Source organism: Nycticebus coucang, chromosome 2 (assembly GCF_027406575.1).
Source record: "Nycticebus coucang isolate mNycCou1 chromosome 2, mNycCou1.pri, whole genome shotgun sequence".
In the NCBI taxonomy this organism is placed as follows: Eukaryota; Metazoa; Chordata; class Mammalia; order Primates; family Lorisidae; genus Nycticebus; species Nycticebus coucang.
In genome coordinates this window covers 138143021-138431378 of record NC_069781.1, presented here as the reverse complement: position 1 = coordinate 138431378, position 288358 = coordinate 138143021, and the positions used below count along the sequence as shown (strand labels likewise).

The window sequence follows — 288358 nt, the reverse complement described above, 5'->3', positions numbered from 1 at the left end:
TGTTTGTCATCCTGTACCAGAAGTCTGTTTGTTCTGATAAACTATCAATATGTACTTTCTTAAGAATGAACACAATACACTGTTAATCCAGATATAACACCACCTCATGAGCTATTAGACTCAGTGGCACCAACAATGAGCACATAAAGATGTTTTCCCACCATAAATACCAGGGAGCTAAGACAATAAGCCTAAGGACACGAAATACAAATTATCTACATAAGTTACAAAGTCACTGAAACACATCCACCCACCATGAAGTCCTGTTCAGAACATCTTACTTCACCAACTGTCACGCATAATAAAAATCAATAGAAAAACTAATACTTGTCAAGAAATTTACTCTAAATCAAAATTATAATTATCAATAACAATAAGATCAAATAGTAAATGTAGAATTAGTCAAGCATTAACATAAAGAAAATATCAAACTGTTCTGAAAAGATAATAAGAAACTAAGAAAAGAGTTGGAGGCAGTAACATTCCTGAGATAGGAAGAAGCAGGCAAAGTTGACTAATAACCGCTACCCTCCGGGAAGCGGAACCTTAAGACATAACAATGCATGATAAATCACACTTACAAACACAAAGATAACCCACGCACGTAAGCAAAAAGATTGCATTATGTAAGCTCTATAAAAATGTATAAATACCAACATGTGTACCCAGTAAATTTGCAGCTGCATACTTTAACCCGTGGTATGTCAAACTGTCATTCCTGCGCCGACCTCTCAACCTTCCTCGTTCCTTCTCCCTACTTTCCCTCGGACTGGAGCCCACCGACAGGGCGGTCCGTGGCAGTCCCATATTTTCTTCTTGATAGGTAGGGTGGAAGACAAAGGGGCATGGCTAAAGGCAGAGATAAGGAACCACATTACAGATAAGAAATATGTAGTGAGGAGCCCCTAGGGACCTTAAAGTGATCTGGGCTCATTATCATATACTTAATTTTGAAAATTTAGATCACCCTGTGGATGCTTCAGGAAGGGTGCAGGAAGGATCATATGTATTAAAAAGTGTGCTAGGTAAGCCCAAACTAGCTTGTGAGAAGTAACAGCTAATCCAGGACAAACTAGCTAGCATAAAGAAAATGGGGAGTGTTCAAACTATGGTGTTTCTTCCCACTTAGAAAGAGAGGCAAACCTCACACTTTAAGATGCATTCTCAAGGGTTTTACCTGCACTCTCCTTTAGTATTTTTATAGTTTCATGTCTGAAATTTAAGTTTTTAATCCAGTGAGAGTCTATCTTAGTTAATGGTGAAAGGTGTGGGTCCAGTTTCAGTCTTCTGCAGGTTGCCAGCCAGTTCACCCAGCACCATTTGTTAAATAGGGAATCTTTTCCCCACTGAATGCTCTTAATTGGATTGTCAAAGATTAAATAACAGTAAGTAGCTGGATTCATCTCTTGGTTCTCTATTCTATTCCAGACATCTACTTCTCTGTTTTTGTGCCAATACCATGCTGTTTTGATCACTATCAATTTGTAGTAAAGTCTGAGGTCTGGTAGCGTGATTCCTCCTGCTTTGTTTTTATTTCAGAGTAATGTCTTGGATATTCAAGGTTTTTTCTGATTCCATATAAAACGAAGTATTGTTTTTTCAAGATCTTCAAAGTATGACAGTGGAGCTTTAATAGGGATTGCATTGAAATTATATATTGCTATGGGTAGTATGGACATTTTAACAACATTGATTCTTCCCAGCCATGAGCATGGTATGTTTTTTCATTTGTTAACATTTTCAGCTATTTCTTTTCTCAGAGATTCATAGTTTTCTTTATGGAGATCTGTCACGTCCTTTGTTAGGTAAATTCACAAATACTTCATCTTCTTTGATGCTACTGTGAATGGGATGGAGTCCTTAACTGTTATTTCAACTTGACTATTGTTAGTATATATAAAGGCTACCAATTTATGAATGTTGATTTTGTAACCTGAGATGCTACTGTATTCCTTGATCTCTTCTAGGAGTTTTGTAGTAGAGTCCCTAGTGTTTTCCAGATACACAATCATATCATCTGCGAAGAGTGAAAGTTTGATCTCTTCTGACCCTATATGGATACCCTTAATCACCTTTTCTTCCCTAATTGTGGTTGGTCTGGGCAAGTATTTTATGAGGAGGACCCCCTGGGCAATTGAAGCAGCTTCAAAAATACACTACTGGGACTTGATAAAACTGAAAAGCTTCTGCACAGCCAAGAACACAGTAAGTAAAGCAAGTAAACAGCCCTCTGACAAAGTTTTAATAACCAGAATCCATAGAAAACACAAACGCATTAGCAAGAAAAGAACAAGGGATCCCATCACAGGCTGGGCAAGGGATTTGAAGAGAAACTTCATGGAAGAAGACATATGAAAAAATGCTCATCATCTTTAATCATTAGAGAAATGCAAATCAAAACTACTTTGAGATATCATCTAACTCCAGTGAGACTAGCCTATATCACAAAATCTCAAGACCACAGATGTTGGCATGGATGTGGAGAAAGAGGAACACTTTTGCACTGCTGGTGGGAATGCAAATTAATACATTCCTTTTGGAAAGATATATGGAGAACACTTAGAGATCTAAAAATAGATCTGCCATTCAATCCTGTAATTCCTCTGCTGGGCATATACCCAGACGACCAAAAATCACATCATAACAAAGATATTTGTACCAGAATGTTTATTGCAGCCCTATTCATAATTGCTAAGTCATGGAAAAAGCCCAAGTGCCCATTGATCCACGAATAGATCAATAAATTGTGGTATATGTACACCATGGAATATTATGCATCCCTAAAATAGATGGAGACTTTACCTCTTTCATGTTTACATGGATGGAGCTGGAACATATTCTTCTTAGTAAAGTATCTCGAGAATGGAAGAAAAAGTACCCAATATACTCAGCCCTACTATGAAACTAATTTAGGGCTTTCACATGAAGCTATAACCCAGTTACCACCTAAGAATAGGAGGAAGGGGGAAAGGGAGGGGAGGGAGGGGACAGGTGGGTAGAGGGACGGTGGTTGGTGGGATTACACCTGTGGTGCATCTTACAAGGGTATATGCAAAACTTAGTAAATGTGGAATGTAAATGTCTTCGCACAATAATTAAGAAAATGCCAGGAAGGCTATGTTAACCATTGTGATAAAAATGTGTCAAACGGTCTATGAAACTAGTGTATGATGTCCCATGATCATATCAATGTACACAGCTATGATTTAAAAATAAATAAATAAAAATAAAAAAGATGCATTCTCATTGCAGTTTACTTTGTTTTGCAATAAATATGTGCATATATGTGATTGTGATTGCTTATATTTGTGAGAACTCTGTCATTGGCTAGGCATAAGTGCTTATGCTTTGGCACTGAAAATATGAACCAGGGAACATCAATACCCAGATGGGCTTAACAACACTAGTAAATGATCCTCACTTCTTATCTTACAACATTCCGTTCTAAAATACTCCTAATGAGTATGATCAGGAGATATGACTTGCTTTGAATGTACATAATACTGCAAAATTGATAGGATATCATTCAGTTGATTATGTTACATAACAAAAAGAAAAAAAATAGATTATTTTACATAACATCATGATTTCTATCTTATTAGCAAACTCTCTCTTGATGGATTTGATTAATGCTTCTGCCTTTTGGGTTAAGCCCACATGATAAGGAATTCAGTGCAGTTCAGTAACAAAGAAGAAAGTGATGCCTTGTTTCAAGTACAATAGCCTTCCCTGCAGTTTATATTACTTATGAAGATTCGAAGGCACTTTTCAAAAAGGCACTTTATTACTTTTCAAGTAATGTGATTACTTTACAATAACAAAATAATTATTCTTCTCCCTTATCTCTTGTAACTATAATTAACTTTACTTACACACACATAGGCATGCATGCACATAATATGTATAGACACATATCATGAGAGTTGTGACATCACCAAGCCTACCTAAATGTGTATCTTTCCACAAGGTCAGACTTGCAATGAAGCATATTTTATCATGAAAGCCACAAGCTTTGTGACTATGTTGTGATTTTATTCCCTTGTACAGTTATAATAGGTCAATCTTATTTTCCTCTAACTATTCAAATGAAGTTTCCTATCTAGAGTCATTATATGTATCTTTTGATGCTCATATGTAATATAGTATAGGTATTATATCCTGAAAGATATATAAACTAGTCAACTATTACAATATTATTTTTTAACACAATAACCATCAATAAATAATGTCTATTGTAAGGCACTTACTTGTAGATTTTGTATTTTTTATATCTGTGTAATTATGATTTTATCATGCTAGTAGTGAGTCACCTCTTAATTCATGTAGGTTTAATATCTAATACAACAGCATATAGTATTTGACCACTAGAAAATGACTTTAGGTATATCAAGGAAAATAATATAGTTATGTGGATTTTCTTCCCACTTATAATCAATTCATATAATAGATTAGAAGCCAAGTGATATCACTGCAATCCTTGGCCTTGAGTAGTTCCTAATGCTACATTTAATTCACGAACATAAAAGCAGAGAATCGATTATGGCACCTAGACTCTATTAGATCACATGTGGCTTTCCAGTCTGGGCCTACTTGTTGGGGCCAGTTGCTCCAGTTATAATTCCTAAAATAAATTTGGTAAGTTGTTTCTGAAGACTTGAGGTGACTAAGATGAGTCCACAGATGATGAGAAAGGTGAATAAAGTGATGGAGGTGATGGAGATCTTGAAGAAATTAAGCCCACGCATCGCAGGTGCACTACAGTTGTCAGTCTGAAAACTGATAGTATCATTTGTAATTTTTCTGCAGTTATGGTGTTGTGTATTTGTGTTACTCAGATTTATTTGTCTGCAGTCTCTGGTGGCACTATAATTAATAAAAAGACACCTCATATCATGATGGTGTGTACAAGGCAAATGAGAAAGGTGATGCGATCAGTAGAGAAGCTATGATGGTATATTCCATGAATAAAGTTGAATTATTCCAGTGATGGCTAGAGGGATAATAAATATAGGCTGGTGGCAAGTATATCCTTCAATTTTCTTATGGAGAAGAAAACATTGTAGTACCAGACCTGGTGAAAGAATGTTAACAAATCTACATCTAGTGAGAATTTGGAAAAAGATTCAAGAGTTTGTGTAATATTAATACTCCCCTATTTCCTGTATTCTAGTAAATATTTCTGTGTCTGTTGGCCACAATGTCCTATTGGGAGATAATGTTGTCATGTAGCCTAGTGCTCAGTGACACTTATAAGGTAGAAAGCCTGTATCATTTTCTTCCTTTATGACCAATAAGAATGGTTAAGGTAGGAAGAGCTGCACCGGGACCCATGATCAGCACCCTCCCACCTCTGGAAGAGATGAGACAGGACCTACGATCGGCACCCTCCCCTCCGTAAGAGCTGTGCCCACCTGACCCTGGTAAGAGCTGTGCCAGGACTGCTACCCTGCCTGCCAGGCCTCCCCATGCCCTGATCAGGAACTCCAGGAGCTGCGCAACCCAGCATCCTCCCTCCTGTACCCTCCCTTCTTCCACACTCACCCGCTCATCTGACCAGGGACTCTGATAGGCATGTGCCCTCTGGAGCCCTCCCTGCCTCTGCACAGAGCCCTTCTCCTGGCCAGAGACTGCTGAAGATTTGGGCCCTCTGTGTCAAAGTCACTGGGTGCCAGGTACTCCCAGAACCATGTGCACCACCCCCGGCTCCGGTACTGGTTCTGGGGATGTCACCCTCCGAGTTGCTCCCACAACCAGAAATCCCTGTCTGGGGAATCCCCAGAAGAGCTACACATGGTCACTCCCTACAAAGATCCAGCAACAATAGAGTGATCCCCCCGGGGCCTAAACTTTAAAAGACACAACCCCAACTCTGAGGACAGTCAGAGGCAATAGTGAAAAACAATCAAGAGATGAAATAAACAGAAAAAACACTGGCAACATGAATAATCAGAGTAGATCAACTCCCCCAAGGAACAATGGGGCAGACACAGCAGAAGATCCCATGCACAAACAAATAGATGAAATGTCAGAAATCAAATTCAGAATCTGGATAGCAAATAAGATCGAATCAGAATTCCAAGCAGGAACCCAAAAGATGTCTCAAGAATTCAACAAATTCAAAGACCAAATGACCCAAGATTTTGAAACATTGAGACAAGAAGTTGCAGCCCTCAAAGATCTGAGAAACACAGTAGAATCCCTCAGTAACAGAATGGAACAAGCAGAAGAAAGGATTTCTGAAATTGAAGACAAAATTTTTGAATGCTCTCAAACTCTCAGAGAGAAAGAGAAATAGAGGGCAAAAGCAAATAACTCTCTCAGAGAGTTCTGGGATAATTCTAAGAAAATCAATATTTATCTTATAAAGATCCCAAAAACGATGAAGTTGCTTCACAAGACACAGAGTCTCTTCTACATGAGATTAAGAAAGAGAACTTTCAGGGCGGCCCCTGTGGCTCAAGGAGTAGGGCGCCGGACCCATATGCCGGAGGTGGCCGGTTCAAACCCAACCCCGGCCAAAAAAAAAAAAAAAAAAACACACACACAAAAAAAAAAAAAAAAAGAAAGAGAACTTTCCAGACATGCCAAGAGATTATGAATTTCAGATAGCTAACAGTTTCAGAACTCCAGCACAACTCAACCAGAATAAGACATCCCACAGACACATCATAATCAATTTCACTAAAGTTAATATGAAAAAGAAAATTCTGAAAGCAACCAGACGAAAGAAAACCATAACCTACAAGGGTAAGAATATTAGAATAACTGCAGATCTCTCTACTGAAACCTTTCAAACTAGAAGAGGATGGTCATCAACATTTAATCTGCAAAAACAAAATAACTTTCAACCCAGGATCCTATACCCAGCTAAACTGAGTTTCATTTATGATGGAGAAATTAAATATTTTAATGACATTCACATGTTGAAGAAATTTGCCAGAACTAAACCAGCTCTCCAGAATATTCTCAGACCTATCATCCATAAAGACCAGCATAATCATCCACTACAAAAGTAAACCCATCCAGAAACTTTTGATTAAATTCCAACTTCCACAGTTGCAAAAAGATTAAAAATGTCCACCGGACTCTTGAAAGGCTTATCAATATTCTCAATTAATGTGAATGGTTAAATTGTCCTCTAAAGAGGCACAGTTTGGCTGACTGGATACAAAAACTCAAGCCAGATATCGAGATACAAGAATCACATCTTACATTAAAGGAGAAATATAGACTCAAGGTGAAGAGATGGAAAGCAGAAAAAAGCAGGTGCTGCAATCCTATTAGCAGATGCAATAGGCTTTAAACCGACTAAAATAAGGAAGGATAAGGATGGACACTTCATATTTGTTAAAGGTAAACTCAATATGATGAGATTTCAATTATTAATACTTATGCACCCAACCAGAACGCATCTCAATTTGTAAGAGAAACTCTAACAGACATGAGCAACTTTATTTCCTCCAATTCCATAGTACTTGGAGATTTTAACACCCCTTTGGCAGTGCTGGATTGGTCCTCCAAAAAGAAGCTAAGCAAAGAAATTTTAGATTTAAACTTAACCATTCAAAATCTGGACTTAACAGACATTTACAGAACATTTCATCCTAACAAAACTGAATACACATTCTTCTCATCAGTCCACAGAACATACTCCAAAATCGACCACATCCTGGGCCACAAATTTAACCTCAGCAAATTAAAAAAAAAAAAAATAGAAATTATTCCTTGCATATTCTCAGACCATCATGGAATAAAAGATGAACTCAATAACAACAGGAATCTGCATACCCATATAAGAACATGGAAGCTAAATAACATTATACTGAAGGATAGATGGGTTATAGAAGAGATTAAGAAGGAAATCACCAAATTTTTGGAACAAAACAACAATGATGACACAAATTATCAGAACCTCTGGATACTGCAAAGGCAGTCCTAAGAGTGAAATTTATAGCACTGCAAGCCTTCCTCAAGGAAATGGAAAGAGAGGAAGTTATTAACATAATGGGGCATCTGAAGCAACTGGAGAAGGAAGAACATTCCAACCCCAAACCCAGCAGAAGAAAAGAAATAACAAAAATCAGAGCAAAATTAAATGAAATTGAAAACAAAAGAATTATATAATAGATCAATAAATCCAAAAGTTGTGTTTTTTTTTTAAAGATCAATAAAATAGATAAACCTTTGGCCAACCTAATCAGGAAAAAAAAGAGTAAAATCTCTAATTTCATCGATCAGAAATGGTAAAGATGAAATAATGACAGACCCCTCAGAAATTCAAAAAATCCTTAACAAATATTACAAGAAACTTTACTCTCAGAAATAAGAAAATCTGAAAGGAACTGGCCAATACTTGGAATATGCCACCTACCAAGACTTAGCCAGACGAAGTGGAAATTTTGAACAGGACTATATCAAGTTCTGAAATAACATCAAGTATACAAAATCTCCCTAAAAAGAAAAGCCCAGGACCAGATGGCTTTACATCAGAATTCTACCAAATCTTTAAAGAAGAACTAGTACCTATATTACTAAACCTCTTCCAAAATATAGAAAAAGAAGGAAGACTACCCAACCATTCCATGAAGCAAACATCACCTTGAAACCTAAACCAGGGAAAGACCCAACAAGAAAAGAAAATTATAGACCAATTTCAGTAATGAATATTGATGCAAAAATACTCAATAAGATCCTAACAAACAGAATCCAACAACACACCAAAAAAAGTACACACCATGACCAAGTGGGATTTATCCCAGGGTCTCAAGGCTGGTTCAATTTACATAAATCTATAAATGTAATTCAGCACATAAACAAACTAAAACATAAAGACCATATGATTCTCTCAATTTATGGTGAAAAAGTTTTTGTTAATATCCTGCATCCCTTCATGATCAGAACACATACGAAAATTGGTACAGAAGGCACATTTCTTAAACTAATAGAGGCCATCTACAGCAAACCCACAGCCAATATCGAATTGAATGGAGCTAAATTGAAATCATTTCCACTTAGATCAGGAACCAGGCAAGGTTGCCCATTGTCTCCATTGCTCTTTAACATTGCAATGGAAGTTTTAGCCATTGCAATTAGGGAAGAAAAGGCAATCAAAGGTATCCACATAGGGTCAGAAGAGATCAAACTTTCACTCTTCACAGATGACATGATCATATATCTGGAAAACACTAGGGATTCTACTACAAAACTGTTAGAAGTGATCAAGGAATACAGCAATGTCTCAGGCTACAAAATCAACACCCGTAAATCTGTAGCCTTTATATATACCAACAATAGCCAAGCTGAAAAAATAGTCAAGGACTCTGTTCTTTTACAGCAGTGCCAAAGAAGATGAACTATTTGGGAGTTTATCTAACAAAGAACATGAAAGATCTCTATAAAGATAATTATGAAACTTTAAGAAAAGAAAGAGCTGAAGATGTAAACAAATGGAAAAAAAACTATGCTCATGGCTGGGAAGAATCAACATCGTTAAAATGTCTATCGTACCCAAAGCAATATATAATTTTAATGCAATTCCTATTAAAGCTCCATTGTCATATTTTAAAGATCTTGAAAAAAATGATACTTCATTTTATATGGAATCAGAAAAAACCTCGAATAGCCAAAACATTGCTCAGCAATAAACACAAAGCAGGAGGAATCACTCTACCAGACCTGACACAGTAGTATAAATCGATAGTGATCAAAACAGCATGGTAGTGGCATAAAAACAGAGAAGTAGATGTCTGGAACAGAATAGAGAACCAACAGATGAATCCAGCTACTTACCATTATTTGATCTTTGATAAGCCAATTAAGAACATTCAGTGGGGAAAAGATTCCCTATTTAACAAAAGATGCTGGGTGAACTGGCTGGCAATGTGTAAAAACTTAAACTGGGCCTACACCTGTCACCATTAACTAAGATAGACTCTCACTGTATTAAATATTTAAACTTAAGACATGAAACTATAAAAATACTTGAAGAAAGTGCAGGGAAAACTCTTGAAGGAATTGACGTGGGTGAATATTTTATGAGGAGGACTCCCCAGGCAATTGAAGCAGTATTAAAAATACATTACTAAGACCTGATCAAACTAAAAAGCTTCTGCACAGCCATAAACATAGTAAGTAAAGCAAGCAGACAGCCCTCACAATGGGAGAAAATATTTGCAGGTTATACCTCCCATACATGTCTAATAACCAGAATCCACAGAGAACTCAAATGTATTAGCAAGAAAAGAACAAGTGATCCCATCTCAGGGTGGGCAAAGGACTTAAAGAGAAACTTCTCTAAAGAAGACAGATGCATGATCTACAGATACATGAAAAAAGCTCATCATCCTTAATCATCAGAGAAATGCAAATCAAAACTGCTTTGAGATATCACCTAACCCCTGTAAGAGTAGCATACATAACAAAATTTCAAAACCAGAGATGTTGGCCTGGATGCAGAGAAAAGGGCACACTTCTACAGTGCTGGTGGGAATGCACACTAATACATTCCTTTTGCAATTATGTTTAGAGAATACTTTGAGATCTAAAAATAGACCTGCCATTCGATCCTATAATTCCTTTTCTTTATATATACCCAGACGATGAAAAATCACAATATAAAAAAGAAATCTGTACCAGAATGTTTATTGCAGCCCAATTCAAAATTGCTAAGTCATGGAAGAAGCCCAAGTGCCCATCGACCCACGAATGGAGTAGCAAATTGTGGTACAGGTATATCATGGAATATTATGCAGCCTTAAAGAAAGGTGGAAATTTTACTTTTTTCATGCTTACATGGATTGAGCTGTGCCGAGTCCTCCGGCAGTGGCAGTTGAGGGAAGATCGGGGCAGCCTGACCTCATCCCAGGGGCTGAGTGGGATGGCGAGTGTTGGCGGCTCGAATAAAAGCACACGGAGCCGGGAGGCTGTCGAAGCAGGATCTCAACTTTATTGCATCAAGCAGCCGCTTGATAGAGTGTGGGGAAGGGGTGGGGAAAGGAAGCGGGGGATAAGGTACGTGAAATGGTGTGATGGGTGGTATAATAGGGTTGGGCCAATGGCATGGTACCACGTTGGCTGTATCTAGGTAGAGGCAGTTTCAGGCTGGGCCTTGCTGAGTCATTGCTACGCGGAAGTAGCTCGATGGATCTACTTCTAGTCAAGCTTGGGAAGTTGCACTGGGCCTCAGGCACATGGCAGGGCCCAACAATTCCCCCTTTTGTTTTTTGTATGGCAGAAAAACATAGTCCCTATCTTAGGTTGCCTGCTCTTGCAGTTTCAGTCTTACCCGTCATGGGGATAGAAACGTCAACGGTTTGGTCCCTGTCTTAGGTTGACTGAATGCAGAGTGATCTTACCCATCTTTGGGTACTATGAATGTAATCCACCGTGCAGCCTCTCCATATCCTGTCTTAGGTTGTCCCAGTTTTGGGATCTTACCTGTCATCAGTGCTATGGAGGGTGGTTAAGAATAATAGTTAGATTCGTGGTTAATGAGCTGGTGATATCGGACCTCGACCTGATTTAAGATTATTGCCTCTATCCTTTTTAACAGGGTCCAAAGGTGATAACTAACATAAGGATAAGTAAGGGTCAGGGGAAGAAGGTAGGGTAAAAAAAACATGTAGGCCCATTCTAAAATTTCTTTTCTTCTCTTTTCTAGATCTTCTTGTAGTGTTTTGATCTTGTTTTGCACGATCCAAGATCTGTTGGCATAAAAGCAGCACTTCTTCTGCAAAAATAAACAGATGCCACCCTAGATACTATGAGACTCCGGATAGCATTGGGGTCGTCCATTCCCTCGTCACTGGGAGGGCTGAACATCATTAGCATCATCAGCAGTGGAAGCAGTTGCTTCCTCATTGGGGGTTCTTTCTGGCGGGGGGAGTAGAAAGACACTTCTCAGGGGCGTTAGACCCCCTGGATAAATTAAGGTTATCCCCTTCTTGTTAGGGCAAGTATTTAAGGTCTCTTGCTAGAACCCAAATAGGTTTTTTTCTCGTTTTGAGGGAAAGCACATCCAAAACCTCTCCCTGCTGTAAGGAGTGGGTCTGGTCCTCTCCACCCTCCCGCAAGTGGATCTTGTCAACAGACCCAGATGGGACTATGGTCACTGATGAAGACCAATGCTTTTGAAAGGGAAATAAGTGTGGGTCTTCTTTGGAAAAAATTAAGATATTTAATGTAAATAGAGCCTTTTTCAATTGGTCATAAGGGGGTATAGACTCCCCCTTTTGTTTTTGTAACTGACCCTTAAGGGTTTGGATGAATCTTTCTATGATTGCTTGTCCTTGGGGGTTATAGGGTATACCAGTGGAGTGAGAAATTTTCCAAGTTTGGAGAAAAGTAGTAAAAGGTTTATTTGTGAAGCAGGGACTGTTATCGGTTTTGATTTGGTTGGGTAGACCTAATGTGGCAAAACATTGGAGCATATGGCTTATAGCATGTTTAGTTTTTTTTTTTTTCCTGCATGTGCTGATGCCCAGCAGGCATGGGAAAAAGTGTTGATAGACAGAAAAATATATTTTAATTTTCCAAAAGGAGCACAATGAGTGACATCTATTTGCCAGAGGTGGTTAGGCTGGAGGCCCCATGGGTTGGTCCCTGCGGGTTGAAGTGGGGGAACTTAAAGAAAAGGTTGACAAGATTGACAGGTGCAAACAATATTTTTTAAGTCTTTGGTGGGAACCTGGGGGTATGTTTTAGTCCTCTCCAGTTGGTATGAGTGAGTTGATCCATGATGGTTAGATGGTAAGTTGAGGGAATTGCCGGGATCCAGGGAAGGCCCCTCTGGGGTTTTCCAAAAGGGATCATTCTATCATTCATTTTTCTAAGGTCTTGTAAAAACCTCCAGGAACCATTGGGCTTCTTAATAATGAAAACGGGGGAATTCCAAGGACTAGTAGAAGGTTTTAGGTGTCCTTGATCTATTTGCTGTTTGATTAACACAAGCAGTTGGAGTTTATTCGTAGAGAGAGACCCACACAGGGTCTCCAGGTATCCACTGTATTTGGAATACTGGGGGATGAGCAGTGGCCCTTAGGGTTGGGGGTAAACCCCGGGAAAAAATTGTGTAATTGGTTCAGGGAGCGAATTATGTGTTAGATTGGGCTGGTTTTTACGTTGTTGTTGAGGCGGCTGCTTGATTCTTTCATGGTTTGAAAGGTTGTCATAAAGATCCTTGTGGTCAGTGGTAATACATGCTTCAGCTTCGCCTAAAATATCTTGACCCAGAAGGTTGGCAGTTAAGCCAGGGAATACAAGTGGGCCGATTGCTCCAATGTTTCCACTAGGGTCAACCCAGGGGAGCCAGTCGGCAGTTTCCCATGATGTAGATTGGCCACTCACCCCTACCAGGGACGGTCCAGGAATTAGCTGCCCAGGACATGGGCACTTCTTCATGTCTAATGACTGTGATCTGCTCCAGAATCGATGAGGAATTTAAAGGATTTGTCCCCTATCAAAACAGTCATTTTTGGTCTCAGGCCAGCAATGAGAGGGATGGTCCAGTGAGCTTGGACAGGTCAGCTCCCCTTATTTAACGGGGCTGGGGCTGGCCCCGTTGGGAGTTTAAAGGCTCACCTTTGATATTAAATTTAGACTTACAGTCGTGGGCCCAATGAAAACCCTTTTACAATGGGGGCATGGGGTCTGGGGTCTGTCTCCACCCGTAGAGGCAGAAGGGGCTTTAGGCTGGCTAGGGCATTCTCGCCGGAAGTGTCCTTCTCTGCCACACCCAAAGCATGTCCGCTTGCCGGATGTGGGGGCTAACTGCAAGGCGTTAATGAGCGTTTGAAGCTCCTCCTGGCGGTTAGCCTGTAATGCAGAGACCATTGCCCTCGTGTGGTGAGACGCAGTACCAACATCTCGGGTAGCAATAATCCATCTCTCTATGGACTGGTTTCTAAGCCCGGCACAAGCAAGCTTGCACTCGTTGGTCATGCCGTCCCAAACTAGGGAGCGAATGAAACGATCGCTCATTTCGCTGGCAGGGAACTTGTTTTTTAAACTTTTCTGGACCCTGTCAATGAATGCAGAGAGGTCCTCAGTGCCCTTCTGAATGATTCCTGATATGAGGGACTCCATGGGGCCCTCATCGAGTTTTTTCCATGTGGCTAACCCACAGGCCCTGACCTGGTCTTGATGGTGGGGGGATGGTAGCTTGTTGGAGACCGGTGGTAAATTGATCCACCGTGCCACAAAGCATGCCATAAGTGATAGGTATATGGGGTCAGGCGGCTTGGTAACATTCCCCATATACACGACATTCTTCCTGAAAGAAAGCTATCCATTTAAGGAAGGAAGGAACAGGGAACACAGCTTTGGCAATCTCCTTCCAGTAGTGGGCAACACAAGCCCAATGGGCTAGCCCTTCTAAGATAGTTTCTGCCCAAGGTGAATTAGGACCATCCTCAGCGACTGCCTTTTTCAGGTCTTTAAGATCTTGAGGCTCCCAGGGATACCAGGCCACAGGGCGATTGCCTCCAGGATTGACATTGATCCGAAAGAGGCCGGTCATTCTGTCCCCAACCTCACTTTCCCTGATATACGGAGGAGGTGCAGATGGGGCCCTAAAGGGGTTGGTCAGGGTGATCGGAGGGTACAGCTAAATAGAGAGAGGCTGATTTGGTGGGGGAGTGGGGCTTACAGGTTTGGGACTCTGATCTGAGTCCTGACTGGTATCGTGGGTTTTGTTCTATGCTCCTTGAGGGAGAGGAGCTTTGTCCGCCTCCTTGGGCGGATGGGGAGGGAAACAACTTTTCAGGGCGGACATTGTGGGGAGAGGTCCGATAGGGGGGATTTCTCCTTTTTCTATATGAGCTCTCTGAATCAACCTTTCAACACTATCCCAAGTGTCCCAGTCGAAGAGGTTGCTCCCCGGAAGCCAGGGCGCGATCCAGAGCAAGCACACCCAGGCCTGGGAGGCCTGACTATTCGAGAGGTCAAGCCCTCGACTCTTGAGCAAAACTCAAAGGGACTCTAAAGCACTGTCAAGTTTAGAATAAGACTTCCCCATAATTTATGGGAGTACACATGCCTGCAGACCGATTGGCCCATCAGCAATCTTCGTGTGAGGAGCCGAGTTCCTCACACGGGGCACCAGTCTGCCGGGTCCTCCGGCAGTCGCAGTTGAGGGAAGATCAGGGCCAGCCAGACCTGTCCCAGGGGCTGAGCAGGATGGCGAGTGTCGGCAGCTCGAAGAAAAGCACACGGAGCCAGGAGGCTGTCGAAGCAGGATCTCAACTTTATTGTGTCAAGCAGCCGCTTATACAGAGCATGGGGAAGGGGTGGGGAAAAGAAGCAGCGGATGAAGTACATGAAATGGTGTGATGGGTGGTATAACAGGGTTGGGCCAATGGCATGGTACCACGTTGGCCATATCTAGGTAGAGGCAGTTTCAGGCCGGGCCTTGCTGAGTCATTGCTACGGGAAGTAGCTCGATGGATCTACTTCTAGTCAAGCTTGGGAAGTTGCACTAGGCCTCAGGCACATGGCAGGGCCCAACAGAGCTGGAACATATTCTTCTTAGCAAAGTATCTCAAGAATGGAAGAAAAAGTATCCAATGAACTCAGCACTACTATGAAGCTAATTTGTAACTTTCACATGAAGGCTATAACCCAACTATAGTGCAAGAATATGGGGAAAGGGCCAAGGGAAGAGAAGGGTGGGAAGTCAGGTTGGAGGGAGGGTAATGGCTGGGGCCACACCTACAGTGCATCTTAGAATGGATACAGGCAAAGCCTACTAAATGCAGAATACAAATGTCTACATACAATAACTAAGAAAATGTCATGAAGGCTACATTGAACAGTTTGATGAGAATATTTCAGATTGTATATGAAATCAGCAAATTGTACCCCTTGATTGCACAAGTGTATACAGCTATGATTTAACCATAAATAAATAAATAATAAAAAATTATGGTTAAGGTAAAGGTGGGGTTGCTTTTATTTAGTCTTCCCCTTTTGCTTACATTAAAACATGCCATTTTGAGACCTTGCTCATGTGTTTATTTTGAGTAAGGTGTTTTATTCTCTTATTAGTAGTCAATATGTCTTCCTACATATCCTGTTGCTGTGGGATTACAGAATAAGTAGATATTTCATTCCATCCCCCATTGATTTACCAGTGTTTGCATAGTTTTTGGAGTACTGGGAGTGTCCTAACCACTTTCAATATTTTAAGGGGTTCCATAGTGAGCTGACCAGTATCTTTTAGGCTGAGAGTGTGGGTCACTATTTGCCATTACTGTCACAATCCAATACATTTAAATATCTCCACTTTTTTTACTGAATATTTGCTGGGGTAGGGATGCTTTCATGGGCCTATGAAACCTATCTGTAAGCAGAAGATAAAGGTGTTGGTTTTGCATGCATCTGTGGGCTTCATATGTCTGTATATGTCTAGGTGAGTTTTACATGGTCTATAATTAGCTGTAGCCTTATTAACTTGGTGAAAAGTCACCTTTTATTTTTGCCTATGGGGCATATGGGTATTGTGTACCTAATGTGTTTTTTGCTTATGTAATGGTAGGAGTGTTTGTGGTGTGTAAGCTGCTTCTGGTGTCTGTTTCATGTTAAAATAATTCATCACCCTGTGTATTATAGTTATTGCAAGTCCCTATGGTACTTCACATTTCTTGTCTGATTTTCTCTTGAGATGTAGTAGTGGTAATAAAAGTCTTCAAAATTTTCTTGAATATCTGTGCAGCTTTAATTTAGGTCTGATTTTTGAGTCAATGATTATGCTCCTTGTCAGGGCCTCTACTAGTAATTAAATTTTCTGCTCTATAAATTATCTTAATGGTGTTCTGATACATCTATCAAAAACATCTTAATTCTGTTTCATAACTCGTACAGTTTCTTCCAGTAAGATTTGGACAATATATCTTTACCATTAATTATACAATTATGTTACTTCCATTTGGGTGCTCTTTGGGCTATGCCACTCATGACTGGCAATGAGTCTGAATATACATCTTTTCTTTCCACTTTATGACACTGAGTGTCTGATGACAGAAGAGCTGCAGTCAGCTGTGCATGCTGCATGCAGAGCAATTTGCCTGGCTCCTCTGGATGGTTTGGTCCTGGGTCTGAGGGCTGCTGCTGTCCAACGGGTCTGGCCTGGGGTCATGGAGGCTGATCCATCTGTAACCAGTTTTTAGGCAAGCCATTAGACCAGACAGGACCCCACTCTCCTGTACTGGCATGGATTGTCCCTGTCCTCGGAGTACACTCCAGCAAGTCTATTTCAGTCTTGTGACTCTCCTCAATGAGGAGACCTGGTTGACCCTTAAAGCCAGTGTCTCAACCCTGGATGCACCATGTCCATGAGAGCAGCTCTTCATCAATTTGGATACCTGTCAATTCTTCAGGACTCAATGTTATCCATGGAAAAAGAGGCACATGGCATTTCATTATGCTGTTGTTGCTGTCAGTCAGAGGCTCAGGGTTTTTAAGGATTTCATAATGTAAGCCATACATATTTTTCAAATTAGCTGAATTTGTTGTTGAAGTTTGGGATTTTTTTCATTGTCCAAATTCTTACCAGTAGAAAGGATTATGATACTTTCAAAAAAAAATTACCAAAAAGCATTTTAGAAGAAAGGGTCTTTCTCTGTTTCCCAGGTACAGTGCATGGCACAATTGTAGCTCACTGTAATCTTGAATTCCTGGGCTCAAAGTGTCAAAAAATTCTACTATCTCAGCCTCCTAAGAAGCTAAGGCTATAGACACATGTTATTTTCGTGGGGTTTTTTTTCTTTCTTTCTTTTTTTTTTGCAGATATTGGGTCTCACTATGTTTCCCAGGTTGCTCTTGAACTCCTGGTCTCAAGTGACCTGCCCACCTTGGGCTCTGAAAGCTCTGAGAATATTGGAAGGAACCCTGACACCCAGTGTAGTATCTGGTTTTATTGTCTACAATGAATACATTTAATATTTCTCATTCATCAAAATTTCCAAAAGAAGGAGTGATTCTGGAAATAGTTGGTGCAAGGTTTGGGATGTTATAATGTTTCTAGTGGAATGTTTTATTTGATTGTTTTTTGTTGTCCCCATGATGAATCTTAGAATTTCCTACTTATCTCACACATTGCTTCAGGATGATGTTGGAGTACATTACATGCTGTCTCCAGTATCTACTAATGTTCCTGCTTCCTGCTTGTTTTGTGCCTTACGGGTTTTCACCTAACAGTGTGGTCAGAATTTTTCTCCCTTAGGATGACCATCCCTAGATTTGTGATTTCATCTGTTTTAATACATATAGTCCATCTAAGCAATCATAACTGTGTTGTTGATTAGGTGTTTTGTTGAGTATGTTTTTCCTGGTCATTGTTTATCATTATAATGTCATCTATGTATAATATCATTAGTGATGCATATTTTGATTTGTCTACATGTGATGACAAAATGAGGTGAGCTATTACTAAACTATTTCATATCCTTGTAGTAACCATTTAAACTCATATTTTTTCTACCCCAAAATATGTGTATTCCTGGAATTTTTTATTTACTGGTTTGGTGAAGAACATATCTAACATGTCTATGGTTATGAAGTATTTGCCATACAGTTTGTAATCTTATGAAATGACTTTTTTACATCTGGTAACACCCCTGGAATTTTTTGACATATGTGATTTAAATTTCTATGGTCAATAGTTAATCTCTAGTTCCCATTTGATTTTAGGATGTGTGTAATTGACTATTAGAGTTCTGTGAAATACCAAGTATAATAATGTATTCCTTGAGGAGTTTCAGAATCTTTAGAGTTATTTCTTTATGTCCCCCATTTAATGGGTATTGTTAGTGTTTGTAGCCTAGTGTAGTAGAGGCAATTTTATGGGCTTCATTTTATTTTATGAAAGGGTAATAATTAATTTATTTTAATTTCTTAGTATGCCACCAAAGCCTAAAATGTTTCCAGATCAGTTCCATTCCTATAGTCTTTTTTTCTAATTTGAGTGAACAGTGAAAAGTATAATGTACAGTTTTAGAGTTATAGGGTAGTGTAGAAACAGAGCTTGGGAATCCTCTGGTTAAACTGCCTTCAATGTTTGTGTCAGAGTATATGTGTAATTTCTAGAAGGCTTACTGTTATTCATGTGTCTAAAAGAAAAGTGTGTGTGTGTGTGTGTGTGTGTGTACATTTGTCACTTTGTACAGTTGTATATCTGGTCTTTTACCCCAAGTTGGGTATTACATCCTTCACTGGAGTTTTAGATTTTTGACCAAAAAATATTGGTAAAATTTCTTTTTCCATTGTTGCTATTTTTGACTTGAATGTTCCTACTATGTACTGTCTCAGAAGATCAGACCCTGATCAGTGTTAGCCCCTCTGGCTCCACCTGCTTGCTAGCCTGGCATAAACAAAGATCTTGTTATCTTTGAATCTTCTGAACAGGGGTAAGTTCCACTCTGTCACCAAAGTTTTCCTCAGAGACCCAGACTTTCAAGGTGAAGCTCTTTTTAGAAAGGTAGAAGTTTGTTTTGTGAAATAGCTCAATTTCTAATTTAAGTTTTAGTGGAGACTTTGACTTTAGGAATTTTTCTAATCTATCATTATAATGGATTGGTGGTGATAAGCTTGTGTTTGAAGGAATGAGTCAACTGTTGTCCCAGTTATGTGATTATAAATGCCAATTAATTTTGGTTTTGGAAATCTGTGTCTGACTGTGGAGGACAGGTGCCAGACATACCAATAGTTGTGAGTGGTATAAGATCAGACATAACAAGGTACACACAAAATTGTATATTTCTACAAAGTCTTTCTTTTATCGATGCCTATTCAATCCTAAAAGCCATGATATACCTGCAGTTCCCAAATAGATAATTCTAAGCATGACCTGCTCACTCTGTAGTCTCAGCCACGGGCACACAAGGAGAAGCTGATCAACACATCAGTCAATATTGCAAACCACATATACACATAGTGTTGGGCCCTGCCATGTGTCTGAGGCCTAGTGCAACTTCCCGAGCTTGACTAGAAGTAGATCCATCGAGCTACTTCCGCGTAGCAATGACTCAACAAGGCCCGGCCTGAAATTGCCTCTACCTAGATACAACCAACGTGGTACCATGCCATTGGCCCAACCCTGTTATACCACCCATCACACCATTTCACGAACCTCATCCCCTGCCTCCTTTCCCTGCCCCTTCCCTGCACCCTACATAAACAGCTCCTTGATGCAATAAAGTTGAGATCCTGCTTTGAAAGACTCCCGGCTCCATGTGTTCCTGTTCGAGCCGCCGACACTCGCCATCTCCCTCAGCCCCTGGGATGATATTGGGCTGGCCCTGATCTTCCCTCAACTGCAACTGCTGGAGGACCCAGCAGATTGGTGCTCCGTGTGAGGATCTAGGCTTCCCACATGAAGATCGCTGACGGGCCAATCAGTCTGCGGGTGAGTGTACCCCCATAAATTATGGGGAAGTCCAATTCCAAATTTGACCCTGCTTTGGAATCCCTTAAAATCTTACTCAAAAGCAGAGGACTAGACCTCTCAGATAGTGAGACCCTTCAAGCTAGGAATGTTTACTTAAGGTCACACCCTGGCTTCTGGAGAGCAACCTCTTTGACTGGGACACCTGGGATAGGGTTGAAAGATTAATTAGAAGAGCACATATAAAAAGGGGGGAGATTCCCCCCCTTCGGACACTCCCTCCTTTACCTGCCTTAAAGGGCTGTTTTTCCCCCATCCCCCCAAGAAAGTGGAGGGAGCATCGACCCTGAGAGAAGCAGAGAATAAAAGTCCCAAAGCAGAACTGAGCCCAGATCAGAGCCCTGAGTCAGCGGACCTCATTGGCCCGAGTCAACCCAAACTTCTCTATGCTTCCCTCAGCCCTTTAGGGAATCCTCCAACTAATCCTTTCCAGGCCCCCTCTGCACCTCCTCCATATGGTGGAGAAAGCGGTACTAAGGGCAGAGCTACCAACCTTTTTCTGGTTAACATTAATCCCGGAGGTAACTGCCCCATGGCCTGGTACCCCTGGGAGGCTCAAGATCTCAAAGATCTAAAACAGGCAGTTTCTGAGGATGGCCCTAACTCACCCTGGGCAGAAACCATACTTGAAGGGCTAGCACACCAAGTGTGCATAGCCCGAGACTGGAAAGAACTAGCCAAAACGGTACTCCCGGGCCCCACATTCCTTAAGTGGATGGCCTAATTCCAAGAGGAGTGCTGTGTTCAGGGAGAATGTAATCAGAGTGCCCAACCTCCCATCCCCATAACTTATGGCATGCTTTATGGTACAGCTGATCAATTTTCCACTGGTCTCCAGCAGGCAGCTATTCCTGCTCCTTACCAAGATCAGGTCAGAGCCAGTGGGCTAGCTGCATGGAAGAAATTAGATGAGGGCCCCACTGAATCCCCCATAGCAGGAATCAATCAGAAACACACAGAGGACCTCTCCACCTTTATAGACAGAGCCCAGAAAAGCCTAAAAAGAAAGTTCCCTGCTGGACAGTTACGGGACCGATTTGTCCATTCTTTAGTCTGGGATGGCCACTGACTGTAAGCTCGCCTGCGCCAGGTTAAGAAACCAGGCGATGGAGAGGTGGATCATAGCTACTCGAGATGTTGGTTCCACATCTCAGCAAGCAAGGGCGATGGTTTTGGCACTTCAGGCAGACTGCCAGGAAGAACTCCAACACTTATTAATGCCCTTCAATTAGCCCCTACTGCAGGCAAGCGGACATGTTTCAGGTGTGGTAAAGAGGGCCACTACAAGCGGGAATGTCCTAACCAAACCAAGCACCCCCCTGACCCGCCAGGGGGTAATGGCCCCTGTACCCCCTGCCCTCGCTGTAAAAAAGGCTTTCATTGGGCCTGCGATTGCAAATCCAAATTCAATCTCAAAGGTGAGCCTTTAAACTCCCTGCAGGGCTATCCCCAGCCCCGTTATAAAAGGGGAGCAGACCAGTACAAACTCATTGGACCATTCCCCTAATTGTGGGCATGAGACCAAAAATAACCCTTACAATTGGAGATAAATCCTCTAAATTCCTCATTGATACTGGGGCAGACCACACAGTTATCAGGAAAGAGGAAGTACCTCAAACTTGGCGGCTAATACCTGGACCACCCCTGTTAGGCATGGGTGGCTGATCTACCTCCTAGGAGACCGATGCTTGGCTCCCCTGGGTGGACCCTAGTGGAAACCATGGAGCAGTGCACCTGCTTGTGGTCCCACCTAACCGCCAATCTCCTGGGTCAAGACATTTTAGGTGAGGTGGAGGAATTTATCACCACCGACCATAACAACTCTCAAGATGATCACCCCCAAGATAAACTTGAAAAGCAATTTAAACAAAAACAGAGAAGGGAGTACTATTATCCAGATGACCCATACCTCAAACCAATCCATCAAGAACACTCCCAGATTCACCCCCAAATTCTAAAGGCCACTGCTCATCCCCCCATATTCCAAATTTGATGGACACCCGGGGACCCTGTATGGGTAGAGCAGTGGCCGCTCCCTTCAAATAAACTCCAACATCTACATTTGTTAGTCAACCAACAGTTAGACCAAGGGCGTTTAAGACCATCTACTAGCCCTTGGAACTCTCCAGTATTCATAATTAAGAAGCCCAATGGCTCTTGGAGACTCCTACAAGACCTCAGAAAAATAAATGACAGGATGATCCCTCTCGGAACCCCCCAGAGAGGTCTCCCCTGGATTCCCACAATTCCCACAGCTTACCACCTCACATAGACATTAAAGATTGATTTTTTTCTATTCCCCTCCATCCAAACGATATGGAAAGGTTTGCCTTTTCCATACCTTCAACCAATTTCCAAGGGCCAGATTTAAGATTTGAGTGGATGGTCCTACCCCAAGGAATGGCTAATAGCCCCCCATCTGTCAATATTATTTGAGACACATCTTCACTTCATTACTAACGTGACCTAACATACTATTCTACATTTATATGGATGATATAATCTTAGGAAGCCACAATTCAGATAACATCCAAGAACTCACCACTGAATGCCTCGCTATCCTCCGCCAGAATAATTTTCAAATAGCTCCTGAAAAGATACAAACCATCCCCCCATTTAAAATCTTGGGGTCCTTCCTCTCCATAGATACAGTTTCCCCTATTAAGCCCCAACTGGTCCTTCAAGAAACTTATAGTTTGCCCCAGCTGCAAAAATTACTTAGGGAAATTAATTGGATAAGACCTTGGATCCCTATCTCCACTGAGGAGATAATTCCCCTGTTTAATCTTCTAAAAGGCCTAGATTTAACCTCTCAAATAACATTACCACCTCATTGTCAACACATACTGACTAAAATTTAACAATCCATAAACCAAGCTTCTTTAAAAAGATTCACATACCCCTTATCCTCTACCTCTTTCCCGGAGAAACTTTATGTACTGACCTCTTAGCCCAAAAGGGGGAACCTATCCAGTGGATTAATCTCTGGGTGGGAGGAGTCCCTAGAGTCCATTCCATAAACAATCAGATTGCCGACTGCATAGTTAAAGGAAGGGACATAGCAGTCAGATTGTTTGGCATTGAACCCCATTCCATCATCACCCCATATAAACTCTCAGATTTTTCCTGGCTTCAGAGAAATAACGATAGAATTGCACTGGCCCTTGAAGGATTCTCAGGCCGAATTGATTGTCACTATGGTCCTTACAAATGGATGAACTCCTTTGCCAAACTAACTTGGAAACCACAACAACTTTTTCTCCTGCATCCTAATCCCACCTTCCTCACCGTCTTTACAGACGGAGGGTGCCTAGGAGCTTCCATTATTATTTATCCTCCTCTAGTGCAAGATCAAAAACCCACCCCCTTAAAATCCATCCTACATGAGCTTGAAGGATCAGCTCAATTCAAAGAACTTTTTACTGTTGTCATGGCCCTTAATTCCATACCTGAACCCTTTAAACTATTTTCAGATAGCCTTTATGTAGTCAACCTACTACCCAATTTAATAGAGGCTCATATTAAATTAGATTCCAATCCCATATCCCCATTAATGATCCAGGTTAGAACTCTACTCAAACAAAGAACCAATCCAACTTACTTACAACACCTTAGAGAACATCAAAACCTACCAGGATTTTTAGCTACAGGCAATAAATTAGCAGATCAGCTAGCCTCCATGCCACAATGCAATACAGTAACAGAAGCAACACAGTTTCACCAACTAACTCATATCAATTGGAGAGGGCTTAAACACAAGTATCCCAACATACCTGTTAAGGATCTGAAAAAAATCGTTCGTACTTGTCAGTCATGCCAGCCTTTCCTTCAAGTTCCCCCTCTGCAGACCTCGGGCACCAACCCCCGAGGCCTTCGATCCAATCATCTATGGCAAATAGATGTTACTTACTATGCCCCTTTTGGGAAACTTAAATACATTTTCGTGTCCATTGACACCTTCTCCCCTGCCTGTTGGGCGTCAGCACATGCTGGAGAAAAAACTAAACATGCCATTAGCCATATGCTCCAATGTTTCACTACCCTTGGTCTACCTGATCAAATTAAAACTGACAATGGCCCTTGATTACAAGCAAATCCTTTACAAATTTCCTACAAACATGGAAAATTTCACACTCCACTGGCATACCACATAACCCTCAAGGTCAGGCTATCATTGAAAGATTCAATCAAACCCTTAAGGGTCAATTACAAAAACAAAAGGGGGAGTCTATACCCCCTCATGATCAATTGAAAAAGGCTCTATTCACATTAAATATCTTACATTTTTCCAAAGAAGATCCACACTTATCTCCCTTTCAAAAGCATTGGTCCTCATCGGTGACCTATAGTTCTATCTGGGTCCGATGACGAGATCCGCTTACAGGAGGGTGGAGAGGACCAGACCCACTCCTTACAGCAGGGAGAGGTTTCGGATGTGTTTTCCCTCAAAACGAGAAAAAAACCATTTGGGTTCTGGCAAGAGACCTTAAATACTTGCCCTAACAAGAAGGGGATAACTTTAATTTATCCAGGATGTCTAATGCCCCTGAGTAGTGTCTTTCTACTCCCCCTGCCAGAAAGAACCCCCAATGAGGAAGCAACTGCATCCACTGCTGATCATGCTAATGATGTTCATCCCCCCCAGTGACAAGGGAATGGATGACGCCAACGCTATCTGGAGTCTCATAGCATCTAGGGAGGCATCTGTTTATTTTTGCAGAAGAAGTGCTGCTTTTATGCCAACAGATCTTGGATCATGCAAAACAAGATCAAAACACTCCAGGATTTAGAAAACAGAAGAAAAGAAATTTTAGAATGGGCCTACATTTTTTTTTTTTACCCTACCTTCTTCCCCTGACCCTTACTTATCCTTATGTTAGTTATCACCTTTGGACCCTATTAAAAAGGTTCGAGCAATAATCTTAAATCAGGTCAAGGTCTGATATCACCAGCTCATTAACCATGAATCTATTATTCTTAACCACCCTACATAGCACCGATGACGGGTAAGATCCCCAAACTGGGACAGCCTAAGACAGGATATGGAGAGGCTGCATGGTGGATTACATTCATAGTATCCAAAGACGGGTAAGATCACTCTGCGTTCAGTCAACCTAAGACAAGGACCAAACCATTGACGTTTGTATCCCCATGACGGGTAAGACTGAAACTGCAAGACCAGGCAACCTAAGACATGGACTATGTTTTTTCACCATACAAAAAACAAAAGGGGGAATTGTTGGGCCCTGCCATGTGTGAGGCTTAGTGCAACTTCCTGAGCTTGACTAGAAGTAGATCCATCGAGCTACTTCCGCGTAGCAATGACTCAGCAAGGCCCAGCCTGAAACTGCCTCTACCTAGATACAGCCAACGTGGTACCATGCCATTGGCCCAACCCTGTTTTACCGCCCATTACACCATTTCACATACCTCATCCCCCGCCTCCTTTTCCCGCCCCTTCCCTGTGCCCTATATAAGAAACTCCTTGACGCAATAAAGTTGAAATCCTGCTTTGACAGACTCCTGGCTCAGTGTGTTCCTGTTTGAGCTGCCAACACTCACCATCCCTCTCAGCCCCTGGGACGAGATGGCGCTGGCCCTGATCTTCCCTCAACTGTGACTGCCGGAGGACCCGGCACACATAGTAGCATGCTTTACATACATATCAATGCTATAGATTAACATTTACAGATCAAAGTAATATTTGTAATCAAGAGAAAAGGGGGGTATAAAAAGGAATTCAGAAACCAGTCCAAGGAGAATGACATGGACAAAAAGGGTGCCCTGTGCTAAGCCAGAAAGACCTCAAATTTTTACATTGATTTTAGCAGAGTCCTTGATTTAACAGAGCTTTCAGTGGCAGATGATGGGGTGTCATCATGAGTGACAGTAAGGCACTTTCTACTGAAATGGCAACATCAATATGGTGAAATCCTATTCTTTTTAAATTCCCTGAGTCTTCTGGTTAGGGCTGATAGTAAACGGTTATGCCCTTGTCTGACTGTGGTATTCTCTACTGATTTGCTGAAACTCTGGTTCCTGATGGCCTGATGTTTTTGAAATGTAAGATAGAGACCTTTTCTAAAATGGAGCAACTTTGTCAAGGGTATACAACCTATAAAATATAAATAATCAAATATATTGATGCTGTTGTTATTTTCAAGAAACTTCTCTGCTAAATTAAATTAACAAAAATAAAAATAAACGTTTTATTCACTAGAATAACCATGAAAAGGTAAAAAAGATGTATAAAAGATATACTAAAAATGGAAATAAAATGAAATTATATAATTGAAAAAATATTTTATAAAACAGTTACTAATGCACTGTTAAAATAAGATCAAAGGCCTTATCTACAATACAAAAATACAAATTTTATTGTGGATAACGTTTATGTGACAAAAGTACTATATTTATACATGGATGTTAAATTAATGTGCACCAAAATACTCCAAAACTAAGAGCAAATATTAGAAAAACTTATCTGAAGGCTGAGTGACTGCTGACTACCCTTGATCCTCATTCAAAAGAACTAGCAACCCTAGAGAGACTGCTAGAGCCACATGAACTGTGCCCTGCCCCTGCCCCCAGCAACCTCCCTGCCTCCTGGCCAAGCCCCCACCCATCCAGAGACTACTAGAGCCCCGGGTCCCATGCCTTGTCCCTGGCACCTTCCCTGCCTCTATGTTGCCTGGGGCCAGAGACTGCAAGAGTTGCATGTCCCACGCCCTACCCCCTGCACCCTCCCAGCCTCAGCACCAAGCCCCGCCTAGCCAGAGACTACTAGAGCCACGCATCCCATGCCCTGCCATGGCCCCCTCCCTGCCTCCATGCTGTGTGGCCAGAGACTGCTAGAGCTGCACACCTCGTGCCACCTTGCCTCTGTACTAAGCCTCAGTCCAGCCAGAATTATGAGATGAGTGCCATCTTTGCCAAAATCACCTGGTGCCTGACACTGCCAGAATCATGGGCAGTGTCCCTGCCCTGATGCTGGATCCATGTGTCCCACACTCCTAGAGCTGTTTCTATAGCTGAACTCCCTGGTTTAGCAGTGGCACAGGAGCTGCACAGGGTCATTTTGCACAAAAATCCAGCAAAAATTCAGTGATCCTGCCAGGGTCTAATCTTGGAGAGACACTTCCCCAACTCTGAGGACTGCCAGAGGTCCATAACTCACTCTATAGGAATACCCATGCTGCAGAGCAGCAGGGGCAAAGGCAAGGTGGCTGAGGGAGAAAAGCATTTGCTGACTTGTACCCTCAGGATTAGACTAAATCCAAGTGGAACACTCACCAGTGGCTGTTGAGCACTCAGGGCAGGCAGGCCTTAGCTCCCCAAGCTGGCTGGTAGCAGAGGGTAGTGGCTGGGCAGTGGGGTTATTGACCTTCCTTTGACTCTGACAGGAGCTAAGCCTGGCACATCTGCTTATTGGAGAGAGCAGGACAACAGCCCTGTGGAGTCACCAGTGACTGGTCATGAAAAAGGAGCAAAGTGAGAGTGAGAGTCATCCCCCTGGTCCAACTCTGCTACTTGGAGGGCCTTCTGACTCCATAAAGAACTGGAGTGAGACAAATATGAGCAACCAGTAGATCTCTGTCATCTAGTTGCTGGAGACCTTTTGAACTCTCCCAGTTGAGAGTTTGTACACACTGGGTCAATTGTTTTGGAACCCCTAACCTGGGCCAATCACCCAAGGACCCTCTTGGGTGATACCCTGGTTGTGTAGTAAAGGGAAGGGTTGATATTCCTCTTCCAGTTGTTCATGGGAGTGAGGTATCTTAGTTGCTTGTATTTCTTCACAGCTAAGACTTCACCAGAGTCATTGATCCACTAGGATTGGACAAGAACCAGCTGAATACAAGACAGAGCCACCTAAACCCACTACATCAAGCAGGTTTTCTCAGCCTCAGACTGTAATACTGTATGGGTCCTTTGCAAAGCTAAAGGGGAAAAAGATGCAGTCATCAGTTCCAGATACTTAACAAAGAGCTGGTTAACCACAACTCTAGGAAATCCCAATCCAATTTCACCTTACCTGCCCACCTAGTCATCATTGAAAAATAATCATGAGGCAGAATCAGTGGAAAAACTCTGGCATCATGAATAATCAGAGTAGATCAACTACCCCAAGGAAAGATAAAACAGATACAGCACAAGATCCCATTCATAAACAAAAGGCTGAGATGTCAGAAATCAAGTTTAGAATTTGAATAGCAAATAAGATCAACAGAATGGAGGAAAAGATGGAATTAGAATTCCAAGAAGTAATTCAAGAGATGTGTCAAGAATTCAATGAATTCAAAGACAAAATGAAAAGACATTTGGACACATTGAAGCAAGAATTTGTAGCGCTCAGAGATCTGAAAAATACAGTAGAATCTCTCACTGACAGAATGGAGAAGGAGAAGAAAGGATCTCTGACATTGAAGACAAAGCTTTTCAATGCTCCCAAATGCTCAAAGAGGAAAAAAAAAATGGAGAACAAAAACGGATCATTCTCTCAGAGAGCTCTGGAATAATTTAAAGAGATTTAATATTCGCCTTATAGGAATACCTGAAGATGATGAGTTTGCTGTGAAGGATACAGATGCTTTACTTAATGAAATAACCAAAGAAAATTTTCCAGACATGCCAAGAGATTCTGAAATTCAGATAGCAGACAGTTTCAGAACACATGAGCCAGTACGACTCAACCTAAATAAAAATTCTCATATACATGTTATAATTAACTTTGCCAAAGTTAATATAAAAGAGAAAATTCTGCAAGTTGTAAGACATAATAAAACCATAACCTACAAGGGGAAGAACATTAGAATGACTGCAGATCTCTCTGCTGAAACCTTTCAAGCTAGAAGAGGGTAGTCTTTGAATTTTATTTTCCTTAAACAAAATAACTTTCAACCCAGGGTCCTGTATCAGATAAATTGAGTTTTGTCTATGATGAAGAAATTAAATACTTCAATGACATTCACATGTTGAAGAAATTTGCCATAACTAAGCCAGCTCTTAAATATATTCTTAGACCTATCCTCCATAATGAACAGCACAACTCTCCACCTCTAAAGTAAACTCACTCAGAAAGTTTTGATCAAATTCCAACTTCCATAGTGGCAAAAGGATAAAAAATGTCCACTGGACTTTTGAAGAACTTGATACCCAAAACTCTATCTGGCTTATCATTACTCTCCATTAATGTGAATGGCTTAAATTTCCCTTTTCTAAAAAGATACAGGTTGGCTGAATGGATACAAAAACTCAGGCCAGACATCTGATGCATTCAAGAATCTCATCTTAAAGGATAAACATAGATTCAGGGTGAAAGGATGTCATCTATAATTCAGGCAAATGGAAATCAGAAAAAAGCAGGTGTTGCAATTTTATTTGCAAATACAATAGGCTTTAAACAAATAAAAGTAAGGAAAGATAATGATGGTAACTTCTTAATTGTTAAGGGTAACACTCAAGATGATGAGATTTCAATTATCAACATTTATGCACCCAACCAGAATGCGCCTCGATTTATAAGAGAAACTCTGACATGAGCAACTTGATTTTCCCCCAGCACCATAATTGTCAGAGACTTTAATACTACTTTGGCAGTGTTGGATAGATCCTCCAAAAAGAAGCTAAGCAAAGAAATTTTAGACTTCAAATGAGCCATTCAACATTTAGACTTAACAGACATCTACAGAACATTTTATCCTAACAAAACTGAATACACATTCTTCTCATCAGCCCATGGATCATCCTCCAAAACTGATCACATCTTAGGTCACAAGTCTAACCTCAGCAAATTTAAAAGAATAGAAATAATTCCTTGTATTTTCTTGGACCATCATGGAATAAAAGTCGAACTCAGTAACAACAGTAATCTGCATATGCCTACAAAAACATGAAAACTAAATAACCTCACTATGAACAATAGTTGGGTCATAGACGAGACTATGAAGGAAATTACCAAATTTTTGGAACAAAACAATAATGAAGACATGACCCATCAGAACATCTGGGATACTTGAAAGGCAGTCCTAAGAAAAATATTTATAACATTTAAAGCCTTCCTTAAGAGAATAGAAAGAGAGGAAGTCAATAACTTAATGGGACATCTTAAGCAACTGAAAAAGGAAGAACTTTCCAACAATAAACCCAGAAGAAGAAAAGAAATAACTAAAATTAGAGCAGAACTAAATGAAATTGAAAAAAAAAAAAAGAATCATATAACAGACCAATAAATCAAAGAGTTGGTTTTTTGAAAAGGTCAATGAAATAGATAAACCTTTGGGTAACCTAACTAGAAGTAGAAGAGTAAAATCAATGATTTCATCAACCAGAAATGATAAAGGCCAAATAACAACAGACTCCACAGAAATTCAAGAAATCCTTAATCAATACTACATAAACCTCTACTCTCAGAAGTATGAAAATCTGAAGGAAATACATCAATACTTGGAAACATGCCACCCGCCTAGACTTAGCCAGAAAGAAGTGTAAATGTTCAAAAAGCTTATAAGAAGTTCTGCAATAACATCAACTCTATTAAATCTCCCCCCAAAAGAAGCCCAGGACCAGATGGTTTCACATCCAATTCTACCAAAGCTTTAAAGAGGAACTAGTACCTATATTACTTAACCTTTTCCAAAAGATAGAAAAAGAAGAAATACTTTGCAACACTTTCTATAAAGCAAATATCACCCTGAGACCAAAACCAAGAAAAGACCCAACAAGAAAATTATAGACCATATCTCTAATGAATATTGATGCAAAAATATTCGATAAGATCCTAGCAAACTGAATCCAACAACACATCAAACAAATTATACAGCAAAATTGGAGTAGAAATAAATGAAATTGAAAACAAAGAACCATTCAGATCAACAAAACAGTTGGTTCTATGAAAAGATTAATAAAATAGATGAACGTTTGGCCAACCTCACCAGAAATAGAAAAGTAAAATCTCTAATAACATCAATCAGAAAATATAAAGGAGAAATAAAAACACATACCACAGAAATTTAAACAAACTTCAATGATTACAAATGTTCTCTGAAATAAAAAAATCTGGACGAAATAGACCAATACGTGGAAACACACCATGTTAATAGACTAAATCAGAAAGAATTATACATTTTGAATAGACCTATATGTTTTTTAATATTTTTTTTTTTGAAGCATAGCTGTGTACATTAATGTGATCATGGGACACCATACCATGGTTAAATAGACAGTTTGACATATTTTCATCACATTAGTTAACATAGCCTTCCTGGCATTTTCTTAGTTATTGTGCTAAGATATTTACATTCCACATTTACTAAGTTTCAAATATGCCCTTGCAAAATGCACCGCAGGTGGAATCCCACCAATGTCCCTCCCTCTACTCCCCCTTACCCCTCCCTCTCCTCCCTTTCCCCTCTCCCTCTATTCATAGGTTGTAACTGGGTTATAGCTTTCCTGTGAAAGCCATAAATTAGTTTCATAGTAGGGCTGAGTACATTGAATACTTTTTCTTCCATTCTTGAGATACTTTACTAAGAAGAATATGTTCCAGCTCCATCCATGTAAACATGAAAGAGGTAAAGTCTTCAACTTTCTTTAAGGCTATATAATATTCCATGGGGTACATATAACACAATTTATTAATCCATTTGTAGATTGATGGGCACTTGGGCTTTTTCCATGATTTATCAATTATGAATAGGGCTGCAATAAACATTCTGGTACAAATATCTTGGTTATGATGTGATTTTTGGTCTTCTGGGTATATGCCTAGTAGAGGAATTACAGGATTGAATGGCAGATCTATTTTTAGATCTATTTTTAGATTTTTAGATCTCGTGTTCTCCAAAAATCTTTCCAAAAGGAATGTATTAATTTGCATTCCCACCAACAGTGTAGAAGTGTTCCCTTTTCTCCACATCCACGCCAACATCTCTCGTCTTGGGATTTTGTGATATGAGCTAATGTTACTAGAGTTAGATGATACCTCAAAGTAGTTTTGATTTGCATTTCTCTGATGATTAAAGATGATGAGCATTTTCTTATAACTCTGTAGGCTGCGTGCTTGTCTTCTTCAGAGAAGTTTCTCATGAAGTCCCTTGCCCAGCCTGCGATGAGATCACTTGTTCTTGCTTATACGTTTGAGTTTTCTATGGATTCTTGTTATTAAACCTTTGTCCGAGATATAACCTGCAAATATCTTCTCCCATTCTGAGGGCTGTTTGCTTGCTTTACTTACTACATTCTTGGCTGTGCAGAATCTTTTTAGTTTGATCACGTCCCAGTAGTATATTTTTGAAGCTGCTTCAATTGCCCAGGGGGTAATCCTCATAAAATACTCACCCAGAGCAATTTCTTTAAGGGTTTTCCCTACACTCTCTTCTTGTATTTTTATACTTTCATGTCTTAAGTTTAAATCTTTAATCCATTGAGAGTCTATCTTAGTTAATGGTGAAAGGTGTGGGTCCATTTTCAGTCTTCTGCAGGTTGCCAGCCTGTTCACCCAGCACCATTGGTTAAATAGGGAATCTTTTCCCCACTGAATATTTTTAATTGACTTCTCAAAGATTAAATAACGGTAAGTAGATGGATTTATTACTTGGTTTTCTATTCTGTTCCACACATCTACTTCTCTGTTTTGGGGCCAGTACCATGCTGTTTTGATCACTAGCAATTTGTAGTATGTCAGAGGTCTAGTAGCGTGATTCATCCTGCTTTTTTTTCATTTCTGAGTAATTTCCTGGCTTTGAGTTTTCTTTTTGATTCCATATAAAACTAACTACTGTTTTTTCAAGATAGTTAAAGTATGACAGTGGAACATTAATAGGGATTCTGTTAAAATTATATATTGCTTTGGGTAGTATGGACATTTTAACAATGTTGATTCTTCCCAGTCATTAGCATGGTATGTTTTTTCATTTATTAACATTTTCAGCTATTTCTTTTCTTAGAGTTTCATAGTTCTCTTTATAGAGATTTTTCACATCCTTTGTTAGATAAACTCCCAAATATTTCATCTTCTTTGGCACTACTGTGAATGGGATAGGGTCCTTAACTGTTTTTTTCAAATTGGCTATTGTTGGTATATATAAAGGCTGCCGATTTATGAATGTTGATTTTGTAACCTGAGAAGCTGCTGTACTCCTTGATCACTGCTAAGGGTTTTGTAGTAGAATCTATGGTATTTTTCAGATATACAATCATATTATCCACAAATAGCAAAAGTTTGATCTATTCAGACAATTTGTGGATACCCTTGATCACCTCTTTTTCCCTAATTGTGGTGGCTAAAACTTCCATTACAATGTTAAAGAGCAGTGGGGACAATAGGCAGCCTTGTCTGGTTCCTGATCTGAGTGGAAATGATTTCAATTTAACTCCTTTCAATATGACATTGGCTGTGGGTTTACTGTAGATGGTCTCTATCAGTTTAAGAAATGACCCTTCGGGTGGCACCTTTGGCTCAGTCAGTAAGGCGCCGGCCCCATATACCGAGGGTGGCGGGTTCAAACCCGGCCCTGGCCAAACTGCAACCAAAAAATAGCCGGGCGTTGTGGCGGGCACCTGTAGTCCCAGCTACTCGGGAGGCTGAGGCAAGAGAATCGCTTAAGCCCCGGAGTTGGAGGTTGCTGTGAGCTGTGTGATGCCATGGCACTCTACCGAGGGCCATAAAGTGAGACTCTGTCTCTACAAAAAAAAAAAAAAAAAGAAGAAGAAATGACCCTTCTATACCAATTTTCTTAAGTATTCTGATCATGAAGGGATGTTGTATATTATCAATAGCTTTTTCTGCATCAATTTAGAGAATCATATAGTCTTTGTTTTTTAATTTGTTTATGTGCTGAATTATATGTATAGATTTACGAATATTAAACCATCCTTGAGACCCTGGGATAAAACTGACTTGGTCATGATGTATAATTTGTTTGATGTGTTGCTGGATCCTGTTTGTTAGGATCTTGTTGAATATTTTTGCATCTATATTCATTAGTGATATTGGTCTACAATTTTCTTTTCTTGTTGGGTCTTTTCCTGGTTTGGGGATCAGGGTGATGTTTGCTTCATAGAACGTGTTGGGCAGTCTTCCTTCTTTTTCTACCTTTTGGAACAGGTTGAGTAATAAAGGTACTAATTCCTCTTTAAAGGTTTGGTAGAATTCTGATGAGAAACCTTCTGGTCCCGGGCTTTTATTTTTAGGGAGGTTGTGTTTGCTTGATGCTATTTCAGAACTTGATATGGGCCTGTTCAACATTTTCACTTGATTCTTGCTAAGGCTTGGAGGTTACATGCTTCCAAGTATTGGTCAATTTCCTTCAGATTTTCATATTTCTGAGAATGAAGTTTCTTGTAATATTCATTAAGGATTTTTTGAATTTCTGAGGAGTCTGTTTTTATTTTGTCTTTGCCATTTCTGATTGATGAGAGTAGAGATTTTACTCTTTTTTTTCCTGATTAGGTTGGCCAAAGGTTTATCTATTTTATTGACCTTTTCAAAAAAACCAACTTTTTGACTTATTGATATGTTGTATAATTCTTTTGTTTTCAATTTCATTTAATTCTGCTCTAATTTTGGTTATTTCTTTTCTTCTAGTTATTTTGGGGTTGTAATGTTCTTCCTTTTCCAGTTCCTATAGATGTCCCTTTATGTTGTTAACTTCCTCTCTTTTCGTTATCTTGAGGAAGGCTTGCAGTGCTATAAATTTCCCTCCTAGTACTGCCTTTGCAGTATCCCAGAGGTTCTGATAATTCGTGTATTCATTGTCATTTTGTTCCAAAAATATTTGGCATTTTCCTTCTTAATCTCATCTATGACCCAGCTATTATTCAGCATAATGTAATTTAACTTCCATGTTTTTGTATGAGTATGCAGATTCCTGTTGTTACTCATCTCAAGTTTTATTCCATGGTGATCCGAGAAGATGCAAAGAATAATTTCTATTCCTTTAAATTTACTGAGGTTTGACTTGTGACCTAAGATGTGATTGATTTTGGAGTATTTTCCATGGGCTGATGAGAAGTCTGTGTATTCAGTTTTGTTGGGATGAAATGTTCTGTAGATGTCTGTTAAATCCAAATGTTGGATGGTTAGGTTCAAATCTAAAATTTCTTTGCTCAGCTTCTTGTTGGAGGATTGATCTAACACTGCCAAAGGAGTGTTGAAATCTCCAACTGTTATGGAGCTGGAGGAAATCAAGTTTCTCATGTCTGTTAGAGTTTCTCTTATGAATGGAGGTGCATTCTGATTGGGTGCATAGATATTAATAATTGAAATCTCATCATATTGAATATTACCCTTATCCAATATGAAGTGACTATTCTTGTCCTTCCTTACTTTTGTTGGTTTAAACCCTATTGTTTCTGCAAAAAATATTGCACACCTGCTTTTTTCTGATTACCATTTGCCTGAAATATGGATGTCCATCCTGTCACCCTGAGTCTATATTTGTCTTTTAAGGTAAGATGTGAGTCTTCTATGCAACAAATATCTGGCCTGAGATTTTGCATCCAGTCAGCTAACCTTTGCATCTTTAGAGGACAGTTCAAGCCATTCACATTAATGGAGAATTTTGATATGTATGGTAGAATATTGAGTATCAAGTTTTTCAAAAGTCCATTGGACATTTTTAATCCATGCACCAGTGTGGAAGTTGGAGTTTGATCAAAAGTTTCTCAGTAAGTTTACTTTTGTGGTAGAGGATTGGGTTGGTCATTACAGAAAATAGGTCTGAGATTATCCTGAAGACCTGGTTTGGTTATGGCAAATTTCTTCAACATATGAATGTCATTAAAGTATTTAATTTCTCCATCATAAATGAAACTCAGTTTAGCTGGATACAGGATCTGGGATTGAAAGTTGTTTTGCTTTAGGAGATTAAAAGTCGATGACCTTCCTCTTCTGGCTTGAAAAGTTTCAGCAGAGAGACTGCAGTCATTCTAATATTCTTCCCTTTCTAGGTAATGGCTTTATTATGTCTGGCTGCTTTGAGAATTCTCTCCTTCACTTTAACTTTATTGAAGTTAATTATATGACTGGGGGATGTCTTATTTAGATTGAGTCGTTCTGGGGTTCTGAAACTGTCTGCTATCTGATTTTCAGAATCTCTAGGCATGTCTGGAAAATTCTCTTTCATAATTTCGTGAAGAAGGGCCTCTGTGCCTAGCGAGGCCACTTCATTGGATTCAGGGATTCCAATGAGGTGGACTTTAGCCTACTTCAAATTATCCCTGAGTTCTCTGAGAGAATGTTCTGTTTTTGCTCTCCATATCTCTTCCTCTTTGTGAGTTTGGGAGCATTCAAAGGCTTTGTCTTAAATGTCAGAAATACTTTCTTCTGCTTGCTCCACTCTTTTACTGAGGGATTCTACTGTATTTTTCATATCTTTGAGCGCTGCAAATTCTTGCTTCAGTGTGTCTAAGTCTTTGGTGGTTTTGTCTTTAAATTCGTTAAATTCTTGAAACAACTTTTGAATTTCTCCTCGAATTTTTAATTCTGACTTTTGAATTGCTGCTCTAATTTCTAATTGCAAATTTTCCTCCACTTTATTTATCTTATTTGCAATCCAAATTCTGAATTCGATTTCTGAATCTCAGCCAGTTGTTTATGAATGGGATCTTCAGTTACATATGCCATATATTTCCTTTGGGGGATTGCTATATTCTGGTTATTCATGTAACCAGAGTTTTTCTGCTGATTCCTCCCCATGATTGTTTTACACCTTTGATTTTTCCCTGAAGCTTTGTCAAAGACCTCTACAGTGCTATGGACTGAGAAACTGGGGCCGTGTTTGGTTTGGTGGGGCTAAGTGGTTCTGTCTTGTTTTCAGCTGGTTTCTGTTTGACCCTAGTGAAACAGTTACTCTCGGTTGAAGTCTCAGCTGTGGGGAAATACCAGCATTTAAGTCACCCTGCCCACAACAGGCAACTAATGGAAAAGGAAAATCAAACCTTACTATAACTACACACCCAGGGCACCACCTGAATAATCCTCAGGTGATTGGCTCAGTTCAAAAGGTCCAAATCAATTGTCTCAGTAATCACCTGCCTCAGGTGGGAGAGTTTAAGAGGTCTCTGGGAACTGGATCACAGGGGTCTGGTGACTACTCTGATATGGCTTGCTCCAGTGCTGAGTGAAGTCAGGAGGAGCCACCCTGCAAATAGATCAGTCTGGGAAGGTTGATGACTCCTTCCCCACCTTGTACCTCTGTCAGTCACTGATATCCCTGCAGTCACTGAAAGCCCTGTAGTTGGCTGACCCTGTTGCCTGTAGTGAACAGATTCTCCAGGGGTTTGCACCTGCCTGAATCACAAGGAAATCTATTTCTGTTCAGCCAGGCCGCTCTGCTCTACCTCTACCTAGCAGGAGGACGTGAGGCCTGACAACCTCAGGTGCTTGATGAAGGCTGGGGGGTGTTCACTCAGTTCCAGCCCTGCCCCTGTTTGATGTTACTGACAGAATAGAACAGAACAACTTTGCAGGATTTTGTTTGTATTCCCTCTAAATTCCCCTGTCAGTTCTATCCTGCTGCTTTTCTTTGTCTATAGGCTGATAATCACCTGAGGGCCAGGTGCATCTTAGGCTCAGTAAAGCGGTCCTCTGTGTCAACCCCACCCTGGGAACTTCCAGGGTCTGCCAGTGCGTTTCTAGTCCCTGCGCTCCATCCAGGTTGGTACTGCCTCAGGTGAATCCTTTACTCACGGGGAATGTGTTTCCATCCCAGATCTGTTCGTGGTGGTTTCCAACCTCCTCTGGTTGCCCAGGGAGACAGGGCGTATGGCTTCAGAATATCCGGAATTGAGCTGTATTGTTGCTAAAAGATGGCTGCTGCTCTGTGCCTCAGGGAACTGCGGCTCTGGTGTGGTTCCCTCTCAACTGACCGTCCTCTCCTTGCTCCTGTGCCCCAGAGTCAGCACTGACCAGCTGCAGTTCAGGCACTGTCCACAGCCCTCAAGAAATCACCCAAGGGTCTGAACTCCTGGGGGATAGGCCTCCAGACCCCAGAGTGAGAGTGGAAGTGAGTGCTGGTAGCTCAGAGTTGCAGGTAGAGAATATATACAATTTTATACAGTTTTATGCCTGGCCGTATTGTTGCCAAAAGACGGCTGCCGCACTGTGCCTTAGGGAACTGCCGGTCAGGTGTGGTTCCCTCTCAGCCGACTGTCCTCTCCTCACTCCTGTGTCCCAGAGTCAGCACTTACCAGCTGCAATCTAGGCACTGTCCACACCACTCAAGAAATCACCCAAGAATCTTGACTCCTGGGGAACAGGCATCCAGGCCTTATAGCAAGAATGGAGGAGAGTGCTGGGAGCTCAGAGTTCTGTGTTAAAAATATATACAGTTTTATGACTGGCCGTATTGTTTCCTAAAGATGGCTATTGCTCTGTGCCTTTGAGAACTGCCACTCAGGTTTGGTTCCCTCTCAGCCGACCATCCTCTTCTTGCTCCTGTGCCTCAGAGTCAGCATTGACCAGCTGAAACCTAGGCACAGTCCACACCCCTTGAGAAATAACCCAAGAGCCTGGACTCCTGGGGGACAGGCCTCCAGACCTCAGAGTGAGAGTGGACGGGAGTACTGGAAGTTCAGAGTTGCAGGTAGAGAATATATACAGTTTTATACAGTATATATGCCTGGCAGGAGAATGCTGTGGCACCCTAGTAGAGGAGCTAGGTCCAGTTTTGAGAGGGTCTCTCCCATGGAGTGTAGTGGGAGGACCTTTGAACTCTGCCTGTTTGTTTGTGGGGCACTCTGAGCCATTCTCATGGGGGAGGGGACTCCCGTCTGCTTGGTGATGCATTTTGTACCTTTTGTTTGTATCCTTGTGGTCGCAGCTTGCCTCAGCGGAATTGATGTTCATTCTTCAACCTTCTCTCTTGGTGCAGCTCAAATCCACCAGGTTACTTACTATATTTCTGTCCTTTAACTCTCCTTCTGGATGGTAGCATCTGTGGAAAGCTGGCTTCAGTCAGCCATCTTGTCTCCACCCTCGAATAGACCTATATTAAGCACTGACACAGCATCAACTATATAAAATCTCCCAAGAAAGAAAAGTCTGGGACTATGTGGCTTTACATCAGAATTCTAGCAAACCTTCAGTGTAGTACTAGTACCTATATTCCAGAACATTTTCTAAAACATAAAAAAGAAGAAATCCTCTCGCAAACATTCTATGAAGCAAATGTCACCATGACCCCCAAACCAGGAAAGAATCCAAAAGGAAAGAAAACTATAGACCAATATCATTAATGAATGTCAATGCAAAAATATTCAATAAGATCCTATGAAACAGAATTCAGTGATACATCAAAATAATTATACACCATGATGAGGTTGGTTTTATCCCAAGGTTACAAGGCTGGTTCAACATAGACAAATCTATAAAATTATATATGCCACATAAATACAGTTGTAAAAGACCATATGATTCTCTCAATTGATGCAGAAAAATCTTTTGATAATATCCAGTATTCTTTTATGATTAGAATACTTAAGAAAATGGGCTTAGATAGGACATTTCTTAAACTGATAGAGGCCATCTACAGCAAACCCACAGCCAATATCATATTGAAAGAAGTAAAATTGGGCTTGGCATCTGCAGCACAATGATTACAGAGCCAGCCACATGCACCAAGGGTGGTGGGTTCAACCCCAGCCCAGGCCATCTAAACAGCAATGACAACTGCAACAAAAAATAGCCAGGTGTTGTGGTGGGCACCTGTAGTCCCAACTACTTTGGAGGTTGAGGCAAGAGAACTGCTTAAGCCCAAGAATTTGACATTGCTGTTTGCTGTGAGCAAAAATTTGCCTTACAGGAATTCCTGAAGGTGAAGAGGATATTCCTAAAGGCACAGTTGCTCTACTCCAAGATGCAATTGAGGAGAACTTCCCAAGCATGGCAAGAGATACAGCAATTCAGATAGCACACAGTTTCAGAACCCCAGCACAACTCAATCCAAGTAAACTATCTCCCAGACACATTGTAATTAACTTTGCCAAAGTTAACATGAAGGACAAAATTCTGCAAGCAGCCAGACATAAGAAAATCATAACCTACAATGGAAAGAATGTTAGAAAGACTATAGATTTCTCAGCTGAAAATTTTCAAGCCAGAAGAGTAAGGCCATTGACCTTTAATCTCCTAAAAGAAAACAACTGCAGAACAGGATCCTGTATCCAGCTAAACTGAGTTTTATTTGTGATGGAGAAATCAAATAATTGAATGACATACACAAGTTGAAGAAATTTGCCATAACTAAAACATCTCTCCAGGATATTCTTACACCTATCCTCCACAACCACCAACACAATGCTCTACTGCTAAAGTACACTCACTCAGAAATTTTTGATCAAAACCCAATTTCCACAGTGGCCAAAGGATTAAAAATGTCCACTGAACTTTTGAAACGTTTGACACTAAAAAAATTACCAGGCTTATCAGTTGTCTCAATTAATGTGAATGATTGGAATTGTCCTCTAAAGAGGGATAGGTTGGCAGACTGGAAACATAAACTCAGACCAGATATCTACTGCATACATGAATCTCATGTTACCTTAAAGGATAAAAATAGACTCAGGGTAAAGGGATGGACATGTATAATTTAGGCAAAGGGAAATCAGACAATATAGCAGGGGTTCAAATTTTATTTGCAGATACGATAGCCTTTATACTAACAAAGGTACAGAAATATAAGGATCATCACTTCATATTTGTCAAGGGAAACACTTAACATGAAGATAATTCAATTATTAACATTTATGCACCCAACCAGAATGCTCCTCATTGTATAAAGGAGACCCTAAAAGACTTAAAAACGTGATATCTTCCTGTAACATAATAGTCAGAGATTTTACCTCTCCTTTGACAGTGTTGGATAGATTCTCTAATAATAAACTAAGCAAAGAAATTTTAGACTTAAACTTGACTCTGCAACAAATGGAATTAACAAACATCTACCAAACATTTTATTCTGCCAAAACTGAATACACATTCTTTTCATCATCCCATGGAACATCCTCCAAAATTGACCACATCCTAGATCACAAGTCTCTTCACAGCAAATTTAAAAGAATAGAAATTATTCCTCATATTTTCCTGGACTATCACGAAATAAAAGTTTAACTCAAAAACAACAGGAATCTTTGTACTCATACAAAGACATGGAAACTAAATAATCTTATGCTCAATGATAGCTGGGTCATAGATCAGAATAAGAAAGAAATTACCAAATATTTGGAACAAAACAATAATGAAGATACGAATTATCAAAATCAGTGGGATACTAGAAAGCCAGACCTAAGAGAGAAATTTATAGTGTTGGAAACCTTCCTCAAGAGAGTGGAAAGAGAGGGCAGAGCATGATGGCGGACAGGACAGACGTGTAGCCCACCTCTCCCAAGTCATCAGGTGAGAGGAAAGGCAGTCTGGACCTTAACTGTGTGTGGATTATTGGAGTGGACATACAGCTGGAGATGCCCAGTGAACTGGCGGATTACTATATATGAGGGGTACTTTAAAATCACAGACTCTCTTTTAGAGATTCTTCCCTCCTCGGCCGTGCTGGCCAACAGGCCCCTCCGCTATGGAGGTCAGCAGCTTGTAAATGCTGACAAAACCCAATTGACAAATAATTATTCCTGAACTGAGGGAGGCATCCAAAAGGAGAGCCACTCAAAACCATGGGGAGCTGGGCAAACTGTTGGACAATTGAAGGGAAGCGATCCTGCCCGGGAAACAGACATTTTGAACTACCCAAAAGGGCGGGCACCTTACCCCCAGGTGTTGGAGGGGGCTGGCAGTTCAGGCTGCGCGGCGAACTGACAGGCGCCGATCCAAAAGGGTAACTCTGAACCATAAAACTCAGAATAAGTCCCCAGAATGCTCCAACCACGGGAACCGGCTTGAAGCTTCGGACCTGGCTTTAGCTACTAAAGCCGCGAAGCTACTGAAGCTGCAGACCCGGCTTTACCTGCTAAAGCTCCGAACTTGGCTTCAGCCCCGGGAGCCAGCTACAGCAGATAAAACCGCAAGCCTGCAATCCACCACGAGAACTCAGCACCAATCCCCCTACAGTCGATTGCAGTCACCAGGTTGCAGGAGAATCTGGGAAAAGAGTGGAAAGACTTAAGAAGAGTAGACACCTGCACTGAGAGGGAAGGTTGGTCACAAGTGCTGTCTGGAAAAGAACAGCCGAGGTTACACAATTCTTAGGTGACAAACTTTTACAGAAATTCCAAAATGGCGATTGACCATGAAAGGTGGTTACCATGGTAACAGTATAAACTGTAAATCAGGTATAAGTCCCGGAATCACTCACAGCACCACCTGGTGTCCAGAAAGTATATTGCAGTATGCAGTATGAATATATTCCTACGAAAGTTGTTCCCTACAGCAGATATATATATATATATATATGTATATTTCTACACGCAAGAATATTTTTGTAGTTGGTGCCTTTTTTGTTTGTTTTGTTTTCTTTTGTTTTTTTGGTTTTTATGTTTTTTTTTTCTTGTTTTGTTTTTGTCTGTTTTTTCCTCACCATTTTCTTAGAGGAGATTTTGATAATTTTTTATTATTACCTTTTATATAGATGTATCTTTTATTTCTATATCTTCTAATTTTAATTTCTTCTTTCTTATCATTTAACATCCCTACTAACACCGCTATTTTCTCTTTTTTTCCTTTCTTTCAATTATTTTATGATTATCACTATTTTTATTGCAGTTGTTCTTATATTGCTGTTGTCGTGGCTGTTGCCTGTATGTCTATGTGTTTCCATCTGTCTCTGTATCTAGGGGTCCATGTGCCTGGTAACCTTTGTATGTGTTTATTTGTTCATTTGGTCTCAATGAGCTTGGTGTTATGACCTGCAACTCTAAGCTCCGAGCACTCCCTTCCACTCACTATAATGATCTGGAGACCTGCCCACCCAGGATTCCAGATTCTTGAGTGAACTCTCGAGAGGTGTAGACAGGAACTGGACTGCAGATGGCCAGTGCTGATTATGGAGCAAAGGAGCGGGAAGACGATGGTGGGCTAAGAGGGAATCACACTGGAGTGGTGGTGCCCCAAAGTGCAGAGCAACAGCTGTCCTAAGCAATTACAAGGCCCAACCCCAAATATCCCATCGCCTGTCCTCATGTCTTCCTGGGAAACCAGATGAGGCCAAGCATCTTCTCAGATGGCAACCACCATGGAACAGACCTGGGACGGAAACACAGGCACCGTGAGTAAAGGGTTTGCCTGAGGCGGCACTGACCTGGGTGGAACACAGGGACTAGAAAACACACATGCAGATCCGGGAAACTCCTAGGGTGGGGCTGATCCAGAAGACACCTTTACTGAGCCTAAGATGCACCTGGCCCTCTGGGGATCACCAGACTATAGACAAAGGAGGCCAAGAGGTAACAGCTGACAACTAATTGTGCTGCAATTACAAACCAGCAGGAATAAAGACAGGGCCTGAGGCACAGGTCTGGGAACTCAAATCAGCCTCTCCGCTGCAGAAGAATCTAGCAGGGTCAGAAAAAAACTCCCACAGGGTTGTTCCATTTACCCAGTAACATAAACTAAGGGTGGGGCTGGAACTGAGTGAACACCTCCAGCCTCCATCAAGTGCCTGAGGTTGACAGAACACACCACCCCCTGCTGGATAAGACAGAGTGTAGTGGCTTGGACAAGCAGACACAGACTACCCTGTGACTTAGGCAGGTGCAAACCCCTGGAGTATCTGCTTACTGCACACAACTGACTGGGTCACAGCCCTGTGGGGATAGCAGTGACTGGGTGTAACAGAGATGCAAGGTGGGGAAGGAGGTATCAATCTTCCCAGACTGATCTATTTACTGGGTGGCTCTTCCTGACTCCATACAGCACTGGAGCAAACCATATTAGAGCAGTCACAAGACCCCTGTGATCCAGTTCCCAGGGACCTCTTGAACTCTCCCACCCGAGGCAGCTGCTGACTAAGACAATTGATTTGGCCCTTTTGAACTGAGCCACCCACCTAGGGACTATCCAGGTGGTGCCCTGGGTGTGTGGTTGTAGGAAGGTTTGATTTTCTTTTTCCATTTGTTGCCTGTGGTGGGTGGGGTGACTTAATTGCTGGTATTTCTCCACAGCTGAGACTTCAACCCAGAGTAACTGTTTCAATAGGGTCAAATAGAAACCAGGTGAAAACAAGACAGAACCACTTAGCCCCTCTACACAAAACAGGGCCCCAGTTTCTCAGGCCACAGCACTGTACGGGTCCTCAACAAAACACCAGGGGAGAAATCAAAGGGAGTAAAACAATCATGGGGCGGAATCAGTGGAAAAACTCTGGTAACATGAATAACCAGAATAGATCAACCACCCCAAGGAAAGATACGGCAGATGTAATTGAAGATCCCATTCACAAACAACTGGCTGAGATGTCAGAAATCGAATTCAGAATTTGGATGGCAAACAAGGTAAAGAAAATGGAACTAGGAATTCTTGGAGAAATTCAAAAGCTGTCTCAAGAATTTAATGAATTTAAAAACAAAACCACCAAAGACTTAGACACACTGAAGCAAGAATTTGCAGCCCTCAAAGATATGAAAAATACAGTAGAACCCCTTAGCAACAAAATGGAACAAGCAGAAGAAAGGATCTCTGACATCGAAGATAAAGCCTCTAAACGCTCCCAAACTCTCAAAGAGGAAGATAAATGGAAAGAAAAATGGATCATTCTCACAGAGAGCTCTGGGATAACTTGAAGAAGGCAAATTTCCGACTCATAGGAATTCCTGAAACAGATGAAGTGTCCTCAATGGGCGCAGAGGCCCTTCTGCATGAAATTATGACAGAGAATTTTCCAGACATGTGTAGAGAACCTGAAATTCAGAAGCAGATAGCTTCAGAACCCCAGCATGACTCAACCCCAATAAGACATCCACCAGGCATATCATAATTAACTTCACTAAAGTTAATATGAAAGAGAATATTCTCAAAGCTGCCAGGCAAAAGAAAACTATTACCTTCAAGGGAAGAACATTAGAATGACTGCAATCTCTCTGCTGAAACTTTTCAAGCCAGAAGAGGGTGGTCATCAAAGTTTAATCTCCTAAAGCAAAATAACTTTCAACCCAGGATCTTGAACCCAGCTAAACTGAGTTTCATTTATGATGGAGAAATTAAATACTTTAATGACATTCATATGCTAAAGCAATTTGCCATAACCAAACCAGCTCTTCAGGATAATCTCAGACCTATCCTCCATAATAACCAACCCAATCCTCTACTACAAAAGTAAACTCACTCAGAAACTTCTGATCAAACTCCAACTTACACAATGGCAAAAGGATTAAAAATGCCCACTGGACTTTTGAAAAACTCAATACCCAAAATTTCACCAAAACTATCAATACTCTCCATTAATGTGAATGGCTTAAACTGCCCTCTAAAGAGACATAGGTTAGCTGACTGGATACAAAAACTCAGGCCAGAGATTTGCTGCATACAAGAGTCACATCTTAACTTAAAAGACAAATACAGACTCAGACTCAGGGTGAAAGGATGGTCATCCATATTTCAGGCGAATGGTAACCAGAAAAAAGCAGCTGTTGCAATTTTATATGTGGATACAATAGGCTTTAAACCAATAAAAGTAAGGAAGGACAAAAATGATCACTTCATATTTGTTAAAGGTAGGACTAAATATGATGAGATTTCAATTATTAATATCTATGAACCCAACAAGAATGCACCTCAATTTATAAAAGAAACTCTAACAGACATGAGCAACTTGATTTCTTCTAACACTATAATAGTCAGAGATTTTAACACTCCTTTGGCAGTGGTGGACAGATCCTCCAACAAAAAGCTGAGTAAAGAAATTCTAGAGTTCAATCTAACCATCCAGCATTTAGATTTAGCAGACATCTACAGAACATTTCATCCCAACAAAACTGAATACACATACTTCTCATCACCCCACGGATCTTTCTCCAAAATCGATCACAACTTAGGTCACAAGTCCAACATCAGTAAATTTAAAGGACCATCATGGAATAAAACTTGAGATGAGTAACAACAGGAATCTGCATACTCATACAAAACATGGAAGTTAAATAACCTTATGCTGAATGATAACTGGGTCAGAGATGAGATCAAGAAAAAAATTGCCAAATTTTTGGAACAAAACGACAATGAAGACACGAACTATCAGAACTTCTGGGACACCGCAAAGGCAGTTCTAAGAGGGAAATTCATAGCACTGCAAGCCTTCCTCAGTAGAACGGAAAGAGAGGAAGTAAGCAACTTAATGGGACATCTCAAGAGACTGGAAATGGAAGAACACTCCAACCCTAAATCCAGTAGAAGAAAAGAAATAAACAAAATCAGAACAGAAATAAATGAAATTGAAAACAAAAGAATAATACAACAGATCAATAAATCAAAAAGATGGTTTTTTGAAAATGTCAACAAAATAGATAAACATTTGGCCAACCTAATCAGGAAAAAAAGAGTGATATCTCTAATCTAATCAATCAGAAATAACAAAGACGAAATAACAACAGACTACTCAGAAATCAAAAAAATCCATAATGAATATTACAAGGAACTTTATTCTCAGAAATACGAAAATGTGAAGGAAATTGACCATTACTTGGTAGCTCGTTACCTTCCAAGACTTAACCAAAATCAAGTGGAGGTCGGGGGAGACAAGATGGCGGACTGAAGCCAGCTTTCAACAAAGGCTCCCGTCCAGAAGGAGAGTTAAGGGACAGGAATTTAGTAAGTATCCTGGTGGACTTGAGCCTCACCAAGAGAGAAGGCTGAAGAACGCACATCAACACCGCTGAGGCAAGGTGTGATCACAAGGACGCAAACAAAAGGTACAAAATCCACTACCAAGCGCACGGGAGTCCCCCTCCCCCATGAGACCGGCTCTGTAGCCCCACAATTGAACAAGCGGGCAGAAATTAAAGTCCCTCCCACTACACTCCACGGGAGAGACCTTCTAAAAACTGGACCTACCTCCCCTACTGGGGTGCCGTGGCGTTCTCCTGCCAGACATAGGGCTGAATAAAACTTTGGGAATCCTTTGCCGGCAACCCTGAATCTCCGGCGCTCCCCTCCCGCCCACTGAGGTCTGGAGGCCTGTCCCCCAGGACTTCGGATCCTTGGGTGATTTCTCAAGGGGAGTGGACAGTCCCCGAGTTGCGACTGGTCAGCATTGACTCTGAGGCGCGCCGAGTGAGGAGAGGGCACCGGGCTGAGGGGGAGTCACGCCTCGCGGCACTTCCCTGCGGTGCAGTGCACCAACCCTCCCCGGGCATAGGGGACCCAAGACTGAATCAACTCTGGCCTCCCCGCTGAGAGCTGAGAGCCCCTACTCTCACTCGGGGTCTGAGGGCCTATCCCCCAGGAGTTCGGCTCCTTGGGTGATTTCTCGAGGGGAGTGCACAGTGCCTGAGCTGCGTCAGGTCAGCGCTGACTCTGGGACACGTGAGCGAGGAGAGGGCACTCCGCTGAGGGGAAATCAAGCCTTGGCGGCACTTCCCTGCAGTGCAGTGCAGGAGCCCTCCCCGGGCACAAGACTGAATAAGACTCTGGCCTCCCCGCTGAGAGCTGAGAGCCCCTACTCTCACTCGGGGTCTGAGGGCCTATCCCTCCGGAGTTCGGCTCCTTGGGTGATTTCTCGAGGGGAGTGCACAGTGCCTGAGCTGCGTCAGGTCAGCGCTGACTCTGGGATACGTGAGCGAGGAGAGGGCACTCTGCTGAGGGGAAATCAAGCCTTGGCGGCACTTCCCTGCGGTGCAGTGCAGGAGCCCTCCCCTGACGGTAGTATTGCGTGAAACTGAATGAAACTCTAGCTTCCCCCCGCCCCACTCCCAATCGGGGTCTGGGGGCCCATCCCCCAAGAGTTCTGATTCTTGGGGGATCTCTTAAGGGGTGTGGACCAAGCACAAACTGCGGCCGCTCAGTGCTGACTCTGGGGCGCGGGACAGAGGAGAAAAGGGTCGCCTGAGTGCCCACACCAGAGCAGCAGTTCCATGGAGGTAGATCAACAGCTGTTTTTTCTTTAATGGCAGAACGCTCACTTCTGGATATTCTTAGGCCACACCCCCGTCTCCCTGGGCAACCAGAGGAGGCCACCGGTGACACGGCTCACAAACCCGGAAGCCTCCAGGGCGGGGCCGACCTAGAGAGGTGTTCAGACGCAATTCTCCAGCAGCAAAGACGTTTGAACTCAAAACAGCCCGTCTCCTGTAGGCGACGACAGGAACAGAGACAGAACCTCACAAAGTTGTCTGTTCTGTTCTGTTCTGTTAGCAGCATCCATCAGGGACGGGGCTAAGCCTGAGTGAACACCTCCTTCCCATCACCTGCATCAAACACTCAAAGATGTCAGGCCCCATCTCCTCCTGCTAGATAGTGGCAGTCTGCGGGGGCCTGGCAGACTTCCTCGCGATTCAGGCAGGTGCAAACCCCTGGAGTGTCTGTTCACTGCAGGCAACTGGGTTAGCCATCTGCAGAGATACCAGTGACTGGGTCCGACGGAGGGGCAAAGTGGGGAAGGAGACGTCAACCTTCCCAGACTGCTCTGTTTGCGGGGTGGCTCCTCCTGACTCCACGCTGCACTGGGGTGAGCTGTCTCAGAGGAGTCACCAGGCCCCTGTGATCCAGTTCCCAGAGACCTCTTGAACCCTTCCACCTGAGACAAGTGCCGATTTAGACAGTTGATTCGGACCTTTTGAACTGGGCTAATAGACTGAGGACTTTTCAGGTGGTGCCCTGGGTGTGCGATTGTAGGAAGGTTTGATTCTCCTTTTCCAACTGGGGCCAGAGGTGGGCAGGCGGGGTGACTTAATTGCTGATTTTTCCACACAGCTGAGACTTCAAGCCAGAGTAGAAGTTGCAATAGGATCGAACAGAAACCAGCTGAAAACAAGACAGAACCACTTTGCTCCACCACACCAGACAGGGCCCCAGTTTCTCAGGCCACAACACTATACGGGCCCTCGATAAAACCCCAGGGGAAAAACCAAAGGGAGTAAACCATGGGGCGGAATCAGCGGAAAAACTCTGGTAACATGAATAACCAGAATAGATCAACCCCCCCGAGAAAAGATACGGCAGATGTGATTGAAGATCCCATTCATAAACAACTGGCTGAGATGTCAGAAGTCGAATTCAGAATTTGGTTTGCAGACAAGATTAATAAAATGGAATTAGGAATTCGAGGAGAAATTCAAAAACTGTCTCAAGAATTTAACGAATTTAAAGATAAAACCACCAAAGACTTAGACACACTGAAACAAGAACTTACAGCCCTCAAAGATATGAAAAATACAGTAGAATCCCTCAGTAACAGAATGGAGCAAGCAGAAGAAAGGATTTCTGACATTGAAGATAAAGTCTTCGAACGCTCCCAATCTCTCAAAGAGGAAGAGAAATGGAGAGCAAAAACGGATCACTCACTCAGAGAGCTCTCAGATAATTCGAAAAAAAATAACATAAGGGTTATAGGAATTTCGGAGACTGATGACGTGGCAGCCAAGGGCACAGAGGCCCTTCTATATGAAATTATGAAAGAAAATTTTCCAGACATGCCTAGAGAATCTGAAATTCAGGTAGCAGACAGCTTCAGAACCCCAGCACGATTCAACCCCAAAAAGCCATCTCCCAGACATATCATAATTAGCTTCACTAAAGTTAACATGAAAGAGAAGATTCTCAAAGCAGCCCGACGAAAGAAAACTATAACGTACAGAGGTAAGAATATTAGAATAACTGCAGATCTCTCTGCTGAAACTTTTCAAGCAAGAAGAGGCTGGTCATCAACTTTTAATCTCCTAAAGCAAAAAAACTTTCAACCCAGGATCTTGTATCCAGCTAAACTGAGTTTCATCTATGATGGAGAAATTAAATACTTCAATGACATTCATATGTTGAAAAAATTTGCCATAAGTAAACCAGCTCTTCAGGATGTTCTCAGACCTATCCTCCACAATGACCAACCCAATCCTATACCACAAAAGTAAACTCACTCAGAATCTTCGGATCAAACTCCAACTTCCACACTGGCGAAAGGATTAAAAATGTCCACTGGACCTTTGAAAAACTCGATACCCAAAATTCCACCAGACTTATCCTTACTCTCCATCAATGTGAATGGCTTAAACTGTCCTCTAAAGAGGCATAGGTTAGCTGACTGGATACAAAAACTTAAGCCAGATATTTGTTGCATACAAGAGTCACATCTCAACTTAAAAGACAAATACAGACTCAGGGTGAAAGGATGGTCATCCATATTTCAGGCAAATGGTAATCAGAAAAAAGCAGGTGTTGCAATTTTATTTGCAGATACAGTAGGCTTTAAACCATCAAAAGTAAGGAAGGACAAGAATGGTCACTTCATATTTGTTAAGGGTAATACTCAATATGACGTGATCTCAATTATTAATATCTGTGCACCCAACCAGAATGCACCTCAATTTATAAGAGAAACTCTAACAGACATGAGTAACTTGATTTCCTCCAGCTCCATAATCGTTGGAGATTTCAACACTCCCTTGGCAGCGTTGGATCGATCCTCCAGAAAGAAGCTGAGCAAAGAAATCTTAGATTTAAACCTAACCATCTAATATTTAGATTTAGCAGACATCTACAGAACATTTCATCCCAACAAAACTGAATACACATACTTCTCATCAGCCCACGGAACTTACTCCAAAATTGATCACATTTTAGGTCACAAGTCTAACCTCAGTAAATTTAAAGGAATAGAAATTATTCCATGCATCTTCTCGGACCATCATGGAATAAAACTTGAATTGAGTAACAACAGGAATCTGCATACCCATACAAAAACATGGAAGTTAAATAACCTTATGCTGAATGATAGCTGGGTCAGAGATGAGATTAAGAAAGAAATCACCAATTTTTTGGAACAAAATGACAATGAAGACACAAGCTATCAGAACCTCTGGGACACTGCAAAGGCAGTTCTAAGAGGGAAATTTATAGCACTGCAAGCCTTCCTCAAGAGAACGGAAAGAGAGGAAGTTAACAACTTAATGGGACATCTCACGGAACTGGAAAAGGAAGAACATTCCAACCCCAAACCCAGTAGAAGAAAAGAAATAACCAAAATTAGTGCAGAATTAAATGAAATTGAAAACAAAAGAATAATACAACAGATCAATAAATCAAAAAGCTGGTTTTTTGAAAAGGTCAATAAAATAGATAAACCTCTGGCCAACCTAATCTTGAAAAAAAGAGTAAAATCTCTAATATCATCAATCAGAAACAACAAAGACAAAATAACCACAGACTCATCAGAAATCCAAAAAATCCTTAATGAATATTACAAGAAACTTTATTCTCAGAAATATGAAAATCTGAAGGAAATAGACCGATACTTGGAAGCACTCCACCTTCCAAGACTTAACCAGAATCAAGTGGAAATGTTGAACAGACCCATATCAAGTTCAGAAATAGCATCAACTATACAAAACCTCCCTAAAAAGAAAAGCCCGGGACCAGATGGTTTCACGTCAGAATTCTACCAAACCTTTAAAGAGGAATTAGTACCTATATTACTCAACCTGTTCCAAAATGTAGAAAAAGAAGGAAGACTACCCAACACGTTCTATGAAGCAAATATCACCCTGATCCCCAAACCAGGAAAAGACCCAACAAGAAAAGAAAATTATATACCAATATCACTAATGAATATAGATGCAAAAATATTCAACAAGATCCTAACAAACAGAATCCAGCAACACATCAAACAAATTATACATCATGACCAAGTTGGTTTTATCCCAGGGTCTCAAGGCTGGTTCAATATACGTAAATCTATAAATGTAATTCAGCACATAAACAAATTAAAAAACAAAGACCATATGATTCTCTCAATTGATGCAGAAAAAGCTTTTGATAATATCCAGCATCCCTTCATGATCAGAACACTCAAGAAAATTGGTCTAGAAGGGACTTTTCTTAAACTGATAGAGGCTATCTACAGCAAACCCACAGCCAATATCATACTGAATGGAGTTAAATTGGAATCATTTCCACTCAGATCAGGAACCAGACAAGGCTGCCCATTGTCTCCATTGCTTTTCAACATTGTAATGGAAGTTTTAGCCACCGCAATTAGGGAAGAAAAGGCGATCAAGGGTATCCATATAGGGTCAGAAGAGATCAAACTCTCGCTCTTCGCAGATGATATGATTGTGTATCTGGAAAACACTAGGGACTCTACTACAAAACTCCTAGAAGTGATCAAGGAATACAGCAGCGTCTCAGGTTACAAAATCAACATTCATAAATCGGTAGCCTTTATATACACCAACAACAGTCAAATTGAAAAAGCAGTTAAGGACTCTATCCCATTCACAGTAGTGCCAAAGAAGATGAAATATTTGGGAATTTACCTAACAAAAGACGTGAAAGATCTCTATAAAGAGAACTATGAAACTCTAAGAAAAGAAATAGCCGAAAATGTTAACAAATGGAAAAACATACCATGCTCATGGTTGGAAGAATCAACATTATCAAAATGTCCATACTACCCAAAGCAATATATAATTTCAACGCACTCCCTATTAAAGCTCCACTGTCATATTTTAAAGATCTCGAAAAAACATTACTTCGTTTTATATGGAATCAGAAAAAACCTCGAATAGCCAAGACATTACTCAGAAATAAAAACAAAACAGGAGGAATCACACTATCAGACCTCAGACTTTACTACAAATCGATAGTGATCAAAACAGCATGGTATTGGCACAAAAACAGAGAAGTAGATATCTGGAATAGAATAGAGAACCAAGAGATGAATCCAGCTACTTACCGCTATTTGATTTTTGACAAGCCAATTAAAAACATTCAGTGGGGAAAAGATTCCCTATTTAACAAATGGTGCTGGGTGAACTGGCTGGCAACCTGCAGAAGACTGAAATTGGACCCACACCTTTCACCATTAACTAAGATAGACTCTCATTGGATTAAAGATTTAAACTTAAGACATGAAACTATAAAAATACTAGAGGAGAATGCAGGGAAAACCCTTGAGGAAATTGGTCTGGGTGAGTATTTCATGAGGAGAACCCCCCGGGCAATTGAAGCAGCTTCAAAAATACACTACTGGGACTTGATCAAACTAAAAAGCTTCTGCACAGCTAAGAACACAGTAAGCAGAGCAAGCAGACAGCCCTCAGAATGAGAGAAGATATTTGCAGGGTATAACTCTGACAAAGGTTTAATAACCAGAATCCACAGAGAACTCAAACGCATCAGCAAGAAAAAAACAAGGGATCCCATCGCAGGCTGGGCAAGGGATTTGAAGAGAAACTTCTCTGAAGAAGACAGGCGCACGGCCTTCAGACATATGAAAAAATGCTCATCATCTTTAATCATCAGAGAAATGCAAATCAAAACTACTTTGAGATATCATCTAACTCCAATGAGACTAGCCTATATCACAAAATCTCAAGACCAGAGATGTTGGCATGGATGCGGAGAAAAGGGAACACTTCTGCACTGCTGGTGGGAATGCAAATTAATACATTCCTTTTGGAGGGATATATGGAGAACACTCAGAGATCTAAAAATAGATCTGCCATTCAATCCTGTAATTCCTCTGCTGGGCATATACCCAGAAGACCAAAAATCACAACATAACAAAGATATTTGTACCAGAATGTTTATTGCAGCCCAATTCATAATTGCTAAGTCATGGAAAAAGCCGAAGTGCCCATCGATCCACGAATGGATTAATAAATTGTGGTATATGTATACCATGGAATACTATGCAGCCTTAAAGAAAGATGGAGACTTTACCTCTTTCATGTTTACATGGATGGAGCTGGAACATATTCTTCTTAGTAAAGTATCCCAAGAATGGAAGAAAAAATACCCAATGTACACAGCCCTACTATGAAACTAATTTGGGACTCTCACATGAAAGCTATAACCCAGCTACAACTTAACAATAGGGGGAAGTGGGAAAGGGGGGGGTGGGTAGAGGGAGGGGAATCGGTGGGATCACACCTGTGGTGCATATTACAGGGGTATTTGCAAAACTTGGTAAATGTAGAATATAAATGTTTTGGCACAGTAACTGAGATAACGCCGGAAAGGCTATGTTAACCACTGGGATAAAAATGTGTCAAATGGTTTATGAAGTGAGTGTATGATACCCCATAATCATATCATTGTATACACTTATGATTTAATAAAAAAATTAAAAAAAAAAAAAAGAAAAAAAAAATCAAGTGGAAATGTTGAACAGGCCCATATCAAGTTGGGAAATAATATCAACCATACAAAATCTCCCCAAAAAGAAAAGCCCAGGACTAGATGGTTTTACGTCAGAATTCTACCAAACATTTAAAGAGAAATTAGTACCTATATTATTCAACCTGTTCCAAAAGGTAGAAAAAGTAGGAAGACTACCCAACACGTTCTATGAAGCAAACATCACCCTGATCCCCAAACCAGGAATAGACCCAACAAGAAAAGAATATTATAGACCAATATCACTAATGAATATAGATGCAAAAATATTCAACAAGATTCTAACAAACAGAATCCAGCAACATATCAAACAAATCATACATCATGACCAAGTTGGTTTTATCCCAGGGTCTCAAGGCTGGTTTAATATACGTAAATATATAAATGTCATTCAGCACATAAACAAATTGAAAAACAAAGACCATATGATTCTCTCAATCGATGAAGAAAAAGCTTTTGATAACATCCAACATCCCTTCATGATCAGAACACTCAAGAAAATTGGTCTAGAAGGGACATTTCTTACACTGATAGAGGCCATCTACAGCAAACCCACAGCCAATATCATATTGAATGGAGTTAAATTGGAATCATTTCCACTTAGATAAGGAACCAGAAAAGGCTGCCCATTGTCTCCATTGCTCTTTAACATTGTAATGGAAGTTTTAGCCACCGCAATTTGGGAAGAAATGGTGATCACGGGTATCCACATAGGGTCAGAAGTGATAAAACTTTCGCTCTTCACAGATGATATGATTGTATATCTGGAAAATGCTAGGGACTCTACTACAAAACACTTAGATGTGATCAAGGAAAACAGCTGCGTCTCAGGTTACAAAATCAGCACTCATAAATCGGTAGCCTTTATATATACCAACAATAGTCAAGTTGAAAAAAATTAAGCACTGTATCCCATTCACAGTAGTGCCATAGAAGATGAAATATTTGGGAGTTTATCTAACAAAGGACATAAAAGATCTATGTAAAGAGAACTATGAAAATCTAAGAAAAGATATAGCTGATAAAGTTAACAAATGGAAAAATATACCATGCTCATGGCTGGGAAGAATCAACATTGTTAAAATGTCCATTCTACCCAAAGCAATATATAATTTCAACGCAATCCCCATTAAAGCTCCACTGTCATACTTTAAAAATCTTGAAAAAACAATACTTCGTTTTATATGGAATCAGAAAAAACCTCGAATAGCCAAGACATTGCTCAAAAATAAAAACAACTCTGGAGGAATCACGCTACTAGACCTCAGAATATACTACAAATCGATAGTGATCAAAACAGCATAGTACTGGCACAAAAACAGAGAAGTAGATTTCTGGAACAGAATAGAGAACCAAGAGATGAATCCAGCTAATTACCGTTATTTATTCTTTGACAAGCCAATTAAAAACATCCACTGGGGAAAAGATTCCCTATTTAACAAATGGTGCTGTGTGAACTGGCTGGCAACCTGTAGAAGACTGAAACTGGACACATACCTCTCACCATTAACGAAGATAGATTCTCAATGGAGTAAGGATTTAAACTTAAGACATGAAACTATAAAAATTCTAGAAGGGATTGCAGGGAAAACCCTTGAAGAAATTGGGTTGGGCGAGCTTTTTATGAGAAGGACCCCCCGGGCTATTGAAGCTCCTTCAAAAATACACTATTGGGACTTGATCAAACTAAAAAGCTTCTGCACAGCCAAGAACACAGTAAGTAAAGCAAGCAAACAGCCCTCAGAATGGGAAAAGTTATTTCCAGGTTATGTATCCAACGAAGGTTTAATAACCAGAATCCACAGAGAACTCAAGCGCATTAGCAAGAAAAGAAAAAGGGATCCCATCGTAGGCTGGGCAAGGGACTTGAAGAGAAACTTTTCTGAACAAGACTGGTTCACGGCCCTCAGACATATGAAAAAATGCTCATCATCTTTAATCATCAGAGAAATGCAAATCAAAACTACTCTGAGATATCATCTAACTCCAGTGAGACTAGCCTACATCATAAAATCCCAAGACAAGAGTTGTTGGCGCGGATGTGGAGAAAAGGGAACACTTTTGCACTGCTGGTGGGAATGCTAATTAATACATTCCTTTTGGAAGGAGATATGAAGAACACTTAGAGATCTAAAAATAGATCTGACATTCAATCCTATAATCCCTCTACTGTGCATATGCCCAGAAGACCAAAAATAACATCATAACAAAGATATCTGTATCAGAATATTTATTGCAGCCTTATTCATATTTGCTAAGTCATGGAAAAAGCCCAAGTGCCTATCGATTCACGAATGGATTAATAAATTGTGGTATATGTACACCATGGAATATTATGCAGCCTTAAAAAAGATGGAGACTTTACCTCTTTCATGTTTACATGGATGGAGCTGGAACATATTCTTTTAAGTAAAGTGACTCAAGAATGGAAGAAAAAGTACCCAATGTACTCACCCTTATTATGAAACTAATGTAGGACCATCACATGAAAGCTATAACCCAGTTACAATCTAAGAATAGGGAGAAGGGGGATAGGGAGGGGAGGGAGGGAGGAGGGATGGGGAGGGAGGGGGATTAATGGGATTACACCTGCGGTGCATCTTACAAGGGAATATGTGAATCCTAGCAAATGTGGAATGTAAAGGTCTTAGCAAAATAACTAAGAAAATGCCACAAAAGCTATGCTAACTAGTGTGATGAAAATGTGTCAAACGGTTTATGTACCAAGTGTATGGTGTCCTATGATCATACTAATGCACACAGCTATAATTTAATAAAAAAAAGAAAAATAAATAATAAAAAAAGAGTGCGGAAAGAGAAGAAGTTGACAATTTAATGGGGCATCACAAACAACTGGAAAAACAAAATTCCAATTTTTTTTTCATTATTATTTTTTTTTATTATTGTTGGGGATTCATTGAGGGTACAATAAGCCAGGTTACAATGATTGCAATTGTTAGGTAAAGTCCCTCTTGCAATCATGTTTTGCCCCCATAAGTTGTGACACACAACAAGGCCCCACTCCCCTCCCTCCATCCCTCTTTCTGCTCCCCCCCATAACCTTAATTGTCATTAATTGTCCTCATATCAAAATTGAGTACATAGGATTCATGCTTCTCCATTCTTGTGATGCTTTACTAAGAATAATGTCTTCCACTTCCATCCAGGTTAATACGAAGGATGTAAAGTCTCCATTTTTTTTTTAATGGCTGAATAGTATTCCATGGTATACATATTCCACAGCTTGTTAATCCATTCCTGGGTTGGTGATCATTGAGGCTGTTTCCACATTTTGGCGATTGTAAATTGAGCTGCAATAAACAGTCTAGTACAAGTGTCCTTATGATAAAAGGATTTCTTTCCTTCTGGGTAGATGCCCAGTAATGGGATTGCAGGATCAAATGGGAGGTCTGGCTTGAGTGCTTTGATGTTTCTCCATACTTCCTTCCAGAAAGGTTGTACTAGTGTGCAGTCCCACCAGCAGTGTAAAAGTGTTCCCTTCCCTCCACATCCACGCCAGCATCTGCAGTTTTGAAATTTTGTGATGTGGGCCATTCTCGCTGGGGTTAGATGAACTCTCAGGGTTGTTTTGATTTGCATTTCTCTAATATATAGAGATGATGAACACTTTTTCATGTGTTTGTTAGCCATTCATCTGTCATCTTTAGAGAAAGTTCTATTCATGTCTCTTGCCCATTGATATATGGGATTGTTGACATTTTTCATGTGGATTAATTTGAGTTCTCTATAGATCCTAGTTATCAGGCTTTTGTCTGATTGAAAATATGCAAATATCCTTTCCCATTGTGTAGGTTGTCTCTTTGCTTTGGTTATTGTCTCCTTAGCTGTACAGAAGCTTTTCAGTTTAATGAAGTCCCATTTGTTTATTTTTGTTGTTGTTGCCATTGCCATGGCCGTCTTCTTCATGAAGTTTCCCCAGCCAATATCTTCCAGTGTTTTTCCTATGCTTTCTTTGAGGATTTTTGTTTAATGCCTTAAATTTAAGTCCTTTATCCATCTTCAATCAATTTTTGTGAGTGGGGAAAGGTGTGGGTCCAGTTTCAGTCTTTTATATGTAGACATCCACTTCTCCCAACACCATTTATTGAACAGGGAGTCTTTCCCCCAAGGTATGTTCTTGTTTGGTTTATCAAAGATTAGGTGGTTGTCGGATGTTAGTTTCATTTCTTGGTTTTCAATTCGATTCCAAGTGTCTATGTCTCTGTTTTTGTGCCAGTACCATGCTGTCTTGACCACTATGGCTTTGTAGTGCACACTAAAATCTGGTATGCTGATGCCACCAGCTTTATTTTTATTACTAAGTACTGCCTTAGCTATCCGGGGTTTTTTCCAGTTCCATACAAAACGCAGAATCATTTTTTCCAAATCTTGAAAGTACGATTTTGATACTTTCATAGGAATGGCATTGAATAGGTCGATTGCTTTGGGATGTATAGACATTTTAACAATGTTGATTCTTCCCGTCCATGAGCATGGTATGTTCTTCCATTTGTTAATATCCTCTGCTATTTCCTTTCTGAGGATTTCATAGTTTTCTTTATAGAAAGAAAGGTATATTTCTTCTATATGTACCTTTGTTAGGTATATTCCTAGGTATTTCATTTTCTTTGGAACTATGGTGAAGGGAGTTGTGTCCTTAATTAGATTCTCATCTTGACTGTTATTGGTGTATACAAAGGCTACTGACTTGTGGACATTGATTTTATATCCTGAAACATTACTGTAATTTTTGATGACTTCTAGGAGTCTTGTGGTTGAGTCTTTGGGGTTCTCTAAGTATAAGATCATGTCGCCAGCAAAGAGGGGGACTTTGACCTCCTCTGCTCCCATTTGGATTCCCTTGATTTCCTTGTCTTGCCTAATTGTATTGGCTAGAACTTCCAGCACTACGTTGAATAGTAAAGGTGACAGAGGACAATCTTGTCTGGTTCCAGTTCTAAGAGGAAAAGCTTTCAGTTTTACTCCATTAAGTAAATATTGGCTGTGGGTTTGTCATAGATAGCTTCAATCTAGAAATGTGCCACCTATGCCTATATTCTTCAGTGTTCTCATTAGAAAAGGATGCTGGATTTTATAAAATGCTTTTTCAGCATCTATTGAAAGGTCATGTGATCTTTATTTTTGCCTCTGTTAATATGGTGGATAACGTTTATGGACTTGCGTATGTTAAAGCAGCATTGCATCCCTGGGATGAAGTCTACTTGATCATGATGAATAACTTTTTTGATGATAAGCTGTAATCTATTGGCTACAATTTTGTTGAGAATTTTTGTATCTATATTCATGAGTGAAATTGGTCTGAAATTCTCCTTTATGTTTGGGTCTTTTCCAGTTTTTGGTATCAGGTTGATGTTTGCTTCATAGAATGTGTTGGGGAAGATTTCTTCTTCCTCAATTTTTTGGAATAATTTCTGCTGTACAGGAGTAAGTTCTTCCTGAAGGTTTGATAGAATTCTGGAGTGAATCCATCTGGACCAGGGCATTTTTTTTGTTGGAAGATTTTTTATTGTTTTTTTTTTTTTTTTTTTTTTTATCTCAGTGCTAAAAATTTTTCTGTTCAGGAGATCTATTTCTTCCTGGCTGAGTCTTGGGAGAGGGTGTGATTCCAAATATTGATCCATTTCCTTCACATTGTCAAATTTCTGGGCATAGAGTTTCTGGTAGTATTCAGAGATGATCTCTTGTATCTCTGTAGGGTCAGTTGTTATTTCCCCTTTATCATTTCTGATTGAGATTACTAAAGATTGTACTTTTCTATTCCTCATTACTCTGGGCAATGGTTTATCTACTTTATTTATTTTTTCAAAAAACCAACTCCTTGTTTCATTATTTTTCTGAATGATTCTTTTGTTTTCAATTTCATTGATCTCTGATTTGATTTTGGATATTTCTTTTCTTCTACTGAGTTTAGGCTTAGATTGTTCTTCTTTTTCCAATTCCATAAGATCTCTTGTGAGATTGTTGATGTGCTCTCTTTCTGTTTTTCGAATGTAGGCATCTAAAGCGATGAATTTTCCTCTCAAAACTGCTTTTGCAGTATCCCACAGGTTTTGGTAGCTTGTGTCTTCACTGTTGTTAGGCTCAAGGAAGTTAATGATTTCCTGTTTTATTTCTTCCTGCACCCATCTGTTATTCAACAGAAGATTGTTTAATTTCCATGCCTTTGGGTGGGGTGGAGCATTTTTGTTAGAGTTGAGTTCTACCTTTAGTGCCTTATGGTCTGAGAAGATACAAGGTAAAATTTCAATTCTTTTGATTCTGTTGATATTTGTTTTGTGTCCCAGGATATGACCAATTTTGGAGAATGTTCCATGGGGTGATGAGAAGAATGTATATTCTTTATCTTTGGGGTGGAGTGTTCTATATGCGTCTATCAAGCACAGTTGGTCTAGGGTCTCATTTAATTCTCTTATATCTTTGTTTAACTTCTGTTTAGAGGATCTGTCCAGCTCTGTAAGAGGAGTGTTAAAGTCCTCTGTTATTATAGTATTATCAGATATCATATTGCTGAAACTGAGTAAGGTCTGCTTCAAGAATCTGGGAGCATTTAAATTGGGTGCATAGATATTTAGAATTGAAATGTCTTCCTGTTGTATTTTTCCCTTGACCAATATAAAGTGACCATCTTTCTCTTTTTTGACTTTAGATGCTTTAAATCCACATGTGTCTGAAAATAAGGTTGCAACTCCTTTTGCCTTCTGAATTCCATTTGCCTGAAAAATTGTCTTCCAACCCTTGACTCAAAGCTTTAATTTGTCTTTTGAAGCCAGGTGTGTTTCTTGCAGACAGCAAATGGATGGCTTGTGTTTTTTAATCCAGTCAGCCAATCTATGTCTCTTCAGTGGGGAATTCAAGCCATTAACATTTATTGAGATAATTGATAAGTGTGGTAGTATTCTATTCGTCTTATTTTGTGACTCCATTGCTTAGTTTTATCTTTTGCATCAATGTGGAGTTTAGGTTCTGTCCTTTAATTTCTGAGTTCTTATTTTGCTGCTGATCCATTGTGGTGGTCAGTGTGCAGAACAGGTTGAAGTATTTCCTGTAGAGCTGGTCTTGTTGTGGCGAATTTCCTCAATGTTGTTATAACCGTAAATGATTTGATTTCTCCATCAACTTTTAAGCTTTGCTCAGCAGGGTACAGAATTCTGGGCTGGATATTGTTCTGTTTAAGTAGATTAAAGGTAGATGACCATTGTCTTCTTGCTTGGAAAATTTCATTAGAGAAGTCTGCGGTCACTCTGATATATTTGTCGCTGTAAGTCAACTGGTGCTTACTCCTGGCAGCTTGCAGAATGTTTTCTTTTGTCTTGACTTTGGATAGGTTCATCACAATGTGTCTTGGAGAAGCTCAGTTAGAGTTGAGGTGACCTGGGTTTCGACATCCCTCTGAAAGCAGTGTGTCAGAATCTTTGGTGATATTTGGGAAATTTTCTTTTATAATATTCTCTAGGATGGCTTCCATTCCTCTGGGGCATTCTTCTTCCCCTTCTGGAATTCCTATAACTCGTATGTTGGAACGCTTTATAAAGTCCCATAATTCTGACAGTGAATGCTCTGTTTTCTCTCTCTTCTTTTCTGCCTCTTTTACTATCTGTGTTATCTCAAGAACTTTGTCTTCTACCTCTGAAAATTATTTCTTCTGCATGGTCTAACCTGTTGCTGATACTTTCCATTGCATCTTTAAGTTCCCTAATTGACTCTTTCAGTTCCTTCAGCTCTGCTATATCCTTTTTATATTCTTCATATCATTCATCTCTTATTTGATTCTGTTTTGGGATTTTCTTTTGGTCATTTTCCACTTCATTAGCAATTTCGTTCATTGTTTCCATCATTTCCTTCATTGTTTTCAACATGTGTATTCTAAATTCCCTTTCTGTCATTCCTAATATTTCTTTACAGGTGGAATCCTCTGCAGTAGCTACCTCATGGTTCCCTGGTGGGGTTGTTCTGGACTGGTTCTTCGTGTTGCCTGGAGTTTTCTCCTGATTCTTCCTCATGAGTGATTTCTTTTATCTATTTCCTTGCCCTAATTTTCCTTTCACTTCTTCTTGCTCTTAAATTCTTGTGCCTTTGTAATAAGGGTACCAGGACCAGAAGGGTGAGAAGGTTGAAGAGCAAAAAAGCGATAAAAGAAAGGAGGACCAAGTGATCAGGAAAAAAAGAAAAATAGAGAAAGGAGAGGGGGTGGTTATATGGAATATTTACAAAAAGAAGAGAGGCACAGAAAGAGGGAGACAGAGCAATATAGGTGTACAGTAGGGTACTTTGACACAACCTTAAAAAAACCCCACCTGCTGGGGGTGCCCAGTTGTGTGGTTCCCTTGAGGTCAGCAGCTCTTTGCTAACCTGATCAGACACAGTACCCTACCTCCACCAAGTAGAGAGGAAAAACAAAAATGCTATAAATCAAATGAAAACAAGCAAACAGAAAACTTTGCGGGGATAAAATTGGGTGAAAAACCAAATAATAGTGGTAGAAACACTAACAAAAATGAAGTTCTAGTTATTAAAAAAGGCAGCAATGGGAAGTTATAATTAAACTAGAAAAATTGAGAAAGAATAAGGATCTGTATGGATAAGGTTGAAATTAAAAAACAAAAGAACATCAACAATGTCAAAATAAACAAACAAAAAAAAAACAACCAAACCAAAAAAAAAAAAAAAAAAAACAACCAAAAACAAAGCAGTATGTATATGTCATTGAATATTGTCTGGGCAACACGTGGTCTTCTGGGGTATGAGATGTTAATCACAGTTCTGATACGACTGGAGGCTGCTGATTTCTCAAACCACAGCAGGTAGACACCCTAAATCTGTCTTCAACGCACTTAAAAGTCACTTTGAACTTGTTCACTTGCTGAGCAGAAGCTTTCCCAGGAAAGTGCCTGTCGCTGGAATCACTGCTGAAGTGGCTATCCACTTACCCAGTGTGCCAAAACTGGTCTCACTCTGCCCCTGTGGGTTAGGGCTGCAAGGCGGCTCAGACCCCACCCTTCGGCTACTTGGTCGTTGGGTTACCAGCTCCCACCCAATTCTAGCTCTGCGATGCTGAGGACAGAGCTTGCCGGGGCAGATTGCTCACAATGGCTCCCTGTGACCCACAAGCAAACGCTATTAGCTCCGTCTGGCTCAGCGGCTCAGACTGGGGCCCTAGGCAACGGCCAAAGTTCTCCACACTCCCTCTCAGGCTCTCCCCAAGGCAGTTCAACTCAATGCCAAGTCCAAAGACACCAAAACAGTTCACAGGTAAGGCCTTTCTGGTTTGCAGTGTCACTGCTGCTGAACTTACAGTTGCGGGCGGGTTTAGACGGATTGAACACATGCGACCACTTGCCGTTTTTCCACTGTTTTAGTCCTCCTCTTGGGGTCCAGAAGTCTCTCGATGACTCCCTGTATCCTCTCAGGGGTGATGATAGGTAGATCCCACCAGCCAGAGATGCCTGGAATCCTATCTCTCCAGACTCACGGTGCCCATATTGAAGGAAACTGTTACTCGGCCGCCATCTTGCTCCGCCTCCTGCAACACTCCTATATTAAACCAAACAGAAGAAAATAAATAACCAAAATTAAATTAACCAGAATTAAATGAAATTGAAAACAAAAGAATCAATCAAAAGATCAATTATTCAAAAAGTTGTGTTTTTGAAAATATTAATAAAATTGATAAACCTTTGGTTAAACTAACTAGAAAAATAAAAGTAAAATCCCTAATACATTATTCTTAGTAAAGCATCACAAGAATGGAGAAGAATCAATCCTATGTACTCAATTTTGATATGAGGACAATTAATGACAATTAAGGTTATGGGGTGGAGGAAAAGCAGAAAGAGTGACAGAGGGAGGTGGGTGGGGCCGTGATGTGTGTCACACTTTATGGGGGCAAGACATGATTGCAAGAGGGACTTTATCTAACAATTGCAATCGGTGTAACCTGGCTTATTGTATCCTCAATGAATCCCCACACATAAAAAAAAAAAGAAAAAAAAAAGGAGAAAAAATTCCTAATATCATCAATCAGAAATGACAAAGGTGAAATAACAACAGTCATCTCAGAAATTCAAGAAATCCTTAATGAATACGTCAAAAAACTCTATTCTATGAAATATGAAAATCTGAAGGAAAGAGGCCAATACTTAGAAACATGCCACTTTCTAGATTCAGCCAAAAGAATTCTAAATTTGGAATAGACTTATATCAAGTACTGAAATAGCATCAACTATATAAAATCTCCCAAAAAAGAATAGTGTGTGACCAGATGGCTTCACATCAGAATTATTTAAATAAGAACTAGTACTTATAACATGTAACCTTTTCCAAAAGATAGGAAAATTAGGAATACTTCCTAACACATTCAATGAAGCAAATATTACCCTGATCCCCAAACCAGGAAAAGACCCAACAAGAAAATTATAGACCAATATCTTTAATGAATATAGATGCAAAAATATTCAATAAGGTCCTAGCAAACAGAATTCTGCAACTCATCAAACAAATTATACACCATGACCAAGTGGGTTTTATCCCAGGGTCTCAAGGTTGGTTCAGTATCGTACATCTATAAATATAACAGATCACATGTACAAAATAAAAAACAAAGAACATATGATTCTCTCAATTGATGCAGAAAAAACTTTTGATAATATCCAGCATCATTTCATGATTAGAACATTTGAAAAAATATTTATAAAACGGACATTTCTTAAATTGATTGAGGTCATATGAAGTAAACCCTCAGCCAGTGTCATATTGAATGGAATAAAATTGAAAGCATTTCCACTCGGATCAGGAAAAAGGGAAGGTTGCCCATTGTCTCCACAGCTTTTTAACATTTTATTTATTTATTTATTTTTATTTTTATTTTTATTTTTTATTAAATCATAACTGTATACATTGATATGATAATGGAGAATCATATATTCGCTTCATCGACCATTTGACACATTTTCATCACAATGGTTAACATAGCCTTCCTGGCATTATCTCATTTACTGTGCCAAAACATTTACATTCTACATTTACCAAGTTTCGCAAATACCCCTGTAAGATTCACTACAGGTATGATTCTACCGATCCCCCTCCCTCTACCCACCACTCCCTTCTTTCCCCTCCCTTTCCCACTTCCCCCTATTGTTAGGTTGTAACCGGGTTATAGCTTTCATGTGAGAGCCCCAAATTAGTTTCATAGCAGGGCTGAGTACATTGGGTACTTTTTCTTCCATTCTTGAGATACTTTACTAAGAAGAATATGTTCCAGCTCCATCCATGTAAACATGAAAGAGGTAAAGTCTCCATCTTTCTTTAAGGCTGCATAATATTCCATGGTGCACATATACCACAATTTATTAATCCATTCGTGGATCGATGGGCACTTGGGCTTTTTCCATGACTTAGCAATTATGAATTGTGCTTCAATAAACATTCTGGTACAAATATCTTTGTTATGTTGTGATTTTTGGTCTTCTGGGTATATGCCCAGCAAAGGGATTACAGGATTGAATGGCAGATCTATTTTTAGATCTCTGAGTGTTCTCCATATATCTTTCCAAAAGGAATGTATTAATTTGCATTCCCACCAGCAGTGCAAAAGTGTTCCCTTTTCTCCACATCCACGCCAACATCTCTGGTCTTGAGATTTTGTGATATAGGTTAGTCTCACTGGAGTTAGATGATATCTCAAAGTAGTTTTGATTTGCATTTCTCTGATGATTAAAGATGATGAGCATTTTTTCATATGTCTGAAGGCCGAGCGCCTGTCTTCTTCAGAGAAGTTTCTCTTCAAATCCCTTGCCCAGCTTGGGATGGGATCCCTTGTTTTTTTCTTGCTAATGCGTTTGAGTACTCTGTGGATTCTGGTTATTAAACCTTTGTCAGAGATATACGCTGTAAATATCTTCTCCTATTCTGAGCGCTGTTTGCTTGCTTTACTTACTGTGTTCTTGGTGGTGCAGAAGCTTTTTAGTTTGATCAAGTCCCAATAGTGTATTTTTGAAGCTGCTTCAATTGCCCGGGGGGTTCTCCTCATGAAATACTCACCCAGACCAATTTCTTCAAGGGTTTTCCCTGCATTCTCCTCTAGTATTTTTATAGTTTCATGTCTTAAGTTTAAATCTTTAATCCAATGAGAGTCTATCTTAGTTAATGGTGAAAGGTGTGGGTCCAATTTCAGTCTTCTGCAGGTTGCCAGCCAGTTCACCCAGCACCATTTGTTAAATAGGGAATCTTTTCCCCACTGAATGTTTTTAACTGGCTTCTCAAAGATCAAGTAGCTGGATTCATCTCTTGGTTCTCTATTCTGTTCCAGATATCTACTTCTCTGTTTTTGTGCCAGTACCATGCTGTTTTCATCACTATCAATTTGTAGTAAAGTCTGAGGTCTGGTAGTGTGATTCCTCCTGTTTTGTTTTTATTTCTGAGTAATGTCTTGGCTATTTGAAGTTTTTTCTGATTCCATATAAAACGAAGTATTGTTTTTTCAAGATCTTTAAAATATGACAGTGGAGCTTTAATAGGGAGTGCGTTGAAATTATATATTGCTTTGGGTAGTATGGACATTTTGATAATGTTGATTCTTCCCAGCCATGAGCATGGTATGTTTTTCCATTCGTTAACATGTTCAGTTATTTCTTTTCTTAGAGTTTCAGAGTTCTCTTTATAGAGATCTTTCACGTCTTTTGTTAGGTAAATTCCCAAATATTTCATCTTCTTTGGCACTACTGTGAATGGGATAGAGTCCTTGACTGCTTTTTCAACTTGACTGTTGTTGGTTTATATAAATGCTGCCGATTTATGGATGTTGATTTTGTAACCTGAGACGCTGCTGTATTCCTTGATCACTTCTAGGAGTTTTGTAGTAGAGTCCCTAGTGTTTTTTATATACACAATCATATCATCTGCGAAGAGGAAAGTTTGATCTCTTCTGACCCTATATGGATACCCTTGATCGCGTTTTCTTCCCTAATTGCACTGACTAAAACTTCCATTACAATGTTGAAAAGCAATGGAGACAATGGGCAGCCTTGTCTGGTTCCTTATCTGAGTGGAAATGATTCCAATTTAACTCCATTCAATATGATATTGGCTGTGGGTTTGCTGTAGATGGCCTCTATCAGTTTAAGAAAAGTCCCTTGTAGACCAATTTTCTTGAGTGTTCTTATCATGAAGGGATGCAGGATATTATCAAAAGCTTTTTCTGCAACAATTGAGAGAATCATGGTCTTTTTTTAACATTTTTTATGTGCTGAATTACATTTATAGATTTACGTATATTGAACCAGCCTTGAGACCCTGGGATAAAACCAACTGGGTCATGATGTATGATTTGTTTGATGTGTTGCTTGATTCTGTTTGTTAGGATCTTGTTGAATATTTTTGCATCTATATTCATTAATGATATTGGTCTATAATTTTCTTTTCTTGTTGGGTCTTTTCCTGGTTTGGGGATCAGGGTGATATTTGCTTCATAGAACGTGTTAGGTAGTCTTCCGTCTTTTTCTACCTTTTGGAACTGGTTGAGTAATATAGGTACTAATTCCTCTTTAAAGGTTTTGTAAAATTCTGACGTAAAACCATCTGGTCCTGGGCTTTTCTTTTTAGGGAGGTTTTGTACAGTTGATGCTATTTCTGAACTTGATATGGGTCTGTTCAACATTTCCACTTGATTCTGGCTAAGTCTTGGAATGTGGCGTGCTTCCAAATATCGGTCAGTTTCCTTCATATTTTCATATTTCTGGGAAGAAAGTTTCTTGTAATATTCATTAAGGATTTTTTGGATTTCTGAGGAGTCTGTACTTATTACATCTTTGTTGTTTCTGATTGATGATATTAGAGATTTTACTCTTTTTTTTTCTGGTTAGGTTGGCCAGAGGTGTATCTATTTTGTTGACCTTTTCAAAAAATCATCTTTTTGATTTATTGATCTGTTGTATTATTCTTTTGTTTTCAATTTCATTTAATTCTGCTCTAATTTTGGTTATTTCTTTTCATCTACTGGGTTTGGGGTTGGAATGTTCTTCCTTTTCCAGTTGCTTGAGATGTCCCGTTAACTTGTTATTTTCCTCTCTTTCTGTTCTCTTGAGGAAGGCTTGCAGTGGTATAAATTTCCCTCTTAGAACTGCCTTTGCCGTGTCCCAGAGGTTCTGATAGTTTGTGTCTTCATTGTCGTTTTGTTCCAAAAAATTGGCGATTTGTTTCTTAATCTCATCTCTGACCCAGCTATCATTCAGCATAAGGTTGTTTTACTTCCATGTTTTTGTATGAGTATGCAGATTCCTGTTGTTTCTCAATTCAAGTTTTATTCCATGATGGTCCGAGAAAATGCAAGGAATAATTTCTATTCCTTTAAATTTACTGATGTTAGACTTGTGACCTAAAATGTGGTGAATTTTGGAAGAAGTTCCGTGTGCTGATGAGAAGTATGTGTATTCAGTTTTGTTGGGATGAAATGTTCTGTAGATGTCTGCTAAATCTAAATATTGGATGGTTAGGTTTAAATCTAAGATTTCTTTGCTCAGCTTCTTGCCGGAGGATTGATTCAATACTGTCAAAAGAGTGTTGAAATCTCTGATGATTATGGAGCTGGAGGAAATCAAGTTACTCATGTCTGTTAGAGTTTCTCTTATAAATTGAGGTGCATTCTGGTTGGGTGCATAGATATTAATAATTGAGATCTCATCATATTGAGTGTTACCCTTAACAAATATGAAGTGACCATTCTTGTCCTTCCTTGCTTTTGTTGGTATAAGCCTACTGTAACTGCAAATAAAATTCGAACACCTGCTTTGTCTGATTACCATTTGCCTGAAATATGGATGACCATCCTTTCACCCTGAGTCTGTATTTGTCTTTTAAGTTAAGATGTGACTCTTGTATGCAACAAATGTCTGGCTTGAGTTTTTGTATCCAGTCAGCTAACCTATGCCTCTTTAGAGGACAGTTTAAGCCATTCACATTGATGGAGAGTATTGATAAGTCTGGTGGAATTTTGAGTATCTAGTTTTTCAAAGGTTCAGTGGACATTTTTAATCCTTTTGCCAGTGTGGAAGTTGGAGTTTGATCTGAAGTTTCTGAGTGAGTTTACTTTTGTGGTATAGGATTGGGTTGGTCATTTTGGAGGATAGGTCTGAGAATATCCTGAAGAGCTGGTTTACTTATGGCAAATTTTTTCAACATATGAATATCATTGAAGTATTTAATTTCTCCATCATAGATGAAACTCAGTTTAGCTGGATACAAGATCCTGGGTTGAAAGTTATTTTGCTTTAGGAGATTAAAAGTTGATGACCACTCTCTTCTGGCTTGAAAAGTTTCAGCAGAGAGATCTGCAGTTATTCTATTATTCTTTCCTTTGTACGTAATAGTTTTCTTTCGCCGGGCTGATTTGAGAATCTTCTCTTTCATGTTAACTTTAGTGAAGCTAATTATGATATGTCTGGGGGATGACTTACTGAGGTTGAATCGTGCTGGGGTTCTGAAGCTGTCTGCTATCTGAATTTCAGATTCTCTAGGCATGTCTGGAAAATTTTCTTTCATAATTTCATGCAGAAGGGCCTCTGTGCCCTTCGAGGCCACTTCATCATTCTCAGAAATCCCAATTATTTGTATATTGCTTTTCTTTGAAATATCTGAGAGTTCTCAGAGTGAGTAGTCCATTTTTGCTCTCCATTTCTCTTCCTCTTTGAGAGGTTGGGAGCATTCGATAAAGGATTCTGACTTTATCTTCAATGTCAGAAATCCTTTCTTCTGCTTGCTCCATTCTGTTGCTGAGGGATTCTACTGTATTTTTCATATCTTTGAGGGGTATAAATTCTTGCTTCAGTGTGTCTAAGTCTTGGTGGTTTTGTCTTTAAATTCATTAAATTCTTGAGACAACTTTTGAATTTCTCCTCGAATTCCTAATTCCATTTTATTAATCTTGTCTGCAATCCAAATTCTGAATTCGATTTCTGACATCTCAGCCAGTTGTTTATGAATGGGATCTTCAATCACATCTTCCGTATCTTTTCTTCGGGGGGTTGATCTATTCTGGTTATTTATGCTACCAGAGTTTTTCCACTGATTCCGCCCCATGGTTATTTTACTCCCTTTGATTTTTCCCCTGGCACTTTATTGAGGGCCCATACAGTGTTGTGTCCTGAGAAACTGGGGCCCTGTCTTGTGTGGTGGGGCTAAGTGGTTCGGCTAAGTGGTTCTGTCTTGTTTTCAGCTGGTTTCTGTTCGATCCTATTGTAATGTTTACTCTGGCTTGAAGTCTCAGCTATGTGGAAAAACCAGCAATTAAGTCACCCCACCCTCCCACCTCTGGCACCAGTTGGAAAAGGAAAACCAAACCTTCCTACAACTGCATACACAAGGCACCGCCTGTAAAGTCCTCAGTCTATTAGTTCAGTTCAAAAGGTCCAAATCAATTGTGTCAATCGGCACCTGTCTTGGGTGGCAGAGTTCAAGAGGTCTCTGGGAACTGGATCACAGCTCTCTGGTCACTCCTCTGATATGGCTTACTCCAGTGCTGCTTGGAGTCAGGAGGAGCCACCTAGCAAATAGATCAGTCTGGGAAGGTTGTCTCCTTCCCCACTTTGCCCCTCCATTGGACCCAGTCACTGGTATCTCTTCAGATGGCTAACCCAGTTGCCTGTAGTGAACAGATACTCCAGGGGTTTGCATCTGCCTGAATTGCAAAGAAGTGTGCCAGGCCCCTGCAGTGTGCCGCTATCTAGCAGGAGGAGATGGGGCCTGACGTCTTTGAGTGCTTGATGGAGGTGGTGGGAGGGAGGTGTTCACTCAGGCTTCGCCCCGTCCCTGATTGATGCTGCTAACAGAATAGAACAGAGCAGACAACTTTGTGGGATTCTGTCTCTGTTTCTGCTAAAATCACCTACAGAAGATGGGCTGTTCTGAGTTCAAATGTCTTTGTTGCTGGAGATTTGTGTCTGATTACCTCTCTGTGTCGGCCCAGCCCTGGAAGCTTCCCAGGTGTGTGAGCAGCGTCAGGCAAATCCTTTGCTCACTGGTGGCCTCCTCTGGTTGCCCAGGGAGACAGTGTGTGTGGCTTCAGAATATCCAGAAGTGAGCCATTTTGCTGTTAAAAAAAAAAAAAACAGCTGTTGATTTGCCTCCAGGAACTGCCGCTCTGGTGTGGGCACCCCGCTGACCCTTTTCTTCTCTGTCTCACGCCCCAGAGTCAGCACTGAGCAGCCGCAGTTTATGTTCTGTCTACACACCTTGAGAGATCTCCCAAGAATCCGGACTCCTGGGGGGCAGGCCCCCAGACCCCCAAGTGAGAGTGAGGGGAAGCTAGAGTTTCATTCAGTTTTATGCCTGGCCGTATTGTTGCCCGGGGAGGGCTGCTGCACCACACCGCAGGGAAGTGCTGCCAAGGCGTGACTCTCCCTCAGCCGAGTGCCCTCTGCTCCAGTGCCCTCTCCTCACTCGCATGTCTCAGAGTCAGCGCTGGCCAGTCACAGCTCAGGCACTGTGCACTCCCCTCGAGAAATCACCCAAGCATCCAAACTCCTGAGGGACAGGCCCCCAGATGCCGAGTGATTGTGGGGGGGAGTGCTGTGAGCTCAGTGGGGAAGCTAGAGCTTCATTCAGTTTTATGCCTGGCTGTATTGATGAATGGGGAGGGCTGCTGCACCTCACTGCAGGGAAGTGCCGCCAAGGCATGACTCTCCCTCAGCCGAGTGCCCTCTCCTCGAGTGCCCTCTCCTCACTTGCATGTCTCAGAGTCAGCGCTGGCCAGTCGCGGCTCGGGCACTGTGCACTCCCCTCGAGAAATCACCCTAGGATCCGAACTCCTGAGGCACAGGCCCCCAGACCCCGAGTGAGAGTGGAGGGTAGTGCTGAGAGCTCAGCGGGGAAGCTAGAGCTTCATTCAGTTTTATGCCTGGCCGTATTGATGCACGGGGAGGACTGCTGCACCACACCACAGGGAAGTGCCGCCGAGGCGTGACTCCCCCTCAGCCCGGTGCCCTCTCCACACTCGCATGCCTCAGAGTTAGCGCTGACCAGTTGCAGCTCGGGGACTGTCCACTCCCCTTGAGAAATCACCCAAGAATCCGAACTCCTGGGGGACAGGCCTCCTGACTTCAGTGAGCGGGAGGGGAGTGTTGGGGCTTCAGGGTTGTCGGCAAAGGATTTTTAAAGTTTTATACAGTTTTATGCCTGGCAGGAGAATGCCATAGTACCCTAGTAGGGGAGGTAGGTCCAGTTTTTAGAAGGTCTCTCCCGTGAAGTGTAGTGGGAGGGCCTTTAATTTCTGCCTGTTTGTTTAATTGTGATGCTCTTGAGCTGGTCTCATGGGGGAGGGGGACTCCCGTCCGCTTGGTGGTGGATTTTGTGCCCTTTTTTTGCATCCTTGTGATCACAGCTTGCCTCAGCGGTGTTGATGTGCATTCTTCAACCTTCTCTCTTGGTGTGGCTCAAATCCACCAGGATACTTACTAAATTCCTGTCCCTTAACTCTCCTTCTGGATGGGAGCCTCTGTTGAAAGCTGGCTTCAGTCCACCATCTTGTCTCTCCCCTCGCTTTTTAACATTTTAATGGAAATCTTAGTCATTTCAATCAGGACAGAGAAAGTGATCAAGTTTATCCAACTAGGGTCAAAGGAGATCAAAATTTCACTCTTTGCAGATGATATGATTTTATAACTGGGAAACCACAGGGACTTAACAAAAGAACTTATAAGTGATCAAGGAATACAGCAAAATCTCAGGATACAAAATCAATACTCAAATATCAGTAGCTTTTATATATACCAACAACAGTAAAACTGAAAAAACACTGAAGGACTCCATTCCTTTTAAAGGAATGCCAAAGAAGATGAAATATTTGGGAATTTACCTAACAAATGGCATGAAAGATCTCTAGAAAGACAACTATAAAACTCTGACAAAAGAAACAACTTTTCTATTTCAACAAATGAAAAACTATACCATGCTCATGGCTGGGAAGAATCAACATTGTTAAAATGTCCATACTACCCAAGCCATACACAAATTTAATGCAATCGCTATTAAAGCACCACTGTCATACTTCAATGGCCTGGAAAAAATAGTACTTCTTTTTATATGGAATCATAAAAAAACTCAAATAGCAAAGGCATTAGTCAAAAATAAAAACAAATCAGGAGGAATCATACTACTGAACTTCAGACAAATGGTCCTGGATGAACTGGCTGGCAACTTGTAGAAGACTAAAACTGTACCCTCACCTTTCACCATTAACAAAAATTAGTTCTCACTGTATAAAAGATTTACACTCATGACATGAAACTATAAAGATGATTGGATAGAATGCATGGAAAACACTTGAAGAAATTGGCCTGTGAGAAATTTTTATGAAGAGGACTCCTCAGACAATTGAAGCAACACCAAAAATATATTACTGGGATCTGATAAAACTAAAAACCTTCTGCTAAACCAAGAACACAGTAAGTAAAGCAAACAGACAGCCCTCAGAATGGGAGAAGATATTTGCAGGTTATGTTTGTGACAAAGGTTTGATAACCAGAATCCATAGAGAACTCAAACTAGTGAATAAGAAAAGAAAATGTGATCCCATTTCATTATGGTCAAGAGACTTGTACAGAAGCTTCTCTGAAGAAGACAAGCTCATATCCTACAAATACACACAAAAAAATTCTTATCATCATTAACTATCAGAGAAATGCAAGTCAAAACCACTTTGAGATATCATCTAACTTCAGTAAGATTAGCCCACATCATAAAATCCTCAAACTACAGATGTTGGCATGGATGTGGAGAAAACAGAACACTTATACACTGCTGGCAGGAATGCAAGATAATATGTTCCTTTTGGAAAGAAGTTTGGAGAACACTTAGGGAACTAACTGTAAACTTGCTGTTCAATCCACAATTACTCTACTAGTTACATATACAAAAGACCAGAAATCACTTTACAACAGGAAATTTGTACCAGTATGTTTATTACAGCCCAATTCATAATTGCCAAGTCATGGAAGCAGCCCAAGTGCCTGTCGATCCATGAATGGATTGTGGTATATGTATATCATGTAATACTATGAATACTTTAAAAAGATGGAGAATTTACATCTTTTATGTTTACCTGGATAGAGCTGGAACATATTCTTCTTAGTAAAGTATCCAAAGAATGGAAGAAAAAGTATCCAATGTACTCAGTACTATTATAAAACCAATTTATAATCACTCACACTTCCATATGTAAGATAAAATACAACTATAGCTCAGGATAAAGGAAAGAAGAGGAAGGGGAAGGGAGGGGAGGGGAAGAGTAAATGGTGGAACCACACCTATATTGCCTATTGAAAGGGTACATATCAAATCTATTAAGTGTAGAGTATAAATGTCTTAACACAATAATTAAGTAAGTGAGGTGAAGGCTATGTTAACCAGTTTTATGTAAGCATTCCAAAATGTATATAAAACCAGCACGTTGTACCCTATAAATGTATCAATGTATACAGCTATGATTAAAAAAAAAAAAAAAGACACAGGTTCTATTCTTTTTAGCTATCTTTGATGCCATATGACCTTGTGAGACTTAGGGGTATAATGAAAAGACATAGGTATGGTTTCATCACTTTTCAGTAACTTTTCAGACATTTTTTGGTAACATACAACCTAAAAGTCATGTTATATTCCATGAAATGTCTATCATGTGTAAAATGTAATACTTTGGTTGTTTAGATTGTTTGGGAAACTGAGTCTGTGTCAGTCAAAGAATAAGATTCTTGCTTTTTAAATCTTCTAATTATCAGGTCAGCCAAGCAATTAATTAACTTCATAGTAAACTGTGATCATGTTTTGTGAAAAATGCCTTTTTGAGAGTAGCACAAATTAGACAGAAAGGAAAATGGCATAATATAACAAAGGATCTTCTGTGGTAAATTTTATTGTCATACTGAATGACTGAATATTTATGCAAATGAAAGACAAGGCAAATTAGAAGGTTAGAATGTTTGTAAATTGTGCCACTGAAATAAGGCTCATAAAAGAAAGTTTGTGAAGAAATTTGCATGTGATCCGATTGACTATGTGTTGTCTTTATAATATTTTGGCTTGTGATCCTGTTCAAACAAATGTTTTAAGCCTTTCATTTTCCACTAGCCTTCCAAAATCAAAACTCTAAATTTGGTCTTTTTGAAATATGAAGACCACTGAATGTCTGAGAAAGACACATTAGGCTTATTTGGTATGTTAAAACTGTATAGGAAACATTGTCAAATATGAAATGGTGGTTAATTTTCTGTGGATTATGTTTACATATATGTGTTACAATATTACAAAATATTGGTCTGTCTTAGATCATGTTACAGTAATAATTTTAATTCATATCAGAAAGTGATTTTGGGTGGCACCTGTGGCTCAAGGAGTAGGGCACCGGCCCCATATGCCAGAGGTGGCAGGTTCAAACACAGCCCCAGCCAGAAACTGCCAAAAAAAAAAAAAAAGCCATCAAGAACAGAAAGTAATTTGTAACTGGCTAAGTCCAAAGTTTTCCTTTAAGGAAAGTAGTACAAAAGTCTACAAAGTTCTCTTGAATTCAAATTTCTTTTCTTTTCTTTCTTTTTTTTTTTTTTTTTTTTTGCTTATACAAAAATTTTTTATTGGCAAGGGAGGTATGCTGCAGAGCAGCACCAAGGAGGAGAGAAAAAGAGGGGGGGTGAGAAAAAAGAGAGAGAGAGGAAAGAGAGAAGGGGAGAGAAGAAGGAGAGAGAAAGGGGGGAGAGAGAGGAGGGGAGAGAGAGCGAATTCAAATTTCTGATGAGATTAAATTTCTGATTTGGAGAAAAAATGCCATTTAACTAAAAGGAAACATCTAAAATTTTAATTGGAAAGCTAACATGTCCATGAATATTGCTATTCTTACTTTAAACTTAAGAGAAATCAGTTACATGGAACTGAGCTGATTTGTTATGTCTTTTTGTTTGAAACATTGCTGATTATTTCTGTGTTCTGTTTTCCAGAAGTCAAGAAAACCATTTTCTGTGCCTTGAGCTATTTGTACTTTTCAGCAATGCATGTGCTTATGAGCCAAATTTGAAACATTTATTTTTCTCTCTCTTTGATTTCTCCAGAATTTGAAAAACATTTGTAAGTATTCTTAATTTATAGCAATACAGTTAATTGCATAAGTTCAATAAGAGTCTGTTTTGTTCTATAGGATACAAAGAAAGATACTGCTTATTTTACCAAGGCTTTAACTGGAATAGCATTTTTAGAGGTGTCTAGACTGCATTCAGGAATTAAAGTTGACTTTATAAGGCCAATAACAAAGCCCACTGGAAATACTGGGTGGATACCTCATGAATATCATTTCCTGATCTGTGGTTAGGAAAGAAGGCCACTTTTATACTGGTCTGGAAATCACAATTTGCTTTTGGACCTCAAAAGAAGAGGAATTACTCAAAGCATACAGTATCTACTGGCACAGGTGAAATCATGAGAGGCTTTCAATCTGAAATTGAAAGGAATCTCTGACCTGAGATTCCTTATAAAAGGTTCCAGCAAAGCCAATTTTAAAAGGAAGAAAAGTGTAGTTGGCTAATAATTATCCTTACTGGACTTTATGTGAATAATTATACCCAGTATACTGAAATTACAGTTTATTTTTGGCAATTAAATTAGTTCTGCTATAATTTGTTTTTAGTAAAGTGAGAAATTAGAGTGAGAAAAATGGGTCAAAAAGAAAAAAATAGTGTGGCTCACCTGTATTAGATTACAGCCTTTTCTGCAATGCCAGTTCATAAAATGAGATATATAAGTTTACCTAAATGATCTACTAAATGGGACTAAGAGACTGGCCAAAGAATATAAAATTATATAGAGTAGTTATATTTTCCTCTGAAGTCCTAGGCCTAACAATTTCACCTGTTGGCTATATTGAAAATTTTTATGCAGTAAATTTTCTGGGTCTATATAGATACCTCAGGAGAACTTGAAATCTGAATAAAAATTTCCCAGTAAATTGGTGTGGTTGAAACACAGCCCCACAAGTGACTCCACACCCAACTGATGTTCAAGAATATTCACTTGAATTGCCCAGAACACTTGATCAGTTCTGTAGGGACTAAAACTATTATCTTAAGAACTGTTCAAAGACTGTAAAATGTTCTGTGTGAACCTTAGCCTGGAAATCCAGAACTTGTAGATATTTGTAGGTTACTGCTAAATGGTTTCATTCTTTTATCCTGGACCCGACCTTGACTTTGTCCCTGTCAGTGTAGGGAATCAAGAAAGCCACAAATGTATGCAAGGTGGCTGAGGTAATGTTGAAGCCATATGAAAGCCCTGGGGATTTCTATGAAGACTAAGCTTACTATGTAAAAATCCGAGGTCAGTGGGGCAGCACCTGTGGCTCAAAGGAGTAGGGTTAGGTAAAATGCATGAAGAGAACCATATAAGCAGGAATAGGTAAACTCTGTCAGTAAGCAAACATTAATTGGGTAAATGCATTGCCAATGGTCTTGTTCATATACCAGAGGTGGTGGGTTCAAACCCAGCCCTGTCCAAAAACTGCAAAAAAAAAAAAAAAAAAAAAAAATCTAAGGTCAGTGAGAGGTTGTATGCCTGAGGATAGGATTGTAAAAAGGAAGAAAATTATGAAGCTATGGGGAAGATGCTTCTACATCCCCCTCTTGGCCACCCTTGCAAAGAAAGTCAGCCAGCATTGTGTGACTTGCAACCAACACAATGCTAAACAGGAACCATACTTGCTGCCTGAAATTCAATCCTGGAGGGACTCCCCTTTTGAAAATGTGCAAATGGACAATACTGAGTTTTCTAGATGTAAAAAAAAAAAAATGGTACTTACCAGTTCTAGTCTGATGTACTCAGGATAGGTGGAAACCTTCCCCACCAGGATAACAAGGGCTTGCGTTGCCCAGAGAAATCATCCCACAGTGTAGATTTCCACTTCAGATCAGAACAGACAATGGACTGGCCTTCATAACAGAGATAGCGAAAAACACAGTTAAAGCCTTGACTATCACCTGGAAACTACATGTGGCATATAGGCCTTCATGCTCGAACAGGGTAAAGTGCATGAAGAGAATCATAAAAGTAGGAATAGGTAAACTCTGTCAGGAAGCAAACATTAATTGGGTAAAGGCCTTGCCAATGGTCTTGTTCAATTTTAAATTCACCCTTTCTAAGAGGTCAGGGTACTCCCTTATGAGATAATGTATAACAGGCCTCCATCAATCCTCCACAATTTACTAGGGACTCCTGAAAGAACTGAGGGAGACTGAATTGAAGAGGCAGTTAGAAGCCCTAGGTAGAGTAGCAAAGAAAGTCTCCACTTGGATAATTAACCATGTCCTATTTAGTCTTTTGTGTCTCTATGTCCTTTCTCTCCAGGGTACCAACTCTAGGTCAAGTATTGGATCCTGATCCCCCTCAAATCAAGGTAGTAGGGGCCCTTCTCTGTAATTCTGACCATACCCACAGCAGTGGAGATGGAAAATTTCCTCTTCTGGATCCATCACAGCAGACTGAAGAGAGCTTCACTGCCTTCACAGGAAGCAAAAACAAATCTGGCCACCCCCTGCCTCTTCAGGTGGTCAACATGCCCTGCTCCAGCCACATACCTACCATCCAGCTGGCTGGTCAACACACAGCTGAAGCCTGAGGAAATTCCTTGTAGGACTTGTCCTAATTGGACTTTAGACTTTGGAAAAGGGGTAGGAATGTGATCTGTGCCCCCACACCACTAAGACAGGACAAAGGTGATTCTTTTATAGCTTTTATGAATATGAAGGCACCTTTAAAGGAACTTGCACTCATAATTAGACACAATACTCAATATGTGACACAGGGAAAGGTGAAAACCCATATGTATATTACAACTCTACAGAACTCCCTTCCATGGCAAAATTAAAGCCTGGATAGAGGAGTCACTGTCACTGAAATATGAATTCTGATCCAAACAAGGGAAATAAGAAAGCCCAGGCAGGTGACTCTAAAATTTGATGTCTGCAGCGCCATGCAAAGGTGCTGCAGTTGAAGAAACTGGAGAAAAAGCTACAGGATAGATCAGAAATAACTCTGTGTCTTAGAATTTGTAGAAAAGTGGTGTAAGGTCAAATGTGAAAGGTGAAAATGTCTGATGTAAGGCACCTGAGACAGTGGAAACTGCAGCAAAAGAAATATCATGATCAAAAAAATAGTGGAGATATTACTCCATGGGTCACTGTAACCCCTGGAGCTAGTCTTGAAAATGAATAATCAAGTACTCCATGGGTCAGTGTAACCCCTGGAACTAGTCTTGAAAACTAATAATCAAGTCTTGCAAATTAGTAAAGATAGGCACAAATATGACTGTGTCTGGACCCATGGAGACATAGTAAAGGAAAACCCAGATATTGGCTAATGTCCCATTGAAGACTTTGAAAGAGTAAAGCCCTCAAAATCTGTGGAGGGACTGGTTTTCAACCCTTAGAGTATTTAAACCTTACTGGAAGTAGTATTAGCCATCACTAGAGTTTGCTTAATTATTCCATGTATTCTCCCACTAGTAGTCAGGGCTATATGCTGGATAATTGGGACAGAAGTAAAAAAAAAAGACTACATCAAATATGTTCTCTATGAAACACTACCAACTCCTCCAGGAGCAAGCTGATAGTGAGACCCCAAATTAAAATGTATATGATGTCTCAAAGCAGGGAATGAGAGATAGGATACCCAGAAAAAGTAAGGTCTAAGCAAACAGATGTCTTCTTAAGGAGGGCCTAAAGACATAACTGGAAGCTACTCCCCATGGTGACTTAGCTCTTAGGAATTTACAGAAACTTCCTGGGACTTGGAAACTAATGCTTGCTTCTGCTTCTATAAAAGCCACTTCTCCAGTCTGATTCAAGTTGACCAATGAGAAAGGTATTGGTGGGCTGGAATTTTTTACTAGTGATAAAAAGGGGAAGACTGAGCCAGTCCAGGATCAAAGCCATTTTGAATTCTTGTTTGCTGACACTCCACTAGCTGGAATAAATCCTTTCTTCTTTTAAACATGGTGTTTGGGTGTTGTTTCTCTCCATTGGGACTTGTCTTCCTGCAACATGACCTTTCTAATAAGTAAGTCAGTATTTAAGTTTTTTCTGGGGTCCCCATGGCCATAGGAAGTCCATTAAGTTGAGGAAGTAAGATTAGGATTTTATTTTACTTCACAGAAATATGAACAGTAAAGGCCACAATGATAAGAAATGAGGTGTTATAAGCTAGAGTAAAAGTCACCTTTGTCATAAACTGGTCAAGAATTTGTCTACACAGAGCTCATCCTCAAGGGCTTTCTGAAAAACACTGAAATTCAGAATGAACAATTTATTAAGATATCTGAATGAAGAAATTACTAAGCAGTGAGGTTCTCAGGTTGTTATGTATTTTCTTCTAACCACCCAAAGTAAACTTCAAGAGATAAATGACAACAGTCCCTGTTGAGTGGTGCCTGTGGCTCAAAGGAGTAGGGTGCTGTCCCCATATGCCAGAGGTGGAGGGTTCAAACCCAGACCCCGCCAAAAACTGCAAAAAAAAAAAAAAGAAAAAGAAAACCAAACAAACAATAAAAACAAGGATAAAAATGTGGAAAACCTGTAGACTGGTCAAATGAAAGCCTATTTTCAGGACAGGTTTTCAGGACAGGTATCCAACATTATGGCAGAGTCACAGATTTCCATAGATTAGCATGGCTAAAATAGAGCTAGGTGCTAATGGGCAACGCAATGGAGAAAAGTCTCAAGGACATTTCAGGAACCTGCCAGGGCAACTTCCCATCACAGGCCCTAGGGATTAGGAGTACAGGCCTAGGAATCCCCTGCCCTGTGACGTATCAGGATGCTGCTCCTGCATTCTGTCTCTTTAGGCTTAAGTGGCCCCCAGGGAAGACTTGTGCAGAGTAGCTCTAGAAGGGACCAATCTAAAATCTGGCAGGTGTCCTATCCTGCTAATAATGAAAGCAAGAGGTATAAAGACTTGAAAGTCAACACAAATTCCAAAATCTTTATACAAAAGCCTGTGGAGCTCAGAGAGAGACTGGTCACAGGGGTGGAGCCACTCCAGAGAGCCTTCAGGAGATAAATTCTTTTTTTTTTTTTTTTTTTTGGCTGGGGCTAGGTTTGAACCCGCCACCTCCGGCATATGGGACCGGCGCCCTACTCCTTGAGCCACAGGGGCCGCCCAGGAGATAAATTCTTAAACATAAATATGGGATTGGAGCTTCTGCAGAGGATCCCCACTGTGGTGATGCTTAATGCTGCTCTGGAACTGAAGTTGCAGAGTCCACATTAGGGGAATGCCTTGTGGAGTTGAGGAAGTGAAATGGCCTCCAGGACTCCAGAACTACAGAGTCATTTCTAGCATGCAAAGCCCACCTGGGAATGAGAGAGGCTACCTGGGAAGGGTGAGGTCTAGGACAACAGAGGTCTTCTCAAGGAGACCCAAAGGATACACCTGCAGGGTCCTCTCCATGGTGACTCAGCTCTTAGGTATTTGTAGACTTAACTTCCTGGTACCTGGAAATTTCCACTTCTGTGTAATCCTGTAGTTCTGTGGGGGCTGGAATAGCTTCTCTGGCTTGATTCAAACTGACCAGTGAGAAAGGTACCCATGGAATGGAACTTATTGACTAGAGATAAAAAGAAAAAGACCAAGCCATCAAATGGTCTATGAAGCTAGTGTATGATGCTCCATGATCTTATCAATGTACACAGCTATGATTTAATAAAAAAAATAAAAAGAAATAAATAAAAAGAAAAAAACCAAGCCAGTAAGGGAACACAGCCACTTTGAATTTCTCTATGCCATTTTTTCTGCTGGCTGAAATATAGCCCTTTTTCTTATAAACACAGTGTTTTGGTGCTCTTTCTCTCCATTGAACCTCATCTTCCTGCAACAGGAAACCTTCAAGTACTTGACTATGACCAGTGCAAGCATCCAGGTGGAATGTACCAGCAGAGCCACAAAGGTAATCTTCTCAGAGGCTATGCAAGTCTAGCCTTTACCCTAGTGTGTTCAGGAGGTAGCACAGTAATCAAAAGAAATTATTGCTAAGCTTCAGATATGACATCTGACCTGCTGTGTTTTAGACTCCCTTAGAGTCTGTTTATCTCTTTGTGAATAGGAAAGTGTACCTTACACTTATCCCACCATTTTATCTTGCAAGGAGATAACCTGTTTTGATTTCAAAGGCTGACAAATGAGACTCAGGACTTTGTTATTTTGAGTTGATGGTAGAGTAAGTTAAGACTTTGGGGATATGAAACTGGAATGGATGCATTTGTATATAACAGGGCATGACAGCTGGGGATCCAAGAGTGGAATGCCATGAGTTGAACATTTGTCTCCTCCAAATTCCTGTTGAAATTTTATGCCCAAGGTGGCAGTCTTGTGATGTGCAGCTTTTAAGAGGTGATTGGATCATTAGGGCAAGATCCAGTCATACATTAATTATGTCCTAATAATCCAATAATAGATTAATCTATTCATAGGTTAATAAATTAAAAAGTCTATGGATTAATGGGTTACCATGAGAGTCTGGTGGCTTTAAAAAAGGAAAAGAGAATTGAGCTATTTTCTTGTATTAGGAGTTGAGGACTGGGATCCAGTCCTCATGTTCCCAGGTTCCTGGTTTCCAATACCAAAGAATAGTCACTGGTATCGAGTTCACAGAATGAATGAGCAGAGCAAGCTGGAGTGAATAGACAAAATGCAAAAGTTTTATTGAGAACTAAAGCTTTTTCCTATATTCCATGAAGGAACAAGTCAGTACTCATGAATAGCACAGAAAGCGAGTTTAATAAGACTTTTCCTTCTATGTTGACTCTCTAATTTTATGTTATGTGAGGTGGTGTTGGTGTTGGTGTTAGTGGAATATTCATGGTTTTCTTCAAAAAGGGTGGAGAATTCCTTGAGGTGGGAACCTTCCCATTTCTATCCTTGTATAGGAATTTCTGGGAGTTGTTTTATACAGTATTTATACACTGTCATGACAGAGGAGGATGTGATTTTTACTATGTTAATGAGGTAGTTCCTTTAGGGACACTGTTACCTCAACCATGCTCCAAAGACCCCTACTGAAGTAACAATATCTAAACTTTGTGGTTTCTCTGCCTCTTTGTAATTGTCCTGCTGGGTTTTAGACTCCCTTAGAGCCTGTTTATCTAAACTTTGTGGTTTCTCTGCCTCTTTGTAATTGGTCAGTCCTTGGAAATCTTCTATTGTAGATCAAATATCTGCTCAGATCTTGTGGACCCCCTAAACTTGTCATCTGTTCTTTCTTGAGAGCCTCTTACCTAGAGTCCTAATCAGGCTGTTTACAAAACAACCAAGTAAGTAAGAACACATCTATCTGTCAATGTAAAAAAGTCCTTGGGACATTGATTATCCCCTATCTCAAGGAAATTCACCTGAAAGTTTCTACACCTGTGTAGTCTCGATTAGTCTCACTCTCATGACAAAACATCATGACTCTGCATCAGCCTGATTCAAGTCATTCCAAACTAGCATTCACCATCCACTCCACACATGTCTAAATAACTGCCTAAGCTAATACTAGGATGCTCACCTCATTGCCATGTGATACCCTGTGCTTCCTCCTGAGTCTTCAGAGTCTTCACCTGCAAGAGGCTCCCGTAAATGTGGCTTCTCAACCTTAGACTTCTCGGTCTCTAAAACCTTAATAAAAACATTTTATTCCTCTTAAATTACCCAGATCAGGTATTCCTATGTAATCAACAGCAAACAAACTAAGATAGCATTTCTTTAGTATTATCATGCTCTGTGATTACAGTGAAAAGAAAATTACAACCACCAATCCAGGTGAGAATATAAATGGTCTAGTTCCTTCAGGAATTAAGGTGTCAATCACTCTGCCAGATAAAACTCCAGTACCAGCTGAGGTGCTTGCTGGAGACCAAAGTGACTACAGTATAGGTCACTTAGGGATACCAGCTACAATCTGTGACTAGTCACAGAAACCAAGACTGTAACTGCCATCAGTATTTTCTTAAGAAACATGTAAGAAAATACGTATATATCAGGTATATTTTTGTTCCTTCACCATGTAACATGAGGGCAGCACTTGTGGCTCAAATGAGTAGGGCGCTGGCCCCATATGCCAGAGGTAGTGGGTTCAAACCCAGCCCCAGCCAAAAACTGCATCATGTAACATGAAATCTATAGACTTTACATATCTAACAATACTTAAGTTTTATTAATTTTACATAATAAAATTGAAGTTATTGGATTTCAGGAGAAGGGTAATGTTGCCCATGGACTTTAGCTTAAGGAAAATGATTAGTTGTAGACAACAACAGTGTCATGTGAAGCTGAAGAATTCTCTTGTTATTGTCTTTACTTAGAGATCATGCAATTGACTTGATCTGATTAAGATTTACCTAAAAAAACAGGAAAGTGTTACTTCTAGTGTGTCTGTGAGGGTGTTTACAGAGCATACTGGTGTGTGAACCAGTGAACTAAGTAAATCAATGGGGGTCAAACATCATCCAGTCTTCTATGAGCTCAAATAGGACAAATGTGATAGGAGAGAATTTCATGTTTCCTTCCAGGATCTGGGACACTGTCTTCTTCCTGCCCTTGGACATCAGAACTCTAGTTTCTCTGTTCCTGGGAGTTCATGACTTTCAGCAGTGGCCCACCAGACTCTCAAGACCTCATCCGTAGACTCATAATACAGCAAGTGCATTGGTGGTTCTGAGTTTTCAGACTTGAACTGAGCCCCACTACCAGCACCAGGGAATATGGTCTGGAAAAAACTGCTGTGGGGCTTCCAAATAGACCTAATAGCTCCTGTCTCATCTGTCTGTCTGTGCATCTATATGTACTATCTTTGTCTTGTGTCTTTGGAGGACACTGACTAATGTACTGGCCCATCACTCCATCTTTACTTATTTTCTCCCCACCCAGTCCTGCTGCTTGTGAGTTTGTGTCCTTGAGAACTCTCCCCTTTCCCCTTGGCCTCTTCTCTCAGAGATCTCTGAAGTACCACTTCTCTTATTTTGTTCAGTTGCCTCCCCAAGTCTCATTTGACAAACACACCTGATTCTCACCCTTACTTATCTGACTCAGTGCTTGTCCATAGAATGGATGTAATGATAGGAATAAACTGAACACAGGTCAAACAGGAGCCACAGAAGGCTACAGCTAGTATAAATAATTTTACTATGAGAGGGATGCTTGCTCAGAGGTCAAACAGCCATTGGATCACCTATCAGAATAAAAATGGATCATATTAAGGCACACTGTAAACATCCAGGACCAAACTTTGAGTCCTGCCAGGCAGGCAAGGCTACAGCTTGTAGCTGTCATCAAGAAGGAGATCTCTTTAGCTGTATAGAAGCTTTTCAGTTTAATTAAATCCCATTTGTTTATTGTTGTTGCAATTGACACGGAAGTCTTCTTCATAAAGTCTTTCCCTAGGCTGATATCTGCGAGTATTTTTCCCATGCTTTGGAGACAACAACCAAAGCAAATAGATAACCTACATAATGGGAAATGATATTTGCATATTTTGAATGAGATAAAACCTTGATAACTAGGATCTACAGAGAACTCAAATTAATCAACATAAAAAGAGCCAACAATCCTTTATATCATTGGGCAAGAGAGATGAATAGAACTTTCTCTAAAGAATACAGATGAATGGCTAACAAAAATATGAAAAAATGCTCATCTTTCCTAATTATTAGAGAAATGCAAATTAAAACCACCCTGAGATATCATCTAACCCCAGTGAAAATGACACACATCACAAAATCTCAAAACTTCAGATGCTTATGTGGATGTGGAGAGAAGGCAACACTTTTACACTGCTGGTGGGACTGCAAAATAATACAACCTTTTTGGAAAGAAGTATGAAGAACTCTCAAAGAACTCAACTCCCATTTGATCCTGCAATCCCATTACTGGACATCTACTCAGAAGGAAAAAAAAATCTGTTGACCATAAGGACAGTTGCACTAGACCACTTATTGCTATTCAATTTACAATAAACAAAATGTGGAAACGGCCTAAATACCTGCCAACCCAGAAATGGAATAGTATCATGGAATACTATTCAGCCATTAAAAAAGATGAAGACTTTACGTCTTTTGTATTAACCTAGATGGAAATAGAACACACTATTCTTAGTAAAGAATCACAAGAATGGAGAAGCAAGAATCCTATGTATTCAATTCTGATATGAGGACAATTAATGACCTAGTACATGGTGGGGAGTGGGGGGATGGGGAGAGAGAGAGAGGAAAGGAGGGAGGGATGTGAGGTGTCCTAGTGGTGACACACCTTTTGGGGTTGTGCACAATTATAAGAGGGATTATTATCTATTAAATGCAATCAATGTAACCTGGTTCTTTGTACCTCAATGAATCCCCCCCAAAAAATAAAGATCTCAAAGCAAATGAAAAATCATAAAAGAAAACATATGTAGTGAAGTAGTTTTATAAATTATAAAACTGGTCCAATGCTTTAAAAAATCCATTGGAAAGGAAGATAGAAATGGCCCAGTGTAACTTACAAGTGTGCAGTGGAGTGGTAGGTAGCACTCTAAACACAGAAAAAAATTGTACTTTGAGAATTTCAGGCCCAAACATAGGAAAATGACAAAAATGTAATTTAAAGTGTGAATGCTATTTATTTATTCATTTTTAGAGATAGAGTCTCATTATAGTGCCCAGGTGAGATGCAGTGACTATTGACAGGCACGTTAATACTGCACTATGGGCTCAAACTCATGGAGTCAAAAAGTTTTTCAGCCTTAATGTCCTGAGTAGCTAGGAGTACAGGAATGTGCTCCTGTGCCCAGCTATACAAATCTTAAATACAGAACATTTGTATGTCTATATATTTTTTCCTTCTCATTTGTGTTTTCTTACTTTTTTTTTTTTTGCAGTTCTTGGCCAGGGCTGGGTTTGAACTTGCTAACTCTGGCACATGGGGCCGGCGCCCTACTCCTTTGAGCCACAGGCACTGCCCTCATTTGTGTTTTCTAATCATGTAAATGATGGTCATACAAATCATGTTATGATTAGTTACTGTTGATACAGATATAGAGTAGCTTTCACAAACATTTTTCTCTGCTCACATGTTACTCTGGACAATTCTCCTTTAGGGTACTTGAAAAATAGGTTAGGCTTTGATTGTCTCTGATGAATATATTAATGAAAAAATAAACACTTAATTTATAATTTCAGATTTTAAGTGTATTTTCACCCAGATTGTCCAAAGCCAGGAAAGCTAAGTTAAAAGTATATCCTGATTTCAAATAACTGAACCATGTCTTCACTTTATTTTATTTTATGTTTTTTTGCAGTTCTTGGCTGTGGCTGGGTTTGAACCTGCCACCTCTGGCATATGGGGCTGGGCCCTACTCTTTGAGCCACAGGCACTGCCCTCTTCACTTTATTTTTATTTTACTATTTATTTATTTATTTTTTTGTGGTTTTCGGCCGGGGCTGGGTTTGAACCCACCACCTCCAGCATATGGGACCGGCGCCCTTAAAATAGGTTTACTTTTACAAACAGTTGCAAAGGTATTATATGGAGTTTCACATACCCTTCCCCTTCCTGTCATGTTAACATCTTGCATAATCACAGTATATTTACAAAAGCTTAAAAACTTACAATGGTACAGTTGAAGTACAGATTTTCTTCTTTTTAACAGGGTTTTCACTAATATTTATTTTTTGCTTAAGATAGGATCCAGGTTACTATTTAACCTTCAGTGTAAAGTGTGTTATTATTTATTTATGCATCACAAATTACTACACAATTGAGTGACTCAAAACCACATACTCCTTACTCACAATTTCCCTGGGAAAATAATCCAGATGTAGATGAAGGCCAAGGCTGAGGTCTCGCCAGAGGGCTCAGCTGGGGAAGGATCCAGTTCTAAACTCATGTGATTATTGTTATAAGTCTACTGATGCCCAGGTCAAGATGACTTCTTGTAAATTATTTCAAACCTTTAAAAAATTAATATAAATATTTTACTAACTTATTCCAAGAAATAAACACAACAGAGGGTAAGAGGTCACTTTCCAATATATTCTATGAGCCAAGTTAACTCTGATTCCACAAATAGAAATACACAATTTAAGAAAAAGAATTATAGATCAATATGCTTCATAAAACATGGGCAATAATCCTTAAGAAAGTACTATCAAAACCAATCAGCAACATAAAATAGGATTATACATTATTACCAAGAGTAATTATCTCAACAATCTAAGTATGGTAAAACACACACACATTAAAAAACCCAATTAGTATAATATTACATTATATATTAAGGAAATAAAGGATGAAAGCCTCATGACTAATTCTAAAAATGCATAATAAATATATCCTGGATCCAAAATCCCACTCATAAGGCAGGTCATTCCTGAAAAACTCACCTAACACTACATCAAGGAATTCTCAGTAATTTTCCTAAAGATTAGAAAAAAACTGTAGTCTATTCTGTCTATTCTGTTAAACATTGTACTAGAGAATGTACTTTATAACATTAGTACAGAAAAATAAATAAAAGACTTTCAGATTGAAAAGGAGAAGCCAAACAATCTCTAATGACATGATCTATTATATAGAAAATCTTAATGAATCAATTAAAACAATATTTTATACCAATAATATTTAGTGACATTGTAGTATAGAAAGTCAATAAAAATAATTTTCTTATATAATAGCAATTAATAAAAAATAAAGATCAGCTTAAATTCATTAAATATAGCATAAAAATTAAAATATATTTAGAAATAAATTTAACATAAAAGAACTAATGAAATCCTAAATAAATCATAAAATGCTGGATATTTATTGCTCAGTGTGGAAAAGGAATTCTCATAACCCTGACAAGAGTGCAGCCATTTTAGAAAATGAGCAATGCTCACCCCAGATCCCAGGAGTGCTTTAAGGTCAAAATTCCTGGAAATACCCTACTCATATCCTGGCTAATACTAGGGATATACCCATAAACCTGACCCACACTAGAGATGAGCCCCAGGCAGTGCACCATTCCAGTCACTCTACCATTTCAGTGTCCCCATTCTAGCTATACTGATAAGGCTAATACAAGCCTTTTGCAACAGTGTGGGAGCTGAGCTGACATCTGTTCAGTCTCCCTTCTCTTTTTCCCCTGTATTAAAGTCTTTTCTTGTCCCTGGACTGGCCTCCTCTCCCTTCTTGTGGACCATTACCCTGGATTTATGCCAGAACCTCTCATCTTTATAGTGCATTGGCTGGGAAAAGAGGCAGTGAGACCAGTCTACGGACCACCCCAGACCCTTCCCACAGCCCTCCTGATGTCCACCATTGCATGCTAAACCCTTAGGACTAGGTAAGTTGGAGGAAACAATTCTGCCACCAGGATCTCCCACTGCACCACTGTCTTTTCCATAAATCCTAGTATTAAGTCAAGATTTACCCCAGGATCTGGGATTAGTGTCCTATTCTCCCCAACACCTTCCCTCAGAGATGCCTGAGAGACAGGTTTGGGATTCTCTGGACTTTGTTTATCAAGCTCTACTGGTGATACAGAAACACCTGCCTATCCCACTAGCAGGCCTTCATATAATTCCTCATCCTCACCTCACAAATTATGGGCAGTTATTGCAACACTTCCTTGCCCCAACATACACTAGACAATGGAAACCAACAGGCTGAGAAGGGTATTTTCAAATAAACATTGTCAGTCTCTTCAAAATTTCATAACTTGCAACAGCAAATTGTCTGGGGCCCCCTATCTTCAACCTATCTTCTCTCCCTACTTTAAAATTTTTTCTTCCTTTGAGGATTTATCCTTCATTCTGCCAGACATGTACCACCTTTCACATTCTCCTTCTCAATGAACAGCCTCCACTTCAACCTTCCACTTCTGACTTGGTGTTCAACACTGCTGACCATTCTTTCCCTTAACTTCTAAACCTGACAGCCTTCCTCCTCTCTTTCTGCCCAAATCCTTTTCTCTGTACACACCAGCTCTTGAGGACAGCCTTCAGAAGCTATTTTACCTATATATGAAGTAGCAGGAGCTGAGGGCATTATCAGAGTCCTTGCGCCTGGTTACCTAGAACTATCCCCAATTAAAACACGCTTTAGGTCCTTTTCAAATGATCGTACCCAATTTACAAAGAATTCCAACATTTAACCCAGTTCTATGACCTCTTATGGCAGGACATTTAAGTAGTGATTTCCTCTACCACCATCTCTGAGGGGAAAATCTATATTTGGTCAGTAGCCATACCTTTCACAGATACTTTGACTGAAACTGTCATAAAATATATCAACCTTGAGCCTGAATCTGAGGCTGGAAAGCTGTACTCTATCTCTTAGTCAGCCTCAGATATATTGAATAGCTTCAAAAAAGAGGAAAGACCCCAGAATACCCAAAAGGAATTAGTTAAACTGGCTTTCAAAATCTATAATAATAGCCAACACTAGGAAGGCTAGATAACAGATACTGGCCTCTTCCTTTCAGGGACAGAAGGGCTCTACTAGGCAACCTAAACATCTGCCTCATTCTGTGCAACCTATAGGTCCTTGCCATAAGTGTGGCTAAAAGGAACGAACAATAGGTCACCATTCTGAGTGACCAAGCTACACTCAGAATTTGCTTGTTCCTGTAGTGTCCAAGGACAGTGGCAGAACAAGATTCCCTTGGCACAGATCCTGGAGCCACGCCTTCCAAGACAGTGACTGAGCTGGGATTCCAGATGCCTAAATTCCTGGGACTAGCTGTGAAAGAATGAAGGGGCCCAAACTCTCAGGCCCACACTATTACCATCTCACTCATCTCACTGGGTTTGTCTTCTGGTTACCTGTAAGAGAATCTCCTTCCTCCTGGACACTGGAGAATATTCTCAGCATTGTCTAATTTTTCAGGGTCACTACTATCCTCTTCCATTTCAGTGGTCAGGTTAATGGAATACCCTCTACCCCATTGACAACTCCACCTCTAACCTTTCAGTTATAACACTAGACATTCTCCCTTTCTTTCCTAATAATTCCTAAATGCTCCACTCCCTTGCTTGGTTGAGACCTACTATCTAATCTCAAAGGCACTTTTACCTTATACTCATAACCCAAAACCGATAATACTTCTCAGTTCTCCACAATTCTCTTTTACTCTGCTCTAAGGCTTCTCCCTTATCTACACAAATGTCCCTCACAGACGCTATGTGATAAGTCAATTCTGGAGTTTGAGACATCTCTACACCTTCAATTATGCTATACCATCAGCCCATTATAGTTACCTTTTCTGATCCTTTGGTCTCCCCAACTCATCTCAATATCCTCTTAAACCCCATCCTTTAAAGGCACTTCAGAAAATCATAAATCATTTTCTAATAAAGCATATTATCTCACCCATGAAAACTCCTATCCTACCAGTCCCCAAACCTGACAGCTCCTTCCAACTAGTCTGAGATCTGTGATCAGTCAACAAGGCCACTGTCCATGTAACTATACTTGTCCCGATCCCCTGTTCTTTACTATTCCTCCTTGCACCACACACTTTCAAGTTCTAGACTTAAAAGATGCCTTTTTCACTATCCCTTTCTACCCCAGGTCCCAAGACTAATTTGCCTTTATCCGGACTGACCCAGAAACCAAATTAACTCAACAACTGACCTGGAAAGTCCTTCCCCAGGATTTCAGAGACAGCCCACATCTTTTCAGCCAAGCCCTAGCCTCAAAAAATATGAGCCATTATCATCATTTATTATCAATATGTGGAAGACTTAATCACTTACAGTCCTACCCTCACTGTGTTTATTTCCAATAACATCTTTCTCTTAAACCACTGTGGGCATCTGGGCTATAGGGTTTCATCCAGAAAAATTCAATTAGTAAAGACCTAGATCACCTACCCTGGCATCTACCTTACCTCTTCTACCAAGAACTTCACTCTGGAATAGAAAAAACTTATTACCACCTTACCTCTCTCCACCTCTAAAACAGGTGTTTTGTCCTTTGTCACCTTGGCTAATTTCTTTCATCTAAGGATTCCCAACTTTGGTGTTTTAGCTAAGCCACTATATCAAGCAGCCACTGGGGACCATAATGAACCTCTACTTCCTGAGCCCTCCCTCTCTCCACTGTTTATGAAACTCAAGCAGTCCCTACTTCAATTTCATCCATTTTCCGTTCCAATCCCTCCAAAAATTTTCCCTATGTTGATGGCTGTCAGGGATTTTCCCTTAGCATATTCACAAAACAAAGGACCTAATCACCTTCTTACATGGTTTCTTGAATCTGAACCTTAGCAGCAGCTTCAATTTCATTTCAAGAAAGCTGCAAAGTCACTTTTTCTCAGCCACCCCGCATTTACACCTCTCATTCCCTTAAGAACTTAACTCCTTAGTTATAACTGCCTTCTTCCTCACCCTAGCACCCTCTTTAGCCCCTTTAAACTTCCCTGATGTTACACTTCAGTATTTACTGAACACAACAAATCTTTTCTAAACCAATCCTCATCACCTTTATCTCAATGACACTGAGTTTTTGCCTGTTTCTCCTATATACACTGCCATTGCAGCTCCTGGTTACTTTTAAAACACATCCATCTACATGTCACCTACCACAAGAGGAAAGGAGCCTCATTCTCTAACCAAGCAGACACTCTACCCAAAAGTTATCCCACTAATATAGCCAACAGAACAATCAAATTATTCCAAGCCTTTTCAAAAACATCCATTTACTCCATGACACCTCAACTCCCATTTCTAAACCAGAAATCCCTCTCAAGTGGGCCCCACTCCATGACTTTCTCTAAAATTAAGGATGCTCTCTCTCCTCTGGGTTGCCCTGAAAGTCCTTGTTTTCACTCTACTTTCCCAAAAAACCTGAACACCCCCAAACTCAAGCCCAATATCCAGCCTAAATACCTCATTTGCTTCTGTAACATGTCTGGGCCTTAATATAAACTAATCACTCTCACCAGCCTAAAAATGACACCTTTAACTTACACATCCTTCAAGACCTTAACAATTTTTATCACCACAATAAAAAATGGTCAGAGGCTCTGTACCTTCAAGACTTCTTCACTCTTTGAACATTTTTGTCTCTCTGTGTCTCCTACTCATTGTCTGATTAGTAAAAGTTAGCTACTGTCCCCCTATTTATTTCTTAAAATTACTATTTTAGAGCTTGTAATAAAAAATTAAATTCAGATATTATAAGATGATAAAATTCTGATTTATATAATATTTCAAAATCTTGCTGAATGGTAAACTTAAGTTCTTAATTTGAGCCTCTAAATTTTGAAATCTAGGTAAATAACTAATAAAATGTAAATACATGTTCTCCATGCCTCAGTAATTATCTATAAGGCACAGTCTACCCACATGGCCCCTTTTCCCCTGCTCCGGCTTTGACCCCTGGCTATTCTGTAAAATGTTGAATCATCCATTCAGCCTCTTTTCTGTATTTGCACCTGGTAAATGAATTAAGGATACAGATAAGTTCTGTCCTTTGGAGTCATTTTTGATATCAGGTAACTGTGTGAGACTTAGAAGGACCGGAAAAGAATTCAGGGATAGTGCTTATGTTGCAGTTTCAAAACACTTTCCAATAACTTAACACCTTAAAGTCATATTAAGTTAAAAAGATAATCATAAAATTCTGAATAATTTGTTTAAAAAACCCTGCAATATTTTCTTGAAATATTAAATTATATGACCTATTTTCCTTTCATTTAAAAATCACACTGAAGGAGTTATTTTTTTTTATCTTTTCTGCAAGAGTCCCCAAAACAATTTTTAAAATGTCAAGGTTTAAACCCATATAATCTCCTATATTACCTTTAAAACATTTTGAAAAAAACTTCCAAAATCAAAATTCTACACTCAATCTTTTTTTTTTTGAGAAAATAACCCCTTTTATTTTCTTCTGTTTAAAATCAAACAGAAAACAAACATCAATTTTGTTATACACTAACATCTTCAAAGTACATCATTTGTACAAGAGAAAGACTAAGTACAAAAATGTGTTTACAGAGATCCAAACATATATGAGTGAGACCAACTCTCAGACAGCTTTCCGATGGTACTCAGGAGGAGCCACTTCGTAATCGCTGGCACTAAACAAGGTTGCAGAATTCTTTGCCAGATACTTTAGGAAATCATGAAGATAGTTCAGTAATAAAGCAAGGCTTTTCTCATCCAAAGGTGTATAGGCCAACATTGCTCTAATTCGTACAAATAATCTCAGTAGATGTGGTTCTCCATATACTTGGGACATGGGTGCATCAGGGTGATCTGCAAGAATTTCAGCATACTGCAGTCTCTCAAATTTGTACAGGAGCTAACATTACATTGAAGTATTCTTTTATCCCTGCCACAACTTCATTAACAGCATACTCCTTATTATCTGTGTTTCCAGAGATTTCTTGTAATCTGTATAATCTTCCAGAATGGAATCCACATTCTTCTTAGCAGGAAGATAAAAGAGCTATTTTTGCCTGGTAATTAAGTCTCAGTCATCAACAAGCCAAAGTTTTAGCTCTTCAGGAATCTTTAACTTCAACTCTGGTCATGAATGTTTCTTCATTTTCAACAGTAGTATCTACCCAGGCCGTTTTCTTCCCAGGAGGTTGAGGTGTCTCATTGGTACTGCCACCATCTCCATTTCCAGGTGTTTTCTGCTTATTCTCCTTTGTTTTCACTTCAACATTTTTCTCTTGCAGACCAGATGTCTTCTTTCCTGGAGTAGCCCCTCTCATCTTCTTCTCTGCATACTGCTCCTGATTGGCGTTTTGAAGTTCTCGCTGTTTCTGCAGATTGGTATCCACATATTTGAGTACTCTGCTCTCTGGAACCCATTCATCCCAACTAGAGGTCAGGAGGGGGTGGTGTACTGAGGGAGCTCCTTCAGGAACAGGAAAAAGGGCTACAATATCCTCATGTGTCTTCAAAGTTTTTTCAGAGTGCCTGAGCCTCACGGCACTTTTTTTATTCCAACCACTGTAATGTATAAAGTATTTCACTTGTTTGTCCTTTATGGCAACCTTTACACACTTTGCATCATAAATAAGAAACCCATGAAAGCACAGTACTCACTCACCCTCCTGGAATTTAGGCTTCGGGTCCTGCTTCAGCGCCATTTATAAGTGATTCGCCGCCGCCTCCTTCTCTCACTACCCCTGACTACTGCCCCCTACTCTCTACCCCACCCAACTCTGCGTCACACGCCTAAACTCAATCTTTTTGATCACAAACTAGCTATTGAAATATTAAGACCACAGAAATTCTGAAAGAGACACATTAGGCTTATTTGAAATGTTAAAATTGTACAAATTCTTGCCCACCCACCAACTGGACGGGCATCTACACTCTTGCCTATCTGCCTCTTAGTAGTATAAACATCACCTCTCCTGAGCAACCTCTACATGTTGCAATGCAAAAACACATTACATCCCCCACTCCTCACTGCCCTGGGTGTAGCTACAAGGATTGGAATAAGTCTCAGAGACCTGGGGTCTTCTCTACAGTTTTTTCATGTATTATTCCAAGACCTACCAAAAAAGCCTAGAAAAAAGTACCAGACCAAATAAATTCCTTAGCAGCCATAACTCTGCAAAATAGATGTGGCTTAGACCTTCTCACCACAGAAAAGGAAGGCTTATTTTTGCTCCTGAATGGAGAATGTGGCTTCTATGTCAACCAATCTGGATTTCTCACAGATGTGACCAAGAAATTAGATAAATGGGCTGCCAACCTATGAAGACAAAAAGAAAAAAGCTGGCAACTGAGGTTTTGCTGCCCAATGGAGAGAAAGAGCACCCAAATGCTATGTTTATAAGAGGAAGGGCTTTATTTTAGCCAGCATAATGAATGGCATAGACAAATTAAAAATGGCTATATTGCCCAACTGGCTTGATTTTATTTTTTAATATCTAGTCAAAAAGTTCCAACCCATGGGTACTTTTCTCATTTTTCAAAAAGTTCCAATTGTCTCAGCATCCATAGCACAATGGTTAAGGGGCCAGCCACATACACCGAGGGTGGCAGGTTCAAATCTGGCCCATGACAGCTAAACAACTGCAACAACAACAAATAGTCAGGTGCTGTGGTGGTCACCTGTAGTTCCAACTACTTGGGAGGCTGAGCCAAGAGAATTGCTTAAGCCCAAGAGTTTGAGGTTGATGTGAGCTGTGATATCATGGCACTCTACCAAGGATGACACAGTGAGACCCTGTCTCAAAAAAAAGAAAAAAAAAGAAAGAAAGAAAGAAAGAAAGAGAGGGAGAGAGAGAAAAATTTCCAACTCATGGGTACCCTTCTCAGTGGTCAGTTTGAATTAAGTGGGAGAAGCTGTTTCTGCCCCCACAAAACTATAGTATTTCACAAAAGTGGAAATTTCCTTGTTCCAGGAGGTAAAGCCTACAAATTCCTAAAAGCTGAATCACCATGGAGAGGACCCTGTACGTATAACTTTGGAGTCTCCTTGAAAAGACTTCTGTTCTGCTATAACTCACCCTTCCCAGGTATCCTCTCTCAGTTTGACTCACAAAGCTTAGTCTTATCTCTAATTACCCCTCCACTTATTTAATTACTTTCTGTCTCCATAGGTCCACTCCTTATACTAACTATGATCCAGTTCAAAACATTTGAACTTAACCAAACAACATGTCACCCAAGTTCTTCTTCTGAAACAGGCTCACTCAAGAAAACACAAAAATCTTCCAAACCCCAATTAAGCCCCCCAAACAAACAAACAAAAACTACTAAAAGAGTTGGCATTTTCATCCAGCAGGAAGCAATTTGGAAAGATTTATGTGCCTCCATTTCGTTTCATCTTCTTTTTTTTTATTAAGTCAAATACACATAGATCATGAATACATCTATAGAGACAAAACATTTCTTTTTTCTTTTTTTTTTTTTTTGTAGAGACAGAGTTTCACTTTATGGCCCTAGGTAGGGTGCCATGGCATCACATAGCTCACAGCAACCTCCAACTCTTGGTCTTAAGTGATTCTCTTGCCTCAGCCTCCCAAGTAGCTGGGACTACAGGTGCCCGCCACAACACCCAGCTATTTTTTTGTTGCAGTTCGGCCGGGGCTGGGTTTGAACCCGCCACCCTCGGTATATGGGGCCGGCACCTTACTGACTGAGCCACAGGTGCCACCCGACAAAACATTTCTTAAAATAAAAAGTGGGGAGTTGTGGGAAAGCAACTCTTATAACCCTGACAAGAGTGGAGCCAATTTAGAAAACAAGGAATTCCCTTCCCAGATTCCTGGAGTACTTCAAGGCTAAAGTTCCTGGAAACACCTACCCATATCCTGGCCAGTACTAAATAAAGATACACTCATAATCCTGACCCACAGTAGAGGGGAGCACCAGGAGGTACACCATTCTGGTCACTTTCCCATTTCAGCTTCCCCATTCCAGCTATACTGATAAGCCTAATAAAAGCCTTTTGCAACAATGTGGGAGAAGACTGACACCTGCTTAGTCTCCATTCTGTTTTATAACTCTATTAATATTTTCCTGGTCTCTTGATGGGCTTCCTCTCTTTTTTTTTTTTTTTTTTTTTTTTTGTGGATCCTAACCCCAGTTCTATGCCAGGACCTCACATTCAGTGGCTTAATATTATGAATGTGCTAATCCTTTCCAAATATATCTATGGATTCTATACAATCCCCATGAAAATCCCTACTTACATTTATTTTTTTTTCATTTTTAAAAATTGTGTGAAAGCTAATTCTAAAATTCATAGGGAAATGTAAGTTGTCCAGAATAATCTTAAAAAGAACAAAGTTGAAGTATTTCACTTACGCTTTCTGATCTGAAAACTTAATACCAATTGATAGTAATAACAACATCAGTATATTAGTAAAAGGGTACACATATGGTCAGTTGAGCAGAGTTGAGTATCCAAAAGTATCCTTACAGTTTATGCCAATTTTACAACATTGTCAACATATTTGACAATGGAAATGTCAATGGAAAAATATTGCTATGAACAAATGTTATCAGAAAAATGGTTCACTATCTGAAAGTTGAGTTCTCCCTCACATCAGACACATAATTCATTCAAAACAAATCATAGACCAAATTGTAACAGCCATAACCACAAATCCTGTAGAATAATAAATAGGAATAAATCTTAATGGCCTTCAGTGAATCAATGGATTCTGAGATATGACACCAAAATAGAAGTGACAGAAAAAAAATGTAGATACATTGAACTTCATCAGAATTAAAAACTATTGTGATTCAAAGTACATCATGCACATAACCCAAAGAGTGGGAAAAATGTTTGTAAATCATATACATTATAACAGTACATTGTCAAGAGCATAATAAACACTCTTGCAACTCAAAAATAAAAAGGAGATATTCTAATCAAGTGGGCAAATTGTGTAAATATAGACATTTATCCAAGGAAGCTACACAAGTGTTCAGTATGCTGAACATTATTAGTCCTCAGTGAAATGCAAATGCAACCATCAACAGAAACACTTAATAAATTTTAAAGGCATACTTTAAGAAGTCAGTTTTCCTTTACTAGGAGTATATCCAAAAGATCAAAAATCACTTTATAACAAAGATATTTGCACCAGATCGTTCATTGCAGCTCAATTCATAGTAGCCAAGTCGTGGAAGAAGCCCAAGTGTCCATCAACCCATGAATGGATTAATAAATTGTGGAATATGTATATCATGGAATATCATGCAGCCTTAAAAAAGATAGAGACTTTACCTCTTTTATGTTTATATGGATGGAGCTGGAATATATCCTACTTAGTAAAGTATATCAACAATGGAGGAAAAAGTATTCAATGTACTCAGTACTATTATGAAATCAATTTACAATCACTCACACTTTCATATGAAGAATACATCACAACTATGGACCAAGATGAAGGAGGGTGGATGGGAGAGGAGGAAGAAGGTCAGATGAAGGGAGGGTGAATGGTGGGATCATACCTATGGTGCATACTGCAAGAGTACATGTTGGATCAATTGTATAAAGTATAAATGTCTTAACACAATAATTTAGTAAATGAGGAATATATTAACCAGTATGATGTAAGTATGCCAAATTGTATATAAAATAAGCACAATGTACCCCATAAATGCATTAATGTATACATGATCTCTTTATGATTTAATAAAAAAAATTACACACTGTGTAATTTCATTTATATGACTATATTAAAAGGTTGTAATTACAGGGGTGATGCCTGTGGCTCAGTGAGGAGTGCACTGGCTCTATACACTGAGGGTGGTGGGTTCAAACTGAGAACTGGCCAAACTGCAACAACAACAACAACAAAAAAAAATTGTAATTATAAAGACAACATGTTGTTATTAGATACTTGAGAGATAATTTAGTAGGTAAAATATGGAAATATTTTATATTGAATTATTCTCTGATACTGTAATTGTGTGTTAATAACACTCTTCAAGGTCTTATGGAACTTTACATCAAAAACTAGCTAAACTTCACATATATTAATTAAAAACTTTATTCAGTAGATTTGGGGATGACATAGAGCAATGCATATAAAATATTATTAGATAACAAATGTATTAAAATATCTCACTGAATGGAATGCATTGAATTGGGTACTTTCCCAATATTCCATTAGAATGGAATATTACATAAAATTAGTGGGATTGGGTGGAATGATTCATGATTATTACATTGGATTTGGGTGCCATTAAAGACATTAGTAGGAATTCATTTTATCTTTATATACATATATATGGACAAATGTAGAAATATACACATACATACATATACATATGTGACTTAGTGTTCTCACATTTATTCCTTTGACTTATCATATGATAAGACCTAGGATCAATAGACTCCTGGTATAGATAAGCACACCCATTGTCCATAGCTTTGCAATTGCTAAGAATTTTTTCAAGAGATGGTTAATATTAGGTCTAGAAAGAGAATCAACATATTGAAATTGGAACACCATGTTGTACCACAGATGACGCTACCAGACCTCAGACTATACTACAAATCGATAGTGATCAAACAGCATGGTATTGCCACAAAAACAGAGAAGTAGATGTCTGGAACAGAAAAAAGAACCAAGAGATGAATCCAGGTACTTACTGTTTTTTAATCTTTGACAAGCCAATTAAAAACATTCAGTGGGGAAAAGATTCCCTATTTAACAAATGGTGCTGGGTGAACTGGCTGGCAACCTGCAGAAGACTGAAACAAACTGGACCCACACCTTTCACCATTAACTAAGATAGACTCTCACTGGATTAAAGATTTAAACTTAAGACATGAAACTATAAAAATACTAGAGGAGAGTGCAGGGAAAACCCTTGAACAAATTGGTCTGGGCGAGTATTTTATGAGGAGGACCCCCTGGGCAATTGAAACAGCTTCAAAAATACACTACTGGGACTTGATCAAACTAAAAAGCTTCTGCACATCCAAGAACACAGTAAGTAAAGCAAGTAAACAGCCCTCATAATGGGAGAAGATATTTACAGGTTATGTCTCCGACAAAGGTTTAATAACCAGAATCCACAGAGAACTCAAATGCATTAGCAAGAATAGAACAAGGGATCCCATAGCAGGCTGGACAAGGGATTTGAAGAGAAACTTCTCTGAAGAAGACAGGCGCACGGCCTTCAGACATATGAAAAAATGCTCATCATCTTTAATCATCAGAGAAATGCAAATCAAAACTACTTTGAGATATCATCTAACTCCAGTAAGACTAGCCTATATCACAAAATCCCAAGACCAGAGATGTTGGCACAGATGTGGAGAAAAGGGAACACTTTTGTACTGCTGGTGGGAATGCAAATTTTTGGAAAGATATATGGAGAACACTTAGAGATCTAAAAATAGATCTGACATTCAATCCTGTAATCCCTCTACTTGGCATATACCCAGAAGACCAAAAATCACATCATAACAAAGATATTTGTACCGGAATGTTTATTGTAGCCCAATTCATAATTGCTAAGTCATGGAAAAAGCCAAAGGGCCCATCAATCCATGAATGGATTAATAAATTGTGGTATATGTACACCATGGAATATTATGCAGCCTTAAAGAAAGATGGAGACTTTACCTCTTTCATGTTTACGTGGATGGAGCTGGAACATACTCTTCTTAGTAAAGTATCTCAAGAATGGAAGAAAAAGTACCCAATGTACTCAGCTCTACTATGAAACTAATTTAGGGTTTTCACATGAAAGCTATAACCCAGTTGCAACCTAAGAATAGGGGGAAGGGAGAAAGGGAGGGGAGGGAGGCGGCAGGTGGGTAGAGGGAAGGGGATTGGTGGGACTACACCAGCGGTGTATCTTACAAGGGTATATGTGAAACTTGGTAAATGTGGAATGTTAAGTGTCTTGGCACAGTATCTGAGAGAATGTCAGGAAGGCTATGTTAACCAGTGTGATGAAATTGTGTCAAACGGTCTGTGAAGCTAGTGAATGATGCCCCATGATCATATCAATGTACACAGCTATGATTTAATAAAAAAAAAAAAGACAATGCTAAACAATAATGCAACAAACCAAACACGTATACAAAGAAAATGAGAGTGTCTGGGTATTTCAAAATGGTACAGGAGCTAATGAAAAGACCTTCCAAAGGCCAGTAGTGCTATAATGTAACCAATAAAATAAGCCAGTATAAGTATAGTGTAAAATAAACATCTATTATTATACATAAAATAGCATATGGTATAAAATATAATAAATATATAATAATTGGAGGAGAGTACATAAATTTCCCATTGTAAATAAATACAAACATTTGTAGAAGATCTATTCATAAAGAGATAGAAGATAATTTCCCACTTAAGTATGTGCTGCATATAGTGACCATTTTTCAAAAAAGGACTATGTAAACATAGTTTACAGTGGAGAAAATTGACCTAAACTACCTTGTACACATGATTAAATTAGCATTAATAGTGATAAAGCATGTCAGTACATATCTTCATGTGATGGCATGAGAATAGCATTACCCTCTGTAGTCTGTCCCTAAAATTCACAACCTCAGTTTCACCTTGAGAAAAACATCAGAGAAATCCCAAATGAGGAATGTCAATGTCATCCAAAACAAGGAAACCCTGAAAAACTGGGACAAGAAGAAGATCCTAAGGTCACCTAAGAACTAAATGTGCCATTCTGGATGAGAGTCTAGGACAAAATAGATATTAAGTGAAAAAGGGATGACTGATTAATATATGAATGATAACATATAATAATGGATCACTATTGTGACTAATGTCCCATACTAATAATGTAAAAGATTAAAAATTAGAAAAACACTCAATCGTTTATGTAAATCTCTATATACTGACCTTGCAACTGTTCCATAAATCTAAAATTATTCTAAAGTATAAAAGTTCCTTTTCTTCATTAAAAATTTATAGCTATGCTTAATATATAGAACATTATTAATGTTGTTAATACCTAATGTGTGCATCTCCCCATTTCTTTCTTCTTTTATGTTCAGAAGAAGGAAAATTAAATTTATCCACTTTTCTGGCAAAGGAGTAAAAATGGCAGACTATTGATTTAAAAATACTGATCTTTTTTTCCTGAACCTAAGCAAAAATACAGAGGCTTTAAAAGGGATTGCATATTGTCATTTAGCTATAACGATTCTTATCTAGTCTCTGTCCCATCTCTGCTGAAGGCAAAGCTGTGACCTCTGCCCAAAAGAGGCCTCGACACCTCCACCAGGCCAGTTCCAGATTCCAGGCCCATCTTCTGATTCTGCATGGAAAAGAAAAAAACATATTTCTCTGTTACTCCTGACCACCCTCAGAGGAAGGGAAGCATATCTCAGTTTCTAAATAGACTTTTAAAGAGACAGAAAACATTTTTACCATTTTTTTCAGGCCATTTCCTCAGTTAAATATTCCCCACTTTGCAATTTTACCCTTTCATCTCTATGGGAGGAGGTCCACATAGTCTCTAGCCACTTCCCACTGAATTCCATGTGACTTAGATGAAGGGTGTATACTTATGTACACATGTCATAGTAACTCTAGTGGCAGCATATGTATAGCAACATAATTAGGTGGAAACACCATAAGCACAACTATAACAGTGAGGATTGATAACGTGGGATACACTGTTGTCTTCTGCACAGTGTCAGACACTTGGCTGCGCTAGAAAGAAATATGGGGTCACTGAGAGCATAGCTCGTAGTTGTACCTTGTATGTGATCCCCGAGTCTGGCTTCTGTAAATTTAGAAATCATGTACATCACTGAAAAAGGCTTAGAATGACAAATCCATCAGTAAGACAGAACAGAACAGTTGCAAGGTCAGCATTTAGAGTTTTACATAAACAATTCAGTATTTTTCTAACTTTTAATCTTTCACATTAATATTAGTATGGGACATACATCACAAATGTGATAGCCTGGGGAAATTCTAAGGAGTTGTCTCTCCATTCTATAGACAGAACAAATAATCAAAGAAAGGTTAGCAAATACGTATATCAACATTTCATGTTTCTCTCTTTCTTAACCAGTTATTTTAGATTTTCTAAAGCCTGGCTCCTCTACTGGGACTTGAGTCCTCCTCTTTTATGGGACATCTCTTTACTGTGATATGATGGACCCAAGGTTTTTATTTCTGACCAGTTTTTACAAAGTATGAGTCACTGAAGGCACTTCATAGGGTCATTTCCACTTACCTGCTTTCAACCAGGGCAGGGACCTGTAAGTAGGAAAGTCATGCATAATGGTTATTACCTAACCCACTCATTTGACATATTGCTTTACTTTGTTTTTGATGCATGGTTTATTACACTTCCCACCAATAGAATCAGGTTACTGACTTACCCAGAAAGGGTCCCTTTCCTAGAAAGCGTCCCTTTCCTAGAAAGCATGTCCATCCCAGGAAATAATGAATGGACCAATCCTGACCTCCCTAAACTTGTCCCATCTACCTGCCCAGGTAAAGCTATGGACAGACAAATCCTTGAGACCCTAACTCTTTAAATCCCGGTCTGCCAAAGCCCGTAAGTGGATTTTTCCCAGTCAGGAATCTCACCACACCTGCACTCCAGGTGGAGTACAAGGCACTTTGTTTGCACGAATTGTATCTCCACCATCCTTTTGTCTCACACCTCAGAATGATTTTCATATTTGGGTCTGGAACCTTTCACTTACCTCAGGGTGTCAGGAAGGTTTTGACTCATAAACCATATTTTCAGAGACTTACCCTAAGTCTGTGTCTGAGAGCCACCCTTATCAGAAGGAGGACAGTTGTAATTTGGATGGATGCAATTTCCATTCTAGATATAGGGCTTTGCTTATTTGCTGGGTGATGTTTAATTCAGGGGAAATTCCATTATATCTTGTGATGAAATTACAGAAAAAGATGAAAAGAGTCATGAACATTTGGATAGCTTGCAGGATCATATCTACATTCTTGGAGGAAAGGCTCACCAAGATTTTCCAGTTGAGAAAGTTTGTGAGTGAACACAGGACATCATGCAGTAGACAGAGGGAAGGAAAAATCCCCCAAAGGGAAATTTCATGGACTAGTAGCTAAGCACAGAGATATCTTGAGTTGTCAAGCTGTCTCTGCAACTGCCTTCCTGCAGCATCTCCACCAACATGTCATTTTCCATCTGCCTGAACACTTCTCATGGACTGTTGACGTTCAACATTCAATTGGCCTCTGAAAAGTTTTCCAGTTCTATGTTGATTTACTTGCACTCAAACTCAATGAATGCCTTACCCCATGACAGCAGCTCCTGGAAAAATCCAATTTTGGAACTTCAGATGTTCTCCCCACCGAGGTGCTCTTCTTGATTAAAGTAGAACAAACGTCTATCCAGCCTTTTTCCTCTCAGTAACTTAAGATCAACTTGTTTGGTTAAAGTTCCATGTAGCAGTGCCATAGCTGTGATCACTGCATATCCAGCCTCTCATTTTCCATAAAGCTACTCCATCAGTGAAAAAGATGCCAATCTTGCTCTGGTATCACCTGATCTGACAGATCCATCTTGCTAGAATACTCTCTCTGAAATTTTGAACAATCATTTAGCTCGCAAAAAGATTGAGAATAAACACAGTCTTTAACAACAATTCATAAGTAGCTATGGAAGCAAGAATGTTATCCTCTCACAATACTGTCAGTAACTTTGGTAAGCATGCCATTGGCCTTGGGTGTTTCCAAGCATCTATACCGAGACTCCAAGTCTCATTCCTTGTTTTTCATATTATTTACAAGTCAAGCAAACCCAAAGCAAGGACAGTCATAAGTGTCCCTGTGATGGCCATGGATTGCCATCAGTCTGAAGTCTGGGATCCAGACACCATTTCTAGGAACCTCAGATAAGTACAGATGCAAAGCTGCAAGTCCCCTGATATGCTCCCATCAAACAAGGCAGGAGGGCATTTTTAGAACTCTTAACATGAGGAGAAGAAGTAAGATGGATAACTAGAAGTAGCTTTTGATGGAGGCTTCTGTTTAGAGGGAAAGATACTGAACAGAATGAACTCAGTGTAGTCAAAGGTGGGGAGCTGAGCTAAGAAAGAATATAGACAAATTCACATCATTTATGCTGAGGCAAGCTGCAATTCCAAGTAAACAAACAAATTTCCAGTACAAAACCCATAGCTAAGGGAATAAGAGACCCTTCCCCCCCACCAAGCATGAGTCTCACTGTGGGCTGTCTGCAATTGAGCAGGAAAGAAAAGATCTCTTATTTTACCTCATTGGAGAGAGCTAATTAACACCAGGCCTCCTTCTGCAGGTAAGTCCCACTTGTGAGCCTAGGCATCCTTCCCATCATAAAATTAAACAAATATTTCCCCACAATTCTAAACTCCTAGTCCATCCATCCCTCCTCACCTAGTGGTCTGAATGCCTGCCCCTTGCAGAGCCCAGAGTGTTTAGCAGTTCCATGAGAATCCTGAGCACTGTGTGGGTGACTGGACAGCAGCATGAAACAGTGACTCCAGCAAAATCTTGGGAGCTCAGGCAGAGAGGGACACATGGAAGAGAGAGATGTGCCCCAACAGTGTGCAGTGGGTAGAAGCACTGATGTGCCTGTTCTGACTTTGGCAGGTGCACCTTCCTGATTCCATTGCTCACCAGAGGGACCCAGGCTCTGGCCCCCAGGATTGCTGGTGTCAGGGAGTGGCAGGGGTGGAAGTGCTAATGCCCCTGCTCTGACTTTGGCAGGTACACCTTCCTGAGTCTATTGCTTGTCAGAGGAAACCAGGCCCCAGCCCCTTGGGTTTTCAAGACGGAACTGCCTGTACTTCTATCAGGGAACTGGAGACCCTTTAAACTCTCCCTGTTGAGCAGTGATTGTACTGTCTGGGAAATTTGGATTAGACCTATTGACCTGAGCTGTATATCAGGGACTCTCTGAGGTTGAGCGGCACTTCTTTTGTAGCAGAAGAGTCTGATTCTCCTCTTCTGGCTATTGCTGGTGGGAGGCAAGTCACCACAGTTGCTTGTAACTCTCCCCAGCTAAGATTTCAACCTAATACTGTGATTCATTAGGATTGGTAGAGGTTGTCTGACTTCAAGACATAGACATTTGTGCTACCTCATCAAGAAGTTCCTCAGAGTCTCTGGTTGCAGCTCTAAAGGGGACATTGGTAAAGTTGTAGGGGAAGAGCACCAATCACCAGTCCCAGATAATTGGCAAAAGGCTGGTTAATTTTACTTCTTGGGGCCCCCAATCTAATCTCACCCTACCAGTTTTACTTGCCAAATTGTGGAAAATATTCATGGGATAGAACCAGTGGAAGAACTCTGACAACATGAATAATCAGAGTAGATCAACTCCCCAAAAGAATGACAAAGGAGATACAACAAAAGATACCATACATAGGCAAATGGTTGAATTGTCAAAAATAGAATTCAGACTATGGATGGCAAATAAAGGAGAAATAGGATGGAGGTAAAGATGGAAATAGAAATCCAAAGAGTAATTCAAAAGTTGTCTCAGGAAAGTAATAAATTCAAAGAAAAGATATCATGGATATGGACATAATATGAAAGAGATAGCAGAGCTTAAGGAAGTGAAAAATTATTTGAGGAACTTCAAAATACAGTAGAATTCAGGCAGCGCCTGTGGCTCAGTGAGTAGGGCAGCAGCCCCATATACCGAGGGTGGTGGGTTCAAACCCGGCCCTGGCTAAACTGCAACAAAACATAGCTGGGTGTTGTGGTGGGCACCTGTAGTCCCAGCTAATCAGGAGGCTGAGGCAAAAGAATTGCCTAAACTCAAGAGCTGGAGGTTGCTGTGACCTGTGATGCCACAGCACTCTACCAAGGGTGCAAAGTGAGATTCTGTCTCTAAAAGGAAAATAAAATAAATAAATGAATAAATAAATAGTAGAATCCCTCAGTAATAAATTTGAGCAGGCAGAAGAAAGGATCTCTGAAACTGAAGACAAGGTTTTGAATGATACTAAGCATTCAAAGAGGCAAAACAATAAAAAACAGAACATTCTGAAAGAGATGTGGGATCATTGCAGAAGATCAAACACCGAACTTATAGGAATTCCTGAAGGAGAAGAAGAAGTCCTTAGGGCACAGATGTTCTACTCCAAGATATGGAGGAGAATTTCCCTAGCATTGAAAAAAATACAGAAATTCAGGTAGTAGATAGTTTCAGAACCCTAGAAAGACTCAATCCAAATAAAGCTTCTCCTAGACACATGGTAATTAACTTTGATAAAGTTAATATGAAGAAGAAAATTCTGCAAGCAGTCAGACATAAGAAAAACGTTATCTACAAAGGGAGCAAGAATGACCGCAAATCTTTCAGCTGAAACTTTTTAAGTCAGAAGAGGATGGTCATTGACCTTCAATCTCCTAAAATGAAACAATTTTCAACCCAGGATCTTGTATCCACCAAAACTGAGTTTCGTTTGTAATGAAGAAATCAAATACTTTACAGACATACATACGTTAAGGAAATTTGCCATAACTAAACCAGCTCTTCAGGAAATACTCAGACCCATTTTCCATAATGACCATCCCAAAGAGCTACCACCAAATTGAAATTCCCAGAGGAATTCTGGACACTGTCAGTGGCCTCCCTGTGGACATGAAACCCAGAGAATTCTACCACTTCTTCCAGCAATTCGAGGGGTGTGAGGAGAACCAAATGAATCTCACCAAGGGACCAAAAGAAATGGAATGATTGGTTTTGTGATCTTTGACAGCCAGGCAGGAGCAGAAATGGTAAAGGTTTTCATTTTAAACCTCAGAACCTGCAGGTTATGAGGCTAGAGTTTCCCTAAATCAACCCCAGGATGGCCAAGTGTAAGCTAATGGCAATTCCAAATCCCAGCAATTTGCAGCTTGCCCTAGGAGCACACTTCATCACATGGGACCCCTGGGACCTTATGAGGGCTCCTCTAATCCCTGCATCCCCAGAGGCCTGCCCCTCTACCTTCTGTACACCACAGAGCTGACCTGAGCCACCTCCCATCATGCATTTGCCCATCCAACCACTGCTTCTGCTGCCACTCTTCATGCTCAGATGCACTGACACTCTACCTCTGACACCACCCAGCACTGATGGAAGTATTGGCAATTCTGTTAGTTCTCCAGTCTTGTAACCAGAGATTTGGTTCTGAAACCTGTATGGCACCAAAATAGGCACCCTGAGATTCCACTTCCCCTGGGTGGCCTGGGCAGGGTTGCTGCTGCCCTCCAGAGATTGACTGCCCTCAGAAGCCTGAAGCAGTGGACTGTTTCCTATTTCAGTTATCTCCTCTTCCTCAGCCCTAGGCACTCTCCCCTAGGCCTCTAGGGTACATTTGAGGACCTTTCTGTTGCGACACCCATATCCAGCTCTGACACCATACTGGGATCCAGCAAAGCCTGACCTCCTACCAAACTTCCTTCTGTAGCTCCACCTCCAGGAAATGAGGTGTTTAATTTTGCGTGTTTCTGGCATGAATGAAGACCCTTACACTTGTGTATATGTGAATGTACAGTTTGTCGACTCACTGTGTCACCAGAGCAAAAGGTCCTGACCACCAGTGGTTCATCATACCTAGCCCTTCTCCAACCCACCCCTGTATCCACCCACTTCAGAAAGGCCTGAGCCCTGTCACCATCCTGCCCAGATATTGGCCTGCCATCCCCACCATCCACTCACAATTCCAGGGTCCACAACCATCCAAGAAATATGTTAGCTTTATCATTCAAATTCAGGGTCCTCTTTCTGAGATGGGCCAATAGTCCTAAGAAAACTTTTCTCTGCTCTCTTTCCTTACTTCTCCATTGCATACTGCCTGGTGTTACTTGTTCTTTCCAAACTTCAAAATCAACCAAAACTGTGAAAGTTATTTTTGAACCCTCTGTAACAAAACATTTAAGCATCATAAAGGATTTTTCATGTGTGTACCATTAATTATTAAAGAGACCATGTTTGCCCTGTCAGATAAGTTTAAAGTTTAGTTTGAAGCATGAAGAAGAAAAGGGTCTCCATTATTCAGCAATAAGACTTTGTGTCAGGCATTAGTTTAAGCAAAAAAAAATAATAATAATAATAAAGGAGGAATTGAGCAATTTCATTTTGTTTTGTCCTTGACCTTTAGCTGCAGCTGTAACTATCTTGCGATTCCAGACATGGGAGACCAGGTGGTCATTATAATTGCTGATCCTGTGAGATTGTGGACCTGGATAGTGTATAAAATGCAAAATTTTTAAAAAGCCAAAATGAAAAACAAAATACAGAAAGCAGACACTCCACTGCCTTATACAGACTCTTGACCAAAATCAATTTCACCAAGAAAGATACAAGACATTCTTTCATGTGGGGTGAAATTCTTCTATCTGGGTTAAAACGCAACACTGAAGTCACAGGGCACCTAGACAGGGCCCTGGGAAAGCCAGGTGGTGCAGAAAGGAGATCTTTCTTCTCAGAGTGTGACCCTTTAAGTCTTTCATTTCATCATTTGCATACAGCCATAACAATGTCTCCTGTCTCCCAAAATATGTGTCACTCTAAGATGAGATTAAACAAACTTTAAGAGGAGAATGAAGTGGAATGGTCTCAAGTTAGCTGAAGTCCAATTAGGAGGAGCACAAGGGGAGCCACCAGGACATTACCTTGACCAGCCTCATTCCCAAGTTCAGTTCATCTTTTGCAGGTCTAGTTCCTGGTACTCTATGCTGGGTCTGTCAGAAGTAGGAGCCTAAAGGCAGGATCAGAGGCCCCAGGAGCTGAGCTGCTGCCCACAAGCTTTTGAAGAGAAGCCAGCAAAGGCCAAGTGATCAGAGTGGTACTGCACACCTGCCAGGACAATGAAAACCCAGGGAGAGGGGACTGTGCCCTAGGTGCTGGAACTACACTTGCACACTGCTACTGTCAGTGTAGTGCCAGGAAGAGGGATTCTACCAAAAGTGTCCTAGGACATGGATTATCCTTGAGGGTATTTAAAATACAAACTTTGACCTCCCCTTACACACAAGATCAATTCCAGATGGCACTTAGAACAAAAAATACAGAGTGGCAGAGAAAAGATGGCAGACTGAAGCCAGCTTTCCACAGAGGCTCCCGTTCAGAAGGAGAGTTAAGGGACGAAAATTTAGCAAGTAATCTGATGGATTTGAGCTGCACCAAAAGAGAAGGTTGAAGAACAAACATCAACCCCGCTGAGGTGAGCTGCGATCACAAGGATGCAAACAAAAGGTACAAAATCCATCTCCAAGTGGACGGGAGCCCACCCCCCATGAGACCGGCTCAAGAGCCCCACAATCAAACAAACAGGCAGAAATCAAAGGCCCTCCCACTACACTCCACGGGAGAGACCTTCTAAAAACTGGACCTACCTCCCCTACTAGGGTGCCATGGCACTCTCCAGCCAGGCATAAAACTATAAAACTGTAAATATCCTTTGCCTGCAACTCTGAGCTCCCAGCACTCCCCTCCACTCACACTGAGGTCTGGAGGCCTGTCAACCAGGAGTTCAGATTCTTGGGTGATTTCTCGAGGGGTGTGGACAGTGCCCGAGCTGTGGCTGGTCAGCCTTGACTCTGGGGCATGGGAACGAGGAGAGGACAGTTGGCTAAGGGGGAGCCATGCCAGGGTGGCGCTTCCCTGAGGCATGGTGCAGCAGCCCTCCTCAGGCAGCAATATGGCCAGACATAAAACTGTGTGAAACTGTGTATCTTCCCCACTTGCAATGCTGATCTCCCAGCACTCCCCTCCACTCTCACTCTGGGGTCTTGGGGCCTGTCCCCTAGGAGTCCGGATTCTTGGGTGATCTCTCACGTGGTGTGGACAGTGCCTGAGCTGCACTGACTCTGGTGCGCAGGAGCGAGGAGAGGATGGTCGGCTGGGAGGGAACCACTCCAGAACGGCGGTTCCCTGGGATGCAAAGCGGCAGCTGTCTTCTGACAGTGGTGAGGCCAGGCATAAAACTGTGTGGAACTGTGTGTGCTCACTACCTGCAGCTCTGGGCTCCTAGCACTCCCCTCTTCCCTCACTCCAGGATCTGGAGGCTTGTCCCACAAGAGTCCGGATTTCTGGGTGATCTCTAGGGGTGTGTACAGTGCCTAAACTGTGGCTGGTCAGTGCTGACTCTGGGGCGTGGGAGCAAGGAGATAAGGGTCAGCTGGGAGGGAGCCACACCAGAGTGGCGGTTCCCGGAGGTGGATCAATAGCTGTTTTTTTTTTTTTTTTAACAGCAAAATGGCTCACTCCTGGATATTCTGAAGCCACACCCCCTGTCTCCCTGGACAGCCAGAAGACGACACCCATGAGTAACAAATTTGACTGAGGCGACTCACAAACCCGAGAAGTTTCCAGGGTGGGGCCAACTCAGAGAGGTAACTGAATACAAACCTCCAGCAGCAAAGACAGGACATTGTAACTCAGAACAGCTTCTCTTCTGCAGGCGAATTTAGCAGGAACAGAGACGGAGTTGTTCTGTTCTGTTCTGTTCTGTCAGTTACATCAATCAGGGGCTGGGCTGGCCTGAGTGAACACCCCCCGACCTTCGCCACGTGCCCAAGGATGTCAGACCTCACCTCCTCCTGCTAGATAGTGGCAGAGTGCAGAGGCCTGGCAGATTTCCTTGCAATTCAGGCAGGTGCAAACCCCTGGAGTATCTGTTCACTGCAGGCAAATGGGTCAGCCATCTGCAGGGACATCAGTGACTGGGTCTGACAGAGAGGCAAGGTGGGGAAGGAGGCATCAACCTTGCCAGACTGATCTATTTGCTGGGTGGCTCCTTGTGACTCCATGTATCACTGGAGCAAGCCATATTATAGTAGTCACCAGACACCTGTGATCCAGTTCCCAGAGAACTCTTGAACTCTCCCACCCAAGACAAGTGCCGACTGAGACAATTGATTTGGACCTTTTGAACTGAACCAATAGACTGAGGAAATTTCAGTTGGTGCCCTGGGTATGCGGTTGTCGGAAGGTTTGATTATCCTTTTCCAATTGTTGCCAGTGGTGGGTGGGGTGAATTAATTGCTGTTATTTCTCCACAGCTGAGACTTCAACCCAGAGCAAATGTTTCACTAGGGTCGAACAGAAACCAGCTGAAAATAAGACAGAACCACTTAGCACCACCACACAAGACAGGGCCCCAGTTCCTCAGGCCACAACAATGTATGGGCCTTCAACAAAGCCTCAGGGGAAAAAATCAAAGGAAGTAAAACAACTATGGGGCAGAATCAGTGGAAAAACTCTGGTAACATGAATAAGCGGAATAGATCAACCCCCCCAAGGAAAGATATGGCAGATGCAATTGAAGATCCCATTCATAAACAACTGGCTGAGAAGTCAAAAATTGAATTCAGAATTTGGATCGTAGACAAGATTAATAAAGTGGAGTTAGGAATTTGAGGAGAAATTCAAAAGTTGTCTGAAGAATTTAACAAAGACAAAACCACAAAAGACTTAGACACACTGAAGCAAGAATTTGCAGTGCTCAAATATATGAAAAATACGGTAGAATACCTCAGCAATAGAATAGAGAAAGCAGAAGAAAGGATTTATGACATTGAAGATAAAGCCTCTGAATGCTCCCAAATTTTCAGAGAGGAAGAGAAATGGAGAGCAAAAACGGATCATTCTCTCAGAGAACTCTGGGATAATTCAAAGAAGGCTAATAATCGAAATATTGGAATTCCTGAAACTGACGAAGTGGCCTCGCTGGGCACAAAGGCCTTTCTGCATGAAATTATGAAAGATAATTTTCCAGACATGCCTAATGATTCTGAAATTCAGACAGCAGACAGCTTCAGAACCACACCACGACTCAACCCCAATAAGACATCCCCCAGGCATATTATAATTAACTTCACTAAAGTTAATATGAAGGAGAAAATTCTCAAAGCTGCCAGGAGAAAGAAAACCATTACGTACAAAGGGAAGAATATTAAAATGACTGCAGATCTCTCTGCTGAAACTTTTCAAGCCAGAAGAGGGTGGTCATCGACTTTTAATCTCCTAAAGCAAAATAACTTTCAACCCCGGATCTTGTATCCAGCTAAACTGAGTTTCATCTATGATGGAGAAATTAAAAACTTTAATGACATTCACAGGTTGAAGAAATTTGCCACAACCAAACAAACTCTTCAGGATATTCTCAGTCCTATCCTCCATAATGACAAACTCAATCCCATACCACAAAAGTAAACTCACTCCAAAACGTCAGATCAAACTCCAACTTCCACGCTGGCCTTGAAAGGATTAAAAATGTCCACTGGACTTTTGAAAAACTCGATACCCCAAATTTCACCAGACTTATCAATATTCTCCATTAATTTGAATGGCTTAAACTGTCCTCTAAAGAGGCATAGGTTAGCTGACTGGATACAAAAACTCAGGCCAGATTTTTGTACATACAAGAGTCATATCTTAACTTAAAAGACAAAATCAGACTCAGGGTGAAAGGATGGTCATCCATATTTTAGGCAAATGGTAATCGGAAAAAAGCAGGTGTTGCAATTTTATTTGCAGATACAGTAGGCTTTAAACCAACAGCAGTAAAGAAGGACAAGAATGGTCACTTCATATTTGTTAAGGGTAAGACTCAATATGATGAGATTTCAATTATTAATATATATGCACCCAATTAGAATGCACCTCAATTTATAAGAGAAATTCTAAAAGACATGAGCAACTTGATTTCCAGAGCTCTGTAATAGTTGGAGATTTCTTTTTTTTTTTGTTTTGTTTGTTTGTTTTTGGTTTTTGGCTGGGGCTAGGCTTGAAACCACCACCTCCAGCATATGGGACCAGCGCCCTACTCCTTGAGCCACAGGAGCCGCCCATAGTTGGAGATTTCAACACTCCTTGGCAGTGTTGGATCAATCCTCCAACAAGAAGCTGAGCAAAGAAATTTTAGATTTAAACCTAACCATCCAACATTTGGATTTAGTAGACATCTACAGAACATTTTATCCCAACAAAACTGAATACACATACTTCTCAACAGTTCATGGAACTTACTCCAAAATCAATCACATCTTAGGTCACAAGTCTAACCTCAGTAAATTTAAAGAAATAGAAATTATTCCATGCATCTTCTTGGACTATCATGGAATAAAACTTGAGATGAGTAATAACAGGAATCTACATACTCATACAAAAACATGGAAGTTAAATAACTTTATGCTGAATGATAGCTGGGTCAGAGATGAGATTAAGAAAGAAATTGCCACTTTTTTGGAACAAAACAACAATGAAGACACAAACTAGCAGAACCTATGAGACACAGCAAAGGCAGTTCTAAGAGGGAAATTTATAGCACTGCAAGCCTTCCTCAAAAGAACAGAATGAGAGAAAGTTAACAACTTTATGGGACATCTCAAGCAACTGGAAATGGAAGAACATTCCAACCCCAAACCCAGTAGAAGAAAAGAAATAACCAAAATTAGAGCAGAATTAAATGAAATTGAAAACAAAAGAATAATACAACAGATCAATAAATCAAAAAGATGGTTTTTTGAAAAGGTCAATAAAATAGATAAACCTCTGGCCAACCTAATCAGGAAAGAAAGAGTAAAATCTCTAATCTCATCAATCAGAAACAACAAAGACGAAATAACAACAGACTCCTCAGAAATCCAAAAAATCCTTAATGAATATTACAAGAAACTTTATTCTCAGAAATATGAAAATCTGAAGGAAATTGACCAATACTTGGAAGCACGTCACCTTCCAAGACTTAACCAGAATCAAATGGAAATGCTGAACAGGCCCATATCAAGTTCTGAAATAGCATCAACCATACAAAACCTCCCTGAAAAGTAAAGCCTGGGACCAGATGGATTCACATCAAAATTCTACCAAACCTTTAAAGAAGAATTAGTACCTATGTTACTCAACCTGTTCCAAATGGTAGAAAAAGAAGGAAGACTACCCAACACGTTCTATGAAGCAAACATCACCCTGATCCCCAAACCAGGAAAAGACCCAACAAGAAAAAAAAAATTATAGACCTATATCAATAATGAATATAGATGCAAAAATATTGAACAAGATCCTTACAAACAGAATCCAGAAACACATCAAACAAATTATACATCATGACTGAGTTGGTTTTATCCCAGGGTCTCAAGGCTGGTTCAAGGTACATAAATCTATAAATGTAATTAAGCACATAAAGAAATTAAAAACAAAGACCATATGATTCTCTCAATCGATGCAGAAAATGCTTTTGATAATATCTAGCATCCCTGCATTTTCAGAACACTTAAGAAAATTGGTATAGAAGGGACATTTCTTAAACTGATAGAGGCCATCTACAGCAAACCCACAGACATGGAGTAAAATTGGAATCATTTCCACTCAGATCAGGAACCAGACAAGGCTGCCCATTGTCTCCATTGCTTTTTAACATTGTAATGGAAGTTTCAGCCACCGCAATAAGGGAAGAAGTGGCGATCAAGGGTATCCGTATGGGGTCAGAAGAGATCAAACTTTCACTCTTTGCCAATGATATGATTGTATATTTGGAAATCACTAGGGACGCTACTACAAAACTCTTAGAAGTGATCAAGGAATACAGCAGTGTCTCAGGTGAACATTCAGGTGAACATTCACAAATCAGTAGCCTTTATCTATACCAACAATAGTCAAGCTGAAATAAAAATTTAAGGACTCTATCCCATTCACAGTAGTGCCAAAGAAGATGAAATATTTGTGATTTTATCTAACAAAGGACATGAAAGATCTCTATAAAGAGAACTATGAAAATCTGAAAAAAGAAATAGCTGAAAATGTTAACAAATGGAAAAACATACCATGCTCATGGCTGGGAAGAATCAATATTGTTAAAATGTCCATACTACCCAAAGCAATATATAATTTCAATGCAATCCCTATTAAAGTTCCACTGTCATACTTTAAAGATCTTGAAAAAACAATACTTCATTTTATATGGAATCAGAAAAAAATTAGAATAGCCAAGATATTACTCAGAAATGAAAACAAAGCAGGAGGAATTATGCTACCTGACCTCAGACTGTCCTCCAAATCGATAGGAATCAAAACAGCATGGTATTGGCACAAAAACAGAGAATTAGATGTCTGGAACAGAATAGAGAGAGAAAAGATGAATCCAGCTACTTACCATTATTTGATCTTTGACAAGCCAATTAAAAACATTGAGTGGGGAAAAGATTCCCTATTTAACAAATGGTGCTGGGTGAACTGGCTGGCAACCTGCAGAAGACTGAAACTGGACCCACACCTCTCACCATTTACTAAGATAGACTTTCACTGGATCAAAGATTTAAACTTAAGACATGAAACTATAAAAATACTAGAGCAGATTGCAGGGCATACCCTTGAAGAAATTGGTCCGGGCAAGTATTTTATGAGGAGGACCTCCCGGGCAATGGAAACAGCTTCAAAAATACACTACAGGGACTTGATCAAACTAAAAAGCTACTGCACAGCCTAGAACACAGTAAGTAAAGCAAGCAAACAGCCTCCGAATGGGAGAAGATATTTGCAGGTTATATCTCCGACAAAGGTTTAATAACCAGAATCCACAGAGAACTCAAACACATTAGCAAGAAAAGAAGAAGGGATCCCTTTGCAGGCTGGGCAAGGTATTTGAAGAGAAACTTCTCTGAAGAAGACAGGTGCACAGCCTTCAGACAGACGAAAAATGCTCCATCTTTAATCATTAGAGAAATGCAAATCAAAACTACTTTGTAATATCATCTAACTCCAGTGAGACTAGCCTATATCACAAAATCCCAAGACCAGAGATGTTGGCGTGGATTTGGAGAAAAGGGAACACTTCTACACTGTGTGGTAATGCAAATTAATACATTCCTTTTGGAAAGGGATGTGGAGAACACTTAGAGATCTAAAAATAGATCTGCCATTCAATCCTCTAATCCCTCTACTGGGCATTACCCAGAAGGCCAAAAATCACATCATAACAAAGATATTTGTACCAGAATGTTTATTTCAGCCCAATCCATAACTGCTAAGTCATGGAAAAAGCCAAAGTGCCCATCGATCCACGAATGGATTAATAAATTATAGTATATGTACACCATGGAATATTATGCAGCCTTAAAGAAAGATGGAGACTTTACCTCTTTCATGTTTACCTGAATGGAGCTGGAACACATTCTTCTTAGCAAAGTATCTCAAGAATGGAAGAAAAAGTACCCAATGTACTCAGCCCTACTATGAAACTAATTTAGGGCTTTTACATGAAAGCTATAACCCAGTTACAGCCTAAGAATAGGGGGAAGGCTGAAAGGGAGGGGAGGGAGGGGGGAGGTGGGTAGAGGGAGAGTGATTGGTGGGATTACACCTGTGGTGCTTCTTACAAGGTTATATGTGAAACTTGGTAAATGTGGAATGTAATTGTCTTGCCACAGTAACTGAGAGAATGCCAGGAAGGCTATGTTAACCAGTGTGATGAAAGTGTGTCAAACCCTCTCTGAAGCTCCTGTATGATGCCCCATGATCATATCAATGTACACAGCTATGATTTAATAAAAAAATACAAATATTTAATATAGTGTGTAGAACATAATTTAGAAAAATACCTTTAATACCATGTTTACACTAACCACTATGTTGTTTTCTAATAAATAGTGAGATGTATAATTTGTGTCAGTTTTAACACATATTATTATTTTATATATCTTATTAAAATATAATCATTATCATATATAAAAACCAAATATTTCTTATACCTTAACGTTTCCATTATAATTTTTGGAAATTATTTTTCCATAACATTTATGTGAATATTTGTCTTATGTCATTCCTATGATTATATAATATGAAATACAGAAGCAAAATACATTTAAGAAAGTAATCCTTGTGGGATACTGCAAAAGCGGTTTTGAGAGGAAAATTCATCGCTTTAGATGCCTAAATTCGAAAAACAGAAAGAGAGCACATCAACAGTCTCACAAGAGATCTTATGGAATTGGAAAAAGAAGAACAATCTAAGCCTAAACTCAGTAGAAGAAAAGAAATATCCAAAATCAAATCAGAGATCAATGAAATTGAAAACAAAAGAATCATTCAGAAAATTAATGAAACAAGGAGTTGGTTTTTTGAAAAAATAAATAAAATAGATAAACCATTGGCCAGACTTACTAGAAATAGGAAAGTAAAATCTCTAGTAACCTCAATCAGAAACGATAAAGGGGAAATAACAACTGATCCCACAGAGATACAAGAGATCATCTCTGAATACTACCAGAAACTCTATGCCCAGAAATTTGACAATGTGAAAGAAATGGATCAATATTTGGAATCACACCCTCTCCCTAGACTTAGCCAGGAAGAAATAGACCTCCTGAACAGACCAATTTCAAGCACTGAGATCAAAGAAACAATAAAAAAGCTTCCAACTAAAAAATGCCCTGGTCCAGATGGCTTCACTCCAGAATTCTATCAAACCTTCAAGGAAGAGCTTATTCCTGTACTGCAGAAATTATTCCAAAAAATTGAGGAAGAAGGAATCTTCCCCAACACATTCTATGAAGCAAACATCACCCTGATACCAAAACCAGGAAAAGACCCAAACAAAAAGGAGAATTTCAGACCAATCTCACTCATGAATATAGATGGAAAAATTCTCAACAAAATCCTAGCCAATAGATTACAGCTTATCATCAAAAAAGTCCTTCATCATGATCAAGTAGGCTTCATCCCAGGGATGCAAGGCTGGTTTAACATACGCAAGTCCATAAACGTTATCCACCATATTAACAGAGGCAAAAATAAAGATCACATGATCCTCTCAATAGATGCAGAAAAAGCATTTGATAAAATCCAGCATCCTTTTCTAATTAGAACACTGAAGAGTATAGGCATAGGTGGCACATTTCTAAAACTGATTGAAGCTATCTATGACAAACCCACAGCCAATATTTTACTGAATGGAGTAAAACTCAAAGCTTTTCCTCTTAGAACTGGAACCAGACAAGGTTGTCCTCTGTCACCTTTACTATTCAACATAGTGCTGGAAGTTCTAGCCAATACAATTAGGCAAGACAAGGAAATAAAGGGAATCCAAATGGGAGCAGAGGAGGTCAAACTCTCCCTCTTTGCTGACGACATGATCTTATACTTAGAGAACCCCAAAGACTCAACCACAAGACTCCTAGAAGTCATCAAAAAATACAGTAATGTTTCAGGATATAAAATCAATGTCCACAAGTCAGTAGCCTTTGTATACACCAATAACAGTCAAGATGAGAAGCTAATTAAGGACACAACTCCCTTCACCATAGTTTCAAAGAAAATGAAATACCTAGGAATATACCTAACGAAGGAGGTGAAGGATCTCTATAAAGAAAACTATGAACTCCTCAGAAAGGAAATAGCAGAGGATATTAACAAATGGAAGAACATACCATGCTCATGGATGGGAAAAATCAACATTGTTAAAATGTCTATACTTCCCAAAGCAATCTACCTATTCAATGCCATTCCTATCAAAGTACCTACATCGTACTTTCAAGATTTGGAAAAAATGATTCTGCGTTTTGTATGGAACCAGAAAAAGCCCCGTATAGCTAAGGCAGTTCTTAGTAACAAAAATAAAGCTGGGGGCATCAGCATACCAGATTTTAGTCTGTACTACAAAGCCATAGTGGTCAAGACAGCATGGTACTGGCACAAAAACAGAGACATAGACACTTGGAATCGAATTGAACACCAAGAAATGAAACTAACATCTTACAACCACCTAATCTTCGATAAACCAAACAAGAACTTACCTTGGGGGAAAGACTCCCTATTCAATAAATGGTGTTGGGAGAACTGGATGTCTACATGTAAAAGACTGAAACTGGACCCACACCTTTCCCCACTCACAAAAATTGATTCAAGATGGATAAAGGACTTAAATTTAAGGCATGAAACAATAAAAATCCTCAAAGAAAGCATAGGCAAAACACTGGAAGATATTGGCCTAGGGGATGACTTCATGAAGAGGACTGCCATGGCAATTGCAACAACAACAAAAATAAACAAATGGGACTTCATTAAACTGAAAAGCTTCTGTACAGCTAAGGAGACAATAACCAAAGCAAAGAGACAACCCACACAATGGGAAAGGATATTTGCATATTTTCAATCAGACAAAAGCTTGATAACCAGGATCTATAGAGAACTCAAATTAATCCACATGAAAAAAGCCAACAATCCCTTATATCAATGGGCAAGAGACATGAATAGAACTTTCTCTAAAGACGACAGACGAATGGCTAACAAACACATGAAAAAATGTTCATCATCTCTATATATTAGAGAAATGCAAATCAAAACATCCCTGAGATATCATCTAACCCCAGTGAGAATGGCCCATATCACAAAATCTCAAAACTGCAGATGCTGGCGTGGATGTGGAGAGAAGGGAACACTTTTACATTGCTGGTGGGACTGCAAACTAGTACAACCTTTCTGGAAGGAAGTATGGAGAAACCTCAAAGCACTCAACCTAGACCTCCCATTCGATCCTGCAATCCCATTACTGGGCATCTACCCAGAAGGAAAGAAATCCTTTTATCATAAGGACACTTGTACTAGACTGTTTATTGCAGCTCAATTTACAATTGCCAAAATGTGGAAACAGCCTAAATGCCCACCAACCCAGGAATGGATTAACAAGCTGTGGTATATGTATACCATGGAATACTATTCAGCCATTAAAAAAAATGGAGACCTTACATCCTTCGTATTAACCTGGATGGAAGCGGAAGACATTATTCTTAGTAAAGCATCACAAGAATGGAGAAGCATGAATCCTATATACTCAATCTTGATATGAGGACAATTAATGACAATTAAAGTCATGGGGGAGAAGCAGAAAGAGGGATGGAGGGAGGGGGGTGGGGCCTTAGTATGTGTCACACTTTATGGGGGCAAGACATGATTGCAAGAGGGACTTTACCTAACAATTGTAATCAGTGTAACTGGCTTATTGTACCCTCAATGAATCCCCAACAATAAAAAAAATAATAATAATAAATAAATAAATAAATAAATAAATAAAAAAGAAAGTAATCCTGAAATTTTTTCCACAGATCAAATTCTTTTAAATCACTTTTCAATCCATCTTGTCCATGATTTATCATCACCTGTGCTAACCAGAAGCATTAGCAGTGGAGAATTATTTTGAGATTATTTTTCTATGCCTGTGAGATTTTCTTTCTCATATCAACCTTCTCAGACCTCCTCTGCAACCTTTGAAGCTGATGTTATTATTCCAAGATTAAAGGTTTTTAGACCAAATTAATGTCATTATGACATCCTCTAGCCAGAAGTTTTAACACTACCAAATTTAAGGTGGGTTTGTCTTTGAAATGTGTGTAATTGTGCACTGTTCATTTCTCAGTGTTAAGTCATGGTAGCTCATCTGCTGTGTTTTGCTCTACTACTGAGGAAATGAAATTCAAAATATTTTCACATAAATTGATTGCATCCATGTACATTTTTCCTAGATATTAAAGATGTTAGAGTTATTAGTGTTGTACTAGAATTCTTATTTTATATGTGACAAAGTAGTTTTATAAATATGATAAAATAAATATATTGAGAAAAAAATACAAACTATGAAGTATTTTTAAATGACAATAGTGATAGCTTTCTAAAGACTGAGAAAAATCTGAAAATTAAAATTTCTGTCTTTATCCCATTAGCAATGGCAGCAACATGAAAAATAAATAAATTGGATATGGTCAAGATAAAAACCTCCTGTATAGCTAAGGGTACGATAATTAAAGCAAACAGACAACCATCAGATTGGAAGATGATATTTGTGTATTATGTATCTGCAAATATCTAATAACCAGAATCTACAGAGAATTCAATCTAATCAAGAAGAAAAGAGCAAACAACCCCAGTTATCTCTGGGGAAAATAAATGAAAGAACCTTCTCCCAAGAAGACAGAAGAATAGTCCATATATATATGATAAAATGCTCAATTTCACCAATCATCAGAGAAATGCAAATCAAGACCACCTTGAGATAACACATAACCCCAGTAAGAACAGCCTACTCACAAAGTCCCAAAGTTTCAGATTCTGGTGCAAGTGTGGAGAAAGAGAACACTTATATACTGATGGTGAGATTGCAAACTAATACAGCCTTTTGGGGAATAAACATGGAAAATCCTCAAAGAGCTAAAAACAGACCTTCCTTTTGATCATGAAATTCCATCTACCTTGAAGAAAAATAAATAAATTTACCATAAGGATATTTGCACTCAAATGTTTGCAGCAGCTCAATTCAGTCACAAAGACGCACCAACCCTAGTGCCCATAAACCCATGAATGGATAAAGAAACTGTGATATATGTGTACCACAGAATACCATTCAGACATAAATACAGAAGGAGATTTGATATCTTTTGTATTTACCTGGAAGCATTTGGAGAACATCTTCTTAAGCAAAGTATTACAAGAATAGAAGAGCAAGTATCCAGTATTCTCAATACCACTATGAAGCTAGTAGATGACCAACTACATGCCCACATGAGAAAAAAACATTTAAATTTAGTAAGGGTGGTAAGTGCTCACATATCCAGTACAACATAGGGTATATGGCACAGTGCCTGAGTAAAGGGTTCAACTGCAACTTGGACTTTACATAATAAACACAAACAATGTAACCTAATTATATGTACCCTTATATTAATATGAAATATTAAAAAAAAACCTGTTCTTAGTTTATAAATATGAGAGCAATTGTTCCTATAAGTTGCATTCCAAATTAAATCTGTCAACTGTGGCACTTGTCTTTCTCTATTTTTCTTCATTCTCATGCATCCTTTAATCCCATACGTGTTGATCTTACAAAGCCCCTTATGACAGTCACTGCAGAAGTAGATGCATTATGGTCTCTCTTGGGGTTTTCTGACCCCTTACTACTCTTGTTAACTTCACTTTTAGGTTCTTACATACAGAAATGTGTTTTGATGTCCCTTAATAAATTTATTGAGTAGAAAAAAAAACTCATTTAAGATTTAAGATGTTGACTGAAAATTTTCTAGGGACACTGATTTTAGAAAGGTTGAATTAAGTGAGCATGAAGTCATATTATAATCCATTCAACCACTGAACTCTAACTTCTGTTGAGGCTAGTGTGTTATGTGTGGGGTCAGATTGTTTGGCACTTGCCTAATGATATGGTCAAATTTAAGAATTTGGCCATTTGCACTGCCATCTTTCTGAGAATTTTCTTGGATAGGCAAGCCGTTACCAAATCTGGTGATTTAATACATTTTGGCAAATTGTATCCTCCCACCTGTCAAAGGGATTTCCTGAAAACTGACTGATTAACATCTTGTTGTCTATGCCTGTGACTTCATGCTAGCAAATTTGTGTCTATCACCTGTCTTTTTAAAATCAGCCCTTGGAGCTTATTGACTTTAACTTGTCACAATAATACAGGGCACTACCTGTGCATATATCCCTGCAGGTCATTAATGTCCTGCCACTCTGCTCTTTTAATTTTCTGTCCATTATTTGATGAAGCATGATACCTACAGTTTAAATTGTAAGTTAGAATAGATGCATTGACTTGAACAGAAAAAAAGGGGTTTTGATAAGAAATTTACTGACCACAGTATCTCCATTTCAAAAGAAAGGAATAGGCTAACCCTCCAACTGTTAAGGTGTGGAATTTATTTATTTATTTATTATGACTATTAATATTTTGAAGTTATGCAGCCTAATGGAGGAAGATGATTGAGGTTAACATGTATATGGAAATTAAGAAAAAACATGTTTTATGACATACAGACACATGAAAAAATACTCATCATCCTTAATCATCAGAGAAATGCAAATAAAAACCACTTTGAGATATCATCAAACTCCAGGAATATTAGCCAACATCACAAAATCCCAAAACCAGAGATGTTGGCATGGATGTAGAGAAAAGGGAACACATATGCACTGCTGGGGGGAATGCAAACTAATACATTTCTTTTGGAAAAATGTTTGGAGATCACTTAGGGATCTAAAAATAGACCTGCCATTTGATCCTTTAATTCCTCTACTAGGTATATATCCAAAAATAACTTTATAACAAAAACATTTGCACCAGAATGTTTATTGAAGCCCAATTAATAATTGCTAAGCCAGGGAACATACCCAAGTTCCCATCAACCCATGAATGGATTAATAAATTGTGCTATATGGATAGGGGCAGAGGCAAGATGGCTGACTGAAGCCAGCTTTCCACAGAGGCTCCCATCCAGAAGGAGAGTTGAAGGATAGAAGTTTAGCAAGTAAGCTTATGGTTTGGAGCTGAGCCAAGAGAGAAGGTTGAAGAACGTGCATCAACCCTGCTGAGGTGACCTGAAACCCCACGGATACAAACAAAAGGTACAAAATCCATCTCCAAGCAAATGGGAATCCTCTCCCCCATGAGAATGGCTCACAATATATCTTTTACAAACAAGTGAGCAGAGTTTAAACATCTTCCCATTTTATCCAAAAGGAGAGAACCTCTAAAAACCAGACTTCCTTCTCCTACTAGGGTGCCATGGCAATCTCCTGCCAGGCATAAAACTGTATAAAACTATATATATTCTCTACATGCAATTCTGAACTCCTAGAACTCCCCTCCACTCTCCCCCTGATGTCTGGAAGCCTGTCCTCCATGGAGTCCAGATTCTTGGGCATTTTTTCAAGAGCTGTGGACAGGGCATGGGCTGCTGCATGTCTGTGCTGACAACCTCAGTTCACTCAGTTCTATCCCCACCCCTATAAGTTGCATTGGGCTAAGGAGAAAATGGTGGACTGAAGGAACTAGGAAAGGGAGAGACGGTCATCCACCCCACCCCCAACACAGAGCAAAAGTGGCAGCAGAGGGAACAATAGGGCTCACACCCCTGAGGATATTTTGGAAGGATACTCCCTGTCTCTCTAGGCAACCAGAGAAAGACAGACATCTTCTCCTGTGGCAGACGCTGGCAGAATAGATCTGGGACAGTAATACAGACCCCATGACCAAAGGGTATACCTGAGGCCATACCAGCCTAGGTGCCGTGTGGTGGGATGGAAAATTAAAGATGCCTGTGCAGAGACGGCATACTCTCAGGGAAGTGCTGCACCAGGACTGATTTATTGAGCCTAAGAAACACCCAGCCCTCATGGGATCATAGCTGAGATAAAGGCAGGCCAAAAACCGAAAGCTGAGTGTAAGTTCTAACTGTGTTCTCCACAAAACAGACTACAGGGAAAACAGAAACACCAGCTCTAGGTAGTGGCACAGACTGGGACTGAGTTGCAGTTTCTGTGAACTCTAACAGTGCCTGATCTGCAGGGGAATATAGCCAGGACAAAATCACAAATTCTCCACAAATATTAGTGTCAGCAACATCAGTCAGGGGTGGGGCTGGAACTGAAGAACCGCCCCAGCTTCAATTAACCACCTTAGGTTGTCAGGCCTCGTCTTTCCCTGCCAGATGGTGGAAGAGTGTCAAGGCCTGGCTGAGGACACATAACATCTCTCTGTGACTCAGGCAGTCTCAAACCCCTGGAGCATCTGCTCATTGGAGGGAACTGGGTCATAGCCCTGCAGGGTTACCAGTGTCTGGGAGTAACAGAGGTGCAAGGCAGGGAAAGAGTGATCAACCTTTCCAGAAAAATTAATTTGCTGAGGAGGGGGTCATTCTGACTCCATGGAGCACCAGAATGAGTCATTCTTGAGCTGCCAGCACACCCCTGCTATCTAGTTGCTAGAGATCTTTTGAACTCCCTCATCTGAGACTGGGTGCTGACTGGGACAACTGATTTGGATCTCTCAGACAGGACCAATCACCCAAGGACTATCCAAAGTGGTACCCTGGGTGTGTGGTTGTGGGAAGGTTTAATTTTCCTTTTCCAGTTCTTGCCCGTGGGGGGCAGGGTGACTTAATTGCTGGTATTTCTCCACAGCTGAGATTTCAACCTAGAGTAACTAATTCAGTAGGGTAGGACAGAGACCAGCTGAAAACAAGACAAACCCACTTAGCCCCACCACACCAACTAAGTAACCAGTGTCTAGACTGTAGCACTTAACAGTTCTTTGCAAAGCTCTAGGGTAAAAGGTATAGACACCAGTCACAGCTCTTGAGTAAAGGGCTGGTTAATCACTACTCCAGGAGCCCCCCAACCCAACTTCACCTTATCTGCTCATCTCACCAAATGGGGTAAAATAATCATGGGGTGGAATCAGTGGAAAAACTCTTGTAACATGAACAACCAGAGTATATCAACTCCCCCAAGGAATGATATGGCAGAAACAACGGAAGATCCTATTCATAGACAAACAGTTGAGATGTCAGAAAATGAATTCAGAGTTTGGGATGCAAATAAGATTAATAGAATGGAGGTAAAGTTGGAATTAGAAATTCAAGAAGTAATTCAAAAGTTGTCTCAAGAATTCAATGAATTTAAAGACAAAATCACCAAAGATTTTGATACATTGAGAATTGCAGCTCTCAAAGATCTGAGAAATACAGTAGAATCCCTCAGAAACAGAATGGAGCAGGCAAAAGAATAAATTTGTGACATTGAAGACAAAGATTTGAATGCTCCTAAACACTCAAAGAGGAAGAGAAGTGGAGAGCAAAAACAGATCATTCTCTCAGAGAGTTTTGGGATAATTCAAAGAAAACTAATATTTGCCTTATAGGAATTCCTGAAGGCAATAAAGTTGCTTCACAAAGCACAGAGGCCGTTATTCATGAGATTATGAAGAAGAACTTTCCAGACATTCCAAGAGATTCTGAAATGCAGATAGAAGACAGTTTCAGAACCCCAGCATGACTCAACTTGAATAAGACAACCCCGAGACACATCATAATTAACTTCACCAAAGTTAAAATGAAGGAGAAAATTCTGAAAGCAGGCAGATGTAAGAAAACCATAACCTACAAGAGAAAGAATATTAGAATGAATGCAGATCTCTCTGCAGAAACCTTTGAAGCTAGAAGAAGGAGATCATCGACTTTTAATCTCATAAAACAAAATAATTTTCAACCAAGAATCCTGTATCCAGTCAAACTGAGTTTCATTTATGATGGAGAAATTAAATACTTTAATGACATTTACATGTTGAAGAAATTTTCCATAACTAAACCAACTCTCCAGGATATTCTCAGACCTATCCTCCATAATGACAAGTGCATTCCTCCACCACCAAAGTGAACTCACTCAGAAACTTTAGATCAAATTACCAACATCCACAATGGTGAAAGAATTAAAAATGTCCACCGGACTTTCGAAAAACTTGATACCCAAAATTCTACTAGGCTTATCAATATTCTCCATTAATGTGAAAGGCTCAAACTGTCCTCTAAAGAGGCACAGGTTGGCTGACTGTATACAAAATCTCAGCCCAGATATCTGCTGCATACAAGAATCTAATCTTACATTAAAGGATAAATATAGACTCAGGGTGAAGGGATGGTCATCTATATTTCAGGCAAATGGAAAACAGAAAAAAGCAGGTGTTGCAATTTTATTTACAGGTACAATGGGCTTCAAATCAAAAAAATGTATGGAAAGATAAGGATGGTCACTTCATATTTGTTAAGGGTAATACTCAATATGATGAGATTTCGATTATTAATATTTGTGCACCCAACCAGAATGTACCTCAATTTATAAGATAGACTTTAATAGACATGAGCAATGTGATTTACTCCAGCTCCATAATAGTTGGAGATCTTAACACCCCTTTAACAGTGTTGGATAGATCCTCCAATAAGAAGCTAAGCAAAGAAATTTTAGATTTAAACTTACCCATTCAACATTTGGATTTAACAGACAACTATTGATCATGTCATCATAACAAAACTGAATACACATTCTTCTCATCAGCCCATGGATAATCTTCCAAAACTGATCACATCTTAGGTCACAAGTCTAACCTCAGCAAATTTAAAATAATAGAAATTATTTCTTGCATCTTCTTGGACCATCATCTAATAAAAGTTGAACTCAGTAATCACAGGAATCTGCAAGCTTTTCTCAAGAGAATGAAAAGAAAGGAAGTTAACAACATAATGAGACATCCCAAACAACTTGAAAAGAAAGGATGTTCCAATCCCAAACCCAGGAGAATAAAAGAAATAAACAAAATTAGAGAAGAATTAAATGAAATTGAAAACAAAAGAATTATACAACAACAGATCAATAAATCCAAAAGTTTGTTTTTTGAAAAGTTCAATAAAATAGATAAGCCTTTGGCTAACCTAACCAGAAAAAGAAAAAGACTAAAATCTCTAATTTTTTCAATCAGAAATGGTAATGATAAAATAACAACAGACTCCTCAGAAATAAAAAAAATTCCTTAATGAATATTACAAGAAAAGTTTATTCTCAGATACATGAAAATCTGAAGGAAATTGACCAATACTTGGAAGCATGCCACCTTCCAAGTCTTGGCCAGAATAAAGTGGAAATGTTGAACAGTCCTATATCAAGTTCTGAAATAGCATAAACTATACAAAATATGCCTAAAAAGAAAAACCTGGGATGAGAAGGTTTCACATCAGAATTCTACCAAACCTTTAAAGAGGAACTAGTACCTATATTACTCAACCTTTTCCAAAATTTAGATAAAGAAGGAATACTACATTCCTTTACATTCCAACACATTCTATGAAGCAAACATAACCTTGAATCTCCAAACCAGGAAAAGGCTCAACAGGAAAATAAAATTATAGATCAATAACACTAATGAATATTGATGTAAAAATATTCAACAAGATCCTAACAAACAGAAACCAGAAACACATCAAACAAATTATACACCATGACCAAGTGGGTTTTATCCCAGAGACTCAAGGCTGGTTCAATATACATAAATCTATAAATATAATTCATCACGTAAACAAATTAAAAAACAAAGACCAGGGCGGCGCCTGTGGCTCAGTGAGTAGGGCGCCAGCCCCATATGCCGAGGGTGGCGGGTTCAAACCCAGCCCCGGCCAAACTGCAACCAAAAAATAGCCGGGCGTTGTGGTGGGCGCCTGTAGTCCCAGCGGCTCGGGAGGCTGAGGCAAGAGAATCGTGTAAGCCCAAGAGTTAAGAGGTTGCTGTGAGCCGTGTGTCGCCACGGCACTCTACCCGAGGGCGGTACAGTGAGACTCTGTCTCTACAAAAAAAAATAATAATAATAATAATAATAAAATAAAAAATAAAAAAATAATAAAAAAACAAAGACCATATGATTCTCTCAATTGATGCACAAAAAGCCTTTGATAATATCCGGCATCCTTTTATGATCAGAACATTTAAGAAAATTGGTATAGAAGAGACATTACTTAAACTGATAGAGGCCATCTACAGCAAACCCACAGCCAATACTGTATTGAATGGAGTTAAATTGAAATAATTTGCACTCTGGTCTGGAACCAGGCAAGGTTGCCCATTGCCTCCGCTGCTTTTTAATATTGTAATGGAAGTCATAGCCATTGCAATTAGGCAAGAAAAGATGATCAAGGGTATCCATATAGGGTCAGAAGAAAATAAACTTTCCTCTTCACAGATGATATGATTACATATCTGGAAAACTTCAGGGATTCCACTACAAAACTCTTAGAAGTAATCAAGGAATACAGCAGCAGCTCAGGTTACAAAATCAACACTCATAAATCTGTAGCCTTTATATATACAAACAATATTCATGCAGAAAAAACAGTCAGTGACTCTATTCTGTTCAATGTAGTGCCAAAGATGATGAAATATTTGGTAGTTTACCTAACAAATGACATGAAAGAGCTCTATAAAGAGAAGTATGAAACTCTAAGAAAAGTAATAGCTGAAGATGTTAACAAATGGAAAAACAAACATACCATGCTCATGACTGGAAAGAATCAATGTTGTTAAAATGTCCATACTACCCAAAGCAATATACAATTTTAATGCAATCCCTATTAAAGCTCCACTGTCATACTTTAAAGATGTCAAAAACATAATTCTTTGTTTTATATGGAATCAGAAAAAATACTCAAATATCCAAGACCTTACTCAGAAATAAAAAAAAACAGGAGAAATTATGCTACCAGACCTCAGAATATACTACAAATTCATAGTGATCAAAACAGCATGATACTGGCACAAAAACAGAGAGGTAGATGTATGGAACAGTATAGAGAACCAAGAGACAAATCCAGCTACTTACAGTTATTTAATCTTTGACAAGCCAATTAAAAACATTCAGTGGGGAAAGGATTCCCTATTTAACAAATGATGCTGGTGAACTGGCTGGTGACTGGACCCACATCTTTCACCATTAACAAAGATAGACTCTCACTAGATTAAAAATTTAAACTTAAGATATGGAACTATAAAAATACTAGAAGAAAGTGCAGGGAAAACTCTTGAAGAAATCAGCCTGGGAGAATATTTTATGAGGAGGAACCCCCACTGGGCAATTGAAACAACATCAAAAATACACTACTGGGACTTGATCAAACTAAAAATCTTTTTTTTTTTTTTTTTTTTTTGTAGAGACAGAGTCTCACTGTACCGCCCTCGGGTAGAGTGCCGTGGCGTCACACGGCTCACAGCAACCTCTAACTCTTGGGCTTACGCGATTTTCTTGCCTCAGCCTCCCAAGCAGCTGGGAATACAGGCGCCCGCCACAACGCCCGGCTATTTTTTGTTGCAGTTTGGCTGGGGCTGGGTTTGAACCCGCCACCCTCGGCATATGGGGCAGGCGCCCTACTCACTGAGCCACAGGCGCCGCCCTAAAAATTTTGTGCTCTGCCAGGAACACAGTAAGTAAAGCAAGCAGACAGCCCTCAGAATGGGAGAAGATATTTGCAGGTTATGTCTCTGCCAAAGGTTTAATAACCAGAATCCACAGAGACCTCAAACATATTAGCAAGAAAAGAAAAAGTGATCCCATCTCAGGTTGGGTAAGGGACTCAAAGAGAAACTTCTCTGAAGAAGACAGGCTCACGACCCACAGACACATGAAAAAATGCTCACCATCCTTAATCATGAGAAAAATGTAAATCAAAACTACTTTGAGATACCATCTAACTCAAGTAAAATTAGCCCACATCACAATATCTCAAAACCAGAAATGTTGGTATGGATATGGAAAAAAGGTACCACTTTTACATTGCTGGTGGAAATACAAACTAATATGTTTCTTTTGAAATGATGTTTGGAGAACACTTAGAGATCTAAAAATAGACCTGCAGTTGGATCCTACAATTCCTCTGCTAGGTATATATTCAGAAGACCAAAAATCACATTACAACAAAGATATATGTACCAGAATGTTTATTGCCATTCAATTTATAATTGCTAAGTCATGGAAGAAGATCAAGTGACCATTGACCAAGAATGGATCAACAAATTGCAGTATATGTACACCATGGAATATTATGCAGTCTTAAAGAAAGATGGAGACTTTACCTCTTACATGTTTACATGGATGGAGCTGGAGCGTATACTTCTTAGCAAAGTATCTCAAGAATGGAAGAAAAAATATCCAATGTACTCAGTCTTACTATGAAACCAATTTATAGCTTTTTTATGAAAGCTATAACCAAATTAAAGCCCAAGATGAAGAGGAAAGGGGAGCAGAAGGGGAGCTGAGCAGGGAGGATTGGTGGAGGGAGAGTAATTGGTGGGACCACACCTATGGTGCATCTTGCAAGGCTACATGTGAAATTTACTAGGTGTAAAATACAAATGTATTAGCACAATAACTAAGAAAATGCCATGAAGGTTAGGTCAACCAGTTTGATAAAAACATTTCAAATTGTTTATAATACCAAAATATTGTACCTCCCTCAAAAAAAATGTGTATACCATGAAATATTATGCAACCATAAAAAAGTTGGAGACTTTACCTCTTTCATGTTTACACAGATGAAGCTGAAACATATTCTTCTTAGCAAAGTATCCCAAGAATGGAAGAAAAAGTATCCAATGTGCTCAACCCTACTATGAAACCAATTCATAGCTTTCATATGAAAGCTATAACCCAACTATAGCCCAAGAAGAAGGGGAAAAAGGAGAGGGAGGAGAGGGGTGAAGAATGCGTAGGGGGAACGTAATGGGTGGGACCATACCTATGGTGCATTTTACAAGGGTACATGTTAAATTTACTAAGTGTAGAGTATAAATGTCTTAACATAATAACAAAGAAAATGCAGTAAAGGCTATGTTAACCAGTTTGATGAAAATATTTTAAATTGTATATAAAACCAGCACATTGTACCACATGATTTCATTAATGTACACAGCTATGATTTAATTAAAAAGAAAAAAACATGTTTTATTTATTTATTTATTTATTTAATCATAACTGTGTACATTAGTATGATCATGGGGCACCATACACTTCGTTCATAGACTGTTTGACACATTTTCATCACACTAGTTAACATAGCCTTCCTGGCATTTTCTTAGTTATTTTGCTAAGACCTTTACATTCCACATTTACTAAGATTCACATATACCCTTGTAAGATGGACCACAGGTGTAATCCCATTAATCCCCCTCCCTCCACCTACTTCCCCCCTCTCTCCCCTCCCTTTCCCCCTTCTCCCTATTCTTAGGTTGTAATTGGGTTATAGCTTTTATGTGAAGGTCCTAGATTAGTTTCATAATAAGGTTGAGTACATAAGGTTTTCTTCCATTCTTGAGACACTTTACTAAGAAGAATATGTTCCAGCTCCATCCATGTAAACACAAAAGAGGTAAGGTCTCCCTCTTTCTTTAAGGCTGCATAGTATTCCATGGTGTACATATACCACAGTTTATTAATCCATTCGTGGATCGATGGGCATTTGGGCTTATTCCATGACTTAGCAATTATGAATAGGGCTGCAATAAATATTCTGGTACAAATATCTTTATTACGATTTTTTTTTTGGTCTTCTGGGTATATGCCCAGTAGAGGAATTACAGGATTGAATGGCAGGTCTATTTTTAGATCTCTAAGTGTTCTCTATATCTCTTTCCAAAAGGAATGTATTAATTTGCAATTCCACCAGCAATGCAAAAGTGTTCCCTTTTCTCCACAGCCACGCTAACATCTCTGGTCTTGGGATTTTGTGGTATAGGCTAGTCTCACTGGAGTTAGATGATATCTCAAAGTAGTTTTGATTTGCATTTATCTGATGATTAAAGATGAGGAGCATTTTTTCATATGTCTGAAGGCTGTGCACCTGGCTTTAGGGCATTTGTTTTTCTATTTTTAAATTTGTATTTATTTTTTAATTAAAATTATAACTATACATTTATGGGGTACAATGTGATGATTTGATATTCGATGTGGAATACTTAAATCAAATTGATTAATATAAGCATTACCTCACTTATCTATTACTTTTTTTTGGTAAGACATACATAATTTCCTCTTAGTTACTTTGAAATATACCCTTGCATTGTGTACATTAGGCAAGATCCCACAAAATATCCTTCTTCCTCCTACCAATTGCTCTCTCCCCACCACTCTTCTCTCCCTCTTCTCCTTCCACCTTTCTAGACTATATTTGTGTTTTATCATTCATATGAGGGTTTATACATTCGTTTCATAATGATATTGAGTACATTGGATACTTTTTTCCCCCATCCTGGAAATACTTTATGAAGACAAATGTGTTCCAACTCCACCCACATAAACATAAAAGATGTAAAATCTCCATATTTTCATGGCTGAATAGTATTTCATGGTATATATTTACCACAATTTGTTAATCCACTCATGGGTTAATGGACATTTGGGTTGCTTCCATGACTTGGCAATTATGCACTGGGCTGCAATAAACACTCTGGTGTAAATGTCTTTGTGGAAAAATGATTTTTGTTATTCTGAGTAGATACCTAGTAATTATATTGCAGGGTCAAATGGTAGGTCAAGTTTTAGTTCCTTTAGAATTCTCCATACTTCTTTCAATTCAATACAATAAAAGTTGTATTGAACTAGCAGTGTAGAAATGTTCCCTTCTCTATACATCCACAAAAGCATCTGCAGTTTGGGGACTTACTGATTCAGGCTAATCTCACTGGAATTAGGTGATATCTAAAAGTAGTTTTGATTTGTATTTCTTTGATTATTAAAGATGGTGAGCACTTTTTTATGTGTTTTTTAGCCATTCAACTGTCATCTTCAGTTTGTGCTCAACTCTCTTGGTCACAAAGAAATGTTGTTGTTTGTTCTTTTCTTATTGATTAATGTGAGTTTTATGTAGATTCTAGTTACCAGACCTTTGTCAGAATCATAACCTTCAAAAATCATCTCCTATTCCAAAGATCTGTCTATTTGCTTTAGTTATAGTGCCTTTAACTGTGCAGAAGCTTTTTAGCTTGATCACATCCCAGTAATTTATGTTTGGAGTTGCTATAATTGCCAGGGGTGTCTTCCTAATAAAATATTTCCCAGGCCAATACCTTAAGCATTTTCCCTGCACTCTCTTTTAGTGTTCTTATAGTTGCATGTCTTAAAATTTACATCTTTTATCCAGCAATAATCAAATTTTGTTAGTGGTGAGAGATGTGGGTCCAGTTGTAGTCATTTATAGGTCCCTACTTAAGAAAACAGGCTTAGATGGGACATTTCTGAAACTGACAGAGGCCATTTACAGCAAACCCACAACCAGGATCATATTCAATGGAGTAAAATTGAAAACATTTTCACTCAGATCTGGAATTAGACAAGGATGCCCATTGTCACCACTGGGATTCAAAATAGTACTAGAAGTCCTAGCCATCACAATGAGGCAAGAGTAGGAGATCAAGTGTACTCAAATAGGGAAAGAGGACGTCAAACATTTGCATTTCACACATTACATGATCTTATACATAGAAAACCCTAGGAACTCAATTAAAAAGCTCTTTAAAATGATCAAGGAATATAGCAGTGTCTCGGGATACAAAATCAATACCTACAAATCAATAGCTTTTATGTATGCCAACAATAGTTAAGCTGAAAACATAATGAAAGACATTATTCCTTTTACAGTAGTCCCAAAGAAGATGAAATACCTGGGAATATATCTAACAAAGGATGTTAAAGCTCTCTATAAAGAGATCTATGAAACCCTGAGAAAAGAAATACCAGAAAATGTTAACAAATGGAAAAATATGGCATGTTCATAGTTGGGAAGAATAAACATTGCTAAAATATTCATACTACCCAAGTGATCTACAGATTTATTTTTTTTAATTAAGTCATATACACATAGATCCTGAATACATTTATGCATATGCAAAGTGTTGTTTTCTGTTTTTGTTTTTTGTTTGTTTTGTTTTGTTTTGCAGTTTTTGGCCAGGGCTGGCCTTGAACCCACCACCTCTGGCATATGGGGCCGGTGCCCTACTCCTTTGAGCCACAGGCACCGCCCAATGTGTTAATTTTTTTTAATACAATCTGACATGGTTACATCAAACCAATCAACATAGTTTTTGCCTCATTTACTTTCTTATTGTGTTAAGACATTGATATTCTACACAATTGACAGATTTGACTTGTACCCTTGCAATATGTTCCATAGGTTTGGTCCCACCTTTTACCCTACCTCTATCAAACCTCCCCCATCCTTTCCCTTCCCACTCCATTTCTCTCCATCCTGTGCTATAGTTGTGTTCTATCTTTCATAAAAAAGTGTAAATAAATATAAGTTGGTTTCATAGAAGTACTGAGTAGATTGGATACATTTTCCTCCATTCTTGAGATACTTTACTCAGGAGAATATGTCCCAGGTCCCTCCATGTAAACATAAAAGAGGCAAAAGATCAATCTTTTTTAAGGCTGCATAGTATTTCATGGTATACATATACCACAATTTATTAATCCATTCATGGGTCGATGGGCACTTGGGCTTCTTTCCTGACTTTGCTATTACAAATTGAGCTTCAATGAATAATCTGGTGCAAATATCTTTTTTTTTTTTTCTTGGTTTTTGGCTGGGGCTAGGTTTGAACCTGCCACTTCCAGCATATGGGACCGGCGCCCTATTCCTTGAGCCACAGGCACCACCCCTACAAATATATTTTTTAACAGTGATTTTGGTCTTTTAGATATACTCCTAGTAGAGGAATTGCAGGATCCAATGGCAGGTCAATTTTTAGATCCCTGAGTGTTTTCCAAACTTCTTTCCAAAAGGAACGTATTAGCTTGCATTCCCACCAGCAGTGCAAAAGTGTTCCCTTTTCTCCACATCCATGCCAACATCTGTAGTTTTGCGATTTTGTTTTGTGGGCTACTGTTACTGGAGACAGATGGTATCTCAAAGTGGTTTTGATTTGCATTTTTCTGAAGATTGAAGATGACAAGCATTTTTTCATGTTCTGTAGACCATGCACCTGTCTTCTTCAGAGAAGTTTCTGTTCATGTCTCTTGCCAATATGAAATGGGATCACTTGTTCTTTTCTTATTAATAAGTTTGAGTTCTCTGTGGATTCTGGTTATCAGACCTTTGTTGGGAATGTAACCTGCAAATATCCTCTTCCATTCTGAGGGAAGTCTACTTGCTTTACTTACTGGGTTACTGGCAGAGCAGAAGGTTTTTACTTTGATCAGATCCCAATAATATATTTTTGGTATTGCTTCAATTGCCCGGGGGGGTCCTCCTCATAAAGTTTTTTCCAAGGCCAATTTCTTCAAGTGTTTCCCCTGCACTCTTTCCAAGAATATTTATGGTTTCATGTCATAGGTTTAAGTCTTTTATCCAGTGAGTCAATTTTTGTTAGAGGTAAAAGGTGTGGGTCCAGTTTCAGTCTTCTACAAGTTGCCAGCCAATTCACCCAGCACCATTTGTTAAATAGGGAGTTTTTCCCCCAATTTAAGTTTTTGATAAGCTTATCGAAGATCAAATGACGGTAAGTGTCTGGATTCATCTCTTGGTTCTCAATTCTATTCCATACATCTACCTCTCTATTTTTATGCCAATACCATGCTGTTTTGATCACTACAGATTTATAGCATAGTCTGAAGTCTGGTAGTGTGGTTCCACCTGATTTGTTTTTATTTCTGAGTAATGTCTTGTATATTCAAAGTTGTTTTTTTGTTTTTGTTTTTGTTTTTTTTGTTTCTGTATAAAATGATGTACTAGTTTTTCCAGATCTTTAAAGTATGACAGAGGTGCTTTAATGGAGATTGCATTAAATTTGTAGATTGCTTTGGGTAGTATGGATATTTTAACAATAAAGTTCTGAAATAGCACCAACTATACAAAATCTTCCCAAAAAGAAAATCCTGGGACCAGATGGCTTCACATCAGAATTTTACCAAACCTTTAAAGAGGAACTAGTACCCATATTACTTAACCTTTTCCAAAACATAGAAAAAGAAGGAATACTTCCCAACAACTATATGAAGCAAACATCACCATGATCCCCCAAAAGGGAAAAGATTCAACAAGAAAATAAAATTATAGACCAATATCTCTAATGAATATTGACACAAAAATATTTAATAAGATCCTGGCAAACAGAATCCAGCAATACATCAAACAAATTATATACCACAACCAAGTGGGTTTTATCTCAGACTCTCAAGACTGGTTCAATGTACATAAATCTATAAATATAATACATCACATAAACAAATTAAACAACAAAGACAATATGATTCTCTCAATTGATTCAGAAAAACTTTTGATAATATCCAGCATCCTTTTATGATCAGAACACTTAAGAAAATAGGTATAAAAGGGACATTTCTTAAACAGATAGAGGCCATCCGCAGCAAACATACAGCCTATATTAAAAGGGTGGCACTTGATTGGCAGAGATCTCACAGACCACCAAGTCTTGTACAAAAGGTCTTTGTTGGCGAGGGAGGATGTTGCAGAGCAGCAGCAAGGAGGAGAGAAAAGAAGAGGGGGGAGAAAAGAGAGAGGAAAGAAAGAGTGGGGAGAGGGGAAGAGAGACAGAGAGGAAAGACTGAGAGAAGAGAGAAAGAACAAGACCAAGAGTGGGAGAGAACATGCCCCTTTATATAAGTTTGTATAGGGGAAGTCTTAGAATGATGATGGGATGGTAGAATAGCCAATAAGGAGTTACTGCTCTGGCTGGAATAGCTGTTAGGGGCAGGCCAAAAGTTTGAAATTTTCAGCAGGTAGCTGTAACTTTAAGAGACAGTTAATCTTCGTCTGTAGAAAGTAAGAAGGGGCTTTTCTGGTGGAGGGGCTTTTGCTGGGGCAATTACCTAACATTCCACCCTTCTTGATATGTTAAAAATAGGGGGTTGGCCTGGGGATAGGGGATGTGATTATCTCTTCCATAATTTCTTCCTGTTGAGAGGGGCTTGTAGTTTCAATTGACCAATTAGAGGATGATTATGATCTTTTTTGTTGGGGGGATGTAAGTTTGTACTTTTAGACTGCCCTTTTAGCGATGGCTGTTTAGAAGTGGTGTTCAGGAAAGTCTTGTGGTTTGGAGTAGAGTGTAGCTTATTTACAAGGAACAGTTCCTTTTTGTTGTAGATTGGGAGCTTTATCTGGGGTGTAGTTTTGGAGCATCAATTCAGTAGCTACCTGTTAAGACAACTTTGAGAGTTCAGTTTGAATAAAAGGAGTTATTGAGTAGGAAATGCCAGCTATTCCTGTGCTTATGTTAGCTGTGATATTCATCATTGTTAGTAAGGGAAGTATAGCAACTTGGGTGGTTCACTTTGCATGGATTGTTGGATAGAGAGAAAGAGGAGGCACTGGAACAGATTTATCTCCGGTAATAATTTTTAAATCAGGTAGTAACATAACCATGGAATAGAGACTTTGAATGTGGACGGGGGAATTAAGTATAATTTTTCCCACAGAGAAACTGAAAGGAAGGTTGGCACTTTCTGTGTATCTTCTTTTTTTGGTTTGGAAGGGAAAGTGACTAGAGCACTTCGATGGGTTCAGACATGAGAGGGGAGTAGTGCTGGTAAAGTTGAAGTAAAGAGGGTATGATTGGATGACTTCATTGAGGGCACAAAAAGGTTTAGTTTTGTGTGTGCAAGTTGTTAAATTAAGAGATGCAGGGTTTGAAAGGTTGAAAGACAAAATGTCAGGAATTATGACTGGGGCAACCTGAAGTTTAATGTGTGAAGAGATCTTTTAACTTTCCCTGAAGATTGAGAATGGAAAGGAATATGAAAGTGCCTTGGGATACCTAAGACTTTGGTTGAGGTTTGAGAAATGGTGGAGGTAAATTCAGGTATATCATTGGTCTGTAAAGAACAGGGGGTTTCAAAGTGGGGAATAATGTTTTTGAGTACAATAGAGGTAATAGTGGTAGCCTTCTTGTTTGTAGTAGGAAAGGCTTTAATTCAATTTGATAAGGCATTTACTAATACTAAGAGGTATTTATAGCATTTGATCTTAGGTACGTGTGTGAAATTAAGTTGCTAGTTTGTTTCAGAAAGAAGTTTCCTAGCCTGGTGAGTTGGAAAGTGTGGGAGGCAGACTTTGTTTGTGGGTTGGAGTGCTGGTAGATCTTACAGGATGATGTAGTTGATTTAGAAATTCTGAATTTATTTTTGAGAGAGGAAATAAAGTTTTGAGAAATTGTAGTAAAGTCTGAGAGTTAGGGTGAAATAACTTGTGAAGATAGATAAGGAGGTCACAAGTGGAAGATTGATTTGTTTTCTTTTACTGTAGTAGTAATAGGAACAGAAACAAGCAGAAGGTGAGAGGAGGTGTCAGAAGATGAGTGTTGGAGAGCAGCCATATGTGCTGTTCGGTGGACTCAGTTGTTATTTTTTGATATAGGTGAGTGTTTAGATTAATGTGAATGGCAATGGACAATGCTTATAGTCTTAGGTAATTTAGCAGCTTTTATTAGTTTCACAATAAAGTGAGAGTTAAGAATAGTGTTACCTTTGGTGTTATATAAACTTCACTCTTATCATATAGTTGTATGGAATAATAATATATGGAATGTGTACTTAGAGTTAGTATAGACAGTGAGAGATCTATCTCATGCTAGGGTGAGTGCTCTGGTTAGTGCTTTTAGTTTTGTTTTTTGGTTAGTGGTGGAAGGGGGAAGAGAGTGTGCCTTGATAATTTATTGGAGGACACAATTGCATAGCCTGTTCTACAAGTTTTCTTATACATAAAGGAGCTGTCATATAAAAACTAGAGGAGATTAGAATTAGGAAGAGGTCCTTTTTGTCTGGTGGAGAGACAAGAGAGAAGAGTGTCTAGTGTTCGAAGGTAATCGTGAGTGGGTGATGAGTCAGAGGGAGAAGGTAAGAGGGATGTAGGATTTAGTGTGGGATATGTGTTAAAGATAATGATGGGTTAGATAAGAGAGGTTTGAAAGTTAAGAATGTGGTATGCTGGCAGGGTTTGAAGATTTTTGTATGTTAAAAGATTAGATAGAGAACAAGGGGATAAGACAGTAGTGGGGGAATCAAAAATGAGTGTTTTTTTATTTTTTTTTGTATTAGAGCAGACGTCCTCAAACTTTTTAAACAGGGGGACAATTCACTGTCCCTCAGACCATTGGATGGCCAGACTATAGTTTAAAAAACAAAACAAAACAAAACTATGAACAAATTCCTATGCACACTGCACATATCTTATTTTTAAGTTAAAAAAAAAAAAGAGAGAGAGAACAAATACGATCACTCCGCCTCATGTGGCCCACAGGCTGCAGTTTGAGGACCCCTGTATTACAGTACAGGGTCTGCCAATGTCTTGAGATAAGGGGCCTAATCTCGAATAGTGTGATCTGTTTTGAGAGATAAGTAACTGGAGTAAAGGTGGGGCCTAGTTGATGTTTAAGTACGCTGAGAGAAAATACACGGTTTTCTGTAATATATAGGATGAAGTGGCAAGAAAGATTAGGAAGGTGGAGGGCTGGAGCTTCTGATAAAGCATGCTGTAGATATTTAAAAGAAGTGGAAATTGAGGCTAGGAGAGGCTTATGAGGATTACTTCAAGTAGCATTATGTAAAGGAGCAGTTAGGAGAGAAAAGTTGGGAATTCATGCTCTGAGGTATTCAGTTAACTTTAGAAAGGAGAGGGGTTCTTGTTCTGTGGTGGGTAGAGGAAAGTTGTAAAGAAGGCATTTTTTTTTTTTTTTGGCCTATGGTAATAGCTTTGAAGCCTGGGGACAAAAGGACATAAGGTAAATGACTTTCTGTTGGAATAATTGAAACTTTGAGGGAGATATCTGATATTCCCTATTTGCAAGGAAATGAAGGAGGGAATAGGTGTTTTGTTTACAGTCATGTAAGGTGGGATTATAAAGCAGGAGGTAATAGACATACTGAACTAAGATTGAAGGAGAAGGATCATAGGAGTGGATGTTTCCATGATAATGTCTGGCCAAATAAATGGGGGCTGTCATGAAATTCCTGGGGGAGTACAGTCTAAGTAAGTTGGGAGGAAGTCTGAGAAATAGGATCAGTCCATGTGAAGGCAAATAGGTTCTGACAATCAGGGTGTAACGGAATGGATAAGAAGGCATCTTTGAGGTCTAGTATGGAGAAATAAGTGGTTTAAGGTGGGATCGTTGATAGGAGGGCGTATGGATTGGGGACTACTGTGTGTATAGGAATGATCACAGAGTTGATGAGTCTTAGATTTTGTACTAAGTGATAGTGCCATTGAGTTTTTTGATTGCTAGTATGGGAGTACTGTATGGTGAGTGGATAGGTTGCAAACCCTCCCCCCTTTTTTTAGGAGATTCTGTATAATAAGTTGAAATTGTAGGAGACTAGATTGGGGAAATAGATATTGACATTGGGAAGGAAAGACAGAGGGAGTTTTTAGTTTAATAAGAATTGGAGAGCAGGAGGCAATTGAGGGGGTTTTAGTATCTCAAATTTTAGGATTTACTTGCTCTGGTAGAATGGGTCAGGGCAATGGGTCTTTGATGGCTTGGGAAAGGATGAGGCAGAGTGAGGCAGAAGGAGATGGGTCAGCATGAATCAATTTAAGATGAAAAGTTAGGTTGGTATCTAATTTGGAAAGTATGTCAAGTCCCAGAAAGGGAACTGGATAGGAAGGAAATACCAAAAAGGAATGTATAAATGAGAAATTTCCAATCAAGCAGTGTAAAAAATGAGTTTCACATGGACTGTCGGAAAAACCCTCTACCCTGACAATAGAGGTGGATGACAGGGAGGTAGGACCGCTGAACTCTTTAAGAACTGAGAAGCTAGATTCTGTGTCTAATAGAAAAGCGATCATGCTACCTGCCACCTCAGTGTTACCCTTGGCTCTGTAGAGGTGATCTTCATTGGGTGAGAGAAGCCAGGGTCCTGTTAGTCTTCAGAAGAGGCAAGCCTAAACAAGTCTGCTGTATGTGCCACAGGTTGGCTGGCCCCATGTCCTCTTTGGGCCAAAGGGCAGTCAGCCTTCCAATGGCCCTTTCTTTTGCAGAGAGGAAATGGCCATTGGAATTTGGCCATTTTTAATCCAATGGCTATAGGATTAAAACAAAGTTGTATCCAGTGGTCTTCTCCACCACATTTGTAGCATGGTCCAGGAGGTTGAATCATGAAGCGGCATTAGGCCCCTGATGACTTAGGCAGGTTAGAAATGATGGCCTCAGTGACACTGTTTGTAATGATTTGAGCTAGCAATTGATAATTTGGGGTTTGATATTTTTTAATTCTCTTCGGAAAATGTCATCTCATCCCATGTAAATTTTAAAGGCTGTGTCTAAGATTATGGTCGGGGGTGTCAGGGGAGAGTGTTCCAAATGTGTTAGCTTAAATTTGATGTCGGAGTAACTTTGGTTAAAGAAATAAGTTATGAGAATGTTTTTCCCATCTTTTGTTTTAGGATCTAAGTTAGTATATTTAATAAAAGCCTTGGTAAGGCGTTGGAGGAAAGTTGAAGGATTTTAGACTTATCTTGTATGACTTCCAATAATTTGTCATAATTGATAGTCTTTTTGGCAGAAGCTTTAAGTCTGCAAAGAATACAGGTAATAAAAATGTTTCTACTTTTTTTCAGGATTATTATTATTATAATTCCAATTTGGCTGGGAGTTAGGGAATGTAGTGTTACCTATAGGATGCTCATTGTTTGACATGTGAAATTGATTTGCTTCCTCTTTCGCCCTCTCCCACACTCATTTGCACTCATTGGAGGTCAGGGTATTAGTTTAAATAAAAACATCTTGTTAGTTAAGTTGATAGGACATAGTAATACATTGTTACACGATGGCACTGTAGGACCATCATATAGAGGAGCTGGAGACGGAAAGGGGTAAAGAGGTCTGGAAGTGTTTCTTGGAGCAGCCAGCAGTGGAATGAGAGACATGGAAGAACTCTGAGGGCTAATAGGAGGGGAGGAGTTAGGAGAGGAGCTCAGATTGGTTAACAGGGAAGTAGGAGAGACAGAGAGTGGAGGCAACTGTGTGGTTGAGGGAGGAGTCAAATATGGCGGGCTGGAACAAGAATTACTCCAGTTTGGAAACCGGTGGCTAATTGTCCATGCCACAGAGGTTTATCTGCCATGTCAAATAGGTTTTTTTTTTTCCTTTTTTTTTTATTGATTCATAACTGTATACATTGATATGATCATGGGGCATCATACCCTCGCTTCATAGACCATTTGACATTTTTATAACAATGGTTAACATAGCCTTTCCAGTGTTATCTCAGTTACTGTGCCAAAACATTTACATACTACATTTACCAAGTTTTGCAAATACCCCTGTAATATACACCACAGGTATGATCCCACTGATCCCCCTCCCTCTACCCACCACCGTCCCTTTCCCAATTCCCCTATTCTTAGGTTGTAACTGGGTTATAGCTTTCATGTGAGAGACCCAAATTAGTTTCATAGTAGGGCTGAGTACATTGGGTACTTTTCCTTCTATTCTTGAGATACTTTACTAAGAAGAATATGTTCCAGCGCCATCCATGTAAACATGAAAGAGGTAAAGTCTCCATCTTTCTTTAAGGTTGCATAGTATTCCATGGTGTACATATACCACAATTTATTAATCCATTCGTGGATCAATGGGCACTTGGGCTTTTTCCATGACTTAGCAATTATGAATTCGGCTGCAATAAACATTCTGGTACAAATATCTTTGTTATGTTGTGATTTTTGGTCTTCTGGGTATATGCCCAGCAGAGGAATTACAGGATTGAATGGCAGATCTATTTTTAGATCTCTGAGTGTTCTCCATATATCTTTCCAAAAGGAATGTATTAATTTGCATTCCCACCAGCAGTGCAGAAGTGTTCCCTTTTCTCCACATCCACGCCAACATCTCTGGTCTTGAGATTTTGTGATATAGGCTAGTCTCCCTGGAGTTAGATGATATCTCAAAATAGTTTTGATTTGCATTTCTCTGATGATTAAAGATGATGAGCATTATTTCATATGTCTGAAGGCCGTGCGCCTGTCTTCTTCAGAGAAGTTTCTCTTCAAATTCCTTGCCCAGCCTGCGATGGGATCCCTTGTTTTTTTCTTGCCGATGTGTTTGAGTTCTCTGTGGATTCTGGTTATTAAACCTTTGTCAGAGTTATACCCTGCAAATATCTTCTCCCATTCTGAGGGCTGTTTGTTTGCTTTACTTAAAGTGTTCCTAGCTGTGCAGAAGCTTTTTAGTTTGATCAAGTCCCAGTAGTGTATTTTTGAAGCTGCTTCAATTGCCTGGGGGGTTCTCCTCATGAAATACTCACCCAGACCAATTTCTTCAAGGGTTTTAACTGCATTCTCCTCTAGTATTTTTATAGTTTCATGTCTTAAGTTAAAATCTTTAATCCAATGAGAGTCTATCTTAGTTAATGGTGAAAGGTGTGGGTCCAATTTCACTCTTCTGCAGGTTGCCAGCCAGTTCACCCAGCACCATTTGTTAAATAGGGAATCTTTTCCCCACTGAATGTTTTTAACTGGCTTCTGAAAGATCAAATAGCGGTAAGTAGCTGGATTCATCTCTTGGTTCTCTATTCTGTTCCAGATATCTACTTCTCTGTTTTTGTGCCAGTACCATACTGTTTTGATCACTATCGATTTGTAGTATAGTCTGAGGTCTGGTAGTGTGATTCCTCCTGTTTTGTTTTTATTTCTGAGTAATGTCTTGGTTATTCGAGGTTTTTTCTGATTCCATATAAAAAGAAGTATTGTTTTTTCAAGATCTTTAAAATATGACAGTGGAGCTTTAATAGGGAGTGCGTTGAAATTATATATTGCTTTGGGTAGTATGGACATTTCGATAATGTTGATTCTTCCCAGCCATGAGCATGGTATGTTTTTCCATTTGTTAACATTTTTAGTTATTTCTTTTCTTAGAGTTTCATACTTCTCTTTATAGAGATCTTTCACGTCTTTTGTTAGGTAAATTCCCAAATATTTCATCTGCTTTGGCACTATTGTGAATGGGATAGAGTCCTTAACTGCTTTTTCAACTTGACTGTTGTTGGTGTATATAAATGCTACCTATTTACGGATGTTGATTTTGTAACCTGAGACGCTGCTGTATTCCTTGATCACTTCTAAGAGTTTTGTAGTAGAGTCCCTAGTGTTTTCCAGATACACAATCATATCATCTGCGAAGACCGAAAGTTTGACCGCTTCTGACCCTATATGGATACACTTGATCGCCTTTTCTTCCCTAATTGCGGTGGCTAAAACTTCCATTACAATGTTGAAAAGCAATGGAGACAATGGGCAGCCTTGTCTGGTTCCTGATCTGAGTGGAAATGATTCCAATTTAACCCCATTCAATATGATATTGGCTGTGGGTTTGTTGCAGATGGCCTCTATCAGTTTAAGAAAAGTCCCTTCTAGACCACTTTTCTTGAGTGTTCTGATCATGAAGGGATGCTGGATATTATCAAAAGCTTTTTCTGCATCAATTGAGAGAATCATATGGTCTTTGTTTTTTAATTTGTTTATGTGCTGAATTACATTTATAGATTTACGTGTATTGAACCAGCCTTGAGACCCTGGGATAAAACCAACTTGGTCATGATGTATAATTTGTTTGATGTGTTGCTGGATTCTGTTTGTTAGAATCTTGTTGAATATTTTTGCATCTATATTCATTAGTGATATTGGTCTGTAATTTTCTTTTCTTGTTGGGTCGTTTCCTGGTTTGGTGATCAGGGTGATGTTTGCTTCATAGAACGTGTTAGGTAGTCTTCCTTCTTTTTCTACATTTTGGAACAGGTTGAGTAATATAGGTACTAATTCCTCTTTAAAGGTTTGGTAGAATTCTGACGTGAAACCATCTGGTCCTGCGCTTTTCTTTTAAGGGAGGTTTTGTATAGTTGATGTTATTTCTGAACTTGATATGGGTCTGTTCAACATTTTTACTTGATTTGGTTAAGTCTTGGAAAGTGGCATGCTTCCAAGTATCAGTCAATTTCCTTCAGATATTCATATTTCTGAGAATAAAGTTTCCTGTCACATTCATTAAGGATTTTTTGGATTTCTGATGAATCTGTTGTTATTTCGTCTTTGTTGTTTCTGATTGATGATATTAGATATTTTACTCTTTTTTTCTGATTAGGTTAGCCAGAGGTTTATCTATTTTATTGACGTTTTCAAAAAACCAGCTTTTTGATTTATTGAACAGTTGTATTATTCTTTTGTTTTCAATTTCATTTAATTCTGCACTAATTTTGGTTATTTCTTTTCTTCTACTTGGTTTGGGGTTGGAATGTTCTTCCTTTTCCAGATGCTTGAGATGTCCCATTAAGTTGTTAACTTCCTCTCTTTCCGTTCTCTTGAGGAAGGCTTGCAGTGCTATAAATTTCCCTCTTAGAACTGCCTTTGCGGTGTCCCAGAGGTTCTGATAGTTTGTGTCTTCATTGTCGTTTTGTTCCAAAAAATTGGTGATTTTTTCTTAATCTCATCTCTGACCCAGCTATCATTCAGCATAAGGTTATTTAACCTCCATGTTTTTGTATGAGTATGCAGATTCCTGTTGTTACTCTATTCAAGTTTTATTCCATGATGGTCCGAGAAGATGCAAGGAATAATTTCTATTCCTTTAAATTTACTGAGGTTAGACTTGTGACCTAAGATGTGATCAATTTTGGAGTAAGTTCCGTGGGCTGATGAGAAGTATGTGTATTCAGTTTTGTTGGGATGAAATGTTCTGTAGATGTCTGCTAAATCTAAATATTGGATGGTTAGGTTTAAATCTAAGATTTCTTTGCTCAGCTTCTTGCTGGAGGATCAATCCAAGGCTGCCAAAGGAGTGTTGAAATCTCCGACGATTATGGAGCTGGAGGAAATCAAGTTGCTCATGTCTGTTAGAGTTTCTCTTATAAATTGAGATGCATTCTGGTTGGGTGCATAGTTATTAATAATTGAGATCTCATCAAATTGAGTATTACCCTTAACAAATATGAAGTGACCATTCTTGTCCTTCCTTATGTTTGATGGTTTAAAGCCTACTGTATCTGCAAATAAAATTGCAACACCTGCTTTTTTCTGATTACCATTTGACTGAAATATGGATGACCATCCTTTCACCCTGAGTCTATATTTGTCTTTTAAGTTGAGATGAGACTCTTGTATGCAACAAATGTCTGGCTTGAGTTTTTGTATCCAGTCAGCTAACCTATGCCTCTTTAGAGGACAGTTTAAGCCATTCACATTGATGGAGAGCATTGATAAGTCTGGTGGAATTTTGGGTATCGAGTTTTTCAAAAGTCCAGTGGACATTTTTAATCCTTTCACCAGTGTGGAAGTTGGAGTTTGATCCGAAGTTTCTGAGTGAGTTTACTTTGTGGTATAGGATTGGGTTCGTCATTGTGGAGGATAGGTCTGAGAATGTCCTGAATGGCTGGTTTACTTATGGCAAATTTTTTCAACATATGAATGTCTTTGAAGTATTTAATTTCTCCATCATAGATGAAACTCAGTTTAGCTGGATACAAGATCCTGGGTTGAAAGTTATTTTCATTAGGAGATTAAAAGTTGATGACCACCCCCTTCTGGCTTCAAAAGTTTGAGGAGAGAGATCTGCAGTTATTCTAATATTCTTTCCTTTGTATGTAACAGTTTTCTTTGGCCGGGCCGCTTTGAGAATCTTCTCTTTCATGTTAACTTTAGTGAAGCTAATTATGATATGTCTGGGGGATGACTTATTGGGGTTGAATCGTGCTGGGGTTCTGAAGCTGTCTGCTATCTGAATTTCAGATTCTCTAGGCATGTCTGTAAAATTTTCTTTCATAATTTCATGCAGAAGGGACTCTGTGCCCTTCGAGGCCACTTCATCATTCTCAGAAATCCCAATAATTCGTATATTGCTTTTTTTCAATTTATCTGAGAGCTCTCTGAGTGAGTGATCCGTTTTTTCTCTCCATTTCTCTTCCTCTTTGACAGATTGGGGGCGTTCGAAGACTATCTTCAATGTCAGAAATCCTTTCTTCTGCTTGTTCCATTCTGTTGCTGAGGGATTCTACTGTATTTTTCAAATCTTTGAGGGCTGTAAATTCTTGCTTCAGTGTGTCTAAGCCTTTTTTGGTTTTGTCTTTAAATTCGTTAAATTCTTGAGACAACTTTTGAATTTCTCCTCGAATTCCTAATTCCATTTTATTAATCTTGTCTGCAATCCAAATTCTGAATTAGATTTCTGACATCTCAGCCAGTTGTTTATGAATGGGATCTTCAATCACATCTGCCATATCTTTTCTTCGGGGGGTTGATCTATTCTGGTTATTCATGTTACCAGAGTTTTTCCACTGATTCCGCCCCATGGTTATTTTACTCCCTTTGATTTTTCCCCTGGGGCTTTATCAAGGGCCAGTACAGTGTTGTGGCCTGAGGAACTGGGCCCTGTCTTGTGTGGTGGGGCTAAGTGGTTCTTTCTTGTTTTTAGATGGTTTCTGTTCGATCCTATTGCAACGTCTACTCTGGCTTTAAGTCTCGGCTGTGTTGAAAAATCAGCAATTAAGTCACCTCACCCACCAACCTCTGACATCAGTTGGAAAAGGAGAATCAAACCTTCCTACAACCGCATACCCAGGTCACCGCCTGAAAAGTCCTCCATCTATTAGCCCAGTTCAAAAGGTCCAAATCAACTGTCTCAATCAGCACCTGTCTCAGGTGGGAGAGTTCAAGAGGTCTCTGGGAACTGGATCACAGGGGCCTGGTGACTCCTCTGACACGGCTCTCCCCAGTGCAGCGTGGAGTCAGGAGGAGCCACCCAGCAAACAGAGCAGTCTGGGAAGTTTGACATCTCCTTCCCCACTTTGACCCTCCGTCAGACCCAGTCACTGGTATCTCTGCAGATAGCTAACCCAGTTGCCCACAGTGAACAGACACTGCAGGGGTTTGTACCTGCCTGAATTGCAAGGAAGTCTGCCAGGCCCAAGGCAGTCTGCTGCTATCTAGCAGGAGGAGATGGGGCCTGACATCTTTGAGTGCTTGATGCAGGTTATGGAAAGGAGGTGTTCACTCAGGCTTAGCCCCGTCCCTGATTGATGCTGCTAACAGAACAGAACAGAGCAGACAACTTTGCAGGGTTCTGTCTCTGTTCCTGCCGAAATTGCCTACAGGAGGCGGGCTGTTCTGAGTTCAAACGTCTTTTCTGCTGGAGGTTTGTGTCCTCTTTGCTGCTGGAGGTTTGCGTCCGATCAACTCTCTGGGTCGGTCCTGCCCTGGAAGCTTCCCGGGTTTGTGAGCAGTGTCAGGAAATCCAACGCTCACCGGTGGCCTCCTCTTGTTGCCCAGGGAGACAGGGGGTGTGGCTTCAGAATATCCAGAAGTGAACCGTTCTGACATTGAAGAAAAAACAGCTGTTGATTTCCCTTCAGGGAACTGCCGCTCTGGTGTTGGCACTCAGCTGACCCTTTTCTCCTCTGTCTCGCGCTCCAGAGTCAACACTGAGCGGCCGCAGTTTATGCTGGGTCCACACCCCTCGAGAGATTCCCCCAAGAATCTGAACTCTTGGGGGACAGGCCCCCAGACCCCGAGTGGGAGTGGGGGGGAAGCTAGAGTTTCATTCAGTTTTATGCCCGGCTGCATTGTTCCCCCCCCCCAGGGAGGGCTGCTGGACCGCACCGCAGGGAAGTGCCACCAAGGCTTGATTCCCCCTCAGCTGAGTGCCCTGTCCTCGCTCACGTGTCTCAGAGTCAGTGCTGACCTGACGCAGCTCGGGCACTGTGCACTCCCCTCGAGAAATCACCCAAGGATCCTAACTCCTGGGGGATAGGCCTCCAGACCCCGAGTGAGAGTGGGGGGCAGTGCTAGGTGCTCAGTGGGGAAGCTAGAGTTTTATTCAGTTTTGTGCCCAGCCATATTGTTGCCCGGGGAGGGCTGCTGCACCCCACTGCAGGGAAGTTCCGCCAAAGCTTGTCTCCCCCTCAGCAGAGTGCCCTCTCCTCGCTCACGTGTCTCAGAGTTGTCGCTGACCTGACACAGCTTGGGCACTGTGCACTCCCCTTGAGAAATCACCCAAGGATCCGAACTCCTGGGGGACAAGCCTCCAGACCCTGAATGAGAGTGGTGGGGAGTGCTGGGTGCTCAGGGGTCAAGCTAGAGTTTTGTTCAGTTATATGCCGGGCCATATTGTTGCCCAGCGAAGGCTGCTGCACCGCACCACAGGGAAGTGCTGCCAAGGTTTGACTCCCCCTCAGCAGAGTGCCCTCTCCTCGCTCACGTTTCTCAGAGTCAGCGCTGACCTGACGCAGCTCGGGCACTGTGCACTCCCCTCGAGAAATCACCCAAGGATCCGAACTCCTGGGGGACAGGCCTCCAGACCCCAAGTGAGAGTGGGGGGCAGTGCTGGGCGCTCAGTGGGGAAGCTAGAGTTTTATTCAGTTTTATGCCAGGCAGTTTTATGCACGGCACCCCAGTAGAGGAGGTAGGTCCAGTTTTTAGAAGGTCTTTCCCGTGGAGTGTAGTGGGAGGGCCTTTAATTTCTGTCCATTTGTTTAATTGTGGGGCTCTTCAACCGGTCTCATGGGGGAGGGGGACTCCCGTCCGCTTGGTGGTGGATTTTGTACCTTTTGTTTGCGTCCTTGTGATCACAGCTTGCCTCAGCGGTGTTGATGTGTGTTCTACAACCTTCTCTCTTGGTGTGGCTCAAGTCCACCGGGATACTTACTAAATTCCTGTCCCTTAACTCTCCTTCTGGATGGGAGCCTCTGTTGAAAGCTGGCTTCAGTCCGCCATCTTGTCTCATCAAATAGGTTTGATTTAGAGAGATAGAGAGTAGAAGAGCTCTTTGTTACCAAGAATTTTAGAATTATTTGAACATAAATTAAGCTTGGTTCTAAGATATGAAAAGTCCTGAACATAGGGGACCTTGATCAATTTTCCAAGGTGCTTACAATAGTTATATAAGTCTGAAATTAAAGAAAAATTAAATAAATGGTTAAACCTGGGTAGAGAGTTTCTTAATTCTATCAGGTGGTGTAATAAGTGCCCTAAGGAACATTTAGGTGGGATAGAATGGCCTGCATCCATGATGATTCATCATAGGAATAAAGAGTGAGCAGAATCACAAGAGGACCAGGACAAAGGGTGAACGTCTCTGCTGCTTTGCTGCTGGCCGTGAAGATGAGAACACAGTCTAGGATAGTCATCACTGTACCTAAATCAGTGTAAGGCCCTTGAAGCTGAGAAGAGCTTGCATCCTGGTGCCAGGAATTTTTGTGTGAAGGCATGGAAGCTCTGGGCTAAGCCACACAAGGTCAATGGTAATAGGGAACTCAAGCCTTGAGAAACGGGTGAATCACCAGGGGTGTAAGCAACCTAGTCTATGATTGGGGAAAACTTGCTCCCATAGGGGTAATCAACAAATCTGGATGAGGCCGGTGTTGAGTTCTGGTTAGAGCACCCTGGCAGACTGACACAAGCTGATGCAGTGGTGAGCTCCAGGAGTGAGAGAAGAGGATAGGGAGCCCCCAGGAGTTAAAACCCCATGTAAGGGGTGGAAGCTACCCTTTGGAGCATTCCCTAATTACAACCCACTTCTGACGCCAGACAAAAGTGTGGCACTCGACCAGCAGAGATCTCACAGACCACCAAGGCTTGTACAAAAGGTTTTTATTGGTGAGGGAGGGATGCTGTAGAACAGCACCAAGGAGAGAAAAGAAGAGAGAGAGAGAGAGAGAGAGAGGAAGGGTGGGTGTGGGGCAGAGAAAGAGAGGAGAGATCAAGAGACAGAGAGACCAAGAGTGGGAGTGTGTGCCTCTTTATATAAGTTCAGTTAGGGGAAGTCTTAGAATGGTGACGGGATGGTAAAATAGCCAATAAAGGGTTACTTCTCTGGCCAGAAGAGCTGTTAGGGGCAGGCCATAAGTTTGAAATTTTTAGCAGGTAGCTGTAACTTTAAGAATGAGACAGCTAATCTTGGTCTGTAGAAAGTAGGAAGGGGTTTTTCTTGTGGAGGGGCTTTCTCTGGGGCAATTACCTAACAAATATTATATTGAATGGAGTAAAATTGAAAACCTGTCCATGAGAACAGGAACCAGGCAAGGTTGCCCACTATCTCCACTGCTTTTTAACATTGTAATGGAACTCTTAGCCATTGCTATTAGGTGAGAGAAGGCAATCAAGGGTAACCATATAGAGTCAGAGGAGATGAAACTTTCACTTTTCACAGATGATATGATTGTATACCTAGAAAACCCCAGGGAATCAACCATAAAACACTTAGAAATGATCAAGGACCACAGCAGTGTCTCAGGCTACATAATCAGTACTCACAAATTAGTAGCATTCATATATACCAACAATAGTCAAGCTGAAAAAACAATCATGGACTCTATTCCCTTTACAGTAGTGCCAAAGAAAATGAAATGTCTGGGAATGTACCTAACAAAGGATATGAAATATCTCTATAAAGAGAACTATGAAACTCTGAGAAAAGAAATAGCCAAAGACGTCAACAAATGTAGAAATATACCAGGCTCATGGCTGGGAATGATCTACAGATTTAATGCAATCCCTATCAAAGTACCAATGTCATACTTTCAATAACTTAAAAAAACAGCACTTCATGGAATCAGAAAAAAAAAAATAGACAACACTATACTTAGAAATAAAAACAAATCTGGAGGGATCATGCTACCAGACTTTTGGTTATACTACAAATTTATAGTGATTAAAACAGCATTGTACTGGCACAAGAACAGAGATGCAGATATATGGAACAGAATAGAGAACATAGACATGAACCCAGCCAAATATCATTATTTGATCTTTGATAAGCCTAACAAAAACATGTTTGTTTGTTTTTTAAGTCCCTTTTTTTTCCTTGAGTATGATTCTTGAGCATCAGTCAGTGTTTGGTGGTTGCTTCTGCAAGTCTTTTGCTTCATTTATTTGTACTTCTAAGTGAGAAGATCCTCCTTTATCTGGGTGATTCAAAATCAAGATTCTTTTATGAGCTGTTCTAATCTTGGCTTATATCTAAAATAAGAAAAACTTCTTACCTACTCATTTTCTGTTCAAATCCTCCTTTATAATAGGATGGAGGTTAGGAGTTTAAATCTTCTTTGTATTTTAGAGGTTTTAGAGGTTTCCAGATTTGAAATGCACAGCGACCTATAAATGAAAGAGCTGGGTCATCCAGTCCCACAGCTATCAAACTTCTTGCAGTTCTGGAGTCTGAGAAGTCCAATATCAAGATGCCAACAGGTTCAGTGTCAGAGGAGATCCCTAGTCTTTGCTTCCAACATGGTGCATTGTTGCTGCATCCTCTGGAGGGAATGAATACTGTCTCTCACATTGTAGAAGAGAGGAAAGGGCAGTCCAAGGTGTCTAGGACTGACATGTCTCAAGGAATGAAATAGGAGCTAGAAGTTATAATGCTTTTTTCATAATAAATGCTTAATAACACCACCTACACGTTATCCAGAGCTACAAATGAGAAATGTGGTCAAAGTCAGATGTATTTGTCACTTCAAGTCTCTGGTTTCCAGAACTCGCTTTGCCAATTAAACAATCAGCGTGATATGGAGAAAATCCCCAATTATGGATCAGAAAGGTAATCGCATGGACTTTGTGGATACCACTGAGCACATGCTCATGGCCTTTAACCTTTGTGGACCTGGTTCCTTTGGCTGCCACACAGCAGAGTGTTGTGGTCTGTGTGGGGATGAGGGAACAGTTCTAACAATACTGTAGAAGTGTTGTACCTTGAGTTAATTTGTACTAATATCAAAACTAGACAAAGACACTCAAGAAAGGAAATTTAATACCAGTATGACTTATAAATATAAAGGAAAGCCAGGCTTGGAAGCTCACCTCTGTAATTCTAGCACTCTGGGAGACCAAGCAAATTGCTTGATCTCTGGCTTTCAAGACTAGCCTGAGCAAGAGTAAGACCTCCATCTCTGCTAAAAATAAAATAATTAGCCAGGCATAGTGGGGGGCACCTGTAATCCCAGCTACTCAGAGGCTGAAACAGGAGAATGCCATGAGCCCAAGAGATAGAGGTTACTGTGAGCTATGATGCCATTGCATTCTATCCAGGGTGACAGAGTGAGACTCTTGTCTTAAGAAAATAATAAATATATAAATAATAAATAGGCAAATATCCTCAAAGATACATTACAAAAAAATTACAAACATGTAAAAATTATAGTATAAGATGCCCAATGTTATTTTTCTCAGTAATTAAAATTTGGTTCAACATATACAAATACTTAATACCATACTGTATATTAATAATATAAATATAGGTCACTGAATATAATTGGATGAGAAAAAATTGACCTTACTTTAATCATTTTATGTTCAAATGATTCTACATGGGTGCTAAATCAATTCAATATGGACTTTTTTTCATCAAATATGTCTGAGACAAGTGGATGTCAACATGTGAGTTGGTCCATTCATATACATTAACCCCATATACATTAGTGACTCAAGTTATAACTGAATAAAAGAGCTAAATAGACTCAACTCATTAAAGACAATATCTACTACATATTTTTGGCTTTAAACTATGAAACTAGAAGTATAAGGGAAAGAATAAAATATATGTATATGTGTATATGGATTATATGTACATACATATACTCACATACATACATATACTCACATACATACACAGAAAGAACTTCATCAGAATTAAAATTACTTGTTATTAAAGTACACCATGAAAGTAAACAGACACCTAACAAATGGGAGAAAATCTTTGCAAGTGAAAGAACACATAAGCATCTATTATGCAGAATATATAAAAGTAGTTATGACTTAAATATAAAAAAAGCAAATTGAATAGCTATATCATCAAAGAAGCTATAGTCACATCCAGTAAGTGTGTGAAAAGATGCTCAATGGCTTTTGTCTTCTTGAAAATGCCAAAATAAAACACAATGAGATATACATAGTACTACATGTATTGATAAATGAAGGTTTGGCACCTGTGGCTCAAGTGGCTAAGGCACCAGCCACATACACCTGAGCTGGCGGGTTCGAATCCAGCCCAGTCCGCCAAACAACAATGATGGCTGCAACCCCAAAATAGCCAGGGGTTGTGGTGAGTGCCTGTAGTCCCAGCAACTTGGGAGGTGGAGGCAGGAGAATTGCTTGAGCCCATGAGTTGAAGGTTGCTTTGAGCTGTGATGCCAGAGCACTCTACCTAGAGTGACAGCTTGAGGCTCTGTCTCAAAAAAAAAAAAAAAAGTTTACAAAAAATAAAGTTGGAAAAATGAAAATACTGTGTAATTCTGCTTAAGTGAGACTCTGAAAAAGCCAAAGTTTTGAGAAAGTAAAGTTTAGTGGTATTATTAGGCACTTGGAAGAGAAGAAGTTTGAACAGGTCAAGCACAGGAGAATTCTTTCATGCAGTTGAATTGTTCTGTATGATACATAGCAGGGCATGGTGGCTCACGTCTGGAATTCTAGCACTTTGGGAGGCCAAGGTGGGTGGATTGCCTGAGCTTGCAGGTTCCAGACCAGCCTGAGCAACAGCGAGACCTCATCTCTAAAAAATTAGCCAGGCATTGTCACAGATGCCTGTAGTCCCAGTTACTTGGGAGGATAAGGAAAGAGAATTACTTGAGCCCAAGAGTTTGAGATTGATGTGAGCTATGTTGATGCCACCACACTCTACAGAGTGTTAAAGTGAGACTCTGTCCCCAAAACAAATAAATAAATAAATAAATAATGTGGATACATGATAACATTTTGAAAATCTACAGAACTTTATTAAAAAAAACAAAATAACTAAGAAAATGCTACAAAAGCTATGTTAACTAATGTGATGAAAATGTGTCAAACGATCTATGAACCAAGTGTATGGTGCCCCACGATCATACTAATGTACACAGCTATTGTTTAATAAAAATAAATAAAAATAAAAAAAAACAGTTAATGCAAAGGTATTACTTTGTTTAGTAAGCAGGGAGTTTCTGTATAGGAAGTCCAAAAGAAAAAAATAAATAAGCCCCTACAAATGTATGAAATAACCTCCTTAAAGGGAAGTGGGATCAGGGGATCGCCTAAAAACTTGGGAAGTAAGGGGAGATTCTGGGTCTAAAAGCCAAAGGTTTTATAAGCACTATATTTTAATTGGTAAAGTTTTTTTACATGGAAGCAAAAATTATGAATTCTAAACCCACTATACAAGTCGAGCATACCTAATTGAAAAATTGAAATCCTAAAAGATGCAAAATTTGAACCTTTCTGAGAGAAGGTATGACATTTAGAAAGCGTTCAACATTTTAACAAGGCAGCTAGCACAATGCCTCCTCATTCCTAGAGGACCTGCTTCCTGGTCCCTCAATTGCCACTGAAGTTTCTTCTCACTTTGGTATATAGTAAACTCTTAATCAAAACACAGCATCATACATGGAAGCTGAAAACCTGTCACTGCTTGCTGTTATAGATCCAGATACAGTCCTATATTACTTAGTGACAAGGACCTGAGAAGTGCACTTACCCCAACCTAGATGGCACATCTCACTACACACTTAGGCTCCATCAATGCGCTGACTATATAGGCAATTGTAACACATTATTATTTCTGTATTCAAACATATGTAAACGTACAAAAGGTACAGAAAACGTATGGTATGTCACATAAAAGATAACATAAGGTGTAACTGTATAGGGCATGTACCTATACTGGACACTTCTCTGGGTGAGCCAGTGATTGGTGAGTGGATATGGAGGCCTAGGGCATCACTGTGCATGAGCTTAGACTGCAAATACTGTACACTTAGGCTACACCCAATACATATAAATATTTTTCTGAAATAGTACTTCATGGTATACGTACACCACAATTTCTTTTTTTTCCCTTTTTTTGTTAAGTCATATATACATAGTTCATGAATACATTTATGCCTTTGTGGGATTCGATGTGTTAATGATTTGTACAAATTAGAGTGCTTACATCATTCATTGATCAAGTGGCGCTTGGGCTGCTTCCATGACTTGGCAATTAGGAATTGGGCTATAGTAAACACTCTGGTCTTTGTTGTAAAATGATTTTTGATCATCTGGGTATATACCTAGTAGAGGAATTGCAGGATTGAATAGCAAGTCTACTTTTACTTCATTGAGTATTCTCTAAACTTCCTTCCAAAAAGGATGGATTAGCTTGCATTCCCACCAGCAGTATAGGAGTATTCCCTTTTCTCCACATCCACACCAACATCTATAGTTTTGGGACCTACATACCATCTTAGAGGCTTAGATCTAATTGTGGAAGAGGGATTAAGGCTTTATACTTTCTTCCAAGAGATATTTTGTTTCTATACCAACAAGTCTAGTCTAGTCTGAAAGGGTGTCACCCAGCACTGGGAATGTGCCATTCACCTATGATCTCACAATGAAAGATCTTGGTTCAATAGCTTGTGGGGAAAATGGATTATACCCCTCTTGAGCCTCCCACCATAATGCTCCTGTTATTAACTGTTATCCCCTTTATTATCCAATTTCTGTCCTCATTTATTCAAGACAGGGTAGAAATGGTGCCAGCTGAAGTTGAAAACCAATTCCTACTACTCCCCAAACCAACTCCCAATGTACCCAAAAGCCACATAACCCAACAACATCAAACTCATCCCATTGAGGAAAACTACTGTCCTGTCCAGCCAGAAGCAGTTTCAGAAGACAGACCATCATCACTTTTAACAAGAGTCAAAAATTCTGGGGGTGCTAACTCAGTCCCACACAAACTCTTTTCTCCTCCTCCTCCTTCTCTCCTCCTAAAAGAAAGGCACAAAGAACCTGGCTAGCCATACCCCCAGAAAGTTGTGCCAAAAGACCCTAACCTGACAAGCAACCTGTGGAATGTCCCTGCCACTCCATGCAAAAGTGGTGTCTAACTGTCCTACCCAGCACAGATGTCATCTTTGTACTGTCCAGGCAAGTCACCTCCCCTTTCAATAAACCTGTCCTGAACATCTCCTCTGTGGCCTCACCTCTGGGCAGCCCTGCTTTCACCTTTCAACACCATGAATACATAAGATGGTAACATGAAGACTGTCCATGGCTATGATCCCATACCTACTACACTGCCCTCTCTCTCCCAGGTATACTCATGATCTCCTGGAGTGCCCTATGCTCAGTTGACATAGGAAGACTAAGGCCTTGTTTAATAATGGCTCTGTGGGATAAGCAAGAACTACCCAAATGTGGGCATATATAGATGACCCTCCGTAAGATTTCCCTGAAGGACAGCTGTGAAGGGAAATATTCTTACAGAGATGTTTAGGCAGTGTGCCTTGCTTGTGTACTACATTTGGCAGGAGAAATGGCCAGGCTTGTAAATACATTCTGTTTCATGTGCTATAGGCAATGGTTTATCCAAATCACTAAGGACTTGAAAGGAACTTAATTGAAAAAATGGAGATTAAAAAATCTGAGAATTGAGCTGCAATGAACAATCTGATGCAAGTATCTTAATAGGCAAGTCATGGAAGAAGCCCAAGTGCCCATTGACCCATGCTTGGATTAATAAACTGTTGTACACGTATACCATGGAATATTATACAGCCTTAAAAAATGGAGACTTTACCTCTTTTATGATTGCATGGATGGAGCTGAAACAGATCCTACTTGGTAAAGTATCTCAAGAATGGAAGAAAAAATATCCAATGTACTCAGTAATATTATGAAACCAATTTATAATCACTCACACTTTCATATGAAGAATAGATCACAACTGTAGCTGAAGACGAAGGAGGGAGGAGGAGGGCTGGCAGGTGAGGGGGTAGGTCAGATCGAGAGAGGGTGAATGGTGGGATTATATCTATGGTACATAATGTAAGGGTACATGTTGGATCTATTAGTATAGAGTATAAATACCTTAACACAATAAATAAGTGAACAAGATGAGGTATATATTAACCAGAGTGATGTAAACATTCCTAACTCTATATGAAATCAGCACAATGTATCCCATAAATGCATTAATGTATACATGATTTATGGGTTTATAATTTAATGAAAAAAGGTTAAAAATCCAACCCAAAACCCAGTCGAAGAAAAGAAATAACCAAAATTAGAGCAGAATTAAATGAAATTGAAAACTAAAGGATTTTACAATAGATCAATAAATCAAAAAGTTGTTTTTTTTAAAAGGTCAATAAAATAGAGAAAACTTTGGCTAACCTAACCAGGAAAAAAAGACTAAAATTTATAATTTCATCTATCAGAAATGAAAAACAAGAAATAACAACAGATTCCACAGAAATTAAAAAAAATCCTTAATGAATATTATAAGAAACTTTATTCTCAAAAATATGAAAATCTGAAGGAAATTGACCAATACTTGGAAGCATGTCACCTTCCAAGACTTAGTCACAATCAAGTGGAAATGTTGAACAGGCCTATATCAAGTTCTGAAATGGCATCAACAATACGAGATCTCCCTAAAAAGAAAAGCCCGGGACCAGATGGCTTCAAATCAGAATTCTACCAAACCTTCAAAGAGGAATTAGTACCTATATTACTCAACTTGTTCCAAAATAGAAAAAGAAGGAATACTACCCAACACGTTCTATGAAGCAAAAATCACCCTGATCCCTAAACCAGGAAAAGGCCCAACAAGAAAATTAAATTACAGATCAATATCATTAATGAATATAGATGCAAAAATATTCAACAAGATCCTAACAAACAGAATCCAGCAAAACATCAAACAAATTTTACATCATGTCCAAGTCGGTTTTATTCCAGAGTTTCAAGGCTGGTTCAATATACATAAATCTATGAATATAATTCAGTACATAAACAAAGACCGTATGATTCTCTCAATTGATGCAGAAAAAGCTTTTGATAATATCCAGCATCCTTTCATGATCAGAACACTTAAGAAAACTGGTATAGAAGGGACATTTCTTAAACTGATAGAGGCCATCTACAGCAAACCCACAGCCAATATCCTATTGAATGGAGTTAAAATGAAGTCATTTCCACTCAGATTAGGAACCAGGCAAGGTTGCCCATTGCCTCCACTGCTTTTTAACATTGTAATGGAAGTTTTAGCAATTGCATTTAGGGAAGAAAAGGCAATCAAGTGTATCCACATAGGGTCAGAAGAGATCAAACTTTCCCTCTTCGCAGATTATGAGATTGTATATCTGGAAAACACCAGGAATACAACCACAAAACTCTTAGAAGTGATTAAGAAATACAGCAGCATCTCAGGTTACAAAATCAACATCCATAAATTGGTAGCCTTTATATATACCAACAATAGTGAAGCTGAAAAAATAGTTAAGGACTCTATTCCACTTACAGTACTGACAAAGAAGATGAAATATTTGGGAGTTTATCTAACAAAGGACGTGAAAGATCTCTATAAAGAGAACTATGAAACTCTAAGAAATGAAATAGCTGAAAATGTTAACAAATGGGAAATCATACTATGCTCATGGCTTAGAAGAATTTTATGCTCATGGCTGAGAAGAACATTATTAAAATGTCCATACTACCCAAATCAATATACAATTTTAATGCAATCCCTATTAAAGATCCACTGTCATACTTTAGAGATCTTGAAAAAACAATACTTCATTTATATGAAATCAGAAAAAAATTCAAAGAGCTAAGACATTACTCATAAATAAAAACAAAACAGGAGGAACCACGCTACCAGACCTCAGACTATACTGTAAATCGATAGTGATCAAAACAGCATGGTACTGGCACAAAAACAGAGAGGTAGATGTATGGAAAAGAATAGAGAACTAAGAGATGAACACAGCTACTTACCATTATTTAATCTTTGACAAACAAATTAAAAACATTCAGCTGGGAAATTTTACCTATTTAACAAATGGTGCTGGGTGAACTGGGTGGCGAATGTAGAAGACTGAAACTGGACCCACACATTTCACCTTTAATGAAGATACGCTCTCACTGGATTAAATATTTAAACTTAAGACATGAAACTATAAAAATACTAGAAGAAAGTGCAGGGAAAACTCTTGGAGAAATCGGCCTGGGTAAATATTTTATGAGGACTCCTTAGGCAATTGAAACAGCATCAAAAATACACTACTGGGACCTGATCAAACTAAAAAGATTCTGCAAGCTGCCAGGAGTAAGTGCCAGTTGACCTACAGGGGCAAATCCATCAGAGTGACCACAGACTTCTCTAATGAAACTTTCCTAGCAAGAAGACAATGGTCATCTACCTTTAATCTACTTAAACGGAACAATTTCCAGTGTAGAATTCTGTACCCTGCTAAGCTAAGCTTCAAAATTGACGGAGAAATCAAATCATTTACGGATATACAAACATTGAGGAAATTCGCCACAACAAGACCAGCTCTACAGGAAATACTTCAACCTGTTCTGAACACTGACCACCACAATGGATCAGCAGCAAAGTAAGAACTCAGAAATTAAAGGACAGAACCTAACCTCCACACTGATGCAAAAGATAAAACTAAGCAATGGACTCTCACAAAATAAGACAAATAGAATACTACCACACTTATCAATTATCTCAATAAATGTTAATGGCTTGAATTCCCCACTGAAGAGACATAGATTGGTTGACTGGATTAAAAACACAAGCCATCCATTTGCTGTCTGCAAGAAACACACCTGGCTTCAAAAGACAAATTAAAGCTCCGAGTCAAGGGTTGGAAGACAATTTTTCAGGCAAATGGAATTCAGAAGAAAAGAGGAGTTGCAATCTTATTTTCAGATACATGTGGATTTAAAGCAACTAAAGTCAAAAAAGACAAAGATGGTCACTTTATATTGGTCAAGGGAAAACTACAACAAGAAGACATTTCAATTCTAAATATCTATGCACCCAATTTAAATGCTCCCGGATTCTTCAAACAGACCTTACTCAGTCTGAGCAATATGATATCTGATAATACCATAATAACAGGGGACCTTAACACTCCTCTTACAGAGCTGGACAGATCCTCTAAACAGAAATTAAACAAGAATATAAGAGATTTAAATGAGACCCTAGAACAACTGTGCTTGATAGACGCATATAGAACACTCCATCCCAAAGATAAAGAATATACATTCTTCTCATCACCCCATGGAACATTCTCCAAAATTGACCATATCCTGGGACACAAAACAAATATCAACAGAATCAAAAGAATTGAAATTTTAAATTGTATCTTCTCAGACCATAAGGCACTAAAGGTGGAACTCAACTCTAACAAAAATACTCGACCCCACCCAAAGGCATGGAAATTAAACAATCTTCTGTTGAATAACAGATGGGTGCAGGAAGAAAAAAAACAGGAAATCATTAACTTCCTTGAGCATAACAACAATGAAGACAGAAGATACCAAAACCTGTGGAATACTGCAGAAGCAGTTTTGAGAGGAAAATTCATCACTTTAGATGCCTACATTCCAAAAATAGAAAGAGAGCACATCAACAATCTCACAAGAGATCTTATGGAATTGGAAAAAGAAGAACAATCTAATCCTAAACTCAGTAGAAGAAAAGAAATCTCCAAAATCAAATCAGACATCAATGAAATTGAAAACAAAGGAATCATTCAGAAAATAATGAAACAAGGAGGTGGCCTTTTGAAAAAATAAATAAAATAGATAAACCATTGGCCAGACTAATGAGGAATAGAAAAGTAAAATCTCTAGTAACCTCAATCAGAAATGATAAAGGGGAAATAACAACTGATCCCACAGAGATACAAGAGATTATCTCTGAATACTACCAGAAACTCTATGCCCAGAAATTTGACAATGTGAAGGAAATGGATCAATATTTGGAATCAGACCCTCTCCCTAGACTCAGCCAGGAAGAAATAGAGCTCTTGAACAGACCAATTTCAAGCACTGAGATCAAAGAAATAAAAAAAAATCTTCCAACCAAAAAATGCCCTGGTCCAGATGGCTTCACTCCAGAATTCTATCAAACCTTCAAGGAAGAGCTTATTCCTGTACTGCAGAAATTATTCAAAAAAATTGAGGAAGAAGGAATCTTCCCCAACACATTCTATGAAGCAAACATCACCCTGATACCAAAACCAGGAAAAGACCAAAACAAAAAGGAGAATTTCAGACCAATCTGACTCATGAATATAGACGCAAAAATTCTCAACAAAATCCTAGCCAATAGATTACAGCTTATCATCAAAAAAGTCATTCATCATGATCAAGTAGGCTTCATCCTAGGGATGCAAGGCTGGTTTAAAATACACAAGTCTATAAACGTTATCCACCATATTAACAGAGGCAAAAATAAAGATCACATGATCCTCTCAATAGATGCAGAAAAAGCATTTGATAAAATCCAGCATCCTTTTCTAATTAGAACACTGAAGAGTATAGGCATAGGTGGCACATTTCTAAAACTGATTGAACCTATCATGACAAACCCACTGCCAATATTTTACTGAATGGAGTAAAACTGAAAGCTTTTCCTCTTAGAACTGGAACCAGACAAGGTTGTCCTCTGTCACCTTTACTATTCAACATAGGGCTGGAAGTTCTAGACAATACAATTAGGCAAGACAAGGAAATAAAGGGAATCCAAATGGGAGCACAGGAGGTCAAACTCTCCCTCTTTGCTTACAACATGATCTTATACTTAGAGAACCACAAAGATTCAACTACAAGACTCCTAGAAGTCATCAAAAAATACAGTAATGTTTCAGGATATAAAATCAATGTCCACAAGTCAGCAGCCTTTGTGTACACCAATAACAGTCAAGATGAGAAGCTAATTAAGGACACAACTCCCTTCACCATAGTTTCAAAGAAAATGAAATACCTAGGGGTATACCTAACAAAGGAGGTGAAGGACCTCTATAAAGAAAACTATGAAATCCTCAGAAAGGAAATAGCAGAGGATATTAACAAATGGAAGAACATACCATGCTCATGGATGGGAAGAATCAACATTGTTAAAATGTCTATACTTCCCAAAGCAATCTACCTATTCAATGCCATTCCTATCAAAATACCAACATCGTACTTTCAAGATTTGGAAAAAATGATTCTGCGTTTTGTATGGAACCGGAAAAAACCCCATATAGCTAAGGCAGTTTTCTGTAACAAAAATAAAGCTGGGGGCATCAGCATACCAGATTTTAGTCTGTACTACAAAGCCATAGTGCTCAAGACAGCATGGTACTGGCACAAAAACAGAGACATAGACACTTGGAATCGAATAGAAAACCAAGAAATGTAACTAACATTTTACAACCACCTAATCTTTGATAAACCATACAAGAACATACCTTGGGGGAAAGACTCCCTATTCAATAAATGGTGTTGTGAGAACTGGATGTCTACATGTAAAAGACTGAAACTGGACCCACACCTTTCCCCACTCACAAAAATTGATTCAAGACGGATAAAGGACTTAAATTTAAGGCATCAAACAATAAAAATCCTCCAAGAAAGCATAGGAAAAACAGTGGAAGTTATTGGCCTGGGGAAAGACTTCATGAAGAAGACTGCCATGGCAATTGCAACAACAACAAAAATAAACTAATGGGACTTCATTAAACTGACAAGCTTCTGTACAGCTAAGGAGACAATAACCAAAGCAAAGAGACAACCTACACAATGGGAAAGGATATTTGCATATTTTCTATCAGACAAAAGGTTGATAACTAGGATCTATATAGAACTCAAATTAATCCACATGAAAAAAGCCAACAATCCCATATATCAATGGGCAAGAGACATGAATAGAACTTTCTCTAAAGACGACAGACGAATGGCTAACAAACACATGAAAAAATGTTCATCATGTCTGTATATTAGAGAAATGCAAATCAAAACAACCCTGAGATATCATCTAACCCCAGTGAGAATGGCCCACATCACAAAATCTCAAAACTGCAGATGCTGGCATGGATGTGGAGAGAAGGGAACACTTTTACACTGCTGGTGGGACTGAAAACTAGTACAACCTTTTTGGAAGGAAGTATGGAGAAACCTAAAAGCACTCAAGCTAGACCTCCCATTTGATCCTGCAATCCCATTACTGGGCATCTACCCAGAAGGAAAGAAATCCTTTTTTCATAAGGACACTTGTACTAGACTGTTTATTGCAGCTCAATTAACAATCACCAAAATGTGGAAACATCCTAAATGTCCACCAACCCAGGAATGGATTAACAAGCTGTGGTATATCTATACCATGGAATACTATTCAGCCATTAAAAAAATGGAGACTTTACATCCTTTGTATTAACCTGGATGGATGTGGAAGACATTATTCTTAGTAAAGCATCACAAGAATGGAGAAGCATGAATCCTATGTATTCAATTTTGATATGAGGACAATTAATGACAATTATGGTTATGGGGGGGAAACAGAAAGAGGGAAGGAGAGAGGGGGTGGGGACTTGGTGTGTGTCACACTTTATGGGGGCAAGACATGTTTGCAAGAGGGACTTTACCTAACAATTGCAATCAGTGTAACCTGGCTTATTGTACCCTCAATGAATCCCCAACAATAAAAAAAAAAAGAAGAAAAAAAAGGAAAAAAAAAAAAGCTTCTGCACAGCACAGTAAGTAAACCAAGCAGACAGCGCTCAGAATGGGAAAAAGGTATTTGAAGGTTATGGCTCCAACAAAGGTTTAATACCCAGAATCCACAGAGAACTGAAATGTATTAGTAAGAAAAGAACAAGTGATCTTATCTCAGGCTGGGCAAGGGGCTTGAAGAGAAAATTCTCTGAAGAAGACAGGCGCATGGCCTACAGACATATGAAAAAATGCTCATCATTCTGAATCATCAGAGAAATGCAAATCAAAACTACTTTTAGATATCACCTAACTCCAGTAAGATTAGCCCATATCATAAAATCCCAAGAACAGAGATGTTGGCGTGGATGTGGAGAAACTTCTACACGGCTGGTGGGAATGCAAATTAATACATTCCTTTTGGAAAGATGTATGGAGAACACTTAGAGATCTAAAAATAGACCTGCCATTCAATCCTATAATTCATCTACTAGGTATATACTCAGAAGACCAAAAATCACATTATAACAAAGAAATTTGTACCAAAATGTTTATTGCAGCCCAATTCATAATTTCTAAGTCACGGAAAGAGCCAAAGTTCCCATTGATCCACGAATGGATTAATAAATGGATTAATGGTATATACACACCATGGAATATTATGCAGCCTTAAATAAAGATGGAGACTTACCTCTTTCATGTTTACATGAATGGAGCTTGAACATATTCTTCTTAGTAAAGTATCTCAAGAATTGAAGAAAAAGTATCCAATATACTCAGCCCACTATGAAACTAATTTAAGGCTTTCATATGAAAGCTATAATCCTGTTATAACCTACAAATATGGGAAAGGGAGAGAGGAAGGGGAGGATCGGTGGAGGGAGGGTGATGGGATCACATCTATGGCATATCTTTCAAGGGTACATGTGAAACGTACTAATGGAGAATATAAATGTCTTAATACAATAACTAAGAAAATGCCAAGAAGGCTATGTGAACCAGTTTGATTAAAATATGTCAAATGGTATATAAAACCAGTTATGGTGGAAAAAAATGGTTAAAAAATAAAATTGTATTCAGAGTAGATATTCATTACATTTCTACTAATTAAATTAAATTGGTGAAACATTAATTAACGAACATGAGTTTAAGCTTATCTACTTCTAACTTATTGCAGAGTAATTGGAGATATTTAGGTCTGTTACTAAATATTTTCTATGTCACATTGAAGGACTGTACTAGGGGCAGCTATATGTTTCTAGAAATTATAAATATTTTCACAAAGTTTTCATATATGACAGACAGTTCAAAATTGCTTATATCCTAAGTTATCACTATAAGGTAAGGTTACTAAGGATTTAAAAATTCTAATTAACATATTATTAAACTTAAACTGGAAACAATGAGGGAAACAACTCTGTATGAAAAAAATATATATGCTTGTTAAGGAAAGTTATGTTATGATTATCTGTTTTTTTATTGTTTTGTTGTTAAGTGAAAAAGAAAGTAAATTTTGTGCCAAATAAATAAATAATCTGAGAAATGTAGCCACATATTTTTTAATTGATATCATTTTTCTTAAGCTAGAAATTTTCAAAGGTTCCTAGTAGTATGGCTTCATTCAATATGAATTTTCAAATTGACAAATGTATTTATTAGTTGGTTGCCCACCTGTGTTATTTATTATATGCAGAACTGAGGCTGGAGAAGTGAACAAAAAATCCAATCACATCTCTAATACCTATAAATAACTGGTTGCCACTGGCTCTGTTAAAATCATAACTAAGAGAATGTAACTATAGTAAAAACTATTTACTTCCATTAAAATTCAAAATCCCTTCTAGGTCATAAACAGTATTTTAAAAATTGTTCTCTGGATATTGACTACCAGATTAGAAAAGTAAACAATGAACTTCTGATAATGGAATAAATATACGGAGTACATTCTATTGGTGTTAATACAGAAATTTCAAATAAAACTTGACAAGGTAAATATTGTATCACATATCAAAATGACATAAATTGGCATCTATGAAACTCCAGACTAAAATTTGTATGTAGATTATGCTTTACTAGGTTTTTGAAATTCCTTAAGCAACCTGTCTTGCAAGGGCAGTTGGAACTATTACAGCCAATCAAAAAAAGTATTAAAGAAATCTGGGAAAGAGGTATGTGAATTTACTTCTGTGAATGGGCAAAAGATGTGAAGATTTTTTTGTGTCATGTGAATGCTCCTCAAATTTTTACCTTAGCAGAGAAGGACTCTGATAATCAAGAATACAGGATAAGACATTATGTAATACTAGTTACCCTGTAGTATTAGCCCCTCCCCCCCAAATTATTGCCCCATGGGCTCATGAACAAAGTAGCCTTGTTACAGGATTGGCAACATAGACTTCTAGTAACCAAGGCCAACCTGACTACTGCCACAAATGAGTGCTCAATCCTCCAGCATGAGAGAACCATTGCGACCCCATCATGGTAACCTATACTAGGCTGGCATGGTAACATACAGGCTAGTGGCAGGTCGATGACACTGAGAAGCTTTCATCATGAAACGTAAGGCAGTTTGTCCATATAGTAATAGATACTTGCATTGAATATAAAACTGTCTTCCATGCAAGCAATGTTTCCTCTAGAACTACCATCTTTGGACTTAACAAAGATTAAGGTTGACTTATCCACTATGAGGTGCTTCTGATGAAGGTGCTCACTTCACAACTAAGGAAGTATGGCATTGGGCTCGTGCACATGGAATTTGCTACTCTTACCTTGTGCCCCACCATCCTGAAGCAGCCAGCTTCATAAAATGATTACATGGTCTCTTGACATCACAATAACAATGTTTACAACATGACAGCACTCTACAGGTCTAGGGCAAGGTTTGCTTGTTTCTGCTCTTATTAGCATCTATTATATTGCACTGTTTTTCCCATAGCCTGAATTCACATGTCCAGAAATCAAGGGCTGGAAATATGACTGGACCCACTCATCATTACTCCTAGTGACCCACTAGAATAACCTGTCCTTCTTATTTTCACAACTTAAGGCTGGTCAGCCTACATGTCGCAATTCCAGAGAATGAAATTTTTTCATTAGGAGATACAGCAATAATTCCACCCAGCTACATTGGGTCCTTATGAGTCATCAGGCATAGAGGAATATAGAATTGCGTGGGAGGCAGATGGGCTGATCTCTCCACAGAGTGCCTCAGCTCAATCCTGGGGGAAAGCACACAGCCTTACCATCCCTGGGGGATCATCAAGACCACCAAAAATTAAAGGAACCCAGAGGTTCTCCAGAAAGGGCAAAGTCATTAAGACCATCCTTGTGTGAAGAATCAGAAGGCAGGTAGGATTAAGCCCTTTAAACTCCTGATTCACAATTAGATTAGGAAACCTGACATGATTGCCCTCCCAAGATGAAATTTGCTTTCCCCTCACTTTTCTAAATGCCTTATTGACCATTGTTGACAATTCATTATGCTATGTTCTCAATTACCCCAAAATTTCCTCTTTCACCAATCTACCTGGGGGACTTGGCTTCTTATAATCCTATTTTGAATTTTGACACCATTGCATCTTTTCATGAATGGTTTGTCTTAGAGGTCATTAAAAGGTTTCTGAGAAGTCACAAAGCTGCTGTCTCAGTCTGCCACATGGCCTTGTGAATCAATGTAGGCCTCTCTCCAGGCTTCCCAGACTTTATCCAGTAAGTTAGTGTAGAGTTTTGTTATTTCTTCCAGCATCATCTCCCCATCCACTCCAAACACAGGTTGGAGTCCACAGGGAGCCCTGACAACTGGCCCCGAACATGGGGCAAAGAAGTCAGTTATAAGAATACTTTATGACCTTGGGTAAGCCCAGAATGATAAAGGATATACTGGTCACTCTCATCTCATAATAGAGAAAAAGCACCATTTATAAATATAGTAGTCTGATGGAGAAATTAAGTTATATTTCCTATGCCTTTGAGATCTCTCTTTTGCTGGCATTTTCACTTTCTCCATTTTGGCTTAAAGAATCCCACTATTTTACCTTTCTTTGCCTCATTTTATAGTATCCATTGTGGGACAATTTTTAATGCAGTTACCTTTCACTTACTTCTATTTCTCTGGAGAGTCCCTCATGTGAAATATAAATGGTCTGGGTATGTATTAAAAAGATTCTGCAGGCCCCTGAGCTAAGCTGCCTATACTTAAAGAGAGCAATGATTACCAATGAACTAGCCTTGGAAGTATGTGGGGAGATTGAATTTAGGGACAGACCTGAGGGATGTCTTTCTGTTACTGGTTTACTTTCAATTTCATTTTCTCTTTTCTCTAACTAATTCAGGTAAAACTAAGACTTTCTCTTTCTTAAAAACAATGTAATAATAAACTATAGCTTAAAGACCTGTTACAAGCCACTCTTTACAAAATATCTCTTGTGTAGGGGCAAGATGGCAGACTGGAGCCAACTTCCAACAGAAGCTCCCATCCAAGGGAAAGATAATGTCCAGAAAGTACCCAATTAAAGCTGAAGACTGGGAGCTGAGCCAAGATACAAGATGGATAACTGCAGGTCACCTCTGCTGAGGCAAGCTGCAACTCCAAGAAAGCAAACTGCAGGTACAAAATTCATCCCAAAGGAAAAATGTCCATCCCCTACCCCAAAAACGTTGTGTGTGAATGTGTGTGTGTTTTCTTTTTTTCATTTGCTCCTGTAGGTTTTCTACAGGTGAGTGGTGAACTGAGGACCACTTGTCTCACTTCATGGGTAAGAGCTGTAGAAAGTGGGGTCTACTTATCCAGAGGGACCCTGTTGTGACCCTGAGCACTCTCTTGCCAGGCAGAAAAACTGATTTTTCTTTTTTTCAGTTTTTGGTCAGGACAAGGATGGTTCATATATACAAATCAATAAATGTGATTTAAAAAAAAGAAAGAAATAAAAAGAAAAAAGAAAAATTGAACTAATGTTTTCCATGCCATTCTGAACTTCCACTCCACACTTCCCCCCTTGCCTGACAAACCAGAAGCCTAACACCTGCAGGGACAGTGGGAGGAGGCTCATGAGCAGTGTCCCCCACCCCGTGCCACCAGCCCTGCCAGGCCAAGCGCCCCATCACTGCCTGGCTAGAGCCTTGCCTCTCACCCTGCTGGAGCCATGCGTCCCACACCCCACCCCTCCTACTCAGCCCTGCAGGAGCCTCTGCACCACACCCTGCTGCCCAGAGTCACAAGCCAAGCACACTCCTTACCAAAGTCACCTTGTGCCAGGCACTGCTAGAACCATGTGCAGCATCCCCTGCCCTGCTGCTGGATCTGTGTGCCCTTTTCTCCCAGAGCTGCTCCTACAGGCATAACTCCCTGGCTGTGGCATTCACCTGGGAGCTGCACAAGGTCACTTCCCACAAAGATCAAGCAACCATAGAGCAATCCCGCTGGGGTCTAATCTTGGAGAGACAACTCCACAACTTTGATGACTGCCAGAGAAAACCAGAAGTCCCTCTATAGGGATACTGGTGCTGCAGAGCTGTAGTGTCAAAGGCACGGTGGCTGAGGGAGAAAAACATTTGCTGACTTGTTACCCTCAGGATTAGACTGAGTCCAAGTGGAACACTCACCAGTGGCTATTGAGCACCCAAGGCAGGCAGGCCTCAGCTCCCCCAGCCATCTTGTGGCAGAGGGTAGTGACTGGGCTGTGGGGGCATTGAACTTCCTTTGACTCTGACAGGTGCAAAACCCCAGCACATCTGATTATTGGAGGGAGCAGGACCTCAGCCCTGTGGGGTCACAAGTGACTGGGTGTGAAAGAGGAGCAAAGTGGAGAAAGAGACACAGCCCCCTTGTCCAACTCTGCTACTAGACAGGCCTTTCTGACTCCATAGAGCACTGGTACGAGCCAAATTTGAGCAGCTAGTAGACCTCTGCCATCTAGTTTCTGGACACCTTTAGAACTCTCCCATTTGAGAGTTTGTACTGAATGGGTCAATTAGTTTGGAACTCCTAACCTGGTCCAATCACCCAAGGACCCCCTCGAGTGGTACCCTGGTTGTGTGGTAATGGGAAGGGTTTATTTTCCTCTTCCAGTTGTTGTTTATGGGGGCTAGGGTGTCTTAGTTGTTTGTATTTATCCACAGCTAAGACTTCACCAGAGTCACTGAACCACTAGGATTGGGCAAGAACCAGCTGAATAAAGATAGAGCCACCTAAGCCCCCCACAGTAAGCAGGTTTCCTCAGCCTCAGACTGAGGAAATAATACTGTAATACTGTACAGGTCCTTAGCAAAGCTATAGGGGAAAAAGCTGCAGTCATCAGTCCCAGATCCTTGACAAAGAGTTAACCACAACTCCAGGAACTCCCAATCCAATTTCACCTTACCTGCCCATCTAGCCAACGGTAAAAAACAATCATGAGGCAGAATCAGTGTAAAAAATCTTGCCACATGAATAAACAGCTTAAATCAACTCACCCAAGGAACGATATGGCAGACACAGCACAAGATCCCATTCATAAACAAATGGCTGAGATGTCATAAATAAAGTTCAGAATTTGGATAGCAAATAAAATCAACAGAATGGATATAAATACGAAATTAGAATTTCAAGGAGTAATTCAAAATATGTCTCAAGAATTCAACAAATTCAAAGACAAAATCACCAAAGATTTTGACATGTTCAGGCAAGAAATTGCAGCCCTCAAAGATCTGAGAAATATAGTAGAATCCCTCAGTAACATAATGGAGCAGGCAGAAGAAAGGATCACTGAAACTGAAGACAAAGTTTTTGAATACTCCCAAATGCTCAAAGAGGAAAAAAGTGGAGAACAAATATGGATCATTCTCTCAGAGAGCTCTGGGATAATTCGAACAGATCTAATATTTGCCTTAAAGGACTACCTGAAGGTGATGAGGTTGATGAGAAGGATGCAGAGGCTTTACTTCATGAAAAAATCAAAGGAAATTTTCCATACATGCCAAGAGATTCTGAAATTCAGAGAGCAGACAGTTTCAGAACTCTGCACAACTCAACCCAAATAAAAATTCTCACAGACACATGATAATTAGCTTTGCCGAAGTTAATATGAAGGATAAAATTCTTAAAGCAGCCAGATATAAGAAAACCACAATCTATAAGGGGAAGAAAATTAGAATGACTCCAGATCTCTCTGCTGAAACCATTCAAGCTAGAAGAGACCATCACAGACCTTTAATCTCCTTAAACAAAATAACTTTCAACCCAGGATTCTATATCCAGCTAAATTGAGTTTCATCTATGATGGAGAAATTAAATACTTTAATGACATTCACATGTTGAAGAAATTTGCCATAACTAAACCAGCTCTACAGGATATTCTCAGACCTATCCTCCATAATGAACAGCACAATCCCCCACCACCAAAGTAAACTCACTCAGAAACTTTTGATCAAATTCAACTTCCAGAGTGGTGAAAGGATTAAAAATGTCCACTGGACTTTCAAAAAATTTGATACTCAAAATACTATCTTGCTTATCAATACTCTCAATAAATTTGAAGGCCTTAAGTTACCCTTTAAAGAGGCACAAGTTGGCTGCCTGGATATAAAAACTCAGGCTAGATATCTGATGCATTCAAGAATCTCAACTTACCTCAAAAGATAAACATAGACTGAGGGTGAAGGGATGGTCATGTATAATTCAGGCAAATGGAAATCTGAAAAAAGTAGGTATTGCAATTTTATTCACAGATACAATAGGCTTTAAAACAACAGAAGTAAGGAAAGATAAGAATGGGCACTTCATATTTGTTAAGGGCAACACTCAACATGATGATATTTCAATTATTAATATTTATGCAACCCACCAAAATGTGCCTCAATTTATAAGAAAGAGTCTAACAGACATGAGAATGTGATTTCCTCTAGCACCATAATAATCCCGAGATGTTAACCCCTTTGGCAGTATTGGATATATCCTCCAAAAATAAGCTAAGAAAAGAAATTTTACACTTAAACTTAACCATCCAACAATTGCATTAAGCAGACATCTACAGAACATTTTATTCCAAAAAAACTGAATATACATTCTTCACATTAGCCCATGGATAATCCTCCAGCACTGATCACAGTTTGGTCACAAGTCAGACCTCAGCAAATTTAAAGGAATAAAAATTATTCCTCTATTTTCTCAGACCATCATGGAATAAAAGTTGAACTCAGTAAAAACAGATGTCTGCATACTCACAAAACAATGGAAACTAAATAACCGCATGCTGAATGACAGCTGGGTCATAGATGAGATTAAGAAGGAAATTACCAAATTTTTTGAGTAATATGATAATGAAGACACGAACTACCATAACCTGGGATACCTCAAAGGCAGTCCTAAGAGGGAAATTTATAGCAATGCAAGCTTTCCTCAAAAGAACGGAAAGAGAGGAAGTCAACAACTTAATGGGACATCTAAAGCAACTGGAAAAAAAAAAGAACATTCTAACCCTAGAGCTGGCAGAAGAAAAGAAATAACTAAAATTAGAGCAGAACTAAATGAAATTGAAAACAAAAAAATCATACAACAGATCAATCAAACAAAAAGTTCTTAGTTATTGTGTTAAGACCAGAAAGGCTATATTAACTAGTTTGATGAAAATATTTCAAATTGCATATAGAACCAGTGCATGGTGCCCCATGATCGCATTAATGTACACAGCTATGATTTAATTTAAAAAAAAGTTTGAAAAAAATGTTTGTTTTTTGAAAAGGTCAATAAAATAGAGAAACTTTTGGCTAATCTTACCAGAAAAGAGTAAAATACCGAATTTCATCAATTAGAAATGATAAAGGCGAAATGACAACAGACTTCTCAGAAATTCAACACATTCTTAATGAATACTACATAAAACTCTACTCTCAGAAGTATGAAAATCTGAAAGAAATTGATCAATACTTGGAAACATGCCACCCTTTGAAACTTATCCAGAAAGAAGTGGAAATGTTGAACAAGCCTGTAACAAGTTCTGAAAAAGCACCAACTATAAGAAATCTCTCCAAAAAGGAAAGACCAGGATCAGATGGCTTCCCATCAGAATTCTACCAAACATTTTTTTTTAATTTTTTTTGTTTTCTTTTTTTAATTTTTATTAAATCATAGCTGTGTACATTAGTATGATCATGGGGCACCATACACTTGGTTCATAGACAGTTTGACACATTTTCATCACAGTAGTTTACATAGCTTTCGTAGCATTTTCTTAGTTATTTTGCTAAGACCTTTACATTCCACATTTACTAGGATTCACATATACCCTTGTAAAATGCACCACAGGTGTAATCCCATTAATCTCCCTCCCTCCACCTCCCTCCCCTCCCTTTCCCCCTTCTCCCTATTCTTAGGCTGTAACTGGGTTATAGCTTTCATGTGAAGGTCCTACATTAGTTTCATAATAAGGGTGAGTACATTGGGTACTTTTTCTTCCATTCTTGAGACACTTTACTAAGAAGAATATGTTCCAGCTCCATCCATGTAAACATGAAAGAGGTAAAGTCTCCATCTTTTTTAAAGCTGCATAATATTCCATGGTCTACCAAACCTTTAAAGAGGAACTAGTACCTATGTTACTTAACCTTTTCCAAAACATAAAAAGAAGGAATACTTCCCAGTACATTCTATGAAGCAAATATCACCATGATTCCCAAACCAGGAAAAGACCCAACAAGAAAAGAAAATTATAGACCAATATCTCTAATGAATATTGATGCAAAAATATCCAATAAGATCCCAGCAAACAGAATCCAACAACACATCAAACAAATTAGACATCACAACCAGGTGGGTTTCATGCCAGAGTCCCAAGGATGGTTCAATATACATAAATCCATAAATATAATACATCATACAAACAAATTAAAAAACAAGGACAATATGATTCTCTCAATTGATGCAGAAAAAGCTTTTAACAATCCAGCATCCTTTCTTAATCAGAACATTTAAGAAAATAGGTATAGAAGGAACATTTCTTAAACAGATAGAGGCCATGTACAGCAAACTCATAGCCAATATCATATTGAATGGAGTAAAATTAAAATTATTTCCATTTAGATCAGGAACCACACAAGGATGCCCACTGTCTCCGCTGCTTTCTAACATTGTAATGGAAGTCTTAGCCACCACAATCAGGCAAGAGAAGGAAATCAAGTGGATCCAAATAGGACCAGAGGAGATCAAACTGTCACTCTTTGAAGATGATATGATTATATATCTGGAAACCCCCAAGGAATCAATTACAAAACTCATAGAAGTGATGAAGAAATACAGCAATATCTCAGGATACAAAATTAACACTCCAAATCTGTAGCCTTTATATATACCAACAATAGTCAAGAGGAAAAAAAACAGTCAAGGACTCTATTCCCTTTACAATAGTGCCAAAGAAGATGAAATATCTTGGAGTGTATCTAACTAAGGACGTAAAAGATCTCTATAAAGACAACTATGAAACGCTGAGAAAAGAAATAACTGAAAATATTAACAAATTGAAAACTATACCATGCTCATGGCTTGGAAGAATCAACATTGTTAAAATGTCTATACTACCTAAAGCAATCAACATATTTACTGTGATCCCTATTAAAGCCCCTCTGTCATACTTTAAAGACCTGAAAACATTAACACTACATTTTATATGGAAACAGAAAAAAACTCAAATAGCCAAGACATTACTCAGAAATAAAAAAAAAATCAGGAGGAATCACACTTCCAGACTTCAGTCTTCACTATAAATCGATAGTGATCAAAACAGCATGGTACTGGCACAAAAATAGACAGGTAGATGTATAGAACAGAATTGAAGACCAAGAGGTGAACCCAGACACTTATCATCATTTGATTTTTGTTAAGTCTATCAAAAATATAATTTGAGGGAAAGATTCTCTATTCAACAAATGATGCTGGCTGAATTGGCTGGTGACCGGTAAAAGACTGAAACTAAACCCACACTTTTCCTCTCTAACAAAAATTGACTCTCAATGGTTAAAGGACTTAAACTTAAAACACAAAACTATAAAAATTCTTAGAGAGAGTACAGGGAAAACAGTTTAAAAAATTGGCCTGGGAGAATACTTTACAGGGAAGATAACCCCGGCAATTGAAGCAACGTGAAAAATACATTACTGGGATCGTATCAAATTAAAAAAGCTTCTGCACTGCCTGTCAAGAACACACTAAGTAAAGCAAATAGACAGCCCTTAGAATGGAGAGGATTTTTGCAAGTTATATTTACAACAAAGATCTAATAACTAGAATCCACAGAGAACTCAAACTTATTACTAAGAAAAAAACAAGTGATCCCTTTTCATCGTGGGCAAGAGACATGAACAGAAGCTTCTCTGAAGAAGACAGGTGCATGGTCTACAGACACATGAAAAAGTGCTCATCATCTTTAATAAACAGAGAAATGCAAACCAAAACTACTCTGTGATGTCATCTAACTCCAGTAAGAGTAGCTCACATCACAAAATTCCAAAACTACAGATGTTGGTGTGGATGTGTAGAAAAGGGAACCCTTTTGCAATGCTAGTATGCAAATGGGAATGCAAGCTAGTACGTTCCTTTTGGAAGGAAGTTTGGAGAACACTCAGGGATCTAAATGTAGACCTGCCATTTGATCCTGCAATTCCTCTTCTAGGTGCATATCCAAAGGACCAAAAATCATTTGTCAATAAATATATTTGCACCAGATTGTTCATTGAAGCTCAATTCATAATTGCCAAGTCAAGGAAGAAGCCAAGTGCCCATCAACCTATGAATGGATTAATAAATTATGGTATATGTATACCATGGAATACTATGCAGCAATTAAAAAATGGAGACTATAGCTCTTTTTATATTTACATGGATGGAGCTGGAAAATATTCTTCTTAGTAAAGTATCTGAGGATTGGAAAAATATATATCCAATGTAGTCAGTACTACTGTGAAGCCAATTTATAATCACTCACACTTGCATATGAAAAATGAAACACAACTATAGCCTAGGATGAAGGATGGAAGGGGAGGAAGAGGAAAAGGGTGGGGGTGGGTTGATAGAGGGAGGGTTTGTAGGGGAACCACATCTATGGAGCATATTGCAAGTACAAGTTAGATCTATCAGGTGTAGAACACAAATGTCTTAATGCTGTAATTGGGTAAATGAGGTGAAGGCTATGTTAATTAGTAGGATGTAAGCACTCCAATTTGTACCAATAATCAACACATTGAATCCCATAATGACATAAATGTATTTGTGATCTTATGTACAAATGACTCAATAAAAAAAAAAGAAAATAGGTATAGGTGGCACATTTCTTCAGCCGTTTGAAGCCATCTATGACAAACCCACCATTAATATCACACTGAATGGACTAAAACTGAAAGGTTTTTCACCTAGAACTGGAACCAGACAAGGAAGTCCACTATCACCACTGTTATTCAACATAGTTCTTTAAGTTCTAATCAATACAATCAGGCAAGAGAAGGATACAAAGATCATCCAAATGGGGCCAGAGGTGGTCAAACTCTCTTTTTTTGCCAAGATATGATTGTATACTTAGAAAACCCACCCCATAGACTCAACAACAAAACTCCTAGAAATGATTGAGAAATACAAGCAATGTCTCAGGGTATAAAATCAATATTCACAAATCAGTACCCTTCGTGTATGCCAATAACAGACAAGTTGAGAAGCAAAGCAAATTCCCTTCACAGTAGATTCAAATAAAATTAAATACTTATAACAAAAGAAGTGAAATATACCTAATAAAAGAAGTGAAAGATCTTTTTAAAGAGAATTATGAAACCCTAAGGAAAGAAATTGCAGAAGACACTAACAAGTGGAAGAATATGCCATGCTCTTTGCTGGGACAGATCAATATTATCAAAATGTCTATTGTACCAAAAGCAATCTACAGATTCAACGCAATTCCAATTAAAATACCAACATCATATTTTGAAAAACTGGAAAAATAGTACTTCTTTTTTTTTTTTTTGAGACAGAGTTTCACTATGTCTGCACACTTGGTAGAGTGCCATGGCGTCACAGCTCACAACAACCTCAAACTCTTAGGCTTAAGCAATTTTTTTGCCTCAGCCTCTGGACCAGATGGGACTACAGGTACCCACCACAATGATTGACTATTTAGTACTTCATTTTGTATGGAACCAGAAAAAGACAAACAAACAAACAAACAAACAAAAAAAAAAACACATGGCTAATGATAGTCTTAGTAATAAAAACCAGACCTCAGGTTATAATACAAGTCCACAGTAATCAAAACAACATAGTATTGGCACAGAAATAGAGACTTAGACATATAGAACAGAATAGAGAACCAAGAGATTAAACATTGTCTATTTCCTATCTAAACTTTGATAAACCATAAAAATGCATACAGTGGGAAAAAAGATCCCTATTCAACAAATGGAGCTGAGAGAACAAGATAACCATATGTAAAAGACTGAAACTTGACCCAAACCTTTCACCCTTTACAAAAATTGAGTCAAGATGGATAAAAGACTTCAATCTAAGACACAAAAATATAAAAATCTTAGAAGAAAATGTAGGCAAAATTCTTAACAGTGTTGGCCTGGGGATATATTTTATGACAAAGACTTCAGCAGCCATTGCAACAACAACAAAATTCAACAAATGGCACTTAATTAACCTGAAAAGCTTTTGCACAGCTAAGGATACCACAACGAAAGCAAAAAGACAACCTTCAGGATGGGAAAAGATATTTGCAGGGTATCAATCTGACAAATGGTTGATAACTGGGAATTAAAGAAAACTAAAATTAATCAACAACCAAAAAAGAGTAAACAACCTCAACTATGTCTTGGAAAGAGATATGAACAGAAGCTTCTCTGAGGAAGACAGATGAATGGATAACACATGAAAAAATGCTCATCATCGATGATCATCAGAGAAATGCAAATCAAAACCACCCTGTTTATATCAACTAACTCCAGTGAGGATAGCCCACATCACAAAATCTCACAGCTGGTGGGAGAGACAAGATGGCGGACTGAAGCCATTTCCACAGAGGTTCCCGTCCAGAAGGAGAGTTAAGGGACAGAAATTTAGTAAGTATCCTGGAGGATTTGAGCTGCACCAAGGGAGAAGTTTGAAGAACGCACACCAACACCGCTGAGGCAAGCTGTGATCACAAGGATGCACACAAAAGCAAAACAGCTCACTTCTGGATATTCTCAAGCCACACACACTGTCTCCCTGGGCAACCAGAGGAGGTCACCAGTGAGCAAAGGATGTGCCTGATGCTGCTTACAAACCCGGGAAGCTTCCAGAGCAGGGCCAACTCACAGAGGTAATCGGACACAAACCTCCAACAGCAAAGTCGTTTGAACTCAGAACAGCCCATCTTCCGCAGGCGATTTTAGCAGAAACAGAGACAGAATCCTACAAAGTTGTCTGTTCTGTTCTGTTAGCAACATCAAACAGGGATGGGGCTAAGCCTGAGTGAACACGTCCCCCCCATCACCTGCATCAAGCCTTCAAAGATGTCAGGCCCCACCTCCTCCTGCTATATAGCAGCACACTGCAGGGTCCTGGCAGATTTCCTTGCAATTCAGGCAGGTGCAAACACCTGGAGTATCTGTTCACTACAGGCAACTGGGTTAGCCATTTGCAGAGATACCAGTGAATGGGTCCGACAGAGGGGCAAAGTGGGGAAGGAGACATCAACCTTCCCAGACTGATCTATTTGCTAGGTGACTCCTCCTGACTCCACGCAGCACTGGAGTAAGCCATATCAGAGGACCAGACCCCTGTGATCCAGTTCCCAGAGACCTCTTGAACTCTCCCACCGGAGACAGGGGCCAATTGAGACAATCGATTTGGACCTTTTGAACTGAACTAATAGACTGAGGACTTTTCAGGTGGTGCCCTGTATATGTGGTTGTAGGAAGGTTTGATTTTCCTTTCCCAATTGGTGAGAGAGGTGGGTGGGCAGAGTGACTTAATTGCTGGTTTTTCCATACAGCTGAGACTTATAGTCAGAGTAAATGTTACAATAGGATCAAACAGAAACCAGCTGAAAACAAGACAGAACAACTTAGCCCCACCACACAAGACAGGGCCCCAGTTCCTCAGGCCACAACACCGTATGGGCCCATGATAAAGCCCCAGGGGACAAATCAAAGGGAGTAAATAACCATGGGGTGGAATCAGCGGAAAAACTCTGGTAACATGAATAACCAGAATACATCAACCCCCCCAAGAAAACATATGGCAGATGTGACTGAAGATCCCATTCATAAACAACTGGCTGAGATGTCAGAAATCAAAATCAGAATTTGGATTGCAGACAAGATTAATAAAACAGAATTAGGAATTCGAGGAGAAATTCAAAAGTTGTCTCAAGAATTCAACGAATTTAAAGACAAAAACACCAAAGACTTAGACACACTGAAGCAAGAATTTACAGCCCTCAAAGATATAAAAAATACAGTAGAATGCCTCAGCAACAGAATGGAGCAAGCAGAAGAAAGGATTTCTGACATTGAAGATAAAGTCTTTGAACGCTCCCAACCTCTCAAAGAGGAAGAGAAATGGAGAGCAAAAACGATTCACTCACTCAGAGAACACTTGGATAATTCAAAGAAAAGCAATATACGAATAATTGGGATTCCGAACGATGAAGTGGCCTCGAAGGGCAGAGGCCTTTCTGCATGAAATTATGAAAGAAAATTTTCCAGACATGCCTAGAGAATCTGAAATTCAGATAGCAGACAGCTTCAGAACCCCAGCATGATTCAACACCGATAAGTCATCCCCCAGGCATATCATAATTAGCTTCACTAAATAAGAAAGAGAAGATTCTCAAAGCAGCCCGGCAAAAGAAAACCATGACGTGCAAAGGAAAGAATATTAGAATAACTGAAGATCCCTCTGCTGAAACTTTTCAAGACAGAAGAGGGTGGTTATCAACTTTTAATCTCCTAATGCAAAATAACTTTCAACCCAGGATCTTGTATCCAGCTAAACTGAGTTTCATTTATGATGAAGAAATTAAATACTTCAATGACATTCATATGTTGAAAAAAAATGTCATAAGTAAACCAGCTTTTCAGGATATTCTCAGACCTATCCTCCAAAATGAACAACCAATCCTATACTACAAAAGTAAACTCACTCAGAAACTTCGGATCAAACTCCAACTTCCACACTGGCAAAAGGATTAAAAATGTCCACTGGACCTTTGAAAAACTTGATACCCAAAATTCCACCAGACTTATCAATATTCTCCATTAATGTGAATGGCTTAAACTGTCCTCTTAAGAGGCATAAGTTAGATGACTGGATACAAAAACTCAAGCCAGATATTTCTTGCATACAAGAGTCACATCTTAACTTAAAAGACAGATACAAACTCAGGGTGAAAGGATGGTCATCCATATTTCAGGCAAAAGGTAATCAGAAAAAAGAAGGTGTTGCAATTTTATTTGCAGATATAGTAGGCTTCAAACCATCAAAAGTAAGGAAGGACAAAAATGGTCACTTCATATTTGTTAAGGGTAATACTCAATATGATGAGAACTCAATTATTAATAACTATGCACCCAACCAGAATGCACCTCAATTCATAAGAGAAACTCTAACAGACATGAGTAACTTGATTTCCTCCAGCTCCATAATTGTCGGAGATTTCAACACTACTTTGGCAGCGTTGGACCGATCCTCCAGCAAGAAGCTGAGCAAAGAAATCTTAGATTTAAACCTAACCATCCAATATTTAGATTTAGCAGACATCTACAGAACATTTCATCCCAACAAACTGAAAACTGAATACACATACTTCTCATCAGCCCATGGAACTTACTCCAAAATTGACCACATTTTAGGTCACAAGTCTAACCTCAGTAAATTTAAAGGAATAGAAATTATTCCATGCATCTTCTCGGAACATCATGGAATAAAACTTGAATTGAGTAACAACAGGAATCTGCATACCCATACAAAAACATGGAAGTTAAATAACCTTATGCTGAATGATAGCTGGGTCAGAGATGAGATTAAGAAAGAAATCGCCAATTTTTTGGAACAAAGCAACAATGAAGACACAAACTATCAGAACCTCTGGGACACCGCAAAGGCAGTTCTAAAAGGGAAATTTATAGCACTGCAAGCCTTCCTCAAGAGAACGGAAAGAGAGGAAGTTAACAACTTAATGGGACATCTCAAGCAACTGGAAAAGGAAGAACATTTCAACCACAAACCCAATGAAGAAAAGAAATAACCAAACGTAGAGCAGAATTAAATGAAATTGAAAACAGAAGATTAATACAACAGATCAATAAATCAAAAAGCTGGTCTTTTGAAAAGGTCAATTAAATAGATAAACCTCTGGGCAACCTAATCAGAAAAAAAGAGTAAAATCTCTAATATCAACAATCAGAAACAACAAAGACGAAATAAGAACAGACTCATCAGAAATCCAAAAAATCCTTAATGAATATTACAAGAAACTTTTCTCTTACAAATACGAAAATCTGAAGGAAATCGACCGTTCCTTGGAAGCACGTCACCTTCCAAGACTTAATCAAAAACAAGTGGAAATGTTCAACAGGCCAATATCAGGTTCAGAAATATCATCAACCATACAAAATCTGCCCAAAAAGAAAAGCCTGGGACCAGATGGTTTCACGTCAGAATTCTACCAAACCTTTAAAGAGGAATTAGTACCTATACTACTCAACCTGTTCCAAAAGGTAGAAAAAGAAGGAAGACTACCCAACACGTTCTATGAAGCAAACATCACCCCAATCCCCAAACCAGGAAAAGACCCAACAGGAAAAGAAAATTATAGACCAATATCACTAATGAATATAGATGCAAAAATATTCAACAAGATTCTAACAAACAGAATCCAGCAACATATCAAACAAATCATACATCATGACCAAGTCGGTTTTATCCCAGGGTCTCAATGCTGGTTCAATACACGTAAATCTATAAATGTAATTCAGCACATAAACAAATTAAAAAACAAAGACCAGGGCGGCTCCTGTGGCTCAGTCTGTAAGGCACTGGCCCCATATACCGAGGGTGGTGGGTTCAAACCCAGCCCCAGCCAAACTGCAACCAAAAAATAGCCGGGCATTGTGGAGGGTGCCTGTAGTCCCAGCTACTCGGGAGGCTGAGGCAAGAGAATTGCTTAAGCCCAGGAGTTGGAGGTTGCTGTGAGCTGTGTGAGGCCAGAGCACTCTACTGAGGGCCATAAAGTGAGACTGTCTCTACAAAAAAAAAAAAAAAAAAAAAAAGAAAACAAAGACCATATGATTCTCTCAATCGATGCAGAAAAAGCATTTGATAACATCCAACATCCATTCATGATTAGAACACTTAAGAAAATTGATATAGAAGGGACATTTCTTAAACTGATAGAGGCCATCTACAGCAAACCCACAGCCAATATCATATTGAATGGAGTTAAACTGGAATCATTTCCACTTAGATTTGGAACCAGACAAGGCTGCCCATTGTCTCCATTGCTCTTTCACATTGTAATGTAAGTTTTATCCACCGCAATTAGGGAAGAAAAGGTGATCAAGGGTATCCACATAGGGTCAGAAGAGATCAAACTTTCGCTCTTCGCAGATGATATGATTGTATATCTGGAAAATACTAGGGACTCTACTACAAAACTCCTAGAAGTGATTAAGGAATACAGCAGTGTCTCAGGTTACAAAATCAACATTCATAAATCGGTAGCCTTTATATATACCAACAATAGTCAAGTTGAAAAAACATTTAAGAACTCTATTCCATTCACAGTAGTGCCAAAGAAGATAATATATTTCTGAATTTACCTAACAAAAGACGTGAAAGATCTCTATAAAGAGAACTGTGAAACTCTACTAAAAGAAATAGCTGAAAATGTTAACAAATGGAAAAACATACCATGCCCATGGCTTCGAAGAATCAACATTATTAAAATGTCCATACTACCCAAAGCATTATATAATTTCAATGCACTCTCTAATAAACCTCTGCTGTCATACTTTAAAGATCTTGAAAAAACAATACTTCGTTTTATATGGAATCAGAAAAAACCTCGAATAGCCAAGACATTACTCAGAAATAAAAACAAAACAGGAGGAATCACACTACCAGACCTCAGACTTTACTACAAATCGATAGTGATCAAAACAGCATGGTATTGGCACAAAAACAGAGAAGTAGATATCTGGAACAGAATAGAGAACCAAGAGATGAATCCAGCTACTTACCATTATTTGATTATCACAAGCCAATTAAAAACATTCAGTGGGGAAAAGATTCCCTATTTAACAAATGCTTCTGTGTGAACTGGCTGGCAACATGCAGAAGACTGGGATTGGACCCACACCTTTCACCATTAACTAAGATAGACTCTCATTGGATAAAAGATTTAAACTTAAGACGTAAAAGTATAAAAATACTAGAGGAGAGTGCAGGGAAAACCCTTGAACAAATTGGTCTGGGTGAGTATTTTATGAGGAGGACCCCCTGGGTAATTGAAGCAGCTTCAAAAATACACTACTGGGACTTGATCAAACTAAAAAGCTTCTGCACATCCAAGAACACAGTAAGTAAAGCAAGCAAACAGCCCTCAGAATGGGAGAAGATATTTGCAGGGTATAACTCTGACAAAGGTTTAATAACCAGAATCCACAGAGAATTCAAATGCAAGAACAAGTGATCCTATTGCAGGCTGGGCAAGGGATTTGAAGAGAAACTTCTCTGAAGAAGACAGGCGCACGGCCTTCAGATATATAAAAAAATGCTCGTCATCTTTAATCATCAGAGAAATGCAAATCAAAACTACTCTGAGATATCATCTAACTCCAGTGAGACTAGCCTATATCACAAAATCTCAAGACCAGAGATGTTGGCGTGGATGTGGAGAAAAGGGAACATTGCTGCACTGCTGGTGGGAATGTAAATTAATACATTCCTTTTGGAAAGATATATGGAGAACACTCAGAGATCTAAATATAGATCTGCCATTCAATACTGTAATTCCTCTGCTGGGCATATACCCAGAAGACCAAAAATCACAACATAACAAATATATTTGTACCAGAATGTTTATTGCAGCCCAATTCATAACTACTAAGTCATGGAAAAAGCCCAAGTGCCCATCGATCCACGAATGGATTAATCAATTGTGGTATATGTATACCATGGAATATTATGCAGCCTTAAAGAAAGATGGAGACTTTACCTCTTTCATGTTTACATGGATGGAGCTGGAACATATTCTTCTTAGTGAAGTATCTCAAGAATGGAAGAAAAAGTACCCAATGTACTCAGCCCTATTATGAAACTAATTTGGGGCTCTCACATGAAAGCTATAACCCAGTTACAACCTAACAATAGGGGGAATTGGGAAAGGGAGGGGAGGGAGGGCTGTGGTGGGTAGAGGGAGGGGAATCGGTGGGATTATACCTGTGGTGCATCTTATAGGGGTATTTGCGAATCTTTGTAAATGTAGAATGTAAATGTCTTGGCACAGTAACTGAGATAATGCCAGGAAGGCTATGTTAACCATTGTGGTGAAAATGTGTGAAATGGTCTATGAATCTAGTATATGATGCCCTATGATCAAATCAATGTACACATCCATGATTTAATAAAAAAAAATTCTCATAGCTGGCTCAGCACCCGTAGGTCAGAATCATCTACATACACAAACGCTGGCAGGTTTGAACCCATTCCAGGCCTGCCAAACAACAATGACAACTGCAACCAAAACAAACAAATAGCCATGCATTGTGGTACGTGCCTGTAGTCCCAGCTAATAAGGAGGCCCATGCAAGAAAATTGCTTCAGCCCAACAGTTTGAGGTGTTGTAAGCTATGATGGTAGAGACCGAGGGCAATGAAGTGAGACTCTGTGTCAAAAAAAAAAAAAGAAGAAGAAAGAAAGAAAGCTCAAAGCTGTAGATGCTGGTATGGATGTGGACAGAAGGGAACACTTTTATACTGCTGATTGTACTACAAAATAATGCAACCTTTTTAGAAAGAAATATGGAGACTCCACAAAGAACTCAAATTAGATCTCCAATTTGACCCTGTAATCACATTCCTAGGCATCTTCGGGTGGGGGGGAAAGAAAGAAAGAAAACAATTATTTTATCATAAGAACATTTCCACTAGACTGTTTATCGCACCTTAATTTACAATCACTAAAATATGGAAACAACCTAAATCCCAACCAACCCAGGAATGGATTAACAAGCTGTGCTATATGTATAACATGGAATACTGTTCAGCCATCAAAAGAGATGGAGACTTTACACCTTTTGTAATAACCTAGATTGAGGTGGAACATATTCTGCTTAGTAAAGCATCACAAGAATGGAGAAGCAATGGGAGGGAGACAAGATGGCGGACTGAAGCCAGCTTTCAACAGAGGCTCCCATCCAGAAGGAGAGTTAAGGGACAGGAATTTAGTAAGTATCCTGGTGGACTTGAGCCTCACCAAGAGAGAAGGTTGAAGAACGCACGTCAACACTGCTGAGGCAAGCTGTGATCACAAGGAAGCAAACAAAAGGTACAAAATCCACCACCAAGCGGACGGGAGTCCCCCTCCCCCATGAGACCGGCTCAAGAGCCCCACAATTGAACAAGCGGGCAGAAATTAAAGGCCCTCCCACTACACTCCAGGGAGAGACCTTCTAAAAACTGGACCTACCTCCCCTACTGGGGTGCCGTGGCGTTCTCCTGCCGGGCATAAAGCTGAATAAAACTTTGGGAATCCTTTGCCGGCAACCCTGAATCCCCGGCGCTCCCCTCCCACCCACTGAGGTCTGGAGGCCTGTCCCCCAAGAGTTCGGATCCTTGGGTGATTTTTCAAGGGAAGTGGACAGTCCCCGAGTTGCGACTGGTCAGCATTGACTCTGAGGCGCGCCGAGTGAGGAGAGGGCACCGGGCTGAGGGGTAGTCATGCCTCGCGGCACTGCCCTGCAGTGCAGTCAGCAACCCTCCCCGGGCAACATTACGGGGCACAAGACTGAATAAGACTCTAGCTTCCCCGCTGAGAGCTGAGAGCCCCTACTTTCACTCGGGGTCTGAGGGCCTATCCCCCAGGAGTTCGGATCCTTGGGTGATTTCTCGAGGGGAGTGCACAGTGCCTGAGCTGCCTCAGGTCAGCGCTGACTCTGGGACACGTGAGCGAGGAGAGGGCACTCTGCTGAGGGGAAATCAAGCCTTGGCGGCACTTCCCTGCTGTGCAGTGCAGGAGACGTCCCCGGGCCGTAGTGTTGCGTAAAACTGAATGAAACTCTACCTTCCCCCCCCACTCCCAATCGGGGACTGGGGGACCATCCCCCAAGAGTTCTGATTATTGGGGGATCTCTTGAGGGGTGTGGACCCAGCACAAACTGCGGCCACTCAGTGCTGACTCTGGGGCGCGGGACAGAGGAGAAAAGGGTCGCCTGAGTGCCCACACCAGAGCAGCAGTTCCCTGGAGGTAGATCAACAGCCGTTTTTTCTTTAACAGCAGAACGCTCACTTCTGGATATTCTGAGGCCGCACCCCTGTCTCCCTGGGCAAACAGAGGAGGCCACCGGTGAGCGGGGGATTTCCTGACACGGCTCACAAACCCGGGAAGCTTCCAGGGTGGGGCCAACCCAGAGAGGTGTTCGGACGCAAATCTCCAGCAGCAAAGACGTTTGAACTCAAAACAGCCCGTCTTCTGTAGGCGATTTTGACAGGAACAGAGAAAGAACCCCACAAAGTTTTCTGTTCTGTTCTGTTCTGTTAGCAGCATCCACCAGGGACGGGGCTAAGCCTGAGTGAACACCTCCTTCCCATCACCTGCATCAAACACTCAAAGATGTCAGGCCCCATCTCCTCCTGCTAGATAGCAGCAGTCTGCGGGGGCCTGGCAAACTTCCTTGCGATTCAGGCAGGTGCAAACCCCTGGAGTGTCTGTTCACTGAAGGCAACTGGGTTAGCCATCTGCAGAGATACCAGTGACTGGGTCTGATGGAGGGGCAAAGCGGGGAAGGAGACGTCAACCTTCCTAGACTGCTCTGTTTGCTGGGTGGCTCCTCCTGACTCCACGCTGCACTGGGGCGAGCCGTGTCAGAGGAGTCACCAGGCCCCTGTGATCCAGTTCCCAGAGACCTCTTGAACTCTTCCACCCGAGACAAGTGCCGATTGAGACAGTTGATTTGGACCTTCTGAACTGGGCTAATAGACTGAGGACTTTTCAGGCGGTGCCCTGGGTGTGCGGTTGTAGGAAGGTTTGATTCTCCTTTTACAACTGGGGCCAGAGGTGGGCAGGTGGGGTGACTTAATTGCTGATTTTTCCACACAGCTGAGACTTCAAGCCAGAGTAGAAGTTGCAATAGGATCGAAGAGAAACCAGCTGAAAACAAGACAGAACCACTTTGCTCCACCACACCAGACAGGGCCCCAGTTTCTCAGGCCACAACACTGTACGGGCCCTCGATAAAACCCCAGGGGAAAAACCAAAGGGAGTAAAATAACCATGGGGCGGAATCAGTGGAAAAACTCTGGTAACATGAATAACCAGAATAGATCAACCCCCCCCAAGAAAAGATACAGCAGATGTGATTGAAGATCCCATTCATAAACAACTGGCTGCGATGTCAGAAATCGAATTCAGAATTTGGATTGCAGACAAGATTAATAAAATGGAATTAGGAATTCGAGGAGAAATTCAAAAATTGTCTCAAGAATATAAAGAATTTAAAGACAAAACCACCAAAGACTTAGACACACTGTAGCAAGAACTTACAGCCCTCAAAGATATGAAAAATACAGTAGAATCCCTCAGTAACAAAATGGAGCAAGCAGAAGAAAGGATTTCTGACATTGAAGATAAAGTCTTCGAACGCTCCCAATCTCTCAAAGAGGAAGAGAAATGGAGAGCAAAAACGGATCACTCACTCAGAGAACTCTCAGATAATTAAAAAAAAAGCAACATAAGAATTATAGGAATTTCTGAGAACGATGAAGTCGCCTCCGAGGGCACAGAGGCCCTTCGGAATGAAAATTTTGAAAGAAAATTTTCCAGACATGCCTAGAGAATCTGAAATTCAGATAGCAGACAGCATCAGAACCTGACCACTATTCAACCCCAATAAGTCACCCCCCAGACATCATAATTAGCTTCACTAAAGTTAACATGAAAGAGAAGATTCTCAAAGCAGCCCGGCGAAAGGAAACTATAATGTATAAAGGTAAGAATATTAGAATAACTGCAGATCTCTCTGCTGAAACTTTTCAAGCCAGAAGAGGCTGGTCATCAACTTTTAATCTCCTAAAGCAAAAAAACTTTCAACCCAGGATCTTGTATCCAGCTAAACTGAGTTTCATCTAAGATGGAGAAATTAAATACTTCAATGACATTCATATGTTGAAAAAATTTGCAATAAGTAAACCAGCTCTTCAGGATGTTCTCAGACCTGTCCTCCACAACCACCAACCCAATCCTATAAAACAAAAGTAAACTCACTCAGAAACTTTGGATCAAACTCCAACTTCCACACTGGCGAAAGGATTAAAAATGTCCACTGGACCTTTGAAAAACTCGATACCCAAAATTCCACCAGACTTATCAATACTCTCCATCAATGTGAATGGCTTAAACTGTCCTCTAAAGAGGCATAGGTTAGCTGACTGGATACAAAAACTCAAGCCAGATATTTGTTGCATACAGAGTCACATCTCAACTTAAAAGACAAATACAGACTCAGGGTGAAAGGATGATCATCCATATTTCAGGCAAATGGTAATCAGAAAAAAGCAGGTGTTGCAATTTTATTTGCAGATACAGTAGGCTTTAAACCGTCAAAAGTAAGGAAGGACAAGAATGGTCACTTCATATTTGTTAAGGGTAATACTCAATATGATGAGATCTCAATTATTAATATCTATGCACCCAACCAGAATGCACCTCAATTTATAAGAGAAACTCTAACAGACATGAGTAACTTGATTTCCTCCAGCTCCATAATTATCGGAGATTTCAACACTCCCTTGGCAGTGTTGGATCGATCCTCCAGAAAGAAGCTGAGCAAAGAAATCTTAGATTTAAATCTAACCATCCAATATTTAGATTTAGCAGACATTTAAGGAACATTTCATCCCAACAAAACTGAATACACATACTTCTCATCAGCCCACGGAACTTACTCCAAAATTGACCACATTTTAGGTCACAAGTCTAACCTCAGTAAATTTAAAGGAATAGAAATTTTTCCATGCATCTTCTCGGACTATCATGGAATAAAACTTGAATTGAGTAACAACAGGAATCTGCATACCCATACAAAAACATGGTAGTTAAATAACCTTATGCTGAATGATAGCTGGGTCAGAGATGAGATTAAGAAAGAAATCGCCAATTTTTTGGAACAAAACGACAATGAAGACACAAACTATCAGAACCTCTGGGACACCGCAAAGGCAGTTCTAAGAGGGAAATTTATAGCACTGCAAGCTTTCCTCCAGAGAACGGAAAGAGAGGAAGTTAACAACTTAATGGGACATCTCACGCAACTGGAAAAGGAAGAACATTCCAACCCCAAACCCAGTAGAAGAAACGAAATAACCAAAACTAGAGCAGAATTAAATGAAATTGAAAACAAAAGAATAATACAACATATCAATAAATCAAAAAGCTGGTTTTTTGAAAAGGTCAATAAAATAGATAAACCTCTGGCCAACCTAATCAGGAAAAAAAGAGTAAAATCTCTAATATCATCAATCAGAAACAACAAAGACGAAATAACAACAGACTCATCAGAAATCCAAAAAATCCTTAATGAATATTACAAGAAATTTTATTTTCAGAAATATGAAAATCTGAAGGAAATAGACCGATACTTGGAAGCACGCCACCTTCCAAGACTTAAGCAGAATCAAGTGGAAATGTTGAACACACCCATATCAAGTTCAGAAATAGCATCAACTATACAAAACCTCCCTAAAAAGAAAAGCCCGGGACCAGATGGTTTCACGTCAGAATTCTACCAAACATTTAAAGAGGAATTAGTACCTATATTACTCAACCTGTTCCAAAATGTAGAAAAAGAAGGAAGACTACCCAACACGTTCTATGAAGCAAACATCACCCTGATCCCCAAACCAGGAAAAGACCCAACAAGAAAAGAAAATTATAGACCAATATCACTAATGAATATAGATGCAAAAATATTCAACAGGATCCTAACAAACAGAATCCAGCAACACATCAAACAAATTATACATCATGACCAAGTTGGTTTTATCCCAGGGTCTCAAGGCTGGTTCAATATATGTAAATCTATAAATGTAATTCAGCACATAAACAAATTAAAAAAACAAAGACCATAAAATTCTCTCAATTGATGCAGAAAAAGCTTTTGATAATATCCAGCATCCCTTCATGATTAGAACACTCAAGAAAATTGGTCTAGAAGGGACTTTTCTTAAACTGATAGAGGCTATCTACAGCAAACCCACAGCCAATATCATATTGAATGGAGTTAAATTGGAATCATTTCCACTCAGATCAGGAACCAGACAAGGCTGCCCATTGTCTCCATTGCTTTTCAACATTGTAATGGAAGTTTTAGCCACCGCAATTAGGGAAGACAAGGCGATCAAGGGTATCCATATAGGGTCAGAAGAGATCAAACTCTCGCTCTTCGCAGATGATATGATTGTGTATCTGGGAAACACTAGGGACTCTACTACAAAACTCCTGGAAGTGATCAAGGAATACAGCAGCGTCTCAGGTTACAAAATCAACATTCATAAATTGGTAGCTTTTATATACACCAACAACAGTCAAATTGAAAAAGCAGTTAAGGACTCTATCCTATTCACAGTAGTGCCAAAGAAGATGAAATATTTGGGAATTTACCTAACAAAAGTCGTGAAAGATCTCTATAAAGAGAACTATGAGACTCTAAGAAAAGAAATAGCTGAAAATGTTAACAAATGGAAAAACATACCAGGCTCATGGCTGGGAAGAATCAACATTATCAAAATGTCCATACTACCCAAAGCAATATATAATTTCAACGCACTCCCTATTAAAGCTCCACTGTCATATTTTAAAGATCTTGAAAAAACATTACTTCGTTTTATATGGAATCAGAAAAAACCTCAAATAGCCAAGACATTACTCAGAAATAAAAACAAAACAGGAGGAATCACACTGCCAGACCTCAGACTTTACTACAAATCGATAGTGATCAAAACAGCATGGTATTGGCACAAAAACAGAGAAGTAGATATCTGGAACAGAATAGAGAACCAAGAGATGAATCCAGCTACTTACCGCTATTTGATTTTTGACAAGCCAATTAAAAACATTCAGTGGGGAAAAGATTCCCTATTTAACAAATGGTGCTTGCTGAACTGGCTGGCAACTTGCAGAAGACTGAAATTGGACCCACACCTTTCACCATTAACTAAGATAGACTCTCATTGGATTAAAGATTTAAACTTAAGACAAGAAACTATAAAAATACTAGAGGAGAATGCAGGGAAATCCCTTGAAGAAATTGGCCTGGGTGAGTATTTCATGAGGAGAACCCCCCGGGCAATTGAAGCAGCTTCAAAAATATACTACTGGGACTTGATCAAACTAAAAAGCTTCTGCACAGCTAAGAACACAGTAAGCAAAGCAAGCAGACAGCCCTCAGAATGGGAGAAGATATTTGCAGGGTATATCTCTGACAAAGGTTTAATAACCAGAATCCACAGAGAACTCAAACGCATCAGCAAGAAAAAAACAAGGGATCCCATCGCAGGCTGGGCAAGGGATTTGAAGAGAAACTTCTCTGAAGAAGACAGGCGCATGGCCTTCAGACATATCAAAAAATGCTCATCATCTTTAATCATCAGAGAAATGCAAATCAAAACTACTTTGAAATATCATCTAACTCCAATGAGACTAGCCTATATCACAAAATCTCAAGACCAGAGATGTTGGCGTGGATGAGGAGAAAAGGGAACACTTCTGCACTGCTGGTGGGAATGCAAATTAATACATTCCTTTTGGAAAGATATATGGAGAACACTCAGAGATCTAAAAATAGATCTGCCATTCAATCCTGTAATCCCTCTGCTGGGCATATACCCAGAAGACCAAAAATCACAACATAACAAAGATATTTGTACCAGAATGTTTATTGCAGCCCAATTCATAATAGCTAAGTCATGGAAAAAGCCCAAGTGCCCATTGATCCACGAATGGATTAATAAATTGTGGTATATGTATACCATGGAATACTATGCAGCCTTAAAAAAGATGGAGACTTTACCTCTTTCATGTTTACATGGATGGAGCTGGAACATATTCTACTTAGTAAAGTATCTCAAGAATGGAAGAAAAAGTACCCAATGTACACAGCCCTACTATGAAACTAATTTGAAACTCTCACATGAAAGCTATAACCCAGCTACAACTTAACAATAGGGGGAAGTGGGAAAGGGAGGGTGGTGTGTAGAGGGAGGGGGATCGGTGGGATCACACCTGTGGTGCATATTACAGGGGTATTTGCGAAAGTTGGTAAATGTAGAATGTAAATGTTTTGGCACAGTAATTGAGATTACGCCGGAAAGGCTATGTTAACCACTGTGATAAAAATGTGTCAAATGGTTTATGAAGCGAGTGTATGATACCCCATGATCATATCAATGTATACAGTTATGATTTAATAAAAAAAAAGAAAAAGACAAAACAATACATTAAACCTAAAATAAAAGCCTAAAGCATAAGGATCAGTGCACACAAGTCCATGCAGTTCACAATCGTCGGGGGAAGAACGTTTTGTCTCCCATGATTATCTGTGAAACTTATTAATAAATATATGTTTGAGGATATTAAAAAAAATAATAATAAATAAATAAATATAAAAAAATAATAAAAAAGGAAAAATGTTTTTTTGTAACCAACTAATTCTAAAGTTTAACCCTAAAAAATAAAAAATATAAAAAAATTTCTACTGTCTTTAAAAATTAAGTACTTTTGGACTAAAAGCAGAACTTTCATTGGAAAGATAACATGTCTATAAGTATTGCTAACCTAACTTTAAACAGAACAGAAAGAAATCTGTTACATGGAACTAGGCTAGTTTGTAATTACTTTTTGTTTGAAATATTGCTGATTCTTTGTGTTTTGTTTTCTAGAAATCAAGAAAACCATTTTCTATCTTTTAAGCTATTTATAGCTTTTCAAGTATGTACTTACAACCAAAATCTAAAATATGTATTTTTTCTCTCTCCTTAATTTCTCTAAAATTTAAAAGCTATTTATAAGTCCTGACAATACATTTATTTGCATAAGTTCAATAAGAATCTATTTTGTTCTATAGAATAATAAAAACACTAATTAATTTACCAAGGCTTTGTCTGGAATAGCATTTCCAAAGGTGTCCAGGCTACATTAAGGAATTAAGGTTGACTTTATAAAGCCAATAAAATCCCCTTTGGAAAATAAAAAAGAAACTGGCTAGGTACTGGTCAGTAACATTTCCTGATCTGTGGTAAGTAATTAAGGTTGCTTGTTGATTGGTCCGGGAATTGAAATATGCTTGGGGACCTCAAGACAAGAGAAATTTACCCAATGCATACAGGTATCTAATGGCATATATGAAACCTGGACTTGTGAAAGTCTTTCAAGAAAGTCCAACCTGAGATTCCTTATAAAGGGTTCCAGCAAAGCCAATTTTAAAGGAAAGAACCTAGGTAACTAATAATTAATCATTCTTACTCTACTCTATGCTAATAATCAAACCCAGTACACTGAAAGTACAGTTTATTTTGGCAACTAAGTTAGTTTTGCTATATTTTGTTTTTAGTAAGGAGAAAAATTGGAGAAAGAAAAAGATAATGGTTCAAAAATAAAAAAGATTAAAAAAAAAATCTGTGACCCACCTGTTTTAAATCCCAGCCTTGTCTGTAATGTCAACTCATAAAATGAGACACAACTGTTTTACTAAACTAATCTATTAAATAAAGCTAAGAGACTGGTCAAAAAGTATAGAAGTATATACAGTAGTCATATTTAACTGTAACACTGCATTCTACTGTGCCTGATTTGTATACTCTGCTGAGTCTGCTGTTGGCAGAAGCCAAGTGACCCACTTGCCTGGACTTAAAAGATGATATCTAGAGACAGTCAACATGCCCTACTCTGGCAACATAGCTGGTTGGTCAACGCAAGGCTAAAGCCTGAGGAAATTTCTCGAGAAACTTGTCTTAATTAGACTTTTGGACTTTGGGAAAAAGGGAAAAGTAAAAAATTATATGTATATTAGCCCACCACCACAGTACTATTATGGCCTGAGTAGAGACCCCAAGAAGAGTCACAGTACCTAAGACCTCAGTGCTAAAATATCAGCACCTGCAGAAACAATCTGATATTGAGATCCCACATTAAGACAAGATATAATCAACCCCTTAGACATTAGATCACTGAAAAGTCTGTTAAAAAGTATGTAAAAATGTATAAGTGTAGTATGACTGAAAAAACTCTGAGAGTGAAGTTAAACCTCGCTTCACAGGATCTAGAAAAGTGTTGGTTTGCGTCCTATAGCTAAGTAGCAGCTCAAGTGAGAAATCGAAGCTGCCCTAGTTTAAAAAATGAGTTAAAATTTTATACATGTGAGTGCTTAAAGAATGACTGATACGAATAACAATAGGTAAGGCTTTGCCCCCCTCCCCATTTGCAGGGTGAAACAAATATGTAAATATACCCTTCTTCGCTACTCCAACTTTATCCCCTGACTATTCTAAATGTTTAAAACTGCTTTGTTCATGATCTTGCTGACTCAAAAGTTTTGTGCCTGAAAATAAAAGTCTAATGTTTAAAGCTTACCTGAGCCTACAAAAAATGAGGGTTCCCTGTCCAGCCCTGAATAAAAAAAATAATGGTAGTACATAACCATTATCATCCCCTTCCCAGTGACACAGATTAATAAAGGATATGATTCCCAAAAGACAAGTGGGGAATGTAATAAACGACCCAGCAAAAAGACCCCTAAAGGCCTCTAACTGTCTCAGCCTGAGTCCCCACATGTCTCAAACCACTCCTCCACCAGCAAAATCTGGGAATAGGTTTCAGAATAAAATAAGGAAGTTCCATGAATTCCCAAGGAACTTCCTAGCCACAGGTAAAACAATGGTGAAAGCTTACTCAAGCAGAGTTTCCCAAGCTACTGAGTCTCCCAAGAGCTGTCCCAGTGCCAACAGCCACAATGTAACCTCCTGAGCCAACTCACTGTAACCCCTCCCAGAGCTACCCCCTGAGCCAACTACCTGACTGTAACCCCTCCCTGAGCTAACTGTCATGTTCTGCTTCTGTGCTTGCCAGCTTGCCACACAGCACAAAAAATGGTATAAAAATAAGCCTGCTCCTCATTTCAGGCCCATTTGGCCTTTGGGGTGGCAACCCACCTGTGCAGGTGTAATAAATCACCATCTGATTTGTACCTGAAGTGGGGTCCCAGTCTTTCTTCCAGGTGGCAGTGCCTAAAACAATATTTGACTTTTTTTTTTTTTTTTTTAGACAGAGCTCTCACTTTGTCACTCTGGGCAGACTGTCATGGCATCACAGCTCACAGCAACCTCCAACTCTTGGGCTTAAGCAATTCTTTTGCCACTGCCTCAATCTCCTGAGTAGCTGGGACCACAGGGGCCCACCTCAAGACTCGCCTTTTGTTGTTATTGTTGTTGTTGTTGCAGTTGTCATTGCTGTTTTAGCTGGCCAGGACCAGGTTTAGACCAGTCACCCTCAGTATATGGGGCTGGCATCCTGCCCATTGAGCCACAGGCACTGCCCTATTTGACAATTTTTTTTTTTTTTTTTGAGACAGAGCCTCAAGCTGTCACCCTGGGTAAAGTGCCATGGCATCATAGCTCACAGCAACCTCCCAACTCCTGGGCTTAAGTGATTCTCTTGCCTCAGCCTCCCAAGTAGCTGGGACTATAGTCGCCTGCCATGATGCCCAGTTATTTTTTGGTTGTAGTCATCATTGTTGTTTGGCAGGCCCTGGGCTGGATTTGAACCTGCCAGCTCAGGTGTATGTGGCTGGCGCTTTAGCCACTTGAGACACAAGCACCAAGCCATTGACAATATTTTTATATAGTTTTAATATACCAAATAAACCCAAATCTGTCTTTTTTACATTTTCAGTGTTCTTAGAATTTTAAATTATGAAATTTAGAGTTTTGACTTTTGGAAGATTTGTTAAATATCAAAGGCTTAAAATTATCTGTTTAAATAATATTATAGGACTATAATAGTTCAATGCCTATAGCTCAATGTTTATAGAGTGCTCATTCCATGAACCTGGGCTGGCGGGTTTGAACCTGGCCCAGGCCAACTAAACAACAAACAAATAAATAGGATTATAGGTCAAAACACTGTATAGGTAATATATAGTTAACTAAATCACATGTAAGTTTTTTCACAATTTTTTTTTTTAATGAGTTCTATTCAACTTGTATAGGCAATCTATAAACATGTTGAACCTTCTGTTTTGTCCCTTCAGGGACAACATTTATTACACTAGGTTTTTTTTTTGCACAATGCGTTTTTGTTTAATTATTTATTTATTTATTTTTGTAGAGACAGAGTCTCACTTTATTACCCTCAGTAAAGTTTCATGGCGTCACACATCTCACGGCAACTTCCAACCCCTGGGCTTAGGTGATTCTCTTCCCTCAGCCTCTTGAATAGCTGGAACTAAAGGCACCCACCACAATGCCCAGCTATTTTTATCTTGCAGTTTGGCTTGGGCTGGGTTTGAACCCACTACCCTCAGTATATGGGGCCAGCATCCTACCCACTGAGCCATAGGCACCACCCTTATTTTTTAATTTAATAAAAACACTTTTCAAAAAACAAGATTACAGTTTATTGTAAAGTTAATCATTTCTTGATCATTAGAAGATTTTTAAAAGGCAAAAATCTTGTTTTTGACAGAGGAATGACTCCGTTTTTTAAATAATCTAAAGATAGATATTACATCTTATAAGTAACTCAGACATTTTATAAAACATGACTTTAAGTTTTTACATTATTGATAAGTGTTCTGAAATCACTACATAAGACACCATCCCTGATGTCTTTCTTGGTCTTTTTAAGTCTTATACAGTCACATGGTATTAAAGAGGTCTGTAAAGAATAGGATTTATCTATGTTTTTAAATTATTTACCAGGTGTAGAGTTTAAGACAGAAGTAGGAGTGTTTAGTTTTTCTCAGAATAGCCAGAGGGCAAAGTTGGAGAACGGAAGGGATCATATGGGCTAGATCACGCCTTGTAGCTACTTTGCTAGGTAAGGAGAATATGTCCCTAGGCCTCACCACAACCACCTATTTATCTAACCTCAGAATTTAGAGGCTCAAAATCAAAAACATAAGTTTACAGTTAAATTTAATAAAATTTTAAAATATTATAGAAGTGGCAGTTCTTTAATCTTTAAACATTTGAATTTTAATAACACATGTATGGTTAATTTTATTTATCAAAGAATGCCACAGTTATCTGAACAAAAAACATTTGCGTGTTTTTCTGTTTTCTTGATAAAATCCTTGATTTAAGTGCTTATTTTTCTTAAGTCAATTAGAGGTCTTTTGTATATTTTGATAGTGAAATATTACAGGAACATGACCTATACAGACAGACAGACAGAAGAATTTATATTTGCTGGCTGTTAAATATATATATCTATATAGATATATAGATATAGATATAGATATATAGTCTAAATATATATATTTAGAACATTAATCTTTTAATTACCTATTTACCTTAGAAATTTATATAAGTTTTAGTTATTTTCAATTAAATATTTTATACCGTGTAAATTAGATATAAGTATAGTTTTAATTACTGCTTTTAAACTCATAAATTTTACCAAGATAAAAGGACAAACATAAGTATTTTAACTAGACATATTATTTTAAACAATGTAACTTGATTACTTTGTAATCATTATAATTCGAGGATCTAGTTAAAGGCCATTTTTTTCTAGAGTTAAGAAGACACATTGGCCTGGCCATGTTACAGAAAAATGTCATTGCTGGCAGTGCCCATGGCTCAATGTGTAGGGCTCTGGCCACATACACCAAGACAGATATATTTGAACCCTTCCTGGGCCAGCTAAACAACAATGATAACTGCAAGAAGAAAATAGCCAGGTGTTGAGGTGGATGCCTGTAGTCCCAGGTACTTGGAAGGCTGAGGTAGGAGAATCACTTAAGCCCAAGAGTTAGAGGTTTCTGTGAGCTATGATGCCATGACACCCTACTGAGGGCAACAAAGTGAGACTATGTTTCAAAAGAAAAAAAATTAAAATTAAATAAATAAATAAAAAATAAATAAAAATAAAATGTCTTTTTTTTTTTTTTTAGATATAATTGGATACCTATATTGAGACCATTCAGATAGAACATGCCCAAATGAACTGTCTTTTAGGATTGAGGGTTGAGCTCCCATAACACACACCAGATACAGAAACACTACGTTTCTCAAGAAGAAAATCAGAAGTGATGAGAACTTAAGCTCTCCGCATGCAACCAGAATAAAGCAGGTGGACTTAGGTGAGTGATGAAAATGGCAAGTGTGTGAACGCAGGGTCCCAAGACTCCTATGGGAAATTTCCAGGCAGTGCTGCTAAGAGGGTTGGAGCATTGAACCCCCTAGCCCATCTGTCCAGGGGAATATTAGGTTCCCTAGCAACACTTACACAACACTCACTGGAGCAGTCCAGGGGTTCCTTCATGGTTATCAGACAAAGAGGGTCCAGCTGCCTGTTACTGTTAGCCAATATATAGAGATGGGGATAGGTCTATGGAACTTTATTTGTCAAAAGGCCGGAATTCTGGAGAACAGTGAGAGTAGTCTCTTTAAGACTCGTTTGTTCTTTAATTTACTGCATTACCATTTTATACATTTAAGTTCAAAGTGAAGATCATGTTAACTCTTATTTGAAACAAAAAAAGTAGAAGACTGAGTCAGTTGAGGAGCATGGCCATTTTGATCTCTTCTGTGCCATTGGTCTGCCAGCCAGAATAAAGCCCATCCTCTTTTTAAACACAGTCTTTGGGTGTTGTTTCCCTCCACTAGGCCTCGTCTTCCTGCAACAGTTTCAGATAAAGATGAACATGGGTGATTCAGTGGGGAAAAGATTCCCTATTTAACAAATGGTGCTGGCTGAACTGGCTGGAAACCTGCAGAAGACTGAAATTGGACCCACACCTTTCACCATTAACTAAGATAGACTCTCATTGGATTAAAGATTTAAACTTAAAACATGAAACTATAAAAATACTAGAGGAGAATGCAGGGAAAACCCTTGAAGAAATTGGTCTGGGTGAATATTTCATGAGGAGAACCCCCCGGGCAATTGAAGCAGCTTCAAAAATACACTACTGGGACTTGATCAAACTAAAAAGCTTCTGCACAGCTAAGAACACAGTAAGCAGAGCAAGCAGACAGCCCTCAGAATGGGAGAAGATATTTGCAGTGTATATCTCTGACAAAGGTTTAATAACCAGAATCCACAGAGAACTCAAACGCATCAGCAAGAAAAAAACAAGGGATCCCATCGCAGGCTGGGCAAGAGATTTGAAGAGAAACTTCTCTGAAGAAGACAGGCGCACGGCCTTCAGACATATCAAAAAATGCTCATCATCTTTAATCATCAGAGAAATGCAAATCAAAACTACTTTGAGATATCATCTAACTCCAATGAGACTAGCCTATATCACAAAATCTCAAGACCAGAGATGTTGGCGTGGATGCGGAGAAAAGGGAACACTTCTGCACTGCTGGTAGGAATGCAAATTAATACATTCCTTTTGGAAAGATATATGGAGAACACTCAGAGATCTAAAAATAGATCTGCCATTCAATCCTTTAATTCCTCTGCTGGGCATATACCCAGAAGACCAAAAATCACAACATAACAAAGATATTTGTACCAGAATGTTTATTGCAGCCCAATTCATAATTGCTAAGTCATGGAAAAAGCCCAAGTGCCCATCGATCCACGAATGGATTAATAAATTGTGGTATATGTATACCATGGAATACTATGCAGCCTTAAAGAAAGATGGAGACTTTACCTCTTTCATGTTTACATGGATGGAGCTGGAACATATTCTTCTTAGTAAAGTATCCCAAGAATGGAAGAAAAAGTACCCAATGTACACAGCCCTACTATGAAACTAATTTGGGACTCTCACATGAAAGCTATAACCCAGCTACAACTTAACAATAGGGGAAGTGGGAAAGGGGGGGTTGGGTAGAGGGAGGGGGATCGGTGGGATCACACCTGTGGTGCATCTTACAGGGGTATTTGCGAAACTTGGTAAATGTAGAATGTAAATGTTTTGGCACAGTAACTGAGATAACGCCAGAAAGTCTATGTTAACCACTGTGATAAAAATGTGTCAAATGGTTTATGAAGCGAGTGTATGATGCCCCATGATCATATCAATGTACACAGTTATGATTTAATAAAAAAAATAAGATGAACATGGTTTTTACTTTGAGTGTTCATGTATGAAACTGTGATTTTTGAAATGGAAGAACAGGATATTCTTGAAGCGACTACTCTCACTGTTCTCTAGAATCACCAGCCTCCTGACAAAATTTGGTAGACCTATCCCCATCTCTGCACATTTTCTGACAGTGACAGGTGGCCAGACCTCTTTGGTCTGGTAAAAAAGACAGCCAGTACTCCTCTCATTCTGACACCATGACAACCATCATGACCATGGGTTGAAGAGAAAACACCAGATGCCCAGCTTGGGAAAGTAACAAATACTAAATCCTTCAACTAGAGAGCAGAGGGCTAAAAAATGTAAAGAAAAAAGGAGGTTAGAAAAACTCAGTCAAGTTCTCTCAAAGGAAGGCAGTCTTTGTGAATGATCTCCATGTCTTCCTTGGATTCTAAATCTTGGCAATAAAGAATGACTTTAAAGCACAAGAGTGTTTGGCTTATGCTTCTGGTTCCAGCACCCCAGTTACACCTTCATGAACAGTAATGAAGGCTTACATGGCCCCACATGATCCCTCCCACTTTTCCTCTCCCCCAGAACAAATGACTACAAAAGGCCTAGCTAGCCCTGCCACCCGAAAAATTCACCAAAGCTCCCCAGCCTGCAAAAATCCTCCAACAATCAGTGGAATCTATCCAGCCCTGACTGCCCCATATAAAAACAAGCTTCCAACCACCTTCTGTTCAGATGACATCTTTAGCCCTGCCCAGGCAGGTCATTGTCCCTTTCATTAAACCTGATCTAAACTTCTCCACTTTCTGGTTTTGTCTCTCAGTATGCACCAGCATTGTCCTTTCAAATAGTAAATCAGCATGAAGATTTTTTTAGGGTCTCCATGGCCAAGAAGAAGTCCATTTAGTTGACGAGGTGGGGTTAAAATTTTATTTTACTTCACAGTCACAATATTTTAAATGGAATTAAGAAATGAGGTGTTAGTGTGAGAGGATACCTAGGAAGGGTGAGGTCTAGGAGAACAGAGGTCTTATCAAGGAGAACCCAAGGATACACCTGCAGGGTAATTTCCATGATGACTCAGCTCTTAGGAATTGGTGTACTTAACTTCCTGGATCCTGGAAATTTCCACTTCTGTGAAATACTGTAGTTCTGAGGGGGCTGGAACAGCCTCTTCCCCTTGATTCAAACTGACCATTTAGAAAGGTACCTGTGGGTTGGAACTTTTTGACTAGAGATAAAATGGGTAAGACTAAGCCAGTCGGGGAGCATGGCCATTTCAAATTCTATTCTGTTTGTTCCACTGGCTGAAATAAAGCTTTTCCTCTTATAAACATGGTGTTTGGGTGCTCTTTCTCTCCATTGGACATCTTCTTTCTGCAACATTTTTGTTTCTCTGACCAGGAAGTGAGACCACCCAAGGAGAGAACAGGCTCAGATGCACCTGGTAGTTGCCACCTCTGAACACCCATGTGGGGGGCCCTGATCATCCTGGATGATGTGAACCACTGAATGCACCAGGGAGGCAGTTTAGCCTTCCTGTGTGGACTCAACTGGGAAGAGGACCTCCTTAGTGGGTCTTCAAGAAGTCAAACACTGGAAGAAACTGGCATGCAGAAACTGGGAGACATATAAGTTAAGGTATGATCAATCTGGGATTCCCACTATTTGAATGAAAGTGGGGTCCAATAAGCCCCTGGGCATTAGATAACCAACAGGCCTGTTGAGAGGTATGTGAGGGTATATGGGTATGGTGTGACTGAGATGAACTCCAAGCGTGAGGTTGGACCTGCCCTCAGAGGGCCTAGGGGAGTGTTGGTTCACCTCCTATGTATAAGTGGCAGTTCGAGTGGAAAATTGAGGCTACCCAGGTTAAGAAACATATTGCAATTATGTGCATGTGAGTGCTTGGAGACTGACTGGAATGGATAACAATAGTGGTGTTTCCCATCCCCTCTTCACAGGGCAAAATGATTGTGTAAGTGGCCACTTCTTCACTGCTCCAACTTTTCCCCCTGACTATTGTGAGAGAAACTAGATGTTCCAGGTTTTCTGCCTTCTGTCTCAGACACAGCTCTAGTCCTTGGTGGCCATGTGGAAATGTGAGGCTTAGGGAAAAAATGAAAAGACATAAGAAAGGATGACTGTGTTGTGGTTTTGTTACTGGAATTTCTTTCGTGAGTCCTTGATCTCAGAGATTCAAGAATTGAGCCCAAGGGCCACAGATCAGCGATAAAGTGGGATTTTTTTGGACAGAGGAGCATGCAGATGGAGTGGAGAGCAACAGAGCTTCTGGCAGTGGGGAAGATGTCCATGTAAGAGATCTCCTGTATGGGTCCTTTGTCTGGGGAGGGCATTAGGGTGTGTGCTCACTACTCAGGGTGGAGTAACCAAAAACATTTCTGGCTGCTTTTTTTCATGACCTTGATTGAGTTCAGAGGGTGTGGCATGCAGGGTGTAGCCTATTTGTGCCTAGAGATGGGAGTCTAATATCTGAGATCACCTGAGCCTGAAAAATGGGGGTTTCCTGTCCAGCCGAGTGGGAAAATCCTGTATCAATATTATATTACATGAAATGTCTCTCATTTGTAACATATAATAATTTGATTGTTTAAACTGTTTGGGAAACTGAGTCTTTGTTAAAGAATATGATTCTTACCTTTTAAACCTTCTAATTATCAATTTAGTCAAGCAAATAATTAAGTTCATAGTAAACTGTGATCCTGTTTTGTGAAAAGTGGGTTTTTGAGAGTGAGAGAAATTAGACAGAAAGAAAAATGGCATTATATAAGAAAATAATCTTGTGTGGTAAATTTTGTCCTAAAACAGAATGGTTATTTAAGAAAGTGATAGGTAAGACAATCCAGAAAGTTTACATCGTGCAGGATTAAATAAGGTTCACAAAAGAAAATTTGTGAAGGAATTTTCATGTGATCTTGTTGACTATCCAGTATTGCCTTTAGAATCTTTTGGCTTGCAATCATGTTAGAATGAATGTTTTAAGCCTTTGATATTTGACAAACCTTCTAAAATCAAAACTCTAAATTTGGTCTTTTTGAAATATCAAGACCACTGAAAGTCTGAGAAAGACTTAGGCTTATTTGGTATGTTAAAAATGTATAGGAAATATTGTCAAATATGAAATGGTTAATTCTGTGTAGGTTATGTTTATATGTATATTTCAATATTATAAAACATTGGTCTGTCTTAGTGTATATTATCAGTAATCATTTTAATTCATCTCAGAAAGTGTTTCTTATAACTGAAGGAGACCAAAGTTTTTCCTTCCAGGAAAATATTAGGAAAGGCTACTGAATTCTCTTGAATTCAAATTTCTGATGTCTTTGAAAATTAAATACCATCAGGCTAAAAGAAAACTTCTAGGACTTTACTTAGAAATCTAACATGTCCATGAGTATTGCTAACCTAACTTAGAGAGAAATAAGTTACATGAAACTGGGCTGATTTATTACTGCTTTTTTAAAAAAAAAAAAAAAAAAAAAACACTGCTGATTTTTTTCTGTGCTCCTTTTTCCAAAACTCAAGAAAACCATTTTCTGTATCTTGAGCTATTTTTAGCTTTCACCAATGTATGTACTTATAGGCATAATGTGAAACATTTTTTCTCTCTCCTTGATTTCTCCAGAATTTGAATTCCATTTGTAAGTATTCTTAATGTTTTGAATATAGTTATTTGCATAAATTCAATATGAATCTGTTTTGTTCTATAGGACATGATGAAGGCACTGATTATTTTACCAAGGCTTTAACTGGTATAGTATTTTCATCAATGTCCAGACTACATTAAGGAATTAAGGTTGACTTTTTAAGGCCAATAAACAAGCCCATTGGAAAAACTGACCAGATACCCATCAATAATGTTTCCTGATCTGTGGTAAGTAATAAAGGTCACTTTATGACAGGTCCAGAAATTTCAATTTGCCTGGGGACCTCAAGAGAAGAGGAATTTACCCAATGTATACAGTTATCTAATGGCACAGATGAAACCTGGGCTCATGGAAGGCTTTCAAGTCTAACCTGAGTTAGAGTCAGGTTTATAAGGTCAGACTTATAAAGTCCTGAGATTCTTTATAAAAGGTTCTAGCAAAGCCAATTTTAAAGGGAAGAAAAGCCTAGATGGTTAATAATATTTCTTGCTACACTTTATGAAAATATTCAAACTCAGTGTACTGCAGGTACAGTTTATTTTGTCAATTAAGTTATTTCTGCTATAATTTGTATTTAGCAAAAAGAGAAATTAAAACAAGAGAAATGGTGCAAAAGGGAGAAAAAAAACTATTGCCTATCTGTATTAGATTTCAGCCTTGTCTGCAATGCCAGCTCATAAACTGAGACATAGCTTTTTCACTAAACTGTTCTGTTAAATGGGACTAAGAGACTGGCCAAGAATATAGAATTATATAAGGTAGTTATATTTGCTCTGAAGCCTTAAGGCTCAACAAGGGTTGCCTTTTGCCTACACTCTAAACATCTGTGCAGTATTAAACATCTGTTGTGTCTGTATAGATTCCTCAGGAAAAATTGAAACCTAAATGAGAATTTCCCAGTAAATGGTGTAACTGTAGCATGGCTTCATAAGTGGCCCCACACCCAACTGATCGATGTTCAGGAATATTCTCTTGATTTGTCCAGAACTATGGACAAGTTCTATAGGGACTGTTAAAGTAGGTATTATCTTAAGAAATGTGCTAAGTCTATAAATAGGAATATGAATGTTCTCATTGTGTAAACCTTAGCCTCAAAATTTAGAACTTTTAGATGTTTTTAGGTAACTGCTAAATGGTTTCATTCTCTTACGCTGAACCCTACATTGAATTCATCCCTTTCAGTGTAATGGAGACAGAAAGCCACAAACATGCATGGAGGCTGAGGTCATGCAGAAGCCTGATGAAAGCCCTGAGAATTCTATGAAAGACTGTGTGAAACATACAGAATGTCCAAACAATTGTATGAAGTTACTAAGTGGGGAGAGAATAGGCCAATTTAGTAGAAGTCTGGCCAACCAAAGCCTTCAAGAGGCCATGCACTTAGTATAGAAGAAAACAAAAGTTAAGAAGCTTCTGGGGAGATACTTCTATATTCCTCTGTTGTCCACTCTAACTAAGAAAGTCATCTAGCATTGTGTAGCATACACTAACACAATACTAAACATGGACCATCACTGTAACCTGGAATTCAGTCCTACAGGGAAGCCCTTTTTAAAGATGTGCAAATGGACTATACTGCATTGTCCAGATGTAGAGGAAACTGGTGCTTACTAGTTCTGGTCTTCACCTAATTGAAATAGATGGAAGTCTTCCCCATCAAGCTGAAGAGGGCTCCTGAAGTAGTAAATGTGTTGACCAGAGAAATTATACAATGGCTTAAGTTGCCACTCTGATTTAAATTTGACAAAGGGCTTCCCTTCATAACAGAAATAGTGCAAATGATAACTAAAGCTTTGAATATCATTTGGAAACTATATGTAACATATCAGCCTGCCTCAAAGCTTGGGCAGGGTAGAGTGCATGAACAGGGCCATAAGAGCAGAAATTGGTAAACTCTGCCAGGAAGCAAAGTTTATTTGGATAAGGCCTTGTCACTGGTCTTGTTCAAACAGGGCTCCATCAGTCCTCTTCAATTTATCAGGGACTCCTAAAGAACTGGGAGAGACTGAATTGAACAGACAGTTAGAAGCTCTTGGAAGAGTAGGCCTAGGAAGATCTCCACTTGGATAATAACTGTTTTCTGTTTAGTCTTTTGTGTCTGTACATCCTTTCTCTCTGAGAGATCAAGGGGATCAAATCTAGGTAAAGAATCAGAACCCAGTCCCCCTCAAATCAAGGTAGAAGAGATTCTGCACCATCATCCTGACCACACACATGACATCTAAGGTGGAAGAGATAGTCACCTGGATTCCTCACAGCTGGCTAAAGAGAGCTTCACTGACCTGTGGGAAGCAAAGGTAACTTTTAAGATGATCAACATGTTCTGCTCCAGCCACATACTGAGAGCTGGCTAGTTGACACATGGCTGAAGCCTGAGGAAAGTCCTCATGGGACTTGTCTTAATTGGACTTTAGACTTTGGGAAAAGGCAAAGAGGGCTATGATCTGTGCATCCACACCACTAAGATAGGACAAAGGGTGACTCATTAATAGCTTTTATGAATACAAAGGCATCAAGAAGGGAACTTGCACTTATAATTGGATATGGTACTCAATATATGACACAGGGAAAAGTGAAAACTCATATGCATACTAGTCCTCTACCATGGTACAATGAAGGCCCAGGTAGAGAACCTGAAAGGAGTCACAGTCGCTGAAATCTGAATGCTGGTTCAGACCGGGGAAAAAGGAAAGCCCAGCCAGGTGACTCTGAAGTTTGATGCCTATAGCACCACATGAAGGTGCTTCAGCAAAAGGTGCTTGGAAAGAAACTATAGGACATATCAGAAATACTTCTATGCCTTAGATTTTATATAAAAGTGGTATAAAAGTTGAATGTGAAAAGTGATTAATACTGGCTCCTGCATAAGCAAACTAATACTGAGACCCCAAATTAAAATATATATGGAGACTCAAAATGAGGGAATGAGAGAGGATACCTGGGAAGGGTGATGTCTAAGAGAACAGAGGTCTTCTCAAGGAGACCCCAAGGATACACCTGCAGGGTCTGCTACACAGTGACTCAGCTCTTAAGAATTTATAGACTTAACTTTCTGAAACTTGGAAATGTCTACTTCTGTTAAATCCTATAGTTCTGAGGGGGCTTGAACAGCATCTCCTGCTGGATTCAAACTAACCATTGAGAAAGGTACCTGTGGGTTTGACTGGAGATAAAGAAGGGAAAGACCAAGCCAGTCAAGGAGTGCAGACATTTCAAATTCCTCTATGTCATTTGCTACACCGGCTGAAATAAAGTCCTTCCTCTTATAAACATGGTGTTTGGGGACTCTTTCTCTCTATTGGGCCTCATCTTTCTGCAGCATTCGAAGCATTAGAAGCTAGAGCAAAGCAACCCTTGTTATAAACTGGCCAAGAATTTGTCTACACAGCATTCATCCCCAAGGGCTTTCTGAAAAACATTGAACTTCAGAATGAACAATTAATTAAGGTATCTGATGAAGAAATTTCTAAGCAGTAAAGTTCTCAGGTTGGTGTGTGTCTCCTTCTCACTGCTTACAGCAAACTGCAAGAGATATAACAACAAAAACAAACAAACAAAAACAAATGAACAAAACAAACAAACAAAAAAAAAAAAAAACAGGGAGAAAAATGTGGAAAACCTACAGCCTGGCCAAATGAAAGACTTTTTTTCAGGTCATCAATCCAAGGGTGTGACAGAGCCACAGATTAGCCAGAGATTAGAATGGCTAAAATGGAGCCACGAGTTAATGATCAAGACAATAGGGAACTCTCATGTTGCCCTTCATATCACAGGACCTTGGGAAATAGAGAGACAGGACTAGGGGTCTCCTGCCTTGTGACACATCAGGATGCTGCTCTTGCATTCTATTGCTTTAGCCTTAGGTGGCCCCCCTTAGGAGACTTGTGCAATAGTTCTAGAAGGTACTAAACATTGGAGGTGTCCCTGTCCTGCTAATACTGAAATAAAGAGCTGTGAAGGCTTGGAAGTCTCCATAGATTTCAAAAACTTTTTTCAAAAGTCAGTGGAGCCTAGAGAGAGACTTGTCACAGGGGTGAAGCCAACACAGAGAGCCTCCATAGAGAAATTCTAAGCAGAAATATGGACTTGGAGCTTTTGCAGAGGGTTCCCACTGTGGCAATGCTCTGGAACTAAGATCACAGAGTCCACATTAGGGCAATGCCTTGTTGAGTCAAGGAAGTGAGATGGCCACCAGGATTCTAGAACTGTGAAGTCAACTCCAGCATGCCATGCCCACCTGGGAAGCTTCAGGCACCTGACTACAACCAGTATAAGCAGCCAGTGAACTGCATGTACCAGCAGAGCCACAGAGGTGATGCTGCCAGAGGCTGGGGGAGTCTAACTTCCACCCCAGTGTGTTCAGGGGGCAGCTCAGTAATCAAAAGAAATTATTCCCAATGTTTCAGATATAACATCTGCCCTGCTGGATTTTAGACTTACTTAGAGCCTGTTATTTTGCCTGTTCCTCTCTTTTAGAATAGAAAAGTGCACCTTGTACTTATCCTGAGGAAAAAAATAAACCCTATACTTAGTGATCCTGAGAAAGCAGCAGGCAGCTGTAGAAGAAGTCCTCCTTTAAAGATAAGAAAAAACTTTACTCTGAACAAATTTTACTTTACTCTAAAATAACCTTGACAAGCAAAAGAAAAATACTGAAGACTAACTAATAATGATACCCTGGTTTCTAAAATATGTAGCCATAACTATGTAGCTGATGTTGAAGTGAATAAAAAACTTATAAAAGAGTTTCAAAGAACTGTTCCATGGAGTTCAGCATTTTATGCCTTGAGGCACCTGAGTTCACACTGGCAATTAAAGTTTCCTTCCTCTAAATTGTTGATGTAAGTGTTTGTTTGTTTTAATTCACCATTTTCCTGCAACATTCTGGTTCCTTGACTGGGTTGACCAGGAACTCGAGCAGGTGGATTGGGACCAGGAGACTGGGAGGTTCCCCATGTAGGGTGTACCACAGTTTGGGGGTACTCCCTAGCACCTTGACTGATGCTGTTCTCTTAGATTGCTCCTGTGGAGATTACATGGAGAGTGGGGGTCTTGGCAGGGTAGCCTGGAAGTCCCACAGTGGTCCTAAGTGGTGGCAGCTTACTAACAGAGTAACAAACATACAGGGGAAGAACACGTCCAGACTTAGGTAAGAACTGTATTAAAAGGGGTATAAAACTAGTAAAGCCCACTCCAAAGGATGCAAGAGAAGCTTAATCACATCCTTGAGGTGGGAGCCTAAGTAAAAAGGGACAATAAAAGAAATTGACCTCATGAGGCAGGGGCAAAAATCCCTCAACAAAATAAAAGGGATTGGGAGGAATTGTGTATCCTCAGTGAATAAGTGGTTTGTGAGAGTCAGTGACTGTTTGTATACCCTCCATGACTGGTTACAGTTATGGAGCTCGATTGGGCCTTAACCTGCGGTTCCATGGAGACATGATAAGGCATAACGGTGACTTGCTGCACAGTGGTAACCTGGCCTGAGGCTGCACCTTACCTAAGATGCTCCTTAAAGCCCCATGAGAGGCCTAGCCAGGCGGGCACCTGAGAGATCTTCAAACGTCCACCCCTTGTTTCTCTGTGCTAAGGAATGGATCCTTCACCACTTAAGGAAACTCCTTTAAGGTTAATGGTTCAGAATTTGAAGTAAAAAAAAAAAAAAAAGCTTTGTATAATAATATGGAGTTACTATGAACCCTAAAGAGTTGAGAAAATATTGTGAGCTAGACTGGCCATCCTTTGGAGTAGGCTGGCCACCAGAAGGGAGTTTAGATGTATTCTAGTAAAGAATATATAGAGAATAGTGAGAATAATGACTGGTAAGCCTGGACACCCTCATCAGTTCCCATACAGAGACACTTGGCTGACATTGGTGGTAGAGCCACCCCTGTGGCTGAGAGGACAAGTGGCAATTGCAATGGTATCTAAAGCAGAAGTACAAAAGATTAAAATATTTGTTTGGTGAAAAACTAAAAGGCCAAGTACTAATAGATCCTAATTCAGAGGCCCTACCTGAAATACAAATAAGGCCATGATAACATTTACTGACAAAAGAACTGCTAAACTCAAGGTTTCTACACTACATCTATTGTTAACTGTAACTTTGCACCCAATAGTGCCAAAACTGTCCACTTGTGTTAGGTTGATATCACCATAAAATGCTTGGTTCACTTGTTTAGATTTAAAAGATGACTTCTTTACTATCTGAGTGGCTCCAGTAAGTCCAAAGCTGTTTGTTTGCCTTCCAATGGGAATACTTCCAAAACAAGAGTTGTTTGACAACATACCAGGACTTGGCTGCCATAAGGGTTCATAAAATCCCATATACTCTTTGGGGAAGCACTGGCCAGGGACCTGTGCAACTTTTCCTGCACAGCAGTTGCAATGTACCTTACTGAATAAGTGGGTGATTTACTATTAGGCTATGACACTAGGAAAGGATGTGGTCAAGGAACAGATATGTTTTAAAAACATTTAGAGAACTGGATATAAAATTACTGGAAAACAAACAGGTGATTTGTAACCTGCCCATTTCCAAGGCCAGGAAGCAGTTGCAAGAATTTTTCAGGGCAGCTGGCTTCTGTTGCCAATGGATTCTGAAATTTGCTGTGCTTGTTAAGCCCTTGTGTGAAGCCAAAAATGGGGAGGAAATATGGAGACCCTTTATGGGAAATCCTCCAGGAAAAAGCACTCCAAGCCATTAAAGAAAAGCAAAGAACAAGTCTGGCACTTGGCCGCCTGGATTTAACTAAACCTTTCACTTTGTATGTATCACAGAGAGAAAAGATGGCAGTGAGAGTTTTTGTTTTTGTTGTTGTTGTTGTTTGTTTTTTGAGACAGAGTCTTGCTTTGTTGCTCTCAGTAAATTGCTGTGGTGTCACAGCTCACAGCAACCTTAAACTCTTGGGCTCCAGTGATTCTCTTGCCTCGGCCTCCCAAGTATCTGAGACTATAGGCATCTGCTATAATTCCTGGCTATTTTTTTAGAGAGAAGGTCTCGCTCTGGCTTAGGCTGGTCTTGAACCCATGAGTTCAGTCAATCCACCTGCCTCGGACTCCCAGAGTGCCAGGATTACAGGTTTGAGCCACTGCACTTGGCCAGCAATGGGAGTTTCAACACAGACTCTGGGATCATGGACTCACCCTGTTGGATACTTGTATAAACAATTAGATGGAGTAGCTAGAGACTGGCCACCCTGTGTAAAACCTTTAGCAGCAACAGCTAAACAAGCTTTTTGACTTGTACAAAAAGCTGATTAACTTTAAGACAAAACCTGATTAAACTTTGTTTGTAGATGCCTTTGATTGAAAGGCAGGATATGCGGTAGTTATAGATAGTGAAGTAACAAAAGCTCAAGGACTCTTGCCTAGGACCTCTGCCCAGTAATTTCTGCTATAATCTGCAGAAATTATAGCACTCACTGGTCAACATTTATATGGATTCAAAGTATGCCTTTTTAACCCTGCATGTGCATGGTGCATGGTACAGAGAAAAATAACTATTAAACCCAGATAGAAAACAAAGTATCACTAAGAAATATAAAGCTTATTGAAGGCTATGTGGAAATCTAGCAAGGTGACAGTAATGCATTGTGAAGGGCACCCAAAGGGGCAAGGACATGGTATTTTAGGGAATACGAAAGCTGATGCTGAAGCACACTGGGTAACAGCAAGCCAATATATATGCAGCCCTACTACCTTGGGTCCCAAATGTAACAATTGTGTAAAGTAAAAAAGAATTGGAGGGGTTAGCACAAGAGCAACAATTTGCCATAGATAATGGTTGGATGTGTTTACCAGATAAAATAATAGTTGTGGCAGCATTATTAGGAAGTACTGTAGTGTAGGTTGTGCACGAGTCCACCCATCTAGGGTACTGTACTCTGGAACAACTATTAGGAAAATATTTTTATGTAAAACATTTAGCAAGCCTGGCAAAAACAGTAAGTCAAAGATATGTCACCTGTAGCCAATCTAATGTCAAACAAGGCCCTGGTCTGCCAATAGATATTCAAAGTGTAAGAATCACACCCTTTGAAAACATTCAAGTGGACTGTCCTGAAATGCCTCCAAGAAGAAAGAATAAGTATTCACTGGTGAAATGAAGGGTGAGTTGAAGATTTAACTACTCAAAGTGAAAAAGACAAGGAAGTCACACATTTTCTACTTAGAAAAATCATCCCTAGCCAGGCATTGTAGCGGTCATCTGTAGTCCCAACTACTCAGGAGATTAAGGCAAGAGAATTGCCTAAGCCCAAGAGCTAGAGGTTTCTGTGAGCTGTGATGCCACAGCACTCTACCAAGGGCAAACAGTGAGATTCTGCCTCTACAAGAAAAAAAGAAAGAAAGAAAGAAAGAAAGAAAGAAAGAAAGAAAGAAAGAAAGAAAGAAAGAAAGAAAGAAAGAAAGAAAGAAAGAAAGATTATCTCTAAATATGGCCTGCCTATTTACATAGGTGCTGATAATAGACCTGCTTTTGTGGCTCCATCTCTGAAGTAGAAGGTAAAATACAACTCCCTGTGTATTCCACAACTTCTCTGACATTGGGAGATCAAGTTAAATTGCCCTATCCCATTGTTTGAATGGAATCTTAAGGTTAAGTTAAATGCCTAACTTCCTTACCATCACAGACTTTTACACAAGCTTGACTGAGATGTATACAATTTTCTTTTTTCTATGTTTGGAGTTAAAAATAAAAGGAACCAGTATGTAGGGAAGTGAGATGTGTAGAAAGACATAGGTATGTAGATATACTTTTGGTAAAGAAGGATAAAAGAAAAGAGAATACTTTTGTATAGGAAAAAATCTTGTATGAAAACTTTGTCTTAAAGTAACTGGTGGTTTTAAGAAAGAAAATTTAAGGTAAAGATGAGAAATTTCAAAATATCAAAAGATTGTCCATGTAAATCATGAAGGTTTGTGAAGAATTTTGTATGTGATTAAGTTGGTTATAATGAAAAGAAAATCTCTAATTAAAACACTTTCATTGTTACAAAAGGGTTGTGACCCACAGGTTGAGAACAACTGAATTAAAATAACACAATTGTCTGTTCTCAGAAGACTTATGTTGGAAGCCTCTTAAATTTCTATTCTTGTATACATATATAAAGTAATAAGAAATAATGCATTGAATGCCAGAACTCAAAGGGTCAATTTACCATTACAGAGTTAATACCAAGTTTGTTAAAAACTATTTTTCTATCTTTTTGCCTGCTAAAAACCGATTGCTATGTTATAAATAGCCTTGAGATAAGGTATCAGCACTCAGCAGAAGACCCAAGGGCAGTTACTCATTTGGAACTAAAGGAAAAAAAAAATCCTCTTTACTTTTTAAAACAGCAACCACTTTTCTTTCTGACTTGGTATTGTTCTGTTTGGTTCTTACAGTAACTACACATACTCTTAACAAATGATTTTGTTCAACAAACTTCTACCATATTGGAAATTATCTGGAAATTACATGCCACCTACAGGTCACAAAATTTCAGGGAAAATTTCAAACTTCAATTTCAAAGAACAAGGTACACATCCTATAAAAAAATATATTGCAGGCCCCCTCCCATTTTAAGAAATTTACCAGGGACCCCCGAGAGAACTGGGAAAAACATAACTTACTTACTAACCTACTAATATAACAGGGAAAAAAAAAATATCAGAATGGGTGAATGGTAGATCCCCTATTAGTTTATCTCCCCTGGTACATCTCTATTCTCCAGGTAACCAGGCGTGGATTAAATATTGGAGCCTAAGTCTGCTGAAACCATGCTGGAAAGACCCTTACTTAGTGACCTTGTCCACACCAACAGCAGTGAAGGTAGATGGCATCATTGCCTGGATACATCACTCACATGTGAAACCAGCCAGTGATTGAGGAGTTGATGGTCCAGGGACACCCAGACCAACCCACTGCCTTACCCTGAGAAAAAAGACCTCAGGCCTGCCCTACTCACATGCCAGGAGCTGACTGGTCTATATATGACAGAAGCTTGAGGATGAGCAGCAGCAGCATGAGACTGAATATTTGCTTTGGAGCTTTTCACTTTTCTTCTTTAATCTCAAATGTAAGATATGGTGAAGGTTGTGAAAAGTGTATTGAAGAGGTAACCAAAACTAGACAAACTATCAAAAGTGTGTCATTGTTTTACTCTTATTATAAATGTACATGGGAGAGACTCTATCATAGGTATAATAATTAAAAGTAAAACGATCAAAAGAAACTCAAAGCCTATATACCAGGCTTTCTATGATGAATTACAATAACCTGCTCCTGACCTTCCTCCTAAAACTAAAAACTTATTCCTCCACCTGGCAGAAAACATTGTTCAGTCTTTCAAAAGAATATCTTGCTTTGTCTGTGGTGAGACAATGATGTGCTTCAAATTGCCATGGGAAGCCAGAGAATTTGTTCCATCAGATCCTACTCCTAATGTCATGCACTATAAGTGTGCAGTGGGAGTAAGCTTCTAGACACTAAAGATGTCCATCACGAGTCAATACTATTTAGCCACATAAAGAAACAATTTCACCATCCTGGTAGGAAAACTGTCAAGTCTAGACCTATAAATGTATAATAAAAGCACCAATAGTATTACCTGGTGGAGCAAGGATATAACAACTAAACCCCCTGAGTAGATTCCCAAAGCTCAAAGCTGCTTGGGACTATTTGTGGATCAACATTAACTGGCCAGCTCTACCAGGTCTCTACTGGATCTCTGGACACTGGATCTGCATTAAGCTTCCTGATAGATGGTACAGGCATTGTGTAATAGGTATGATCAAACCTTTCTTCTTCCTACTGCCCCTAAAAAGTGGTGAACTGTTAGGTTTTCCAGTTTATGCTTCTAAACTGAAAAGACTTCACATGATAATAGAAGGCATCATGGGATAATAGAAGATTGGAGTGACAATGAATGGTCTCTCCAATGAATAATTCAATATTATGGTACAGCCATCTGGGCTGAGAATGGCTCATGGGGATAAAGAACCCTAATATATAGTTTTATATATAATAACAAATGAGACCACCAAAGCCTTAACCGTACTAGCCCATGAAGAAACCCAAATAAGAAATTCTATTTATCAAAACTGATTGGCCTGGAATACCTTCTAGCCCCTGCGTGAGGAGTGTGTGGAAAATTGAATTTAACCAACTGCTGCTTTCAGATTGATGGTGAAAGACAAGTAATCGAAAATATAACTAAAAGGATAACTAAAATAGCTCATGTACCTATACAAGCATGAAATAAATTTAACCTAGATTCTTTATTTGGTGGATGGTTTTCTAAACTAGGGAGATTTAAAACTGTAAGTTTTTCATTTATAATTGAAGAATGCTTGCTTTTGCCTTGCTTATTACCTATCTTTGATAAATTTCTCAAAGGCAAATTATCTGTAATTGTGATAAAAGAGAATGCAGGCAAAGTATTCATGGCTCAATGATATTATTAAGTAGCTCTGGATATCAATAATGAGTGACATGAGACACTAATCCTGACAGATAGAGTCTCAAAGAGGGGAATGAGGAAGGAGAAATAAATCTTATACATCTTAGTGATCCTGAAAAAGCACCAGTCAGTTGCAGAACTCTTCCTCTAAAGATAAGAAGAAACGTTGCTCTGAGCCACAATAACATTGAAAAGGAAAAGAAGAAAGTCTATAATGAATGACAATACCCTGGTTTCTAAAATCTGTAGCCATGACTATGTAGCTGATATTGAACTGAAGAAAAAAAATGTATAAAAGAGTTTGCAAAAAAACTATTCCCCAGAGCTAAGCATTTTATGCCTTGAGGCACCTGATTTCTTGCCTGCATTAAAGGTTTCTTCCTCTCCATTGTTGGTGTAAGTGTCTGTGTGGTTTAATTTACTATTTTCCTTCAACAATACTATTGAGCTAAAAACAAACTTCTAAAACTTCAGTTAAAAAACTGACATGTCCATAAAAACTGCTCACATAATCTCAAAGAAATAAAAAATTACTTAAATTTAAGCTGATATTTATGGCTTTTTTGTTTAAAACATTACTAATTTGTTCTCTATTCTATGTTCCAAAAGTTAAGAAAACCGGGTGCTACCTGTGGCTCAGTGAGTAGGGCACCAGCCCCATATATCAAGGGTAGTGGGTTTGAAACCAGTCCCAGACAAACTGCAACAACAACAACAACAAAAAAGTAGCCAGGCGTGGTGGGTGCCTATAGTCCCAGCTACTTGGGAGGCTGAGGCAAGAGAATCACCTAAGCCCAAGAGCTGGAGGTTGCTTGAGCTGTGATGCAATGGCACTCTAACAAGGGCAACAAAGTGAGATGCTGTCTCAAAAAAAAAAAAAAAAAAAAAAACTTAAGAGAATCCTCTTTCCATCTTTTAAACTATTTATAGCCTAAAGTAATGTGTATATTTTTAAACCAAATTTAAAACATTTATTTTTATCTCTCTTTTATTTCTCTGAAATTTAAAAACTATTTATAAATATTTTTAATTTCTAATAATATAGACATTTACATAATTTCAATAAAAATCTGTTTTCTTCTACATAAAAAAAGGAGAGAGGGGGGAAAGCCTGGGTGGCTAATAATTATTCTTAGTGTCCTCTATACAAATAAGCAGACCCAGTATACTGAGAGTAAAGTTTGTTTGTTTGTTTGTTTTTTAGAGATAGAGTCTCAATTTGTCACCCTTGATAGAGTGCTATGGCATCACAGCTCACAGCAACATCTAACTCCTGGGCTTAAACAATTCTCTTGCCTCAGCCTCCCAAGTAGCTTGGACTAAAGGCACCTGCCAGAATGCCCGGCAATTTTTTTTTTTGTTGCAGTTTGGCCCAGGGCCGTGTTCAAACCTGCCACCCTTGGTATGTGGGGCTGGTGCCCTACCCACTGAGCCACAGGTGCCACCCCTGAGAGCAAAGTTTATTTAAACAAGTAAATTGATTCTACTATGATTTATCTTTAATAAAATAGGAAATTAAAGAAAAGAAAATGTGGCTCAAAAATAAAAATTTATGGACCAGTTGTATTTAACTCTAACCTGTCTACAATGGCAACTCATAAAATGACACATAGCTAATTAACCAAACTGATCTATTCATAAGACTAATGGCCAAAAATGTACAACATATGGTGGTCAAATTTGCTCCAATTTGTTTTTCTTTCTGCTTCATGTTCCTGAGAAAAGCATACTGGGTTTTAAAATGAAAAATCTTTGAATTTCAAAGTGGGTACTAAAAAACTAATACTAAAACTAAAGGAAGAAAAAACTATAAAAGGTTATAGGTTCAAAAAATATTGCTTAACTTGCTAGCCCAGGGAAACCTAAATAACCAGGAAGTACTGGATTTCGTGTAGGCTATACTAGAATGAATCTCTACAGCAGGGGTCCTCAAAGTATGGACTGCAGGGAGCACAAGCGGCCCTCCAAGGACATCTATCTGGCCTGCTGGGTGTTTTTGCCACAGCTGCCTGTCCCGCTTAGCAGCCAACTAGTCTCTGGCCACAGTGCACATGTGTGGAAAGTGCGCCAACTCTCTGGCTTCACTCCTTCTCTCTGTCTCTCCCCTCCCAGTGTCTTGCTATCCTGCTTAGCAGCCCACTCGTCCTGGCTGGAAGTGCACATGTGTGGAATGTGCCCCACACTCTCCGACTCCCCTCCTTCTCTCTGTCTCTCAACTCCTCCTCTCAGTCTCTGGTGTAATCAGAGGAATCACCAGGTTGCCTGTGCACAGCCTGCTGCTGCCTAAGGACTGAGGTAAGAACAAGTTAGGATTTTTTTTTTTTTTGAAGTTAGGTGGTCTTTTTTTTTTTTAAATTTTGCAGGTTAGTAGGGCCTTTTCTTTACGGTAAGGGGGTCCTTTTTTTCTGAAGTTAGAAGTTTTTTTTTTTTTTTTTGCAGAGAGGGGGTGCCTTTTTTTTGAAGCTAGAAGAGCCTTTTTTTTTAAGTTGGTTAGTTGGTTGGGGGTGATTTCTACGGGGATTGCATCACAGTGATAACACAAATAGTCAGCGCTCAGTGCTAATGCAAATTGTCAGTGCTCAGAGGTAATGCAAATGGTCAGAGCTCAGTGGTAATGATAATTATAAGTGCTCAGTGTTAATGCAAATTGTTAGCACTCAGTATTAATGCAAATTGTTATCAGTCACTGTTATCGCAAATGGTCAGCAGTCAGTGTTATTGCAAATGGTTAGAGGTCACTGTTAATGCAAATGGTCAGTGTTATCACAAATTGTCAGTGTTAATGCAAAAGGTCAGTGCTCAGTGTTATTGCATGGGGGCCCCAAACTGGTAATCTGTCTAGGGCCCCATGGGAACTTAATCCGGCTCTGCAGACAGCCAAGGAGTAGGAAACCCAATTTAATCAATAGTATGTGCATTTATATTCTGATTGCTATTCAGTTGTGTATGCTGTTGTATGTCATGTGTTATGTAAGCCCCAGCTCACACTCTTGTGATCTCTGAGCAGTGCAAGTTCAGCCATATGCTTGTATGGCTGAACTCACATTAGATTCGGAAGACAAAAGGCATATGTGCCTTCTTTTTTCCTGCAGTGAGTTCACAGATCGCAGTGCGGTTTGCACAGGGAAATGTGAACTGGAAAGGTGGTGGAGGAACCAGCTCTGTAATTGTGCCTGTTCCCACACTGCACCACTGTGAGCCTGAGGAATCAGAGTTCCACCATATGGGCACTGGTGAGGCTGAAATAATGTGGACTGGCCAGGCTGCAATGATGGACATTGATCAGACTGCATTGATGGGCAGTGCAGTCTCTATATCTCTGTGTGGGCAAAGATATTGCTAGTATATTGTTTTTGGAGCACTGTATATATATATATATATATATATATAGGTATTTTACTAATAGCAATTTGGAATCCATAGGAAACAATGATATCAAGAAAGAGAAAAATTGACTCAGAGTGTAGAATATTCAAAGAACAGTGGACTTATGATTACTTTTTCATGCAGAACAAGGAAAGAGCTGTGTGTTTGATATGCCAGAGTATAGTGTCTGTGTTCAAAGAATACAATTTGCATCGACATTATCAACTATCAAACTCAACATAAAGATAAATATGATTGTTTGGTCATAGAAGTGAGAAAAGATAAAATATTAAAACTGAAATATACATTGACCACTCAGGAAAATACTTTTGTGAAGCAGAAATAGCTAAATACTTCATCACTGTGAGTAAGTTTTCAAGTTGCCAAGCTAATAGCATGTACTGGCAGACCATTCATGGAGAGAGAATTTGTTAAAGAATGCCTTCTTTCTGTTGCCAAAGGGATGTGTCCAGAGAAGGCCAATTTATTTAGTACAGTGAGTCTTTCAGGACCCTCAATTACACGAAGGATTGAAGAAATGGGAGACAATTTGCATTAGCATTTGCAAAATTCCACAAAAAACTTTCCTATTTTTCCTTGGCACTCAACAAAAGTAATGATGTTTGTGATTCTGCACAACTTCTAATTTTTATTTGTGGGACAAATGACTATTTTAAAGTCTAAGAAAAGCTTGCTGGACTGCAAAGCATCAAAGGAACATCTACAGGAGAGGATATCTATGAAAAGGTTTGCCAAACTATGAATAGTTTGGAGCTCGACTGGCCTAAACTAGCCAGTGTGACAACTAATGGTACTCCTCGCATGGTGGGGTCTAAGAAAGCAGTAATTGCTTGCATTAACCAAGAGATGGACAAACATAACCATTCTCACCAATAGCCATACACAGCCTCATCCACCAACATGCGTTGTGTAGTAAATCACTGAAGTGGGACTCTGTTATGAAAACTGTGGTATCTTGTGTTAACTTCATTAGAGGTAATGCACTAAACCACAGGCAATTTCAGGAATTCCTGTCTGAGCTAAATGTTGCCTGTGAAGATGTTCTGTAACACACAGAAGTCCATTGGCTGAGTCGAGGGAGAGTTTTGAAACATTCCTATGACTTACTTCCACACATTACAGCTTTTTTGGTTTCAAAAAACAAAGAAGTACCAGAGCTCAGTGATGCAGAATGGAAATGGCACCTTGCCTTTCTTACAGATATAACAGAGCCACTCAACAGTTTCAATGTGCAACTTCAAGGAAAGGGGAAGCCCATCTGTGCTATGCAATCACATGTGAAAGCACTTGAAGTAAAATTAGGCCTCCTCATCAAACAAGTGAAGGAGGAAATTTTCTGCCATCTCTCCACAACTCAAAATCTGTTAGAAGAAAATTCATTGGTTGCATTCCCAAATGAAACATGTGTGGATTCACTGGAAAAGTTTCAATTTAGATTTAAAGAGCTTTATCTCCATGAACAGGACATACAGATTTTTCATAACCCATTTTCTATTGACATTGGAAATGTGGATACAATTTACCAAATGGAATTGGGTGAACTGCAGAATTGTGATTCTCTGAAAGATGCATTCAAGTCAAGCAGCCTTCCTAATTTCTATGCATCTCTCCCCTCTGAGACATATTCTAATCTCAGGAACAATGCACTCAAAATGGCAATCATCTTTGGCAGCACTTATGTTTGTGAACAGACTTTTTCCAGAATGAAACATCTGAAATCTCCAACCAGATCTAGACTAACTAATGCACACTTGCATCACATGTTCCAACTAGCAGTGATGAATATGGAACCAGACATTGACCATCTCATTAGCCAAAAGCAGGCCCATAGTTCCCATTGAAATACTGGTAAGTTTGTTGATTTAACTTTACTTGTTCTTCATTTTAAATATTGTATTTGTTCTGTTTTGGTTTTTTTCTTCAAAATAAGATATGTGCAGTGTGCATAGGAATTTGTTCATAGTTGTTTTTTTTTTTTTTTAAACTATAGTGTGGCCCTCCAGTGGTCTGAGGAACAGTGAACTGGCCCCTGTTTACAAAGTTTGAGGACCCCTGCTCTACAGTATTAAATTCTATCTGCTATATCTATATAAATACTCCATGAAAAATTAGAACCTCAATAAAAATTTCCCAGTAAGTGTTATGGCTGCAATTAGGCTGCACAAGTGTCCCCAGGCCCAATTGATTTTCAGAAATATTCCCTTAGATTAATCAAAACTTCAAATCAGTTCTATAAAAACACTTAAAGCTAAATATTATCTAAAGTACTTTGCTAAGACTATAAACAAAAATGCTAATGTTCTCATCATACAAACTTTAGCTTCAAAACCCAAACTTGTGAATATTTATAAATGACTACTAAATACTGTCATTCTGTTATCCTAAGCACAACCCTGACTTTGTGGATCAGTGTCAAAAAGCCAGAATAGGATCAGTGCCCAAAGCACAGTGGTTATGACACCAGCCACCGACACAAAAGTTGGCAGGTTCAAACCTCGCCCGGGCCAGCTAAAACAAGGACAACTGCAACAAAAATTAGCCAAGCGTTGTGGTGGGTGCCTGTAGTCCCAGCTACTTGGGAGGCTGAGGCATGAGAATTGCTTAAGCCCAATAGTTGGAGGTTGCTGTGAGCTGTGATGCCACAGTACTCTACCAAGGGTGACAAAGTTAGACCATGTCTAAAAAAAAAAAATTTTTTTTTTTTTCAGATTAAGCCTCTGTTTACTTCTTCTCCCTGGATAATTTTTGAGCTATCTTCCAGGTCCTGCATTCCGGAAGGACTCACAGAGACCAAGAAACCTATAAGGCCTTCAGCAGATGACCATTGGTCTTTTCATGACATACCCAACCACCTCCTCAGCTATTCATTCAGACTGTGAGAACAGGAGACAGATTTCAACAAGTTTTCATAAGCTATCCATTCCTGTTTGTGATTATTTTAGGTAAATGGCCAGAATCTCCCTGCTTTAGACTTAACTTGAACTTGCTGTTCCTCTCCAGATTTTACCAAAACTTATTTGCCAAATAATTGAGTATTAGAAAATTAAAGACCTACCAAACTATCAGTTCTTGAGTCCAAACAAACGTGGGAATTTACTATGCCTTATGCTTATTATAAGGCTCCCAAAGAATAGAATCCTGGCCTAGCAGGGCCACTCTTAAGAGTCCATCAATCCTCTTTACAACCTCCTTATACTCCTTTAAAATAGGAAATATAGAGAATAACTTAAACTTTTATCCTCCATGTGATTAAACAGAGTCATTACTCCAAAATTTCAAGACCTGACAATTCCCACCAATAAGTACCTGAGGACAAAACCAATCAGATAATGGTATACACCTCCAAACTCTACATATATGTGCTAACTTCTCAAATTGTATCCATTCTATTTATAAAGAACTCTAATTTACAAGCCAAACCCTTTAACTCCCAAACCTCACAAAAATTGTTTAACTCCTTGTTTTACCTAAAAATCAATATGTATAACTACTGTGTCTTTCAACAGTTCCACTAGTTTAAATTCAGTAAGACTATACCTCCAAGATATTTATCAAAAGATTTACTCAATCATAAAATACACTTGCTAAGCAACTGAAACAATTACAATTGAAATCTCAAAAAAAAACCTTACAACTTTAGATAGTGCTCCAAAAAATTACTTCTTCAACTTCAAGTATGAGTTTATACTTCTACCACTTTTGCTATTATATTGCTCTTATGTGGTTGTTTTTTGTTTTTTTGTTTTCTTTTTCTTGAGACAGTCCCACTATGATTCTCTGGGTAGAGTGCTATGACATCACAGCTCACAGCAACCTCAAAGTCTTGGGCTTAAGGGATTCTCTTGCCTGACTACAGGTATCCACCACAATTCCTGGCTATTTTCTTTCTTTTTTTTTTTTGGTTACAGTTGTCATTGTTGTTTTAGCTGGCCCAGGCTGGGCTCGAACCCGCCAGCTTCAGTGTATGTGGCTGATGCCCTACCCACTGAGATACGGGCACGGAGCCTTATGTGATTTTTTTGTTTGTTTGTTTGTTTGGTGTAATTAATGTTATTCACAAACTATTTCAGAAGACCATTGAAGCAATGGTTGCTCTACACTTCTCCAATTAATATAATCCTTATTATACTCCTGTAGCCCCTTTTCTTACCTAATTTTTTGATACCTTTCTTCACCTTAAGAAAGGTTATTATAAAGAAAATTAAGGGGCAGTGCCTGTGGCTCAGTCAGTAAAGCGCCGGCCCCATATACTGAGGGTGGCGGGTTCAAACCCGGCCCCGGCTGAACTGCAACCAAAAAATAGCTGGGCGTTGTGGTGGGCACCTGTAGTCCCAGCTACTCGGGAGGCTGAGGCAAGAGAATCGCTTAAGCCCAGGAGTTGGAGGTTGCTGTGAGCTGTGTGAGGTCACGGCACTCTACCGAGGGAGTGAGACTCTGTCTCTACCAAAAAAAAAAAAAAAAGAAAGAAAGAAAATTAATAAAAATGGGGGAAATGTGGAAGGCAGAAGGCTAATCTCTCTGTGGGGTGCCTTGCTTCAATTGAGGCCAAAGCCTCTCACAGACCTGCCATCCCAGGGGTCATCCAGACCACCAAAGATGACAGGGGTAAGAGGTGACCCAGATAGGGCAAGATCATTAAGACCATCCCCGCATGGAGAATCAACAACTCAGTACCCTAGGTTCCCAATCACCCAGACATTTCATTTTTACCCAGTCTACCTGGGGGGATGGGATTTGTTTCATCCTATTTTGAATTTTAATGCCTTTGCATCTTTCAGGTGCACTTTGGTTTAGAGATCAATAAAAGGTTTCTTAGAAATCAGGACAGTACTGCATTGTCTCAATCTGCCATGTGGCATGTGAGTCAATGTACACCTCTCTCCAGGCTTCCCAGACTTTATACATTCTTTAAGTTAGTGTATTCTCTTTTATTTCCCCCAGTGTTGTCTCCTCAGTCAAATCCCAACTATGTTGTGACCCAGAGGGAACCCCTACAGAATTGGCTAAAGTGATTAATGCAGACTGCCAATTGGAAATTGAACTCATATTCCATAATGAAAGTAAAGAAGAGAATGTCTGGAACAGAGAAGAACCCTTGTTAGTAACATCATGCACTATCATAAAGGTCAATGAATAATTGTACCAATTCAGTCCAGGAAGGACTAGGCATTGCTTACATCTGTAGAAATGAATGTTTATGTCCTCTGCTGGTAAACAATCATAAGCTGAAGTGTTTGTTGATGGCAAGGAGAATACAGAACATATAAGAAGGTAGTTTAACACCAGCTATGGCCACCTTCCCAGATACAGAAAGAAATAATTTTCTTGAAGATTTTCTGTTTTCTGTTAAGCATATAGCTGTGTGTATATATGCATATTTTCAACAAATATATTTATGTTAGTTCCTTACTTCTTTCTAGATCATGTAAGATAAGATATATTGACATTACTTCAGTATTTAACTGTTGTTAGTGTTACATAATAGTATTGAAATTATGGTATATTAGGAGATGATTAATTGTCACACAAGGACTTTACCTTCTGTAAGAGAGAGGGATTATGCATTTTCAGTTTTATGTAGGATAGTCTTACCACGTAAGGACAAACTATTGCCTTATTATTGTTTTTATTTGGAGATTAACTATGGCTTAAGAAGATGCATATAGGTGTCAGGGTAGCAAGGGCTGGACTTATTATGGTTAATTTCAAATATCAAGGTGAATGGATTAAAGGATACCTAGACAACTGGTAAAGCATGACATTTGGGTATGTCTGTGAGGGTGTTAGCACTGGAGATTGGCATGTGAATCAGCAAACAGAGATTGAAAAGCTGCCCTCAGTGTGGGGGTGTACTGCCTAATAATCTTGGGGCTTACAGAGAACCAAAAAGGAGAGAAAAAAAATGTTCCACTCTATCTCCTGGAATTGGGATACTCTCCCTCATTTTCCCTTTGACAGCAGAATTCCAGGCTCTCTGGCCTTGGAACTTCCTTATTCTGAGGCTTTTAGGCTTGAACTACCTATGATCCTGACAGCCCAGATCCACAAAGGTATGTTCTGTTATAAACTAGTTCCCTGTGATAAGGCTACCAGCTCATGGGTCAGGCACTTAGGCATTGGGCCATTCATCAGAATAAAAAGGTATCCCACGAGAGTCACATTTAAACACCAAAGACAAAACCTCTTTAGTTGCATACAGCAAGACTGTAGTTTATAGCCACTGACCAGAGAGAGACCTCACTAGAAATAACAAACATATAACATAAAGGAGGAATAATTTTATAAACTATAATTCAAGAAATTGAAAGAGAAGATATGTATAATGGAAATGACAAGGAGTTATTTAATGTTTGCACTGGAGTTGCAACTCTCTAAAGACTAAGAACATTTCTATGTGAGCAATTTTACCTCCAACCCACCTTCCAAATCCAATTATTCCATCCAAAGCAACTGCATGTTTATCATTTTCTTTTTTCCTATTTGCATTTCTAATGACAGGAATAATGATCATACAAATCACTTTATTGTTGGCTACTACAGATACATGTGCACTGTATTCTTCATATAATGTTTTGCTTTGTCTTGCATTACTTGTGGTTAATTCTAGTTTTCAGTACTTAAAACATAAGCCGAGCTTTATTGTTTCATGAATAATATACTCATGAAAAAAAAAAGTTATATTATTTATCATTTAGGGTGTTAAGTGTATTTGTATTCAGAGTTTCATGTTCCAGGAAGGGTAAATCCAGACTACTTGAAAAAATAGAAGAAATGTTGCAAACTATATAGGCAATAGGGAACTATTGTCATAACATATAGCATGTATTTACTACTCAAAAATAAAAAGTTAAATATACTAATTAAAAGTGATTAAATTGTATGAACGAACATTTCACCAATAAAGCTATACAAATGTTCAATAAGCACAAAAAATATGCCTATGACACATTTTGTCCTTGGTAGAATGCAAGTTAAAACCATTCAGAATGTACTTCAAAAAAATTTGAGGCATATTTTAAAAAAGTAGAAGCCAGGATAAAAAGTGTAGATACTATGTAATTTCATTGATTGGATATTTCTGAAGAGATGAAATTGTGGAGACAGTAAAATGATCAGTGGTTCCTAGGGTCTTGAGAGAGAAAGGTTGAATAGGTAAAATACATTTTACCTAGGTTTTATTTTTGTATGAGCAGTGAAATCTTTGTCTATGATATTTGAATGATGTATTAATAATAGAAATTTTCAAATCCTGCAGAATTTTACATTCGAAAAGTCTGTTACTTTCTGTATGGGAATTACAAATATTATTTAGTAGGTTGAAGAACCCCAGGGAATAATCCAGATAATATAACTTTATAAAAATATGCCAAAAACCTCATTAAGGGAGTGAGGTGAAAGAATTCTGATCTATATAACTAAGGAAATAAACATTTAAGCTTAAAGGCTAAATCATTTGTATAAGTGCATTCTATTTTTTATATTATTTTTTATTGAATTAGGGGGTAGAATTGGCGATTCATGATGTCCTTTACCTATTGTCCTTTCCCTATTATACAAAAAATATGCTAGCACTTACATGTTTATTACAACACTATTTACAAACACAAACATATAGAATTAATCTAAGTGTCTGTCAGTGAAAGGCCAAACGGACACCAATTTGCACTTTCTCCCCCACCAATTCAGCTTCTCCTTCAGCCCATAAGCCTTGCAGAAATGGGCTATTAAACAAACATATTCTGCAGAGACAGTGCACTAGACGGAGTCACAGGAAACACTTGTAAAACCGCTTTCCTATTCTCAGTTTCCCTGGTAACTAAGCAACCCCCAACGCTGTAAATCTAACCTTGCAAAGATTCTACCTACCTCCCTCAACTGAAAAAGATATTAAAACTCCATAATTTTATAATGTGGCAGCTGAGGTGTGAATCTATTTGGGTCAGCCAGCCAATAAAGGACCCCACACTCAATTCAAACACTGTGCTGGAGTTTTCCCTATAATTCCCCTCGCGTTGTGTACAACATTTGGAAGCCCCAGTGAGATCGTGCCAGCCAGAGGGTTGGCCTCCTTGGGTGGCCCTCCAGAGAGGGCAGTAATTATAGGGAAATGTCCCTGACTTGTTCCAGGGCCCCTTAATTTCCGGAAATCCTCCTGGAGCTCTGGAGGAACTCCGATGGACTTCACCAAAATCTTGGCTCCAAAACTCCCTCTCAAGAGGTAAGTGTTCTTTTCTCTAAGTGTCCAAGAAGTAATGTTACAGGGCAGTGCCTCTGGCTCAATTAGTGGGGTTTCAGCCCCATATACCAAGGGTGGTGTTAGAACCCAGCTCTAACCAAACTGCAACAAAAATATAGCCGGACATTGTGGCAGGCACCTATAGTCCCAGCTACTCTGGAGACTGAGGCAACAGAATTGCCTAAGCCAAAGAGCTGGAGGTTGCTGTGAGTGCCATTGGGAACCAGGTTAGCATACAGGGAAGACAACAGGAGCCCAAGAAGGAGCTGTAAGGACTTGTGAGGGCCACCCAGCAGAGACCCAAGAAGACCTAAGGGCTCCTGAGGGCTTCCTGGTTCTGGGTAGGCCTGTCCCAGATTCCTGGAAACACTGGGACACCAGTGGGGAGCCTCCGTCTTAGAAGTGCATCCAATTTGTTCTTTCTTTGTGCATTTGTTCATCATTGTTGTGTCATCAGTGTGCCTGTTATTCTTATTGTCTATCTGAATATAATTTCTATTCTTTTTGGTTGGGTTCACAATTGTGGGAACCCAATAAAGTAAACCCCTGACACTCATTCAGTGCATGTTAAAGAACTTGACTGTTGCCTTCTCTAATGACTATGGAGTCGGGTTTTTCTAAGAACCATCCCCAAGGCTTTTGGGAAGTTGAATGGCCCATTTTAATGTAGGGTGGCCTTTCATCAGCTCCCTTTACCCGGCTCTCATGACTGTGGTCCATCAAGTGGTCACTGGGAAGCCAGATCAGCTGGACCAGTTCCCTTATGTTGATCAGTGGTTGATTTTAGTTCATAAACTCCTCTTCCTGGCTTCACAAGTGTGCAGTCACAAGTGTTGTACCCACTGGTACAACAAAGCAAGACCACCCAAGGATATAACAGGCTCAGATGCACCTGGTAGCTGCTGAGTAGCATGCTGGAACTGGCTCCTGCACTGGGAAATGTCTAAGGCATGGCAGAATCTATCCTGGGTTCCCACTATTGGAGTGGAAGCAGGAGTCTAAAAAACCCCTGGGTGTTAGATTGCTTGCAGAACTGGTGAGAGGTGAAGGAGAGAGTGTGGGTATGGTGGGACTGAGACTAGATAGATACTGAGGGTAAGGTTCCCCACTTCCCTTCACAGGGCCTAGGGGAGTTATGGTCTGCCTCCTATGGCTAAGTGGCAGTTCAAGTAACAAATCAAGGCTGCCCATGTTAAAAAAAAATGAGTTAAAATTGTGTGCACATAAGTTCTTGGAAACTGACTGAGACAGGTGATAATAGGCAGGGTATCATGCCCCATTCCTTTTCACAGGGTGGAACAACTGTAATACTGTCCCCTGTCTGTAACCTATCTGTAAAGTGTTTGTAGTTTGTCTGAGGCAAGGAGATGAGAAGCACACAGGGGGAGCCTGCCCTGTTAAAAGCATTTTGAAAAGGGGCTTATGGGAGACAGCTACAACTGTGTCTCTGGAAAGATTGTGAGCTTTAAACAAGAATAACTTAAATGCCTTGATGTTCATGTAATTATGGTATCCTTTAAGATAAAGTTGGTTTTAAACCTGGTATTAAAAATTAAAATGTTCAGGTATTGTGGAACTGCCACCTCTGTAATATCTCTAAGTTTACTGGATTCAACTGTGAGCTTGTGTTTTTAATTTTAAAGCTCTGAATTGTATGAGACCTAAGAGCACACTCCCTACTTAGCCAGCAACTGCAGGACACAGTCTATCTCAAATGGCCCCTTTCTTCCCTGCTCCAACTTTGTCCACTGGCTATTCTAAGAGAAACTGGATGTTCCAGGTTTTCTGCTTTCTGTCTTGGATGCAGGTCCTGTCCTTGGTGGCCATTTTTTCCATGTAGCCATCCGAAACTTAAGGGAACATTGAAAAGACATCAGAAAGAATGCCTATGTTATGGTTTTTTACCAGAGTTTCCGTCTTCAGTGAGTCCTTGATTTCAGGGATTGAGAATTGAGCCCACAGGCTACAGATCAATAAAATGGAATTTTATTACATGGAGGAGCATGCAGAGAGAATGAAAAGATAATGCAGAGTTTCTGGTAGGGGGAAGAGGCCTGAGTTAGAGATATCCTGTATGGTTCCTTTGTCTAGAATTAATATTGGCCCTAAGAGAAATTTTGGCCAGGACTTGGTAAATGAAAAAAAAAAAAAAAAAAAAAAGCACCTTTACAAACTACATGACTGTTTTAACAAATAAACAAATACAGTCCCTCCCCTGGGGAAGGTTATTAGGCTTTTGTCATAAGCAGGGGATTTGGGTGTTTGCTCCCTATTCAGGCTGAGTGGTTCTTGGCTTTGCTGGAGTTCAGAGGGTGTGCCCTGCATGGTAAAGACTGTTTGTGCCTAGAAATGGGAGTCTGATTTTCTGAACTCATCTGAGCCTGAAAAATGGGGTTTCCTGTCCAGCCCTGAGTGAGAAAATACTGTCTCAATGTTATATTCCATAAAATCTCTCTCATTTGCAAAATGTGATGATTTGGTTATTTTAATTGTTTGGAAAATTAAGTCCTTGTCAAAAAAATAAAACTCTTGTCTTTTAAACCTAATTATCAGTTTAGCCAACTGAGTAATTAACTGCCTAGTAAACTGTGATCCTGTTTTGTGAAAAGTAGTTTTTTGAGAGTGAGACAAATTAGACAGAAAGGAAAATGGTATTGTGTAATAAAAGGATCTTGTGTGGTAAACTTTGTCCTGAAAAGAATGGTTAGTTAAGAAAATAATAGGCAGGGCAATCCAGAAAGTTTAGAATATTTTTAAACTGTGCAGGATTGAATAAGATTCATAAAAGGAAATCTATAAAGGAATTTTCATGTGATCTAGTTGACTATTCAGTGTTGCCTTTAGAATCTTTTGGCTTGTAATCTTGTTTGAAAAAATGTTTTAAGACTTTGATATTTGACAAACCTTCAAAAATCAAAACTATAAATTTAGTCTCTTTGAAATAATAAGATCAGTAAAAATCTGAGAAAGACATATTAGACTATCAAAACTGTAAATTTAGTCTTTTTGAAATAATAAGATCACTGAAAGTCTGAGAAAGACATATTAGACCTATTTGGTATACTCAAAATTTATAGAAAATATTATCAAATATAAAATGAGGATTAATTTTATATGAATTATATTTATATTCTAATATAAATTATAAAATATTGGTCTTCCTTAGTACATAATGTCAGTAAAAAGTTTAATTCATCTCAGAAACTGTTTTTTGTTACTGACTGAGTCCAAAGTTTATCCTGCCAGAGAAATATTAGAAAAGGCTGGAAAATTCTCTCAAATTCAAATTTCTGATATTGTTAAAAGTTAAATTAAAAGCAAACTTCTGGAACTTTAATTAAAAAGCTAACATGTCCATCAGTATTGCTAACCTACCTTAAAATCAAAGAGAAATCAGGTACATGAAACTGGGCTGATTTATTATGGGTTTTTGTTTAAAATATTACTGATTGAGAGACAGAGACAAGATGGCGGACTGAAGCCAGCTTTCAACAAAGGCTCCCGTCCAGAAGGAGAGTTAAGGGACAGGAATTTAGTAAGTATCCTGGTGGACTTGAGCCTCACCAAGAGAAAAGGCTGAAGAACGCACATCAACACCGCTGAGGCAAGTTGTGATCACAAGGACGCAAACAAAAGGTACAAAATCCACCACCAAGCGGACAGGAGTCGCCCTCCCCCATGAGACCGGCTCATGAGCCCCACAATTGAACAAGTGGGCAGAAATTAAAGGCCCTCCCACTACACTCCACGGGAGAGACCTTCTAAAAACTGGACCTACCTCCCCTACTGGGGTGCCGTGGCGTTCTCCTGTCGGACATAGGGCTGAATAAAACTTTGGGAATCCTTTGCCGGCAACCCTGAATCCCCGGCGCTCCCCTCCCGCCCACTGAGGTCTGGAGGCCTGTCCCCCAGGACTTCGGATCCTTGGGTGATTTCTCAAGGGAAGTGGACAGTCCCCGAGTTGCGACTGGTCAGCATTGACTCTGAGGCGCGCGAGTGAGGAGAGGGCACCGGGCTGAGGGGGAGTCACGCCTCGCGGCACTTCCCTGCAGTGCAGTGCACCAACCCTCCCCGGGCATACGGGGCCCAAGACTGAATCAGACTCTGGCTTCCCCGCTGAGAGCTGAGAACCTCTACTCTCACTCGGGGTCTGAGGGCCTATCCCCCAGGAGTTCGGCTCCTTGGGTGATTTCTCGAGGGGAGTGCACAGTGCCTGAGCTGCGTCAGGTCAGCGCTGACTCTGGGATACGTGAGCGAGGAGAGGGCACTCTGCTGAGGGGAAATCAAGCCTTGGCGGCACTTCCCTGCGGTGCAGTGCAGGAGCACTCCCCGGACCGTAGTATTGCGTAAAACTGAAAGAAACTCTAGCTTCCCCACCCCATTCCCAATTGGGGTCTGGGGGCCCATCCCCCAAGAGTTCTGATTCTTGGGGGATCTCTTAAGGGGTGTGGACCAAGCACAAACTGCGGCCGCTCAGTGCTGACTCTGGGGCGCGGGACAGAGGAGAAAAGGGTCGCCTGAGTGCCCACACCAGAGCAGCAGTTCCCTGGAGGTAGATAAACAGCCGTTTTTTCTTTAACTGCAGAACGTTCACTTCTGGATATTCTGAGGCCACACCAACTGTCTCCCTGGGCAACCAGAGGAGGCCACCGGCGACAGGGTTCACAAACCCGGGAAGCTTCCAGGGTGGGGCCGACACAGAGAGGTGTTCAGACGCAATTCTCCAACAGCAAAGACGTTTGAACTCAAAACAGCCTGTCTTCTGTAGGCGACGACAGGAACAGAGACAGAACATCACAAAGTTGTCTGTTTTGTTCTGTTCTGTTAGCAGCATCCATCAGGGACGGGGCTAAGCCTGAGTGAACACCTCCTTCCCATCACCTGCATCAAACACTCAAAGATGTCAGGCCCCATCTCCTCCTGCTAGATAGCGGCAGTCTGCGGGGGCCTGGCAGACTTCCTTGTGATTCAGGCAGGTGCAAACATCTGGAGTGTCTGTTCACTGAAGGCAACTGGGTTAGCCATCTGCAGAGATACCAGTGACTGGGTCCGACGGAGGGGCAAAGTGGGGAAGGAAACGTCAACCTTCCCAGACTGCTCTGTTTGCTGGGTGGCTCCTCCTGACTCCACGCTGCACTGGGGAGAGCTGTCTCAGAGGAGTCACCAGGCCCCTGTGATCCAGTTCCCAGAGACCTCTTGAACTCTTCCACCCGAGACAAGAGCCGATTGAGACAGTTGATTCGGACCTTTTGAACTGGGCTAATAGACTGAGTACTTTTCAGGCGGTGCCCTGGGTGTGCGATTGTAGGACGGTTTGATTCTCCTTTTCCAACTGGGGCCAGAGGTGGGCAGGCGGGGTGACTTAATTGCTGATTTTTCCACACAGCTGAGACTTCAAGCCAGAGTAGAAGTTGCAATAGGATCAAACAGAAACCAGCTGAAAACAAGACAGAACCACTTTGCTCCACCACACCAGACAGGGCCCCAGTTTCTCAGGCCACAACACTGTACGGGCCCTCGATAAAACCCCAGGGGAAAAACCAAAGGGAGTAAACCATGGGGCGGAATCAGTGGAAAAACTCTGGTAACATGAATAACCAGAATAGATCAACCCCCCCAAGAAAAGATACGGCAGATGTGATTGAAGATCCCATTCATAAACAACTGGCTGAGATGTCAGAAGTCGAATTCAGAATTTGGTTTGCAGACAAGATTAATAAAATGGAATTAGGAATTCGAGGAGAAATTCAAAAATTGTCTCAAGAATTTAACGAATTTAAAGACAAAACCACCAAAGACTTAGACACACTGAAACAAGAACTTACAGCCCTCAAAGATATGAAAAATACAGTAGAATCCCTCAGTAACAGAATGGAGCAAGCAGAAGAAAGGATTTCTGACATTGAAGATAAAGTCTTCGAACGCTCCCAATCTCTCAAAGAGGAAGAGAAATGGAGAGCAGAAACGGATCACTCACTCAGAGAACTCTCAGATAATTCGAAAAAACACAATATAAGGGTTATAGGAATTTCGGAGAACGATGAAGTGGCTGCCAAGGGCACAGAGGCCCTTCTACATGAAATTATGAAAGAAAATTTTCCAGACGTGCCTAGAGAATCTGAAATTCAGATAGCAGACAGCTTCAGAACCCCAGCACGATTCAACCCCAATAAGCCATCTCCCAGACATATCATAATTAGCTTCACTAAAGTTAACATGAAAGAGAAGATTCTCAAAGCAGCCCGGCGAAAGAAAACTATAACGTACAAAGGTAAGAATATTAGAATAACTGCAGATCTCTCTGCTGAAACTTTTCAAGCAAGAAGAGGCTGGTCATCAACTTTTAATCTCCTAAAGCAAAAAAACTTTCAACCCAGGATCTTGTATCCAGCTAAACTGAGTTTCATCTATGATGGAGAAATTAAATACTTCAATGACATTCATATGTTGAAAAAATTTGCCATAAGTAAACCAGCTCTTCAGGATGTTCTCAGACCTATCCTCCACAATGACCAACCCAATCCTATACCACAAAAGTAAACTCAATCAGAAACTTCGGATCAAACTCCAACTTCCACACTGGCGAAAGGATTAAAAATGTCCACTGGACCTTTGAAAAACTCGATACCCAAAATTCCACCAGACTTATCAATACTCTCCATCAATGTGAATGGCTTAAACTGTCCTCTAAAGAGGCATAGGTTAGCTGACTGGATACAAAAACTCAAGCCAGATATTTGTTGCATACAAGAGTCACATCTCAACTTAAAAGACAAATACAGACTCAGGGTGAAAGGATGGTCATCCATATTTCAGGCAAATGGTAATCAGAAAAAAGCAGGTGTTGCAATTTTATTTGCAGATACAGTAGGCTTTAAACCATCAAAAGTAAGGAAGGACAAGAATGGTCACTTCATATTTGTTAAGGGTAATACTCAATATGACGAGATCTCAATTATTAATATCTATGCACCCAACCAGAATGCACCACAATTTATAAGATAAACTCTAACAGACATGAGTAACTTGATTTCCTCCAGCTCCATAATCGTTGGAGATTTCAACACTCCCTTGGCAGTGTTGGATCGATTCTCCAGAAAGAAGCTGAGCAAAGAAACCTTAGATTTAAACCTAACCATCCAATATTTAGATTTAGCAGACATCTACAGAACATTTCATCCCAACAAAACTGAATGCACATACTTCTCATCAGCCCACGGAACTTACTCCAAAATTTATAACATTTTAGGTCACAAGTCTAACCTCAGTAAATTTAAAGGAATAGAAATTATTCCATGCATCTTCTCGGACCATCATGGAATAAAACTTGAATTGAGTAACAACAGGAATCTGCATACCCATACAAAAACATGGAAGTTAAATAACCTTATGCTGAATGATAGCTGGGTCAGAGATGAGATTAAGAAAGAAATCACCAATTTTTTGGAACAAAATGACAATGAAGACACAAACTATCAGAACCTATGGGACACTGCAAAGGCAGTTCTAAGAGGGAAATTTATAGCACTGCAAGCCTTCCTCAAGAGAACGTAAAGAGAGGAAGTTAACAACTTAATGGGACATCTCACGCAACTGGAAAAGGAAGAACATTCCAACCCCAAACCCAGTAGAAGAAAAGAAATAACCAAAATTAGAGCAGAATTAAATGAACTTGAAAACAAAAGAATAATACAACAGATCAATAAATCAAAAAGCTGGTTTTTTGAAAAGGTCAATAAAATAGATAAACCTCTGGCCAACCTAATCAGGAAAAAAAGAGTAAAATCTCTAATATCATCAATCAGAAACAACAAAGACGAAATAACCACAGACTCATCAGAAATCCAAAAAATCCTTAATGAATATTACAAGAAACTTTATTCTCAGAAATATGAAAATCTGAAGGAAATAGACCGATACTTGGAAGCACGCCACCTTCCAAGACTTAACCAGAATCAAGTGGAAATGTTGAACAGACCCATATCAAGTTCAGAAATAGCATCAACTATACAAAACCTCCCTAAAAAGAAAAGCCCGGGACCAGATGGTTTCACGTCAGAATTCTACCAAACATTTAAAGAGGAATTAGTACCTATATTACTCAACCTGTTCCAAAATGTAGAAAAAGAAGGAAGACTACCCAACACGTTCTATGAAGCAAACATCACCCTGATCCCCAAACCAGGAAAAGACCCAACAAGAAAAGAAAATTATAGACCAATATCACTAATGAATATAGATGCAAAAATATTCAACAAGATCCTAACAAACAGAATCCAGCAACACATCAAACAAATTATACATCATGACCAAGTTGGTTTTATCCCAGGGTGTCAAGGCTGGTTCAATATACGTAAATCTATAAATGTAATTCAGCACATAAACAAATTAAAAAACAAAGACCATATGATTCTCTCAATTGATGCAGAAAAAGCTTTTGATAATATTCAGCATCCCTTCATGATCAGAACACTCAAGAAAATTGGTCTAGAAGGGACTTTTCTTAAACTGATAGAGGCTATCTACAGCAAACCCACAGCCAATATCATATTGAATGGAGTTAAATTGGAATCATTTCCACTCAGATCAGGAACCAGACAAGGCTGCCCATTGTCTCCATTGCTTTTCAACATTGTAATGGAAGTTTTAGCCACCGCAATTAGGGAAGAAAAGGCGATCAAGGGTATCCATATAGGGTCAGAAGAGATCAAACTCTCGCTCTTCGCAGATGATATGATTGTGTATCTGGAAAACACTAGGGACTCTACTACAAAACTCCTAGAAGTGATCAAGGAATACAGCAGCGTCTCAGGTTACAAAATCAACATTCATAAATCGGTAGCCTTTATATACACCAACAACAGTCAAATTGAAAAAGCAGTTAAGGACTCTATCCCATTCACAGTAGTGCCAAAGAAGATGAAATATTTGGGAATTTACCTAACAAAAGACGTGAAAGATCTCTATAAAGAGAACTATGAAACTCTAAGAAAAGAAATAGCTGAAAATGTTAACAAATGGAAAAACATACCATGCTCATGGCTAGGAAGAATCAACATTATCAAAATGTCCATACTACCCAAAGCAATATATAATTTCAACGCACTCCCTATTAAAGCTCCACTGTCATATTTTAAAGATATTGAAAAAACATTACTTCGTTTTATATGGAATCAGAAAAAACCTCGAATAGCCAAGACATTACTCAGACATAAAAACAAAACAGGAGGAATCACACTGCCAGACCTCAGACTTTACTACAAATCGATAGTGATCAAAACAGCATGGTATTGGCACAAAAACAGAGAAGTAGATATCTGGAACAGAATAGAGAACCAAGAGATGAATCCAGCTACTTACCGCTATTTGATTTTTGACAAGCCAATTAAAAACATTCAGTGGGGAAAAGATTCCCTATTTAACAAATGGTGCTGGGTGAACTGGCTGGCAACCTGCAGAAGACTGAAATTGGACCCACACCTTTCACCATTAACTAAGATAGACTCTCATTGGATTAAAGATTTTAACTTAAGACATGAAACTATAAAAATACTAGAGGAGAATGCAGGGAAAACCCTTGAAGAATTTGGTCTGGGTGAGTATTTCATGAGGAGAACGCCCCGGGCAATTGAAGCAGCTTCAAAAATACACTACTGGGACTTGATCAAACTAAAAAGCTTCTGCACATCTAAGAACACAGTAAGCAGAACAAGCAGACAGCCCTCAGAATGGGAGAAGATATTTGCAGGGTATATCTCTGACAAAGGTTTAATAACCAGAATCCACAGAGAACTCAAACGCATCAGCAAGAAAAAAACAAGGGATCCCATCGCAGGCTGGGCAAGGGATTTGAAGAGAAACTTCTCTGAAGAAGACAGGCGCACGGCCTTCAGACATATCAAAAAATGCTCATCATCTTTAATCATCAGAGAAATGCAAATCAAAACTACTTTGAGATATCATCTAACTCCAATGAGACTAGCCTATATCACAAAATCTCAAGACCAGAGATGTTGGCGTGGATGTGGAGAAAAGGGAACACTTCTGCACTGCTGGTGGGAATGCAAATTAATACATTCCTTTTGGAAAGATATATGGAGAACACTCAGAGATCTAAAAATAGATCTGCCATTCAATCCTGTAATCCCTCTGCTGGGCATATTCCCAGAAGACCAAAAATCACAACATAACAAAGATATTTGTACCAGAATGTTTATTGCAGCCCAATTCATAATAGCTAAGTCATGGAAAATGCCCAAGTGCCCATCGATCCACGAATGGATTAATAAATTGTGGTATATGTATACCATGGAATACTATGCAGCCTTAAAGAAAAATGGAGACTTTACCTCTTTCATGTTTACATGGATGGAGCTGGAACATATTCTTCTTAGTAAAGTATACCAAGAATGGAAGAAAAAATACCCAATGTACACAGCCCTACTATGAAACTAATTTGGGACTCTCACATGAAAACTATAACCCAGCTACAACTTAACAATAGGGGGAAGTGGGAAAGGGGGGGGTGAGTAGAGGGAGGGGAATCGGAGGGATCACACCTGTGGTGCATATTACAGGGGTATTTGCAAAATTCGGTAAATGTAGAATGTAAATGTTTTGGCACAGTAACTGAGATAATGCCGGAAAGGCAATGTTAACCACTGTGATAAAAATGTGTCAAATGGCTTATGAAGTGAGTTTATGATGCCCCATAATCATATCATTGTATACAGTTATGATTTAATAAAAAAAAAAAAAGAAAAAAAATATTACTGATTCTTTTTTTTTTGGCCAGGGCTGGGTTTGAACCCACCACCTCTGGCATAAGGGTCCGGCGCCCTACCCCTTTGAGCCACAGGCACCGCCCTATTACTGATTCTTTCTGTGTTCTGTTTTCCAGAAGTCAAGGAAGCCATTTTCTGTCTCTTGAGCTATTTGTAGCTTTCAGCAATGTATGTACTTATGGGCAGAATTTTAAACATTTATTGTTTCTCCTTGATTTCTCCAGAATTTGTAAGCCATTTATAAGTATTCTTAGTTTCTGACAATACAGTTGTTTGCATAAGTTTAATAAGAATCTATTTGGTTCTATAGGACATAATGAGGACACTTGTTATTTTACCAGGGCTTTGACTGGAATAGCATTTTCAGAGGTGTCCAGACTTTGTTAAGGAATTTACATTGACTTTATAAGGCCAAAGAAAAAGCCCTTTGGAAAAACTGGCCAGATACCCATCAATAACATTTCCTTGTACAGCCTAGCCTATGGCTAGGAGGAGTGAGAGTTATAAGAAATACATCAATAATGGAACACTTTGGTGAAAAGGTCATGGAGAGGGATTTAGCTCTCCTAACAAGCATGAGAGCTTACAAAATGAGAGCAGTGGTAAATTGGCAATCTCTACACCTGTGGCGTTGAGAGGCACAATATCAGCCATATATTAGGCTGGAGGAGAAGGCAGTCAGGAGCATACATTCTATTATGGATTCTCTTACTCTGACTCTGTCTCCTCTCCATCACGGCATCTCTCTGCTGAAGATTATAAAGCTCTACTAAAAACTAACATCTATCTATTCCAAGACTGCTTTACTCTCTCCAAGACTATCTCTCTCCCTCCCCCTTTCTCTCTTCTAAAGTAGATAGCCCTCAGGCACCTAAGAGAAATTGTTCCTGAGCAAAGTAGCTTAGCAGTCCATGTCTGAAACCTAGTTAAGCTGGGCCTGAGACCTGGCCAGTCCTGGGCCCTGAGAAGTGGTGTCAGGAGTGGGATAGTGAATGCCACTGACAAATGGTGCACTTAGCAGGGTTTGGTGAATACAGATCAAGAAGGAAATAAGCTTTAGCAAATAAAAAGAGAGAGAAGACAAATAGAAATACATAGAGAGAAAGGAAATATCTAAGAAAAAGACTGCCAGCAACAGGCCTTCTCTTCATTCAGTTTCTTTTCTGCGCTTTGTTTTTCCAAATTTTATCTACCTCTTCTGTAGGAAAAAAGCTGATAAAAGCCTTTAGCCTCTTCTGTGAAGTGGCTGGAGAACAAAGCAGGGAAAAAAAGCCTTTAGATAAGAGGGAACTAGGACTAGGAGATAAGAAGAACCTTTTAGTAAACAAGCCTTTAGCCTCAGGTGTGAGAAAAGCCTTTGGTAAAACAGCAAAGAGAAACATTTGGGAACAGGTTGCAAGAATTAAGTTAGGAAAGAGAACTTCTAACTGCCTTCCCCTATATCTTCACTCATTACCAGCAGGAAGTAGCTTTTGAGAGACCAATGCCTGAATCCCTTTTTGGCACTTAAGAGTTCTGTTTAAAAGAAAAGAATTGAGGTAGATTAAGGGGGCTGGTGAAGAAATACAGGAAGTGACATTTTGTAAAACTACTAAGACTACAGAGTAAAAAGAAACAGCTAAATAGTTCCTGTCCCTTTAAAGCAGCTAAAGGTTCTAAGAGTGAAAAAGGAAAGATTGTAAAAAGTAGAAGGCCAAATGAAAAAGCCAGTAGAGAAAAATCATGGCAAATGAGATACAGCAGTTGAAATATCAGATGGAACAGCTTAAAGATCAGATTAAGATCATGGCAGCTGAAGAGAATTAAGATCATGGCAGAGATCAGATGAATCTTATACTTGAAGTAGGTAAATGGTGTATTGACATGACAACTCAAATTGGGCAGCTAAAAGATCCAGAGGGTAAATCCCCAAGTTAACATCAAATGCCATAAATTTGGGAAGCTAAGCCGTAAGAGAAGAGTGTTTAAAAGGGAAAAGATCAATGTACACAGCTATGATTTAATAAAAAAAAAAAAAAAAAAGGAAAAGAATGCTGAATGCTAAAGAAAAGGATCAAAGGTCATGTAAACCTCCAGGTGTATGTCCCAAGTGTAAAAAACATTTTCATTGGGCAACCATATGCCATTCTCAATTTGATAAAGATGGAAAACCTTTATTGTAGAGAAATCATCGGTTGGGCCAGAATCAGGACCCACTGGTAAATGAAAGAAGTTAAAACAGTTTCTTTAATATTTTCATTTCAAGCTATTCTCAGAAAAACAGTATAATTCAATTCTATACCATGGGAGTATTCTGCCAGCTTTGTTAGACCTGTGGTGCCTCAGCATAAAACAGGAAATTAAACCAGACCAATGAATTATGATGCAGAAGAATTAGATTAAATATGTTTTTGGAATATTTGGTTATCCTGAGTGGTGAAGGGGTAACCCACCTCTCATTAGTGTCTGTGTACTATAACCGGGACCAGCTAAACAGCCTGGGCACAGCCCAAAGAGGAAAGGGACACTCTGAAGCAAGTGACTCCTTTGGAAGATTATGAGAGGAAGAACAAAGGGAGAGAAGAGTAACAAAGAGTTAAACCACCTTTGTGCTAGGGAGTTCCATTTGAAAAAAGAGCCTGGAATCAATTGGCAAAAATTCCACTGGAAAAGCAGCTTAAAGCAGGAAAAATTCTGCTACCAAGGAAATGTGAAGTGTGGGACCACTGAAGGACCACAAGTAACAGAGCCTCTGAGGGGAACTGTGAAGTGCAGGACTGTTAGTCCACCAGTAATAGTCTTTTGAGATCTGTGAAGGGTAGATTTGTTAGGACTGTGAGTAGAAAAACCTTTGGAATAGCGAGAGAGAAATCCTTACTTGCAAAGATTGCAAGGAAAGCATTATCTTTTGTTCATCTATTAAGTAAGCAAAGGCAAGTTCCTATGATTAAAGAAATGGTAAATTCTCTCAGCTAAGATTTTCTCAATTTGTTTTCTCAGCTTAAAAAAAAAAAAAACCTTTAAAGGAATTAACATTACAATCACAGTTTTTCCCTAGCGATTGCTAATAGTTTAAATCTGTATTGGGCTTTGTCATTTAAAGAGCCCATACCTGGAATTATGAACTTTGATAATTATCATATTCTTTTGCCTCGCAAGAAAATGGCTAGATAAAGAACTTCCCTTACCATATTAAAAATGATTTTGTTTGTATATACAAAAGGGGGGAAATGTAGCAGCCCATATAGCCTATGGCTAGGAGGATTGAGTGTTATAAGAAATACCTATATATTTCAATAACGGAACACCTTGGTGAAAAGGGCATGGAGAGGGATCTAGCTCTCCTAACAAGCATGAGAGCTCATAAGATGAGAGCAGTGGTGAATTGGCAGTCTCTACACCTGTGGTGATGAGAGGCACAAGATAAGCCTTATATTAGGCTGGAGGAGAAGGCAGTCAGGAGCATGTGCATTCTATCATGGACCCACTTACTCTGACTCTATCTCCTCTCCTTCCTGCGGAATGTCAGCTTACCAAGCTCTACTAAAGACTAAGATCTATCTATTCTAAGACTGCTTTACTCTCTCAAAGTGTCTCTCTCTCTCTCCCTCTCTCAGTAGATAGCCCTCAGGCAGCTACGATTTTTCCAGAGCAAGGTAGCTTAGTGGTCCATGTCTGGGACCTAGTTAAGCTGGGCCTGAGACCTGGCCAGTCCCAGGCCCTGACATTTGATGATCTGTGATAAGTAACCAACATCACTCTCTGACAGGTCTGGAAATCTTAATTTGCTTGGGGACCTAAAGAGAAGAGAAATTTACCAAATGCATACAAGTATCTAATGACACACATGGAACCTGGGCTCATGGAGGGCTTTCAAGTCTAACCAGAGATTCCTTATAAAAGGTTCCAGCAAAGCCAATTTCAAAGGAAATAAAAGATGGCTAATAATTATTCTTGCTGCACTTTATGCAAATAATCAGACCCCGTATACTGAAGGTACAGTTTATTTTCAACTACATTATTTTTGCTATGATTTTTCTTTAGTAAAGAGAGAAATTAAAGAGAGGGAAATGATTCAAATGGAAAAAAGAATCTATGGCCCACCTCTATTAGATTCTAGCCTTGTCTGCAATGTCAGCTCATTAAATGAGACACAGCTGTTTTACTAAACTGATCTATTACATGGAACTAAGAGAATGCCCAAAGAGTATAGAATTACATATAGAAATTATATTTTCTCTGAAACCTTAAGGCTCAATAAACGTTGCCTATTGGCTATCCTAGAAAAATTCATGCCATATTAAACATGCTTTGTCTATATAGATACATCAGGAAAAATTAAAACCAGGTTGAGAATTTCCCAGTAAATGGTGTGACTAAACACAGCCTCATAAGTGGCCCCACGCCCTGATGTTCAGAAATATTCACTTGAATTGTCCAGAACTTTGAATCAGTTCTATAGGGATTCTTAAAATTAGGTATTATCTTAAGAACTGTGCTAAGTCTGTAAGCAGGAATACTAATGTTCTCATTGTGTAAACCTTAGCATTAAAATACAGAACTTGTATATATTTGTAGGTATCTGCTAAATGGTTTCATTCTTTTACACTGAACCCAACCATGACTTCGTCCCTGTCAGTGTAAGGAAGACAGAAAGCCACAAATATATGCAAGGTGGCTGAGGTCATACAGAAACCATATGAAAGCCCTGGGAATTTCTCTAAAAGCTATAAGAAACATACAGACTGGCCAAACCATTACGTGAAGTTACTAAGGAAGAAGAAAATAGGCCAATTACATAAAAATCTGGCCAGCCAAATGCTTTCAAGATGCTAAAGAGAAAACTGAGGGTAGTCCTGGTGCCAGGCCTCCTGGACGTGGCCAAACCTTTTGAACTGTACATATCAGAAATAGATCAGCTAAGGGAGTGCTCACCCAGAATGTAACATCCTGGTTAGTACCCATTACTTATCTCTAAGCCACTTGATGGGGTCTCAAAAGGATGGCCCTCATGCCTAAAAACACTTGCAGTCACTGCCATGCTGGTAAAAGAGGCTGATAAGTTGACTTGGGAATGCAACTTGGGAGTCTGGCTTTTATGAACACTAAGTGGCATCATGGTTTAACCAAGTCATGCCTCACCAAATATCAAAACTTACTATGTAAAAATCCGAGATTGGTTATAGAGGCTGTATGCATAAGGCCATGCACTTAGGACAGAGGCAAAAGAAAATTAAGAGACTTCTAGAGAAATACTTTTACATTCCCCTGATGACCACTCTTGCCAAGAAAGTCATTGTTGTGTGGCATACAACCAACACAATACTAGACAGGGACCATGCCTGCCAACTGAAATTCAGTCCTACAGGGAAGCCCCTTTAAAAGATGTGCAAATAGACTATACTAAGTTGTCCAGATATAGAAAAAAATGGTACTCAATATTTCTGGTCTGCACATACTTGAAATAGGTTGGAAACCTTCCCCACTAGGATAAAGAGGGCTCCTGGAGCAGAGCAAAAAATATATTACCCAGAGAAATCATCCCAGGATTTAGATTACCACTCTGGTTTAAATTTGACAATGAACTAGTCTTCGTAACAGACATAGTGCAAATGATAACTAAAGCTTTAAATTTCACCTGAAAACTATATGTAACATATAATCCTCAAGACTTGGACAGAGTAAAGCATATGAACAGGGCCTTAAGAGCCAGAATAGGTAAACTCTGCCAGGAACTAAAGCTTAATTGGGTACAAACCTTGCCACTGGTTTTCTTTCTTTTCTTTTCTTTCTTCTTTTTTTTTTTTTTTTGGTTTTTAATTTATTAATTTATTTATTTTATTAAATCATAGCTGTGTACATTAATGTGATCATGAGGCACACACATGACATCTAAGGTGGAAAGAATCCTCATCTGGTTTCATCATAGCCAGCTGAAGAGAGCTTCACTGACTCATGGGAAGCAAAGGTAACTTTTAATGTGATCAAGATGCCATGCTCCAGCCACATACTGGAATCTGGATGGTTGACACACGGGCTGAAGCCTGAGGAAACTCCTCATGGGACTTGTCTTAATTGGACTTTAGACTCTGGGAAAAGGCAAAGATGGCTGTGATCTGTGCATTCACACCACTAAGATAGGACAAAGGGTGACTCCTTAGTAGCTTTTATAACTACAAAGGCACCCAGAAGGGAACTTTTACTCATAATTGGATACAGTACTCAATATGTGACACAGGGAAAAGTGAAAACTCATATTTATATTAGTCCCCTACCATGGTACAATGAAGGCCTGAATAAAGAACCTGAGAGAAATCACAGTCCCTAAAATCTAAATACTGGTCCAGACCAGGGAAATAGGAAAACCCAGCCAGTTGACTCTGAAGTTTGATGTCTGCAGAATGATGCAAATGTACTACAGCAGATCTATTCTTCATATGAAAGTGTGAGTTATCATAAATTGGTTTCATAAAAAAAAAATTACTACAGCAGAAGGAACAAGAAAATTCCCAGTCCTGGTTCCAAAGCTTATTTAACTACCCCCCACTACCCAGGAGACTACTTCAGTCACCAGCCTGACCAGACTAGTTATTTTCCTCCTGTTAGAACTGCTCATAGGGCCATATATTCTCAAATAAATAATAAATTTCATTAAATGACAAATAAGCCACAGTCAAACTCCTAATAATAAGAACTCGGTACAGCCAAATTCCAGCACAAGATCAGTCAATAATTTGACTGGACCAAAGACCAGTGGTAAAAATGAAAGGCCAAAAGGACCCCAATTTTCATTTTCTTTCCTCCTTCCCTTCAGCACCTCCTTCAGCAGTAGGCCTTGCAGAAATAGGCTGTTAAACAAACATATCCTGTAGAGACAGGGGATTAGCTCAGAGTCACAGCAGACCTTGTAAAACCACATGAGTAACTAACCAACCCCCAACCCTGTAAATCTAACCTTACAAAGATTCCACCTACCTCCCTGTCCTCAACTGAAAAAGGTATAAAAATTCCAATCTTTTGTAATGTGGTGGCCGAGAATTTTTCAGGTGTGAATCTATCTGATTTGGTTGGCCAATAAAGGACCCCATTCTCAATTCAAACAGTATGCTGGTGTTTTCTCTATAATTCCATGCACACTGGTATAGCATCAGTAGAGGACTAGATAAAGAAAATGTGAAATTGAGCACTGATAAAAACTTTTGTGTGTCATCACCTGATTAGTGTATCTACTACCCACTAGGTAATTTCTCATCCCAAACCCACAAAGCCCTTCTGAGGATCGAATCTCTATTACTCCATTCTATGTCTACGTGTATACATTATTTAGCTTTCTTTTATGAATGGAAACATATGTATATGACTTACTTTTCCTAAATTATTTCCTTTAAGATAATGGCCTCCAGTTCCATCCATATTACTGTAAAATAAATGATTTCCTTCTTTTTATGGCTGAGTAGTAATCAGAGAGATTACTGATTTGAGAGAGAGTGTATGTATCTCACATTTTCTTTATCTAGTCTTCTACTGATAGGTACTTAGACTGATTTCATGTTTGCTGTTGTAAATAGTATTGTGATAACCATATAAGTGCAGGCATAATTTTGATGTAATGGTGAAAGGATACCCTGAATTAATGGTGCTGAGGAAATTCGATAGCCATGTGTAGAAGAATGAAACTCTCATAAACTAGAAACATCTACTCACAATGTATTAAACAAAAATGTTAATGTAAGACTTGGAACTATAAAAATTCTAGAAGAAAATCTAACATAAACTTCTCTAGAAATTGGCCCAACAAAGAATTTATGAAGAAGACCACAGGAGGAAATGCAGCAACAACAAAAATAATAGAGAAATTGGGCTTCATTAAACTAAAAAGCTTCTGTGTAGCTAAAGAAATAATCACCAGAGTAAATAGACAATCTACAAAATGGGAGGAATATTCATAAACTATGCACCTGATAAAATATAAATACGAGAATTACAAGGAACTTAACTCAAAAAGACAAAAAAAAAAAAACACAAAAATCCTATTAAAAAGGGGCAAGAGAGATTAACAGACAATTTTCAAAAGCACTCTACTCTATGTGGAAACATTTATTCCCTCTGTGGTAGGGATTACCAGTTCCAAAAACACCATGTATGTATTTTGGGACACACTCATTACAAAAAAGGAGGTCAACTTTCTCACTCTTAATTTTTTCTTTTAAAAAATATTTAGGATTTATTTCAAGGCCTGAAAACTTTCAGAATGGTACCACTGTAGCTTATGATAGTACATAATTGATATAAAACTTTGAAAAATGTAGACACAACTCCTAAACAACACACTATCTGATTCTCAAAAGCAATTGCTATTTCACAAAATGTAAGGTGATAATAAAATATCAATTTTTTTTTCATGCACTGAAAAAAAAAAAACATAATTAGCAGCAAGCTGGTCAGAGAAAACAAACATGTTTTCACATTTCACATGTTGCTTCCTGAAGCCACTGATGACTAAGGCTTTCTTTAAGTGTAGGATTCCTAATAGTAAAAATTATATGTTTAAACATTTTTATAAAGAAATGAAAGTCACAAACTTCCATTGTTTATCATAAACTCATACACTAAACACAACCAAACTGAATTTACATGCTTTCCTCTTCTCCAGCAGCTATGTTTCTCTATATATTTTACATTTTTTAATAAAATTGGACCTAACACCTTTGTGTTGATGAAGGGAAAAGTATTTATAATGAAGTATCTTTAAAATTACCTCCAACATTCTTCTACCTTTATCCCATACCACCAAACCTATTTCTAAAGTGGCTAATGAGGCAAAGTACTGTTTGAGGGGCCCAAAGTAATGAGCAATCTTAAAATTCCTAAATATCCAAGAATTTAACTTTCTATCAATATAAAAGAAAGGTTTAAGTGTATAAAAATCATAACAGGAATAAAAATCCATAATGTTATTTACCTAAAACTTTATATATACCTTTGTCTTAAGCTACAAGCACCCTTCAGCCTAGCATTAAATTACATTGTGCTAACGGCAACTATGATAGTTTAGATTTTCTCTGGAACATAAAAATAAGTTTCTATTTTATAGTTCTATTGGCTGTTAGTTTTGCTAGAGGAAAAGCAAGCATTTCTTGCTCTTAAGAAATCGGTAGATATTAACTAACAGCTACATGTTCATGTAAACCTTGAGGAAACCGAAAGGTGAAGTTAGTTTGTTTTCAAATTTTTTTAGAGATAGGGTCTTGCTATGTTGTCCAGGCTATTCTTAAAGTCTTGTTCTCAAGTGATCCACTGTCCACAGCCTCCTGAATAGTTGAGATTACAGGCATGAGTTATTATGCCCGATGTGTTTTTTTTTTTTTTTCCTAAAGATGCAACACATACATTTACATAGTCACTGTCCATATAGTGAAGGTATAGGATAGTATAGGCAGATGCAGCCTCATTTTAAGTTTTTTTTTAATTTTAAAAACCAATATATATTTTTAAAAGATAGGGTCCTACTATGTTTCCCAGGCTGGCCTCAAACCCCTTGGCTCAAGCGACCCTGCTGCCCCAGCCTCTGAGCAGCTGGGATTACAGGTGTGCACTAGTGTCAGAAGGACCCAGTGATGCCATTTGGGGCTTTTCATCATTTCAGGCTTTTGTCCTCCATTAAAAGCAACCTGAGAATCCTTTGTTTCATTTCTTAGTAAACCACACACCTTCCTATCTCCCGGAGTGTGGCCCACACCCCCACCAGTTGTTGAGATTGGTGGAACCCTATCAGCTTTAAATTCTAGTATAAAAATATCAACCCAAAGGCCACACTTTGTTTCTCACGCCCCCACCCCATATCTACTGCATAAAAACCCCGTACACGATGAGCACAGTGCTCTCGGTCCCAGCTGTGCCTGGGAAGGCCGACAGCCCTGGCTTGAGCCTGAATAAATGCCCTCGTGTGATTTGCATCAGTGTCCGGCTCTCTTGTATAGTCAATGGGGATTCCAATTCTCGGATGCAACATTTGGTGCATTGGCTTGGAAGCCCCAAGACCCCAGAGATCCCATCTGGAGGCCTGGTAAGTGTACGTGTCTTTGTTTGTCTTTGTGAATTCTTTCTGTACTGCACAGGTTTGGGGTTGTGGTCAGAAGATGGCCTAGGTGGATGCACTGGAAGGCCACCAACTGGAGGTAGCAGAATACGTTCCCACCTCCCGTGGGGAAGGCAGGGAAGTGGAATTCACAGCCTCCTACAGTAGGGATCACGTGGAATTGATCCCCCTAGGACTTTTGAGTAAGAGTGGGCTACTCCTGCAAACGAGCACCAGGCCATCCATTCACTTTCAGTTTTGCCTCAATTCAGCCAGTGGCCATGTCTGCCTTTGTTTCTGTGTAGTCTGTGTTGTGTTGTGTGTTGGTTGGGCGACTCTGATGATAGGACAGACTCAGATGACTCCCCTTCACTTATCCTTGACCACTTCCAGGACTTCCAGGCCCAAGCCCAGAACCTGGGTCTACTTGTAAAGAAAAATAAACTTGAAACTTTTTGCAGGAGCGAATGGCTGACTTTCCATGCCAGATGGCCACCTGAAGGAACTTTCACCACCCCTTTATCCTCTAGGTTAAGGATATTGTCCACAGGCCTAAGACGGGCCATCCAGATCAGGTCCTGTACATCACCACCTGGCAGGACCTGGTTGAGAACCCCCCTCCCTGGCTGAAAAATATCTTACCATCCCAGTTGGAAAAAACTGAGGCTAGTACAGCAGAGGCCAGCACAGTGTTTGCCCTGTGGGAAAAGCCTAAATCCAAAGAGACTAGACCCCCTGCCTCTCTCCCCCTGTATCCTGTGTTGCCAAGTGAGGCGAGCCTGGAAGAAATGTTTCCCCCACCTTACATTCCTTTGAACCAGGCATGCCATAATGCTCAGCAGGCCCCAGGAGAGGCTGAAGCAGCAGCAGCGCAACCTGCCAGCATTCCACCGCATACACACAGGAGGGCTTTATGGGATGCATCTGGGCAGTTTGGGCAGGCTGTAGCTGATTCTATGGCCTTACCACTCCAGGCAGTGGGCCCTCCTTAGGAGGGAACCCTGCACTATTGGCCCTTCGCCACGAGTGACCTATATAACTGGAAAATGAAAAACCCTAAGTTCTCAGAAAAACCTACTGCCCTTATTGACCTATTAGATTCCATCCTTTTTACTCATCAGCCCACTTGGGATGACTGCCAGCAGCTGCTACAGGTCCTCTTCACTACTGAGGAGAGGGACCAAATTTTGGCAGAGGCATGGAAGTCTGTCCTAGATGGCAATGGGCAACCTACCACAAATCCAGTACTTACAGAGGCTGTGTTCCCACTGACCTGGCCAGATTTGAATTTCAATAAGGCAGAAGGTAAGGGGAGACTCCGAGTTCACCACCAGACTCTAATGGGGGTCTCTGTAAAGTGGCAAGGAAGCCGAATAATTTGGCCAAGGTAGAAAATGTACAGAAAGAAAAAGACGAATCCCCTTCTGCCTTCCTACAGTGGATCATGGAGGTGTTCCACACTTACATGCCCATGGATCCAGAGACCGAGAGTAACAAAGCTGCAGTTATGATGGCTTTTGTTAATCAGTCAGCTCCAGACATTAAAAGAAAACTTCAGAGAATAGACAGTTTGGCAGAGAAGTCCCTGCAGGACTTGCTGGTGGTGGCTGAATTAGTATACAACAACCGAGAGAGCCCAGAGGAAAGACAGATGCGTGCCAGCAACAAGCAAACCAAGGATCTCGCTAAGATCCTGCTCGCCACCACGGTAAGTGGCTGTGGAGAGAAGGAGCCGAGACTGCGGAGACTGGCCACCAGAAAAGGTAGGGAGTCGCCCGGGGGATTGAGCTCGGCTATGGAGAGATCAGTGTTCATACTGCAAGGAGACTGGCCACTGTGCCAGAGAATGTCCAAAAAAATGGGACAAGGAGGATCTCCCTCACAACCAATCCCATGTCCCAGAACTTGAGGAATTCAGTGACTAGAGGGGATGGGGCTTGGATCCCCTCCCCGAGCCCTGGATAACCCTCAAAGTGGAGGGAATGCCAATAGATTTCTTAGTAGATACAGGTGCACAGCACTCAGTCCTAGTTTAAAGTAGAGACAAGTTAGCAGGGTGCTACTGGGATGAAACAATACTCATGGACAACCCAAACAGTGGACATAGGGGCAGGCCAAGTGTCACATGCATTTATGGTTATCCCAGACTGCTCTTATCCCTTACTCAGTAGAGACCTCCTTAGTAAAATCAGAACACAAATTTCTTTCAAAAAAGGGACGCCACAGGTTACAAACAGACAGGGACATCCTGCCCATGTTCTTACTCTGTGCTTGAAGATGAATATTGATTCCATCAGCAACCTCTGCCACTGGCCCAAGCAGATATCTCTGGGTGGCTGGACTCTACCTTTCAGCCTGGGCTGAAACAGGGGGAGTGGGGCTGGCAAAACACCAGGACATGGTTATAGTTGAGCTCAAGCCTGGAGCTGAACTGGTGCATGTAAGGCAGTACCCCATGACTCCCAGGCCAGAAAAGGGATTCTGCCACACATTCGGTGGTTATTAGATACCTGGATTCTAACCCCTTGTCAGTCCCCATGGAAAACCACCTTGTTACCAGTTAAAAAGCCCCTCACTAATGATTACTGGTCAGTTCAAGACCTCCAGGAGGTTAATAAGTGGGTAATGGACATTCACTCAACTGTACCAAACCCTACAACCTCTTAAGCTCACTGGCCCCATCCCAGACCTGGTTTACTGTATTAGATTTAAAAAGATGCTTTCTTCAGCTTGTCGCTGGCACCCCAGCCCAGGCCCTGTTTGCCTTTGAGTGAAGTGATCCAGAGAGAGGCATCAGTGGACAACTAACATGGACCCACTTGCCACAAGGGTTTAAAAACTCTTCAACTATCTTTGATGAGGCCCTGCACTAATATCTGGGTGAGTTATGCAGGCAGCATCCCAACCTAATTCTCCTCCAGTACGTAGATGACATCCTAGTGGCGGCCATCAATGAACAGGCTTGCCGGCAAGGCACGTGAGACCTGCTTATCACACTGGGAGACCAGAGGTATCGAGCATTGGCAAAGAAGGCCCAGATCTGTCAGCAAATTGCGACTTACCTGGGATACACCCTTAAAGATGGACAGAGATGGCTCACTGAGGCCAGGAAGTAGACTGTACTTAAGATCCTGACCCCAACAAACCCCAGCCAAGTATGAGAGTTTTGGGTGTTTGCAGGGTTCTGTCGACTTTGGGTACCAGGCTTTGCTGAAATTGCAAAACCCCTCTATGAAGCCATGAGGGAGGGGCACCCCTTCAATTGGACAACAGAAAGAGAACCAGCCTTTCAGAAACTTAGACTGCTCTGCTCTCTTCCCCTGCTTTGGGACTCCCTGATATTACAAAATCATTTCATCTCTATGTAGGTGAACATAAAGGGATACCCAAGGGGGTGTTGACCTAGACTTTTGGACCCTGGAACCGCCCAGTAGCCTACTCATTAAAAAAACTAGACCCGGTAGCATCAGGATGGCCCCCTTGCCTCTGCATTGTGGCAGCCACTACGCTGCTAGTAAAGGATGCAGACTAACTCATCCTGGGGCAGGAACTGTTACTGACCATGCCCCATACCATCAGGGGGGGTCTTGAAACAACCCCTGGACCAATGGATGAGCAATGAGCATCTAACACACTATCAGAGCTTGTTACTAAACCCACCACGAATCCAGTTTTTGCCCAGCACTGCCTTAAATCCCGCCACTCTCCTGCCCAACCCAGATGTGGAGACACCACTCCACAATTGCCAGGATATACTAGCCCAAGTCTACAGCATGTGCCAGGACCTGACCAACCAACCGCTGCAGGGTGTGGAGGAAATCTGATTCTCAGATGGAAGTAGTTTTATTAAGGATGGCCAATAGTACTCAGGGGCAGTGATGATCTCCAAGGCAGGTACACTTTGGGCTGAGGCTCTTCCAGCCAGAACCTCCACCCAATGGGCTGAATTAATTGCCCTCACCAATGCTTTAGTTCTAGGCCAAGGAAAAAAACTTAATATCTGTACTGTCAGTACGCATTCATCACTGCTGACATACACAGGGCCATCTACCAGGAGAGGGGATTGTTGACAGCAGAAGGGAGGACCATTAAAAACAAAGAAGAAATATTAGACTTATTAGCCGCCATCTAGCTACCAAAAAAGCTAGTGGTCATCCACTGTCCAGGACACCAAAAGCCCACTACCTCTGTGGCAAGGGGCAATCATCAGGTGGACAAAGTCACCAGAAGTGTAGCCCTCAGAGCCACACAGGCCTTGACGGTTAACTTACCCAACACTTGGCCTCCAGTCCTGCCAGAAGAGCCTGAATACACCCCTGAGGACTTGGCATGCATCCGTACCATCCCTCAGGCACATAGCCCCTCCCAGTATAACGTCTGGTGGCACACAGCCAATGGAAAAACTATCCTCCCTGCGCAGCTGGGGTTAGACATCTTACAGTGCATGCACCAGACTACCCATATGGGCACCAGGAAGTTAAGAGAGCTAATCTGACATGCACGGATTAAGATCGAGCAAATGGATACAAAAGTGGACCAGATAGCAAATGCTTGCAAAGCTTGCCAGCTCACTAATGCCCGAGCCGGGCTTAAGACTCAAGTCACCTGTATGAGAGGGACCAAGCCTGGTGCGTATTGGGAAGTGGACTTCACAGAGTTTAAGCCTGGTCGGTATGGGTACAAATATCTGTTAGTCTTTGTAGATACCATCATCTTAGGGTGGGTGGAGGCCTTCAACACCAAAAATGAAACCACACAAACTGTGGCAAAAAAGCTGCTTGAGGACATTCTTCCCAGGTATGGTCTGCCAGCTGTAATTGGCTCAGACTATAAGCCAGCTTTTATTTATCAGATAATTCAGGGGGTAGCCACAGCACTGTGAGCAACCTGGAAATTACATTGTGCATACAGGCCCCAGAGCTCAGGACAGGTAGAAAGAATGACTAGAACCTTAAAAGAGACCTTAACTAAATAAATCCTGGAGTCTGGCAGAGATTGGGTGACTCTCTTTCCCTTTGCCTTATATAGGGTCAGAAATTCCCCCTATATTCTAGGTCTCTCTTCCTACGAAATTCTCTATGGGAGCCCCCACCCCCCCATTATTCCAAACAACTGCATAGATCTTTTAACAGAGGCAAATGATGAAGATTTTCTCCTTTCCCTCTACTGTTACCAGCAGATTCAAAAAGAGAACTGGAACCACCTGAGTGCCACCTATGTGGCGGGTCCAATTCCAGAGCCTCACAAGTTCCAGCAAGGGGACTTGGTCTATGTCAAGAGATACTGGCAGGAGACTCTCAAACCCCAGTGGAAAGGGCCTTACACTGTGATTCTGACCACCCCCACCACACTCAAGGTTGATGGCATCGCTGCGTGGGTCCATCACACCCATGTCCGGTTGGCAGACCCGTTTGCCATCAAACAGGATTACACTCCACAATGGAAGCTCGAGAAAAACCCTGCCAACCCACTCAAGCTCACATTCAAGTGTCCAGCACAATCGCCCTGATGACAGCCATGACTCTCTTATTAACTGTATGTTCCCCTTGCTCAAGCTCATGTGAAGTCCTCAGCAGCCCACACCAACCTTTTAACATCACCTGTCAAATCCTGGGAGGAGCCAAGGGGGGGAATTCTAAACCAGACCTGGGGCTTACACCCTCAGGGCGACTGGTATCCAGATTTACAGGTAGACTTGGGCTTGCACCCTCAGGGCAACTGGTATCCAGATTTACAGGTAGACTTACACGATTTTATTGGAACCATGGGGTGAGATACCAGTGAATATTATGTGCACCCTGGTTATGGGGTAGACAAGTGTGACGGAACTGAGCATTTTTTCTGCCGAGCTTGGAATTGCATCTTCACGGGCAACATCTTGTGGGCTCCCCCTTACAAAGGGGACCTTATTACAGTAAGGAGAGCCACGGCAGCCCCACCATATTGCCGGCGACCTGGAGTGTGGAGCCCCTCAGATCAACTTTGCGACCCCATCCTCATCAGATTCATGGCAGCAGGAAGAAAGGCAATAGAATGGGAATGGGGAAAGACTTGGGGAATTCACCTGTATGACAGAGTTTGGACGCCCTACACGGACAAAGAGGGTACGTTCATCTTAAAAGTTATTTACTCCGCACCCAATTTAGGCCCCTCTTCAGCTATTGGTCCTAACACGATTTTGCAACCACACACACCGGTTCCGGTTAATCTGCCCCCATTCCCCACCTCTACGCCCTCTGCTCCCTTCTCTCCTAGCCCCTTTCTCAGTCCCTCACCAGTCAACCTCACTGGGTCCCCAGATCCTATTTGGGACCTTCTCATCAGCAACTATCGGGTACTTAATCTGCGGCCGGAGTTTACTAATGCATGATGGCTTTGCCTTGATGTGAGACCTCCCCTACTGTGAGGGCATAGCCCTCCAAGATAGCTTTATGCCTGGTGAGGCCATAGCTTGCCGCTGGCATCAGCATAGTTGCCCTCTCCTTACCCTCCAACCTGTCTCAGGAAAGGGAACTTGTGTAGGATGAGTGCCCAACTCCCACAGGCACCTGTGTAACAATATATACCAGTGGAATGGGATCGGGTATTTATTGTCCCCGAAAGGCACCTGGTGGGCTTGCTCTATGGGCCTGGCTCCATGCATATATTCAAGAGCCTTAAATGCAACCAAGGATTACTATGTCCTTGTACAACTAATACCTAGAGTAATTTACCATGAGCAAGAAATTGTTTTTCAGAGAATTGAAAGCACAGGCCTTCGTTTCAAAAGGGAACTGGTGACAGTACTCACCATTCCTGCCCTGTTAGGACTGGGGTTAGCAGGGGTGGGCACTGGGATCTTAAGCTCTAGTCCTCCAAGATAAAAACTATGGGGCACTAAGAGCGGCCATCGATCTAGATATAGAAAGAATAGAAAAATCCATTACTCTACTTCAGGACTCCCTCACTTCCTTCTCTGAAGTAGTGCTCCAGAACTGGAGGAGGCCCGATTTGTTGTTTCTGCAACAAGGGGGATTATGTGCTGCTCTGGGCGAGGAGTGCTGTTTTTATGCTGACCATTCTGGGATAGTTAAAGAATTCATGACCCTAGTACGAGAAGGACTACAGAAACGCAGACACAAAAGAGAGCAAGCTCAGAGTTGGCATGAGGCTATGTTTAATTGGTCCCTGTGGCTCACCACCCTTATTTCTGCCATAGCTGGACCCCTAATTCTGCTCTTATTAGCCTTAACAATAGGACCATGTATAGTTAACAAACTTATAGAGTTTATAAAAGAACAAATTGGGACGGTGTAACTGATGGTCCTCAGGGCCCAGTATCAGCCCTTGAGCCCCCTCAAACATCTCAGACTCACCACGGAGGTCCCATGATTGTGTCTTCCTAGTTACAATGAGAAAGGGGAATGAAGGACCCAGTGATGCCATTTTGGGCTTTTCATCATTTCAGGCTTTTGTCCTCTGCTTTAAAAGCAACCTGAGAATCCTTTGTTTCATTTCCTAGTAAACCACACCCCTCCCTATCTCCCGGAATGCATCCTTATCTCCTGGGATGCATCCCTATCTCCCAGAGTGTGCCCTCCCCCAAAGGCATGAGATTAGTGGGACCCTATCAGCTTTAAATTCTAGTATAAGCATGAGATAACCAACCCAAAGGCCACCCTTTGTTTCCCACATCCCTCACCCCATATCCACTGCATAAAAACCCCACACAATGAGCACAGCACAATGAGCACAGCTGTGCCTGGGAAGGCTGACAGCCCTGGCTGGAGCCTGAATAAACGCCCTCCTGTGATTTGCATCAGTATCTGGCTCTCTCATATGGTTATTGGGGGTTCCAATTCTTGGGTGCAACAGTGTCCAGTGCAGCATGATATTCTAAATGGAATAAACTGACACTGACATTTGTTCAAAGGAAAAATCATCCAAAGTAAAAAAAAAAAAAAATGCTGAGGCACAAGAATATCTACTTTTAATAAGAGGTGTTATTCAACTCAAAAATGAGACCTATAGATTAAAAAATTAACAACAATGACACTATTTTACTATGCTAATATACGAACAACAGAAACAACAAAAGCAGAGGGAATCTAGACCCTTAGGATTGAAGCAGCTTTGCACAAAATTAAAATAATAAAATAATGACTTTAAAGGAAATGCCTATAACAAAATTTCACATTTTTAATAATATATTAATGCATAAAATATGAAAAAATAAAGTCTGAATTTTTCCCCTAAGGTTTATAATAAGTGAATTTACTTTTTTTTTTTTTTTAAAAGACAGAGGCTCACTCTGTCACCCCAGGCTGACTGCAGTGGCATCATCATAGCTCACAGCAACCTCTAACTCCTATACTGAAGTGATCCTCCTACCTGAGCCTCCCTAGTAGTGGGAAATACAAGTTCGTGCCACCATCTTGGGCTATTTTTTTCTAATTTTTTGTAGAGATGAGATGTTCCTTTTGCTCAGCCTGGTTTTGAATTTCTGAACTTAATCAATCCTCCGACCTCAGCCTCCCAGAGTTCCAAAATTACATGTGTGAACCACTGTGCCCAGCAAGTTTAATGTATTCACTTTTATAACGTTTCTTTGCTCAGGCATATAGGCTATATAAGAACACATATGCTAGTACTTTACTGTGAGAGCTATAGTTCTAATCTCAAACTAGTAACTTGCCTTTTCATCCATACTTAATATATACATTTCCATCATGAGACAACAACTTTTTAGTACATTTTAATAAACATAGACCACAATTTAATTTTAAATTTTAAATGAATCCTTATAGAGTTATGACATTATGGGTTTAATTTAATAGATGAAGTACAATATGGTAACTTCATTGTACTGTTTAAACTAATGACAATAGAAGGAAATGATTTTTTAAATATAACCAAGAAGAGAATAAATAGTTATAAAAAGCGAAATACTGGGAATAAGGGAATGAATAAATAAGATGATATTTCATCAGTGACCATTCATTATTTTGCTTTCAGAACTTTTTTGAATTTTGAACATTCTGGTAAATCTAGTCATCTCTTGGCTTCTTCAATATCACCTGGAATAGCTAAAATAAGTGACTATAAAGAATCAAACGTCTGGACTGAGGTAGCCAAGATGGCCACATGGAAGATTTCCCCATAGGTGTCCTCTTTGAATAAATGCATGATGGGAGTTTCATGGACCCTTTTGTATTCTTGTCATTTGGGTTCTAGCCTATGCTCACCGCCATCTTATGGACATCTCCACTTCCAACCTTGCCCAGCCATAATAAATGTCAGTGGGTACATCAGGTAGAAGATTATCTACTACTTGTTCAGGAAAATTAGCTGTGAGGATGCCCAACTGCTTGGAGATCCTGCTGAAGCCCCATCCCAGTGGGCCCGGTAAAACTATGGCAAGTGCCTCATGAGTCTGTAGGCTCAGGGCATTGGCTGTGGTCTGGTCCATGAATCCTGCAGAGCTGGCACTGAGGTGGTGCCTGGACCCAGGACCCACCATGAGGCTCCCGCATGAGCTGTCAGCCCAGTAGGCACACCAGGGCCAAGGAGGCACCCATGACACACCAAGGGGGTTGCTCACACTGCTGACCCAACAGAAGCTACACAGGGATTCAGAGACTGCATTGACTTTCTCACTTTTAGATAGGGATATTACATATAAGTAGTGGGAATGGAGGGATAGGTTCATGTTTACTATATAAGATTCAAGTGATGCTAAATACATTATTAGAAATCAATGCTTAATTTATATATTATATATAGGTATATGTATAAATATATATGTGTGTGTTCACTTGTATATGCATATATGTGTATGTACACACACACACACATATATTTGCTCTCTCAGATGATAAATCATTGAATCAACAAACACCTAGTAGAAAAGAACAACCATTGACAAGATCTCTGATCCTACTACCATTCAGAGAAAATAAACTAAGATTCCATGAATAAAAAAGGTTGGTATGATTAAGTTTACTGAACCAATTTGGTCATTGTTAGAGTATTTAAATATATACAGATAAATGAGGGTGACTAGACAGATTCATGTGGTAATAAATTAGAGTATTTAGTTCTAGAAACAGTAGTGAGAATTCATGCTTAATTCAGTATAGATACATATGGGCACATGTTGAAATACTTCCGCATATGTGCATATTTATATACACAGATAAATGTCTATCCCTGTCATCTGACAAGGCCTTAAATCAACAAACACTCAGCAAGACACAGCAACCCCTACCACATAAGTGCCTGACAACAGAGTGAAAACTACAGGAGGCAGAAATGGATACAACTACAAGGAGAAAGAGATGGATCCCAGGCATGACGAGTTCACCCAGTGTCCAGATTCTCCTTTCTTATTCTATTTTCCAATAAAAGAAACTAGGGCTTCATGAAAAAATGGTGACCGCTGGGCTTGGGCAGGGAATAAACACTATTAGCCTAGAACACCTGGTAGTGCCAGGACTAAACAGAAAGCAAAGAAACAATGTAACCAACCAGTCCACCAACAGCAACATCAGACCCTAATTATGGGGCTACTGCAAAATGAAAGAGAATGTGAGGAAAAATAAGCCAGTGGCCACCAGTAGAATAATTAGAACAATAAAATAAATGAAGTAACACGAGTAAAGGGAAAATAAATGTCCATGTTTGCATACTGATATAAATAAGTGGCTAAATAAATATATAATATACAAAGAAAAATAGACATATTCATGGTGAAGTTTCCAAATAATTTTTTCATACACTCTCATCATAAGGAATATAGTACGATGCTTCACTACTTAAGTGAATGCTGCATATACTGATGATTTTTTTTTTTTTTTTTTTTTGTAGAGACAGAGTCTCACTTTATGGCCCTTGGTAGAGTGCCGTGGCATCACACAGCTCACAGCAACCTCCAGCTCCTGGGCTTAAGCGAGTCTCTTGCCTCAGCTTCCTGAGTAGCTGGGACTACAGGTGCCCACCACAGTGCCCGGCTATTTTTTTGTTGCAGTTTGGCTGGGGCTGGGTTTGAACCCACCACCCTCGGCATATGGGGCCGGCGCCCTACTCACTGAGCCACAGGCACTGCCCTGTGATGATTTTTTTTGAAACATACAAAATAAAAAAAAATAAAAAAAAACTGAAGAAAAGAATAATTATATAGTGGAGAAATTTGATAGGAACTACCTCATCAAGGTGATGAGATTTGCATCTCCTTTGATGTTACATCGTGAGGCTGGCATTTCCTCTATGATCTTACCAACACCAACAAATCTAGTCTAGGTAGGGGAGAAACAGCAAATAAATCCCAAATTAGGAATGTAAGTATCACCAAAATCAAGGAAACTCTGAGAAACTGTCAGTTTCAGAGGAATCTAAGCATACATATCATCTAAATATGGTAAGAAATACTGGCTGGGATCTTGCAATAGAAACTGGAAATTAAGCAAAAACTAAGCAAATTAGAATAAAATGTGGATCATAGTTTAAGTACGTTATATTGCTTGATGATTGTGGAAAATATCCCACTGCTTTAGAAAAGATAGAGACTTTATGTGGCATAAGAAAATTCTCTTTACTATTTTTGTAACTCTTGGGTAAACCTAAAAATATTCTTACATTTAAAAATGTTTCTTCTTTTGACAGTAATGTTGAACTTGAAAACCAAAAAATTAGCAATGTTATTTATGCCCCTTGAAGGTATAAGTTTGATTTCATCATCGTCTTTAAACACTAAAGGCAACTATTATTATGAATTCTATGTCATTTCCTAATTTTTCTCTATTATTTTAATCTTCTAATTTGTATTTCTAAATATTATATTATTTGTTTTATTCTGACTTCAAAATCAGGTGAATGTAAAATTAATTCATATGTTCCTAGTCTAGTTATTATAAAACATCATACAAAACCATATTTTGGGACATTTGCACAAAATGACCAACCAACTTTTCAAAATGATCAAGGTCATGAAAAGTGAAGACTGAGAAATGGTTTCAGAATGGAGAGGACCTGATGGAGCAGACAGACCCTAATGTGGTGCCTAATGATCCTAAACCATTAAACAGACAATGCTGTATTGTAATCTCTTCCCCATCAGGATGGTCAGAAACTCTGACTTTGAAAAAAACAACAAAACACTATGAGACTACTGGTTGATTATGTTAGATTATGATTTCTGTCTAGCTGCCCTTCTCTCTACATTATGGGTTTTTAATCATTCTGTCATGTGGGAGAAGCCCACATGGGAGGGAATTTATTCAGCTTATGGACAGTAGCCAGCGAGGAACTGGGGATTTTTATAAAACAAAATTAACTATAGTGGGCAACATTAAATTTTAAAAAATCCAAAATATTTGTTGTGTGTATTACAATAACAAAATTATCCTAGTTACTTTCTCCTTTCCCTTGAATTATTGTTATCATTCATTTATGTACAGAGTGGCCACAAAGTCCATGAGCAAATTAAAACTGCACACTATTTTAAATTGTACACAAATTTTATGGCCACCCTGTATGTACACATCTGCAAACATACAGACATTAATAACGGTGGCCCACAGGCCACATGAGGCGGTGTGATTGTATTTGTTCCCGTTTTGTTTTTTTACTTCAAAATAAGATATGTGCAGTGTGCATAGGAATTTGTTCATAGTTTTTGTTTGTTTGTTTGTTTTTTAACTATAGTCTGGCCCTCCAACAGTCTGAGGGACAATGAACTGGCCCCCTGTTTAAAAATTTTAGGACCTCTGATTTAATATATACAACATATAGGACATATATTATATATGTACATGTGGAATCAAATGCATTGATCCTATTTTTATATTCCAGAAACTACTACGTGTTAAAATAAATCAAGACTATGAAAAATTCTTAAAGTAATAAGACCTCCTCTCCAAAGGTCACTGAAATGGAGATCACTTTCCCCATTCATGTCCTTTTCTGTTTGTCTGATCTTTGTGAGGCTGAGCCTGAAGTTGGCTTCCTTTCTGCTGATCCTTCATGCTTTACTAAGAACTTGAACACCTCACTCTCTCCCATGATCTTACCTGAAGAGATAGTCACATAATTTTTTTCCACCCGCATCAATATTAGTGAAATAGCCCAAATAAGAACCTCTGCCCAGAGATTTCATTTTGGCCTGAATCACCAAAATCTTTGACACTGGTAGGGGCCACCACAGTGCTTGCCAGAGACCCTAATAGAATTTTCAGGACAATGCCCCAGGGAAGGGAGCATAGAAACCATATGATCAATTGCTTCTTGGGTGGACTTGAAACCTCCATTAAAAAGACAGTACATTTTTTTTTTTTTTTTTTTGTAGAGACAGAGTCTCACTTTATGGCCCTTGGTAGAGTGCCGTGGCATCACACAGCTCACAGCAACCTCCAGCTCCTGGGCTTAAGCGATTCTCTTGCCTCAGCCTCCCGAGTAGCTGGGACTACAGGTGCCCGCCACAGCACCCGGCTATTTTTTTGGTTGCAGTTTGGCCGGGGCTGGGTTCGAACCCGCCACCCTCGGCATATGGGGCCGGCGCCCTACTCACTGAGCCACAGGCGCCGCCCGAAAAAGACAGTACATTTTAATAAACACAGGGGGTCACTCAGGGACTTGATAAAAATCCTGCCCTTTTTCTTTCCTGGCTGTATGAAGCCATGACCATGTACACTGACCTCCCTGGATCAGCCAGATGGGCATTCTATTCTACATGTCTACTCCATCTCGGTCAGCTCTGACATACACACAAACTTCAGATGTTAGAATGGGGGCCCCAAACACCTCACAGAGAGCTTCTTGACCTGGCCTTTAAGGTCTTCACCAATCGAGAGATAGAAATAAAAGAAGAAAAAGGCAAAGGGAGGATAGATGTCTTCAGGCCCAGACTAAGGCTGGTTTTTCAAGTTCTAGCCCAGGCCATTTTAGCCAGCAGTTAATCTGCCCAAAACAAAATCCCCATAAAACAGCAGCTGTCCTCCAGGAAATGGCTTCAAGTGTGGACAGCTGGGCTCTTAACAACACTTGCCCACATCCTCATTTTCCTCCCAAACCTGCACACACTGTGCTAAGAAAAGGCCTGGAAGTCAGATTGCACTGACCTCCAGGTCAGAGCCCAGACTGCCCCAAACTCCCTTCTCACCCCTGACCATATACACCTGCCCGAGTGGCCATCCTGACAACAGAGCCCTTAGGAGTCATGGGAGATGACTGGAGGGGCCCAGCCCTGCTCACAACTTCCTGATGATTCATAAAGGTTGATTGACCCAAGGTAACTCCTTCGGTTGGGAGTAAGAGCATTTAATTCCTTTGTGTTATGAGGACACTTACTCTGCTTTGCCTTTGGTACAGTCATGCATCTCAAATGTTGGGGTTAAAGGAGTTTTCCAATTGCCTCTAGCCACCCCTGTTCTACCACTCCACTCTCCACACTTCTTATTTATTCCTCCCTGCCCCATGCCAATTTAAGGATGAGACATCATATCTAAATTTCAGATCAATATTAAATTTCACCCAATACCTCTCAACCAATTTACACTCTTTCTACCTCCCCTTACTAAACCAGGACAAACAGGAACCTCCAATGCCAGAAGACCTTGTAGACCCACAAATCTGGGATGTCCATCACCCATCTGCAGCCATCCACCACACTCCTGGTGTCATACAAATTAAGGCCCAAATACATTTCCTTCTCACTCTCTATATTCAGTCCCCCTCAAGGCCTTCTGATTACTAAAACCCTCAATCTCTAAACTCCTCTACTCTGGCATCATACAACCTGCATCCTACCCTTATAACACTCTCATCCCCTCAGTGAGGAAACCTCACAGGTCACAAAGACTGGTCCATAATGTCTGACTCATCAATGAGGCAGTTATCCCCCTTCACCCAGTAGTTTCCAATCCTTACACACGCTTTCCTTTTATCCCAGTATGTACATTTTCCTACACTGTTCTTGATCTTAAGGACACCCTGTTTACTATTCTCCTTGATCCCAATCTTCCTGTCAGAGCACCATAACCCTCCATATCACTTAGGTAACCTGGGGAGCTGATTTTCTTCTAAAGCCCATCTCAACCAGCCAATTGTCTCGTACTTAGGCTCCATGTCCCCTGGGAAGTGTGAGATCACCACACAGCACAATGAATCCCAAATGTGCCATTCCCAGCCACAAAGCAATATGTACTACCTCCCTGGGGGGCTAGTGGGATATTTCAGACCTTCTATCTCTAACTTTGGCCTCAAACCAAATCTCTACACAAGGGTCTCTTACAAGAGCCTCTTTCTTTTTCCATGGATACCCTCACCTGCTTCATCCCTCAACAAGCTCTGCTATCAGACCCCACTCTCAGCCTTCCAGACTTGATCAAAGAATTTATCTTGAGCAATCATGAAAGTCAGGCCCTAGCACTGGGCCTGTTAGCACAACAGTCTGGTCCAGACTAATAGGCACTTGCTTATCTTGGACCACACTGCCCACAGGTGGCCATATTGCCTTAGTGTATGAGCAGGAATGTCCTCCTTATAACTAAACTCACCTACTCACAGTCCTGCAGGTATTTTACTCACATTCAGTCACAGACTTACTTCATAACAAAGCCCTCCCCACTTCCTGTCACCATCCTGTGTCATCCAAGATCACTCTCTCTCCTTCAACAACTCACTCTTACTTTTCATCACTGTTCATCCCAAGGCCCAGTATCCCTAGACCCTTGAAGCCCAGCCCATGTAATAATTGCCTGGAAGAATTAGAGTACATCCCTTCCCTCCAAACAGACCTCCAGGACCACTCCTTCCCAACTATCTCCAGAAAAGTCTAGACATCCCTTTCTAGGGTCAGCTCTATGCTGCCTCTCAGCAAGAAGACTGACCTTTCCCCAGTATTATAAAAAAAAAAAAAAAAAAAAAATGAGAAGAGGACATATGAGGACAATTAGTGCTATAGTGTAATATTTTAGTATGTCTGATGAATTACTCTATGCCTAACAAGCCAGCTTACGTGATTTCTGACAACATTTTCTAGTGCTCACACAGCTTTGATGAAAATCTACACCTAAATATCCCCACCCAGTTTGGTTCAACAAACATCCTGCTGCACCCTGACAATATCTGATTTGGCTGATGCATGAAAAGCCCCACTCATTCCATCATCATGTCAGCTCCCTCACAGTCTCTCATTCCCTTAAGACCTGACCCAAAAATTGCCATCAGGGCTGCTATCTTTTTTCCACTGCCCTTCTCTGTGGAAGCTTCACACCAATAAATGCTGCTGCCTAACTAACCTTAGTCTCCCAGTGTCTCTTTCCAAATGACTCAGAGACCCCAACACTGAGCACCCAGAGCTCATTGATCTGATCTGTCACCTTGAAGGAGCACTGACATCCATATGTACCTAAGGATCATTACAGCCTGCCACTTTGGGATTTTTGTTCTGTGTTTTGTTTTGTTTTGTCCATAGTTGTGTAACACATGATATTATCAGTATAAAAATCATGATAGATTAAAAAGTATGCAGTGAAGTGGAGAGAAAAGGGAGATTTTTAATTCTTTTAAGTATTATAGCATCTCTAGTTAAAAATAAATAAATCGAATGACATTTCATGTTCTAAGATGCAAAATTTAAATGAGGTTTAAATTAGGATGTCAGGTCTCAAGAAGTGAAGTATGCTCTTGGTGGATTTGAAGGTCTCTTGAGTTACAGGTGCTAAACTACAGTGCCTACATAGCTGTGAGGCTGACCTTAGAAATATGTGGTCCAGCTGTATCACTCACTCTAAGTCTCGAGTCCACAGGAGCTCATGTTCTAACTGAAGCAATAAGTGTATGGTGCTTATATATGCTGTGACTAACAGCAAGAGCCATGACTTTATGGATGTCCATAGGAGAGCAGTCTGAAGTCCCAGGGATTTGCAGGGTTTGCAGTCCTAATTCCTGTTCACAACCCTGGTGCTACCCAGCACAGTGCTACAACCTGTGAACAGGGAGCTGTGTGGGGATTACTGGGCAGTCCTCCCAGCTGTGGGATTCCTTGTTTAGCCAGCACATATACAGTCATTATTTTATACTGTGTCCTTCTCTTAGGTCACTTAACTGGGTGGGGGATAAGTTTTATAATGCTGTTTCTATTATTTTTCATATGAAGCTTTTTCCACCTGTATACACACATTCTGAATCACTAATATATCTTCTCTTGTCAAAACCCTGGTGTTTAAAGGTTCATATCTGTATTTTGTTAAACAAGAACTAGCCTAAACCAACATACTTATGATTTGACATTTTTGTACTCACATATCCTGTGATCATGACGGTGTCATATCTTAACTTACCAGCTTGCCAGTGGGCAAATGATGCCACAGTGGGTCAACAGAATAGAGTCCCAACAAATTCATGATGGATTCTATAGAATAAAAATATAGTACATTATCAATTTTTAAAAAATCTTCAACAAGATACAGTTATCTTTTAATCACTCAGAGAATAAATCTTTGTATCAAGAAAACAATCTCCTGAATATAAGCATGATTCCTATTGCTGACACTTCTCAATCTTGGCTTCTAATGTCCAGAAGTTTTATCTTCCAAAAAACCATTAATATCATTGTGCAGATGGACAGATAAAAATTATGAAAAACAGGGCTTCTGGTATATGAGTGTAGCCAGACACATGTGTCTCTAGTTTAATAGGACATGGCTGCATACTTTCTGGACAGCACTTGTATGTGAGGCATAGGCACATATCTTTAACAAAGTGCTTACTGACATGCAAAATGTCACTGCGTAATGCAGCAATTTTGAAAACTGAAATGTATGGGAGTCCCTGGAGCTGAGGCAGGTGCACCTGGGGTTGGAATGGTAGCTGGAAAAGAATGTTCTGTGATTCCCTTCCTACATGTCCCTTCACCTCCCAAGGCCAAGGTAGTATTCTAAAATTGTTGTTTGATTCTTTGTTTTTAATTTTCTTGATATCACAGAAATATTGTTTAGAAAAAAAAATTCATTGCATATAGAAACATTTTATATAGAATCATGTACAAATTGTTTGGAGAGCTTTATATACCCTTCAGCTTTCAAGAAATTTAGAACCTATATAGCAAATTATATAACCATAGTCTATTCATGAAAATTAAGGAATTTATATAAAACTATCAACTGAACTACAGACTTTCTTCACATTTTTACAAGGTTTTCTACTAATTAAATTTTCCTATTCTGGAACCTAATTCAGGAGACCATATCTAACAGGTGTGTTAGTTATTAGCTGCTGTGTTAAAAATTGCCACAAAGCTTAGTGTCTAAATACACACTTTACTCACAGTTTCTCTGCTGTAGAAATCCCGAGTTAAATGAAAGATAAGGATGGAATTTAAATTTAAGTCTCATCTGGAGAAGCATCATTTCCTTTGAAGCTGACATAAATGTTAATGGTCTGCACAGGTTAGAAAGATTTCATTGCTGAACCATTCTAAGTGTTTAGGAGTTAATACCAATCTATCACAAAATTTTCCAAAATATTAAAAAACCAACAATAACAGTGGAAAGCAGTCATTTACCAATGTATACAATGAGTTAATTTATCCTCATACTACAACTAGACCATGGCAATTCAAGAAAAGAAAATTAAGATCAGTATGCCTTAAAAATATAAGGGCAAAAATCTCCAAGGAAATAGCAAAACAAATCTGCAACATATAAAAATATCATATACTATGGCCAAGGCTATTTCCCTCAAGAAAGCAAATTTGGTTCAAATACAATACATTTAGAGTTATAGCTACATTAATAGAATACAGTGATACCAGAATTTCATCTTCAAGGGTTCTTGTGTTGTGCCCAAGTCACAGGATCCCCCACATAAAACACTTGGAGACCAAGTCCAATGCAAAAGCAAGAGGTTGTTTATTTACAAGCTCAAGTCTGGGTTCCCTGGTCCTGGTGCATCAGGAGAGCAGAGAAGCCCCGATCTCGAAAAGGAGGGAGGTTTTTAAGGGTACAGAAAGGAAAGAAAAGGGAGGGGGTGTAAGGTGAGCCACTGGGGCAAGCTGATAGGGGTCTAGGGGACCGAGCAGCTGTCCTTGGCTGTCTGGGAGAGTACTGTTATCTCTCAGAGCAGACGTTGTGCAAGGGCCTGGATCATGGGGCAAGAACAGGCGGCATGGGAGGGAGCAGGTTGCCTAACACCTTTGGTATGCAGCTTCAAAATGAAGACTGAGGGACAAGATGAAGTTAGTTTTAACAAAATGAAGTTAACTTGGTCCTTACATTCCCCACCTTTTCTTGTGCCTAGAAGATCTAATCATGGGTCTTCAGTGCGTTTTACAAGCCCTAGCTCTATGCCATTGCTGGTGCTTTCAGTGCTGAGGGGGGTGTACTGTGCCCATAAGACCATTAATTGAACAGAATTAATTCCAGCTCGGATGAAAGCCAGTAATTTATTAATTATGCAGGGCCTGAAAGTTAATAGTAGTAATAGGATTGCAAGTGGGCTCACTATGGTTGAAATTAAAGTTGTGAGCCAGGGTGATTTGCTGAACAAAGATTCATACCAGCTCTGAGACTGTTCCCACTTGAGTTTTATTTTGCGAAGACCTTCTCTCACTAACTCCATGGACTGTTTGATTACTCCTGAATGGTCAGTATAAAAACAACATTCTCCTAGGGCTATGCATAATCCACCTTGCTGAAGGAATAGTAAGTCTAGCCCCCGCCTATTTTGGAGTACTACTCAGAGATGGAAGTTAGGGACTCTTGAAGGTGGGAAATGAAGTTTTCTATTCTTTCTATGTCTAAGTCTATTGCAGCGTGCAAAGCTCCATAGTTCTTGTCCTGTAGGACTAAGGAGGAGATTCCTGTGCCTGCTCCTGCTATACTTAGTCCCATGAGCATGGCTAGAGTTATTGCTGTGACTGGTTCTCTCTTGGTTCTTGTAAGTGTGCCTGCAGCTGAATCGTATGCCTGATATAAGTCCTCCTCTGAGTGATAGATCAGCTTGGGGATGAGCTGCACTAAGACACAAAAGCCCCGGGTTAAATCAAGGACTGCCCCATATAGACACAGGGTGAGCCCTGTTGAGCAAGCCCACCAGGAATTGTTGGTGGGAATTGTATATCCAGTCCTATCCCAGGTGAGAGTTTGATTACATAGATGTTGGTATTGGGGGTGGGGGTGTCTGACCTATACAGGTTCCTTGTCCTATAATGGACTGTAGGGTGACTCGGGGCTTAGACTGTTGCCAATGGCAGTTGCTAGCCTGGGAGCTGATCCTAGGTTTGCTTATTAGGGCAATTCCTTCATAGTATGTGGGTCTGGCTTCTATACATAACCAAAAGGACTTAGTAAGGTCTGGTCTGGAAGTATTTAAGACTTGGTATATAGCAATGAACAATTTCCAAAGTGGATCGGGATCTGTGGTGGGCACAGGTGTGGGGTTAGGGTCAGACTTTGGGTACTGAATGCTTGGTCCGGGGAGTCAGAGTAGTCACGGAGCTTAGGGGTGACTACAGGGGGAGGCTTAAGCACTATATTGGGGCCCACTGCAGTGGGCTTATTATTAATAGGGGTGTATAAGATTTTTAGATGGAAAACATTACCCAGGTCTGTGCCATGTGCGTCGTACAGTCTCACACCCCACCATTTGCCGAGTTCCCAATCTAGCATTCGTTTTCCTTTCTCCATGAAGGTGATACTGACTGTGTCAGGTTTGGGGCCTCCTGCACAGGTGTGCCCTCTCCAAACACCCTTCCTCTTTACTTGGATCAAGTCTCCTTGTCTTGGGGGGTTCTACTATAATTGCCCGGTGGAAACACAGTTCCATGAGTTACAGAAATATGAACTTGCTCCTCCACACTTATTAGGAAGGTGACCAGGGCAGACATAAAAGTACTTGGTTAGAGTATTTCTGGACCAATAGGACTGACACCCTGAGGTGCAGGATCTAATCCCTACCAGATTATATAGGTTAACTAAGAGCTCTGGGAACCAAGTACCCTTAGGGTGAACTCCAGAGGTCTGGTTAAGCATCGTTTCTGTGCTAGCATAAGTAACTAGCCATGTTATCTTAACAGGGTGATGAGGGTTGGCGGTGAGGGGTATAATCAGCAAGGCAGAATAAGTCAGTAAGTGGTACACATACGGTGGCATCAGGGATCCTGGCATTTCTGCAGTTTGAACTTCAGTGGGTTATCAGGGTCCTGTCGGAGTTTCCACTGGGGGATGGAGTCTTCTTTGAGGGCGAACGGGTCAGCTAGGCAAACGTGTGTGTGATGTATCCAGGAAGTGATGCCATCAACCTTGAGTGCAGTGGGAGTAATGAGGACCATGGTGTATGGGCCTTTCCACGGGGGCTCCAGTGTTTGTTGTCAGTGATGTTTCACATACACCTAGGCTCCAGGCCAGAAAGCATGTGATTCAGGGACAGGTCCTGAGCTGTAGAGGGCTATAAGTCTCTCTCAATAAGCTCGTTGTGCCTTTTGATAGAAATGTAAAGTTACTGCATAATCTTTCCAAGCTTTAAGATCCAGGCCCTTTGAAGTGAGGGCATTGTAATGCACCTTACGTACTGTAGGGGGTTGCCTTCCAAAGAGAATTTCATAAGGAGTTTTTCCTAAAAGGTAGGGTGAGTTTCACACCCTGTACAGGGCAAAGGGGAGGAGAGACACCCAGTCACCGCCAGTCTCCATGATTAATTTAGTCAGGGTCTGTTTTAGGGTGCGGTTCATCCACTCTACCTGCCCTGAACTTTGGGGTCAATAGGCACATGCAATTTCCAATTAGTCCCCAAGACTTCCGCTAGACCCTGCACTACCTGAGAAGTAAAGGCTGGGCCATTATCTGATCCTATCTAATTAGGAATTCCAAACCTAGGCATTATATTTTCCAGTATTTTCTTTGCTACTACTTGTGCAGTCTCATTTCTGGTTGGAAATGCTTCTACCTATCTTGAGAATGTATCTATGAAAACTAGGAGAGATTTGTATCCATATTTACCTGGCTTAACTTCAGTAAAGTCCACTTCTCAGTATGTACCTGGCTCTGTCCCATGCTCTCTGGACCCTGGATTGTGGGAGCTAGATACACTGTTAGTTACAATACATACTTTGCATGAAGCTACGACTTCATCAATTTTAGTATTCTGGTTTTGTATTTTGATTTTGGCGTGGTGCAGCAAGTCTTTCATTTTGCATGACCTTAGGAGAGTGGATGAATGGATTCTATGGAGGATTTCCTGTCCTAGTTTTGCTGGCACAAGCACTTTGCCATCACAGGTGATGTACCATCCATTTTACTTCTCGGGGGAGTGGGCTTGTGGGATCTGCTTTATCCATTTTAGGTCCTCCGGAGTATACTCCGGGGATTGTGGAAGTGTTGGGGGTCCAGGGTCTGGCAATGTAGTAATAGGAAGCTCTGAGATAGCTGAAGTGGCTATAGTTCTGGCAACCTGGTTGGCCCGCCAGTTGCCTCTGGCTACAGGGGAGTCGCCCCGCTGATGGCCAAGGCAATGAATGATGGCTAGATTCTGGGGAAGCCATAAGGCTTTTAGGAGGTTGAGTATTTCATTTTTATTTTTGATAGTCTTTCCCTCCACCATAAGGAGTCCTCTCTCCTGGTAAATTGCCCCGTGTATGTGGGCAGTGGCGAAGGCATATCGGATATTGGTATAGATGTTAAGTCTTAGGCCTTTCCCCAGGGTCATGGCTTGTGTTAGAGCTATGAACTCGGCCTTTTGAGCTGACATCCCAGCTGAGAGGGGTTCTGCCTGTACAGTATCATTCTCAGACACCACTGTCGTTCCTGTGTACCTGCATCCATCTTGTATGAAGCTGCTCCCATCTGTGTACCAGGTGGCCTCCGTGTCAGGGAGGGGCTGGTCCATAAGGTCCTTGTGTACGCTGTGAACCTGGGCTAGGATGTTAACACAGTCATGGAGCCAGGCGTCTAGGTCCGGATTCAGCAGTAGGGTTGCTGGATTGAGGGAGGTCTTTGGTAGGAATCAGATTCATGGAGGGTATAGCAGAAGTCCCTGGTAGTGGGTGAGTCGGGCATTGCTAACCCACCAATCCAGTGGCTGTTTGAGGACTCCTTCTATGGCGTGAGGGGTCGTGATCAACAGTTTTTGCCCTAAAGTTAATTTATCTGCATCTTTAACTAGCAATGCAATAGCTGCAATGATATGTAGGCATGGGGGCCAGCCTGCCGTTACCAGGTCTAGTTTGTTTGACAGGTAGGCGACCGGCCAGGTCCAGGGACCAAGCGATTGAGCAAGCACCCCTTTTGCTATGCCTTTGTGCTCATCTACATACAGATGGAAGGGCTTGGTAATATCTGGGAGTCCTAGGGCCGGGGCCGAGAGCAAAGCTCGTTTCAGGGCCTGGAAGGCTCTTTCTTGTTCTGTGCTCACTGGAAAGGCAGGCTGTCCCCGGTGGCTTCATAGAGGGGCTTTGCTATCTCCGCCAACCCTGGAATCCACAGATGGCAGAACCCGGCTGACCCAGGGAACTCCCACACTCCTCGCTGTGTGGTTGGGGTGGGGAGGATTTTCAGAACTTTTCCTTTTCTTCCCTGAGACAGCAACTACTGCCCATTTTTAAGAATGTACCCCAGATAACTCACAGTTTGCTGACAAATCTGAGCCTTCTTGGCAGAGGCCCGATACGCCAGAGCTCCTAGTGCAGTCAGCAAGTCCTGGGTGCCTTGGTGGCATTCTGCTTCTGTCTCGGCTGCAATCAGAATGTCATCTACATACTGTAAAAGAGTTAGGTGAGAGTGCTTCTGCTGGTACTCACTCAGGTCCTGGTTTAGGGCTTCATCGAAGATGGTGGGGGAGTTCTTAAACCCTTGAGGCAGCCAGGTCCAGGTAAGTTGACCATGGATCCCTTGCTCTTCATCGTTCCACTCAAAGGTGAACATTGCCTGGCTCTTGGGGGCTAGCAGGAGGCTGAAGACAGCATCTTTTAAGTCAAGAACAGAGTACCATACTCGATCAGGGGTGAGAGTACTTAATTGTGTATAAGGGTTTGGGACGGTGGGGTGGATGTCTAGTACCCGCTTGTTGACCTCTCTTAGGTCCTGGACTGGTCTATAGTCGTTAGTCAGTGGCTTTTTTACAGGCAACAGGGGAGTGTTCCATGCATATTGACAGGGCACTAGTATCCCGTTCTTAAAAAGCCTCCGGATGTGAGGCGTTATGCCCCACCGGGTCTCTTAAGACATGGGATACTGCTGTACTCGTATGGGTTCACCATTGGCTTGATCTCTAAGATGACTGGTGGTCGGTGGGCAGCTAGTCCCACTCCTCCAGTCTTAGCCCAGGCAAGTGGATAGGTTTCCAGGCATACAGTGACATCTGTTGGATGATGGCCCTCAGGATGCTGCTGGTGCAGTCTGTACTTATCTTCAAGTTGTAGGGTGAGTATTTGTATACTGGTCTGTGACAAGGGGTTCTTCTTCTTTGAAAATTATATAAGCCCCTACCTTGGTTAGGAGGTCTTACCCAAGAAGAGGGTAGGGGCAGTCTGGGATAACCATGAATGCAGGGGTTGCCCGGCCCATGCCTAAGTCCACGGTTCTTTGTATAGTCCATGAATATTGTTTGATGCACATGGCCCCCTGGACCCATGATTTCCGGGCATCCATAGGGCCATGGTCCTGTGTCAGGACTGAATGCTGGGCTCCAGTACCTACTAGAAAATTAATTGGGGTCCCCTCCATTCTAAGAGTTACCTGGGGCTCAGGGAGGGGTGGTGAGCCCTGACCCCCCTACTGTTCAAGGGGGGGTTTCTAAGATTGGCACTGAGGGGGGGCATGAAGGTCTGAGAAGTGGTTTCTTGGGGCACTCCCAGGCCCAGTGTCCATGTTTCTTACAATAGGCACACTGGTCTTTCTGGAGGTGGAGGCTTTCCATGCCTGGGGAGCCCTCCTTACCTCCTGCCGCAAGTCGGCACAGCCACCTGTTTCTTTCGTCCGAGGTCACAGCCGTGGAGGCCAGGAGGATCCTGGCTAATTCCTGGGTCTGTCTTTTAGCCGCTTTCGTTGCTTTTCTTTGGGGGTCTCACAGTTGTTGTAGACTCTTTCAGAAACTTCTAGGAGATCCTGCAAAGGCTTCTCACCCAGTCTATCTATTCTCTGCAGCTTGCGCTTAATGTCTGGAGCTGACTGATTAACAAAGAACATGACAACTGCTGCTCTATTCTCCTCAGCTTCAGGGTCTAGGGATGTGTGCCTCCATAATTCTTTCTAAGAAAGCTGCTGGAGATTCTGCCTTTTCCTGTGTACATTACCTACCTTGGCCAAATTAGTCAGCTTTCTAGCTGCTTTACTGTGATCTCTGATTAGAGTCTGGTTGTAGACTTGGCGTCTTACCTTACCTGTTCCCATATTAAAGTCCCAATTGGGGCGAGTAAGAGGAAAAGTGGCATCAATGAGAGCCTGGTTGATGGTGGGCCTTCTGTCTGCATCCTTGACAGCCTTTCTGGCCTCAGCCAAGATGTGGTTCCATTCCTCAGTGGTGAAAAGAATCTGTAACAACTGGTGACAATCATCCCAGGTAGGCTGGTGGGTAAAAAGAATTGAGTCTAGGAGATCAATCAAGGCAGTAGGTTTTTCAGAGAACTTAGGGTTCTGCATTTTCCAGTTATAGAGATCACCTGTGGTGAAGGGACAATATTGGTATGGCTGCTTTGGGGGTTCGCCAATCAGGGGAGCCTGCTGTGTGGAGAGGCAACACTGTGGAGTTTGCCGTCAGATCGCGCAGGGCTCTATGGCAGGTGTGAGGTGAGCTCTGGTGGCTACCCTCTGGACCTGGGGCTAGAGTGGCCTCGCTGCCTGGTGGACTCTGAGGAACAGGTGCCTCCTGAGGTGAGGTTTGATAGGGAGGGGGAAAGAGCACTTCTGGATCAGTTCCTCCTTGGAGGACTGGGGGCGGGGCAGTGGGTTCAAGGGACTTCTCCTTTTTCTCCTTCAAGGCTAGGAGTTTAACTAGTTCCTTGCCTGACGGAGGAAGGAGGGGTTTTAACCACGATGGTGGATTCTCCATGATGTCCTGCCAAGCAGTTATATATGGGATCTGGTCTGGGTGCCCGGTCCCAGATCGATAAGACTGTATCTTTGACCTGAAAGATAATAGGGAGATGAAAAGTGCCCTCTGGTGGCCATCTGACGTGGTACGCCAGCCATTAATTTCTGCAAAAAACCACAAGTTTACCTCTGGACACATTAAAGCCATACTCCTGGGCTTTGTCTTTGAAGTCCTGGAAATGAGTCGAAGTTAGAGAGAGGTGGGTCATCTGCGTCTGTCCCATGTCACCCTCCACATATAATAAAACAAAGACAAAACAATAACACCCAAGATTCCTCCAGAAGACAGAAGCCTGCCCTTGGTTTTCAGGCAAAACTGAAAATGAGATGATGGTGTAACCCCATCTGGTGGTCGCAACCTGCCTTGTCTCTCAACCAGGAGGATCGCCTCTCCATGGTCTTCTTGAGCAGGGACTGGGGAATCCATGTTCCTGTCCCCCATCCACAAGGTGTCCCCTCTTCTACTCTACCAGGGATTCCACTTCCTGACTACAGATTCACCAAACAGAACCAACACTGAACAGGATGTGACAAATGCCAGCACACACACACCTCCGGAGCAGGTACTCGGTGATTTTGGGTGGCTATCCTGGACTAGCCCCCAAATTTTGTGCCCAAGTCGCAGGATCCCCCACATAAATCACCCAGAGACCATGTCCAATGCAAAAGCAAGAGGTTGTTTATTTACAAGCTCGAGCCTGGGCTCCCTGGTGCTGGTGCAGCAGGAGAGCAGAGAAAGAGGGAGGTTTTTAAGGGTACAGAAAGGAAAGAAAAGGGAGGGGTGTGAGGTGAGCCACTGGGGAAAGCTGACGGGGTCTAGAGGATTGAGCAGGTGTCCTTGGCTGTCTGGGAGAGTGTTGTTATCGCTTGGAGCAAATGTTGTGCAAGGGCACGGATCATGGGGCAAAGACGGGGGTGGGGGAGGGAGCAGGTTGCCTAAGGCCTTTGGTATACAGCTGCAAAATGAAGACTGAGGGACATGATGAAGTTAGTCTTAACAAAATGGAGTTAACTTGGTCTGTACACCTGGTCTCGGTGATTCAAAGAATGAATCCATGGACCACAGATCAGTGGTAAGAGAATATATTTGCATAAAAGAGAAAATACATATAAACACATCAAAGCTCCTGGCAAAGAGAACCCAGGTCAGGGAAAGAGCTCTCTAGCTCCTCTGTCTGTCACTCTCTGGGCTCTCTTCTCAGGAGTATATATTGTCACAAGGGGTTATTTAGCCAAAACTCAGTTGCTACATTTAGCAGGCATGGGTCCTCTAAAGTTCCAGTCAACCTTACATTTAGCACCAGGGAGCCAGAACTGTTAATGAAGGGCCACAATCCCTTTCATTTGGGCCTAGAAAACTTACATGAAATTGACCAGCCCTAGGTTAGGTGGGGTTCCCGGTTCAGCCAGAAGTGCAAGGGGAAAGAAACACCAAGGTACTGGTGTCTCCCTAGCAGTAGTCTTGCCCCTCTAGCTCCTGGAGACTCATAGTATCCCCCTGCCTACCCTCCAGCCTGCTGGTTCTTCTGCCGGCTGCTGCTGCACCAACACCACCAGGGCTAAGGAGGCAGGTCCTGGCACCACCTGTCCTGCATCAGTTCTCCCTCTCTGAGTAGAACCTCTAACTGCTGTTAGGTAAAACAGGGCAAAGACTAGATCTAACTGCTTCCTGCTAAATCGCTGGAGACAGGAGGATAGCTTGAGCTAACATAAGGATCTGCTGGGAGGCCTGAGGTATGACAAGAGGTCTTCTATTTATCATGTGATGCTATACTGGAATCAGGCTGGGAAGTAAATCACATGATATTGGGTTAACAAAGCCTGTTTAATGTGATTTTATCATTTGTACATGTGACCCACCAGGCCCTTCAGAAAAGAACTTGTGCAAAAGAAAAACATCAGAGTTCAATACTCACTGAATTTACCTTTTTTCTCCCCTTAAAAAGGCTGGACTGGTAAGTCTCACCTTCAACTTTACATCAGCTTATGTAATTTCCCCTGCTCCCTGCCCCATTCGAAACCTGACATCAGCATATTTTACCTTAAAGAATAAGAAAATAATACTTTTCTCTAGTATCACTTAATAGTGAAGGACCCAGTGACCCCGTGATGCCATTTTGGGCTTTTGGGCTTTCATCCTCCATTTTTAGAAAATCAGAAAGTTCCTAATTTCATTTCTCCTAGTTTCGTGTCTTAGTAAACCACACCCCTCCCTATCTCTGGGAGTGTGTCCGCCCCCCAGCCATTAAGATTGGCGGGACCCAGTCAGCTTTAAACTCTAGTATAGGTACAAGAAATCACCAGTTCAAGGGCTACACTTTGCTTCCCACACCCCTCACCCCAATTGCCCTCATAAAAACCCTGCGCACCATGAGCACTGGGCTCTTGGTCCCAGCTGCATCTGGAGGTGCTGACAGCCCAGGCTCAAGCTTGAATAAACACCCTCGTGTGATTGCATCAGTGTCTGGCTCTCTTGAATGGTCATTGGGAACCCCAAATCTCGGGTGTAACATTTGGGGGCTCATCCTGGATTCCCCAAGACCCTGAGAGACCCTGACAGACCCCACCTAGAGGGCTGGTAAGTGTACACGTCTTTGTCTTTGTGAATTCTTTCTGTACTGTGCAGGTTTGGGGTTGTGGTCGGAAGACAGCCTAGGTGGATGCACTGGAGGGCTACTGACCAGAGGTAGCGGAAGATGTTCCCACTTTCCTGGGGGAAGGCTGGGGTGTGGAATCCACAGCCTCCTACAGTAGGGATCATGTGGAATCAATCCCCTTAGGGCTTTTGAGTAGGATTGGGCTATGCCCATGGACGAGCACCAGGTCATCAATTCACTTTCAGTTTTGCTTCAATTCAGCCCTCGGCCATGTCTGCCTTTGTTTTTGGATAGTGTGTTGTGTTGTGTGTTGGCTGGGCAACTCTGATGATGGGACAGAGTGAGACAACTCCCCTTTCATTTATCCTTGACCACTTCCAGGACTTCCGGGCACAAGCTCAGAACCTGGGTTTAGTGGTGAATAAAAATAAAATTGAGACCTTTTGCAGGAGCGAATGGCCGACCTTCCATGTCAGATGGCTGCCTGAAGGAACCTTTTACCTCTCCCTTATTCTCCAGATTAAGGATATTGTCTACAGGCCCAAGACGGGCCATCCTGATCAGGTCCCATACATTACCACCTGGCAGGACCTGGTTGAGGACCCCCTTCTCTGGCTGAAAAGTATCTTACCATCCCAGTTGGAGAAAACCAAGGCCAGCACAGTGCTTGCCCTGCAAGAAAAGCCTAAGCCCAAAGAGACTAGAACCCCCGCCTCTGCCTCCCGTATCCTGTGTTGCTGAGTGAGGCGAGCCCGGAAGAACTTTTTTCCCCAACCCTACCTTCCCGTGATCCAGGCATGCCATAGTGCCCAGCCAGTCCCAGGAAAGGCTGAAGTGGTGGCAGCGCCACCTGTCAGTAGTCCACCGCATACCCACAGGAGGGCCTTATGTGATGCATCTGGACAGCCTGGGTGGGCTGTAGTCGATTCTATGGCCTTACCGCTCTGGGCGGTGTGCCCTCCTGAGGAGGGAACCTTGTGCTATTGGCCTTTCACCACAAGTGACCTATACAACTGGAAAATGAAAAACCCTAAGTTCTCAGAAAAACCCACCGCCCTTACTGACCTAGTAGATTCTATCCTTTTCACCCATCAGCCCACTTGGGATGACTGCCAGCAGCTGTTACAGGTCCTCTTCACTACCAAGGAGAGGGACAGAATCTTGGCAGAGGCATGGAAGTCCATCCTAGATGACAATGGGCAACCTACCATGAACCCAGCATTAATTGAGGACACATTCCCACTGATCCAGACAGATTGGGATTTTAATACGGCAGATGGTAACGTGAGCCTCTGCGTTTACCACCAGCCTCTAATGGGGGGGTCTCCATAAAGCAGCAAAGAAGCCAAGTAATTTGGCCAAAGTAGGTAATGTACAGCAAGAGAAAGATGAGTCCCCCTCCACCTTCCTAGAGCGGATCATGGAGGCATTCTGCACTTACATGCCCATGGATCCAGAAGCGGAGAATAGTAAGGCAGTGGTTATGATGGCTTTTGTTAATGAGTCAGCTCCAGACATTAAGAGAAAACTTCAGAGAATAGACAAGTTGGCAGAGAAGTCCCTGCAGGACTTGCTGGTGGTGGCTGAACAAGTATACAACAACCGAGAGAGCCCAGAGGAATAACAGACGTGTGCCAGCAACAAGCAAACCAAGGACCTCACTAAGATCCTGCTCGCTGCCATGGTAAGCGGCTCCGAAGAGAAGGAGCAGAGGCTGTGGAAATTGGCTACCAGAGGAGGTAGGAAGTCACCCAGGGGGATTCGATCTCAGCTACAGAGAGATCAGTGTGCATACGGCAGAGAGACTGCCCACTGGGCCAGAGAATGTCCCCCAAAATGGGACAATGAAGATCTCCCTCATAACCAAGCCCACATCCTAGAACTTAGGGAACTCAGTGACTAGAGGGGACAGGGTTCGGATCTGCTCCCTGAGTCCTGGGTAACCCTCAAAGTGGAGAGGGTGCCAATAGACTTCTTAGTTGACACAGGTGCACAACACTCAGTCCTAGTTAAAAGTGGAGGCAAGTTAGCCTCCAAGAAATCCTGGGTGCAGAGAGCCACTGGGATGAAACAATACTTGTGGACCACTCGGAGAACAGTGAACATAGGGGCAGGCCAGTGTCACACGTATTTATGGTCATCCCAGACTGCCTTTACCCCTTACTCAAGAGAGCACAAATTTCTTTCAAACAAGGAACGCCACAGGTTATGGACAGACAGGGGAATCCTGTTCATGTACTCACCCTGAGCCTAGAGGATGAGTATCGACTCCATCAACAACCTCTGCCACCAAGCCAAGCGGACATCTCTGAGTGGCTGAACTACCTGTCAGCTTGGGCTGAAATGGGGGGAGTGGGACTGGCAAAACACCAGGCCCCGATCATAGTTGAGCTGAAGCCTGAAGCTGAGCCAGTGTGGGTAAGGCAGTACCCTATGACCCTCGAAGCCAGAAACGAAATCCTGCCACACATTCGGCAGCTACTAGATGCCGGGATTCTGATCCCCTGCCAGTCCCCATGGAACACCCCCTTGTTACCAGTTAAAAAGCCCCTCACTAATGATAACTGGCCAGTTCAAAACCTCCAGGAGGTTGATAAGTGCATAATGGACATTCACACGACTGTACCAAACCCCTACAACCTCTTAAGCTCACTGGCTCCATCCCAGACCTGGTATGTGATATTAGATTTAAATAATACCTTCTTAAGCTTGTCGCTGGTGCCCCAGAGCCAGGCCCTGTTCGCCTTCGAGTGGAGTGATCTGGAGAGAGGCATCAGTGGACAGCTAATGTGGATCTGTTTGCCACAAGGGTTTAAGAACTCTCCAACTATCTTTGATGAGCCCCTGCAAAGGACCTGGGTGAGTTCCGCAGGCAGCACCCCAACCTGACCCACCTCCAATACTTAGATGACATTCTAGTGGCAACCATCAGTGAACAGGACTGCCTACAAGGCACATGAGACCTGCTTGTCACACTGGGGGACCGTGGATATCAGGCATCAGTGAAGAAGCCCCAGATCTGTCAGAAAACTGTAAGTTACCTGGGATACACCCTTAAAGATGGTCAAAGGTGGCTCACTGAGGCCAGAAAGCAGACTACTCAAGATCACGACCCCAACCAACCCCAGGCAGGTGCGAGAGTTTCTGGGGTCTGCAAGGTTCTGTTGACTTTGGGTACCAAGCTTTGCTGAAATTGCAAAACCCCTCTAGGAAGCCACGAGGGAGGGGCACCCCTTTGAGTGGACAACAGAAAGAGAATTAGCCTTTCAGAGACTTAAGACTGCTTTGCTTTCTTCCCCCGCTTTGGGGCTCCCTGACATTACAAAACCATTTCATCTCTATGTAGATGAACATAAAGGGATAGCCAAGGGGGTGTTGACCCAGACCTTGGGTCCCTGGACCCTCCTAGTAGCCTACTTATCAAAAAAACTAGACCCGGTGGCATCAGGATGGCCCTCTGCCTCTGCATTGTGGCAGCCACTGAGTTGCTTGTAAAGGAAGCAGACAAACTCACCGTGGGGCAGGAACTGTTGCTGACCATGCCCCATGCCATTGAGCGGGTCTTGAAACAACGCCCAGACCAGTGGATGAGCAACACGTGTCTAACACACTATTAGAGCTTGTTACTAAACCCACCATGAATCCGGTTCCTGCCCAGCACTGCCCTAAACCCTGCCACTCTCCTGCCCAACCCGAATGTGGAGACATCACTCCACAATTGCCAGGATATCCTAGCCCAAGTCTACAGTACGTGACAAGACCTGATTGACCAACCGCTGTGGGATGCTGAGGAGACCTGATTCACAGATGGCAGTAGTTTCATAAAAGATGGCCAACAGTACTCAGAGGCGGCAGTGGTCTCTGAGACAGGTACACTTTGGGCCGAACCTCTTCCAGTCGAAACCTCCACCCAAGAGACTGAATTAATTGCCCTTACCAAGGCTTTAGTTCTAGGCCAAGGAGAAAAACTTAATATCTATACTGACAGCCAATACGCATTTACCACCACTCACATACATGGGGTCATCTACCGTGAGAGGGGATTGCTGACAGCAGAGGGGAGGACTGTTAAAAACAAACAAGAAATACTAGCCCTACTAGCTGCCACCTGGCTACAAAAAAAAAACTAGCCACCATCCATTGCCCAGGACGTCAAAAGCCCACTATGTCAGTGGCAAGGGCAATCATGAGGCAGACAAGGCCACCAGAAGTGCAGCCCTCAGAGGCACACAGGCCCTGGCAGTTAATCTACCCGACACTGGGCCTCCAGTCCTGCCAGAAAAGCCCAAATACACCCCTGAGGCTTGGCCTGGATCTGCACCTTCCCTCAAGCGCATAACCCCTCCAAGTATAATGGCTGGTGGTGCACAGCCGATGGGAAAATTATCCTCCCTGCACAGCTGGGGCTAGACATTTTGTAGTGCATGCACCAAGCAACCCATATGGGCAGCAGGAAGTTAAGAGATCTAATCTGACATGTACGGATTAAGATCAAGTGAATGGATGCAAAAGTGGACCAGATAGTTAACACTTGCAAAACTTGCCAGCTCACTAATGCCCGAGCCGGACCTACTACTCAAGGCACCCTCACAAGGGGCACGAAGCCTGGTGCATATTGGGAAGTGGACTTCACGGAAATTAAGCCTGGTCGGTATGGATGCAAATAACTCTTAGTCTTTGTAGATACCTTCTCAGGGTGGGTAGAAGCCTTCCCAACAAAACATGAAACTGCTCAAACCGTGGTGAAAAAGCTACTAGAGGACATTCTTCCCCAGGTATGGACTGCCAGCTATAATTGGCTCAGACAATGGGCCAGCCTTTATATCTCAAATAACTCAGGGGGTAGCCACAGCACTGGGAACAACTTGGAAATTACATTGTGTGTACAGGCCCCAGAGCTCAGGACAGGTAGAAAGAATGAATAGAATTTTAAAAGAGACGTTAATCAAATTAACCCTGGAGTCTGGCGGGGACTGGGTGGCTCTCCTTCCCTTTGCCTTATACAGGGTCAGAAATTCCCCTCTATTCTAGGTCTCTCTCCCTATGAAATTCTCTATGGGAGACCACCTCCTATTATTCCAAATAACCACATAGATCTTTTAACAGAGGTAAATGATGAAGATTTTCTCCTTTCCCTCCACTGTTACCAGCAGGTTCAGAAAGAGAATTGGAACCGCCTGAGTGCCACCTACGCGGCAGGCCTGATCCCAGAGCCTCACAAGTTCTGGCCAGGGGACTGGGTCTATGTCAAATTCTGGCCATGGGACTGGGTCTATGTCAAGAGACACTGGCAGGAGACTCTCTAACCACGGTGGAAAGGGCCTTACACTGTGATCCTGACCACTCCCACTGCACTCAAGGTCGACGGCATTGCTGCATGGGTCCATCACACCCACATCCGGTTGGCAGACCCATGTGCCATCAAGGAGGATTATATCCCATAATGGAAGCTCAAGAAAGACCCTGCTAACCCCCTCAAGCTCAAATTCAAGCATCCAAGCATCAGTCACCCTGATGACAGTCCTGACACTCTTGTTAACTGAACATGCCCCTTGCTCAAGCTCACGCCAAGTCCTCAGCAGCCCACACCAACCTTTTAACACCACCTGGCAGATCCTGGGAGAAGCCGAGGGAAGAATTCTAAACCAGACCTGGGGCTTACACCCTCAGGGCGACTGGTATCCAAATCTACAGGTAGACTTAGATGATTTAATTGGAACCACTGGATCGGATACCAGTCACTATTATGTGTGCCCTGGTTATAGGGTAGACAAGTGTGGCAGAGCTGAGCATTTCTTCTGCCAAGCTTGGAGTTGCATCTCCATGGGCCAAATCTGGTGGGATCCCCCTTACAAAGAGGACCTCATTACAGTATGGCGAGCCTCGGCAGCCTCACCATTTTGCCAGTGACCAGGAGCGCGGAGCCCTCCAGATCAACTTTGCAGCGCTGTACTCATCAGATTCATGGCAGCAGGGAGAACGGCAGTAGGATGGGAATGGGGAAAGACTTGTGGAATTCGCCTGTGTGACAGAGTTCGGATGCACTACATGAACAAAGGTGGTACATTCACATTAAAAGTTATTTATACCTTCCCCAACTCAGGACCCTCTTTAGCTGTTGGTCCTAACACGGTTTTGCAACCATGCCCACCGGTTTCAGCTACTCCGCCCCTACTCCCCACCTCTAAATCCTCTGCTCTCCTCTCTCCTAGCCCCTTTCTCAGTTCCTCAACAATTCACCTCACTGGGCCCCCGGATCCTATTTGGGACCTTCTTGTCAGCACCAATTGGTACTTAATCAATTGCAGCTGGAGTTGACTAACACATGCTGGCTTTGTCTTGATGTGAAACCCCCCTACTATGAGGGCATAGCCCTCCATGATAGCTTTACTCCTGGTAAGGCTGCAGCTTGCCGCTGGCATCAGCATGGTCGCCCTCTCCTTACCCTCCAATCTGTCTCAGGGAAGGGAATTTGCGTGGGATGTGTGCCCATCTCCCACAGGCACCTATATAATAATATCTACCAGTGGAACAAAATTGGTTATTTACTGCCCTCCCAAAGATGCCTGGCAGGCTTGCTCCACAGGCCTGGATCCATGCATTCATTCAGGAGTCTTAAATGCAACCAAAGATTACTGTGTCCTTGTGCAACTGATATCTAGACTAATTTACCATAAGAAATAAACTGTTTTTCAGAGATTTGAAAGCACAGGCCTTCATTTCAAAAGGGAACCTGTGACAGCACTCACCATCTCCATCCTGTTAGGACTGGGGTTAGCAGGGGTGGGCACCGGGATCTCAGCTCTAGTCCTTCAAGATAAAAACTATGGGACACTACCAGCGGCCATCGACCTAGATATAGAAAAGATAGAAAAATCCATTACTCTACTTCAGGACTCCCTCACTTCCCTTTCTGAAGTAGTGCTCCAGAACCGGAGGGGGCTTGACTTGCTGTTCTTGCAGCAAGGAGGATTGTGTGCTGCTCTAGGTGAGGAATGCGGTTTTTATGCTGATCATTCTGGGATAGTTAAAGAATCCATGACCCTAGTACAGGAAGGACTACAGAGACGCAGACAAGAAAGAGAGCAAGCCCAGCACTGGTATGAGGCTATATTTAATTGGTCCCCGTGGCTTACCACCCTTATTTCTACCATAGCTGGACCTTTAATACTGCTCTTACTAGCCTTAACAATAGGACCATGTATAATTAATAGGCTTATAAATTTTATAAAGAACGAGTTGGGGCAGCACAACTCATGGCTCTCAGAGCCCAGTATCACCTGATGATCCCAGACTCACCACTGAGGTCCCATGATTGGGTCCTCTTAGTTACAAGGAGAAGGGGGGAATGAAGGACCCAGTGATGCCATTTTGGGCTTTTGGGCTTTCATCCTCCATGTTTAGAAAACCTGAAAGTTCCTAGTATCATTTCTTAGTAAGCCACACCCCTCACTATCTCCGGGAGTTCATCTGCCCCCCAGCGATTAAGATTGGCGGGACCCAATAAGCTTTTTTTTTTCTTTTTATTTTTATTAAATCATAGCTGTGTACATTGATATGATCATGGGGCATCATTCACTAGCTTCACAGACCGTTTACCAAGTTTCACATATACCCTTGTAAGATGCACCGCTGGTGTAATCCCACCAATTCCCTTCCCTCTACCCACCTCTCCCCACCCTCCCCTCCCTTTCCCCCTTCCCCATATTCTTAGGTAGTAACTGGGTTATAGCTTTCATGTGAAAACCCTAAATTAGTCTCATTGTAGGGCTGAGTACATTGGGTACTTTCTCTTCCATTCTGGAGATACTTTACTAAGAAGAATATGTTCCAGCTCCATCCATGCAAAAATGAAAGAGGTAAAGTCTCCATCTTTCTTTAAGGCTGCATAATATTCCATGGTGTAAATATACCACAATTTATTAATCCATTTGTGGATCGATGGGCACCTGGGCTTCTTCCATGACTTAGCAATTATGAATAGGGCTGCAATAAACATTCTGGTACAAATATATTTGTTATGATGTGATTTTTGGTCTTCTGGGTATATGCCCAGTAGAGGAATTACAGGATTGAATGGCAGATCTATTTTTAGATCTCTAAGTGTTCTCCATATCTCTTTCCAAAAGGAATATATGAATTTGCATTCCCACCAGCAGTGCAAAAGTGTTCCCTTTTCTCCACATCCACGCCAACATCTCTGGTCTTGGGATTTTGTGATATAGGCTAGTCTCACTGGAGTTAGATGATATCTCAAAGTAGTTTTGATTTGCATTTCTCTGATGATTAAAGATGATGAGCATTTTTTTATATGTCTGAAGGCCGCACGCCTGTCTTCTTCAGAGAAGTTTCTCTTCAAATCCCTTGCCCAGCCTGCGATGGGATCCCTTGTTCTATTCTTGCTAATGTGTTTGAGTTCTCTGTGGATTCTGGTTATTAAATCTTTCTTGGAGACATAGCCTGCAAATATCTTCTCCCATTCTGAGGACTGTTTGCCTGCTTTACTTACTGTGTTCTTGGCTGTGCAGAAGCTTTTTAGTTTGATCAAGTCCCAGTAGTGTATTTTTGAAGCTGCTTCAATTGCCCAGGAGGTCCTCTTCATAAAATACTCGCCCATCCCGATCCCTTCAAGGGTTTTCCCTGTACTCTTTTCTAGTATTTTTGTAGTTTCATGTCTTAAGTTTAAATCTTTGATCCAATGA

The 288358-nt window shown here is 40.2% G+C and overlaps 1 pseudogene across 1 annotated transcript; it reads right to left on the bottom strand.

The window, feature by feature from the left end:
* Window positions 1-94582: 94582 nt before the first annotated feature.
* Window positions 94583-95866, bottom strand: LOC128565520 (mortality factor 4-like protein 1; annotated as a pseudogene). Its single transcript, XR_008374274.1, has one exon. The product of XR_008374274.1 is annotated as a mortality factor 4-like protein 1 (transcript).
* Window positions 95867-288358: the final 192492 nt, after the last annotated feature.